Source organism: Oncorhynchus mykiss, chromosome 29, assembly GCF_057628025.1.
Source record: "Oncorhynchus mykiss isolate SJ-2025 chromosome 29, ASM5762802v1, whole genome shotgun sequence".
NCBI lineage: Eukaryota > Metazoa > Chordata > Actinopteri > Salmoniformes > Salmonidae > Oncorhynchus > Oncorhynchus mykiss.
In genome coordinates, this window is record NC_143050.1 from 10,540,508 (window position 1) to 10,828,865 (window position 288,358).

A 288,358-nucleotide genomic window follows, 5' to 3' on the forward strand; every position below is an offset into this window, starting at 1 on the left:
ATGTTTTGTGTGTACGGAACATTTCTGTGATTTTTTTTTAATTACGCTCATTAAACATGGGACCAACACTTTACATGTTGCATTTATATTTTTGTTCAGTGTACATTTATCTAGAAAAATCCTGAATGGATATTTTTTTCTGTTCAGTGTTAACCGATTATTTTCAAGCAAAAACTGAAGAGATTGAATCAGAACATCATTGAAAAGAATAATAATGTGATTTGTATTATTAAAAAAAAATCCTTAGCCTTTCTCTGAAAGCGTAAACGACCCCATTGTTCCCCACAGTGTTTGGGATAATAAACATTTGTATTGGCTCTATTTTCCCTCAGCATGCATTTTTTTTCACCATTCTAAATGTCTAAAGAATTCTTCTGAAATATGAACACAGAAATACTGGACATGTTTAACTATTATGTTGACGACTTAACAAAATTACAGTCATAGTCTTGAATTGGACTCGCATTTTTCTGGTCTCGTTCTTGACTCTGACTCGGACCTCTTGCCCCCCCCCCCCCCCGGTCAGAGTCTTGACTCGGTCTCGGTCTTGACTCAGACTTGATTCGCTCCAGTCTTGAATCGGTCTCGCTTTAGGTGGTCTCGAACACAACACTTATTATTATTATTAAATACCTAAAGGATGTCATGAGTCTTGATCAACTAGACTATGACAAAGCGAAAACAGGTTTTTAGAAATGTTAGCAAATGTCTTATTTACGTATGTATTGAGACCCTTTGCAATGAGACTCGAAATTGAGCTCATCATCCTTAACATGTTTATACAACTTAATTGGAGTCCGCCTGTGGTAAATTCAATTGATTGTACATGATTTGTAAAGACCTGCCTATATAAGGGCCCACATTTGACAGTGCATGTCAGAGGAAAAACCAAGCCAAGAGGTAATATTAAAAAACTATTTCAGATGGGCAGAACGGAAACACAGTGACAACATTCAAGCCCAAGACCGCAATGCCAAGCGTTGTCTGGAGTGGTGTAAAGCTAACCGCTTCACCATCTGGCAGTCCGACGCACAAATCTGGGTTTGGCGGATTCCAGGAGAACGTTACCTGCCCCAATGCATAATGCCAACTGTTAGGATGGTGATCTTAGGCTTGTGTGTGGCTCCAGACCTGAATGTTGTCACTGGGTTTCTGGTCCGCCCATCTGAAATACTTAAAAAAAAACATTTGATTACTAAAATGGTAACAAATCCTATATTAAAATGCCATAACCCACAGACTTGACTATAGTAACGGTACAATAGACTGGGCTTTGGTCTTTCTGCACATCTAAAATCCTACTTTGGGGATGGGACATTTCTCCTGGAATGGAGGTGCCTAAACTAGCCAGCCCACCCTGCAATATTTATCTAGCTAGTTAGTTAACATTAGCTCACCATTCATGTAGTCAGACTTCTAAGTGGTGCAATGCTAGCTAACCAACAATCCTTGACATGGTGCTGGCCTAACTTTAGCTAGCAAGTCTGACTTCACGAACAATGAATTAAAGTTAACTAGCTAGCTAAATATCCCTTTCCTGGTGGGCTAACGCTAGCTAGCATGTCACCACGTAGAAAGTTACTATACTAAAGACTTGTCAACAAAAAGGTCAAAATAATCATTATGCAGGTTTTCTTTTTACTTGTAAGGATGGTAACATGCGTTGTACATGTAACTACAGTCGGTGGTTTTCTAGCAAATTTTCATAAGCACCTATCTGACCACAGATCTTTGACCTAACCAAAATACAGTGCCTTGCGAAAGTATTCGGCCCCCTTGAACTTTGCGACCTTTTGCCACATTTCAGGCTTCAAACATAAAGATTAAAAAAATGTATTTTTTTGTGAAGAATCAACAACAAGTGGGACACAATCATGAAGTGGAACGACATTTATTGGATATTTCAAACTTTTTTAACAAATCAAAAACTGAAACATTGGGCGTGCAAAATTATTCAGCCCCCTTAAGTTAATACTTTGTAGCGCCACCTTTTGCTGCGATTACAGCTGTAAGTCGCTTGGGGTATGTCTCTATCAGTTTTGCACATCGAGAGACTGACATTTTTTCCCATTCCTCCTTGCAAAACAGCTCGAGCTCAGTGAGGTTGGATGGAGAGCATTTGTGAACAGCAGTTTTCAGTTCTTTCCACAGATTCTCGATTGGATTCAGGTCTGGACTTTGACTTGGCCATTCTAACACCTGGATATGTTTATTTTTGAACCATTCCATTGTAGATTTTGCTTTATGTTTTGGATCATTGTCTTGTTGGAAGACAAATCTTCGTCCCAGTCTCAGGTCTTTTGCAGACTCCATCAGGTTTTCTTCCAGAATGGTCCTGTATTTGGCTCCATCCATCTTCCCATCAATTTTAACCATCTTCCCTGTCCCTGCTGAAGAAAAGCAGGCCCAAACCATGATGCTGCCACCACCATGTTTGACAGTGGGGATGTTGTGTTCAGGGTGATGAGCTGTGTTGCTTTTACGCCAAACATAACGTTTTGCATTGTTGCCAAAAAGTTCAATTTTGGTTTCATCTGACCAGAGCACCTTCTTCCACATGTTTGGTGTGTCTCCCAGGTGGCTTGTGGCAAACTTTAAACGACACTTTTTATGGATATCTTTAAGAAATGTCTTTCTTCTTGCCACTCTTCCATAAAGGCCAGATTTGTGCAATATATGACTGATTGTTGTCCTATGGACAGAGTCTCCCACCTCAGCTGTAGATCTCTGCAGTTCATCCAGAGTGATCATGGGCCTCTTGGCTGCATCTCTGATCAGTCTTCTCCTTGTATGAGTTGAAAGTTTAGAGGGACGGCCAGGTCTTGGTAAATTTGCAGTGGTCTGATACTCCTTCCATTTCAATATTATCGCTTGCACAGTGCTCCTTGGGATGTTTAAAGCTTGGGAAAACTTTTTGTATCCAAATCCGGCTTTAAACTTTTTCACAACAGTATCTCGGACCTGCCTGGTGTGTTCCTTGTTCTTCATGATGCTCTCTGCGCTTTTGACGGACCTCTGAGACTATCACAGTGCAGGTGCATTTATACGGAGACTTGATTACACACAGGTGGATTGTATTTATCATCATTAGTCATTTAGGTCAACATTGGATCATTCAGAGATCCTCACTGAACTTCTGGAGAGAGTTTGCTGCACTGAAAGTAAAGGGGCTGAATAATTTTGCACGCCCAATTTTTCAGTTTTTGATTTGTTAAAAAAGTTTGAAATATCCAATAAATGTCGTTCCACTTCATGATTGTGTCCCACTTGTTGTTGATTCTTCACAAAAAAATACAGTTTTATATCTTTATGTTTGAAGCCTGAAATGTGGCAAAAGGTCGCAAAGTTCAAGGGGGCCGAAAACTTTCGCAAGGCACTGTAGCTTGTTAGCAGCTAGCAAACAGAGCTTATCTTATCACACAGCTCCAGTTCATGCAGGAACCAATGGGGTGCTGCATACAATGCCTTCGGGAAAGTATTCAGACCCCTTGACCTTTTCCACAATTTGTTACGTTACAGCCTTATTCTAAAATGAATAAAATCCTTAAATATACGCAGCAATCTACAGTACACACGATACCCCATAATGACAAAGCAAAAACAAGTTTTTTAGAAATGTATTAAAATAAACAAATTCCTTATTTACGTAAGTATTCAGACCCTTTGCTATTAGACTCGAAATTGAGTTCAGTTGCATCCTGTCTCCATTGATCATCCTTGATGTTTCCACAACTAGATTTACCTGTGGTAAATTCAATTGATTGAACATGGTTTGGAAAGGCAAACACCTGTCTGTTAAAGGTCCCACAGATGACAGTACATGTCAGAGCAAAAGCTAAGCCAGAAGATAGCCCTATTTGGTAAAAGACCAAGTCCATATTATGGCAAGAACAGCTCAAATAAGCAAAGATAAATGACACATTTCCACATCAACTCTTCAGAGGAGACTGTATGAATCACACCTTCATGGTCGAATTGCTGAAAATTGGCCAAGAAACAAGAGCAATGGTCCTTAGACCGGTGGAAATTTGTCCTTTGGTCTGCAGTCCAAATTGGAGATTTTTGGATCCAACCGCCGTGTCTTTGTAAGACGCAGTGTGAGTGAACGGATGATCGCCACGTGTATTTCCCACAGTAAAGCATGGAGGTGTTATGGTGTGGGGGTGCTTCGCTGGTGACACTGTCAGTGATTTATTTAGGACTCAAGGCACACTTAACCAGCATGACTACCACAGCATTCTGCAGCGATATGCCATCTCATCTGGTTTGGGCTTAGTGGGACTATCATTTGTTTTTCAACAGGACAATGACCCAACACACCTCCAGGGATGTTTGACCAAGAAGGAGAGTGCTGGAGTGCTGCATCAGATGACCTGGCCTCCACAATCCCCCGACCTCAACCAAATTGAGATGGTTTGGGATGAGTCGGACCGCAGAGTGAAGGAACAGCAGCGAACAAGTGCTCAGCATATGTGGGAAATCCTCCAAGACAGTTAGAAAAGCTTTCCAGGTGAAGCAGGTTGAGAGAATGCCAAGAGTATGCAAAGCTGTCATCAAGGCGAAGGGTGGCTATTTGAAGAATCTCATATCTTTTGATTTAACACTTTTTTGGTTACTACATGGTTCCATATGTGTTATTTCATAGTTTTGATGTCTTCACTATTATTCTACAACGTAGAAAATTGTCCAAATAAAGAAAAACCCTTGAATGAGTATGTGTTCTAAAACGTTTGACTGGTAGTGTATGTCCTCACACACGTTCTGGATTCTTTTCCTCATGGTGTCATTGGATAGGGGTATGGTTTTAAGTTTGTTGGGGGCTGACTCTCCCACTATTTCAGTGCACATATCAATCGCAGCAGGGAGTCTGAGATCCTCTGCGCTGGTGTGGTCTTATTTGCGCTTAGCAATACGCTGGGCCACAAGGTATGATGCGCGAAGTGACTTTTCTTGTACCGTGCATACGTTGTTCAATGAATATTGTGTGGCCTCCAGATATTGACATGTCCTTTTAAAAGTCAGCTGTCTTACCTTTGTGACTTGGATGCTTGGTGCCCAGATGCTTTTTAATTTTGGAGGTTTATGCTTAACAGCTTGTTGCATAGGACCCACTGCGGTCTACACTCACCCTGCCTGTCTTCTATATATGTAAAACCATATTTTATGAAGTCGGGGTGGTATTTTCTCTTCTTGACAGGGACCGGGTTGTCTGCCTTGTTGTTGACGTTGGAAGCAGCAGTAGATGAAGAGGGAGCTAGCTGCATGTCATAAAAACAGGCCCATGATTTTACTCTGACAGCTAGACTACATATGTTAAATGACCGCTGACTATCCACATGTGCAATGCCTGCAGAACACATCTGCATAGGTAGCTGTCAATCAAGCTAGCTGTCAGAAGAAGAGCTGTATTATCTGATTGGACGTGTCACATTTAAAACAAAACAATGTTACAGAATGATTTTTTTAAAAATTGGATCAATGTGTCAAACCAAATGTTTACTGGTCACATACACATATTTAGCAGATGTGGTTGCGGGTGTAGCGAAATGTGTGTGTGTGTGTCGAAATCTGTAATTTCATTGTGTGTGTGTGTGTGTGTGTGTGTGTGTGTGTGTGTGTGTGTGTGTCGAGAACATTATTGTATTGGTCAGTGAGTGAGTGCAGCGCGAAAAGCCTCGGAGTCCGAACATAGCTTGTCATTTCACCACTGCGGACGGACGCACTGGATGTGTTAAGTCAGCAACAATAGTGGTGCGGCGGTATTCTTTCAAAATGAAAGTTTCGGTGCGGTGGTTCCCTTTTCAAAATAATGTTTAAAGCAGTGACAGAGCGGCTAAGATGCAACAGATTGTAAAGAATAGTTAGTGAAGGATACAGTATATACATATGAGATGAGTAATGCGCGATATATGTAAACGTTCTTTGTGGCATTATTATTATCCCATGACCCCCATGGGGGTCGCGACCCCCCAGTTGAGAATCACTGCACTAGTGACATCTGGTTGTCAAAAATATTGTGTAGCCTTGTCTTCTACCGAAACCAATACCGAACCACCACCTAATTGGTTTGACGAAACGAAACTTTGGTATTTTATAACGTACTTCTGATAAAGCAGATACATGCATCAGCACACTGCTATGAAATAAACTGCTTAGCGATTTCGACGCATGCCTCGGAGCTCCGGTATCAAACATAACTTCACTATCAATACGTTGTCGTATTGTAACGTTAGTGTTTTGAAAACTGGATCTATTGGCATCGGAGCTCAGGTGTCAATCGTCCCATCACTACAGAAACGTGGAGAAGTGAAGTACCTTGAACAATGAAGCCGGGTCGATGGAAAGGTCTCAGCTGGGTCCAATTTTACTTTTCACTGCTCTGTGTCATTCTGGACTTCCAGTTGGACGGTAAGACAAGACCAGCAGTATTGAGTGTCTCGGTCTTAACTCTGTGTCGGATAGATTTTTACTCGGTCTTGTATGGACTCGGGGCCCAGGTCAAATATATTCACTCCTTTCTTTAACAATGTTCTTAATGCCTATTGAAACGTGGGATTTCTATATTACTCGTAACATTAGGCCGTTACTTTAATTAAAAAATAACCTCAAACTTTGCTGTAAAGTTGCGCGCTCACTATTAGTTAATGGAAGACCTGTTTGCGCAGTAGCGATCCTACCTATTGGACCAGGCTCGTGATACTGAACGGACAGTGTTGCCAACTCATCAGTAAGGAAAGTAGCTATTGGCAGTCCTAAAAGTCGCTAGAAGTTGCTAAACGACTTCATCGCCTAATTTGCTGAATTGGCCATGTAATTGTGATGGACTCTGTAGGAGAGAGGAGTAAGGTCGTGGGAGAAACAGAAAGTGAGTAAAAAACACCCTAAATATGTTTAGAACTACAAATGAACTTTCTTCTGGGACTGGGCCACCTGTGAGTGCTTTGGGACGGGTGGGGCCCACGGCAGCACCCTCTGCTCGCTGAGAAGAGTAAGAACGATACATGCTTTCACATCAGTCTCCAAAAGTCTCCAATAACACCAGAAAAGGTCTCTAGATTTGTCGCTAGTAACTTTTTTTGAAAATGTGTCGCTAGAGGGGTCTGAATACTCGCTAAATATAGTGACAAAGTCGCTAAGTTGGCAACACTGACAGCAACCATAATACCAGCGCAATGACGGAGGAGAGTGCACTTTGTGTAAATAACAAAGGGCCAGTGGTGTGGTGGAAGCTATAAGTAGTTATACACCCTTATACCCATTTTTTTTCAGTGGGCATTGCCTATACTCACTTCTTAAACCCTTCTGTTGCGTATCAAAGTAGTGTAGTGGAGGTTTACTACTTATTAATTATGTAGTACAATAGAGATCATACACAAAAGTCGCCTACAGAATCAAAAAGCAGGTGAAATATATTCACATGAGTGCAGCACACAGCCCTGTTTCAGCGGAATATCGCCTGCAGCCAGCAAAAGTTTGCGGCATGGAGCAGCTCACAGAAGAATGACATCGTTAGCTGGTAGGGTAGGAAAGACAATCCGTTGTGTTGTGACAAGGTAGGGCTGGTATACAGAAGAAAGCCCTATTTGGTATTAGTCCATATTATGGCAAGAATATTATGGCAAGAACAGCTCAAATAAGCAACGATAAATGACAGTCTAGCGTTACTTTAAGACATGTAGGTCAGTCAATCTGGAAAATTTCAAGGACTTTAAAAGTTTCTTCCAAGTGCAGTCGCAAAAACCATCAAGCGCTATGATGAAACTGGCTGTCATGAGGCCGCCACAGGAAAGGAAGACCCAGAGTTAGCTCTACTGCAGAGGATCAGTTCATTAGAGTTACCTGGCTGTCATGAGGACTGCCACAGGAAAGGAAGACCCAGAGTTAGCTCACCAATAACAAGAAGAGACTTGCTTGGGCCAAGAAAAATGAGCAATGGTTATTAGATCGGTGGAAATTTGTTCTTTGATCTGGAGTCCAAATTGGAGATTTCTGTTTCCAACCGCCGTGTCTATGTGAGATGCAGAGTAGGTGAGTGGATGATCTCCGCATGTGTAGTTCCCAATGAAGTATGGAGAAGGAGGTGTGATGGTGTGGGGGTGCTTTGCTGGTGACACTGTCAGTGATTTATTTAGAATTCAATGCACACTTAACCAGCATGGCTACCACAGCATTCTGCAGAGATACGCCATCCCATCTGTTTTGGGTTTGTGGGACTGTCAATTGTCTTGTCAAATGACTGCCTCGCCTGGTTCACCGACTAATTATCAGATAGAGTTCAGTGTGTCAAATCGGAGGGCCTAGGTCCGGACCTCTGGCAGTCTCTATGGGGGTGCCACAGGGTTTAATTCTCAGGCTGACTCTTTTCTCTGTATATATCAATGATGTCACTTTTGCTGCTGCTGATTCTCAGTTCCACCTCTACGCAGACGACACCATTCTGTATACTTCTGGCCCTTCTTTGGACACTGTGCTAACAAACCTCCAAACAAGCTTCAATGCCATACAACACTCCTTCCGTGGCCTCCAACTGCTTTTAAATGCTAGTAAAACTAAATGCATTCTCTCCAGACCGTTAATCTGGCCTAGTTGTCAAAGTTTCAAGCTTTTATTAAGTCACTCTGTTTTTTGTCTTATACACATCATTACAATTCAATGGTTATACAGTTTCTCAATACAACAATAATGCTCAATCAATCCTTAATTAATGCTTTAAGCTATGCCAGATATTATTGCAAAACTTTAAATGCGTTAACACTTTTAAAAATATTGACTAAATAGCAAAAATAGTTAAATTACCTTAAATGGTCCGCCCCTTGGTCACTTTCCCGTGATTGATATTCTCTCCGTAATAATACTAGATTCTGAATTCCAATCCCTTACCACTATTCACTTCCAACTCTGTGTATAGACTCAATATTACTATGACTGGTATTTGGCCGTTTCTTTAAATTGTTAATCACTTCTGGACCTGATGTGTCACTGTGCGAGTGCCGCTTTGTCTGTGATCAAGAGGTGTCTGGACCCCTGTGTTTCAGAGACTCAGTTTCGGGTTCACAGAGCTTAACCAGGCAGTTAGTGATCCAATGAATACTTAAGCAAAATTTAACCAGTTCTTGAATATTGTTTAAGTCTGTCAAACAGAGTATAGTGCAATAGTACATTTACCTATGATGATTCTCCATATGAAGTCTGTCTCATATGTCAGTGAGATTCATGCCTCCTTATGAGTTTTACTCTCTTTATATACTTTTTTACGGGGGAAGTACGCAAAGTGCTGGACCACACTGCACAATGTTAGCTCTGTTAGACTGCGCACTCGTAGCTCTCTTATTACATCATTCTGATTCACCCTTCTAAGTCTAATTCACAGATACTGACGCCCATAGCTCTGCTTCCGTGTTCTGATAAGTAGATTCCACTTGGTGATACCAGCTGGTTGTTTCCACTGTTGGGGGTGGTTTTTCAAGTCTCACCTGAGAGAAGTCTATGATTGGTGTCTCCTTTGTCTCCCCCTGGTGTCCAGTATCAGTAGGTGTAGTCCATGGTTCCATGAGGTCCCCTGGATATCCTGTAGCAGAGTTGTCTTCCCATGTAGAGGGAGTGTGCCGATCCTTTTCGGTTTTTGTCACAATACCATAGTAAAACTGACTATCCTACTGATCCTTGACTTCGGCGATGTCATTTACAAAATAGCCTCCAACACTCTACTCAACAAGCTGGATACAGTCTATCACAGTGCCATCCGTTTTGTCACCAAAGCCCCATATACTACCCACCACTACGACCTGTATGCTCTCGTTGGCTGGCCCTCACTACATATCCGTCGCCAAACCCACTGGCTCCAGGTCATCTATAAGTCTTTGCTAGGTAATGCCCCGCCTTATCTCAACTCACTGGTCACCATAGCAACACCCACCCGTAGCACGCACTCCAGCAGGTAAAGTGCGCTGGTCATCTCCAAAGCCAACACTTAATTTGGCCGCCTTTCCTTCCAGTTCTCTGCTGCCAATGGCTGGACTGAATTGCAAAAATCTCTGAAGCTGGAGACTTCTATCTCCCCCTCTAACTTTAAGCATCAGCTGTAAGAGCAGCTTACTGATCACTGTACCTGCACACAGCCAATCTGTAAATAGCCCACCCAACTACCTCATCCCCATATTATTACTTACCCTCTTGCTCTTTTGCACCCCAGTATCTCTACTTAAATCTATTGTGTTATTGACTGTATGTTTATTTTTGTGTAACTCTTGTTGTTTTTTGTCACACTACTTTGCTTGCTGGTACTGCATATATATATATATATATATATATATATATATATATATATATATATATATATATATTTATTCTTTAAGGGGTCCTAAAATTCAAATCAAACAAGTCATACTATGGATCAATTAGCTATCTTAAAACAGACTTTTAAGAATTAATAAGGGCAAAGTATCTTTTATCTTTTATCTTCATCTCATAGCCAGCAATAATTATTTTAATTAAATCCACATTTTGCTTCTAACATTGTTATATATTCCTTCTTAATAACGAAAAGGAGTTTATTGTATAAATATGGCAACTCTTGCTGTGATTTTTTTTGTTGATTTGGTCTAGTTTTCAGGCTTTTTAGGTGGGTTTTGAGTGGTCATTCGTCTCAAAATTTAGCTAGACATGACAACCCTGTTAGTGAGTCTGCCAGATCGGAGGCAGTAGGGATGAACAGGGATGTTCTCTTGATAAGTGCGTGACTTTCACAATTTTCCTGTCCTGCTAAGCATTCAAAATGTAACAAGTACTTTTGGTTGTCAGGGAAAAAGAATGGCGTAAAAAGTACATTATTGTCTTTAAAAATGCAGTGAAGTATATGTTTTCAAAAATATAAACAGTAAAGTACTGAAGTAGTACTTTAAAGATTTTTACTGAAGTACTTTACACCACTGAAAATAACCATACCACAATATAGCCGTCTGCACCAAAAAATGTCCTGTCAACAAAAGCATATGTATAATCTCGCTATCAAATAAACGTCAGAATCCAAGTTTTCTCCGAACCACACCTACAGTGAGACGAGACTTCCTACCTTTGTTTAGACAGCAGGAATGTGGTTTGGACAAAAGTTGTATTCAAATGTTTATTTGATAGCGAGGGACACATTTCACTTTACTTCTGGCAAGTAGAGTTTCTAGAGATTATACATATGCTTTTGTTGAGAGGAAATGTTTTTTTTTTGGTGAAGCTGGGTGTGTTTTGGTAGGGTTATTTTCCGTTGCCACACACCAGAACGATGCAGAACTCGGCGAGTCAAACCAATACACAGACTCCCGATGTTGTGTCCCAAAGCTAGCTGTGTGCCCTCATTGCTTGCTACTAACTTTACCCAAACCCTTTGGGTATTGCTGGTTTTCAAACTTGTCTTTTGAATATTCCCTTTACAAACAAAGCCCTTGATTTACATCTGGAGGGAGGAATGCATGTCGACAGTTAAAATGGCAACAGATCTCCAGAACACACACTGTTTCCTGCATTAAAGTCTGTTTCTATGTGGTTAGCTGAGCTAGCTATATGTGTTGCTTTGTGGGCTTCCAAAGAGGCTCACACAAACTATTGTGTTTCAGGTGTCTCGGGGGATAACGTGGAGATTGAGAAACACCGTGAGATGGGCCGTAAACTGTTGGAATCTGGTCAACTTGCTGGGGCCCTGTCCCACTACCACTCTGCAGTGGGTAAGGTTACCAATCAGACACACGTCATCACAGCTCCAACATCTTTTAGATGTCTGCTTGTAGTCTGTTTGTGCCTCTCTCCCTCCGTCTGTACGCTCTCTCAAAAATAAATCGGGCTGCTACCGCATTGCGTAAGTCTTTCCAGAGGATGGATCATTGTACATCGACTTTTTCATGGATCCCTTTCTGATGTCTTTCTCCCTTCACTCTTTCATCTATTCACTTAGATAAACACATTGAACATTTAAACCCACACACTTTCAGTTGATGGATAGCCATATAATCAATATAGCTACATGAAAATAGCTAGATATAAACTATGTGATAACCTACTGTGTTTAACCCTATGCCTTCCCTCAGAGGGAGACTTAAAACTACAGATGTTGGATCTTCATTTTATCACTCTTTTGTGTGAGGAGAATTTTCCCCGTGCATCTGGAAATTCAAATGAGCAGTTCTCTTTCTCTCTATTTCGGGGGCAGTCGAGTCATTGGGATCAGGATTCGCTATCTTAAAATAATGTTCTCTCTTGCTCCCACAAATGCTATAGGACTAGGTCCTATTACTGCAACTTCAAATTTACAAAAATGTGACTCGTTTCAGGAAACTAGGCGTATGTCGCGCATCACTACCTCACAGGAGAGGCAGTTGAACATAAACGTATTTTTTTTAAATCAAATTGCGTTTTTTTTCTCACAGAAACTCCTTTTGGAACGTGTTAACTTTTATGTGCCTTAATAAGAAACTTGTATGTCGTCTGTAAATACAAATAAAATGGTTAAATTAGGAGCCTAGTTGGTTTAGCCACGGAAAAAGGGAGGAACCTTCCCGCTAGCCGCTAGCCGTGATTGGCTGAGATGGTAGATGGAGGGTATAATAGACTTAGTATAAATCAATGTTTATTCTTGACATCTTTGGTTGTTTAGTACAGGGCCTCACATGTGAATCCTTAAAGAGATGGGTGGTGCTGAGGCTTAAGAGGGTGTGAACGATGCTGAATGGGTGTAGACAAAGAGTTCTCCATTAGGTTTACCAAAACATAGAACGGCCCTTTACTCAAAAGTTGGCTTACAAGTTTATCAACTTTCAAAGCAGAATGACTTTCCCATTGTTCCTCAGCTGTAGTGTATGATATACCATTTTCTAGCTCTGAGTCTCTACTTTATCTAATGTAAAAAAATAAAATTTCAAATTTTGCTACATACTGTAAGACTGAATCGAGCCGGTGGTTCACACATGTATCTGAAATGCAGCCGTACATATCAGCAACTGTTGTTTTATACAGCTCAATAAGACAAGATAGTTATTGGTCTCCACTAGGCTACGACATACGTGTCTAGTGTATCCTAAGGTTGTAAATGAACTGTCAAAATGTAGTTCAATCATTGTCCTGGGATGGTCTAGTCTAGCAGTTAGGACCACTGCCTTCAGCATGCACATATAGGCCTACCTTGTCGGTATGGGTTTGATTCCGGCCCAAGCCGTTCTGGCACAGATAACGCATTCTCCAGATTGACTTGATGTAGTTACACATTTCAAATATATTTTTTCTTTATAAGAAATGACCATAGCAGACACCAGTGGTGATTTTAGCATGTACAGTGCCTTGCGAAAGTATTCGGCCCCCTTGAACTTTGCGACCTTTTGCCACATTTCAGGCTTCAAACATAAAGATATAAAACTGTATTTTTTTGTGAAGAATCAACAACAAGTGGGACACAATCATGAAGTGGAACGACATTTATTGGATATTTCAAACTTTTTTAACAAATCAAAAACTGAAAAATTGGGCGTGCAAAATTATTCAGCCCCCTTAAGTTAATACTTTGTAGCGCTACCTTTTGCTGCGATTACAGCTGTAAGTCGCTTGGGGTATGTCTCTATCAGTTTTGCACATCGAGAGACTGAAATTTTTTCCCATTCCTCCTTGCAAAACAGCTCGAGCTCAGTGAGGTTGGATGGAGAGCATTTGTGAACAGCAGTTTTCAGTTCTTTCCACAGATTCTCGATTGGATTCAGGTCTGGACTTTGACTTGGCCATTCTAACACCTGGATATGTTTATTTTTGAACCATTCCATTGTAGATTTTGCTTTATGTTTTGGATCATTGTCTTGTTGGAAGACAAATCTCCGTCCCAGTCTCAGGTCTTTTGCAGACTCCATCACTCCATAAAGATATAAAACTGTATTTTTTTGTGAAGAATCAACAATAAGTGGGACACAATCATGAAGTGGAACGACATTTATTGGATATTTCAAACTTTTTTAACAATTCAAAAACTGAAAAATTGGGCGTGCAAAATTATTCAGCCCCTTTACTTTCAGTGCAGCAAACTCTCTCCAGAAGTTCAGTGAGGATCTCTGAATGATCCTAAATGACTAATGAGGACAAATACAATCCACCTGTGTGTAATCAAGTCTCTGTGTAAATGCACCTGCACTGTGATAGTCTCAGAGGTCCGTTAAAAGCGCAGAGAGCATCATGAAGAACAAGGAACACACCAGGCAGGTCCGAGATACTGTTGTGAAGAGGTTTAAAGCCAGATTTGGATACAAAAAGATTTCCCAAGCTTTAAACATCCCAAGGAGCACTGTGCAAGCGATAATATTGAAATGGAAGGAGTATCAGACCACTGCAAATCTACCAAGACCTGGCCGTCCCTCTAAACTTTCAGCTCATACAAGGAGAAGACTGATCAGAGATGCAGCCAGGAGGCCCATGATCACTCTGGATGAACTGCAGAGATCTACAGCTGAGGTGGGAGACTCTGTCCATAGGACAACAATCAGTCGTATATTGCACAAATCTGGCCTTTATGGAAGAGTGGCAAGAAGAAAGCCATTTCTTAAAGATATCCATAAAAAGTGTTGTTTAAAGTTTGCCACAAGCCACCTGGGAGACACACCAAACATGTGGAAGAAGGTGCTCTGGTCAGATGAAACCAAAATTGAACTTTTTGGCAACAATGCTAAACGTTATGTTTGGCGTAAAAGCAACACAGCTCATCTCCATGAACACACCATCCCCACTGTCAAACATGGTGGTGGCAGCATCATGGTTTGGGCCTGCTTTTCTTCAGCAGGGACAGGGAAGATGGTTAAAATTGATGGGAAGATGGATGGAGCCAAATACAGGACCATTCTGGAAGAAAACCTGATGGAGTCTGCAAAAGACCTGAGACTGGGACGGAGATTTGTCTTCCAACAAGACAATGATCCAAAACATAAAGCAAAATCTACAATGGAATGGTTCAAAAATAAACATATCCAGGTGTTAGAATGGCCAAGTCAAAGTCCAGACCTGAATCCAATCGAGAATCTGTGGAAAGAACTGAAAACTGCTGTTCACAAATGCTCTCCATCCAACCTCACTGAGCTCGAGCTGTTTTGCAAGGAGGAATGGGAAAAAATGTCAGTCTCTCGATGTGCAAAACTGATAGAGACATACCCCAAGCGACTTACAGCTGTATTCGCAGGGGCAAAATGAAGAGGGGAAATTAGACCAAATTATTAGGGTGAGGCACATGGGCTACTAACAGCTTACTACACAACATACACTTATGTATACTGTAGTGGAGAGAGTAATACTATCTTCCTGGCATATTACATAATTTATGCAGCAGCATAGAATACATGTTTGGACTCACCTTGTTGTGCTGTGCTCACTTGAACAGGAAGCTGGAGCGGCGGTCCTTCGTGGGCAAATTTTGTCATCAAACTTTGTCATCAAAGTCTGGCATTCTCTGTATTTTTGGTGCTTTCAAGACAACTGGAAACTCAGAATAAAAACAAGGTGGAATCATGATGACGTCAGTGATCTTCAGGTCGTAGCTCTAAAAAGAGGCCAGTGTTCCCGATTTTAGAATTCTGAGTTGGATGACCGTTCAAAAGGTATTTTCCCAGTCAGAGCTCGCTTTTTCCCAAGTTCCCAGTTGTCTTGAACTCACTGCAGTCAGATTTCCCAGTTCAGAGTTTACAGTTGTTTTGAACACGGCACAAATCATGCTTCATTGACAGCATGGCCAATGTTGAATGTTTATCAATTTAAGCTTGGAAAAGAGACCCTTATACCCAGACTTGGACCACACATCCTCTCCACTGAATAGCAGGCAAGTGATTTCTTTGCAATGCTTGCAGTTAGCCACTGATTCCTTCCAAACCACTCATTGTTGAATTTGCGATTTCCAACTTGTTGTGTAATGTTTATGGCCGATGAGCACTGATACGTTTTATCTATAATTTCTCTTAATTATTATCTTCATATGACAAGGATTAATAAGGATGTGCCAGTAGATTGTTGACTTGATTAATGATGCTGACTCCTAGCTAAGATTTTTGAAATTATGATCAGTCCAACCAAAGCTAGTGTAGATATAACGTGATTTGACGTCTTGGATGGGCACTTCTAATGTAACTCTATGGCAGCACCAAAGGGCCTTAATTTTTCGAGCTCTACCCTTAGACTTGGCTGTGACGTAGTGTCCCCATGACTGACAGAACACTGAGCCAATCATGGCGCAACTAGAGAAGATTACCAACCCCTATACTCCGGATTTTCCGCTTGATGCCCCACCACAGAAAGCACTGAGCTGGGCTGAAACACCTGCATTTTGGAGATGCCTTACTCAAGAAAGAAAAAAAGAGACCATGTTTGCGGCTTTATTAACTCAATGATTTTTTATTTAGTTTTTGACTTTGTTTTTAAACTGATATGTGACACGTATTAAAACCAAAATATATATATTTTTTTTTTTTGCCTTTATTTAACTAGGCAAGTCAGTTAAGAACAAATTCTTATTTTCAATGACGGCCTGCAAAACATGCAAAACAGGCAAGTGGTAAACAAATAAAATAACAGTACAGCAACATTATTTCCATTCCAACAAAGTGTTGGGTAAATTGCCGTGGTAAACAAGGAAATACTTAACATTTTTTGTACAGAATGCTTATCAAATAAATACATGGCCCTTAGTCTGTTAAAGAGGACTAAAGAGGACTAAATTGTTCTGATGAAAGTACCAACCAAAAGGCGAACATATCTTGAAAGACTTTGGTTGCAAGTATCTGCGTTCCTATGGGCTTAATATGCAGACCTAAGCTTGTCACCTGCTTTTTGGGACATGACCATCTCACCATTAAATACAGATCTCTGACTAAGGTAACACCGACATAATCTTTTAGGGAGTGGTAGAGGTGAACAATAATAGTTGTCATTGAGATCAGCTGTGGGGGTGAATTTAGTGCATATTGATGGTTTAACAAGACATCAACTGGTGATAATCTAGCACCATCGATGGTTGCAATAGGCCCCTTGTTATTTCCATTATATTCCTATAGGCTACATTTTGTAGGCTACCATTAGCGTATCAAATAGTCACATAATGAAAGGTGTGAAAACCGATAATCTACCGTTTGTGCAATTTATTTGAAATTAATTTATCATTAAAGCAGATGTCCCCCAGCACAGGTACTCTCCAAAGAAGACTGACGTCAAACTAAGTCCATAGGCTGTTCAGTTACGGTCATTCAATTCAATTGACTTAATATCTATAAATGTGCACAATTTCATGAAAAGTTATATGGTATTTGAGACATTGTAATAATTGTACAATTTCAATAGCATTATTGACAATACATTTCACTATAATTTCAAGTACCTGTGATGGTGAATGCATAAAAAAATATATACACCAAGTGTGACGTTATATTTTTTAAATCAGAATGAGCAGGTAAGTGTTACAACAGTCAAACGATCAATCCTGAAATGTGACTATCAATCATGTTAATAGTATGTAAATCAGACATTTCACAATGGAATTAAATTGATGTAAAAACATGTTTTTTGTTGTATTTCAACTAACCCTAACCCTTTTCTTAACCTACTCCTCCTAACCTGCTACGTTAATTCTCCTAACCTACTGCTAAAAGTACATTTTTGACAAAAGCTGTATCCCTTCTAAACAAAAGCAGCAGAGAACTGGAAGGAAAGGCAGCCAAAGAGGTGTTGGCTTTGGGGATGACCAATGAGATATACCTGCTGGTGCGCGTGCTACGGGTGGGTGTTGTTATGGTGACCAGTGAGCTGAGATAAGGCGGAGCTTTACTTAGCAAAGACTTATAGATGACCTGGAGCCAGTGGGTCTGGCGACGAATATGTAGCGAGGGCCAGCCGACGAGAGCATACAGGTCGCAGTGGTGGGTGGTATATGGGGCTTTGGTGACAAAACGGATGGCACTGTGATAGACTGGATCCAATTTGTTGAATAGAGTGTTGGAGGCTATTTTGTAAATGACATCGCCGAAGTCGAGGATCGGTAGGATAGTCAGTTTTACGAGGGTATGTTTGGCAATGTGAGTGAAGGAGGCTTTGTTGTGAAATAGGAAGCTGATTCTAGATTTAATTTTGGATTGGAAATGCTACAATGAGTCTGGAAGGATGTTTACAGTCTAGACAGCCACCTAGGTATTTGTAGTTGTCCACATAGTCTAAGTCAGAACCGTCCAGAGTAGTGATGCTAGTCGGGCGGGTAGGTGTGAGCTGCGATCGGTTGAAGAGCATGCATTTAGTTTTACAAGTGTTTAAGAGCAGTTGGAGGCCACGGAAGGAGGGTTGTATGGAATTGAAGCTTGTTTGGAGGTTTGTTAACACAGTGTCCAAAGAAGGGCCAGATGTATACAGAACGGTGTCGTTCACGCAGCATGAGCGACATCGTTGATATATACAAAGAAAAGAGTCAACCCGACCGATTTGACACACTGAACTCTATCAGAGAAGTAGTTGGTGAAACAGGTGAGGCAATCATTTGAGAAACCAAGGCTGTTGAGTCTACCAATAAGAATTTTGTGATTGACAGAGTCGAAAGCCTTAGCCAGGTCGATGAATACTGCTGCACAGTAATGTCTCTTATCGATGGCGGTTATGATATCGTTTAGGACCTTGAGCGTGGCTGAGGTCCACCCATGACCAGCTCGGAAACCAGATTGCATAGCGGAGAAGGTACGGTGGGATTCGAAATGGTCGGAAATCTGTTTGTTAACTTGGCTTTCGAAGACCTTAGAAAGGCAGGGTAAGATAGATATAGGTCTGTAGCAGTTTGGGTCTCGAGTGTCTCCCCCTTTGAAGAGGGGGATGACCGCAGCTGCTTTCCAATCTATGGGAATCTCAGACGATACGAAAGAGGGGTTGAATTGGCTAGTAATAGGGGTTACAACAATTTCGGCAGATCATTTTAGAAAGAGGGGGTCCAGATTGTCTAGCCCTGCTGATTTGTAAGGGTCCAGATTTTGCCGCTCTTTCAGAACATCAGCTATCTGGATTTGGGTGAAGGAGAAATGCGGGAGGCTTGGGCGAGTTGCTTTAGGTGGTGTTGATTGGGGTTGGGGTAGCCAGGTGGAAAGCATATCCAGCTGTAGAAAAATGCTTATTGAAATTCTCAGTTATAGTGGATTTATCTGTGGTGACAGTGTTTCCTAGCCTCAGTGCAGTGGGCAGCTGGGAGGAGGTGCTCTTATTCTCCATGGAATTTACTGTATCCCAGAACGTTTTTGAGTTTGTGCTTCAGGATGCACATTTCTGCTTGAAAAAGCTGGCCTTAGCTTTCCTAACTGCCTGTGTATGTTTGTTCCTAACTTCCCTGAAAAGTTGCATAACCCAGAGGTTATTCGATGCTAATGCAGAATGCCACAGGATGTTTTTGTGCTGGTCGAGGTCAGTCAGGTCTGGAGAGAACCAAGGGCTATATCTGTTCCTGGTTCTAAATTTTTTCAATGTGGCATGCTTATTTAAGATGGTGAGGAAGGCACTTTTAAAGATTAACCAGGCATCCTCTACTGACGGGATGAGGTCAATATCCTTTCAGGATACCCGGGCCAGGTTGATTAGAAAGGCCTGCTCGCTGAAAGTGTTTTAGGGAGCGTTTGACAGTGATGAGGGGCGGTCGTTTGACCGCAGACCCATTACGGATACAGGCAATAAGGCAGTGATTTCTGTGATCTTGGTTGAAAACAGCAGAGGTGTATTTGGAGGGCAAGTTGGTTAGGATGATATCTATGAGGGTGCACGTGTTTACAGATTTGGGGTTGTTTTCTGGTGGGTTCATTGATAATTTGTGTGAGATTGAGTGCATCAAGCTTAGATTGTAGGATGGCCCAGAGTGTTAAGCATGTCACAGGTCACCTAGCAGCACAAGTTCTGAAGTTAGATGGTTGGGCAATCAATTCACATATGGTGTCCAGGGCACAGCTGGGGGCAGAGGGTGGTCTATAGCAAGTGGCAACCGTGAGAAACTTGTTTCTGGAAAGGTGGATTTTTAAAAATAGAAGCTCGAATTGTTTGGGTACAGGCCTGGATAGGAAGACAGAACTCTGCAGGCTATCTCTGCAGTAGATTGCAATCCGCCCCTTTGGCAGTTCTATCTTGTCGGAAAATGTTATAGTTATGGATGGAAATTTCAGGGTTTTTGGTGGTCTTCCTAAACCAGGATTCAGATACTGCTAGGACATCCGGGTTGGCAGAGTGTGCTAAAGCACTGAATAAAACAACTTAGGGAGTAGGCTTCTAATGATATCATGCATGAAACCAAGGCTTTTACGGTTACAGAAGTCAACAAATGAGAGCACCTGTGGAGTATGAGTGGAGCTAGGCACTGCAGGGCCTGGATTAACCTCTACATCACCAGAGAAACAGAGGAGGAGTAGGATAAGGGTACGGCTAAATGCTATCAGAACTGGTTGTCTATTACGTTCAGAAGAGAGAGTAAAAGGAGCAGGTTTCTGGGCGCGATAGAATAGATTCAAGGCATAATATACAGACAAAGGTATGGTAGGATGTGGATACAGTAGAGGTAAACCTGTTCATTGTGTAATGATAAGAGAGATATTGTCTCTAGAGATGTTTAAACCAGGTGATGTCACTGCATATGTGGGAGGTGGAACTAAATGGTAGGTTAGGGCATATTGAGCAGGGCTAGAGGCTCTACAGTGAAATAAGACATGAATCTCTAACCAGGACAGTAATGGACAAGGCATATTGATATTAGGGAGATGCATGCGTAGCCGGGTGATCAATAGGGGTCCAGTGAGTGGTTGGGCTGGCTGGAGACAGTGATTCAGACAGCTAGCAGGTCGGGGCTACAAGCTAGCGGAAGGGCCTTAGAGGGACGTCTCAATGGAGGAAGTCTGTTTTAGCCTCCGCGTGCGGTGGCGTCGATAGACCAGTCGTGATGGATTAGTAGGGTGCCGCGTAGCAGAGGGATCCAAGTCCAATTGGCAAAATAGGTATAGTGGTCAAGGAAATTGGCAGGTGGATCTATACAGCTGACAGTCCAATGTTCTCTAGACAGCTAGCAGGCCACGGCTAGCAGCTAGCGAGCCGCGACTAGCAGATGGGCATTCAGGGGACGTCGTGATGGAGAGGCCAGTTGAGTACCCCCTCGAGCAGATGACATTTTAGTCCAGTCGTGAAGGATTTGATTTGCACTTGTCCACAACACAATTTCTAGAGCAGAATTATATCTTATAAATACTTATCTTACTCCAGAAATATAGTATTAGAAAGGCAGAAGATAATTAAAGTGTCTCTGGCTAAGAACCCAAGACAAACATATTGGACAATCGTATCGATTCATGTATAAAAATAAAAAATGGTTTTCATCCGACAGCAATGGTATAATAATATAAATCTATGAAACTGAAGTGATTTGGTAAAATCTATCGGAGTAAAAGGTAAGTTACTTCCTTCAGAAATTACATAAGAGTACAAGTACAGCCCACTGAAAGTAACTAGAAAAGTACTAGTTCCTCCAAAAAGGGCAGTGGGCCCGATTTGAATTCGAACCCATGCCTACCCTGACATATGTGTGCCGTTGTCACTGACTGTACCCACTGGACCACTCAGGGACTGAGACATGTATTAATGTATTTTGCCTATTGCTTGCCTAAAACATATAATAAACCAATTGTACAAAAAAAAACAAATCCCTAATGAAAAATACCTCTACCCCTTACAAATATTGTCAATTTATTTGAATTCACATGAGACACATGTAGCCTACATAGGCTACTTGAACTGACTCCCAGTAGACCTGTAAAACATGACTTACAGCAGCTCCCTAGCCGTGATTCTAAATATTAAATAGACCTTTCAAATCTTCCTGCTGCAGGATCAATTTCCTCCTGCAATGAAATGGTTCATATCAAGATCCAACATCTCTACCTGACCTACTATGAGCGGGCAGCTGTGTTTCTGGCAATGGGGAAGTCCAAGTCAGCCCTGTCGGACCTGACCAGAGCTATCCGACTCAAACCAGATGACCTCATTGTGAGTGGACATGGACAATTGTCAACAATAACATAATCTCTGTTTCATGACAAGCCACGGTTATGGACAACAATGTTGTGGTATTGTTATTAACGCTCTTTCTCCATCTATCTCTGCCTTTTTACCTGTATCTATCTTTCTCTTTCTGTCTGTCACTGACTTACTTTACTACTACTACTACTACTACTGCCACTACTACTACTACTACTGCCACTACTATTACTACTACTGCCACTACTATTACTACTACTACTACTGCCACTACTACTACTACTACTACTACTGCCACTACTATTACTACTACTACCACTACTACTGCCACTACTATTACTACTACTACCACTACTACTGCTACTACTACTGCCACTACTACTACTACTACTACTACTGCCACTACTACTACTACTACTACTGCCACTACTACTACTACTACTACTACTACTGCCACTACTACTACTACTACTACTGCCACTACTACTACTACTGCTACTGCCACTACTACTACTACTACTACTACTGCCACTACTACTACTACTGCTACTGCCACTACTACTACCCCTACTACTACTACTACTACTACTGCCACTACTACTACTACTACTACTACTGCCACTACTACTACTACTGCTACTGCCACTACTACTACTACTACTACTACTACTGCTACTGCCACTACTACTACTACTACTACTACTGCCACTACTACTACTACTACTACTACTACTACTACTACTACTACTGCTACTGCCACTACTACTACTACTACTACTACTGCCACTACTACTACTACTACTACTACTGCCACAACTACTACTACTACTACTACTACTGCCACTACTACTACTACTACTACTGCCACTACTACTACTACTACTGCCACTACTACTACTACTGCCACTACTATTACTACTACTGCCACTACTACTACTACTGCCACTACTACTACTACTGCCACTACTATTACTACTACTGCCACTACTACTACTACTACTACTACTGCCACTACTATTACTGCTACTGCCACTACTACTACTACTATTACTACTACTGCCACTACTACTACTACTACTACTGCCACTACTACTACTACTGCCACTACTATTACTACTACTGCCACTACTACTACTACTGCCACTACTATTACTACTACTGCCACTACTACTACTACTACTGCCACTACTATTACTACTACTGCTACTGCCACTACTACTACTACTACTACTACTGCCACTACTATTACTACTACTGCTACTGCCACTACTACTACTACTACTGCCACTACTATTACTACTACTGCCACTACTACTACTACCACTACTACTACTACTACTGCCACTACCACTACTGTCACTACTACTACTACTGCCACTACTACTACTACTGCCACTACTACTACTACTGCCACTACTACCACTACTGCCACTACTACTGCTACTGCCACTACTACTGCTACTGCCACTACTATTACTACGACTACCACCACTGCCACTACCATTATTACTACTACTACTACTACTACTACTACTGCCACTACCACTACTACTACTACTACTACTACTACTACTACTACTACTACTGCCACTACCACTACTACTACTACTGCCACTACTACTACTACTACTACTACTACTACTACTACTACTACTACTGCCACTACCACTACTGCCGCTACTACTACTACTGCCACTACTACTACTACTGCCACTACTATTACTACTACTGCCACTACTACTACCACTGCCACTACTACCACCACCACCACTACTACCACCACTACTACTACCACTACTACTACTACTACTACAACTACCACTACCAACACTACTACTACTACCACCACTACCCCTACTACTACTACCACTACTACCCCTACTACTACTACCACTACTACTGCCTCTACCACCACTACTACTACTACTACTACCACCACTACCCCTACTACTACTACCACCACTACTACCACTACTACTGCCTCTACCACCACTACTACCACTACTACTGCCTCTACTACCACCACTACCACTACCACCTCTCTTTTTCTCTCTATTTCTCCCCCTCTCCATGTTTTCAGGCCAGACTGCAGATGGGGAATATCTTCCTAAAGATGGGCAACACCCAGATGGCCCGGGAGAACTTTCAGGCTGTGGTAAGTCTTGATACATAGAAATATAACTACTAGAATGCTACTACTAGAATAATATATTTTTTCTATGTCTAGATGCACCTTATCCTTCTGTCAATCAAAATCTCACCGCTGTATATTTTTTCCAATGCTCATACCATCACATCCTCTTGCTGTCTCATATTGCCGTTCATTTATTTTCTCATTCATTATCCTTTTGTAGTTGCAGTTATGTGATGTGGGCAAAGTAAAGGAAATCTGAAGGGTTATATGAAACTTGATATGAGTTGTGTGCTATTATGTATTTATTTATATTTGCTTCAGAAACTTGACCTTTTTTTTATTTTTCTCCTCCTCAGCTGCAGCGCTCCCCTGACCAGGATGAGGCGCGGCACCAGCTGATGAGGGCCAACGAGCTGGAGGAGCTGCAGGAAAAGGCCCACGCGACCCACCACAGAAGAGACTACAGGACCACCATCAATGTGTTGGATCGGGTTTTAGTGGTAGGGGTTAGCTCCGCCACAGTGCCTAGTCGTTGGGCCTGGTGGTGGAGGTACAGGTTAGCGCTGACCTAGGCATTGGGCCTGGTCATGGAGGTAGGGGTTAGCTCCGCCACAGTGCCTAGTCGTTGGGCCTGGTGGTGGAGGTACAGATTAGCGCTGACCTAGGCATTGGGCCTGGTTATGGAGGTAGGGGTTAGCTCCGCCACAGTGCCTAGTTGTTGGGCCTGGTGGTGGAGGTACAGATTAGCGCTGACCTAGGCATTGGGCCTGGTCATGGAGGTAGGGGTTAGCTCCGCCACAGTGCCTAGTTGTTGGGCCTGGTGGTGGAGGTACAGGTTAGACACAGGGCCTCGTCGAAGGATGGAAAGTAAGGTCTATTTTCCTAAACAATACCTTCATCATCAAACAGTGCTGTATTATACTTCAACAGTCTTTGTATCAAATTATAAAAAGGTCAAATTCACACCACTGACCCTACCTTCCTTTTTCCAAAAGCTGTCCCCCTGGGACCCTGAGTCTCTGGAGCTCCGGGCTGAATGCTACATCCACCTGGGAAACACCAGGAAGGCCATCCAGGACCTGACTCCCACCGCCTGGCTGAGGAATGACAACCGTGCTGCCTTCCTCAAGCTCAGTACCCTGCACTATAGCCTGGGGGAGAACAAGGAGTCAATAGGGTACGCTCACTAGGAATTAGTAATAGGGAAGAGTGATTAAACAAACAACCACCCACATTTATCAAGAAAATACATATAAATGAAGAGGTTTTGGGACACTTGAAGTTTGACAGTTGGTAAAGAATGCACACTGTGTCTTTTGAAAACGGTGCATTTGTGCATTAGACTTTTTCCACATTTTGTTACGTTACAGCCTTATTCTAAAATGTATTAAATTGTTTTTTCCCCCTTATCAATTTGGGGCGGCAGGTAGCTTAGTGGTTAGAGCGTTGGACTAGTTAACCGAAAGGTTGCTGGATCGAATCCCCGAGCTGACAAGATAAAAATCTGTCGTTCTGCTCCTGAACAAGGCAGTTAACTCACTGTTCGGCCAGTAGGCCGTCATTGTAAATAAGAATTTGTTCTTAACTGACTTACCCAGTTAGATAAAGGTTAAATTTAAAACATTTAAATCAATCTACACACAATACCCCATAATGACAAAGGAAAAACAGGTTTTTAGAAATGTTTGCAAATGTTTGTTTTTTTTTTACTGAAATTTGACATTTACCCTTAATCAATCAATCAAATGTATTTATAAAGCCTTCTTACATCAGCTGATATCTCAAAGTGCTGTACAGAAACCCAGCCTAAAAACCCAAACAGCAAGCAATGCAGGTGTAGAAGTACGGTGGCTAGGAAAAACTCCCTAAAAAGGCCAGAACCTAGGAAGAAACCTAGAGAGGAACCAGGCTATGAGGGGTGGCCAGTCCTCTTCTGGTTGTGCCGGGTGGAGATTATAACAGAACATGGCCAAGATGTTGAAACATTCATTGATTACCAGCAGGGATAAATAATAATAATCAGGTCATATTCCAAAACAAAATTAGCCGTTTCCAGCTACAATAGTCATTTACAACATTAACAATGTCGACACTGTATTTCTGATCAATTTTATGTTATTTCAATGGACAAAAAATGTGCTTTTCTTTTAAAAAAAACAAGGACATTTCTAAGTGACCCCAAACTTTTAAACACATTGTGTAAATCTCTTTCCTCTCCTTCTGCAGTCACGTCCGGGAGTGTCTGAAGCTGAACCAGGATGACAAGAAGTGTTTGTCCCACTTCAAACAGGTGAAGAAGCTCATCAAGCAGCTGGACTCTGCCGAGGAGCACATCAAGGAGGAGAGGTCCGTACTACTGCATCTAGTGTGAACATTTCAGTTGTCTTTTGGTTGCCTGAAGAGTATGATCACTTGCCCGAAAATGTTGTGTCAAGTTGTTTAGATGTCCTTTGGGTGGTGGACCATTCTTGATACACACGGGAAACTGCTGAGCGTGAAAAACCCAGTAGCCTTGCAGTTCTTGACAAACTCTAACCGGTACACTGGTCTTTTGTCTTGCCCATTTACCCTCTGAATGGCACACATACACAATCCATGTCTCAATTGTCTCAAGGCTTAGAAATCTTTCTTTAAACCTGTCTCCTCCCCTTCATCTACACTGATTGAAGTGGATTTAACAAGTGACATCAATAAGGGATCATAGCACTCTCCTGGTCATTCTGTCATGGAAAGTTCTTAATGTTTTGGACATTCAATGTACAACACGCTCTATGCCTTTCACCTACACATAGGGGAGGAATAGGAACGATCAAAACTGGAGTTCTTTTTATCTGAGGAAACTCTTCCCCGACTGCCATAAATGCCATACATTGTTTGTCTTTCACTTGAAGAATGGGGAAGAACCAGAAAGATCAGTTTAACAATGTTTATGTCTCTGTTTCCAGTATGACGAAAGTTAGAGGTAGTTTCACAAGCCAATGCTAGATACCCATAGACTTCCAGTAATTGTGCTAATGCTAGTTACCATTGGCTCGCAAAAATATGTCCCAACTCCCTTCATACTGGACACAGAGACATAAAAATGGTGCCTATCAGTTCATCTGTCTCTGGGTAAGTAGATAAAGGGCCTTATTGCCAAAATCCCGAAGTATCCCTTTAAGGCTAATGGAATTCTTTGCAGTTTGGTTGTTTTCACTAGTACAAATTGTATTTGTTATTTTTTACACCTACGCAACGGGGCATCGTCAGAGCTCAAATTCCTGCTCAGTTCACTTGCCCCAGGCGATAGGGCCACCCTAAATGTGGACTTGTGTGTCAGTCCCTATGTGAGTTTTATATTTCAGTCCTTTTTTGTTCCTTTGACAGTTTTATATTTTAGGTTTCTTCTCAGGTTTCTTTGACAGTTTTATCACTAAACTTATTCTATTTGTATCCACTTTGATTGATTTTAGTTATGACTATTGTTTAATTCTTCTTGCCCTAAAATGAAAATGTATTATTGAATATTTTGTCCTCAGGTATCAAATGGCCATATCCAACTATGAGTCAGTGATGAAGACAGAACCTAATGTCCCCTACTACACCAATAAGGCAAAAGAGAGGATCTGCTTCTGCCTGGTCAAGGTGGGTCCCATCACATAGAAACAGATGAATTGTGCCGTTGCCATAGCCTCAGCCATAGTCATTTGATAGAAATAGCTTGGCCTGTTCTAAATTCAGAAATTAATTGGTAGTGTGATCAAATTCTCAGAACTACTTTCACAGCTACTGATTTCGAAAACGTTTTAAAAAGTATATTACTTAATGATTAAGTAATTACAAATGGACTGGGAACCACTAATAATTAAGCAATAAGACCCGAGATGGTGTGGTATATAGTATGGCCAATATACCACGGCTAAGGGCTGTTCTTATGCACGACACAACACGGAGTCCTTAGCCGTCACAAACCCCCGAGGTGCAACATTATTGCTATTATAAACTGGTTATCAACATAATTAGAGCAGTAAAAATACATGTCTGATATACCACGGCTGTCAGCCAATCAGCATTCAGGGCTCGAACCACCCAGTTACAATGCTTTATATATGTACGTTGCTCCATTATTCTCCACCAGGAAAAGATGGCTGCTAAGGCAATAGACATCTGCTCTGAAGCCCACCAGAGAGATCCACGCAACATCAACATCCTTCGAGACAGAGCTGAGGCCTTCATCCTCAACCGGGACTACGGTGAAGGTACTTTCACCATGCTGTCACTGTAGCATAGGGAACGATGACATGGAATGAAAGCAATTTGTCGCATTGTTTTTAACTCCCTCAAGTACTCTGGCTTTATTTACTTGTGGGATTGTTGTAGCTCAGGGACTCCCACACCTGCCATGTAAACCCTGTGTTTATAGCCAGGAGCCTGAACTGACACTTGCACTTGACTTTTTTTCCACCCTGACTAGCTCGGACTTTACTGATCGCTACTTACTAAACATGTACTTACTCTGACTGTGATACAGTATGTGGTTGTCTCTCCTGATGAATGGTGAGACAACCACATAGATTAATTGAACTGTAAGTTGCTCTGGATAAAAGCATCTGCTAAATGACTAAACATTTAAATGTAAGTCCTAATTACTGCACAGCCAAATTCTCTGCCTTTTTTTATTTACCCCTCCTTAGCGGTGGAAGACTACGAGGAAGCGATGGAGTTTGACAAGGAGAACAATGAGATCAGGGATGGTTTAAAGCGAGCCCAGGCACTGCTCAAGTTCACCCCAAAGAAAGACTATTATAAGATCCTAGGTGTCGAAAGGTATGTCCGACCTAGAGAATGGAACCGTGTTCAAATACTTCTTCAAAACATAATTCCTGTCTCTATGTGATCTGTCTATATGTGATCTGTCTATATGTGATCTGTCTCTATGTGATCTGTCTCTATGTGATCTGTCTCTATGTGATCTGTCTCTATGTGATCTGTCTCTATGTGATCTGTCTCTATGTGATCTGTCTATATGTGATCTGTCTCTATGTGATCTGTCTATATGTGATCTGTCTAAATGTGATCTGTCTCTATGTGATCTGTCTATATGTGATCTGTCTATATGTGATCTGTCTCTATGTGATCTGTCTCTATGTGATCTGTCTCTATGTGATCTGTCTCTGTGATCTGTCTCTGTGATCTGTCTATATGTGATCTGTCTCTATGTGATCTGTCTCTCTGTGATCTGTCTATATGTGATCTGTCTATGTGATCTGTCTATATGTGATCTGTCTATGTGATCTGTCTATGTGATCTGTCTCTATGTGATCTGTCTATATGTGATCTGTCTATATGTGATCTGTCTATATGTGATCTGTCTCTATGTGATCTGTCTCTATGTGATCTACAAGCGATTGGACAAGGGAAAAGTTCATTCTTTTGAAATTGTTTCTATGCTATGTAATTTCTATGCTATTCTTTTCACCAACCTCCTGTGATCACTTCAGGGAAATTGGAATGCATTTACTCCTTGTAATCAAACAAGCTTTGACCTTTATGTTATTTTTCTCCAGGAGTGCCAACAAAGAGGAAATAATCCATGCATACAGGCAGCAGGCCAGAAAGTGGCATCCTGACAAGTACAGAGTGGATTGGGAGAAGAGGAAGGCAGGGAAACGGTTCAATGACATCACCTCTGCAAAAAAGGTGCTCACCAACCCAGGTACTGTAATGTATATGCACCTGATAATGTTGATCAAGCCTAGTATGATTGTATTTAGGAAGCTGTGACCTATTTGGAGTATGAGGACATCCTGTCACAAGTTTTCAGCAATCAAAATGTGTTGAAAGCAGAGCCGGAAACAGGATAAACTTGTTGTTTATTCACATGTCTCTCCATTCCCCTGTAGAAATGCGTAAGAAGTTTGACTCTGAAGTTTGATCCCTGGACCCAGTGAGCCTGCAGGGTGGAGGAGGAGGTCAGGGTGGAGGAGGGGGTCAGGGTGGAGGAGGAGGTCAGGGTGGAGGAGGGGGTCAGAGTGGAGGAGGAGGTCAGGGTGGAGGAGGGGGTCAGGGTGGAGGAGGGGGTCAGGGTGGAGGAGGAGGTCAGGGTGGAGGAGGAGGTCAGAGTGGAGGAGGAGGTCAGGGTGGAGGAGGGGGTCAGGGTGGAGGAGGAGGTCAGGGTGGAGGAGGAGGTCAGAGTGGAGGAGGGGGTCAGAGTGGAGGAGGGGGTCAGAGTGGAGGAGGAGGTCAGGGTGGAGGAGGGGGTCAGGGTGGAGGAGGGGGTCAGGGTGGCCAGGGATGGCCCTTCCACTTTAACCTGTTTGAGTCCGGCGGCAACTACCACTTCAAGTTCCACCACTAGTACTACATAATACAATGCAAAATATATATATTCTGTCTCTTCACAGTAACCGTCATGCCGTAAGGTGTTCTTTTATCTGGGTTTTAAAGTATTCTTTTATTGCTATCTTGAGTTACCTGGCTTGGCAGAGAGTTCCATGTAGTCATCATTGCTCTATGTGCGTTTCCCAGCCTCTCTTCAGGACCTGGGGACTGTGAAGAGGCCTCTGATTGCATGTCTTCTGTTGTACTGAGTGTCCGACCTGTGTACCAACTGCTTGAACAGACAAGTTTGGTACATTTTAACGCATCAACACCTCAACACAAAGACCAATAGTTGCGATACAGTCAATCTCTCCTCAACGTTGAGCCTGGAGAGACTGACATGCGTACCACTGACATTTGCCCTCTTGTGTACATTTAAGTGCAATACGTACCACTCTGTTCTGGACCAACTGGAATTTTTCACCCGAGTGGTCAAAGACACAAAGTCCTGTATAGGTGTGCTGTTCAGTCCTCCCATCTAGACCCAGGCTGTTCATGCTGTCATTACATTCCTCAAACTACCCATGTTGTTGTTCTTTAGTATGTTGATCTGCTACTTTTGCTTTGTGGTTGTGCCATTTTCTTCCGCCTCATTCTTTCTCGAAGGGCTTGTTTTGGTAGCAGCATAGCATGTTTTGGTTTTTGCTCTGCTAGAAGAGCCTGGGTGCTGGACTGTTTCTCCATTTATTTAATAACGCTAGGCCAAGCTCAAGTCGCATAAAAGCAGATTCAGAATGACACCCAAGCTATTCAAACAGATTACAATCAGAGATGCTTTCAGAATGTTTTATACGAGATGTTTGTTCTCTTCACCACACAAACAATATTAAGTGTCTGTTCTGTTTGTTATATTTCTATCTGCAAAGTTTTCAACGTTCTCCACTGAATATACCCTTGAATCTACTTAATTGACACAACAGGTGTTGTGAAATATTTAGTGACTTAATCCTTCCTGGTTGTGTATCCAATCACCATAGAGAATGATAGATGCCTCTAGTTGCCAAAAGGCAGTTTTAGCATTGGCAGTGCCATTTGAGGACTTAGACCATTTTAATGTAGTCAAATGGGTGGGACTTTCAACTTCGTTGGCTGAACCCTTCCGATGACCTGGTTGGAGTGGAATCAAATCAAAATCAAATCAAATGTTATTGGTCACATTCACATGTTATCAGATGTTAATGTGAGTGTAGGGAAATGCTTGTGCTTCTAGTTCCAACAGTGCAGTAATATCTAACAAGTTATCTAACAATTCCCCAACAACTACCTAATACACACAAATCCAACAAATAATCTAACAATTCCCCAACAACTACCTAATACACACAAATCCAACAAGTTATCTAACAATTCCCCAACAACTACCCAATACACACAAATCCAACAAGTGATCTAACAATTCCCCAACAACTACCTAATACACACAAATCCAACAAGTTATCTAACAATTCCCCAACAACTACCTAATACACACAAATCCAACAAGTTATCTAACAATTCCCCAACAACTACCTAATACACACAAATCCAACAAGTGATCTAACAATTCCCCAACAACTACCTAATACACACAAATCCAACACGTAATCTAACAATTCCCCAACAACTACCTAATACACACAAATCCAACACGTAATCTAACAATTCCCCAACAACTACCTAATACACACAAATCCAACACGTAATCTAACAATTCCCCAACAACTACCTAATACACACAAATCCAACACGTAATCTAACAATTCCCCAACAACTACCTAATACACACAAATCCAACAAGTTATCTAACAATTCCCCAACAACTACCTAATACACACAAATCCAACAAGTGATCTAACAATTCCCCAACAACTACCTAATACACACAAATCCAACAAGTTATCTAACAATTCCCCAACAACTACCTAATACACACAAATCCAACAAGTTATCTAACAATTCCCCAACAACTACCTAATACACACAAATCCAACAAGTGATCTAACAATTCCCCAACAACTACCTAATACACACAAATCTAAAGGGGTGAATGAGAATATGTACGTATATTTTACCTTTTATTTTACTAGGCAAGTCAGTTAAGAACAAATTCTTATTTTCAATGACGGCCTAGGAACAGTGGGTTAACTGCCTTGTTCAGGGGCAGAACGACAGATGTGTACCTTGTCAGCTCGGGGATTCGATCTTGCAACCTTTCGGTTACGAGTCCAACGCTCTAAACACTAGACTACGCTGCCGCCCCGACCCATATGGATGAGCGGCATAGGCAAGGTGCAGTAGTCCAATGCTCTAAACACTAGACTACGCTGCCGCCCCGACCCATATGGATGAGCGGCATAGGCAAGGTGCAGTAGTCCAACGCTCAAAACACTAGACTACGCTGCCGCCCCAACCCATATGGATGAGCGGCATAGGCAAGGTGCAGTAGTCCAACGCTCTAAACACTAGACTACGCTGCCGCCCCAACCCATATGGATGAGCGATGTCCGAGCGGCATAGGCAAGGTGCAGTAGATGGTATAAAACAGTATATACATGTGACATGAGTCATGTAAGATATGTAAACATTACGAAAGTGGCACTGTTTAAAGTGCCTAGTGATCCATCTATTAAAGTGTCATGTTCAACCGGGTCATCAGGAGGGATCAGCCAATCACGAAGGAAAAAAATGTAGTTTGCTCAATGGCTCAGCCCATGCTGTCAAAGACGCTATAATGGCACAGGTACAAAGACGAGACCTCTCTCTTTCTATGCCAATCACACGACCCCTTCCTAGTTGTGTACCCAATCAAAGGGGTGAGAGTGAAGCTTGTCTGTCTTCTTCCTGAAAGAGCCTGCGTTGTTGCGTTCTCCTTCTTTTTTCATTGATTTCAAAGCATGTCTTTTTTGTGGTCTTTTATTTTTCAATTTGCTTTCTTTTTAATAACCTCCATATGTTGTCCACTCGTCATGATGTTATTGAAAATGTATAAGAAAAATGGAGAGCCGCACCCTTGAGGGAGCTCGGATGCAATAATTTATTAACCAATGTTAATAACATAGGTTTCTTTCTATGTTCCAGCATTTCTAGGGAGTCTTTCCAAGCCACCGTGCTTCTACATCTGCATGGCTTGCTCTCTGGCTTAGGTTCGGTTTCTGTGTAAGCAGTTTATGACAACTACTGATGTAAAAAGGGTTTTATAAATATATTTGATTGGATTGTCAATATCAACTATAAGTTGAATTTGAATTCTAAGGATACAGTATAGCTGTAACTGAAAGCTTTGAACGTCACTGACTGCTAAATTACGTGATCATTTAACAAGGTTGTCGTCACATTAAAATGAACTGCCTGGAACGGTTATTTTATGGTTTCTATGGACAGTTTTTTTCATTGCCAAACAGAATGAAATGAAATTCTCGACTGTATTAAAAAATGGAAGTAAACCCTGTTCTCCTTATGTGAATGGTGTGGTTTCTTTATACTGTCATCATGATCTTATTTGGTCCATACGTCTACATTTTTAGGTGCAAAATTTGATGACACACTATTTCTAGCTCTTGTGTTAAAGTTGTCTTTATTGTTGTGCAAATATGAGAACAATCTTGCAGTAATCTGTGGTTGGTCTGTAGTTTTGTGACAGGTAGCCTAGCGGTTAAGAGTGTTGGACCAGTAACCAGAAGGTAGCTGGTTTGAATCCCCAAGCCGACAAGGTGAAAAATCTGTCGATGTGCCCTTGAGCAAGTCACTTAAACCTAATTGCTCCTGTAAGTTGCTCTGGATAAGGGTGTCTGCTAAATTACTTTTCCAGGGAGGCTAGCCCATAACACCTTGCAGCACAACAAAAATTCTAAACAATTCTGAATAGTCCGGCACAGTGGACGCATCATAGTACCATTTAAAACCTAGCAGTAAAACCCAGTAATGGTTCCAATAGTTTTTTTTCTCACCATTTTTGCATCTGGGATTTTAAACTACTTCATATAAGGTCTGTGTTTTGGTGTATGCTTACCCTGGCATGACATTTTAATAACCATCTAATTCTCTCTCGAACAAGGGGAGTTTTATCAGTATATTCGCCTTCAATTTTTTTAAATGCTAATTAGCAACAGAGAAGACCTCAGCAAGACTACAACTTCCTGCAGGAAGCTCCTGCACGTCATCTCTAACCGACACTGTAAGCTACCATTCACCAGCGCGATGAGAGCACTATCATCAGAAATCACGCAATAGGAATCCGACTGTGGGGCACCGCCTGACCCACTAGTTGCTCAGAAGGTTCAAATCAACGTTTCATATCGTGGTGTAGATGTACTGTATTGACAATGGCAAAATAACGCAAGATCACATTTCCAGCTTCGCCGACAACCAGAACTCACTTGCCTGCCATAGGAAGCAAAATGGTCATTCATAAATAATAAGTGAGCATGGCATTTGCAGCTCCTAAATTAATAACATTTCAAATGTAGCTTGCTCTGGCAACTCGTGGCATAGCTGGCTGGCTAGCTTGACTGACATTGCTAGCCCGCGGAAGCATTGCAGGTCGACATTGGTGCGTTCATTGCTAGGCTGCGGTTTCATTGCTAGCCCGTGGGTGTGTTGCTGGTCAACACGAGTGTGTTCCAGGTGGACATGATTGCTTCTTAATTTATGGGTGTATTACAACACTTGGATAGTTAACATAACAGATTTGCATAATTGTTTCAGATGATTTGATGATTTAATGGTCTCTACTTTAAAACAATTTTTACAAATCCCAAATCAATATTTCAAGGCTGACCAACTCTGTTCCTGGAGAGCTACTATCCTGTAAGTTTTAGCTCCAAACCCAGTAGTAACTAACGTGATGCAGTTAGTTAGGTGCGCTAGATAAGGGTTTGAACAAAAACCTACACTCCCATTCAAACCCAAAATCCTATACTTTGTAGTGGAAATTCTAACCAGAAAGGAAGCGACTGTAGATTCTTCAGACAACTTTTTATTAAAAATCTGGAGCAGTGAACAATCCACTCAACATTGCAGCGTACAAGAGTTGGGTCTCAGCTTTTATAACCTTTGTCTACGTGGCAGTTTAGCAGATGTGTGAGATCATGATGGGAACATAGCATACAAACAATTGATAACGGCAGTTGTGTTACTCCTTTCTACTGGTAGAATTGTTACTGCTGCTCAAGCTAGCCTCTGTTCTCTTCATATCTCCACACAGCTGTGCCCTTGAAAGACATGAAAAGAACAGGATGGACCAGAAACAGGTCACTCTCAGACAGCCCTTAGTCACATGGCCAAAGACAAAGTTACTCTCAAACAAGAGAGGAAAAACACTGGCTTCTTACATGAAAGAAGCAGACAGTGGAAATGTACAGGTTTAAGGCTTATACAGCGCATGTGCATAAGAGTTTGTCATTTTCCCCATCAAATTCCTCCCTTTTGAGACTAATTTCAAACTAATACAAAATGACAAGTAAGCATGTAAGTAATAATTCATAATGTAAGCCAATTATGTCATAATCTAAGCAAAACTTCAACCAAGCAAAATATAAAGCATTGTAGGCTCTCTTACACCAGTACATTATCTTTGTAAATGGCTTCCGTTGAGCCACTGAGTTTTTTTTCCTTCATGGTGCAAAACATTTAAGGGAATCATTTAAACAGTTATAAATCATTTAAACAGTTACACAGGAGTACACTCCTTGGCTGTACAAAGAGGACAATCATCACGTTGACCCTGTCCACACTGCCAGAGTTCAGCATAGACCTACTGCTTCTTCTAGAATTGGGGCGGCTATTGTTTGCTAGACACCCGTCCTGAGCCTGACTGTTGGCTCGAGCTGGAGCGGGTGTTACTTATGTCCACCGTGAGACTATGCTGGTGTTTTATACTTCAGTTGCATTGTGGCCACTTCTCCCGGGGCCCATACAACAGCAGCAATGAGAAGTCTGACCACGAAAGCAAAAAAACATGATGCGTAGTCTGGTCTTGGTCCTCCCATGGCCACTGGGGTCGCCTATGACGATCCATCAGCTGGTATATCTTTGTCTGGATTGTGGAGCACCATCCTGCAGTAGCTGGTGTGAACCCACGTAGACCTCTGCAACCTTCATCTCTGTCTGGGTTGTCAGGAGCACCTGGAATAGACCAGTCCGGCGCTGTTGGTGCAAAGTCTTACTGCAATCTTGTATTATGCCCCAGAAAGCATTTCTTAGCTGATTATGGCCCACTTCTCAAATGAAGTCTGATATGTATACTGATCCATATATAAAGACTGGATTAGATAGGTCTTAACAAGTGTCATTCTGGTTTCAGGACAAAGAAGATTGTACATTTTTCCTGATTAGAGGTTTTGAAAGCATTATTTACCAGGGAATGACCAGGAGAGGGTCGCCTCTGCTGGCCGAGGCAGCCACCAGAACTGGACTGTCAGAGAGTGCTGTGGAGGTGAGGGTCATTAATGTTCTGTTTTTTATTCTGTGAACATAAGAAAGGGTTATCTCTTTTTGCAATATCTCGCTGGGTTCTGGGCAAAACATTTAGCTTAGAAATACGTAGGAAACTTCCTATGGCCTTACTGATGATTCACCTTTTAGATAAGACATTCATTGAACGCATCCTAACCTTCTGCTTCCTTGGGTGGTATGGTTCGGCAGTGTCATGTCTCAAAGCATCCCATCACTCTACAAATCAAGAACCATACATAAATCCAGACAATTTTACTAAGACACACCCACAATACGACCAGTACCAACTGCTGCTGTCAGGTCGACGGTTCAAACCCCCACTGTAGAACAAACAGGGCACACAAGTCACTTATATCAACGAGCATCAGGTTCCTAAATACAGGAAGACTAAACTGTAACCCACCACCTACAGTATACCTCTTATCTATTTGTCTGTCTGTCCTTGTGAAGTATGTCCTGTGATATATATGTTGTATTTAAGTGAAGTGTTGAATGTTCTGTGATGTTGCATGTGTGCCATTATTCCCAAACAAACAGGTATGGGGGTGCGGGGGGGGGGGGGGGGGTGACACAGCATTTCTTGCCCAGAGGACCCCAAACCACTCAGCCCCTACTCTGGAAGGGGAAAGGAATTTATTGGGGGATCTGATCGCCATGTTCTGTACACTTTTCTTGTACACATTTTTTTATTTACTTTGGTAACACTCGACCTCAAGCATACAGATGTAGGAACTTACTTTGATCCCCCTGTTTCAGGACAACTTTTCTGCAATGCGGGACATTTTTAACTTGTAGTATATTTGAGGTTTAATAAGGCTTCTGAAATTTCAGATTTGATTTTCCCTTAAGAAAAATATATCAACCCCTGACAATGTATTATAATCCACATAACAATTCACATTTCCTGTTACTGCAGGATTATTTTCCTGCTGTAGCAAACTGACTCAAAGTAAGATCTGTAATAACCTTTAAACACACTCATACAGTACTGGGCCTTTTTTATTGTTACATCTAGGAAAACCTGCAGCTTCACAGTCAAAGATCAAGGGGTTTGACAAGGCTAGGGTGCAAGGAGTACAAGCCTTATTCAACCAGAAGTCTAGTATGTATCATTGTATTTGGAATGTACTGTATATCTGTGATTCAACAATTAAATAACAGTCCTGCACTGCTTTTAAGCAAGCTTAAAAAATGTAACCACTAATATTCACAGACAGAGTTCCTGGTACAAGGGCTGACATTTGATTTATTTCAATTAGCTCAAAACAGATAACTAGTAAAACAAATTGTATAGTGTATACCAAAAGTATAGTGTCTAGTTTAGATATATACAGTTTACAAAGCATTATGAACACCTGGGCCCAGATTCACAAACGTTTTTAAGCAAAAACAAACAATTTCTTTAGAAAAAAAATGAGTTCATAAGAACAGCAATTCCTCAACAATATCTTAAGATTCAATGATTTCCTTACAAACTTCTCCAATGTCTTCTTACGAATCTTCTTAAGATGTTTGTTGCTTGGCAACCGATTTAGCTAGCTATCTAGCTAGCAATGGTAATCATGTTGGCATATTTCTTAGTGAGATTACTGTTCTTGGGTTTAAAATAATCAATACTGAAACTTTCAGATGGAGTTCGTGTGAATTAAACAGGTTCAACTGCTTTCATTATCTTTTTCTCTCACTGCCCTGAGTTTAAGAAAAGGGCTTAACCATCTTGGAATTAAGAACATTTCCAATGAAATTTGATTATGGAAAAATTAAGTTCTCTTAACTTTTTGCTTAAGGAGAAACATAATAAATAGCACAAGAAAATGTCCAAGAACCTTTTTGAGGAATAGCAGCTTTACTTAACTTTCTTCTTAAGTCTAAAGTTGAGGAAAAAATGTCAGTTAAGAAGAAATGTCTTCTTAAGAAGGTTTTGTGAACCTGGGCCCTGCCACACTGCTACATTTAATCCATTTAAATCCTTTGGAGTCCCAGGAAAAGCCAGACTACAAAGCCTGTTGGACACTTATTTTGACTTATTTTATTTAGCCTACTAACAGCCTATTGGAGGAGAGATGCATGCTTCCTCTTACTTCAAGGCAACTGGGAACTCTGAAAAAAACAAGCTCCGGCTGGGAAAAAAACTCAGAATTCCAAGACAGGAACTCGGACCTCTATCTTGAGCTCCGACATGAAGATCACGGATGTCATGATTCAACCTTGTACCCCCCCACCAGCTATCTTGAAAGCTCCATATATCCAGAGAATTCCAGAATTTGATGACAAAATCTTCCCACAAGAAAGACCGCCGTGCCACCTTCCTGTTCAAGAGAGCACAGCACAACAAGGTGAGTCCAAACATGTATTGTATGCGGCTGCATAAATTATGTAATATGCCAGGGAGATAGTATTACTTTCTTAGCTACAGTATACATAAGTGAATGTTGTGAAGTAAGCTGTTAGTAGCCCATGTGCCTCAACCTAATCATTTGGTCCCTTTCCCCCTTATAACTTAGCCTATTGTTCTGACTTAATAGACTAATAGTGAAAACATAAAAACTATGAAATAACACATGGAATCATATAGTAACTTTAAAAAAGTGTTAAACAAATCTAAACATAATTTATGTTTGAGATTCTTCAAAGTAGCCTTGACGACAGCTTTGCACACTCTTGGCATTCTCACAAACAGCTCCGTGAGGTAGTCACCTGGAATGCATTTCAATTCACAGTTGTGCCTTCTTAAAAGTTAATTTGTGGAATTTCTTTCCTTAATGCGTTCGAGGCAATCAGTTGTGTTGTGACAAGGTAGGGCTGGTATACAGAATATAGCCCTATTTGGTAAAAGACCAAGTCCATATTATGGCAAGAACAGCTCAAATAAGCAAAGAGAAACAACAGTCCATCATTACTTTAAGACATGAAGGTCAGTCAACCCAGAACATTTCAAGAACTTTGAAAGTGTCTTCAAGTGTAGTCACAAAAACCATCAAACGCTGTGATGAAACTGTCTCTCATGAGGACTGCCACAGGAAAGGAAGACCCAGATTTGCCTCTTCTGCAGAGGATAAGTTCATTTGAATTACCATTACTCAGAAATTGCAGCCCAAATACATCCTTCACAGAGTTCAAGTAACATACATCTCAACATGAATCAGGCCTTCATGGTCGAATTGCTGCAAAGAAACCACTACTAAAGTGGTTGAGTCCAAATGTGAGATTTTTGGTTCCAACCGCCGTGTCAAATAGGGTCCACAAATACGGGGACTTTACAATAGCTCTGAGGTCAGGTCTAGGGTTGAATGGCGGAAACCCAGTTACTGAGATTTACCAGGATTTACCTCTCAAAATCCCTCCCTTTTCCCGGGATAAATAACTTACGAGAAACCGGCAAATGATAGTAAATTATTTATATGAACAGCATGGCATGAAATGGAACTGTGAAATGATATGCCATGTCTAAATCTGGCTTCTCCACGGTATCTGCATGATGAATCATCAACGAACTGTGAAATTATATGCCATGTCTAAATCTGGCTTCTCCACGGTATCTGCATGATGAATCATCAACGAACTGTGAAATGATATGCCATGTCTAAATCTGGCTTCTCCACGGTATTTACATGATGAATCATCAACGAACTGTGAAATGATATGCCATGTCTAAATCTGTCTTCTCCACGGTATCTGCATGATGAATCATCAACGAACTGTGAAATGATATGCCATGTCTAAATCTGTCTTCTCCACGGTATCTGCATGATGAATCATCAACGAACTGTGAAATGATATGCCATGTCTAAATCTGTCTTCTCCACGGTATCTGCATGATGAATCATCAACGAACTGTGAAATGATATGCCATGTCTAAATCTGTCTTCTCCACGGTATCTGCATGATGAATCATCAACGAACTGTGAAATTATATGCCATGTCTAAATCTGTCTTCTCCACGGTATCTGCATGATGAATCATCAACAAACTGTGAAATGATATGCAATGTCTAAATATGTCTTCTCCACGGTATCTGCATGATGAATCATCAACGCTCAGGGTGAGGACAGACCATCTCAGTATGGAGCGCAGTTCACAATGCATGTAGACCTATCATCTCATCATGGTCACTTTTTTTCTTGTGACAGACAGGTAGGCCTACATTTGCTGAAGCATAGCCTATGCTACGGTAACAGGGGTGGAGGAGAAAAGAGATACTAGGTGGTTTGGTGCCCCCTTCTGGCTTAATACCTACACAATAGCCAGCAGGGTTTAACCTTTAACTCCAGTGAGTGGCTAAATCAGTGTTTCTTGGAAGTTTTAAACAAATCTATTTTGAAACAAAAGTATACACCTCACACACGTGGTTAATGGGCTTAAAAAGAAGACAGCTGTAGCACATCAAATATAGAGTTCAAATTCTGAGTTTGCATCCCAATATTATACTTTATGTACATCACAGCGTATTTCATAACTAGCGAGGACAATGAATGGATAATCTCATCAACGCTAAGGGTGGGGACAGATAGCACATTTCATACCGAGCGAGCACAATGAATGGATAATCTCATCAACTGGTAACTTTTTGTTGTTGTCACAAGTAAATTTGCTGCAGCATGGCCTATTCTACAGTAAAAGGGAATACTATGTTTGAAAGCACATCTAATTTACACATCTCCATCTGGCTTTCAGGGGTCACCTTATTTTTTTTATGTAAAGATTATTTATTTTTTAATTGCAGCTGCAGAGTTTAAAAAGTGCCTCTCACTCAAATGTTGTTGCTTTAAATCAAGTGTGCATGTGACCACTCTGTCTTTCTCCCTCCCCATCAATTCCATCCAAAATAGATCATCCTGTTCATAGATATACAATATTTAGTATCAGTCAAAAGTTTGGACACACCTAGTAATTTTTTTATTTTTATTGTACCTTTATTTAACTTGGGAAGTGTGTTAAGAACAAATTCGTATTTTGAATGAGGGCCTAGGAACAGTGGGTTAACTGCCTTGTTTTTACCTTGTCAGTTTAGGGATTCAATATTGCAACCTTTCGGGTTCTAGTTCAAAGCCCCGTCAAGGTTGTTATTTTATTTGTACTATTTTCGACATCTTAGAATAATAGTGAAGACATAAAAACTATTAAACAACACATATGGAATCATGTAGTAACTAAAAAAGTGTTAAACAAATCAAAATATATTTTACATTTTAGATTCTTCAAAGTAGCCGCCCTTTGCCTTAATGACAGCTTTGCGCACTCTTGGCATTCTCTCAACCAGCTTCACCTGGAATGCTTCTCTAACAGTCTTGAAGGAGTTCCCACATATGCTGAGCACTTGTTGGCTGTTTTTCCATCAATCTGCGGTCCAACTCATCCCAAACCATCTCAATTGCGTTGAGGTCAGGTGATTGTGGAGGCCAGGTCATCTGATGCAGCACTCCATCACCCTCCCTCTTGGTCAAATAGCCCTTACACAGCATGGAGGTGTGTTGGGTCATTGTCCTGTTGAAAAACAAATGATAGTCCCACTAAGCGCAAACCAGATGGGATGGCGTATCGCTGCAGAATGCTGTGGTAGCCATGTTGGTTAAGTGTGCCTTGAATTCTAAATAAATCACTGACAGTGTCACCAGCAAAGCACCATCACACCTCCTCCTCCATGCTTCACGGTGGGAACCACACACGCGGACATCATCCGTTCACCTACTCTGTGTCTCAGAAAGACATGGCGGTTGGAACCAAAAATCTCCAATTTGGACTCATCAGACCAAAGGGCAGATTTCCATTGGTTTAATGTCCATTGCTTGTGTTTCTTGGCCCAAGCAAGTCTCTTCTTCTTATTGGTGTCCTTCAGTAGTGGTTGCTTTGAGCAATTGGGCATGAAGAAAAAATGAAAGACATTCTCCAAATTAACTTTTAACAAGGCACACCTGTTAATTGAAATGCATTCCAGGTGACTACCTCATGAAGCTGGTGGAGAGAATGCCGTCATCAAGGCAAAGGTTGACTTTATTGAAGAATCTCTCTTTGGTTACTACATGATTCCATACGTGTTATTTCATAGTTTGGATGTCGTCACTATTATTCTACACTGTATAAATAGTCAAAATAAAGAAAAACCCTGAATGAGTAGGTGTGTTCCAACTTTTGACTGTTACTATAGATATATAGCTACAGTATATATGATGTCCTAGCTTACCTCTTTTAGGTAATACATTCAATGCAGTATTAGCCTGATATTTAGCAAATGAATGATGGGTTAATATGCATAAGCTTCAAACTTAGCCTCTGTCTTCACTGTTGCGCAATAGACGCCTGCTCTCCACTGGCTTCTCTCCTTAGCTCTTGTGGAGTCCCAGGAAAAGCTACACTAGAATAGCTTGGACTTTTTTATTCTTCCTGCATTTCTTATACTAATAGGACGAGGGAAGCAATCCTGCTCTTGTGTTAAATAGAGCAGCCAAAGAGCTGGCGGGGAGTTTGAAAGAAGAGACCACGCGATGGCGATAGGCTATAGCAGTTATTTAGTCCGACCCATAATGATTCATTCTCGTTGAATAGAAGTGAAAGCCGTCTATATCTAATTTAGTCCTATATTATTCAAGCATGTCATTACAATGATGAAGATTAGATGTGGAAGGCTACCCAAAACATTTGATCCAAGTTAAACAATTTAAATTGCAATGCTACCAATTACTAATTGAATGTATGTAAACTTCTGACCCACAGGGAATGTGGTGAAAGAAGTAAAAGCTGAAATAAATCATGAAATAAATCATTCTCTGTACTATTATTCTCACATTTCACATTCTTTAAATAAAGTGGTGACCCACACTGTCCTAAAACAGAGAATTTTTACTGTGATTAAATGTCAGGAATTGTGTCAGAAAAACTGAGTTTAAATGTATTTGGCTAAGGTGTATGTAAACTTCCGACTTCAATTGTAATTGTGGAGAGCAAGGAAGGAATGAAGGAGGTAATATACACGTCGCACAACATTAGGGGAAATATTATGAAAGGTATGCTAATAACATTAGGGGAAATATGATGAAAGGTATGCTAATAACATTAGGGGAAATATGATGAAAGGTATGCTAATAACATTAGGGGAAATATGATGAAAGGTATGCTAATAACATTAGGGGAAATATTATGAAAGGCATGCTAATAACATTAGGGGAAATATTATGAAAGGCATGCTAATAACATTAGGGGAAATATGATGAAAGGTATGCTAATAACATTAGGGGAAATATTATGAAAGGCATGCTAATAACATTAGGGGAAATATTATGAAAGGCATGCTAATAACATTAGGGGAAATATGATGAAAGGTATGCTAATAACATTAGGGGAAATATTATGAAAGGCATGCTAATAACATTAGGGGAAATATGATGAAAGGTATGCTAATAACATTAGGGGAAATATGATGAAAGGTATGCTAATAACATTAGGGGAAATATTATGAAAGGCATGCTAATAACATTAGGGGAAATATTATGAAAGGCATGCTAATAACATTAGGGGAAATATTATGAAAGGCATGCTAATAACATTAGGGGAAATATTATGAAAGGCATGCTAATAACATTAGGGGAAATATTATGAAAGGCATGCTAATAACATTAGGGGAAATATGATGAAAGGCATGCTAATAACATTAGGGGAAATATTATGAAAGGCATGCTAATAACATTAGGGGAAATATTATGAAAGGCATGCTAATAACATTAGGGGAAATATGATGAAAGGCATGCTAATAACATTAGGGGAAATATTATGAAAGGCATGCTAATAACATTAGGGGAAATATGATGAAAGGTAGACTAATAACATTAGGGGAAATATGATGAAAGGTATGCTAATAATATTAGGGGAAATATTATGAAAGGCATGCTAATAACATTAGGGGAAATATGATGAAAGGTAGACTAATGTATCAGCCTACTAATTATAAAATGTAAAATATGCCCTATTATATATGTTTTAAAATATAAATGGTAGGTTGTGTCCTGCACCAGCATCACATCTTCTCTCCCAGCTTCATAGTTTGAACGAGGTGCGTAATTCCAGTCCATATACAATTACACTGTAATACAGCTCCCAGTCAAAAATATTACTGGAGCTTGTTTCATTTATTTACCCAAGAGAGAATAATTGTATGTTTTTCTTTGGTGCCGTAACCTATGATGCTGTATGTATTGGATAATGGCACAATCATTTGGGCTTTTTTTGGATTGGGCTCATAAAATATCTTTAATGTAGGGCTCATAAAATGTCTAATGTAGGGCTCATTTGGCTCAGGTAGCATCGGGCTTGAATGTTAATTCTGATCAGTTGAAATGAAATCCAGCGATATTTATATGCTTTGTATGCTTTAGAATTACAGTTACGGTTTTGGTGGGAAATAACAGGTTACACAGGAAAAAGAGTGATTTATTCTCAGGATGGAACATTTTGTAAAACACCAGGAAAACATGACATAAAAAATAAAAGCAGCTCCATGACACAAGAAAATGAAAAGTTGAGTCCAACCAGTTACAAAAAAAAAAGATTGTTTTAATTGATGTCATCACATGTCTCATGTATAATCATTTACAGAACACACTAAAGTCTTCTTAGATTCCATTTTTTTCACAAATGTGGGTATTTTTTGAAACTTCCCCCCCCCCCCCACCTTTTTTGCTTCATCGCACTATTTACATTTTGAGAAGGTTGACTGAGATCCAGAGATGGTTATTACTGAGTGTTGGTCGGTGATGGGATGGAGGGATGGGGACAGTGCGTGTGTGTAGCCTATGATACTGTTTGTCCTCTCAACTAGGTTTTCAAAATTCCAGTAACTTTCACAAAATGTCAAAGTTTTCCAGAAATCCTACTAACAATTCACTCTCTCACAACCCGACTCAAACATAATTTTTTAACTGACACTCTCTCTAGGTACTGAGCATTGGTTGGGGGGGGGTTGTTTGTGTCTGTGAGTGCGTGTGTGTGTGTGTGTGTGTGTGTGTGTGTGTGTGTGCGTGTGTGCGTGCGTGTGTGTATAGGAGGGGTGGGGGTTATATGTGTTTGAAGTTAGGGGTTAGTGGGGTTGCTAGTGTGGAATTTATTCAAAGGCAGGTTGCAGGGCTGCGAACTACACAAACGACAATGCACCTTTTAAAAGACAATTTCACAGTTGTTCACGGAGATCACATTCATGGTATACACCCGCGGATTTCAGCTCAATCGTAAATTACCTTTAAAAGTCAAGTGCAATGTGCTTGTTGCTAACAGCTTTGATTGAATGTTGGCCTGGCTGTGTATGTAAGGCAGTAAGGCTATTGTGTAGGGGTGTGGCGGTGTATGTGGATAGTGGAATTGTGTGTGTGGGCTGTTACAGAGTGTTGTCGTGGTGTATGTGTGTGTGTGTGTGTGTGTGAAGGATGTGTGTGTATTAGGCTGTGCCGTTGGTGTACTTGGACAGTTTATTCTCAAGGTCACAGATTCTCTTCTCCTGAGACAGAACTGTTGCCTTGAGATTCTGAACTTCTTCCAACAACCGCTCTACCAACTGAGGCTGGAGAGAGGGAAGGAGGGAGAGGTAGGGAAGGAGGGAGGGGTAAGGGAGGGGCAGAGTGGGGAAAGAGGAAGGTAGGAAGGGTAGGAAGGGAAAGAAGGAAGGGGAGAAAAAGGTAGGAGAAGGAAAGGAAGGAAGAAACAAGGAAAAAGAGGAAAGATAGGTCAGGAACAGGCAGCTACAGGAAGAAAAATGGAAAACAACAGGAAAACAGGCAGGTAGAGGAAAACAACATGCAGCTACAGGAAAACAACAGAAACAACGTGCAGCTACAGGAAAACAACAGAAAACAACATGCAGCTACAGGAAAACAACATGCAGCTACAGGAAAACAACATGCAGCTACAGGAAAACAACAGGAAAACAACATGCAGCTACAGGAAAACAACATGCAGCTACAGGAAAACAACATGCAGCTACAGGAAAACAACAGGAAAACAACAAGCAGCTATAGGAAAACAACATGCAGCTACAGGAAAACAACAGGAAAACAACATGCAGCTATAGGAAAACAACATGCAGCTACAGGAAAACAACAGGAAAACAACATGCAGCTATAGGAAAACAACATGCAGCTACAGGAAAACAACATGCAGCTACAGGAAAACAACAGGAAAACAACATGCAGCTACAGGAAAACAACATGCAGCTACAGGAAAACAACAGAAACAACGTGCAGCTACAGGAAAACAACATGCAGCTACAGGAAAACAACATGCAACTACAGGAAAACAACAGGAAAACAATAAAGCAGCTACAGGAAAACAACAAGCAGCTACAGGAAAACAACATGCAGTTACAGAAAAACAACAAGCAGCTACAGGAAAACAACAGGAAAACAACATGCAGCTACAGGAAAACAACATGCAGCTACAGGAAAACAACAGGAAAACAACATGCAGCTATAGGAAAACAACATGCAGCTACAGGAAAACAACATGCAGCTATAGGAAAACAACATGCAGCTACAGGAAAACAACAGGAAAACAACAGGAAAACAACATGCAGCTACAGGAAAACAACAGGAAAACAACATGCAGCTACAGGAAAACAACATGCAGCTACAGGAAAACAACAGGAAAACAACAGGAAAACAACATGCAGCTACAGGAAAACAACAGGAAAACAACATGCAGCTACAGGAAAACAACATGCAGCTACAGGAAAACAACAGGAAAACATCAGGCAGCTACAGGAAAACAACAGGAAAACATCAGGCAGCTACAGGAAAACATGCAGCTACAGGAAAACAACATGGAGCTATAGGAAAACAACAGGAAAACAACATGCAGCTACAGGAAAACAACAGGAAAGCAACATGCAGCTACAGGAAAACAACAGGAAAACAACATGCAGCTACAGGAAAACAACAGGAAAGCAACAGGCAGCTACAGGAAAACAACATGCAGCTACAGGAAAACAACAGGAAAATAACATGCAGCTATAGGAAAACAACATGCAGCTATAGGACAACAACAGGAAAACAACATGCAGCTACAGGAAAACAACATGCAGCTACAGGAAAACAACAGGAAAACAACATGCAGCTACAGGAAAAAAACATGCAGCTACAGGAAAACAACATGCAGCTATAGGAAAACAACAGGAAAACAACAGGAAAACAACAAGCAGCTACAGGAAAACAACAAGCAGCTACAGGAAAACAACAAGCAGCTACAGGAAAACAACAAGCAGCTACAGGAAAACAACATGCAGCTACAGAAAAACAACACGCAGCTACAGGAAAACAACATGCAGCTACAGGAAAACAACAGGAAAACAACATGCAGCTATAGGAAAACAACATGCAGCTACAGGAAAACAACAGGAAAACAACATGCAGCTATAGGAAAACAACATGCAGCTACAGGAAAACAACAGGAAAACAACATGCAGCTACAGGAAAACAACAGGAAAACAACATGCATTACAGGAAAACAACATGCAGCTACAGGAAAACAACATGCAGCTACAGGAAAACAACAGGAAAACAACATGCAGCTACAGGAAAACAACAGGAAAACATCAGGCAGCTACATGAAAACAACAGGAAAACATCAGGCAGCTACAGGAAAACATCAGGCAGCCACAGGAAAACATGCAGCTACAGGAAAACAACATGGAGCTATAGGAAAACAACAGGAAAACAACATGTAGCTACAGGAAAACAACAGGAAAACAACATGCAGCTACAGGAAAACAACAGGAAAACAACATGCAGCTACAGGAAAACAACAGGAAAGCAACAGGCAGCTACAGGAAAACAACATGCAGCTACAGGAAAACAACAGGAAAACAACATGCAGCTACAGGAAAACAACAGGAAAGCAACAGGCAGCTACAGGAAAACAACATGCAGCTACAGGAAAACAACAGGAAAACAACATGCAGCTACAGGAACAGGAAAGCAACAGGCAGCTACAGGAAAACAACATGCAGCTACAGGAAAACAACATGCAGCTACAGGAAAACAACATGCAGCTACAGGAAAACAACAGGAAAACAACATGCAGCTATAGGAAAACAACATGCAGCTACAGGAAAACAACAGGAAAAAAAACATGCAGCTATAGGAAAACAACATGCAGCTACAGGAAAACAACAGGAAAACAACATGCAGCTACAGGAAAACAACAGGAAAACAACAGGAAAACAACATGCAGCTACAGGAAAACAACAGGAAAACAACATGCAGCTACAGGAAAACACCATGCAGCTACAGGAAAACAACAGGAAAACATCAGGCAGCTACATGCAAACAATAGGAAAACATCAGGCAGCTACAGGAAAACATCAGGCAGCTACAGGAAAACATCAGGCAGCTACAGGAAAACAACATGGATCTATAGGAAAACAACAGGAAAACAACATGCAGCTACAGGAAAACAACAGGAAAACAACATGCAGCTACAGGAAAACAACAGGAAAACAACATGCAGCTACAGGAAAACAACAGGAAAGCATCAGACAGCTACAGGAAAACAACATGCAGCTACAGGAAAACAACAGGAAAACAACATGCAGCTACAGGAAAACAACATGCAGCTACAGGAAAACAACATGCAGCTATAGGAAAACAACATGCAGCTACAGGAAAACAACATGCAGCTACAGGAAAACAACATGCAGCTATAGGAAAACAACATGCAGCTACAGGAAAACAACATGCAGCTACAGGAAAACAACAGGAAAACAACATGCATCTACAGGAAAACAACATGCAGCTACAGGAAAACACCATGCAGCTACAGGAAAACAACAGGAAAACATCAGGCAGCTACAGGAAAACAACAGGAAAACATCAGGCAGCTACAGGAAAACATCAGGCAGCTACAGATAAACATGCAGCTACAGGAAAACAACATGGAGCTATAGGAAAACAACAGGAAAACAACATGCAGCTACAGGAAAACAACAGGAAAACAACATGCAGCTACAGGAAAACAACAGGAAAGCAACAGGCAGCTACAGGAAAACAACATGCAGCTACAGGAAAACAACAGGAAAACAACATGCAGCTACAGGAAAACAACATGCAGCTACAGGAAAACAACATGCAGCTATTGGAAAACAACATGCAGCTATAGGAAAACAACATGCAGCTACAGGAAAACAACAGGAAAACAACATGCAGCTACAGGAAAACAACAGGAAAGCAACAGGCAGCTACAGGAAAACAACATGCAGCTACAGGAAAACAACAGGAAAGCAACAGGCATCTACAGGAAAACAACATGCAGCTATAGGAAAACAACATGCAGCTACAGGAAAACAACATGCAGCTACAGGAAAACAACAGGAAAACAACATGCAGCTACAGGAACAGGAAAGCAACAGGCAGCTACAGGAAAACAACATGCAGCTACAGGAAAACAACATGCAGCTACAGGAAAACAACATGCAGCTACAGGAAAACAACATGCAGCTATAGGAAAACAACATGCAGCTACAGGAAAACAACATGCAGCTATAGGAAAACAACAGGAAAACAACATGCAGCTACAGGAAAACAACAGGAAAACAACATGCAGCTACAGGAAAACAACATGCAGCTACAGGAAAACAACAGGAAAACAACATGCAGCTACAGGAAAACAACAGGAAAATAACATGCAGCTACAGGAAAACAACAGGAAAATAACAGTAGTCAGAATTTCTAAAGATCAGAATAAGGCCTAATGAGAGCGAGAAAAAGGAGAAATTAGAGAGGGAGAGGAGACATTGGAGAATGAGGGTTGATAAAGGGATGATTATATACATAGTGACTCACAGGCAGGTTGGTGGTTAGGGACAGACAGACAGACAGACAGACAGACAGACAGACAGACAGACAGAGTGTGACTCACAGGCAGGTTGGCTGAGCCGTCGCAGGAGGACATGCTGCGTCTGGTGGTGGGTCTGGAGTCCAGAACGTTCTTCTTGGCCACTTTGAGCTCGCGGCTCTTAGGGGGAACGTAGCCATCTCTCAAGGACTGGAGGGTGGGGTCCTCGTCTCGCCCCTCCAGCCACTCCTCTGGCTCCAGAGCCGGGTCTGAACCCGCCGTGTCAGGATACAGGTCATCCTGAAACAGGTCTGACTGGAGGGAGGAGGAGAGGGTGGAGGGGGAGAGAGAGGGAAGGTAAGGAAGGAGGTGGAGAGAGAAGGATGGTAAGGATGGAGGGGGAGAGAGAGGGAGGAGAGAGAGGGTGGAGGGGGAGGGGGAGAGAGAGGGAAGGTAAGGATGGAGGGGGAGAGAGAGGGAAGGTAAGGATGGAGGGGGAGAGAGAGGGAAGGTAAGGATGGAGGGGGAGAGAGAGGGAGGTAAGGATGGAGGGGGAGAGAGAGAGAGGGAGGTAAGGATGGAGGGGGGAGAGAGAGAGGGAGAGCGAGGGAGGAGGGAGAGGGAGGGAAGGGAGAGATGGAGGATGGGGAGAGAGAGGGAGGAGGAGGGTAGGGGTAGGAAGGGGTGAGAGAGAGTGATGTGGAGGAGAGGGGGAAGAGAGGGAGGGAAAGTTTTAACAAGCTGTAAATATAGGGAGGGGAGAGAGGGAGATGAGGAGAGGGAAAAAGATTACCTTTCTAGGTACTGTCATGGCGATGGGCTCACACTTCTTGTCATGAAGCTTATATAACCTGGAGAACAGGGTTGGAGTCAGAGAACAGCCACAACAAACACTCCCATATTACCCTGCTCAGCTAAGCCTACGCATTTTTGTATTTATTATGGATCTCCATTCGTTCTTGCCAAGGCAGCAGCTACTCTTCCTGGGGTTTATTATGGATCCCCATTCATTCCTGCCAAGACAGCAGCTACTCTTCCTGGGGTTTATTATGGATCTCCATTCGTTCTTTCCAAGGCAGCAGCTACTCTTCCTGGGGTTTATTATGGATCTCCATTTGTTCTTGCCAAGACAGCAGCTACTCTTCCTGGGGTTTATTATGGATCTCCATTCGTTCTTGCCAAGACAGCAGCTACTCTTCCTGGGGTTTATTATGGATCTCCATTCGTTCTTGCCAAGACAGCAGCTACTCTTCCTGGGGTTTATTATGGATCCCCATTCATTCCTGCCAAGACAGCAGCTACTCTTCCTGGGGTTTATTATGGATCTCCATTCGTTCTTGCCAAGACAGCAGCTACTCTTCCTGGGGTTTATTATGGATCTCCATTCGTTCTTGCCAAGACAGCAGCTACTCTTCCTGGGGTTTATTATGGATCTCCATTTGTTCTTGCCAAGACAGAAGCTACTCTTCCTGGGGTTTATTATGGATCTCCATTCGTTCTTGCCAAGACAGCAGCTACTCTTCCTGGGGTTTATTATGGATCTCCATTCGTTCTTGCCAAGACAGCAGCTACTCTTCCTGGGGTCCAGTAAAATTAAGGCAGTTATACAATTAATTACAGTATATGAGAATATATCACTATTTTTGCCAAAAGAATTCAAGACTGTTATTATTTCCCTTCAATAAAATGCATTCAAAACTACTTTCTGCACATTTCTGCTACTTTCTTAGGCTATACAAGTAGTATCTCTGGCTTAAAAAAATGTATGTTTACACCTATGCAGTACATTTAACAATAATAACAATAAACCTCTACCTTAGTAAAGAAAACAATTATGACAGTATACCTCTCTGTTGATATCACATACATTATCAAGCATTTCACACATTATCCAGATACTGACTGTTAGCACTTCGTGGTCTATAACAGCTTCCCACACGAATGAGCTTTAGGTGAGACAGATGAACCTGTAGCCATATTACTTCAACAGTATTTAACATGAGATCCTCTAAGCTTTACAGGAATGTGGTTCTGAATATAAACAGTAACACCTCCACTTTTGGCATTTCTGTCTTTTCTGTAGATGTTATAACCGTGTATTGCTACCACTGTATCATCAAAGGTATTGTCTAAGTGAGTGTCCGAGATAGAATATGAATGTCATCTAGCAAATGATTGATTTCATGAACCTTGCTTCTTAAGATACGTATGTTAACGTGGGCTATTTTGACCACTTTTCTTCTGAGATGCTTGATTGTTTTCATTGCTTTGCTGGGAAGCTTATCAGAAGTAGATACAGTGCCTTGCGAAAGTATTCGGCCCCATTGAACTTTGCGACCTTTTGCCACATTTCAGGCTTCAAACATAAAGATATAAAACTGTATTTTTTTGTGAAGAATCAACAACAAGTGGGACACAATCATGAAGTGGAACGACATTTATTGGATATTTCAAACTTTTTTAACAAATCAAAAACTGAAAAATTGGGCGTGCAAAATTATTCAGCCCCTTTACTTTCAGTGCAGCAAACTCTCTCCAGAAGTTCAGTGAGGATCTCTGAATGATCCAATGTTTACCTAAATGACTAATGATGATAAATACAATCCACCTGTGTGTAATCAAGTCTCCGTATAAATGCACCTGCACTGTGATAGTCTCAGAGGTCCGTTAAAAGTGCAGAGAGCATCATGAAGAACAAGGAACACACCAGGCAGGTCCAAGATACTGTTGTGAAGAAGTTTAAAGCCGGATTTGGATACAAAAAGATTTCCCAAGCTTTAAACATCCCAAGGAGCACTGTGCAAGGTATAATATTGAAATGGAAGGAGTATCAGACCACTGCAAATCTACCAAGACCTGGCCGTCCCTCTAAACTTTCAGCTCATACAAGGAGAAGACTGATCAGAGATACAGCCAAGAGGCCCATGATCACTCTGGATGAACTGCAGAGATCTACAGCTGAGGTGGGAGACTCTGTCCATAGGACAACAATCAGTCGTATATTGCACAAATCTGGCCTTTATGGAAGAGTGGCAAGAAGAAAGCCATTTCTTAAAGATATCCATAAAAAGTGTTGTTTAAAGTTTGCCACAAGCCACCTGGGAGACACACCAAACATGTGGAAGAAGGTGCTCTGGTCAGATGAAACCAAAATTGAACTTTTTGGCAACAATGCAAAATGCTATGTTTGGCGTAAAAGCAACACAGCTGAACACACCATCCCCACTGTCAAACATGGTGGTGGCAGCATCATGGTTTGGGCCTGCTTTTCTTCAGCAGGGACAGGTAAGATGGTTAAAATTGATGGGAAGATGGATGGAGCCAAATACAGGACCATTCTGGAAGAAAACCTGATGGAGTCTGCAAAAGACCTGAGACTGGGACGGAGATTTGTCTTCCAACAAGACAATGATCCAAAGCATAAAGCAAAATCTACAATGGAATGGTTCAAAAATAAACATATCCAGGTGTTAGAATGGCCAAGTCAAAGTCCAGACCTGAATCCAATCGAGAATCTGTGGAAAAACTGAAAACTGCTGTTCACAAATGCTCTCCATCCAACCTCACTGAGCTCGAGCTGTTTTGCAAGGAGGAATGGGAAAAAATGTCAGTCTCTCGATGTGCAAAACTGATAGAGACATACCCCAAGCGACTTGCAGCTGTAATCGCAGCAAAAGGCGGCGCTACAAAGTATTAACTTAAGGGGGCTGAATAATTTTGCACGCCCAATTTTTCAGTTTTTGATTTGTTAAAAAAGTTTGAAATATCCAATAAATGTCGTTCCACTTCATGATTGTGTCCCACTTGTTGTTGATTCTTCACAAAAAAATACAGTTTTATATCTTTATGTTTGAAGCCTGAAATGTGGCAAAAGGTCGCAAAGTTCAAGGGGGCCGAATACTTTCGCAAGGCACTGTATTCTCATGTTATTTCTGTTAGTGCAGGTTGAGCTGCACACAGTGGACTTCCTACTTGTGCACACCGCCTCAGTGCTAACAGTATACATTTGATTCATAGGCACATGATTACTGCATACAATAGCTGTAAGACCAGCAGAGGCGTTCAGGGCAGTTAGAGGGACATAAATTAGGTTCCTTACATGGTGTCTACCAACGCCCCTGTGATAATGTACATTTGCTGAAGCATTATCACAACTCAGCAACACAATGGGAGGGATTATCTAAACTGGGCTTGGGTCATTGATAAGTCATTGTCTCAACTCAGCCTTATAGTGCTGTGAAAGGATCCAGGAACCCAAATGATTTGGGTGGATCCCATCTTCCTTATAAAACTTGTTTTGTTTCCAAAAAGGTATCGGAATTGCATTGCATATACCTGTGTGTAATGTCCATCCCTGATTGGGAGTGTGTGTGCGTGTGTGTCTGTGCGCGTGTGTGTGTGCGCAGTTTCCTACCTGGCGATCTCACACTTGCTGACGTCCACCCCTCTCTTAGGCATGAAGCCCATCCCCCTCTGAGGCTCCTTGCTGCTGAAGGTACTGAGGTAGTGAACATAGGGAGGCTCCTCTGTTATCTCAAAGTACCGGATACTACTGTCCCCCTAGATAGGAGGGGAGGAGTGAGTAGAAGAGAGGGGAGGGGAGAAGATGGAAGGGGAGAGGAGGAAAGGAGAGGGGGAAAGGAGGAAAGGAGAGGAGGAAAGGAGAGGAGGAAAGGGGGGAAGGGAGGGGAGGAAATAAGAGGGAGGGGAGGGAGAGGAGGGGAGGGGAAGGGTGGGAAAGAAGAGGGGAGGGGAGGATTTACAGTAGTAGTATCAAGGTAATGGATAATACTGTTTTACTGTGTGTGTGTGTGGTGTGGTGTGGTGTGGTGTGTGCGTGTGTGTGTGTGTGTGGTGTGTGTGTGTGTGTGTGTGTGTGTTTTATACCTTTCCACAGAGGTAAACCATGTTGGTGTCTGGGTCGTAGTAAGGTAACAACACACCGTTACTTGTGTCCAACTCCAGCAGTGCAATAGGCTCCTCAAAACTTGTCTGGTAGGAACAGAGCAAAGAAGGACAAGATGAGAGAAGAGGGACGAAAGGAATTCTTTGGACCGATGTTCACTGTCCTTCAAGAGGAATTACGAGTGAGGGTGCATGCATGTGTGTCCATATGTGTGTGTGTGTATTTGTGTGTGCTCGTGTGTATTTGTCTGTGTGTGTTACCGGGTCCCACAAGCCCAGCTCTCTCTGACTCATCCTGGTGAAGCCGGTAGTGAACAGGTTTCCGTCTCTGGTGAAGATGGCCCTCATCGGTCGGATCCCGTCGTGTGGAGCCATCCTCTCCTATTGGACCGAACGGACAAGACAGACATCACTAACAGAGTACAGAGCACCCATCAAGGTGGAAAGAGGGCTCATCATGGCTTCTGTGAAAGCACAAGCAGTCCCATTGAGGCCTGCACGATTTGGACTAAATATCTACACTGAACAAAAATATAAACGCAACATGTAAAGTGTTATTTATCTCAAATTTTGTGCACAAATGTGTTTACATCCCTGTTAGTGAGCATTTCCCCTTTGCCAAGATAATACATCCACCTGACACTTGTGGCATATCTAGAGGCTGATTAAAAAGCATGATCATTACACAGGTGCACCTTGTACTGGGGACAATAAAAAGGCCACTTTAAAATGTGCAGTTATGTCACACAACACAATGCCACAGATGTCTCAAGTTTTGAGGAAGTGTGCAATTGGCATGCTGACTGCAGGAATGTCCACCAGAACTGTTGCCAAATAATTGAATGTTTGTTTCTTTACCATAAGCCGCCTCCAACGTCGTTTTAGATAATTTGGCAGTACGTCCAACCGGCCTCACATTGCAGACCACGTGCAAACATGCCAGCCCAGGACCTCCACATCTGGCTTCTTCAACCGACACCAGCCACCCGGACAGCAAATGTAAGTGTGGCTTTGCACAACTGAAAAAGTTCTGCACAAACTGTCAGAGACTATCTCAGGGAAGTTTTTGTTGCATGCTCGTCGTCCGCACCGGGGTCTTGACCTGACTGCAGTTTGGCGTCGTAACCGGCTTCAGTGGGCAAATGCTCACCTTCGATGGCCACTGTCACGCTGGAGAAGTGTGGTCTTCATGGATTAACCCCAGTTTCAACTGTACCGGGCAGATGGTAGACAGCGTAGCGTGTATGGCATTGTGTGGGCGGGAAGTTTGCTGATGTCAACGTTGTGAACAGAGGTCCCCACGGTGGCGCTGGGGTTATGGTATGGGCAGGCAGTCATAAGCTACGGACAACGAACACATTTGCATTTTATCGATGGCAATTAAAATGCACAGAGATACCGTGACGAGATCCTGAGGCCCATTGGTTCTGCCTTTCATCCGCCGCCATCACCTCATTCAGCATGATAATGCGGGGCCCCATGTCGCAAGGATCTGTACGAAATTCCTGGAAGCTGAAAATGTCCCAGTTATTCCATGGCCTGCATACTCACCAGACATGTCACCCAATGAGCATGTTTGGGATGCTCTGGATCGACGTGTACGACAGAAGAGGAGTGGGACAACATTTCAAAGGCCACAACCGACAGCTGATAAACTCAAAGCGAAGGAGATGTGTCGTGCTGCATGAGGCAAATGGTGGTCACACTAAATGCTTGTGTTCCTAGCACCAACAATGCAGTAATATCTAACAATACACAACAATATACACAAATCAACAAGTAAAATAATGGAATGAAGAAATACTCTTCTGGTTCTTTCCACTAGATGTTGGAACATTGCTGCTATAACAGCCTCCAGTCTTCTGGGAAGGCTTTCCACTAGATGCTGGAACATTGATGCGGGGACTTGCTTCCATTCAGCCACAAGAGCATTAGTGTTGTCGGGCACTGATGTTGGGTGATTAGGCCTGCCTCAAGGTTGGCGTTCCAATTCATCCCAAAGGTGTTTGATGGGGTTGAGGTCAGGGCTCTGTGCAGGCCAGTCAAGTTTTTCCACACTTATCTCGACAAACCTTTTCGTTATGGGCCTGGCTTTGTGCCTGGGGGGCATTGTCATGCTGAAACAGGAAAGGGCCTTCCCCAAACTGTTGCCACAAAGTTGGAAGCACAGAATCGTCTAGAATGTATGCTGTAGCATTAACTGACGTTGCTACCAGAGGCAGTTTGGAACTCGGTAGTGAGTGTTGCAACTGAGGACAGACGATTTTTACGAGCTTACATGCCTCAGCACTCGGAGGTCCCGTTCTGTGAGCTTGTGTGGCCTACCACTTTGCCGCTGAGCCGTTGTTGCTCCTAGACATTTCCACTTCACAATAAATACACTTACAGTTGACCGAGGCATCTACAGCAGGAAAAAAAATAGACGAACTGACTTGTAAAGGTGGTATCCTATGACGGTGCCACGTTGAAAGTCACTTAGCTCTTCAGTAAGGCCATTCTACTGAGAATGTTTGTCTATGGAGATCGCATGGCTGTGTGCTCAATGATATATACCTGTCAGCAACAGGTGTGGCTGAAATAGCCGAATCCACTAATTTGAAGGGGTGTCCACATATTTTTGTATATATAGAGTATATACTATACAATCATGTACATACTACCTAAATTGGCCCGACCAACCTGTGCTCCCGCTCATTGGCTAACCGGGCTATCTGCATTGTGTCCCACCACCCGCCAACCCCTCTTTTTACTCTTCTGCTACTCTCTGTTCATCATATATGCACAGTCACTTTAACGATACCTACATGTATATACTACCTCAATAAGCCTGACTAACCGGTGTCTGTATATAGCCTTGCTACTCTTTTTTCAAATGTCTTTTTACTGTTGTTTTATTTCTTTACTTACACACACACACACACACACAGATCGTTTGCTGTTGTACATGTGCTGTTGCCAGTGTCTTCTGTCTTCCATTGTTTTTTGTTTTGTTATTGTCCCCCGTCTCCACTGGGGGCCTTTTGCCATGTCGTCATTGTAAATAAGAATCACTCACTTTGAGTACAGAGACTAGGTCTGGAAAACTGTGACCTTTGACCTCTCTGAGACCACCTCTCTCTTACCCTGTCATCTTCATTTCTTCCCCTCCCAGCTCCCCCATTCACCAACTCACCGCGACCACCTCTCTCTTTCCCTGTCATCTTCATTTCTCCCCCCCCCCCAGCTCCCCCATTCACCAACTCACCGCGACCACCTCTCTCTTGCCCTGTCATCTTCATTTCTCCCCCCCCCTCTCCAGCTCCCACATTCACCAACTCACCGCGACCACCTCTCTCTTACCCTGTCATCTTCATTTCTCCCCCCCCCCCCCAGCTCCCCCATTCACCAACTCACCGCGACCACCTCTCTCTTGCGGGGGTCACATACACGGAGGCGTCGGTCTTTACAGGTGGTGCAGAACAGGCTGCCGTTACGGTTCCAGCTGACGTTGTAGATGAGGTCTGGGTGGTCGTCCATGGAGATGAGCGCCTCGCCAGTTCCCACGTTCCAGATTATTATCAGGTTATCACTGCCTGGGGGTAGGGAGGGAGGAGTAGGGTGAGAAAGTGTGCGAGTGAGTGCATGATTGTGTGTGTGTCTGTGTGTGTGTGTACCTGCAGTGAGTAGTATGTTGCGTGCGGTGGGGTGCCAGGTGACAATGCCGACGCGTTTGGAGTGTCCCTCCAGGACCACGATGGGCTCTGATATGGGCCGGGTCCCCATCTGGTCAGGGATCTGCCACACCTGCAGGGGAACACAATATAACTTTATCAATTACAGGGGGACACAAAAAGCTACGTTACACCTATAGAAGGACACAAAATAATGTTCCACCTAGAGGGGGAAAAAGCTACGTTACACCTATAGAAGGACACAATATAATGTTCCACCTAGAGGGGAAAAAAGCAACGTTACACCTATAGAAGGACACAAAATAATGTTCCACCTAGAGGGGAAAAAAGCAACGTTACACCTATAGAAGGACACAAAATAATGTTCCACCTAGAGGGGGAAAAAGCTACGTTACACCTATAGAAGGACACAATATAATGTTCCACCTAGAGGGGGAAAAAGCTACGTTACATCTATAGAAGGACACAATATAATGTTCCACCTAGAGGGGGAAAAAGCAACGTTACACCTATAGAAGGACACGATATAATGTTCCACCTAGAGGGGAAAAAAGCAACGTTACACCTATAGAAGGACACAATATAATGTTCCACCTAGAGGGGAAAAAAGCAACGTTACACCTATAGAAGGACACAAAATAATGTTCCACCTAGAGGGGGAAAAAGCTACGTTACACCTATAGAAGGACACAAAATAATGTTCCACCTACAGGGGGAAAAAGCTACGTTACACCTATAGGTCGCACCTCCAACACTTGGTCACGTCATGTTGTGAACTTTCTCAAGCCGTGTATCCGCCATAGTAGTGCCCAAAAGTCAGGATAAGCCCGGTCATTTTGAACAGAGGCTAACAGAGGCTAACGGAGGCTAGCGAGTGTTTTGCCTGGAAATACAATAACATTGCTAAAGTAGGCAAATATTTAGTTGGAAATAACCTTGCCCTCATTATCATGCTGTCAAATTTACTTCAGACAGATGGCAATGTTATCATTAGCTGGCAATGTTTGTCAGAAATAGCCTTGCTGGGAGCACGGACATCCGATTGGTCTCTCCTCAATCATAGCTAGCTAACTAACGTTGCATCTAAAGTCAATCTGGCAACATCACAATGGCAAAAGGTTTTCCTATAATTATCTGTCTCCTTTAGAAATGTTATTGTATTTCCAAGCTACAGTAATGCATTTTTGATTAAATATTAATCAGTGCCAAATGACAATGCATTGAAAAGAATACTCAGTCGGGCATCAGTCCTAAAACGAATGTTACAAACAATATTGTGATGAAACATGCAACCCATGAATAAGGGGACATAATACAATGTTACACCTACAGGAGGACACAATGGGTGTATTCGTAAAGTCAATTTGGAGCGCTCGGGGCGATCGTAAATTCAATCTGGAGCGCACTCAGAGTGACCTCTGGGTGTTCGCAAAATTCAGAGCATTTGCTCTCGGAGCGTTCAGAGCGCACGCTGGACGCTCTGGCCGAGGGGGTAGCGTTATAATCCGAGCACGACAGTCAAGCACCCAAGCTAACTGGCTAACGTTGGCTAGCTATTTCCAGACACAAATGAGAGAAAACACCTCACTCTGACCATTTTACTCATCCTAGCAGAGCCGGTTAGGCTGTTGTGTTTTTCAGAGTGTTGGTGACTGTAACTGTGCTGCTGGCAACAATTGAATTACTATTTTTTTACTGGCACCGGCCACATTCAACGGGTGTTGAGCGTTTGTAAATTCATCAGTTATTCTGAGCTCCAGGCACAGTTAGATGAGAGTGCTCTGAAATTGGAGTAGATAGCCAGAGTGAATATACGAACTTCACCCAACAATATAACGTTACGCGCCTAAAGGATGCCACATGACAACGTTACACGCCTAAAGGATGACACATAACAACGTTACACGCCTAAAGGATGACACATAACAACGTTACACGCCTAAAGGATGACACATAACAACGTTACACACCTAAAGGATGACACATAACAACGTTACACACCTAAAGGATGCCACATGACAACGTTACACGCCTAAAGGATGACACATAACAACGTTACACGCCTAAAGGATGACACATAACAACGTTACACACCTAAAGGATGCCACATAACAACGTTACACGCCTAAAGGATGACACATAACAACGTTACACGCCTAAAGGATGACACATAACAACGTTACACACCTAAAGGATGACACATAACAACGTTACACACCTAAAGGATGCCACATGACAACGTTACACGCCTAAAGGATGACACATAACAACGTTACACGCCTAAAGGATGACACATAACAATGTTACACACCTAAAGGATGCCACATAACAACGTTACACACCTAAAGGATGACACATAACAACGTTACACGCCTAAAGGATGACACATAACAACGTTACACACCTAAAGGATGACACATAACAACGTTACACACCTAAAGGATGACACATAACAACGTTACACGCCTAAAGGATGACACATAACAACGTTACACACCTAAAGGATGACACATAACAACGTTACACACCTAAAGGATGACACATAACAACGTTACGCGCCTAAAGGATGACACATAACAACGTTACACGCCTAAAGGATGACACATAACAACGTTACACACCTAAAGGATGCCACATAACAACGTTACACACCTAAAGGATGACACATAACAACGTTACACACCTAAAGGATGACACATAACAACATTACACACCTAAAGGATGATACATAACAACGTTACACACCTAAAGGATGACACATAACAACGTTACACACCTAAAGGATGACACATAACAACGTTACACGCCTAAAGGATGATACATAACAACGTTACACGCCTAAAGGATGACACATAACAACGTTACACGCCTAAAGGATGACACATAACAACGTTACACGCCTAAAGGATGATACATAACAACGTTACACGCCTAAAGGATGACACATAACAACGTTACACGCCTAAAGGATGATACATAACAACGTTACACACCTAAAGGATGACACATAACAACGTTACACGCATAGAAATAGAATAACTAGAATGGTCTTGGATCCTCTAAGCCTGGCAACTTGACTGGTAGACTCATGGAGATATCCCATATCTATATTTATGTATGAGTTGACTCATGGCGTCAAAATTTGTCCACGCGGGAATGTAGCGATAAGCAGATCACCTGCCTCCCCGCTATTTGGGACAACGTCTCCCATTGTTAAGGGGGAGATCATCTCGTCATTATATACAGTATCACGGGTACATTCGCAAATGGCTGCTTGGTTTTGTGACACAATAATTTCCATGGTAATGTAGAATATTCCTTTAAATGATGCGGCTCATGCAATGTATTTTTTGTAATGTCAGTTGAGTTGATTCAACAAATTTCAGCACGTGCTTCAACCATAGAGATAGATAGAGGTCTCGTTGTCTTCACCTTAGTCATCTTCAACCATAGAGATAGATAGAGGTCTCATTGTCTTCACCTTAGTCATCTTCAACCATAGAGATAGATAGAGGACTCATTTTTATATCTGTGCCATTATAGTGTCTGTGACAGCATGGGCCGTGCCATTTAGGCTATAGGAATCCCATCCCAGTTGACTACTTTAATAATATAATATAATGATATATGCCATGGTGGAAGTCCTCAATGGCACTGCCCATGCTATAACGATCTTTTGGCCACTAGAGGCCTCTATCATTCTCTAGGTCTTCAACCTACTGTAGCTTTTACTTCCTGCTTTGCTCCTATGGGTACACCCAAACATGGCCGCCAGTCCACCCATTATGCCATCATTAACTTGAATGGAGACACCCATTCTATTGTTACAGCTACACAAGGACATAATACAATGTCACAGCTACAGGGGGACACATAATAATGTTACACCTACACAGGGACACAATACAATGTTATACATACAGGGGGACACATAATAATGTTACACCTACACAGGGACACAATACAATGTTATACATACAGGGGGACACATAATAATGTTACACCTACACAGGGACACAATACAATGTTATACATACAGGGGGACACATAATATTGTTACACCTACACATGGACAAAATACAACGTTACACCTACAGGGGAACAGGGGGACACATAATATCGTTACACATTGGGACACAAAGAACATTGCTATGACCTAATTCCAGTACTATATCTTAGAGAACATTTTTCCATACTAATTCAATTAAATGTGCTACTCCAACCACCCCCCCCTCACCAATTTTTGGTGTGTGTGTGTGTGTGTGTGTGTGTTTTCAAACACAAACACACACTCTCTCCCCCCTTCACACACACATAATCACACTCTAATGATAGCCAAGTTAGCTGGCCCAGTAAGCCATGTCTTTTTGTCTGTGAAATCCAAAGGATGACATTACAGCTAAGGCCTTCTTCTCTGGTCACAATGTCAAGCCTGGACAGCTGCTATCTACAGTGGGGAGAACAAGTATTTGATACACTGCCGATTTTGCAGGTTTTCCTACTTACAAAGCATGTAGAGGTCTGTCATTTTTTATCATAGGTACACTTCAACTGTGAGAGACGGAATCTAAAACAAAAATCCAGAAAATCACATTGTATGATTTTTAAGTACTTAACTTGCATTTTATTGCATGACATAAGTATTTGATCACCTACCAACCAGTAAGAATTCCGGCTCTCACAGACCTGTTAGTTTTTCATTAAGAAGCCCTCCTGTTCTCCACTCATTACCTGTATTAACTGTACCTGTTTGAACTCGTTACCTGTATAAAAGACACCTGTCCACACACTCAATCAAACAGACTCCAACCTCTCCACAATGGCCAAGACCAGAGAGCTGTGTAAGGACATCAGGGATAAAATTGTAGACCTGCACAAGGCTGGGATGGGCTACAGGACAATAGGCAAGCAGCTTGGTGAGAAGGCAACAACTGTTGGGGCAATTATTAGAAAATGGAAGAAGTTCAAGATGACGGCCAATCACCCTCGGTCTGGGGCTCCATGCAAGATCTCACCTTGTGGGGCATCAATGATCATGAGGAAGGTGAGGGATCAGCCCAGAACTACACGGCAGGACCTGGTCAATGACCTGAAGAGAGCTGGGACCGACTGACCGACCGCGACCGACCGACCGACCAACCATGCTCTATCCCATTTCCAGAACATATACTATATGTGTTCTTTATCACAAAATCCCTTGTTTGCATCAACACGTTCCCTCTTTGATAAAACCAGAACGCAAGAACACACACACACACACACACACACACACGCACACACGCACACACGCACACACGCACACACGCACACACATGTCCTTGTGCTGCCCTTGTGATGCAAGGTCTTGGTGGACTGTAGCACTAGGTCTGATAAACCACATTCCTTGCAAACACACACACAGACACACAGACACACACACACACCCACAGACAGACAGACAGACACGCACACAGACAGCTTTGATATCTCATCCCTGCTCATCCTGAGAGGCTCTGTCATCTGATTGGTGGATGAGGCAGAGGGGTATTCAGGGGAGCTGTGTTAACACATGTTTATAAATACCAAGCAGCCGTTACCCCAACAACCCCACCCCGACCGCCCACACCCCATCCCTCTGCAGGCAGCACCCCTTCCCTCCACCTAACACGCCGTCCCCCTAACACCACCCACCTTTCTATTTTCCCACACACACCAAACCTGAGTCCTCAGCCCTTGTTATAAGTGAGGCGTGTAGGCAGGACACAGAGGCTAACATCCCACACTACAGTACTATAGTACTCCTCATGGGATCATTACTGACCACGGAGAGTCAGGACCTTTAGTTTAACAGATCGTTAGATGAACAGCAGACCAGGGACAGTTCTTAAAAACACTGACAGTTGATACATTATAATGTTTTCCTATGATATAACACACACACACACACACACACACACACACACACACACACACACACACACAGGCTGCCAGCCTTACCATGGCTGTGGTGTCTTCTGAGCAGGATGCCAGGATGTTGTCGTTGTGAGGGCACCAGTCGATGTCCAGGACAGGCCCAGTATGGCCAGTCACCAACGGGTGGTTCTTATCCAGACGACCCATCTACATCACATAGGACAGGACAGACAGGCAGACAGCATCACATTACACTGCAATATACACAGTGTACACTCTAGTTAGAAAAACTCTATATTTTAGCAACGGCAATACAAATGTAGAAGTTATGCCCCACATCTTAGGAGAAAGCTATAACAATACAAATGTAGAAGTTATGCCCCACATCTTAGGAGAAAGCTATAACAATACAAATGTAGAAGTTATGCCCCACATCTTAGGAGATAGCTATAACAATACAAATGTAGAAGTTATGCCCCACATCTTAGGAGAAAGCTATAACAATACAAATGTAGAAGTTATGCCCCACATCTTAGGAGATAGCTATAACAATACAAATGTAGAAGTTATGCCCCACATCTTAGGAGAAAGCTATAACAATACAAATGTAGAAGTTATGCCCCACATCTTAGGAGAAAGCTATCTAATAATGATGTGGTTCCTGAGCTGTTAAACATCTGGTCATCTGCACAGTGGGACAATAAAGACTGAACTCAAACCATAACTACACAACGCATCATACACCATTTCACATACTACACTTCTTTATTTTAGCCATGTCTGAAACACACACCAGGAACATGTGCATTCCTGACCAATGATGTCACTTCCTGTGCTATTTCACCACTTCCTGTTCCGTTAATTCGAACAACGCGTCTCTCAACCCCGTCACACATATACCCACGCACGTATACACGCACACGCACATACATACACACATCCTACCATCCTGAGGTGTGTATTTATAGCAGTCTGATGAGGTGTTGAAAGGGGAGTTTTTCTTTTGGCTTGGACCCTGCGCAGGATGGATGGAGAACAGCACAGATATTTATAGACTGACTCTCCAGCCCTCTAATGTACAGTGGGGTCTGAAATGATTGGCACTCTTGATAAAGATTAGCAAAACAGACTGTATAAAATAATACAGATACTGAATTATATTGTATCCTCAACAAAATGGGGAAATTATATTATTTTATACCAATACCATTTCCCAGAGAAAGATATTTTGTTTAACAGGTAATCATTTCGACGCCAAACCCACCATTAGTGTGCGTGGCCAAAGGGCTCTATTTTCATGTCATCTGACCGAAGCACTGGCTCCAATCCAAGTGCCAATGCTGCTTAGTAAACTCCAGGCGTTTACGTTTGTTGGATGACATGGAAATAGAGCTCTTTGGCCAGTGGTGAGTTTGGCGTCGAAATGAGAATGCATGAGCAGAAAATAACCTCAAACCTACTGTAAAATATGTTGCTATGGTCAAGGACATCAGAAACTTTTTTTTATTTTTTTTTATTGAATTTTACCCCTTTTTCTCCCCAATTTCGTGGTATCCAATTGTTGTAGTAGCTACTATCTTGTCTCATCGCTACAACTCCCGTACGGGCTCGGGAGAGACGAAGGTTGAAAGTCATGCGTCCTCCGATACACAACCAACCAAGCCGCTGCTTCTTTAACACAGCGCACATCCAACCCGGAAGCCAGCCGCACCAATGCGCCGGAGGAAACACCGTGCACCTGGCCACCTTGGCTAGCGTACACTGCGCCCAGCCCGCCACAGGAGTCGCTGGTGCGCGATGAGACAATGACACCCCTACCGACCAAGCCCTCCCTAACCCGGGCGACGCTAGGCCAATTGTGCGTCGCCCCACGGACCTCCCGGTCGCGGCAAGGACATCAGAAACTTGACCCAGTACCAGTACATTTTAGCCAAAAACCTGGTGGCCAAATTGATCTTCCTGCAAGACAATAACCCCAAGCACACATCAAAATCCACAAAGAAATGGTTAACTGGACACAAAATCATCATTTTGTAATGGCCATCTCAGTCTCTGGACTTGAAACCTATTGAAAACCTGTGGTTTGAAGTGAAGAGTGTAGAACATAAGTGCAGACGAATGATATCAAGGATCTGGAAGGATTCTGTGTGGAGGAATGGTCTACGATCCCTCCCAATGGGTTCTCCAACTCATAAAACATTTTAGGAAAAAGCCCAGCGCCTTCATCCTCACAAGGTGATGCGTTGAAAGGTATTGAAAACAGGGGTGTCAAAAATGATCACCCCTAGCTTTTTGAGAAGAAAAGAAAATATGACTTGTTAAACAAACTATTTCTCTGAGCAATTGTATTAGTATAATATAATACAACTTTTTTTTAATAAAATACAATATAGCTCAGTATTTTTATTATTTTATAGTCATTTTTTCTCATCTTTATTTAGGGAATCGGACTAACCATGTCTCTCCCTCCCTCCCACTCCTCTTCCCAGCCCACTAATATACAGTATAACCATGTCTCTCCCTCCCTCCCACTCCTCTTCCCTCTGTGTGTCCAGCCCTCTAATATACAGTATAACCATGTCTCTCCCTCTCTCCCTCTCCTCTTCCCTCTGTCTGTCCAGCCCTCTAATATACAGTATAACCATGTCTCTCCCTCCCTCCCACTCCTCTGTGTCCAGCCCTCTAATATACAGTATAACCATGTCTCTCCCTCTAACCCACTCCTCTTCCCAGCCCACTAATATACAGTATAACCATGTCTCTCCCTCCCTCCCACTCCTCTTCCCTCTGTGTGTCCAGCCCTCTAATATACAGTATAACCATGTCTCTCCCTCTCTCCCCCCTCTGTCTGTCCAGCCCTCTAATATACAGTATAACCATGTCTCTCCCTCCCTCCCTCCCACTCCTCTGTGTGTCCAGCCCTCTAATATACAGTATAACCATGTCTCTCCCTCTCTCCCACTCCTCTTCCCAGCCCACTAATATACAGTATAACCATGTCTCTCCCTCCCTCCCACTCCTCTTCCCTCTGTCTGTCCAGCCCACTAATATACAGTATAACCATGTCTCTCCCTCTCTCCCACTCCTCTTCCCTCTGTGTGTCCAGCCCTCTAATATACAGTATAACCATGTCTCTCCCTCTCTCCCACTCCTCTTCCCCCTGTCTGTCCAGCGCTCTAATATATATATATATATATATATATATATATATATATATATATATATATATATATATATATATATATATATATCTCTCTCCTCACTCTGAAGTGAACAGGATATTCAGTCATTTCAGTTCGCTCCTCATTTCACACACCATGGTTGGAGAGCGAGGTAGCGGCAGTGTTCCTCTCTTTCTCTCTCTCTCTCCGCCTCGCTCTCTTTGTCTGTCTGTTTTTAATAGATAGACAGACAGTTGTTCAGATTTACTGTCAGTTTCAGAGATCAGAATATGTTTGCATCAATGTGATGTACCCCGGCCCCAAAACCCTGTCAAGTGGTCACAGCTTATTTTAACTTGTATTTAACTAGACAAGTCAGATAAGAACAAAATATTATTTACAATGATGGCCTACCCCGGCCAATCGCGGACGACGCTGGGCTAATTGTGCGCCACCCTATGGGACTCCCAATCACAGCCAGTTGTGATACAGCCTGGAATGGAACCAGGGTATCTGTACCAGGGTGTCTGTACCAGGGTGTCTGTACCAGGGTGTCTATACCAGGGTGTCTATACCAGGGTGTCTGTACCAGGGTGTCTGTATCAGGGTGTCTGTACCAGGGTGTCTCTACCAGGGTGTCTCTACCAGGGTGTCTGTACCAGGGTGTCTCTACCAGGGTGTCTGTACCAGGGTCTCTGTACCAGGGTCTTTGTACCAGGGTCTCTGTACCAGGGTCTCTGTACCAGGGTCTCTGTACCAGGGTCTCTGAATCAGGGTGTCTGTACCAGGGTGTCTGTACCAGGGTGTCTATACCAGGGTGTCTATACCAGGGTGTCTGTACCAGGGTGTCTGTATCAGGGTGTCTGTACCAGGGTGTCTGTACCAGGGTGTCTCTACCAGGGTGTCTGTACCAGGGTGTCTCTACCAGGGTGTCTGTACCAGGGTCTCTGTACCAGGGTCTTTGTACCAGGGTCTCTGTACCAGGGTCTCTGTACCAGGGTCTCTGTACCAGGGTCTCTGAATCAGGGTGTCTGTACCAGCGTGTCTGTACAAGGGTCTCTGAATCAGGGTGTCTGTACCAGGGTCTCTGAATCAGGGTGTCTGTAGTGACGCCTCTAGCACTGAGATGCAGTGCCTTAGACCGCCGCGCCACTCGGGAGCCCCGGTAGAGCAAACTTTTGTGAAAATCTCTACGGCCCCCAAGGAATCAGGAATGTCAGCTGGGTACGGCAGGATATCCCACTGGGTACGGCAGGATATCCCGCTGGGTACGGCAGGATATCCCGCTGGGTACGGCAGGATATCCCGCTGGGTACGGCAGGATATCCCGCTGGGTACGGCAGGATATCCCGCTGGGTACGGCAGGATATCCCACTGGGTACGGCAGGATATCACACTGGGTACGGCAGGATATCACGCTGGGTACGGCAGGATATCACGCTGGGTACGGCAGGATATCCCGCTGGGTACGGCAGGATATCCCGCTGGGTACGGCAGGATATCACACTGGGTACGGCAGGATATCCCACTGGGTACGGCAGGATATCACACTGGGTACGGCAGGATATCACACTGGGTACGGCAGGATATCACACTGGGTACGGCAGGATATCCCACTGGGTACGGCAGGATATCACACTGGGTACGGCAGGATATCACACTGGGTACGGCAGGATATCCCACTGGGTACGGCAGGATATCCCACTGGGTATTGTAGGATATCCCACTGGGTATGGCAGGATATCCCACTGGGTACGGCAGGATATCACACTGGGTACGGCAGGATATCACACTGGGTACGGCAGGATATCCCACTGGATACGGCAGGATATCCCACTGGGTATGGCAGGATATCCCACTGGGTACGGCAGGATATCCCACTGGGTACGGCCGGATATCCCACTGGGTATGGCAGGGTATCCCACTGGGCAAAAACTGGTTGAACCAACGTTGTTTACAAGTCATTTCAACCAAAACATAAATGTGATGACGTTGAATCAACGTGGAAAACTGATTGGATTTGAAAAAAGTAATCAACGTCAGGGAATTTAGTATTTTTTTCACCCAACTTTTAACCTAATGTCACGAACGTTGTTGGTGGAAGAAGGTGAGGACCAAATCGTAGCGTCGTAGGTGTTCACGATGTTAATATTTAATGAGTCAAACTGAACACTGATATACAAAACAACAAAGAAACAGTCCTGTCTGGTGAAGACACACAACAGAAAATATAATCACCCACACCTCAAGGGGGAAAACAGGCTGCCTAAGTGTGGTTCTCAATCAGGGACAACGATTGACAGCTGCCTCTGATTGAGAACCATACCAGGCCAAACACAGAAATACCAAATCATAGAAAAAAGAACATAGACTTCCCACCCAACTCACGCCCTGACCATACTGAAACAAAGACATCACAAAGGAACCAAGGTCAGAACGTGACACCTAAATCCAATGACGTGGTGACATGTTTTGTTGTTGTTACGTTGAATTCACGTTCGTTGACAACTCAACCAAATGTAAATCAAAACCATACGCTGAACTGACGTCTGTGCCCGGTGGCAGTCACCATACCCTAGCTCAAGACCAACAATGTAAAAGTAGGCTACAAAAAAGTCTAATGAAATCATTAAAATCCCGATTAAAATGCAATGACTGTTTCGTGTATTGAAAAGGCTGGCTTTAGGACCATGCAGAGCATCGCTCGGAGGGAAGCTACTAGCCCGCGTGCCTTTATCTCAGCAGTGAGCAGAGACAGTGCTGTGTTATGCACCTGTTACATTCACATTGGACAGCATAGGCAGCACCTCCAATAGAATAGGGGAAGATAACCGGCTCCGGCTCCGAACTTCGTCTTCCCTCAATAGAAAATGTTGTCTGCCCGAAAAGCCGAACAGTTTGTTTTTGACTCACTGAATTCCAAAACAAACAAAAACGTCCCAAAATGCCATCATGCTACAGTATATGCATAAACTCTTCCGAACTGTTTTGTCTGGGAAGCATGCGGACGCCTTCAGGCAGGGGGACCTGTCTTGAGTGAAGGTAGGGAAATCCTGCTTCAGGTAACACCTTGCTGTGTGTGGATAGACTGCGAAGAGAGCAAGGCCTGTGCAGTAACACATCGGGAGCTTTGTCCTCTAGGGAAACACACGAGAACTCAGATAACAACAACTTCAACACCACCTTCAGAGTTCCAGCTGAATTCTTCCCCTAGCAAGGACACTGAACGAAGGGCACCAAACGTTCCCTGTTATTAACACAGAAAGAACAACAAGGCAGATTGCTTGGAACTCTACTGCTGCGATGCAATACATCTGTTATTGTAATTAGCTCACTTTTAGACAATAAGCTGCCTTCATCATGAGGCAAACACTAATATAAACATCTAACTAAACCTCGAATGAATTTGCAACTATTATCTTACCAGTCTAGAACTTTGTAAATCCTCTAAGTATCCATCTTGTCTTGGCAGGTTTTACTAAACAGGTGGTTAGTTAGTCTGAGCTTTCAGTCGGTGGTAGGAACAATCCCCTCCAGTGTATCCTGGGGAGAGAGCAGGGTACTTACGGCCAGACTAAACGCTCGGTTCCCGCCAGGTGCAAAGGTTCCACCTGTCATCTTGTTTCAGAGGGGAGTGAGATAAGCATGAAACTGTGTTTATCTATACTTATCTATCTAGATGATTTCCTTGTCTCCTTTTAACATATTTATTTTGTTCTATTGTTTCTGTGTGTTATTTCCCGTGGAAAGAAACTGGTGCAGAACTTTGCTCTGGTACACAAAGAAAACACTTGGTGAATCTGGCCCAAGAAAGAAGGGCGAAACGTGAGACTCGGGGAGAGCAGGGGGGGGTAGAGAGAAGAGCGAAACGTGAGACTGAGGGAGAGCAGGGGGGGGGGGGGTAGAGAGAAGGGCGAAACGTGAGACTGAGGGAGAGCAGGGGGGTAGAGAGAAGGGCGAAACGTGAGACTGAGGGAGAGCAGGGGGGGTAGAGAGAAAGGCGAAACGTGAAACTCGGGGAGAGCAGGGGGGTAGAGAGAAGGGCGAAACGTGAGACTCGGGGAGAGCAGGGGGGATAGAGAGAAGGGCGAAATGTGAGACTCGGGGAGAGCAGGGGGGGTAGAGAGAAGGGTGAAACGTGAGACTCGGGAGAGCAGGGGGGGGTAGAGAGAAAGGCGAAACGTGAAACTCGGGGAGAGCAGGGGGGTAGAGAGAAGGGCGAAACGTGAGACTCGGGGAGAGCAGGGGGGATAGAGAGAAGGGCGAAATGTGAGACTCGGGGAGAGCAGGGGGGGTAGAGAGAAGGGTGAAACGTGAGACTCGGGGAGAGCAGGGGGGGTAGAGAGAAGGGCGAAACGTGAGACTCGGGGAGAGCAGGGGGGTAGAGAGAAGGGCGAAACGTGAGACTCGGGGAGAGCGGGGGGGTTGAGAGAAGGGCGAAACGTGAGACTCTGAGAGAGCAGGGGGGGGTAGAGAGAGGGGAGAGGGGATTCATTTTCTCTCAGCCTCATGGCAAAATGTGCAAAATAACATGACATTAGCTATAAAATTGCAAATTGCTCTCTTTGCCCCATGGCAAAATAAATCCCCCAAAATAATTGTACAAATATTTTTTGGGGGGGGGGGGGGTTAGCACCTTGCGGGAGGGTCCTGTGAAACTGCGTTATGCCACTGATTGGAAGTGAACTCTCACACATAAACACAATATTGACTGAATATATAACTTTTCAATTGACCTCAATCGTGCCCACACAATGAACACTGTTCCCATCAGGCATATCAGCTAGACTAGAGAAAGGTAACACACCACTCTAACATTTTAACAAAACACAATCTGGGACCTAAGACTTAGCTCGGACTATAGAAGTTCACTGAGATGTAGATATCTGACAACACAGTCCAATTCAACTGCCCAACACAGAAAGCTCATCGTGTTCAAAATATTTAGTTAAATCACCTCTGAGGAACTTCAAACCAAGGCTGGGATTCAAACAAACTGACATCGCACTGCACTTGACTTTTAAAGGCCATTTCCCTGACTTTAGCAGAGATCACATTCGCTGTAAATGACACGGATATCAGCTGAAGCATAAATCACCTTTAAAAGTCAAGTACAATGCGATGTCGGTGCATTTGAACTTGTCCCTGAGTTTTCCCTATCACTCCCATTTGGTTGGCAGTGGCTATTAAGTTAAGTTAGTACTGGTAGTGGCTTTTGAAACAAATCCGAACCATGGATGACAGACGACTTTCAGGATAAGTTCAAATATACAGGCAAAGGTCAAAAACGGATAAAGCGACAATCAGCAGTTGAAACAATAACAAAAGCCTCTGTCTCTTGTTTCTGTAGAAAGCTGAGGGATGTCAAGCTCAAATTCATAGACGACTATGGATGCATAGAGACCATCCATGATATCAAAATTATAGTTTTAACCAGGTTTTGAGGCTATATGGTGGGTTTTACTTTATTTACAAACATTGGAGTAAAACAAGCTTATATTTTCGGTTCTGATGGGCTACGACAGTTGAACTAAGGTCATGAGGCATTTTAAGTAATATTCTTCAAGAGTCAATGGGTATATGTTATTCATTTATAAGTAAAAAAATGGATGTAGCAATTGCAGAATACCCCTTTAAAACTTCTTATGGCTTGAATCCCGTTAACGGGATCGATATGACAACAGCCAGTGAAAGTGCAGGGCGCCAAATTCAAAACAACAGAAATCTCATAATTAAAATTCCTCAAACATAGAAGTATTTTACACCATTTTAAAGATAAACTTGTTGTTACTCCCACCACAGTGTCTGATTTCAAAAAGGCTTTACGACGAAAGCACACCAAACTATTATATTAGGTCTGCACCTAGTCACAGAAAAACACAGCCATTTTTCCAGCCAAAGAGAGGAGTCACAAAAAGCAGCAGAAATGGAGATAAAATTAATCACTACCCTTTGATGATCTTCATCAGATGACACTTATAGGACTTCATGTTACACAATACAGGTATGTTTTGTTCGATAAAGTTCATATTTATATACAAAATTCTGAGTTTACATTGGCTCGTTATGTTTAGTAGTTCCAAAACATCCGGTGATTTTGCAGAGAGCCACATCAATTTACAGAAATACTCATAATAAACATTGCTAAAAGATACAACTGTTATGCATGGAATTATAGATACACAGATTTCAAAAAAGCTTTACCGAAAAAGCACACCATGCAATAATCTGAGTACAGCGCTCAGACAACAAATCAAGCCATACAGATATCCGCCATGTTGTGGAGTCAACAGAAGTCAGAAATAACATTATAAATATTCACTTACCTTTGATGATCTTCATCAGAATGCACTCCCAGGAATCCCAGTTCCACAATAAATGTTTGATTTGTTCGGTAAAGTCCATAATTTATGTCCAAATACTTCCTTTTTGTTTGCGCGTTTAGCCCAGTAATCCAAATGCACAATGCGCAAACGCTTAGTTCAGACTAAAAGTTCAAAAAGTTATATTACAGTTCGTAGAAACATGTCAAACGAATTATAGAATCAGTCTTTAGGATGATATCATAAATCTTCAATAATGTTCCAACCGGAGAATTCCTTTGTCTGTAGAATTGCAATGGAACACAAGCTAACTATCACGTGAACGCACGTGGTCAGCTCATGGCACTCTGCCAGACCTCTGACTCAATCCCCTCTCATTCGCCCCCACTTCACAGTAGAAGCCTCAAACACGGTTCTAAAGACTGTTGACATCTAGTGGAAGCCTTAGGAAGTGCAATTTGACCCCATAGACACTGTATATTCGATAGGCAAAGAGTTGAAAAACTACAAATTTCCCACTTCCTGGTTGGATTTTTTCTCAGGTTTTTGCCTGCCATATGAGTTATGTTATACTCACAGACATCATTCAAACAGTTTTAGAAACTTCAGAGTGATTTCTATCCAAATCTAGTAATACTATGCATATATTAGCAACTGGGACTGAGTAGCAGGCAGTTTACTCTGGGCACCTTATTCATCCAAGCTACTCAATACTGCCCCCAGCCATAACAAGTTAAGGTTTGACTGACCTCCAGCCCCATCCCTTAGCTGTTTAAAAAAAAGTGGCAGGGTGTCTACTTTGTTGTTGTTCGAATCCCAGATTGCCCCTTTAAGGGCTGACTTACCTTAGAGAGGGGCAGGACGAGGAAGGCTCCGCCCCCACTGGACTCCACAATGACGGCCAGGAACTTTGGGTTGACGGCACAGAACGAGCTGTCCCACGTCACCTTGGAAACGCGTATGTCATCATAGCCCTGCTCCGTCTTCCCTGCCTGTCCGAAGACGTGCCGGAACTTACTCTGTCGTACGATGCTGCGACTCATCGCTATGGAAACAAAGAAGGGAGGGGGTAAAGATTGAGAGAGATGGGAGAGAGGAAGAGTGAGAGCGGGGCGACGAGGAGGGGGGGGGCAGAGAGATGGAGAGAGGAAGAGTGAGAGTGGGGACGAAAAGGATGGGAGAGAGGTGGGGAGAGGGGAGAGAGAGAAGAAGAGTGAGTGAAGGAGGGAATCATGATTTAGTGAGGAAGTGACAATTACAGATATGCAATGTCAATCAATCAAGCATTTAATCAATCATTCAAGAGATCATGAAATTCTTATTGACCAAGAGAAGTAATATCAATCCAACTTAAATGATGTGAATCATGGGACTGATCTCACCTCTTCCATTGATAAGCTATGACTCTTGGCATTCTGCGAAACACACATGATGGTATTTTAGGATGGAAGTGTCGTCAAAAGTCAAGTTGAGTCATGTGTCTGTTGCTGATTAACAATATAACAGTGTTGAGTTGTTATGTGTCTGTTGCTGATTAGCAATATAACAGTGTTGACTTGTTGTGTCTGTTGCTGATTAGCAATATAACAGTGTTGAGTTGTTGTGTGTCTGTTGCTGATTAGCAATATAACAGTGTTGAGTTGTTATGTGTCTGTTGCTGAGTAGCAATATAACAGTGTTGAGTTGTTGTGTCTGTTGCTGATTAGCAATATAACAGTGTTGAGTTGTTGTGTCTGTTGCTGATTAGCAATATAACAGTGTTGAGTTGTTGTGTGTCTGTTGCTGATTAGCAATATAACAGTGTTGACTTGTTGTGTCTGTTGCTGATTAGCAATATAACAGTGTTGAGTTGTTGTGTGTCTGTTGCTGATTAGCAATATAACAGTGTTGAGTTGTTGTGTCTGTTGCTGATTAGCAATATAACAGTGTTGAGTTGTTGTGTCTGTAGCTGATTAGCAATATAACAGTGTTGAGTTGTTGTGTCTGTTGCTGATTAGCAATATAACAGTGTTGAGTTTTTATGTGTCTGTTGCTGATGTACTGTTGTCATGTTATTGTCCGGGGCAACGGGCCAGAACAATGTAAGCCGTGAAAACACAGGAGACACATTCTAGATCTCTGATGATCCATCAGCACAGATATTAATAGTGTGATTGTCCCACACAAACACCCACATGCGCACGTACACTCACATACACACACACACACAGATACAGACACACAAACACCCACATGCGCACGTACACTCACATACACACACACACACAGATACAGACACACACACACATACACAAACACAGCTGATGAAGATATGGGATCAGACCACAAGATAAATGAGTAAAGCATTAAGACAAGATATAAACTCAAACTGCAGTAGTCTGTATGTAACGTAATACTACATAGAAGTAAGTACTGTTGGTTAATATGTACATCTGTGATAAACAGAATATTTCCTGTATATAAGGAAATGAAGGGTGCGTGGACATGAACACACACATACAGAAGAAAGGCCATAGGCTGGCATTAAAACCCACATCCAGAATTACCCAGCTGCCCCTGCAGACAGGAGCCCAGGAGAATTAGGACCTGAGCAATCTCTCTGAAAGGTGAAATAAAATGCTGTAGTAAAACTACTCTCCGTTCAGAGAAGAAAGTCAAGTTATATGCTGTTGGGATCTTTGGAGATGGGAGACCTTTTTGGAGACCCAATGAAGACCGAAACATTGGCAAACAAATACACAGAGCAGCACAGAATGCTGTGGCTCCACTGGACAACTGAAGATGAACAAACCCGTCCTGTCCTTGGTGTAAACATGCTTCTGATATTGACTCAATTAACCTCAGTTTACAGGAACAACTTGCCCTTCCATAATGTATCTCTAATACGAGCTCTTACTATCAGATAGATGCCGAAAAAGTAGTCCAAGACTAGAAACCATTGAAACTACCTGTAAATCCACAACTGGCTTAATCTGTTTCCAAGGAAACAGCCAAATATGTGCTCACCCAAGTGCTTTATGATTTTACCACTGTATGTATGTATGTATGTATGTATGTATGTATGTATGTATGTATGCATGTATGCATGTATGCATGTATGCATGTATGTATGTATGTATGTAGCATTACACGACCCGACAGTTGATAGGGTGGATGAACTGATAGGCCTTAGTTCCGCTTGTTTCTGGGGTGTGTGTTATCAGGGAATTCCAGTCACCACATACAAAAGGTCTCTAGGTCTCTGCTGTGTGAGTCCTGATCCCAGCTCTACTCAGCAACATGACACAGTTATCATAAGAAATGTGACCAGAGTGTAATAGAGTGTAACCGAGTGTAACCGAGAATAACCGAGAGTAAATAGAGTGTAACTGAGTGTAAATAGAGTGTAAGAGTGTAATAGAGTGTAAATAGAGTGTAATAGAGTGGAAAGAGTGTAAGAGTGTAATAGAGTGTAAATAGAGTATAATAGAGTGTAGAGTGTAATAGAGTGTAAATAGAGCGTAATAGTGTAAATACAGTGTAATAGAGTGTAATAGAGTGTAACAGAGGGTAATATAGTGTGAGTATAATAGAGTGTAATAGGGTGTAACAGAGTGTAATAGAGTGTAACAGATGGTAATAGAGTGTGAGTATAATAGAGTGTAACAGATGGTAATATAGTGTGAGTATAATAGAGTGTAATACAGTGTAAAAGAGTGTAATAGGGTGTAATAGAGTGTAAATAGAGTATAAGAGAGAGAGTGTAGTAGAGTGTAATAGAGTGTAACAGAGCGTAATAGAGTGTAAATAGAGTGTAACAGAGTGTAATAGAGTGTAAATAGAGTGTAACAGAGTGTAATAGAGTGTAAATAGAGTGTAACAGAGTGTAATAGAGTGTAAATAGAGTGTAACAGAGTGTAATATAGTGTGAGTATAATAGAGTGTAATAGGGTGTAATAGAGTGTAACAGAGGGTAATTTAGTGTGAGTATAATAGAGTGTAACAGAGGGTAATATAGTGTGAGTATAATAGTGTAATACAGTGTAATAGGTTGTAACAGAGTGTAATAGGGTGTAACAGAGTGTAATAGGGTGTAACAGAGTGTAATAGGGTGTAACAGAGTGTAACCGAGTGTAATAGGGTGTAACAGAGTGTAATAGGGTGTAACAGAGTGTAATAGGGTGTAACAGAGTGTAATAGGGTGTAATAGATTGTTACAGAGTGTAACAGAGTGCAATAGGGTGTAACCGAGTGTAATAGGGTGTAACAGAGTGTAATAGGGTGTAATAGATTGTTACAGAGTGGAACAGAGTGCAATAGGGTGTAACAGAGTGCAATAGGGTGTAATAGATTGTAACAGAGTGTAACAGAGTGTAATAGGGTGTAACATAGTGTAATAGGGTGTAACAGAGTGTAATAGATTGTTACAGAGTGTAACAGAGTGCAATAGGGTGTAACAGAGTGCAATAGGGTGTAACAGAGTGCAATAGGGTGTAACAGAGTGCAATAGGGTGTAACAGAGTGCAATAGGGTGTAATAGATTGTTACAGAGTGTAACAGAGTGTAATAGGGTGTAACAGAGTGTAACAGAGTGCAATAGGGTGTAACAGAGTGCAATAGGGTGTAACAGAGTGTAATAGGGTGTAATAGATTGTAACAGAGTGTAATAGGGTGTAACAGAGTGTAATAGGGTGTAATAGAGTGGAATGCAGTGTAATAGAGTGTAATACAGTGTAACAGAGAAATACCTAGTCAGCTGACTGTCAGTTTATAACAGTATAATAAGGTAGGCCTACTCTTTATTAAACAGTTTATAACAGTATAATAAGGTAGGCCTACTCTTTAAACAGTTTATAACAGTATAATAAGGTAGGCCTACTCTTTATTAAACAGTTTATAACAGTATAATAAGGTAGGCCTACTCTTTATGAAACAGTTTATAACAGTATAATAAGGTAGGCCTACTCGTTAAACAGTTTATAACAGTATAATAAGGTAGGCCTACTCTTTAAACAGTTTCTAACAGTATAATAAGGTAGGCCTACTCTTTATTAAACAGTTTATAACAGTATAATAAGGTAGGCCTACTCTTTAAACAGTTTATAACAGTATAATAAGGTAGGCCTACTCTTTAAACAGTTTATAACAGTATAATAAGGTAGGCCTACTCTTTATGAAACAGTTTATAACAGTATAATAAGGTAGGCCTACTCTTTATGAAACAGTTTATAACAGTATAATAAGGTAGGCCTACTCTTTAAACAGTTTATAACAGTATAATAAGGTAGGCCTACTCTTTAAACCGTTTATTACAGTATAATAAGGTAGGCCTACTCTTTATTAAACAGTTTATAACAGTATAATAAGGTAGGCCTACTCTTTAAACAGTTTATAACAGTATAATAAGGTAGGCCTACTCTTTATTAAACAGTTTATAACAGTATAATAAGGTAGGCCTACTCTTTAAACAGTTTATAACAGTATAATAAGGTAGGCCTACTCTTTATTAAACAGTTTATAACAGTATAATAAGGTAGGCCTACTCTTTAAACAGTTTATAACAGTATAATAAGGTAGGCCTACTCTTTAAACAGTTTATAACAGTATAATAAGGTAGGCCTACTCTTTATTAAACAGTTTATAACAGTATAATAAGGTAGGCCTACTCTTTATTAAACAGTTTATAACAGTATAATAAGGTAGGCCTACTCTTTAAACAGTTTATAACAGTATAATAAGGTAGGCCTACTCTTTAAACAGTTTATAACAGTATAATAAGGTAGGCCTACTCTTTATGAAACAGTTTATAACAGTATAATAAGGTAGGCCTACTCTTTAAACAGTTTATAACAGTATAATAAGGTAGGCCTACTCTTTAAACAGTTTATAACAGTATAATAAGGTGGGCCTACTCTTTATTAAACAGTTTATAACAGTATAATAAGGTAGGCCTACTCTTTATTAAACAGTTTATAACAGTATAATAAGGTAGGCCTACTCTTTATTAAACAGTTTATAACAGTATAATAAGGTAGGCCTACTCTTTATTAAACAGTTTATAACAGTATAATAAGGTAGGCCTACTCTTTAAACAGTTTATAACAGTATAATAAGGTAGGCCTACTCTTTAAACAGTTTATAACAGTATAATAAGGTAGGCCTACTCTTTAAACAGTTTATAACAGTATAATAAGGTAGGCCTACTCTTTATGAAACAGTTTATAACAGTATAATAAGGTAGGCCTACTCTTTAAACAGTTTATAACAGTATAATAAGGTAGGCCTACTCTTTATTAAACAGTTTATAACAGTATAATAAGGTAGGCCTACTCTTTAAACAGTTTATAACAGTATAATAAGGTAGGCCTACTCTTTATTAAACAGTTTATAACAGTATAATAAGGTAGGCCTACTCTTTAAACAGTTTATAACAGTATAATAAGGTAGGCCTACTCTTTAAACAGTTTATAACAGTATAATAAGGTAGGCCTACTCTTTAGAAACAAACCGTTCAGGGCAAAAAGATAGGAATGCATAGATTTCCATTACTGCATGTTTGTTCATATCCCAGAAACCATTCCATTTACATTGTTACCACCTAGGGAACGCTCTTGTCCAGAGAGACTAACAATCAATGCATTCAACCACCTCCATTACAGTACAGACAAGTTCTGTCTGTCTGTCTGTCTGTCTGTCTGTCTGTCTGTCTGTCTGTCTGTCTGTCTGTCTGTCTGTCTGTCTGTCTGTAGCTGTGATAGGCCTTAGCTCTTATATTCTCTGCTCTGTTCTGGCATGGCTCTCCAGACAGAGCAAAAGAATGACATGGTCACTTTCCTAATATAGACATGCCAAACTGTCCGTTCCCACCCCCAGCTCTAACACCAGCCCTACCCTTACCACTCTGGGGCTCTGGGGAGAGGGCCTAACCATCCCCAATAGGAAAATGAAACAGATCTCCCTGATCTGTCAATAACAAGAATATTGGCGACTACACGCACGCACACAATCCTTAAACTCGTATGCGCAAGCACGCACACTCACACATCTGGAAACCTACCACAGTAGCCTAATAATGTTACCCCTATAAGGAAAGGAGGGGGGCACCCCCCCCCCCCCCCTCCCCTCTGGCCCTGCACAACGTGCTCCATTTGGTTCAGCAGTCACAACTTAAAGCTCGACACTGTCCGCGGATAAAAAGTGCGCAGTCACATTGTGACATCTATGACTTTCCCAGCATTACGCACACACTGGCAATGCGGTAAAAGAAGCTGTCGCAGCATTCAACTGCAGAGTCGACGGTTATTGACGTTATTAATTATAGTAGAACACGGCTGCTTTGGGTCAATTGAGGCAACTCACTCAGCTCGGTATTTGTTGGGTATTCCCACCGGTCGTTCGCCCTCCGAATTCTCCACTCCCCCTTCCCTTGGTAGTTTTCTGTTCTCGGTAACGCGCCGTGCTTATTGGAGTGTTTTCTCTGGTTCTCTGTGGTCCAGTTTTGTACACTTGGTGCGGACTTGGCGGCGGGCGCGAGGTACAACTATGACGCGGCGAGACGAGCAAGAAGGGAGGGGGTCTGAAAGGAGGACAGAGAGAGAAGGAGCGGAGGGAGGGGATATGGGAAAGGGGTCAAAGTGGTCCCGTCTATTTTCGAAAGGCCCTGTCTGGCTATCTCTCGTATGCCTGGGACAGAGCTATAGGTTGAGCTGCGATCGCGCGCAGGAGTCAGGTGGTCACTGGCTAGGCTGTGCCACACAAGCGCGTGAAGAGGAAGAGGGGGTTACATTAAAACTTAGACGATCTGCCATGTTCGTAAACTATAGTCTACTTATAAACTGTCAGATATGCTATGGCCATGAATAAATTATTTAGACGATTAAAACGTATTTTTTTCCAAATGTGGGCCAATACACTTTGATTTCCAAGACTGCTGTCAAAATTTGGCAGCCATTTCCTAAACTATCCAGTGTGAGACCTGGTAACAGGCCGACATAAATTCCGTGGGCTACTCCGCCAGTCAGTGGCACAACGGACCAACTGTCACTCCGTTACAAACTATCATCTGTCCTAGTTCGGTTTGACAGCTGCACGCGGCTCCATCCAGTGCTGAGCTGAGATGAACTGCATGCACCCAGACCTAATACCGATAGAGGGCGACAAACTCAGCACTGACCGAGTGAAGTATAGTAGGCCTAGTGAAGTCTAGTAGGCCTAGTGAAGTCTAGTAGGCCTAGTGAAGTCTAGTAGGCCTGGTGAAGTCTAGTAGGCCTAGTGAAGTCTAGTAGGCCTAGTGAAGTCTAGTAGGCCTGGTGAAGTCTAGTAGGCCTAGTGAAGTCTAGGAGGCCTGGTGAAGTCTAGTAGGCCTGGTGAAGTCTAGTAGGCCTGGGGAAGTCTAGTAGGCCTGGTGAAGTCTAGTAGGCCTGGTGAAGTCTAGTAGGCCTAGTGAAGTCTAGTAGGCCTAGTGAAGTCTATGAGGCCTGGTGAAGTCTAGTAGGCCTAGTGAAGTCTAGTAGGCCTAGTGAAGTCTAGGAGGCCTGGTGAAGTCTAGTAGGCCTAGTGAAGTCTAGAAGGCCTGGTGAAGTCTAGTAGGCCTAGTGAAGTCTAGTAGGCCTAGTGAATTCTAGAAGGCCTGGTGAAGTCTAGTAGGCCTGGTGAAGTCTAGTAGGCCTAGTGAAGTCTAGTAGGCCTAGTGAAGTCTAGTAGGCCTAGTGAAGTCTAGTAGCCCTAGTGAAGTCTAGAAGGCCTGGTGAAGTCTAGTAGGCCTGGTGAAGTCTAGTAGGCCTGGTGAAGTCTAGGAGGCCTGGTGAAGTCTAGTAGGCCTGGTGAAGTCTAGTAGGCCTAGTGAAGTCTAGTAGGCCTGGGGAAGTCTAGTAGGCCTGGGGAAGTCTAGAAGGCCTGGTGAAGTCTAGTAGGCCTGGGGAAGTCTAGAAGGCCTGGTGAAGTCTAGTAGGCCTGGTGAAGTCTAGTAGGCCTGGTGAAGTCTAGTAGGCCTAGTGAAGTCTATGAGGCCTGGTGAAGTCTAGTAGGCCTAGTGAAGTCTAGGAGGCCTGGTGAAGTCTATGGGCCAATGAAGACCGTAACACACAATTTGTTCACTTCTTCAGTTTACAGTATTGGCCTTTGGAGGAATTAAAAAAATAAAATGAAGATGCAAGACAACATGACAACAGGTCACACAACAGGTCACACAACAGGTCACACAACAGGACACACAACAGGTCACCCAACAGGTTACACACAACAGGACACACAACAGGTCACACAACAGGTCACACAACAGGTCACACAACAGGACACACAGGACACACAGGACACACAACAGGTCACACAACAGGTCACACAACAGGACACACAACAGGACACACAACAGGTCACACAACAGGACACACAACAGGACACCCAACAGGTCACACAACAGGTCACTCGACCATAAAGCCCTTATTGGAAGAGTGCTGCAGAGGGGATTGTTCTTCTGGAAGGGTCTCCAATCACCACAGAAAAACTCTGGAGTTCTGTCAGAGTGACCATCTGGTTCTTGGTCAAGGCCATTTAAAAAAAATGTAACCTTTATTTATCTAGGCAAGTCAGTGAATAACAAATTCTTATTTACAATGACGGCCTACACCGGCCAAACCTGGACGATGCTGGGCCAATTGTGCGCCGCCCTATGGAACTCCCATTCACGTTTAGTTGTGATACAGCCTGGATTCGAACCAGGGTGTCTGTAGTGACGCCTCTAACACTGAGATGCTTAGACCACTGCGCCACTCAGAATGAGCCCTTCTCCCCCGATTGTTCAGTTTGGCCGGGTGGACAGCTCTAGGAAGAATCTTGATGTTTCCAAACTTCTTCCATGTAAGAATGGTGGAGACCACTGTCTTCTTTGGGAACTTCAATGCTGCTGAATTATTTGCTACCGTTCCCCAGATCTGTGCCTCGACACAATCCTGTCTCGGAGCTCTATGGACAATTCCTTTGACATCATGGCCTGGTTTTTGCTCTGTCATGCACTGTCAACTGTGGGACCTTATATAGACAGGTGTGTGCTTTATGGTCGAGTGACCAGACGGAAGCCACTCCTCAGTAAAAGGCACATGACAGCACGCTTGGAGTTTGCCAAAAGCCACCTAAAGGACTTTCAGACCATGAGAAACAAGATTATCTGGTCTGATGAAAGCAAGATTGAACTCTTTGGCCTGAATGCCAGGTGTCACGTCTGGAGGAAACCTGGCACCATCCCCACGGTGAAGCACGGTGGGATGTTTTTCAGGACTGGGACTGGGAGAGAAGTCTGGATTGAGGGAAAGATGAACGGAGCAAAGTACAGAGAGATCCTTGATGAAAACCTGCTCCAGAATGCTCAGGACCTCCGATTGGGGCGAAGGTTCACCTTCCAATAGGACAAGAACCCTAAGCACACAACCAAGACAAGGAGTGGCTTCGGGGCAAGTCTCTGAATGTCTTCGAGTGGCCCAGCCCGGACTTCAAACATCTCTGCAGAGACCGGAAAATAGCTGAGCAGCAACACGCCTGTTCCAACCTGACAGAGAGCTTTCAGAGGATCTGCAGAGAAGAATGGGCGAAACTCCCCAAATACAGGTGTACCAAGCTTGTAGCGTCATAGACAAAGGTGCTTCAACAAAGTACTGAGTAAAGGGTCTGCATACTGATGCAAATGTGATATTTCAGTTTTTTATTTTTAATAAATTAGCCAGTTACACTAGCTCTGTCTGGAGGAATGGGCCAAAACTCACCCCACTTATTGTGGGAAGCTTGTGGAAGGCTACCCAAAACATTTGACCCAAGTTAAACAATTGAAAGGCAATGCTACCAAATACTAATTGAGTGTATGTAAACTTCCGACTTCAACTGTAGGTGTTCCTTTTGACCAGATGTGAAAGGGCAGTGTGGAGTGCGATTGAGTGTCATCTGTGGATCTGTTGGGGCGGTATATGAATTGGAGTGGGTCTTGGTTTTCCGGGATGATGGATGCTGATGTGAGTCATATCCAGCCTTTCAAAGCACTTCATGGCTACAAACGTGAGTGCTATGGGGCGGTAGTCAGGTTATAAACGAGATATTCTAGATATCACCTTTTCTTCCAAGAGTGTGCAGATGAAAGAGAGATGTCTTGTATGAGTTGTTACGTGTCTGTCCTGCACTACACGTTTATCACCCACTGTCACTGTACCTGAAGTCCTGATAGACTGCAGTATCTCTCAGTGCATTGATCTGGGCCTTGAATACTTCTGGGTTAGTGGTTTGCATCAGGCTCACAATGTCTTGTAGCACAAAGAAATTGGATAGGATAGGATACAAAAGAAACACTGTACATTACTTAACATTCTACATAAATAACACGTTATCCATGGTACACATGGTCTTGTACGACCACATACAGAACAAAGGAAAAACATGGACTTCCAACAATTTTCATGGTTTGATCAGATTGTGTGGACTACATATGAATGATTACCGACTCAAATGGGATAATATGTGTACAGGTGTACAATATAAGATTGTATGGTTTCTTTTTTTTTGTAAATTATTTTTGGAATTCAGTACTTTTTAGAATGTAGGGACAGTGGTGGTCCAAAATAGGGGAGGGTTGTCAAACTTATTTTGGTGGTTTGGGGAGGGTTGTCAAACTTATTTTTGTGGTTTGGGGAGGGTTGTGTGTTTTTTTTATTGGACACAGGGGAAGAAAGGGCATTTTTTCCCAGATTTACATTCACCATTTTGCAGGTTTTACTTTATAATTTATTTCATTCGAGCCACATTTCCTCATCTGCTTGCATGCTCCTCCCCTATATTAAGGTGTTTTGGTACTTCCTTTATGCACTACTCTTTTCTGTGTGCTAACTTTTACCATACCGCAGGTCAGTATATTCTACCAGTCTAACAGTCTATCCTGCCCTCTATCCACCAGTCAGTGCAAATAGTGGGTAGTTTGTCCAGATCTGCAAAATGCAACTATCAATCATACCACACATAAATAATTCAAAGCTGCACCAATGTTCAATATAAAAGAGGAGAAGCCAGGTTCATCATTGCGCATGAAAGAACAGGTAAGACATGAGACATGCAGCTTGTTTAGTAAAATTGTTGACAATTGTTGAAATTGTTGCATTTATATTTTTGTTCACTATATAAACAAACTATTATGTTATAAGTCTTGTTAACTGGCCTCTCCTAGCCACTATGGCTAGTCCTGTCTGTGTGAAGGAGAGGCCAGTTAATTTCAACATAATAGTTTGTTTATATAGTGAACAAAAATATAAACGCAACAATTTCAACAATTGTCAACAATTTTACTGACTTACAGTTCATATAAGGAAATCAGTCAATGTAAATAAATGAATTAGGTGTAATCTTTGGATTTCACATGGCTGGGCAGGGGTGCAGCCATGGATGGGCCTGGGAGGGCATAGGAGCAAATATTTGGGAGCAAGGCCCACTCGCTGGGGTTCCAGGCCCAGCCAATCAGAATGTGTTTTACACCCACAAAAGGGCTTTATTACAAACAGAAATACTCTTCGTATTCATCAGCTGTCCGGGTGGCTGGTCTCAGACAATCCTGCAGGTGAAGAAGCCAGATGAGGAGGTCCTGTGCTGCCATGGTTACACGTGGTCTGCGTCTGTGAGGCCGGTTGGACGTACTGCCAAATTCTCTAAAAACACGTTGGAGGTCCGTTATGGTAGAGAAATCATTGAATTCTCATGGGATGGACACTTTATCGGTATGCCTGATTATATAAAGCGGTCACAGCAGACGTGTGTGAGGGATTCCAGAAAGCAGGTGCTTTCTACTGTCTGAATGATTGCTGGTGCCAAACTGTATAACCCCCATGTGGTTGTGGTTTCTTGGCAGGTTGGCAAGTTCTGTTCAGTTCAGATTCAGGTTCATTTAACGTCATCAAAAATATACATATAATGTATGATGTCATCTTACATTTATTGAACCTTAAATTACACAAATGTTGGAATATATGCCAATCATCAACCTATTACCTATTAAAGGTAGCGTCTTATTTAGAAGGAAAACAACATCGAAACACATTTCATCATCATCACAATCCTTATTGTCACACTTATCATCCATTCCACGTTGGTTCAACTTCAATTCATTGAAATGACGTGGAAACAATGTGGATTCAACCAGTATCCAGTGGGATGTGAAACTTGTCTCCAGAAATACATTTTGACACAGCATACAAAGAAATAAAGTGAGAAAAGCTAATTTACAGTGGGGCAAAAAAGTATTTAGTCAGCCACCAATTGTGCAAGTTCTCCCACTTAAAAATATGAGAGAGGCCTGTACTTTTCATCATAGGTACACTTCAACTATGACAGACAAAATTAGATTTTTTTTCTCCAGGAAATCACATGAATTTATTTGCAAATGCTTTGTGATTCATCAAAGTCATGTTAACTGACTGATATTATCTCATTAAACATCCTAAGCCTGTTAACCTCAAACCTTATTTTCGGTGTCTGCTGCAATAGCCCATCCGTGACAAGGTGTGATGAGTTGTGCATTCTGAGATGCCATTCTGCACACCACTGTTGTACCGCGCCATTATTTGACTGTTTGTGGCCCGCCTGTTAGCTTACACGATTCTTGACATTCTCCTGTGTTTTGTTTGTCGCGCCATTCTCTGTAAACCCTAGACATAATGGTTCCGTTGCGCCTGGCATCGACGATCATACCACGCTCAAAGTGTCTTATGTCACTTGTTTTGCCCATTCTAACGTTCAATCGAACAGTAACTGAATGCTTCGATGCCTACTTTATATAGCAAGCCATGGCCACATGTCTCACTCTCTGAGAGATGGAGGAAGTGGAGGCAGCGTGTCGAGCAAAGTTGGTGAAGACGAATGTTCTGAATGGACAACATTAGTGTCAAAAAATCTAACAAAAAGGAAATTGTCCAAAATTGGAGTGGAGGATACGTGTATGAACGATAATTCATCGTTTCATGTTGGGATGCGTTTGTTGAATAAGGATGCATATGTAGGAGACCCGTTTGAGGTGTCAAATTGTGAATATATGTGCTGGGAAAAACAAGGAGTCTGAGTGACCAGGTGTGGTCTTATTTTATTCGTTGTTTTTATGAATAACAGAGGAAGATTGCGCTTTGAACTTCAGTGCAGTGCACCCATCAAAGGAGACATCTCAGACAGAGGTTCAGGTTGAACACCGAAAGAGACTTCCTGGTGTGGTTGGTGCCCAGCATCTGACCTGCTAGGTCAATGGATAAAAAAAGTCTGTGGGTCCTGTTTAAAAAAAAATGAAGAGCACCTACAGTACCAACGCATGTGGAGCTTGGTTATTTAAGATACGCCGAAAGAGCTTTTGACCCCAAACCACTACAGTGTAAAATAAATTAAGAATTTGGCCAGGATTTTACATCTGCATTGCTTGCTGTTTGGGGTTTTAGGTTGGGTTTCTGTATAGCACTATGTGACATCTGCTGATGTAAAAAAAAAGAGATTTATAAATACATTTGATTGATTGATTGATTGATTGTTGCAAGTGTGTGCAGACGGATGGATTATACTGAAGAAAGGTGTGTAGAAGCATGACAGTCTCTGAGAGATGGCGGAAGTGGATGCTGATTGTGGTGGGGATTATGATCCCAAGAGCCCTGTAAGGGTGAAGGAGATTGAGGTGGAAAAACTTAAGTGGTCAATCGAATTTCCTATGTGGAGGTGATTAAAAGTGTTGAGAAAACAAGTGACGCTAGTAAAGACATGGTATTGGATGGATGTCTTGCCTGTGGTAAATGTTAGCTGCCAGTCAAAAGATACCTTGTGTGTTAAAAAGGAGGATTTTGTGGCGTTCATTGCCACAGTTCTAAACTCAAGTCTCAAAGTCAAAGAAACTGGATATTATTGTGGCTGAGGCAGAAAGGTTTTTGGTACTGTGTAGGGATCAGATCTGTTTTGTTTTTAACAGAGCATTTGTTTGACTTAGTTTACTTATTTTTTGTAGGTCGTTTTAGTTTTTGTTAGTTTGTTCCGTTTTTCCTGTTTCCATCCCACACATAAGAGGGAGGGTGTACACTAAATGGTGCAAACGCCAATATACCATAGAAGAAGAAGACTCGCCGTCTGTTGGAGTGATCAATTTTCGTGAACAGGTTGATGTACTAAATAAATTGGCCTGGCCACTGAGTGTATGTAAAAAAAAAAAGCCTAAATATTACGACACTTCTAGTCAATCAAATAAGCCTCACGTAATTCGACACTCTCTCATTCACCTCCATACAAAAAAAGGGTTTAACTCACGTGGACACATTTTGGGCGGAGTAAATTCTCTCGCTTCGCCTCTTCATCTGATTACCTTGAAAACAACGGTCGGACATCTTGGACGCAGTGTCCAATTCTTGAATTTATACCAGTGGTCGAATCAGCAACTAGTGCTTTGAAAACTTCCTCGGAGTATCGGCGCTCCGGTATCACGAGTCCCATCACGAAGCCTCTAGCTCGACCGAACAAAGTACATACCATAACATATATTTTAGTATTTCTTAGCTACTGTAGTTAGCAACAACAATGAGAAACTGCTGTGCGGTGAATTGTGCTAATCGAGCTGGTCAAGGATGGAGATTCTTCACTATACCAAGAGGATCTCATCCCTTCCAAAAGAATAGAAGACGGTTGTGGCTGCAAGCCATAAAACGGGTGGATTGGGGCCCTGATGGTCTGAGGGGTGATTATAGCTTGTGTGGAGCTCATTTCATCTCTGGTAAGTATGCTTTGCCTAGTTAGCAAATGCTAATACGTTTGCTAGTTAAAGATAAAATGACGGAATTAATAAAAATAACAGCGCAATACCCGCCTTTGTTTAGCTAAAAAAGTTAGGGTATAGGGCTGGAGAAATGTACTGAACCACTGAAATTCACGTGTGTCGTGAACAGCGTGAGCAACAATAGTGGGATCGGCTGTTCGCCTTTAAAATAAAGTTACCCTGTTGACATTTATGCAAACTGATAAAAATGTAGTAATCATCACACAATTGGACTAGATAGACCCACATGGTTGGAATGTTAACTTTTTTTTTTAATCAACAGACAATAATTCGTTAATTTGACAACGTATTAGAAACGTATTAGACTTCATAATTGCATTGTGGGCAAAAGTTACAACCTTACCCCATTTCATGGACCCAAGACCCATAGGTATCAGCCTACACAGTGACACCCACAGATTACAATTCTTGAAGAGTATACACAAATATTAGCGTAGTACCTTCTTATCGTGGGACTTCAGTATCTCCACCTTTTCCTGTTGAAAAGCAATATCCCAATTCTAAATACAGTCAAGTACACACACTGAAGGGTAAATTAATGCTTTGAGCAAAATAGTATTTATAGACACAACTGCAAACTTCAATAAGTAGGGCAGAGGTAGGCAACCCGTTCCTGGATTGCCACAAGTACTGCAGGATCTAATAAAAATGTATTTGTCACATGCACGGAATACAACAGACCTTTACAAGCCATTAACCAACAATAGAGTTAAAAAAAAAACATACTTTTAAAATTATTTCCTAAATATAACACAATACAATAACGAGGCTATATACAGGGGGTACCGGTACCGAGTCAATGTGCGGGGGTACAGGTTAGTCCAGGTAGTTTGTACATGTAGGTAGTGGTAAAGTGAGGGGGTGTCAATGTAATAGTCCGGGTGGCCTTTTGATGAATTGTTCAGCAGTCTTATGGTTTGGGGGTAGAAGCTGTTAAGGAGCCTTTTAGACTGAGACTTGGTGCTCCGGTACCACTTGCCGTTCGGTAGCAGAGAGAACAGTCTATGACTTGGATGACTGAAGTCTGACAATTTTGGGGGGGCTTTCCTCTGACACTGTCTAGTTGGGCATTCAAGGAGCTGGTTTGATGGGAAGTTGTGATGTCAATAGAGAACAAAAGAGGAAAGTGTCCCCCCCCTCGTGCCATGTCATGACTTACCTGGACCACTTAATGAGAGATGCCTTTTGTTAATAATCAGGTGTCAAATGAGGTGAAAAAGGAGAATAGAGTGCCATTTTAACTGTGGGAAATCAACTTACTATTCGGGTCTATTGTGTGAATGGAACATATTGCGATTTGTTTTTATTTTTTATTTCACCTTTATTTAACCAGGTAGGCCAGTTGAGAACACCTGTATTTAACCAGGTAGGCCAGTTGAGAACACCTGTATTTAACCAGGTAGGCCAGTTGAGAACACCTTTATTTAACCAGGTAGGCCAGTTGAGAACACCTTTATTTAACCAGGTAGGCCAGTTGAGAACACCTTTATTTAACCAGGTAGGCAAGTTGAGAACAAGTTCTCATATATATATATATATATATATACCGGACACTTGAGAAATTTAACCAACCCAAAAAGCATTCCTTGCATCATCACATTTGCAGAGACTGATGTAAGACAGCCTACTATTCAGAATGTGATGAGTAGATTGGCTAGTCATGATTTAGGTTTATAATACAACTGAATCACTGTTCTCAAAAAAGACTGTTCAATGCGTGGCTGAGTGGCGTATAGAGTAGAGGCCTGGGCTATAGGCCATATCAGACATGCTTCTTCTTTCTTTGCACGGGAAAACACATTTCATACAATTCTACTACACGTTGTATGACTGGAGACATCAGCTGAATCTTTTCTTAATATGACAAATGACAGGGTAGCCTACTCTGCTGACAATGACAGATCTATAACATCAACGTTGTCCATATAAACAGGCCTAAGGGGAGACACAAATAGAATACTTTTCGAATGAACTGTAGTTCTTTCTCCCATCTTTTCATTCAGACTCAATCATGGACACACTTACTTAAATATAGGTTAAATAAAATAAATCAATTGAACAGGTCAGGGTTCCATAGTCCTAGGCAGAAACTGATTCAGCTGCACGACCAGGTGGACAGGGCCAACCAGGCAGGATAAACCCCATCCACCCCACACCACCAGAGGGATAGGCTGATACCTTTGGATCTTGGGTCCATGAAATGGGGGTAAGGCTGTACATTGCAATATGAATGTATTGAATGTCCAATACACACAATAGACTGACTGGGAAGGTGATTTCCCCAAACTGAGGCTATAAAGTGTTTTACATTTACGATGTTTACAAACGTTGGAGTAAAACAAGAGTATATTGTGGGTTCTGATGTGGTATGACAGTTGAACTAAGCTCATGAGGCATTTATAAGTTACTGCTATATTCTTCAAGAATCAGTGGGTGGCCTCCCGGGTGGCACAGTGGTCGACGGCACTGCATTGCAATGCTAGCTGTGCCACCAGAGATTCTGGGTTTGAGCCCAGACTCTGTCGCAGCCGGCCGGGACCGGGAGGTCCATGGGGTGACGCACAATTGGCCCAGCGTCGTCCGGGTTAGGAAGGGTTTGGCCGGCAAGGATATCCTTGTCTCGTCGCACGCTAGCAACTCCTGTGGCGGGCCGGGTGCAGTGCACGCTGACCAGGTCGCCAAGTGTACAGTGTTTCCTCTGTCACATTGGTGCTGCTGGCTTCCGGGTTGGATGTGCATTGTGTCAAGAAGCAGTGCGGCTTGGTTGGGTTGTGTTTCGGAGGACGCATGGCTCTCGACCTTCACCTCTCCCGAGTCCGTACGGGAGCTGCAGCGATGAGACAAGACTGTAACTACTACCAATTGGATACTGAGAAATTGGGGAGGAAAAAAGGAGTAAAATAAAATGTAAAAAAAAGAATCAGTGGGTATATATCATTCAATTAAGGATTCTAGCTTTGAAGGAATAATTCACAAAAATGACATATTGGTTTCCATACTGTTGAAGGAATTTAATTCCTCTGTTTTAATTCCCAATTACAATTAAACACTCTGTCAATTCATAAGAATTTGTAAGACCCTTATTTTATAGGAATGGACAGAGCCCCGGTCTTAAAAGTCAAGTAACAGCCTTTATTCAAGAGAGTACTGCCACAATACAGGTTACCACAGGTTATAAACTGATAATTACGTCCTTTAGTTCCAGCCCCAATCCGTGCCATATCCGTTCCAGTACAAAGTTTCTCTCCAGCCTTCCCACATCCGTCTCCCTACTAATTTAATTTACGAGTCAAGGTTTTCTTGTGTAGATAAGCATTCTAGCCAGTCTGATTCATTTGTACCAAGGAACAGACCGTCATTGTTACTAAACTCTTGACCACATTCACTTCAGTACTGGGATCAGATAAGAAAATTCATACATATACAGTAACATTTAGTATTTTGATTAGTAGATATACAGTAACATAATATTATTCTGTTTAGTACATCCTGATTTGAAATGTATACATAATTAGTCATTTATAGATAAAAATTCCCTTAACACATACCCTGCAAAGGACAAGCAATTAAATGTTTTGGTTTCGTTTACCATGTCACTGTTTCCAAATGTGAACTTCTTAGCAGGTCAATGGCACCGATATTATCCTTTTTTTTAAATTGATTTTATTTTTATTTTTTTTGCTTCATGTCCAAATCTTCTATAATGAACTACATTGACCTACACAATCAATTCTAGATACTTAGGGATGATTTTGACATAATTTAGCAAGCCAAGATAAAATAACCTTCTAGTAAGTCATAAGTTTGCTAGCCAGTCCATTCACTAATCACCAAAAATATTTTCTTTCCAACCCAGGAGAACCTTCTATGGACTACGACAGCCCCGATTTTGTTCCATCAATATTTCCCCAAGGCAAACAGACAAGGTATGTTTGTATTCATTACATTTTGTGTTTTCATTTTAAATGCGTTTTCATTCAGTTGCTAATTCTCACTTGAGCTCTACTGTTGTCCCCTAGAAACTCAAGAAAGACGAGATGCAATAAAGCACAGTCTGACGGCAGTGCTGTTGCCATGGCAAGTCCAGACACAGAGGTCGATGTCCTTCCTGACTGTTCTGAAGGTACACAGTAATGTTAACACTTAGGCTTTGACATTTTAAGGCGTTAGTGCTGAGCGATTAACCAAAATGTCAGTTATGTTTCAAGTTAAACAATTTAAAGGCAATGCTACCAAACACTAAATTAGTATATGTAAACTTCCGACCCACTGGGAATGTGATGAAATAAATAAATGCTGAATTAAATTAATTCTCTCTACTATTATTACATTTCACACTCTTACATTTTCACATTCTTAAAATAGTGGTGATTCTAACTGACCTAAGGCGGGGCATTTTTAGCCGGATTAAATGTCAGGAATTGTGAAAAACTGAGTCTAAATGTATTTGGCGAAGGTGTATGTAAACTTCTGACTTCAACTGTATAAACTCAGCAAAAAAAGAACTGTCCTCTCACTGTCAACGGTGTTTATTTTCAGCAAACTTAACATGTGTAAATATTTGTATGAACATAAGATTCAACAACTGAGACAAACTGAACAAGTTCCACAGACATGTGACTAACCGGAATGGAATAGGGAGAGGGAAGGGGTCAAAATCAAAAGTAAGTCAGTCTCTGGTGTGGCCACCAGCTGCATTAAGTACTGCAGTGCATCTTCTACTCATGGACTGCACCAGATTTGCCAGTTCTTGCTGTGAGATGTTACCCCACTCTTCCACCAAGGCACCTGCAAGTTCCCAGACATTTCTGGAGGGAATGGCCCTAGCCCTCACCCTCCAATCCAACAGGTCCCAGAGGTGCTCAATGGGATTGAGATCCGGGCTCTATGCTGGCCATGGCAGAACACTGACATTCCTGTCTTGCAGGAAATCGCGCACAGAACGAGCAGTATGGCTGGTGGCATTGTCATGATGGAGGGTCATGTCAAAATGAGCCTGTAGGACGTGTACCACATGAGGGAGGAGGATGTCTTCCCTGTAATGCACAGCGTTGAGATTGCCTGCAATGACGACAAGCTCAGTCAAATGGTTCTGTGGCACGCTGCCCCAGACCATGACAGACCCCCCACCACAATATTGATCCCGTTCCAGAGTACAGGCCTCGGTGTAATGTTCATTCCTTCGAGACGATAAACGTGAATCCGACCATCACCCCTGGTGAGACAAAACCTCGACTCGTCAGTGTAGAGCACTTTTTGCCAGTCCTGTCTGGTCCACTGACGGTGGGTTTGTGCCCATAGGCAACGTTGTTGCAGATGATGTCTGGTGAGGACCTGCCTTACAACAGGCCTACAAGCCTTCAGTCCAGCCTCTCTCAGCCTATTGTGGACAGTTTGAGCACAGATGGATTGTGCATTCCTGCTGTAACTCAGGCAGTTGTTGCTGCCATCCTATAACTGTCCCGCAGGTGTGATGTTCAGATGTACTGATCCTGTGCAGGTGTTGTTACACGTGGTCTGCCACTGGGAGGACGATCAGCTGTCCATCCTGTCTTCCTGTAGCGCTGTCTTAGGTGTCTCACAGTAACGGACTTTGCAATTATTGCCCTGGCCACATCTGCAGTCCTCATGCCTCCTTGCAGCATGCCTAAGTCACGTTCACGCAGATGAGCAGGGACCCTGGGCATCTTTCTTTTGTTTTTTTTCAGTCAGTAGAATTTCCTCTTCAGTGTCCTAAGTTTTCATAACTGTGACCTTAATTGCCTACTGTCTGTAAGCTTTTAGTGTCTTGGCAACCATTCCACAGGTGCATGTTCATTAATTATTTATGATTCATTGAACAAGCATGGGAAACAGTGTTTAAACCCTTTACAATGAAGATCTGAAGTTATTTGGGTTTTTACGAATTATCTTTGAAAGAGTGCTGAAAAAGGGACGTTTCTTTTTTTGCCGAGTTTATCATATATATATATGTGTGTGAACTGTTTGCCTCAATGTGAGTTAGTGGGAATTGAGTATGTAATGAAGTAATACCTCAAATTGAAATGATAAAATACCCAACATGATGACTTGCTGCATACCAAAAATTCTGGAATTTGGTGATGCCATCTCTTGTTCAGCACAATCTCAGTCGGGGCCAGATGAGCTGGTGATCCTCTTTCTAGCGAGTCCTTGGAATGAGGATCTTCCAGACTGCTGTGGTTACATTATCCCAACATTTTTATTTTTTTATTTCACCTTTATTTAACCAGGTAGGCTAGTTGAGAACAAGTCCTCATTTACAACTGCGACCTGGCCAAGATGATAAAGCATAGCAGTGTGAACAGACAACAACACAGAGTTACACATGGAGTAAACAATAAACAAGTCAATAACACATTAAGAAAAAAAAGTCTATATACATTGTGTGCAAAAGGCATGAGGAGGTAGGCGAATAATTACAATTTAGCAGATTAACACTGGAGTGATAAATGATCAGATGGTCATGTACAGGTAGAGATATTGGTGTGCAAAAGAGCAGAAAAGTAAATAAATAAAAACAGTATGGGGATGAGATAGGTAAATTGGGTGGGCTATTTACCGATGGACAGCTGCAGTGATCGGTTAGCTGCTCAGATAGCAGATGTTTAAAGTTGGTGAGGGAGAAGTCTCCAACTTCAGCGATTTTAAAATACTTTTTTTTAAATTTTTTTATTATTATTATTTTTTTTAAATATTTATTTTAAATGTTTTTTTTTTGTTGCAATTCGTTCCATCAGTTGTGCTTGTTGACAAACAACATTGTGTCTGCTGTAAGTTAGATAGTCCAGCTCGTCATTGATGATCTGGCTTGGCTACTGCATCTCTCTCTCCCTCCTGTCCCCTCCCCTGTTATCTCACACCGGATCAGCTTCCTCCTCCTGCAGCACAGTCTCTCCCGTTGTGCAGAGGAATAAAATAAAGAATATCCGACTAGTGAAATTATTTCACACGCCCATCCCAAGTTTGAGCCCTGCTTTGGTAGTTTCCCCTCAAACACAACACTTGTTAAGTTAACCTTATTATTCTTCTTTTTTTTCAACAGTGCTGCATGGTCCTGATTGTTACCATAGTGACCAAAGCACGCTAGATCCGAAGCTGGAGGATGAAAGTCAGACTCTGGACCTGAATATCAAAGAAGAAGACGTGGATAATTTTATGTATCTAAGTGAGTATTCGTATCAGATTCAGTATTGGGCCTGTTGGGATCAATAATAGTACCGAGAGATGAGTTTCTTTTTGAGGTTTCGGTTAAAAAAAAATATTATCACAGTTTTCTATTTAATTTGTTTGTTTTTTTAAACATAATGAAATATAACCTTGAAATGATTTTAGAGCCTTTTTAATTGAAATTCCATAGTCTCTAACAACATAGAACACAACTATTAATAAGAGCCCCATGATGGTAGTGACTTCCCATTACTGCTTAGCACATTACTTTACATCAGTAAAATATTTCAGTTGTGTATATTACTTTTCTTTGATTATTATTTCATTAAGTCATCTCTGCTCAGACAGGAGCAGCCAACCATCTAACGTTGTCCTCTGTCTCTCTCTCTGTCTAACCTTGTCCTCTGTCTCTCTCTCTGTCTAACCTTGTCCTCTGTCTCTCTCTCCGTCTAACGTTCTCCTGTCTCTCTCCGTCTAACCTTGTCCTCTGTGTCTCTCTCCGTCTAACCTTGTCCTCTGTCTCTCTCTCCGTCTAACCTTGTCCTCTGTCTCTCTCTCCGTCTAACCTTGTCCTCTGTCTCTCTCTCCGTCTAACCTTGTCCTCTGTCTCTCTCTCTGTCTAACCTTGTCCTCTGTCTCTCTCTCTGTCTAACCTTGTCCTCTGTCTCTCTCTCCGTCTAACGTTCTCCTGTCTCTCTCCGTCTAACCTTGTCCTCTGTCTCTCTCTCTGTCTAACCTTGTCCTCTGTCTCTCTCTCCGTCTAACGTTCTCCTGTCTCTCTCCGTCTAACCTTGTCCTCTGTGTCTCTCTCCGTCTAACCTTGTCCTCTGTCTCTCTCTCCGTCTAACGTTGTCCTCTGTCTCTCTCTCCGTCTAACGTTGTCCTCTGTCTCTCTCTCCGTCTAACGTTGTCCTCTGTCTCTCTCTCCGTCTAACGTTGTCCTCTGTCTCTCTCTCCGTCTAACGTTGTCCTCTGTCTCTCTCTCCGTCTAACGTTGTCCTCTGTCTCTCTATCCGTCTAACCTTGTCCTCTGTCTCTCTCTCCGTCTAACCTTGTCCTCTGTCTCTCTCTCCGTCTAACCTTGTCCTCTCTCTGTCTAACCTTGTCCTCTGTCTCTCTCCATTGAGTTATACTATTTGTTGGCTAGCTAGTAGCTGCCCATGCTGCAGAGCTGACTAAATCACTTTTAGTAGTTCTAGAATAAGTAGATAAGGCGTACTTTCAAGTCTGCTACAACTATCAATCGGGTAGAGCTACCTCATGAGCTATCAATCTCTCTCGTCTCTGTGTCATGTACATTCCTCTCTCATGCGGTCTGGGTGTGGAGCTGGGAAGAACTGCCGCAATGGATTCTAGTCATTGTAGTAAATTCAAAGAACAAAAATAGGACAGCCCTCTGAATAACCTTAACATTTGTGCAATAAAAATGTTTTTCTGTCCTATTTTTGATCTTTTGTATTATATACGAGAATTCAGCACCTGATCTAAGTTTATTTAAAGGTGGAGTCGAGCACCTTGCTTCTTTTCATAGTAGTTAATTACCACTTTTCTGAGCTGAACTAGGTTGAATATTTGCCTATTGAAAACTACAACTCTACAGCTTCGTATGATTTCTCTCTAGAGAACTAAATGGAATTAAACTAATTGATCCGATGTCGGTCAATTAGTTGTTTAAAAATTACAAATGTTGGCTAATTGCTCAGCACTAACAAATAAGGTGTCAGAACGAGAGTAAACAGGAAATCAATCTGACTTCTTCAGTGATGCTTGTTGTTTATATTCTGTCTAGACTGTTCTGGAGTTCTGAAAGAGGAAACGTGGGAGTGTCCTCAGCCTGGGAAAGGGGGTCCTGACTGTAACCATAGCGACCTAAGCAAGCCAGATCCAAAGATGGAGTCAGTCAAGATGGAGGATGAAAGTCAGCTCCAGCGTCTAACTGTTAAAATCAAAGGAGAAGAAGAGGAGGAAACTTATGGCACTGAATGTGGCAAGACCTCTTTGTCAACAAGGAATCCGCTCACGTCCACTGGAGAGAATTCTTACCATTGCTATGACTGTGGGAAGAGTTTCAGTCAACATTCAAACTTAAAACAGCATCAGAGAACACACACAAGGGAGAAATCTCATAGCTGTTCTGACTGTGGAAAGAACTTCAGTCATAAGGGGAGTTTGGTATACCACCAGAGAATACATACAGGGGAGAAACCGTATAGCTGCTCTGACTGTGGGAAATGTTTCAGTCAAAAGGGGAGTTTGTTATACCACCAGAGAATACATACAGGGGAGAAACCGTATAGCTGCTCTGACTGTGGGAAAAGTTTCAGGCAAAAGGGGAGTATGGTACAACATCAGAGAACACATACAGGGGAGAAATCCTATAGCTGCTCTGACTGTGGGAAGAGTTTTACCGCATCTTCTACTCTAAAGAACCACCAGCGTAAAACACACTAGAGAAAAGCCTTACCATTGCGCGGACTGTGGGAAGAGCTTCAATCGACATCAACATTTCTCACAACATCAGAGAACAGTGTGTTGGATGCAGATTGGTTGTTTCAGATGTTGTGCCCAATAGAAATTAAAAGTAAATAATGTTGTCACTTTTATTGTAAATAGAATATATTTCTAAGCACTTCTACATTAAATGGATGGGACCATGATAATTGTGAATGATGAGTTAGGCATAAATATCATGCTAACTAACCTCTGTTGTTGTTGTAATGGTAAGAGGCTATGTCATGGGGGTATGATATTGTTTGTGCGTCTAACTTTCTCACTCATAATTATTCCCGATTTTTAATTCAGAACTATCTGTAATCATGGTAGCATCCACATTAATGTAGATTGTGTTTTAGAAACATATTATATTCTCATTTACAATAAAAGTGACTCCAAAATGACAATACGTTATTTAACCATTCATTTCTATTGGGGGAAAAAAATCTGAAACAACCAAAATAAATAACCAATGCATCCAATACGTTTGTAGAGTCACAGGCTTGATGTAGTCATTATGTGCTAGGGATATGGGACCAGATACTAAGTCTGGCCACTTTAATACACACACACACTGGGCTTTTAAAACGCATTCAGACCCCTTGACTTTTCCCACGCGTTGTTACCTTACAGCCTTATTCTGAAAATGGATTAAATAAATACAAAATCCTCAGCAATCGACACACATTACCCCGTAATGACAAAGCGAAAACAGGTTTTGAATTTATTTTTAAAAAAAAACAGAAATACCTTATTTACATAAGTATTCAGACCCTTTGCTATGAGACTCTAAATTGAGCTCAGATGCATCCTGTTTCCATTGACCATCCTTGATGTTTCTACAACTTGATTGGAGTCCACCTGTGGTAAACTCAATTGATTGGACATGATTTGGAAAGGCACACACCTGTCTATATAAGGTCCCACAGTTGACAGTGCATGACAGAGCAAAAACCAAGCCATGAGGTCTAAGGAATTGTCTGTAGACCTCTGAGACAGGATCGTGTTGAGACACAGATCTGGGGAAGGGTACCAGAAGGTCGCTGTAGCATTGAAGGTCCCCTAGAACACAGTGGCCTCCATTCTTAAATGGAAGAAGTTTGGAACCATCAAGACTCTTCCTAGAGCTGCCCGGCCAAACTGAGCAATCGGGGGAGAAGGGCCTTGGTCAGGGAGGTGACCAAGAACCCTCTGACGAGAGCTCTAGAGTTCCTCTGTGAAGATGGTTGTTATTCTGGAAGGGTCTCCCATCTCTGCAGCACTCTACCAATCAGGCCTTTATGAAGAGGCACCTAAAGACATGAGAAACAAGATTCTCTGGTCTGATGTAACCAAGATTGAACTTTTTGGCCTGAATGCCAAGTGTCACATCTGGAGGAAACCTGGCACCATCCTTACGGTGAAGCATGGTGGTGGCAGCATCATGCTATGGGGATGTTTTTCAGCAGCAGGGACTGGGAGACTAGTCAAGATCGAGGCAAATTACAGAGACCTGCTCAGGACCTCAGACTGGGGTGAAGGTTCACCTTCCAACAGGACAACGACCCTAAGCACACAACCAAGACAACGTAGAAGTAGCTTCGGGACACGTCTCTGAATGTCCGTGAGTGGCCCAACCAGAGCCCAGACTTGAACCCCGTCTAATCTTTCTTTGGAGAGACCTGAAAACAGCTGTGCAGCAACGCTCCCCATTCAACTGAACAGAGCTTGACGATGTGCAGAGAAGAATGGGAGAAACTCCCCAAATACTGGTGTGCCAGGCTTGTAGCGTTATACCCAAGAAGACTCAATGCTATAATCAAGTACTAACAAAGTACTGAGTAAAGTGTCTGAATACTTTTTGTAAATGTTTTGTTTTTTATTTATATATATTAGCAAAAATTCTAAACCTGTTTTTGCATTGTCAGTATGGGGTATTGTGTGTAGATTTGATTCATTTAAAAAAATAATAATACATTTGTAATGTAACAAAATTTAGAAAAAGTCAAGTGGTCTGAATAGTTCCCGAAGGCACTGTATAAGTGAGTTTGTCCCAATACTTTTAGTCCCCTCCATTTTAGGTGACCATGTGCAAAAAGTTCTTTTAACTTTCAAATGTTCACCCAGATGAAAATACCCTCATATTAACCTCGTAGTCATTCTATAATTCCAAATCCAAAGTGCTGGAGTACAGAGACAAAATTAATTCATTGTCACAATACATTTGGAACTCACTGTATTTTTTTATAATTTTAATTGAAAATAATCACAAATGATTTGATATTTAGATAATGGTTGCAGTGGATCTTTAAGCTGGCACAGTGTTCTTCATTGTGGTCTTCATCAATGCTGTTAAAATGAACATTAACCACATTTCCATCCACAGTTTTTACGTGAGTAAAGTCATACCGTATAAACATTTTTTATCACGACAGCTGTGATGGAAACGAGTAGTTTTGGTACAATTTTATTTTTTGTGTCAAATTATTTGGGCAAGAAATGGTGGTGGAAATATTGGTATAATATATAGAGGAAACGTTGGAGTCCCACTATTACTCTGGAAACCATGAGTTTATTGTTAAAGATTAAATCAATTATGATGATCTTCAGTGCATGGTCATCTTGATGCTCCTTTCCAATAAAATTAAAAGTATTGTTTTAAATATACTTTAAGTAGCCAAATTAAAAGTATAAATCATATCAAATTCCTTTAAAGTATATTAGGCAAACCAGACGGCACTTTTCTTGGCTAGCCAGGGGCACACTCCAATATCCAGATACCATTGAACACGCGCTTTGTTTGTGAGTCCGCCAGATCTGAGGCAGGAGGGAAGACCAGGGTTGTTCTCTTGTGAGTCCGCCAGATCTGAGGCAGGAGGGAAGACCAGGGTTGTTCTCTTGTGAGTCCGCCAGATCTGAGGCAGGAGGGAAGACCAGGGTTGTTCTCTTGTGAGTCCGCCAGATCTGAGGCAGGAGGGAAGACCAGGGTTGTTCTCTTGTGAGTCCGCCAGATCTGAGGCAGGAGGGAAGACCAGGGTTGTTCTCTTGTGAGTCCGCCAGATCTGAGGCAGGAGGGAAGACCAGGGTTGTTCTCTTGTGAGTCCGCCAGATCTGAGGCAGGAGGGAAGACCAGGGTTGTTCTCTTGTGAGTCCGCCAGATCTGAGGCAGGAGGGAAGACCAGGGTTGTTCTCTTGTGAGTCCGCCAGATCTGAGGCAGGAGGGAAGACCAGGGTTGTTCTCTTGTGAGTCCGCCAGATCTGAGGCAGGAGGGAAGACCAGGGTTGTTCTCTTGTGAGTCCGCCAGATCTGAGGCAGGAGGGAAGACCAGGGTTGTTCTCTTGTGAGTCCGCCAGATCTGAGGCAGGAGGGAAGACCAGGGTTGTTCTCTTGTGAGTCCGCCAGATGTGAGGCAGGAAGGAAGACCAGGGTTGTTCTCTTGTGAGTCCGCCAGATGTGAGGCAGGAGGGAAGACCAGGGTTGTTCTCTTGTGAGTCCGCCAGATGTGAGGCAGGAAGGAAGACCAGGGTTGTTCTCTTGATAAGTGTGTGAATTTGACCAATTTCCTGTCCTGCTAAGCATTGAAAAATGTATGGAGTAAAAAGTTATTCAGTGAAGTAATAGTTTTCTAAAATAAATATAAAGTACAGGTTCCTACAAAAAAAATGACCTAAGTAGTACTTTACACCACTGCCTCAACCAAAGTAAGCACATTTGTTTTTTTAACGGAACAGTTTTTGTGATAAATCGGTAGAGTTTTTTATTCGGTGCAAAACAGCACGTCATCAGCAACTGACTGTTTGGTGGAAACACCACTGCTCAAATTGGATGGAAACTTAGCTAGTGACTCACTGTGGAAAACATGGTAACGATTAAAAGTGTCATCATTGATTGGGCTTGCAAAGAGCTCACCAGTTTGTTGTCCTAAAACCTGGAAATTATACTGAACAAAAATATAAACACATGTAAAGTGTTGGTTTCATGAGCTGAAATAAAATATCCCAGAAATGTTCCATACCACAAAAAGCTTATTTCTTTAAAATGTGGTGCACACACATTTACCTCCCTGTTAGTGAGCATTTCTCCTTTCCCAAGATAATCCATCCACCTGACAGGTGTGGCATATCAAGAAGCTGATTAAACAGCACGATCGGTGCACCTTGTGCTGGGGACAATAAAAGGCTACTCTAAAACGTGTCGTTTTATCACACAACACAATGCCACAGACGTCTCAGGTTTTGAGGGTGTGTGCAATTGACTGCAGGAATGTCCACCAGAGCTGTTGCCAGATCATTTATGTTAATTTTTCTAACATAAGGCACCTCCAACATCATTTTAGAGAAGTTGGCAGTACGTCCAACCGGCCTCATACTCGCAGACCACGTGTAAGGACCTCCACATCCGGCGGGATCATCTGAAGGGGAGTATTTCACTCTATAATAAAGCCCTTTTGTGGGGAAAAACTCAGAATGAGTGGGTGGGCCTAGGACTGCGCCCCTGCCCAGGCATGTGAAATCTATAGATTAGGGATGAATTAATATTTCAATTGACTTATGAACTAACTCCATAAAATCTTTGTTCAGCCATCCCTATAGGATAAATGAAGAACATTTGGTCTGAGTTTGAAGAGATGTTAAATATTTTGTCCTGAGATAAGAGCACTGAACATGACCTCAATGAAGCCTTTTTTTTATTTACTAATTCTTCAATTAGTGACATTAGCTGAGGATTATCAAACAGAACCGATTAGGTCTCCTAAGCCTGTGTTTTATCACAGACCTTATTTTCGCCTTTTCTCCAACGAACCACGGCAGAGTTAGTGGCTACAAAAAGATGCCATTACCATTTCTCTCTCTTGAATGTCTTTTGAAAATAAAAAGGTTGTGTCTGAAGATATCACTACAGTAGATAAGTTCTCAATTCCTCTCAAAGCTCATTGGAGGAGAGGATCCAAGGTCCCCTCCCTCGGACTTCCTCCTCCAATGAGCTTTGAGAAGTAAAGGACAGAGGAAGAACTGGGGTGCGTTCAGTTCGCTTCAACATTTGCCATGCCGTGTGGTTTATACTGAATGACACGTGGTTTGGATGGTGAGGTGTGGCCTGATTAATATGGGTGTGAACATCTGAAATGTCAAAACGAATGCAGCACACCGTATGGGATCTGCCCTCACCATAATCACAACGGTTCTCAACCGGTCGTTCTGTACAGAACCATTTCCATTGAATTCAACATGGCACACAGTTCTCTCGTCATGTCTATATTTCATACGTAAAGAACTACTTTGTTGTCCTATTGAGAAACAATCGGAGTTAAGTTGTCATTATTTATTGGTCACAGTTTAAGCACATAAAAAAATTAGAATATTTACAGATTTAAAATGAAATGACATTTCTGCACTGTAAAATACTCCCAACTATTCAACTCACATTAAGCTCCAGGGGTAGGAACCATACATAAATCAAAAAACAGTAAAGTGCATATTTGAGAAACCTCCCCATATCATTGTTATTTCTGATAGAAAGGGAAGGGAGAAACTGCACTTTTCAGTCCCCCACACACACACACACTTCCTATTATGTACACAAAAGTGACAAACAATTTAAAACTTATGGAGATATTCTGCCGCACAAACAGTTCAGACTCCAACCAATAGAAAACAAAAAGGACACATCCTAAAATGATGACTCAAATACACACTACATACAGTATGCAACAAGAAACATTACACATCCTAGGAGTCACTACATACACGATGCCCTAAAGAGATCAGCTTTGTGTTAAGCTATAATCCATCGAGCCTTCCAATGATCCTAGAGGCGGCTGGCATATTGTCCACACATCTGACTATCATCTGCCAGGGAAGGTGGTAGGGGCTAAGGGAAGTGGCTGGCGTTTGACCAGCTCTCATCACTCTGTGTCTCTCACGCTCTCTCACACACACACACACACACACACACACACACACAGTGAGGGTCACATAGTGTGGTAGAGGGTGCTGACAGTCCGTTTCTTCAGCCTACGTAGGGGGTGTGTCCTTCCATACTGCTGTCGTGTTGCCACGGAGATCAGGTCAGACGTTAGCGAGAGGGCATGGCCAGAGTCAGGATGTTTCTCCTTCTGCCAGCCTTGATTGGACGTAGGAGAATGCAAGTGTTCTGAGGGTGTGTCCCCGCTCTCACAAGGCCTCTCCGCTCTGTTGGTGAGGGACTCTTGCCTGCTGGTCGAGACAGAAGGACACAGGGCATTGTGGAACAGCACCCTCAGTTTCCTGGAGGACTCGTCAGCTTCTGTGGAAGGAAGGAGAAGTTCCACAGCGGGTGTCGCCGGAGAGGTGGGGCTAATATCCCAATTGCTCAGGTCATTGGCCGACAGGTCTAAGCAGCCCAGCTTAGCCAATGAGGCAGAGCGCTTCATCAGGGAGGGCGGTGTCAGCCCAGCCTGGCGAATCCGTGCCTCCACCTCCCTGGCTCTCTGCCTGTCGCCACCCCTGACCCTCTTCTGCCTCGCCTGTGTACCTTCCCCCCACACCTGGCCCACACACCTGGGTACCTTGGCTCCGCCACCGCTCACCTGGCGAAGAAACGCCCCCAGCTCCCGCAGAGTTTCCCATGTCTCCCTCATGTCGTCGTCACCGGGGGGTCCTCGACCCGGGAGACTGTCCCAGTCTGTGCCCGACTCAAACTCTGTCACCCCCTCCAGACACAGGAAATCCACTGAAGAGAGGGGGGCGAGGGCAGAGTTTAGGGTAGGATGGAGAGGGGTGATGGGGGAAGAGTGTTGAGGGGTCATGGGGGTAGGGTGGAGGGTAGATGCAAGGCTGCCATCAAGGTTGTGTTTGTGCATTTGGACACTGTCTTCATGTAAACCTTCTCTCCAAGCCTCCTGTCCTCCATCTTCCTCCATAGGACTACAGCCCCGACCCTTTTCCTGCACAGTGCTGACCTCTGACCCCTGCGGGCAGAGTGGTGCATTCTGGGGGTTGGAGTTTGTCTCTGGGAAGGGGTGAGAGGCAGGAGGGGAGTGTTCTCTTGAGTGAGGGAAGAGGGGGGAGCGACGATGGGGGTGGGTGGGGGGGAGGGGAGGTGGGGAAGGGGAGTCCTGCCTCATTCGCTGCTCCAGCTGTTGGGTGACGCGGCGCACAGAGCCCATCGCCCAATCAGCAGAGTGAGGGGCAGGAGGAGAGTGGGAGACTGCTTCCATCTCTTCTGCTTCGTCCTTCACTTCCTCTTTGACAACGTCCACTTCCTGCTGTGACTCTGCATCTTTGCCCTCTACTTCCTGATTTGACTGACCCACTTCGTGGTCCTGGGAAGCAGTAGGCTCTGGTTGGCTGGGAGGGGCCACAGTGTGCGTCATGGACTCCAGTTCTGTGACTATGAGGTGAACAGAGACAATGCTCTCCTGAGAGAAAGAAGAACAGCAATCAGTACAATAAATAACAATATAGAAGTAGTCATTTTGCAAGTTGGTAGCCTAAATTCATTTTCTTAAGATCCCCACTAACACCACTGGGTGGCGATGTTGGAGAACACAAACTCACAACTGAATCTATTAGGTACTCATATCTTCAGGGCATGGATTCTACCAGTCAGAAACGTTCCACGGGCATGTTGTTCCATGCTGATGGCATCATGCAGTCGCTGCAGATCAGACTGGCTCATCTTAGTTAGCATTTATTTCTTTTTTTGCCCATAGATTGTAATTTTTTTGTCACTCAAATATCACATGAATACACATTAGACATGACAAAATGTGTAGAATTGCAGGAAATAAGCTTTAAAGCTAAATTCTTTCCAACAAGAGCAGTGTGAACAGTTTGTGGTGTCATGAACGGTGCTTGTGCCCATAGAAATAGAGGTGGGTGCTAGCAGGAGGTGCGGGATGTTCCCCAATGCTGGAAGGGGGGCCACGAGTGAAAACGTTTGGGAATCCCCGATTTAGCAGATGCTGTTATCCAGAGTGACTTACAGACAGATTTTTCACCTAGTCGGCTCGAGATTTGTACCAGCAACCTTTCGGTTACTGGCCCAACGCTCTTAACCCGCTAGGCTGACAGACATCCAGTTTTTAGCTGTTAGGAGTGGAACACATCCGTGACAAAGAGCAACGACTTGTGCATTCCGTGATGCCATTCTGCACACCACTGTTGTACTGCACTGTTGTCTGTCTGTTTGGGGCCCGCCTGTTAGCCCCTCTCTGCCGCGGACTTGATATCTTTTGTTTATCGTACCGTTCTCGGTAAACCCAAGACACTGTCGTGCGTGAAAAGCCCAGGAGGGCGGCCGTTTCTGAGATACTGGCACCGACAATTATACCACGCTCAAAGTTGCTTAGGACACCTGTTTTGCCCATTCTAACGTTCAATCAAACAGTAACTTAATGCCTCGATGCCTGTCTGCCTGCTTTAAATAGCAAGCCACAGCTCCTCACTGTCTGTAGGAACGATGCATTTTTGTGAACAGGATAATAACCTGTCCGGTGAGTGTATTTCTATATGAACATGCTTCTGTGTGGAACAGTTGTATTGCAACTACAGATAGTCAAACCCTAATTAAATCACAAATTGCCTTTATTACAGTGCAAAGACCCATCACAGGATTTGACCAAAATCATTAAAATTGTCTCACCCTCTTCCTCTCCTCGACCTCCTCCTCCTCTCCCTCCCCAGTCGCCACAACAGAGGGGTCCTCCTGCTGCTGCTGCTCCTGTCCTGGATCCCTGGGTATGGGCTGAGGTGTCTGCTGCAGTGCCTGATCAGAAAGGCAACGGGTCCTCCCATCCTGAGTCAGGCCCTGAAACTTCTCTCTGGCGCTGAAGAAGTTGATGTGGTCTGTCCCAAGAGCCGAGGACCCCTCCGCCTCGAGAGCAGGGTCCTGAGGGGGGGCACTGGGCTGGCTAATGATGAGTACCTCAATACTGGAGGGTTGTTGGGATGCTGAACTATCCAATGATGCCCCAGGTAACCGCTCGTCACAGTCTAGTTTCTTGTCAGGCACTGGTGTGGACGGCTCTTGTGGTCCTGCAGTTTGTGTGCTTGTTTCCGGGGTCATCGACGATGACTCAGGCACGGATGGTGTCACCTGCAGCTGGCAGTATTTTTCCTTAGGCAAGGTGGTGGACGGCTCCTTGGCTTTCGGAGTCTCGTCTTCATCGGAGGAGGTTGGAAGGGCGGCGGGGGAGACAAGGTGGTGTTGGATAGGGGGCGGATGAGGGCGCCTGACCGGCACGGTCTCCGCCACGGTGACAGTGGAAATGTCAGGCACCACGGTGGCCGCCCGCGGCTGAGGGAGAGGGGTTGAGTGGTCCTCTTCATAATCACACAGGCCGTTGGAGAGAGGGGGTGACTGGGAACACACAGACTCCCCATGGGCCTGGGAACCAGTGGAGGCAGTAGTAGCTGCTGCTGTTGAACGATTCTGGTCCCCAGTACCCAATGACTGGTCCCCAGTACCCAATGACTGGTCCCCAGTACCCAATGACTGGTCCCCAGTACCCAATGACTGGTCCCCAGTACCCAATGACTGGTCCCCAGTACCCAATGACTGGTCCCCAGTACCCAATGACTGGTCCCCAGTACCCAATGACTGGTCCCCAGTACCCAATGACTGGTCCCCAGTACCCAATGACTGGTCCCCAGTACCCAATGACTGGTCCCCAGTACCCAATGACTGGTCCCCAGTACCCAATGACTGGTCCCCAGTACCCAATGACTGGTCCCCAGTACCCAATGACTGGTCCCCAGTACCCAATGACTGGTCCCCAGTACCCAATGACTGGTCCCCAGTACCCAATGACTGGTCCCCAGTACCCAATGACTGGTCCCCAGTACCCAATGACTGGTCCCCAGTACCCAATGACTGGTCCCCAGTTGTGGAGGTCAACAGAGCATCAGTCCTAGTCTCCTGGTTAGTGTCCAGATTATTCTCCTGGGTAGCAGTAGCATTGGGCTGGCTACTGGACTGTACCACCTTCCCTGCACTAGAAGGGGTCCCACACTCAGAGATGGACCGCACCACCTGGCCCGTGTTGGAGGGGGATCCCAGCGGCTGCAGCAGCTCCTGCAGGGAGGGGGCGGCGGGGCTGTTACCCTGGTTACGAGGGTCGGAGCGGCCCAGGGTGTGGGGGTGTTGGACGGTCTTACATAGTGGCTCGTGGTGCTCCGATAGGTCACTGTCCGAGTGGGAACGCCACAGCTTGTTGTGTCTCTGCTTACTGGGGGTGGGGTAGTGTGTGTGTAGAGAGATAGAGAGGGGGGTGGAAGAGTGGTAGAGAGAGGGGAGAAAGGGTAGTGGGGGAGAGAGAGGGTAAGAGAGAAAGGGGGGGTGGAAGAGTAGTAGAGAGAGGGGGAGAAAGGGTAGTGGGGAGAGAGAGGGTAAGAGAGAAAGGGGGGGTGGAAGAGTAGTAGAGAGAGGGGGAGAAAGGGTAGTGGGGAGAGAGAGGGTAAGAGAGAAAGGGGGGGGTGGAAGAGTAGTAGAGAGAGGGGGAGAAAGGGTAGTGGGGAGAGAGAGAGGGGGAGAAAGGGTAGTGGGGAGAGAGAGAGAGAGGGGGGGGTGGAAGAGTAGTAGAGAGAGGGGGAGAAAGGGTAGTGGGGGGAGAAAGGAAAGAATGACCGAAGAGGAAGAAAGAGGGAATCGAGAGATCAACATTAAATACTAGTTTCTGGTAGGCTCCTCCATCCAGCTCCATACCAGACTGGCTGCTCATTGGCTGACTGAAAACTGACTCATGGGCCCCGCTGACTCATTGGTAGTTCCCCTGACTCATGGGTAATTCACACACGTGTACAAAACATTAGGAACATATTCTTAACATTAAGTTAAAACAGCCTCAAAACAGTCTTAATTCTTTGGGGCATGGACTCTACAAGGTGTTGAAAGCTTTCCAAGGTGGCTGGATGACCTTTGGGTGGTGGACAATTCTTGTACACACGAGAAACTGTTGAGTGAAAAACCCAGCAGAGTTGCAGTTCTTGACACAAACCAGTGCGCCTGGCACCTATAACCCGTCTCCTCTCCTTCATCTACACTGACTGAAGTGGATTTAACAGCAGGAAGGGAACATGGATTCACCTGGTCAGTCTCCTCTCCTTCATCTACACTGACCGAAGTGGATTTAACAGCAGGAAGGGAACATCGATTCACCTGGATTCACCTGGTCAGTCTCCTCTCCTTCATCTACACTGACTGAAGTGAATTTAACAGCAGTAAGGGAACATGGATTCACCTGGTCAGTCTCCTCTCCATCTACACTGACCGAAGTGGATTTAACAGCAGTAAGGGAACATGGATTCACCTGGTCAGTCTCCTCTCCATCTACACTGACCGAAGTGGATTTAACAGCAGTAAGGGAACATGGATTCACCTGGTCAGTCTCCTCTCCATCTACACTGACCGAAGTGGATTTAACAGCAGTAAGGGAACATGGATTCACCTGGTCAGTCTCCTCTCCATCTACACTGACCGAAGTGGATTTAACAGCAGTAAGGGAACATGGATTCACCTGGTCAGTCTCCTCTCCATCTACACTGACCGAAGTGGATTTAACAGCAGTAAGGGAACATGGATTCACCTGGTCAGTCTCCTCTCCATCTACACTGACCGAAGTGGATTTAACAGCAGTAAGGGAACATAGAGTTACCTAGATTCACCTGGTCAGTCTCATGGAAACAAAAGTGTGTTTCTCACAACTATCATCTGCTTAGAACGTCTTCACTAGGTGTATTAATGTGCTGTAAGTGGCAAACAATGCAACCTGAGTGAGAGAGAGAATGGGTACGTGTGAGAGAGAGAATGGGTACGTGTGAGAGAGAATGGGTACGTGTGAGAGAGAATGGGTACGTGTGAGAGAGAGTGTGAGAGAGAATGGGTACGTGTGTTAGCTAGTGCAGTGTGTACCTGGCCAGCAGTATGCCCTGGTACTCCTCTAGCTGTCTCATGAAGGAGGGGTTAGGTTTGGTGACAGCACGTCGCTCCTTAACGTAGTTGAATGCTCTCTCCAGGTCCCAGCCGTACTCCTTCATAGCGTAGGCTATCACCGTGGACGCAGAGCGACTCACACCCATCTTACAGTGAACCAAACACTTAGCTCCTGCTTTCCTACAGGGACACAGACCGAGACATTATTTAACACAGACACACTCTAGAACTGGTTAAGGTAATGACATGGGAGCACAGAGATCAGAGACGTTAGAGAGATAGACAAAAGTTGGTAGAGAGAAACACAGAGACCCATCTCTAGAAATATGAGAAAGATGTGAGTGAAAGTTAACGTGGCGAGAGAGTTGAGAGAAAGAGAGTTGAGAAAAAGAGAGTTGAGAAAAAGAGAGTTGAGAGAAAGAGAGTTGAGAGAAAGAGAGTTGAGAGAAAGAGAGTTGAGAGAAAGAGAGTTGAGAGAAAGAGAGTTGAGAGAAAGAGAGTTGAGAGAAAGAGAGTTGAGAAAAAGAGAGTTGAGAAAAAGAGAGTTGAGAAAAAGAGAGTTGAGAAAAAGAGAGTTGAGAGAAAGAGAGTTGAGAGAAAGAGAGTTGAGAGAAAGAGAGTTGAGAGAAAGAGAGTTGAGAGAAAGAGAGTTGAGAGAAAGAGAGTTGAGAGAAAGAGAGTTGAGAGAAAGAGAGTTGAGAAAAAGAGAGTTGAGAGAAAGAGAGTTGAGAGAAAGAGAGTTGAGAGAAAGAGAGTTGAGAGAAAGAGAGTTGAGAGAAAGAGAGTTGAGAGAAAGAGTTGAGAGAAAGAGAGTTGAGAGAAAGAGAGTTGAGAGAAAGAGAGTTGAGAGAAAGAGAGTTGAGAGAAAGAGAGTTGAGAGAAAGAGAGTTGAGAGAAAGAGAGTTGAGAAAAAGAGAGTTGAGAAAAAGAGAGCGTTGAAAGAGAACGAGTCCACAGAGGCCGGTCCAGTAGTGACTCACCTGGCTCTGGAGATGAACTTGTAGGTGTCGTTCCAATAGGCCAGCAGGTCTGTAGCCTCCTCATCATACACACGGATGTTATGATACTCAAACACACCTGGGAAGAAGTTGTCAATCTCCCTCGTCACGTTCAGAATATACTGCACACTGAGGAGGATGAGGGAGAGAAAAGGGAAGGAGTGAAGGGAGAAAGAGGAACAAGGGCAGGAGAGAGGTGACCAGGTTGTCATGATAGAGAGGCAATGGAAATATCAATAGAATTGAGATTTTGAATTTTATGAGCAGTGCAGTATGGGAGTAGTAGTTCTCTAGAACAAGCCTTACCCACTGTTCTGCAGCTCTTCCAGATTGGATGCGTTCCACTCAGAGCCCTGGAGGGAAACAAAAAAACACTAAGATCAGTTCCACTCCAGTCCAGCTTTTTTCCCCCCAATGTCCCTTTACACTTTCAGGTCAGGGGGAAGCCAGTTTAATGGACGACAATAATAGCCAGTTAAACAATAAGTATTACTAGAGACTGGGATAGAATCAGAGACGAGAACGCCAGAGAGATCGATCGACCGACCTACCAGGTAAACATGGTCAAATATCTCAGTGGGACTGTCCATCTGACCCAGGATCAGGATCATCTCCTTGTCTATGTACTCCTTAAACTCACACAGGTTACACACCATGTGCACCTCCAGCTCTGTGCGGATCTAGGACAGAACACGCAGGTTATACACACAACGTGCATTTCCACCACGCTACTAACAAGAAATGTAAAAACTATGACAGCTTGTTATGAACACACACACCTCTTTGCAGGTGACATTCTCAAGGTCTTTATGCATCATGATCTCTCTCAGACGAGTCTTGATGAGCCGCTCTGTCCTCTCTCTCTCCGTCGGCCTGGGAACACAGCGGGAAGTGTGAGATCACCCTCCCTCCTTCCTGGACTTCAAACGATGACCCTTCCAGCTTTCTTTCTACCTGTTCTTCGCCCCTCCCCTTCTGCCCCTTCTTCGCCCCTCCCCTTCTGCCCCTTCTTCGCCCCTCCCCTTCTGCCCCTTCTTCGCCCCTCCCCTTCTTCGCCCCTCCCCTTCTGCCCCTTCTTCGCCCCTCCCCTTCTTCGCCCCTCCCCTTCTGCCCCTTCTTCGCCTCTGCCCCTTCTTCGCCCCTCCCCTTCTGCCCCTTCTTTGCCCCTCCCCTTCTGCCCCTTCTTTGCCCCTCCCCTTCTGCCCCTTCTTTGCCCCTCCCCTTCTGCCCCTTCTTTGCCCCTCCCCTTCTGCCCCTTCTTTGCCCCTCCCCTTCTGCCCCTTCTTTGCCCCTCCCCTTCTGCCCCTTCTTTGCCCCTCCCCTTCTGCCCCTTCTTTGCCCCTCCCCTTCTGCCCCTTCTTTGCCCCTCCCCTTCTTCGCTTCTTCTGCCCCCCCCCCTTCTTCGCCCCTCCCCTTCACCCCTCCCCTTTCTTCGCCCCTCCCCTTTCTTCGCCCCTCCCCTTTCTTCGCCCCTCCCCTTTCTGCCCTTTATCAGGCCATAAACCACAGAGCTATATAATATTGTGTGGTACACACCTGTGAATATGTAGTAGTGTGTGTGTGTGTGTACAGTGTACACCAGCTCTGTGTGAGGTTTCAACAACAACTATTTCTAGAAGGTCACGTTCAGGTCCATAGAAACAGCACGGATGTTAAAACCCTCCCTCTTAATCCACGTTCACCTAATTAGGCCGTTAAACAAGAACCCGATGACAGAAATAGTTTGTCCTCAGGACCAGAGACATTTCAGGAAGACTTGTTGAAGCTGGTTGTAGCTCAGTCAACATCTGAACAACATGTAGTTGTGACTACATCCGTTTTGTTTCACTGGGCATCGGCGATGGTGTTGATCATGGGACCTCCAAGTGATAAACATTTCCAATGTAGTGATTACGCACACGGTAAATAAACAGAGTCCCACGCGTCACGCAGCGCGTTTATGACACTCACACGTCAGAGAACATCACGGGAGAGTCGGCACGATGTGATTGGACGTCCTGCATGGCGTTCCACTCGTTGATGCGTGATTGGTCAGAGGAGACCCGGCTCTGGTAGTAGCTGACCCAGGTCAGGAACAGGCTCCCGGGGAAGTAGTTATGGCAACGAGCCACCTCACACGCCTTGTGGAGCGACTGCAGAGCAGACCTGGGAGAGGAGAGAAATGGAGGGATGAGAGGGAGAAGATGGAGGGATGGAGAGAGATGAGCAGAGAAGGATGGAGAGACCATGGATGGGTGGGGGGGGGGGGGAGAATGTGACATTGATGAGAAATTGAGAAGATCAAAAGGTAAATGATATGCAAGGTAAAATAACAAAGAGGTGTATCAGACATTAGCTAGCACGGTGGAAACAAACCAAAAACATAACATTATGAAAAGTGTACTCACCACATGGCCTGCACCGACACCGGCTTGAATACATGGATCCTGTTATCAGTGGACACACTGAAACCCCTGACAGAGAGAGCGAGAGAGAAATAAGCACTCATAAGAATTTACAAGGTCCCCTTTTCCTGACAGTCCTGTGAAACATACATCTGTGGAGATGAGTGTCCCCCTGTCAGTATGGTGTGCGTGTCCCCCTGTCAGTATGGTGTGCGTGTCCCCCTGTCAGTATGGTGTGCGTGTCCCCCTGTCAGTATGGTGTGCGTGTCCCCCTGTCAGTATGGTGTGCGTGTCCCCCTGTCAGTATGGTGTGCGTGTCCCCCTGTCAGTACGGTGTGCGTGTCCCCCTGTCAGTACGGTGTGCGTGTCCCCCTGTCAGTACGGTGTGCGTGTCCCCCTGTCAGTACGGTGTGCGTGTCCCCCTGTCAGTACGGTGTGCGTGTCCCCCTGTCAGTACGGTGTGCGTGTCCCCCTGTCAGTATGGTGTGCGTGTCCCCCTGTCAGTATGGTGTGCGTGTCCCCCTGTCAGTATGGTGTGCGTGTCCCCCTGTCAGTATGGTGTGCGTGTCCCCCTGTCAGTATGGTGTGCGTGTCCCCCTGTCAGTATGGTGTGCGTGTCCCCCTGTCAGTATGGTGTGCGTGTCCCCCTGTCAGTATGGTGTGCGTGTCCCCCTGTCAGTATGGTGTGCGTATCCCCCTGTCAGTATGGTGTGCGTGTCCCCCTGTCAGTATGGTGTGCGTGTCCCCCTGTCAGTATGGTGTGCGTGTCCCCCTGTCAGTATGGTGTGCGTGTCCCCCTGTCAGTATGGTGTGCGTGTCCCCCTGTCAGTATGGTGTGCGTGTCCCCCTGTCAGTATGGTGTGCGTGTCCCCCTGTCAGTATGGTGTGCGTGTCCCCCTGTCAGTATGGTGTGCGTGTCCCCCTGTCAGTATGGTGTGCGTGTCCCCCTGTCAGTATGGTGTGCGTGTCCCCCTGTCAGTATGGTGTGCGTGTCCCCCTGTCAGTATGGTGTGCGTGTCCCCCTGTCAGTATGGTGCGTGTCCCCCTGTCAGTATGGTGCGTGTCCCCCTGTCAGTATGGTGCGTGTCCCCCTGTCAGTATGGTGTGTGTCCCCCTGTCAGTATGGTGTGCGTCCCCCTGTCAGTATGGTGTGCGTCCCCCTGTCAGTATGGTGTGTGTCCCCTGTCAGTATGGTGTGTGTCCCTGTCAGTATGGTGTGTGTGTGAGAGACATTGTTACCCGTCTCCATCCAGGTGTATCAGTGAGTCGCTCCATAGAGGGAGAACCAGCCCCACCGAGCACGAGCTGGAAGACCAACACAATAAGCCGGTGTTACTACACCACATTGCTCTGTGATAGTCCAACACGATCTCCGAGTCCACACACACACCTGTCTGCAGGACTGAAGTCCATACCCAGCACCAAGCTCTCCTCGGTGTCCTGACGGCCGTTAGTGGAGACCACCACCATGTAACGAGTCCCCTGGTACACGGTACTCTCCAACCGGACAGCCTAGAGAGAGAGAGGAGGAAGTACAGAGAGAGGAGGAGGGAAGTAGAGAGAGAGAGGAGGAAGTAGAGAGAGAGAGGAAGAAGTACAGAGAGAGGAGGAGGGAAGTAGAGAGAGAGGAGGAGGGAAGTACAGAGAGAGAGAGGAGGAAGTACAGAGAGAGGAGGAAGTACAGAGAGAGGAGGGAAGTAGAGAGAGAGGAGGAGGGAAGTAGAGAGAGAGGAGGAGGGAAGTACAGAGAGAGAGAGGAGGAAGTACAGAGAGAGGAGGAGGGAAGTAGAGAGAGAGGAGGAGGGAAGTACAGAGAGAGGAGGAGGAGGGAAGTAGAGAGAGAGAGAGGAGGAAGTACAGAGAGAGGAGGAGGGAAGTAGAGAGAGAGAGAGGAGGAAGTACAGAGAGAGGAGGAGGGAAGTAGAGAGAGAGAGGAGGAAGTAAAGAGAGAGCGAAGGAAAGGAAGCGTGAAAACCAGATCTTGACTATTGCGTTGATGAGAACTATGTTTGTGTTTTGATCATGCAGGTGTGTGTGTGTGTGTGTTTACTCACCAGTTTGATGTTGTCCTCTGGTCGGAGGAGAGTGAACATGGTCTGCAGGTGCTGCTGGAGGTCACCTGGAGAGACACACACACACACTTAACACTGCACTCTGTGTTCCCATGATAACAACCACCACACTGTACCATTCCACTTTATAGCATCCTTATTGCATGTACAGACTTTGCATATCTGCTCATTAGTAAATGCTAATCTCTGTCACATTAATGCTTTATCACGGGCATCTTTTCATTACTCTCTCCTCTAAATGAAACACCAATTAGGGAATTTCTCATGGCCACGGTTCTTTGCTTGCTCTTTGCGGTCTAGGCCAGATAACTGGTAAACACTTGGTGACAACTGCTGACGTCAGAAAAGGGCTTTATAAAATACATTTCAATGATTGATCTGGACATGAAACTACCGTGCTCAGTTTCCCATAATGTGTCTACTCCGTACTGTACCTGCATGTTTGCTGCGGAGCTGAGCGAAGCGGGAAGCAGAGGTAGGGGAGGAGCCATTTCCCCGGGGCAGGAAGAGGGCGGCACCTTTCACTGTCAGGAAGCTCTCACTGATACTGGAGAGAGAGTGAGGGACAAGAGGGAGAGATGGAGAGGAGGAAGAGTGTTAAAATGCTTTCACAACAACCAATACAATCCTATTGATTATGGTAGAACCGCCCAGTCTGCTGCCCCTGAGACAGTGTAGCTGAGGAATAACAGGGGAAAGAGGAGGTCGCTTAGAGACAGAGTGGAACAAAAGCAGACCGTCCCGTGCCCCTGACCCGCTTCCAGGTTCCAGCACACCACTACATATGGGTTGTTGTCTGATGACCGTGTGACCTATTAGATGGATGTTCTCTTAAACGCTACAGGCTAAGGGGCGATGTTCTCTTAAACGCTACAGGCTAAGGGGCGATGTTCTCTTAAACGCTACAGGCTAAGGAGCTATGTTCTCTTAAACGCTACAGGCTAAGGGGCGATGTTCTCTTAAACGCTACAGGCTAAGGGGCGATGTTCTCTGTAACGCTACAGGCTAAGGGGCGATGTTCTCTTAAACGCTACCGGCTAAGGAGCGATGTTCTCTTAAACGCTACAGGCTAAGGGGCGATGTTCTCTTTAACGCTACAGGGTAAGGGGCGATGTTCTCTTAAACGCTACAGGCTAAGGGGCGATGTTCTCTTAAACGCAACTGGCTAAGGGGCGATGTTCTCATAAACGCTACAGGCTAAGGGGCAATGTTCTCTTAAACGCCACAGGCTAAGGGGCGATGTTCTCTTAAACGCCACAGGCTAAGGGGCGATGTTCTCTTAAACGCTACAGGCTAAGGGGCGATGTTCTCTGTAACGCTACCGGCTAAGGGGCGATGTTCTCTGTAACACTACCGGCCAAGGGGCGATGTTCTCTGTAACGCTACCGGCCAAGGGGCGATGTTCTCATAAACACAACTGGCTAAGGGGCAATGTTCTCTTAAACGCCACAGGCTAAGGGGCGATGTTCTCTTAAACGCCACAGGCTAAGGGGCGATGTTCTCTTAAACGCTACCGGCTAAGGGGCGATGTTCTCTGTAACGCTACCGGCTAAGGGGCGATGTTCTCTGTAACACTACCGGCCAAGGGGCGATGTTCTCTGTAACGCTACCGGCCAAGGGGCGATGTTCTCATAAACACAACTGGCTAAGGGGCAATGTTCTCTGTAACGCCACAGGCTAAGGGGCGATGTTCTCTTAAATGCTACAGGCTAAGGGGCGATGTTCTCTTAAACGCCACAGGCTAAGGGGCAATGTTCTCTGTAACGCCACAGGCTAAGGGGCGATGTTCTCTGTAACGCCACAGGCTAAGGGGCGATGTTCTCCGTAACGCTACCGGCTAAGGGGCGATGTTCTCCGTAACGCCACAGGCTAAGGGGCGATGTTCTCTTAAACGCCACAGGCTAAGGGGCGATGTTCTCTTAAACGCTACAGGCGTTTGTGAACCAGGAAGGAACAAGGAAAATTCAGACAAGTGTGGACTTTGCCAGTCCCCACAAGGAAAAATACTTTTAGGTTTACAACTAGGGTTAGGAGTTAAGTTAAGGAAAATAGGATTTTGAATGGGGATCAAATTGTTTTGTCCCTACAATGAGAGTAAAACAAACTAGTGTGTGTGTGTGCACTCATGCAATGGACCTCCTTGGTGTCAAACTAAACTACTACCAAAACAGCAAAGCCAGGTGGAGCTCCTGACCCACCCATCCCGTCTAAAATTACAATTCCACACAAACACCCTGAGCACTTGAACCTGACAAATGAGCCTGGCTGACATCTCAATTTAAAGCTGCAATATGAAACTTTTTTGGGGTGGTGACCAGACCAAATTCTCACAGAAATATGAGTTATAGATCTGTCATTCTCATTGAAAACAAGTCTAAGTGGTAGATCTGTTCTATGCGCACCATTTATATGCTTCCTGTTCCTTAAGTTTAGTTTTTGCACACCAGCTTCAAACAGCTGAAAATACTATATTTTTTGTTATGGAACATATATTTTACAGTGGTTTAGAGATGGTACAATGATTATCTACACTAAACTTGCTTGTTTTGACACAAGCTGAAACTAGGCGAACCATTAGCATTTTTTGCAACCAGGAAATGGTAGAGCGATTTCTGCATAGTGCAACTTTAACATGGTTGTAAATGTATCTCATCTGTATCACTGAATTTGCACAACGACTCATCCCGAAATGAATTCCGCTGCTCTACAGATCGCTCCAGGGAAGAAACGCTAGTGGGTGTGGTATTTGGCCGGAGCGATGTGGTAAGTCAGGCCATCACTGAATACCTACAGTAATCAGAAAGACGACTTAACAGTACAGAGGACTATGCCTACCTCACTGACTGTGTCCCAATGGTAACCTGTTTCCTGTATAGTGCACTACTTTTGACCAGGGCCCATAGGGCTTTGGACAAACGTAGTGCATCATATAGGGAATAGGGTGCCATTTGGGACAAGCCTCCTACTGTACAATAATCTACTGTACTCCCAACTGTCTACTTGCGGTGGGCTTCCATGTTTCATCCTGCAGGCTGAAACTGACCTCAGTACTGAAGATAGAGTACTGGTCGGCAGTAGAATACAGTACTGAAGGTAGAGTACTGGTCTGCAGTAGAATACAGTACTGAAGGTAGAGTACTGGTCTGCAGTAGAACACTGTGCTGAGGGTAGAGTACTGGTCTGCAGTAGAACACAGTACTGAAGGTAGAGTACTGGTCTGCAGTAGAATACAGTACTGAAGGTAGAGTACTGGTCTGCAGTAGAATACAGTACTGAAGGTAGAGTACTGGTCGGCAGTAGAATACAGTACTGAAGGTAGAGTACTGGTCGGCAGTAGAATACAGTACTGAAGGTAGAGTACTGGTCTGCAGTAGAATACAGTACTGAAGGTAGAGTACTGGTCTGCAGTAGAATACAGTACTGAAGGTAGAGTACTGGTCTGCAGTAGAACACTGTGCTGAGGGTAGAGTACTGGTCTGCAGTAGAACACAGTACTGAAGGTAGAGTACTGGTCTGCAGTAGAATACAGTACTGAAGGTAGAGTACTGGTCTGCAGTAGAATACAGTACTGAAGGTAGAGTACTGGTCTGCAGTAGAATACAGTACTGAAGGTAGAGTACTGGTCTGCAGTAGAATACAGTACTGAAGGTAGAGTACTGGTCTGCAGTAGAATACAGTACTGAAGGTAGAGTACTGGTCGGCAGTAGAATACAGTACTGAAGGTAGAGTACTGGTCGGCAGTAGAATACAGTACTGAAGGTAGAGTACTGGTCGGCAGTAGAATACAGTACTGAAGGTAGAGTACTGGTCGGCAGTAGAATACAGTACTGAAGGTAGAGTACTGGTCTGCAGTAGAATACAGTACTGAAGGCAGTAGAATACAGTACTGAAGGCAGTAGAATACAGTACTGAAGGTAGAGTACTGGTCGGCAGTAGAATACAGTACTGAAGGTAGAGTACTGGTCGGCAGTAGAATACAGTACTGAAGGTAGAGTACTGGTCTGCAGTAGAATACAGTACTGAAGGTAGAGTACTGGTCTGCAGTAGAATACAGTACTGAAGGTAGAGTACTGGTCTGCAGTAGAATACAGTACTGAAGGTAGAGTACTGGTCTGCAGTAGAATACAGTACTGAAGGTAGAGTACTGGTCTGCAGTAGAATACAGTACTGAAGGTAGAGTAGTGGTCGGCAGTAGAATACAGTACTGAAGGTAGAGTACTGGTCGGCAGTAGAATACAGTACTGAAGGTAGAGTACTGGTCGGCAGTAGAATACAGTACTGAAGGTAGAGTACTGGTCTGCAGTAGAATACAGTACTGAAGGTAGAGTAGTGGTCGGCAGTAGAATACAGTACTGAAGGTAGAGTACTGGTCGGCAGTAGAATACAGTACTGAAGGTAGAGTACTGGTCTGCAGTAGAATACAGTACTGAAGGCAGTAGAATACAGTACTGAAGGCAGTAGAATACAGTACTGAAGGTAGAGTACTGGTCTGCAGTAGAATACAGTACTGAAGGTAGAGTACTGGTCTGCAGTAGAATACAGTACTGAAGGCAGTAGAATACAGTACTGAAGGTAGAGTACTAGTCTGCAGTAGAATACAGTCGTGAAGGCACAAAACACAGTTTGTGGAGAAAACACACTTTTTCCATACTCTGAATCTATGGGTTTTTAACCTGAGCAACACTGTTTTATTTTATCGTGACAACACACCCTCCTCCATAACATGGACACACACAGGGAGAGAGGACACACACAGGGAGAGAGAATACGCAAAAGACACACACGGAAATGTGCTTTCAAACACACAGCTGGTTCCAATTTTGTGGTGGCTTAACTGTACTGGACATGCTCATAAACTAACTAACGAACGAGGGGGAGAGAGAGGAGCTTAAAAACACAGGTCAAGAAAACAATGTGTGTGAGACCTCTGCACGGCCATCTTTAAACCTGACCCTCCTCTACAGTGCTTCAGCCACTCTCTCTCTACTGCAGAGTCACTAGCTTATGGCTTTGGCCTTTATACAACATTAGGCACAAACCCATATTAGATAAAGTAATGATGCTTACCCATCGGTCTAACTAACCCAGAAGGCCATGTAGCTGCAGTTACGGAAACATATGAAAGTGTTTTACACTTTATTACTGCAGGGGTTCTCAAAGTTTATATTAAAAGTCGTTTGAATGTTTCAACGACTTTTGGCCAACGGATCCGCGGAATAAGTTTAAAGTGTGTAAAACAAAACAAGAAAGTGATATTACTCATCTAGAATGTATGTTCTTAACCCTGGGCAACATGGGCCTGGGAGGCTCACTGGGATATAGGTATCCCACAGTACTCCACCAATTATCCATTTTTCAACCGAATACTATTCCCCAGTTCATTTTTACATAAATGCACTGCAACTTAAAAGATCAAATGGATCCATTTAAATCGCATTATCAAATCATTTCTGGGAAACAATTAAGTACCTTTTTTGCTTACAACATTATTCCATATATGTTTTATTTTATAGTTTTGATGTCTTCACTATTATTCTATAGTGAAAATAAAATAAAAACCCTTGAATGAGGAGGTGTGTCCAAACTTCTGACTGGTACTGTATGTTTGGAGACCGAGCGAGAGAGAGAAACAGAGAGGGAAAAACAGAGCGAGCGAGACAGAGACAGAGAGAGAGAGAGCGGGACAGAGAGAGAGAGAAACAGAGAGAGGGACAGAGCAAGAAAAACAGAGCGAGCGAGACAGACAGAGAGAGAGAGAGAGCGGGACAGAGAGCTGTTTACTAATGTTTCCCCTGTTTATTTCCCTTTTGTTCATTGTCTATTCCATTTGCTTTGTCAATGTAAACCTGTTTCCCAAACGTACATTTGGACTTTAACTATTTGCACATAATGACATTTGTAAAGTCTTTATTCTTTTAGAACTTCTGTGAGTAATGTTTACTGTTAATTTGTATTGTTTATTATCTACTTCACTTGCTATGGCAATGTAAACATATGTTTCCCATGCCAATAATGCCCCTTGAATTGAAATTGAATTGAGAGAAACAGAGAGAGAGCGAGAGAGAAACAGACAGAGCGAGAGAGAAACAGAAAGAGAGCGAGAGAGAAACAGAAAGAGAGCGAGAGAGAAACAGAAAGAGAGCGAGAGAGAAACAGAAAGAGAGCGAGAGAGAAACAGAAAGAGAGCGAGAGAGAAACAGACAGAGAGCGAGAGAGAAACAGACAGAGAGCGAGAGAGAAACAGACAGAGCGAGAGAGAAACAGACAGAGCGAGAGAGAAACAGACAGAGCGAGAGAGAAACAGACAGAGCGAGAGAGAAACAGACAGAGCGAGAGAGAAACAGACAGAGCGAGAGAGAAACAGACAGAGCGAGAGAGAAACAGACAGAGCGAGAGAAACAGAGAGAGAGACAGAGAGAGAAACAGAGAGAGAGAGAAACACAGAGAGAGAGAAACAGAGAGAGAGAGAAACAGAGAGAGAGACAGAGAGAGAGACAAACAGAGAGAGAGACAGTGAGAGAGAGACAGAGAGTAATCCAACTATTGGTATGCAGCGATCTTCTCCATTTCGAATCTTCTCACTCATTGATCGAATACAGGCGAGTGTTATCATGACATGCGGCACATTGGACCCACCGGTCTCAATGAGCGGAGATTTGAAATATTAAAATGGAAGCGTAGACATGGTTGGATTACTTCACGGAGCAAAAAATATATATAATTTGAATTTATAATATGTTCCATTATTAAAAACGCACCACCTGCAACTGGACGCAAGGACATCTTAGAATCTGTGGTTAAATCACATTATCTGGGCTCCTGAGTGGCACAGTGCTGTGCAGCATCTCAGTGCTAGAGGCATCACTACAGACACCCCGGTTTGAATCCAGGCTGTATTTTAATGAGCAGGCTTTCTTCATGATTTGTTTTATTTTGACTGGAGCCAGATTAAGCATTCCACAGTTTCAGGGTTAAAAGGGAGGGATAATCTATGGTTTTCTTCTGAGCTGTCTTGTATTACTCACGAACGTAATCTAGCCTGGGCTAAAGCAAGGAAATCACGTTCTGATGCTGATTGGCTTATTTTTAGCCAGTTACAAAACGTGTCATTTTCATCTCAGGAAGGCCACGTCTGAATATTGTGTGCGTTACCACTGAACCTGAATGATCCTAGAACGTTCTGGAAGACTATTAAGTCTGTCTGGTAACAGTAATGTTAATGAAATTACCATCACATGTACTGAATATGACAAAACTGAAATGCTGAATTGTTTCAATGAGCACTTTGTATCATATGGTAGGCTGCTTGATTCAGTGTCCTCTGTCTCTGTACAACCCTGTGTGGATGAACCAGTGAGAGCTGGTCAAACTTTCAGCTTTTTGCCATTCTAAGTGCAGGAGGTACATAAAGCCCTGAAATCCTTAGATCAGAGAAAGCCTGCAGGTCCTGATCTTCTGGATCCCTGCTTTGTAAAACTGGCAGCTGATTTCATAGCTGAACCACTTACATATCTGTTCAATCTAACCCTGGAATGTAATGAAATTCACAAAATCTGGAAAATCAGCATTTGTCCTACCACTTTTAAAGGGGGGAGATCCAACTCTTAAATAATTATAGGCCAATCTCAAAGCTGTCATTCCTGGTGAAAATACTTGAAACCTTTGTGAGTGAACAGCTAAAAGAGATTTTATATACTAACTCTATTTGATCAATGTACCAATCGGGCTTCAGGAAGAAGCATAGCACAATTACAACAGCCATGAAGGTTTTTAAATGATATCACTGAAGCCCTTGACAAAAACAACAGCACAACATACCTTGTGTCAATTGAAGCTCATCCTCAATACTGACAAAACTAATGGTGTTTTCTAAAGCAAGAAATAAACCTCTGAACCTTTCACCACCTGTCAGGACAATGACTGTAACCTCATATAAATATCTTGGAATTTTAATTGATGACAGCCTCTTAAATTGCATATTCAACAACTTACATTTATGCCTATACTAGACTATGGTGATATTTTATATATGAATGCTTCCGCTCAGTGTTTGAGATCAATTGACACCCTTTACCATGGAGCATTGAGATTCATTTTAAACTGCAAAACCCTTACGCACCACTGCACTTTATATACAAGGATCGGCTGGCCTTCTCTACTCAATCTTATGCTCAGTCACTGGTATACTTTTATTTACAAAGCCATTTTTGGGGGTTTCCTACCATTTTATTTTGACATTTTTATTGTTCAGAAATGTGGTGGGTACTCTTCATTTGCAGGACTTTATCACGCTAACTGTTCCAAATGTCCGAACTGAATTTGGTAAAAGGGCTTTTATGTACTCTGCGCCATCGTCTTGGAACACCTTAAAAAAATACTTTTAAACTGGAAGAACGTGTCCCGATTGGTGTTTTTAAATCATTGATGAAAGATTGAGGCTGATTCCCTGACCTGTTAATGTTTTTAATTTGATGTTTTATGATATTTTTATGATATTTTCTTTACTAGATCACCTGTAGTTTTCATGTCTGTCTAAATGTGTAATGACATGGTGCTGCCTATCTTTGCCAGGACGCTCTTGAAAAGTACATTTCAAAATCTCAATGAGCCCTTCCTGATTAAATAACGGCGAAATAAAAAATATGTAGCTAAATGTAAATGCCGCATTTGAGTTGTCTGCTTTGCTGAAAACTGACTGGGGTATATGAAGGTAGAGATGGGAGCAGGGCTCAACTGGAGCCGTTAACTGCAAACTTACAGCTGATCAATCCTGCTCTGGGAGATGACAGAGTCCTCTATGAAGTACGGTGTCAAGGCGTAGAAGCACCGGACCGGAGAGCTCCGTGGAGACGGGGCTACAACACCGGGAGGCATCGCTGCGATGTGGAGGACGGGAGTGGGTCGACCTGTAGTTCTGTGACGAGGCTTGCTTCACTCCAGAGCGGCCATGTGATTGGTTACGCACGGGTGACCATGAACCGCTGTACAGCACTGACCACGATCGGGGACACACCGAAAAACACGCCACTGATGTCTAGTTTTAGAACCTCAAACTCTTATTTCATCCAGATACACGGTTCAAGCACGAGCACCAAATCACTAGCACACCAAACAACGCGAGTCCGCTGTGTTTAGTCCAAAGTCGACATATGTAATAACACTAACATAATAAAATGTAAACAAATAAAATCAATATAAAAACAGATGTGCAACGTTTCACAATTCGCTCTCCAGATACACTTCATTATCGGTGCCAAATAAACACTTGACTGGATCAAGATCCCTGTGAGCTGTATTCTGTTCAGATGATGACATCCTGAATGTTCCCAACCCGCAGTTGGGCTGCGGTAAATACTTCTTCCCGGGAGAAAGGGAGGAGACTGCGCACATGTGCTTCAATCCAGGCTCCGCAGGGATAGAAGGTGAAGCGCTGAAGCCATAAACACTGATCTTAGATCGGCGTTGGTGGTTCTCCCCAATGATCGTTATGGTTACAGGATGTGGAGGAAAGCTGATCCTAGATCTGCGCCAAAAGGTCGCCTTCTGCCTTGCGGCAGCGACACACGACACGGCTGTTTTCAGCTTCCTTCCAGTAAGAACGTGACGAAAACAAAACACGGAACAAAGATTGGGAAATCCAACAGCAATCAGATAACACGAGGAGAACATGAGCCAGGTCCTAACCAGGGTTGTTTATCTGGTTGTGAAGCAAGCATGTTGATTTCAATGTATTAGGTGGCCTACGCCTACATTTCATGTTGTGGAAAATACAGGCTTAAACCAACAAACATGTTCATATTCTCAGCTGTCAAATGACAACAAGTAGCATCCTAATCTTACCACATTGTGTGCTAGTCTGTGTATTATGTTTTGTAATTGCTTGTATAGTCTCAGGGTGTGTCTGGCTTAATGTTTGTTTGTGTTGTCCTGCCCCTCAACTATGTGGTATAGAGGAAAGACCATGAGGTGTAGTGGTTAGATTGATTATGGCTCAGCAGTGTGCAGCGATGCTGCTGTAGTGCCCTTGATTAACCTGATGGGCCGGCCACACACACGAGATTGCATGTGATCATGGAAGGATTCAATCTATCAATTTAATTTCAAATCACAGACACATTTAATCCTAACATATAGCAGATGTATATAGAATAGATAAGGTTATATACAGTGGGGCAAAAAAGTATTTAGTCAGCTACCAATTGTGCAAGTTCTCCCACTTAAAAAGATGAGGCCTGTAATTTTCATCATAGGTACACTTCAACTATGACAGACAAAATAGAGAAAAAAAATCCAGAAAATCACATTGTAGGATTTTTAATGCATTTATTTGCAAATTATGGTGGAAAATAAGTATTTGGTCAATAAAAGTTTCTCAATACTTTGTTATATACCCTTTGTTGGCAATGACAGAGGTCAAACGTTTTCTGTAAGTCTTCACAAGGTTTTCACACACCATTGCTGGTATTTTGGCCCCTTCCTACATGCAGATCTCCTCTAGAGCAGTGATGTTTTGGGGCAACACAGACGTTCAACTCCCTTCAAAGATTTTCTATGGGGTTGAGATCTGGAGACTGGCTAGGCTACTCCAGGACCTTGAAATGCTTCTTACGAAGCCACTCCTTCGTTGCCCGGACGGTGTGTTTGGGATCATTGTCATGCTGAAAGACCCAGCCACGTTTCATCTTCAATGCCCTTGCTGATGGAAGGAGGTTTTCACTCAAAATCTCACGATACATGGCCCCATTCATTCTTTCCTTTACACGGATCAGTCGTCCTGGTCCCTTTGCAGAAAAACAGCCCCAAAGCATGATGTTTCCACCCCCATGCTTCACAGTAGGTATGGTGTTCTTTGGATGCAACTCAGCATTCTTTGTCCTCAACTCGTTGTGTTTGGAGTTTTTACCAAAAAGTTATATTTTGGTTTCATCTGACCATATGACATTCTCCCAATCTTCTTCTGGATCATCCAAATGCTCTCTAGCAAACTTCAGACGGGCCTGGACATGTACTGGCTTAAGCAGGGGGACGTCTGGCACTGCAGGATTTGAGTCCCTGGCGGCGCAGTGTGTTACTGATGGTAGGCTTTGTTACTTTGGTCCCAACTTTCTGCAGGTCATTCACTAGGTTCCCCCGTGTGGTTCTGGGATTTTTGCTCACCGTTCTTGTGATCATTTTGACCCCACGGGGTGAGATCTTGCGTGGAGCCCCAGATCGAGGGAGATTATCAGTGGTCTTGTATGTCTTCCATTTCCTAATAATTGCTCCCACAGTTGATTTCTTCAAACCAAGCTGCTTACCTATTGCAGATTCAGTCTTCCCAGCCTGGTGCAGGTCTACAATGTTGTTTCTGGTGTCCTTTGACAGCTCTTTGGTCTTGGCCATAGTGGAGTTGAGTGTGACTGAGGTTGTGGACAGGTGTCTTTTATACTGATAACAAGCTCAAACAGGTGCCATTAATACAGGTAACGAGTGGAGGACAGAGGAGCCTCTTAAAGAAGAAGTTACAGGTCTGTGAGAGCCAGAAATGTTGCTTGTTTGTAGGTGACCATACTTATTTTCCACCATAATTTGCAAATAAATTCATTTAAAAAATCCTACAATGTGATTTTCTGGATGTTTTTTCTCATTTTGTCTGTCATAGTTGAAGTGTACCTATGATGAAAATTACAGGCCTCTCATCTTTTTAAGTGGGAGAACTTGCACAATTGGTGGCTGACTAAATCTTTTTTTTTGCCCCACTGTATACTGATGAGTGGGTCCAATAAGCTAATAGTATAATATTCAGAGCTGTTAAAGCCTGGATACTACAGCTGACGACAGAGAAACCCTTCATCCTCTACTGCTAACTGATTGGATGAGGAACACTCATGACCCAATCACCTTCCTGCTCCATCGCTCTTTATTTCTCCCCCACTTACCACATTCTTTTCTCCCTCATATCACTACACGTCTTCTCTCTTTCAAATCGTTCCATCTCTAACAAGCACACACACAAAAACACACACACGGAGGATATCGCTGTGCTTGCGGAAACCTTGTTCACCAGGGAGCTGAGCTCATGTTTGCAGAACTGTGAGTGGGAAAGCAGGAAAAGGTGCAGTGTGTGTACACACACACACATGGGAATGTTCCTCTTCCTAGCTCAGGATTTCCCAAACTCGGTCCTCGGGACCCCAAGGGGTTTTTGCCCCAGCATTACACAACTGATTCAAATCAAACCTTGATGATTAGTTGATTTGAAATCAGCTGTGTAGCACCAGGGCAACAACCAAAACGTGCACCCCTTGGGGTCCTGAGGACCAAGGTTGGGAAACCCTAGCCTAGCTCATCTACCTCTCTGGTTGGACCACTGAAATTCAAACTTTTCAATGAGACAGAGGATGCCGGACAAAAACACCAGACACTCTGCTGGACCAGCCATGTCACTGGGTCTGTGTTCACACACACACACACACACACACACACACCCCCCCCCCCCCCCCCCCCTGACGAATTGAGGCTGTTCTGAGGGCAAAGGAGGGTGCAACTCAATATTATGAAGGTGTTCCTAATGTTAGCCTACCGGGGTCTGGGCAGTCATCTTCCTGTATGCAGTGGGGCACACTACATGGACTAGATCCCTCAAACAACTTCGGACGCCCAAGCCTGTTTCACCACATTTTTTCATTGTTCTAATCAGGGACCGATTTAGACCTGAGACACCAGGCTGGTGCAATTAATTATCAAGTAGGACAGAAAACCAGCCGGACTTCGTAGGAGAAGAGTTGAATACCCCTTGGACTAGAGTGAGTGTGTATGTTTTGCTCCCCCGACATCACTGTACTGCTGCTGTTCACTGACCCGCAAGGTTACACCTGGTCGCTGCTATTTGACATTAAAGTGGAACAGACAGCGGTTTTAACTACTTTGCAGATATGAAACAAACAATCATAATAGTCAAAAATATGAAATTCCCAGTTTATGCTACAAAACCAACTTTATAAGAGTATTTAAAAATAGGTTATATTCCATGACGTACACGATGACATTGTTGACAGAATAGATGATTCAGTTCAATATAATTCACCAATACATTTCTTGGTAGTCCAAACAATATTGCTATCAGGTTGGAAATCACAGATGCACTGTTTCAATGACTCAATATGTTGGACAAAAACGGACAAACGTAACTAAGGCTGGGAACGTCAATACAATCAAACTAGCAAAGGCAATGATCACAGGTCAGTCATAATGTGGCTAATATGCTAGCGTATCTGTGGATGTAACAAGTTAAAAAGACAGGGCTTACCGTAGACTAGACAGCTAGCTAGCTGCTAAGAGGATGTCATGTCATTGGAGGAGTGGTTGAGTGACTGACTTTTTCCTCTCATTGTTTTCAGTAGCTATACACAGCTAGAGATGCAGGTGTCATTTGGTTAGCTAACAAGAACTTGAACGACTGTTATACAGTTGGCATATTTGGGGCGGCAGGGTAGCCTAGTGGTAAGAGCGTTGGACTAGTAACCGGAATGTTGCAAGTTCAAACCCCTGAGGTATAAATCTGCCGTTCTGCCCCTGAACAGGCAGTTAACCCACTGTTCCTAGGCCGTCATTGAAAATAAGAATTTGTTCTTAACTGACTTGCCTAGTTAAATAAAGGTAAAATTAAAAAATATATATATTTCAGCTCATCTTGCTCTGGCTAGAATTAGTTGATGTACAGTATCAGTAAAAAGTATTGACACACCTACTCATTCAAGGGTTTCTTTATTTTTACTATTATTTACATTGTAGAATAATATTAAAGACATTGAAACTATGAAATAACACATATGGAATCATGTAGTAACCAAAAAAAAAGTGTTGTGTCAAAATAGATTTTATATTTGAGATTCTTCTAAGTAGCCACTTGATGACAGCTTTACTTGGAATGCTTTTTGGAATGCTTGAAGGAGTTCCCACATATGCTGAGCACTTGTTGGCTGCTTTTCCTTCACTCCGCGGTCCAACTCAACCCAAACCATCTCACAACTGAACAACAGAACACAACTGATTGGCTCAAACGCATTAAAGAAATTCCACAAATTAACTTTTTACAGGGCACACCTGTTAATTGAAATGCATTCCAGCTGACTACCTCATGAAGCTGGTTTAGAGAATGCCAAGCATGTGCAAAGCTGTCAAGGCAAAAGGTGGCTATTTGAAGAATCTCAAATATAAAATATTTTGATTTGTTTTAACACTTTTTTGGTTACTACATGATTCCATATGTGTTATTTTATGGTTTTGATGTCTTCACTATTATTCTATAAAATGTAATAATAAGGAAAATCCCTGGAATGAGTAGGTGCGTCCAAACTTTTGACTGGTACTGTGCATAATGGAGAGAGAGCCATGGTTGTTTGATCAATAGGACTGTAAAGTTCCCAAATGTAAGGGGACTAGCGTGGTATTGACATATTTTTAGAAATCCATTCAGGTGTACTTTGTGTCTTTTGGTGAATGCATTCTAATGATCTAAAGTCAAGCTGTTGCAACTGTCTGTAAACACACAGTCCAGTTCAAAGTGAATGATGGCAGGCCTGTGTAGCAAATGGCTTGTTTGCTTAAAGGCCTACTGTAGCTCTGATTGTCTATGGTGCACCGGTCTGCGGAGACTCCAGTCCTGGACGAGACAGATGTTTTTTATTGGGTTTTATTTACTGCCGTGTCTATTCAATTGTCCAAAGACACAGCCGCTATAGCAATCTATATTGCTATAGCAGTTTCACAAATGACTTAGTATACGTAATTCCCAGACATGGGGCGGCAGGGTAGCCTAGTGGTTAGAGTGTTGGACTAGAAACCGGATTGTTGCAAGTTCAAACCCCCGAGCCGACAAGGTACAAATCTGTCGTTCTGCCCCTGAACAGGCAGTTCCCACTGTTCCTAGGCCGTTATTGAAAATAAGAATTTGTTCTTAACCGACTTGCCTGGTTAAATAAAGGTAAAAAAATAAAAAATAAAATAAACATTCTAAGAATTAATGAAACGTGAAAACGACCATAAGTGCTCGCTTGTCAGAAAATGTTTATTTTTATTTTTAATCTTCCTGAGATGTCTATGAACAGGTTTTAAGATTTCATGTTGCTAAAATGCTGTCAGTTCCACTTTAAGAAACTGGTATAATGCGTTACATTTCCTGGTAAAATGAAGGTAAACATTACCTGAATACAACAGGGAGGTGTTTAACAGTCCCAGCAGCTATTTCTAATCTCGTCTCTCCTTGTTTTTCCAGGACTAAACTATTGAAATAAAACCTCTCACAAAACTGCTTACAGAGAATGGAGGGCCTGACTGGTACAAATCTGTTACACTCATACAATTGTTTCCTTTCTTTAGCTCTATTCTCTTCTCATATCATCTCATCTGGCTGTATGTTCTAGTCCCTCCTATCAGGTCACCTGGCTGTATGTTCTAGTCCCTCCTATCAGGTCACCTGGCTGCTATGTTCTCATCCCTCCTCATATCATATCACCTGGCTGTTATGTTCTAGTCCCTCCTCATATCGGGTCACCTGGCTGTTATGTTCTAGTCCCTCCTCATATCAGGTCACCTGGCTGCTATGTTCTCGTCCCTCCTCATATCAGGTCACCTGGCTGGTATGTTCTAGTCCCTCCTCATATCAGGTCACCTGGCTGTTATGTTCTAGTCCCTCCTCATATCAGGTCACCTGGCTGTTATGTTCTAGTCCCTCCTCATATCACCTGGCTGTTATGTTCTAGTCCCTCCTCATATCACCTGGCTGTTATGTTCTAGTCCCTCCTCATATCACCTGGCTGTTATGTTCTAGTCCCTCCTCATATCAGGTCACCTGGCTGTTATGTTCTAGTCCCTCCTCATATCACCTGGCTGTTATGTTCTAGTCCCTCCTCATATCACCTGGCTGTATGTTCTAGTCCCTCCTCATATCACCTGGCTGTATGTTCTAGTCCCTCCTCATATCACCTGGCTGTATGTTCTAGTCCCTCCTCATATCACCTGGCTGTATGTTCTAGTCCCTCCTCATATCACCTGGCTGTTATGTTCTAGTCCCTCATATCACCTGGCTGTATGTTCTAGTCCCTCCTCATATCAGGTCACCTGACTGTATGTTCTAGTCCCTCCTCATATCACCTGGCTGTATGTTCTAGTCCCTCCTCATATCACCTGGCTGTTATGTTCTAGTCCCTCCTCATATCACCTGGCTGTATGTTCTAGACCCTCATATCAGGTCACCTGGCTGCATGTTCTGAGAAGTTTAAGTATTGGGACATAGACTCAAGTGTGTGTTTTTTTTGTTTTACTATCCTTGTAGGGACCAGACGTCCTGACAATGATAGTAAAACAAGGAACATCTATACAAATGGGGACATTTCACAGGTCCCCACAAGGGAAAAGGCAATTTAAGGCTTAGGGGTTAGGGTTAGAATTAGGGGTAAGGCTTAGGGAAACTGATATTTTAAATGGGAAAAAAATGTTTAGACCCACAAGGACATTAAAACAAACGTGTGCTTGTGTGAGTAATCAGGTTCGGAGGTAATGATTAACACAAGGAACACTGACTAACTAACATTGTGACCAGATAAACAGTAAACAGTGGTTATCCAAAGCCTGATTGATGGAAGGCTGTGGGGTACAAATGGGTATCTGACGCTATCACTGTGGTCAGATAAACAGGGAAGTCCACTAACCCAAAGTCTGACGCAAGAGGGTAGAGTAAAACTGTGAAAGCCTTTCCTGGTCGCTTTCCTCTCTGGAACCAGCTCATACCAGGGTTTGATTCATTTGTTCAGTAACCCATTTCTGTTGTAGGGCCTTGCATACAGAGCAGAGGTTTATGTCATTTTATCTGAGCAAATAAACGTATGTAAATGTGTAGAGGTGGCGGCGTGGGTCACCTAGGCTTTAGCTCAGAGGGCTAGTACAGTCCAAGTCACATTGGCAACCTGGGTTCAATACAACGTCTGCTGTATTCATGCATGCAGGATGCACGTAATCTATAGAGAACAATAAAAGGTATCTGATGAAAAGTCACACCTCGCCCTGACATAGCCAATCACAACCTGTGGAAGCCTGAGGCGGCCAATCACCTGACCGCTGTGTCATTAGACTTGATAAATCAATCATTTATGACTCTGCAAAGACAGACACAACCAGCCAGCCGTTAAATCTGTACTTGTGCCAGGGGACTTTTACAGTGAACGATATAAAAGTGACGTCCTCCTGTTGACAATGTCCAACCACTACTGACTCAGTCAATACACAGAGCAGTGTATCTCTTTCCATTATAGATGTTGGGGCGGGACAACCGTTTACCTCTGTTGCTGACTCCCAAACTAAAACAACGTGGCTTCAATTTGGTTTTAAAAAGACCTTGGATGTTGTTTTGGGGACTTCTGTGCTCCTTCCATAGAACAATGGAGAGAAAACACCCGTTGACCTTCGGCAGTATGGTTTGGAACAATAGTGCAACTACTGTACTGCTGGTGGTCAAGGAGGTACACGTCGAGAGACACAAGACATCAATCTGATGCATGCAGGGGAGGAGGGGGGGGGGGGGTATTCATGCACGCACACACTCCTGATCATGACCCCAAAGGATGCGTTTCTCACAGTGTAGTAGATTACCCTCAGAAACACACACATCTAGTCCTATCTAATCCAGGTACAGTATATTGACACACACAGGTCCATCTGACAGTTTAAAGGGTATTAGGACGACCCCTGTTCATCCCCTTAAAAACGCTACACCATTTGCACTTAGCAGCTCACCAAGACGCACAAACAACCCCAGGCAGCATCTGGAAATAGTATCCACTCGAAGAGTTCGCCTGAAAAGGTTAAATCTGGAGCGGCTGAAAACAGCAGTGCGTGTGTTGATAAAATACTTTCCATAGTGTGAGCTGCTCAAACAAAAAGGGGGAATGTGATGGGTTCACACTCAAAAAGGATGTTGCATAATGCTTACTTCATTACTCAATGTTTTTAATTATTTCCACTGCATCAGGGATAGCGTACACAGACGTTTCGGCTTTACAGCCTTCATCAGCGTGTTGTGTGAGCTGCTTCCATGTGTATTTGTTGAATAGATCACATAAAAATATATTTTTCAAAAGTGATTTGTATCCTCTTTTAATGAGAAGGCACACACAACTCAAAAGTGTGCGCACACACACACACACACACACACGTTGCTGCTCCTTGTGAATATTGATTTCACTCCCAGCTGCACAAACACTGACAGCTCTCTCAATGCGATAACAGAAACACCAAACTGGCCTGTGATCCATGTTCTGTTCTAATTATTTTGGCCCACATCCTGACAGGCTCTGACAAGCTACACTGCTCTCTAGTTGACAGTCAGAGAACTGCAGTGCCAACATTGACTGAGCCTTTCTGACAAAAATGGGACAAATAAAGCATTGGGAAGAGATGAAGCCCGAGTACAGACTTTGTTTAGTAAACACAGACGAACACACGAGCAGAAGGCAATGTTACCGTGAGAGCTGTTCAGCTGGAGTCTGTTGTGGACAGAGACATGACAAACCTGATCTACAACGACTCCACAGCTCAGACACTCACTGGTCTAAGCAACAAAGGGAGAATCGCATTGTGGTGTTACAATAGCACAGGAGTTCTTTATGGAGTCAATCACAGAGGAGTTCTTTATGATGTCACAATCACACAGGACAGAACGCTCACACAGGTGCTGCTTGAGGTCACCAGCTGTTTCCATTAACTTGTCCAGTGATTTCTCGATTTAGAAAGTTTGCATAGAAAATACATGTGACAATTGCCTGCTAGGGTGCGTTTCCATTGAACCATCTTGTGTCGATGAAAACAGCTGGACATAATGACACACCTAAAAAATAAGTTTGCGCAAAAACCTAGTGTTGAATAAAAATGTTGAAGTGTTTTCATTACCCCTTTAGGCAAATTGGGCATTAATACATTTCCCTCCCACCTATCTGTTTCATGTCTCAGGTAGTGCGCGAAAGCCAGCATGGATAGAATGTAATAATTGACTAATATTTGCCATATTCTAATAATCCTCATGTGCCAGTGTATCGCCCAGGGCCCGTGCCATGGTGAGACTTGCACTCCTGTAGATCTGAAATAATTGCAAGGTGAAACTTGCCAGCCAACCAGAAAAGCAAGGCAAAGTAATTCAGGAATTCTTGAAAGTCAGGACAACACTTGTCCTGCAAAGAAAAATGCTTATAGTTGAAAAAAATATATATATTTCGCAAGACCTAGGCATTTACAATTATGCCGCATTCAAAACCACTGGAAGCTCGGAACTCCGAAATAGCAGACTTCAGTGCATTCAAAACTGGGAACTCTGGGGGGGGAACAAGCTCCAACTGGATTTTTTTTTTGTTGAGATTTGTACAGCGTTCCGACTCGAAAACTCTGGCCTCTTTCTAGAACTCTGACTTTCTGACCTGAGGATCACTGATGTCATGATTTGACCTATTTTTCCGAGGTCCCAGTTGTTTTAAATGCGGTATCTATTGTGGAGTGAACTTTATAGTTATGCAGTGACATCATGTACCTTCAAAATTATTTGTCAATCATAATTTATTAAAAAAAAACACAGTTTCCATCGTCATTTGATGAAGAAATGTGGAAATTTAGAACCAGGAACAGATATAGCCCTTGGTTCTCTCCAGACCTGACTGCCCTTAACCAACACAAAAACATCCTATGGGGTTCTGCATTAGCATCGAACAGCCCCCGTGATATGTAACTTTTCAGGGAAGCTAGAAACCAATATACACAGGCAGTTAGAAAAGCCAAGGCTAGCTTTTTCAAGCAGAAATTTGCTTCCTGCAACACAAACTCAAAAAAAATCTGGGACACTGTAAAGTCCATGGAGAATAAGAACATCTCCCAGCTGCCCACTGCACTGAGGATAGGCAACTCTGTCACCACTGATAAATCCACTATAATTGAGAATTTCAATTTCATTTTTCTACGGCTGGCCATGCTTTCCACCTGGCTACCCCTACCCCGGTTAACAGCACTGCACCCCCCACAGCAACTCGCCCAAGCCTTCCCCATTTCCTCTTCTCCCAAATCCAGTCGGCTGATGTTCTGAAAGAGCTGCAAAATCTGGACCCCTACAAATCAGCCGGGCTAGACAATCTGGATCCTTTCTTTCTAAAATTATCTGCCAAAATTGTTGCAACCCCTATTACTAGCCTGTTCAACCTCTCGTGTCGTCTGAGATTCCCAAAGATTGGAAAGCAGCTGCGGTCATCCAAATCTTTAAAGGGGGAGGACACTTTTGACCCAAACTGCTACAGACCTATAGCTATCCTACCCTGCTTTAAGGTCTTCGAAGTCAACAAACAGATTACCGACCATTTCGAATCCCACCGCACCTTCTCCGCTATGCAATCTGGTTTCAGAGATGGTCATGGGTGCACCTCAGCCACGCTCAAGGTCTTAAACGATATCTTAACCACCATCGATAAGAAACAATACTGTGCAGCCGTATTCATTGACCTGGCAAAGGCTTTCCACTCTGTCAATCACCACATCCTCATCGGCAGACGCGATAGCCTTGGTTTCTCAAATGATTGCCTCGCCTGGTTCACCAACTACTTCTCTGATAGAGTTCAGTGTGTCAAATCGGAGGGCCTGTTGTCCGGGCCTCTGGCAGTCTCTATGGGGGTGCCACAGGGTTCAATTCTTGGGCCGACTCTTCTCTGTATACATCAATGATGTCACTCTTGCTGCTGGTGAGTCTCTGATCCACCTCTACACTGACGATATCATTCTGTATACTTCTGGACCTTCTTTGGACACTGTTAACAACCCTCCAGATGAGCTTCAATGCCATACCGTGGCCTCCAACTGCTCTTAAATACAAGTAAAACTAAATGCATGCTCTTCAACCGATCGCTGCCTGCACCTGCCCGCCCCTCCAGCATCACTACTCTGGACAGTTCTGACTTAGAATATGTGGACAACTACAAATACCTAGGTGTCTGGTTAGACTGTAAACTCGCCTTCCAGACTCACATCAAACATCTCCAATCCAAAGTTAAATCTAGAATTGGCTTCCTATTTCGCAACAAAGCATCCTTCACTCATGCTGCCAAACATACCCTCGTGAAACTGACCAAACTGTCCAATACCCTACTTGATAAATTGGATGCAGTCTATCACAGTACCATACGTTGTGTCACCAAAGCCCCATATACTACCCACCACTGCGACCTGTACGCTCTCGTTGGCTGCCCCTCGCTTCATACTCGTCGCCAAACCCACTGGCTCCAGGTCATCTACAAGACCCTGCTAGGTAAAGTCCCCCTTATCTCAGCTCGCTGGTCACCATAGCACGCGCTCCAGCAGGTATATCTCTGGTCACCCCCAAAACCAATTCTTCCTTTGGCCGCCTCTGCTTCCAGTTCTCTGCTGCCAATGACTGGAATGAACTACAAAAATCTCTGAAACTGGAAACACTTATCTCACTCACTAGCTTTAAGCACCAGCTGTCAGAGCAGCTCACAGATTACTGCACCTGTACATAGCCCATCTATAATTTAGCCCAAACAACTACCCCTACTGTATTTATTTTGCTCCTTTGCACCCCATTATTTCTCTCTCTACTTTGCACATTCTTCCACTGCAAATTTACCATTCCAGTGTTTTACTTGCTATATTGTATTTATTTCACCACCATGGCCTTTTTTGCCTTTACCTCCCTTATCTCACCTCATTTGCTCACATTGTATATAGACTTATTTTTCTACTGTATTATTGACTGTATGTTTGTTTACTCCATGTATAACTCTGTGTTGTTGTATGTGTCGAACTGCTTTACTTTATCTTGGCCAGAGGTCGCAGTTGTAAATGAGAACTTGTTCTCAACTTGCCTACCTGGTTAAATAAAAGGTGAAATAAAATAAATTTGCCACAATAAAAGTTAGACCGAAGAAAAATCCACCCGTCAAACGGATAATATATATATATTCCGATTCCATTACACGTCTCAATGATTTTTATTTGCAACGTTGCTTTTGTCGAATAAACCTGGGTCAATGGAAACCTGCTTACTGTCACACAATTGCACATGGTCTCTCTCTGATGTCACAATGGCACTGAGTGACATTTGTAGTGTCACAAACAAGAGTGATGATGTCAGGGGGTGTGTCTGTCTTACCTCCTAGGCTGAGAGCGCCGGTCATCCTCCCCACTGCCAGACTCCTGAGGGGAGAAACACACAGATGGTTAACACAACATCCGTGTGGTCAGCTAGTCCAGAGACTGACCAACTCTCACATTGACCGGTTGGGGAGTAATGGATCCCATTTAACTGATTTTAAAAACGTGTTTTAACTGTACTCCACTACCTTACCAGCAAAAATATTGTAATTAGATTTACAGATACTTTTGAAGAACTACATGATTATTTCTAGGGTTAAAGTTCAATTGAGAAAGAACATTTGCACCATTTTTCTGACACCTTTCTGATTCAATAACCAGAGTTCCATCCAACCATTTCATGTGGATGAATTATCTGATGTGTGAAAAACACCATGACGGGCTGATGGAAAGAACATATGCCAGTACAATTTTATAAATGCTAACAGACAATTTATTTGTTGACGTCGAGGGATTTATTTTTGTCGATACAATTCATTATGTGAGAAATTGCTGTGGAAACGCCTTCATGCACAAATATTGATATAATATTCATCATTTCGAAGTAAACTTGGAGTCACGCGATATGTTGTGTGGTCCTCCCACTACAACTCAGGAAAGCATGCAGTTTATTAAGCTACAATTGAAATAAATGATGAACTGAACAGGGTGATGAAAGTGCACGTGATGAGCTTGATGCTCCTTTCCAATAAATATTGAGGGTCGTATTCTGGTGACATGATAATCGATGTGGCTGCCATTTGACAAATAAAAAATGGCTCTTATCCATAATCTCATTGTAGGTAGCCGTACCCGCACTGTAAATGCGACCTGTTGAGCGCACCAGCCTAGACCAGAGTGGGCGCATTTGCTTTATAACACAACAGTATGTGACAAAACCATCAGTAGAGTTGAAAATGCGATGGAAACCCATTTAACTTGTATTTTTTCATTTGGTTTCTCAATTCTTTTGGGCACAAATGTGTTTACATGCCTGTTAGTGAGAATTTCTCATTTTCCAAGGTAATCCAGGTGTGGCATATGAAGAAGATGATTAAACAGCATGAACATTACAAAGGTGCACCTTATGCTGTGATTGTGGCCTCTGGAATGTTGTCCCACTCTTCAATTGCTGTGCGAAGTTGCTGGATATTGGCAGAAACAGGAACGTTGTACACTTCGATCCAGAGCATCCCAAACATGCTCAAAGGGGACATGTCTGGTGAATATGCAGGCCATGGAAGAACTGGGACATTTTCAGCATCCAGGAATTGTGCACAGATCCTTGCGCGATGGGGCTGTACATTATGCTGAAACATGAGGTGATGGCAGCAGATGAATGGCACGACAATGGGTCTTAGGATCTCGTCACAGTGTCTCTGTGCATTCAAATTGCCATCAATAAAATGCAATTGTGTTTGTTGTCCGTAGCTTATGCATGCCCATACCATAACCCCACCGCCACCATGGGGCACTCTGTTCACAACGCTGACATCAAGAAACTGCTCGACCACAGGACATCATACACACTGTCTGCCATCTGCCCGGAACAGTTGAAACCCAGATTAATCCTTGAAGAACACTTCTCCAGCATGTCAGTAAGCACTTACATACTGAAGTTGGTTACGACGCCGAACTGCAGTCAGGTCGTTTTCGGAACACATTTTCCTATTTCAATCAACCAGTCCATTTAGAATTTGTGATAAAACTGTCATCATTTGGCAAGGAATGTTTAAGTTTAAGTTTATTTTTACAGGGACAGTGCACATTAATCTACGTTTCAGTAAAAGTGCCGGTTTTAGCCAGCTGGCTAATTTTCAACTGCAGCCCCTGGGCAGGTTATTAAAAACAACTACAATATAGACAATAGCAACATGGGACAAGCAAGACATAGCATACATACTGAGCAACATAGGACAAGCAAGACGTAGCATACAGACATAGCAACATAGAACAAAAAGCAGCAAGACAAAATTCATAAGAGCAACAAAGTGTTTCCACACCTCACAAGCTACAGACAACAGATAACATGGAAAGCGGCAACACACAGCTAGGGACCATGTTCACAAATCTGATTGGCCTTTAGCCATGTCTTCAAGCATTTTGTGAAAGTGTGATATGTGGTGCAGTTATGTGTGTCTGATGGCAGTGTATTCCAGACATGGTAAGCTCTCGCAGAGAAAACGGATTTACTAAAGGTGCTTTTCCTACAGTCACCTCTCATGGCAGACCTTGTGGATCTGCTGCCATATGTTTGGGTTTTCTGTTTAACAGAAATACTGAGTGGAGGGGGAGCCAGGCCATTTAGGATCTTGAATACAAGACGGTGTATTGCACAAGATTTTCCCAGCTCAGGAGCTCATGCTTTCTGAGGATGTAACAGTGATGATGGCTATTGGGCTTCCTATCAAGTACTTTGAGAGCCTGTTTGTAGACAGACTGAATGGGTTTTAATGTTGTACAGCAAGCTTGGGCCCAACTAGTCAAGCAGTATGTTAAGTGGGGGAGTATCATAGATTTTGAGTACAGTTTTGCTACCTCTGTAGTCAAACAATTTCGTATAAATCGGAAATTAGCTAGGTTGAATTTGGTTATTTGAATTACCTTTTTCCACATGCTTTTTAAAAGAAAGGTTGGAATCAAGTATGATGCCAAGGTACTTAAAATCAGATACCACCTGGAGATTCTCCCCTGACACAGAGTAGCTTGTGTATCCCATCAATTAGATGTTTTTATGGGAACTTTTACAGGGTCCAGTGGGGTCCTCCCCCTAAATTTTTATTTTACATTTAAAAATGCATTTCCTGCAATTCTACAGTTTGACTTGACTTATCATGCCCATTTTCTGGGGGATTTTGATGAGGATTTTGAAACCACAGTATAAGTGGAAGGATAAGTGCTAATTTCCTGCTACTCTACACATTTTGCCATGAGGCGGAGAGAAAATGTTGCAGTTTTAATGTAACATTCCAGTGAAAATCTCACTTTAAAAAGTTAAACCCCTAGAGTCGATGTCCATGCCCCAACAGAAATCTAAAATCAGACGTATTTTTTTAAATTCCCACAAAAATCTGTCAGTTTAAGCTAGATGTATCTGGGGTTTGTTTTTGCATTTGATGCATCTCAATCCACTGCATTGCGGTGAAAGGTGACAGAGCGGTGGTTGTCAGACCATGAGACATCCCGAAAATTAGTATTCTGTACTGTTTGAACGGTTCGGTAGACAAACTATTAGGAACCCTGTATGGAAAAATTAGACTCTCACGATGGTGTTCGCCGTCTTGGGACTAGTCTGAAGTCGGTACAGCCGATCTTCCAACTTCTTTCTTTAGGGGTTGAACAGTTTGGGCTACACACTAATCTGTGTAAAGGTGAGATTCTCAGGAACACAAATATGTCAGTTGTTTTCTCTAGGACACCCACAGGCCTCATAAGACTTGTCTGAAAGCACCCTGGTACCAGTCAAAAAGGAATTATATGGAAACCTTTTAATGACAAAAATACAGGGTTCATTTTTTTTTAAATTACTAATGTTTCCTGATCTTTCTTCTATCTCAGGATATAGGACAGACACATCGGAAAAAACTTCCGTTTGATTTTTTGGGGGTGTCTATCAGTTGTTCCATGTAGTGAATCTGTTATTCAATGTGTTTTTATGGGCTAATAGCAGTACAGCTAAATAAAATGTTTAAAATCCAATTATTTATATATTTTTAGTTTCATCAAATAGCAAAACTTTCATTTGTATGAACCTCTCAAAACAATCTCATATAGCTTAGTAGAACCCTCCCTCCCCCAAAATCCTGTGAAATGACGTCAACACATACTGGAGAAGTTACTGGCTAGCTACAAGTGGCTAGCTTAGCTAACACACTAGATTCTGTACGTCGGTCATGGCGCGCATGACTAGAATAACACGTTGATTAACCACCAAAGGCATACCCCATTTTTGTTTGAAAAGTTTGAAAATTGAGGAAGGAATAGGAGATGGGACATTTTTCATGCCCAAAGTCTACTGTTAAAGCTAATTTCCTGCCATTCTAAATATTTGGCCATAGCTTATGAACACGTCTTATGCTATCTGGGGGGGCCACCCCGACCTCTCTTCAGGAAAAACAAAATTCACTTGCCCGTTCATGCAGCCACAATGCACAATTCACCAAATAGTTCTACAGTATTTTTTTAAAAAAATAAGATTTATCCCAACAATTGAGTGGGCTAATAAGTCCTTCGTTTTTAGATTATGCTCAGGTAAAATAATTTGGCTAATCTATATTTCCAAGGCTTGAAAATAAAGGGCAAGGGGTATTTAATGAAAAATACTTTGGTTTTTAATGTGGAGATAATAATTTGATTGGGCTTTATCTGTAGGAGAAAGCAATGGGTTTAGAAGACTAGATATCCAACCCATCAAGTCAAATGCAACACCCAGTAACTATGTATCTAACATTGATTTATCCTGCAATATATGTTGTTGAATTGGTAATATTAATTTGAGTTTGGGAAATCCAGAAATTACTTTACTGATTACAATTTTGGAAAGATAACTAGTAAATAACGGATTACATTTAGAGAGTAACCAATTTAACCCTGGCACACACACGAGAATGACCGTCTCTCTCTCTCTCCCCCTCTCACACTAGAGAATGACAAACTCTCTCTGTCACACACACCAGAGAATGACCAACTCTCTCTGTCACACACACCAGAGAATGACCAACTCTCTCTGTCACACACACCAGAGAATGACCAGTTCTCTCCGTCACACACACACCAGAGAATGACCAACTCTCTCTGTCACACACAGAGAGAGAATGACTGCGTGCAACAGGCTATGCAGTTTAACTACCCCTATTAGAGCAGAGAGACGAGCCGTTCAGCCTGTATTCAATTTGCTCACCCTCTCCAGGAAAATGACCTCAGTCTGTTTATAAGGCGCGGTTCGAGAGAAAAAGATTCACACACAAACATGTTTGGATTTTCCCTGACTGTCAAGTTTTTATTTTGGCGATTGTTATTTCTCAAAGATGATCTTATTTAACAAATATATAGCGCCATTATCTTTCCATATACTTTATCTGGTTTTAGTCGCTTAAGTTTACACTGAAAACATTTTACCATCTTAAATCATTTCCCAAAAATATATACATTTATTTTTTATTTTAAAAAATTGCAGTGGAGGCCATTATTTATCAGCTGCAATGCACCTCTGCTAAATGCATTCAGGAAAAAACACTGATCTCCATCTTAACACAGCTATAACACATTATAGTCCACTAGTATATATTTTATGGTTCTATTTTTGCAGGAAAAAAAAAAGAAAAGAGAACCATTAATGTATATGGCTGAGCGAAGATATTATGACCAGAGCCTCAAAATGGAAATTCATGAAGAGCGGCGAGACAGTGTGGTTCAGGGTTACTACAGTGGTCACCCGAAAATGGAGTGTGTGTGTTGGTCAGATACCAGGAAGGGGCCATGTTTTTGTGTTTGCCTGGACAGGAAGGGAGAGGAGAAGCACAGATTCCTCCAGCCGGGACATTTACATATATGCAAAACTCTCAAGGTGTATGGAAATGTTTGCATGTAGTTCAAGACATGTCATATGACGGGGCAGTGAGATACCCGATGGGGTTGGATGATATATTTCACCTCAATTATCTTAAAAAAAAAAAAATGTATACTTAACTGTCAATCAATATCCTCCATCTTTAAGACAACGGAAAAATCCTATGCTTCATTATGTAAATATTAAGAGTGTGGGATTTGAGGAAATGTTGGCCGGAGAGTAGTGCAGGCGATAGGGGTAAGAACAGGTGGGTCTGGGCAGGTGTGATGTTGTGTATATGTGTGTCTGTATATGTTTTGGATTGTTTTAAAAGTATGTAAATGAATTAAAAAGTAGTGTGTTGTGAGGCATCTGCAGGATAGGACGGTAGGGGGAAAAACTGAGGTGAATCCCCACCGCCATTCAACGTTTTCCACTTTGACCACTCAGGCAGAGAAGGAAGGGTGATCTACTGAGTGTGGGAGTCCCTTGACGCCATGGAGTATTACAGCAGCAGTGTGTGTCTGGCCCTCATTGTCATAGCAACACTGCATTGGAGCTGGCCAGGTTCACCAAAGGGTTCTAGAGAGCGAAAAGACCCAATGGGCATCTCACAAGACACCTCACACATCACCACCCAGCCATGGGACACAGCGCATGCATGCGTTGTGGGTTTGTTCATTAGGATCCCCATTCGCTGATGCAGCAGCTACTCATCCTGGGTCTACACAAAGGATAGATAGATGTGCGTTTATTTGTATTCCCATTAGCTTTTGTAAAAGTAGCAGCTATTGTTTCTGGGGTCCTGTGTGGAGGGAAGGGGGAGCGTAAGCAAGGCAAGGCCATCATCTGGCCTCACTCACAGAACCTGTTTAGCCGGGGGAAGGTAGAGAGAGACTTCAATGACAGGGTCATGTCCAAGATTACAATGCTGGTGAGGAACGTTCTGCAACATACCTCAACAACACAACCTCAGTTCACACTTCTTGTTTTGGGGAAGCTAAAAGCAAATTACAGGTTGTATTTCCTTCTGTCCCCCCAGACCTCCAAAATCAGTACCGTCGTTGACTCCAAACAGGCTCAACTGGTCGAAACAGACAGTTCAAGGACAGACTGACAACAACAACCATGGTAGTGGTTTACCTTAGTTTGAGGCATCTTCTGCAACTAAACTGTTACGCCATAAAACAGAGCTGCTTCCCTGATAGGCTGACACTGACTGACTCACCAGAGCACAAACTCTGGTGAGTTTGTGGCATTGACTGGTGTTATGACTAATCTAGCATCCTCATGAGATCAAGGTGTTACTCACAATATATCGTGATCTGATAACGTCGCAATGAAGTCCTAGCATTTCACTACGGCCCAACAGACTTCTGGTTTAGATGAAAACACAGAGTAGGGGAGATCCACATAACTTGTTGTGTATGCAAAAAGGCAGAAAATTGGCTGATGTGTTTATAAAAAATATATATATATATATATATATATATATATATATATATATATATATATATATATATATATATATATATATATAAAATTAAATGTAGGGTTGCTGCAGTTTCTTATTATCTACATTGTGAGAAATGTAGAGTAAGAGTACTTTCTAAAGGGAGAGCACCCAATGAGGGACATACTCCTGAGAAGTGAACCACTACTATTGCTCCACTTGTGGCATTCAAGAGCTGAAGAGAAAGAATGAGAGGGATTGATCGTTGGATTAGTGGCATATACCGTGCTTCTATATCTACATTGCTTGCTGTTTAGGGTTTTAGGCTGGGCTTCTGTATTGCATTTTGTGACATCGGCTGATGTAAAAAGGGCTTTATAAATAAATGTGATTGATAGCTGCTAGAAGATACTACTTTACACTTGTTTACACTGAGCTGCACTGGAGTCAAAATGCTGCTGGTTTTACCAGACAACTGCAATTTTCATCCTCATGCTAGCTAGCATTAGCCACAGCAGCCATTATGGAATGGCACACCTGAGAGGTTTGTTCGACCCATATCTCGCGCCGGATCCAAGGTGTCTACATGATTGCGTTCCGACCCCAGTGCAGTTCAGTAAAAACAAGCGTAGCAGTTGGATCGGAATATTCTGGCAAGATTGACAGATAATAAATACTACACTGTACCCAAGACAGACACATTGTATGTTGAGTGAATACTTATCTGGTTCTTCAGGCAGCCTACAACTACTAGCACTCACTATTATGCAAGTGACCCTTGGACCATGCAGGAAGCCAGAGCACTATTTAGCAATGTGCAGCATGAACTCTTGCTTCCTGATTGCCTGACAGGCTTCTGTAATGAGGCACAGGACACACAGGCGGTGTGTAAATACCGGAACCCGGTTCAGCTGCTTTACATAGATAATACATCTACACCGGTCAAGGCAATAAACTACTAGTTTACATGCCAACGACACAACAGTCTAGAGACTTGTAAATTACCCGCATGCATACGCGTCACGAGTACCACAAGGCTTTATTACATACTGAAGAGCAGGAAATGTGGCTTTAGTTAGTTACTTCTCCAACGAGAAACGAGTCACGGTTTATTCCAGGAAACAAAGAAAGTGACCAAATCATGTTCCTGGTCTGATAAAGTGTTTTTTGATGACTTGGGGAGGCCAGTTACTCTAGTGAACGAACCTGCCATTTTACAGTAGACTATGGTCACTCGCTGATGTGTCTAGTAGCCTGGTCTTACCGGCGTGTAAGTTACGTCGCGATGTCAGTAGCAGCTGACGAAACCTACCGGACAAATGTTGCCTATATTTCTCCTCTTGAAACCATACTATGATGTGATACGATTTACACACGTTTCATTGTCTGTGCTTGGTAAATGTGTTGCATTGTAGCTATCTATCACTGTTGCATCACATTTGAACTGATACATTTGCTACTGTTATTCCAAAATGAATAGACATTTTACGCATGCGTAGAAGTACAAAGGCAGTTATGTACAGTCCGCAAAAACAGCGGAAATCAACCCAAAGCTTCGATCGACAGATTCGATGGTTGGGGGGTCGAAACGACCGTGGCTTACCGAAACACAGGGGCTGGAACTGGTGCTGGGGGTCGGAGAGCGCTGCACGGTAACCAGCGCCATTCAGCGACCGGGAAACAGATACCTGAGAGAAAGCGACAACGGAAAGACGGTCATAATTGTTTGAAGAGAAACCAGCTCTATTCGCTCACTCGTTCTCAGGCAGCTACCTACTCCCCGGCTATTTCCTCTGTATGGCGGATCCGCGCATGCGCAGCAACCGCCAGCTGTTAATTCCGATTAACCCGTGCTGGAAACAGACAAAGCAGCAGACAATACACCAGAGATACGGTGCATTCGGAAAGTAATCAGACCCCTTCACTTTTTCCACATTTTGTTACATTATAGGCTTTATTCTAAAACATATTAAATTGTTTTTATTCCTCATCAATCTACACACAATACTACATAATGACAAAACAAAAACAGTTTTTATTTTAGCAAATGTATTAAACAAAAAAAGAATGAAATATGACATGTAAATAAGTATTCAGACAGTCTTCTTGGGTATGACACTACAAGCTTGGCACACTTGTATTTGGGGAGTTTCTCCCATTCTTCTCTGTAGATCCTCTCAAGCTCTGTCAGGTTGGATGAAAGATAAGCTTGAAATGGGCATAGTCTAATTGATTAACAACCAAAAACACATATTTTCTTAGTTAGCTGGCTAACTCATTGAGCCTTCTTTGTAGTATACTTCTTAGTGTAGGCTATGAAGTGATTTCCCACACTCTTCATTTAGAATAATAATAAACATGGCTGTCTTTCTTGTCAATCTGCTGAATTTACATTGTCATTTTAGTCCTTTAGAAGATGCTCTTATCCAGAGCGACTTACAGGGCTAGGTAAGATAACCACATATCACAGTCAGAGTATATACATGTTTCCTCAATAAAGTAGCTATCAGCAATGTCAGAGCTAGTAAGGGTGGAAAAAAGTAAAGTGCAAGTGTGGGGGGTGGGGAGGTGGGGGTTTATGATACTTTGACGAGGTAGTGTTTCAGATGTTTTCGGAAGATGGGCAGGATCTCTGCTGTCCTAACGTCAGGGGAAAGCTAGTTCCACCACTGGGGTGCCAGGACAGAGCTTGGACTGGGCTGAGCGGGAGCTGTCCTCCCGTAGGGGTGGCAGGGCCAAGAGACCAGAGCTAGCAGGACGGTGTGCTCAGGTTGGGGTGTAGGGTTTGAGCATAGCTTGAAGGTAGAGTGGGGAAGTTCCTCTTGCTGCTCTGTAGACAAGTACCATGGTCTTGTAATGGATACGAGTTTCGACTGGAAGCCAGTGGATTGTGTGGAGGAGATGGTTGACATGGGAGAACTTACTTGCCTTTTTTTTGTGTGCTTTGAGAGTCTTTGAAAAGCGCTATACAAGTTGAATAAATTATTATTATTACATGCAGTAAGTCTTCAGGACAAAGGTCTGGATTGAAACACTACATTGTCCACTATCCGCTCAGTTTTGAACTAGTGAGCACGGTGAATCTGAGGGAGAAAGTCAAAACTGTGTTTCTTAGCTCCTGTGGCACAAGACTCGCTGCCTGTCTGGGCTTGCACTATGCTGCTGCTCTCTTCAACCGCAAGTAGGTAGATGATGCCACTAAACACAAATCAGTTTTTGTTTTCCCAGTTTAATAAATGAGCTCAGGACAGGGGTGGGAAAACTACAGCCCACGGGCCCATTCAATCCAGATCCGGCCCATGGGAATTATTACAATTTTATTTGGTATATGGACACCCCTTCAAATGAGTGGATTAGGCTATTTCAGCCACATCCATTGCTGGACAGGTGTATAAAATTGAGCACACAACCATGCAATCTCCATAGACAAACATTGTCAGTGGAATGGCCCGTACTGAAGAGCTCAGTTACATTCAACGTGGAACCGTCATAGGATGCCACCTTTCCGACAAGTCAGTTCGTAAAATGTCTTCTCTATTATTGTGAAGGGGTAAAGTCTAGGAGCAACAACGGCTCAGCTGCAAAGTGGTAGGCCACACAAGCTCACAGAACAGGACCGCCGAGTGCTGAAGGGAATGGCCATTGCATCAGCTGTCTGCGGTTGCAACACTCAATAGGGAGTTCCAAACTTCCTCTGGAAGCAATGTCAGCACAAGAACTGTTCATCGGGAGCTTCATGAAATGGCTTTCAATGGTCGAGCGGCCACACACAAGCCTAAGATCACCATGCACAATGTAAAGCTTGCGGCCATTTGACTCTGGAGCAGTAGAAACATGTTCTCTGGAGTGATGAATCACGCTTCACCATCTGGCATTCCGACGGACGAATCTGAGATAGGCTGATGCCAAGGGAATACTACCTGCCCCAATGCATAGTGCCAACTGTTAAGCCTTCCCAGATGAGGCTGTTATAGCAGGAAAGGGGGGGGACCAACTCTATATCAATGCCCATGATTTTGGATTGAGATTTTTGACGTGCAGGTGTCCACATACTTTTGATAATGTAGTGTATTTTGAAATAACTGTAATTTTTCTGGCCTGAAATTTGAATTTTTGAATTTCGAAATCCCGATGTGGTCCTCGAGACAAAAAATTTGACCACCCCTGGGTTAGGATGTGGAGAGTAAACTGATCCTAGATCTGTGCCTAATGGCAACTTCTACTCTGAACATACATTATCTGCGTCCCTAATAGCAAACTGTACTCTCTATAGTGCACTAGTTTTACCAGGTTCTCTGTTCAAAACTAATGCACTAAATAGAGAAAAGGGTGCCTCTAGGGACACTCCCTGTATTCACACCATCCACACACACAGCTGTTATGTCAGCAGGAAGTGTATCGCCACCTCCACCACTTCCTCTTCCTGTAGCCCCTATCCCCCATAATACAATGTGCTCAACAACAGCAATATAGGTCTACATAAACAATATAGTGTGCCTTGTCCTATAATTCTGGCTATATTCAAATCTGTTTTGTTTTAAAGGATCGTTCTGATGCAAAACAAAGTTTTGTTTAGACAACCAATACGCACAATGACAACACCTGTTTACTCAAACAGACACACATGAGCAAACATCCAATGTAAATAGTTTTTAGCCTAAACCACTATACTGTGCTTTATCTCCATGAGAGGGTTTTGATGCTTTGTCGAGTCTTCTCCAACAGAGAAGCTAACCCTTCATGGCTGGTGAAGAGGAGAGATAGTTTTAATGTCATATGCACAAGTACTGTGAAATGCCTTTGTTGCAAACTCAAAACCCAACAATGCAATAATCAATAACAATGTATTACTAGGAAGAAACTAACACGAGATAAGAATAAGTAATATGAAATACACAATAAAGTAAGTAAGTAAGCATACTATATACAGGAAATATTTAAAAAGTCAGTTCCAAAACCACATTTACAATTTGCAGGGATACTGGATTGGTGGAGGTAGATATGTATAGAGATATCTTTGAGTGGAGAAGAGAAGAGGAGAGATATATTTATGAGTGGTGAAGAGGAGAGATATCTTTATGAGTGGTGAAGAGAAGGGAAGAGATATCTTTATGAGTGGTGAAGAGAAGGGAAGAGATATCTTTATGAGTGGTGAAGAGAAGGGAAGAGATATCTTTGAGTGGTGACGAGAAGAGGAGAGATATCTTTGAGTGGTGAAGAGAAGAGGAGAGATATCTTTATGAGTGGTGAAGGGGAGCGATATCTTTGAGTGGTGAAGAGAAATAGAGAGATATCTTTGAGTGGTGAAGAGAAGGGGAGAGATATCTTTATGAGTGGTGAAGAGGAGAGATAGCTTTATGAGTGGTGAAGAGGAGAGATATCTTTATGAGTGGAGAAGAGAAGGGGAGAGATATCTTTGAGTGGTGAAGAGAAGTAGAGAGATATCTTTGAGTGGAGAAGAGAAGGGGAGAGATATCTTTATGAGTGGAGAAGAGAAGGGGAGAGATATCTTTGAGTGGAGAAGAGAAGGGGAGAGATATCTTTATGAGTGGTGAAGAGAAGGGGAGAGATATCTTTGAGTGGTGAAGAGAAGTAGATATATATTTGAGTGGAGAAGAGAAGTAGAGATATATCTTTATGAGTGGTGAAGAGAAGTAGAGAGATATCTTTATGAGTGGAGAAAAGAAGAGGAGAGATATTTATGAGTGGTGAAGAGGAGAGATCTTTGAGGGGTGAAGAGAAGAGGAGAGATATTTATGAGTGGTGAAGAGGAGAGATCTTTGAGTGGTGAAGAGAAGAGGAGAGATATCTCTACGAGTGGTGAAGAGGAGCGATATCTTTATTGAGTGGTGAAGAGAAAAGGAGAGATATCTTTAGATAAATTGACTGAGAACACACTTTCATTTACAGCAACAACCTGGGGAATAGTTACAGGGTAGAGGGATGAATGAGCCAATTGTAAACTGGGGATTATTAGGTGACCATGACAGTTTGAGGGCCAGATTGGCAATTTAGCCAGGACACCAGGGTTAACACCCCTACTCTTACGATAAGTGCCATGGGATCTTTAATGACCTCAAAAAGTCATGACTCCCATTTAACATCCCATCTGAAAGACAGCACCCCACACAGGGCAGTGTCCCCAATCATTGCCCTGGGGCATATATTTTTTTTTAGACCAGAGGAAAGAGTGCCTCTTACTGGCCCTCCAACACTACTTCCAGCAGCATCTGGTCTCCCATCCAGGGACTGAACAGGACAAACCCTGCTTAGCTTCAGAAGCAAGCCAGTAGTGGTATACAGGGTGGTGAAGGGGAGAGATATCTTTGAGTGGTGAAGAGAAGAGGAGAGATATCTCTACGAGTGGTGAAGAGGAGCGATATCTTTATTGAGTGGTGAAGAGAAAAGGAGAGATCTTTAGATAAATTGACTGAAAACACACTTTCATTTACAGCAACAACCTGGGGAATAGTTACAGGGTAGAGGGATGAATGAGCCAATTGTAAACTGGGGATTATTAGGTGACCATGACAGTTTGAGGGCCAGATTGGCAATTTAGCCAGGACACCAGGGTTAACACCCCTACTCTTACGATAAGTGCCATGGGATCTTTAATGACCTCAAAAAGTCATGACTCCCATTTAACATCCCATCTGAAAGACAGCACCCCACACAGGACAGTGTCCCCAATCATTGCCCTGGGGCATATATTTTTTTTTAGACCAGAGGAAAGAGTGCCTCTTACTGGCCCTCCAACACTACTTCCAGCAGCATCTGGTCTCCCATCCAGGGACTGAACAGGACAAACCCTGCTTAGCTTCAGAAGCAAGCCAGTAGTGGTATACAGGGTGGTGAAGGGGAGAGATATCTTTGAGTGGTGAAGAGAAGAGGAGAGATATCTCTACGAGTGGTGAAGAGGAGCGATATCTTTATTGAGTGGTGAAGAGAAAAGGAGAGATCTTTAGATAAATTGACTGAAAACACACTTTCATTTACAGCAACAACCTGGGGAATAGTTACAGGGTAGAGGGATGAATGAGCCAATTGTAAACTGGGGATTATTAGGTGACCATGACAGTTTGAGGGCCAGATTGGCAATTTAGCCAGGACACCAGGGTTAACACCCCTACTCTTACGATAAGTGCCATGGGATCTTTAATGACCTCAAAAAGTCATGACTCCCATTTAACATCCCATCTGAAAGACAGCACCCCACACAGGACAGTGTCCCCAATCATTGCCCTGGGGCATATATTTTTTTTTAGACCAGAGGAAAGAGTGCCTCTTACTGGCCCTCCAACACTACTTCCAGCAGCATCTGGTCTCCCATCCAGGGACTGAACAGGACAAACCCTGCTTAGCTTCAGAAGCAAGCCAGTAGTGGTATACAGGGTGGTGAAGGGGAGAGATATCTTTGAGTGGTGAAGAGAAGAGGAGAGATATCTTTGAGTGGTGAAGAATAGTGAACAGATATCTTTATGAGTAGAGAAGAGGGGAGATATCTTTATGAGTGGAGAAGAGTAGAGGAAAGACATTTATGAGTTGTGAAGAGAAGGAGACAGTCATAAATTACCCAGTTGAATTCAAACACCCTGACAACACTTCCCATTAAGGAGGCTTTTCGACACAATGGCCAGAAATCCGTTTGATTTGTTAGGTTGTTAAGTTGTTAATTGCATCATGCCTATAATTGCTTCACCACACAATTATGCATGTGTGAAAGAGCATGACTACGTGAAAATAAATGGTTAAACACATACACACAGGTCATGTTTCAGTAGCGCTGGCCCCGCCCATTTTAGTACTTAGCAACCTGCAAGAGCTATAACACACAAAGAATGAAAGAGAGCTCTGAGGTGTATCAACTGGAAACAAACTTATACAAAAACATTTTTACAGAAACGCTTGTTTTCTAGGGTGTGTGCTAATGAATACACTCGTGCTCTAGTTATCCATCCATCCCTGGTAGTCCCTCTGCCTGAGTAGCAGAGTCTCTCTGTCTTTGTGAGGAGATAAACAACAGTGGCAGCCGAGAGAACGGGAGATGAGATTTGGATTACGACAGGGATAATGGTGTTGAGGTTTACAGTCACTCAGGAGAGACAACGGAAGAGTCAGGATGGAATCAACGCCTCGCCTTTAATCACAGGGTAGCTCTCTGAGCACACTGATCTCAGCAGAGATAATGACAATCAGAGAAAGTGTGAAAGCGTGGGTATAAGTGGTATGGTATTACTAAGGAGAACTGGCATGGTGGTGGAGAGTCAACAACCCATGAAATTGTTATGGTTTTACGGTAATTAAATGCAATAAAAAAAAACGTTTTGTTTTTTTCAAGCCTTCCTCATCTGCAAATAGGAATTAACGGTTGTGCTGTAGCCCAAAGCCTGGCAGAGAGCGATATTGCGTCGTGTTCCTCTTACCGTCCAAAGGGAATGCATGCAGCCGGCTTTTACACTCGGTTCCTCGATTTAATGGCGAGAATGCGGAAAAAAAATGTGAAAATATGCATACTTTCTTTATGAAACACCATTTCATTTTCCACAAACATGCTAGATTAGCTAATGCTAGTCCTGAATGTTGCGTATCGCGTTCAGACAATCAGGTTGCAGCAGTCTGTTTTTTTTCACCTCTGCTCTGATGTTTCAAAGTAAAAGACTGCTGCAACGTGATTGGGTGAACGCGATACGCAAGGTCCAGGACAGGCATTAGCTAACCTAGCATGGTGGTGGAAAATTGTGTTTCATAAAGAAATTTAAGGACGAAGTCGATTGCATTTGCAGCCTGAATGGATGTTTTATGTACGAACCGGTCCACGGGGGATACGAGTGTATAGGCTGCATGCATTCCCTTTTGGACAGTAAAACGAAACAACTAATATCGCCATCTGCCAGCCCTTGGGTTAAATCAGCGGCGGGCCAATAATTTCTTGAGTGGATGGTCGTGGGTCCTGAACACAGGAAAAACCATTTGTAGACTTCAAATTGACCTCCAGAAGCCCAAGCAGATGTAATATTGGACTAAAACATAATACATTCAAACCTTGATTACATTTGGAGACACTGCCCTGTGTAGGGTGCAGTCTTTCTGGTGGGATGTTAAAATGGGACTGACTCCTGACTCTGGTCATTTAAATTCCCCTGGCACTTATTGTAAGAGTAGGGGTGTTCACCCTGGTGTCCTGGCTAAATTCCCAACCTAGCCACATTCCATCATGACCACCTAACCATCCACCTCATTCCTAATTGGCATATATCACTCCTCACCGCTCAACTTGATAGCTGATGTGTGGTGAGCGTTCTGGCACAAAATGGTCGCTGTGCATCACTGAGGTGGATGCTACACATTAATGATGGATGATGTGAGTTTCCCCCTACTATGTAAAGCGCTTTGAGTACCTCAGTTTGTAGAATAGTGCTATATAAATCCAATCAACTATTATTCATTATTATTATGTGTATACATTCACGTCTCTCTATTATGTGGGGGAATCAGTTGGAACAGATTTCCAAAATAAAAATCACTTGAAGCTGATTTCCTGGTGTTTTCATAGTCTTAAAAAAATGAGCTCAGAAAACTTGGGGGGGGGGGGGGGGGGATAAAACCACCCACGGGCCGACAGTTGGGTAACTCTGGGCTAGGTTGTGCCAGAGAGGAAAAGGCAAAGCGAGAGGGATAACTGGGCCCAAAATCTGTCTTTTCCAGCAGGTGGCGTCATTTCGTTTTTTTCGCTCACCAATCAAGGAGTTTTTGTATGGAGGTCAACGAGAGTGTTACATTTGGTTAACGAAAAAAATTGCATGGTTTATTTGCTTCGTGTGGTTTATTTAATCTAAAATAAGTGTCATAATGCTTAGGTTGTTACGAGTGTACAGATATATGTAGGACACTTGACTTTTTTTGTTGAAAAAATATATTAGAGTTGTGCCTGTTGTTCACACATATCGCCCCTCTTGTTGGCTCGAACGGTCCCACGTAGTCTTGCCTCCTCCCGACTGCCTTCCATTTTTTTAAAGACATTTATTTTCCTTGTTAGAACGGCCACTTGCGTATCTGATCAATATAATGGATAATCTGTGTGCTTCATTTGGCCAAAGATTATAAATATACTGACAAGAAACTTGTCTCTCTGCCAAACAATGGGTGTCGTTGTCCTCAAAGCGGCACGGTGGGCTGTGGCCATTTGATTAATTGTTCAGCAGTCTTATGGCTTGGGGGTAGAAGCTTGGCGCTCCGGGTAATTGAAACGGTAGATTTTCTCGCTTCGTCTCATTTATTTATTATTTTTACCCCCAGTTGTTAGTAGTTACTGTCTTGTCTCATCACTCGGGAGAGGCGAAGGTCAACACAGCGCGCATCCAACCCGGAAGCCAGCCGCACCAATGTGTCCTACACCTAGAGACCTGGTTAGCGGCACTGCGCCCGGCCCGCCACAGGAGTCGCTCGTGCGCGATGAGACAATAATATCCCTGACGGCCAAACCCTCCCTAACCATGTGCGTCGCCCTATGGACCTCCCAGTCGCGGCCGGCTGCGACAGAGCCTGGGCTCGAACCCAGAGTCTCTGGAGGCACAGTGGCCTTTGACCACTGCGCCCCTCGGGAGGCCTCGCCTCTTCTTCTCTGATTTGGCAGTGGAAGTGACGACTTTCCACAGCCACAAAGTCAAAATAGCTTTTTCATGCTTTAAGGTTAGGCATACGGTTATCAGTGTGTTTAGGTTAAAAATCAGATTTTAAGAAGAGAAATAGGCGGGGGTTATTTCTTTGTGCTGGTGGTAACTAGTGACGACCGAAGTGGCGATGTACTGTGTCCAAGCAACTATCTTTGTTGATTCACTCTTGACCTGCTGGAGTTTACTAGGTACATTTACAGACAGGCCTTTGCTGATAAAGTATTAATAAACATTGTTTTACTCGGACCAATAAACTCAGCCTACTAAAACGTTGACCCTGAAATGTCCATCTGAACTATTCTTCTCCACATCCGGCCATGACTGGGAGTCCCATAGGGCGTCCCAGCGTTGTCCGGGTTTGACCGTCATTGTTAATAGGAATGTGTTCTTAACTTAATTGCCTAGTTAAATAAATAAAATACAATTATCCAATTCGCTGCAATGTTGAGCGTCTGATCTTAATCTGATTATTGGTATTGGCACTTTCGCTATATACAGCGACGACGACAAGGCTCCAGATGAATTGAGAAAATATAACCGTATTATATGTATGTATATAAACCTGGCTATATTGTACATGTTTTTTTGTAACCATCAAATTATTTTTGAAGGCTTAATAGGGGCAGGATCAGAAGGCAGGGTTCGCTTGCCAACGAATCTGCCGCAGCGGTTCAGAGATATTTCAAGGAGTAAGATGGCGGCACCTAGTAAACAGTAAGTAGAAATTGACACTACAAAAATGTTATTCTATCGCAACTAGATAGGTATTTATAATACAAACATGTTTATTTCTTCGCTGTTTCTTATGGTCGCCGTGTGCAATGACTGGACACACTACAAGCAGCAATGTGTGCACGACCATGCAATCCACTACCAACAACATTGTTATCTACTCGCTAACGTTAGCTATCAAGTTAGCAAACGGTAGCAGCCAGTCGGTCCCGCATTGCCACCTTCATGCAAGCAATGAAGTTTGTAGTTTAGAGAAGAGAACACAAACCGGATTTGGCCTAGATTTTAGATCACGGAAATTCTGTTCATTTTCGCAACGAAGAGCTTGTATCTAGCTAACGTTAGTTAGTTAACCCCACTTTATTTCTTTCAAATGTTGGTGCTTGCTGTCCATTCATGTCACCTGTTCCCAGGTACGGCTTGATCATACCCCAGAAGAGAGCGTCTAAGACAGTCACCTTGCCCAGGCCCTCAGTGTTTGGGGATGACTCTGATGAAGAGGTAGGAAAAAGGTGTAAATGTCCATCTATATCTCTTATTGAATCCTATTGAGATATGCTGATAGTTAGTCTCGCAGGGCCATCCTTCCAAATCTAGTCTTGTGTACTTGTGAGAAGCCTGGGTTTTCCGAGGCTAATTGGTAGTAAACTCTTTTGCAAGGAAGCCTAAGAAGATGACATTGTGTGTGTGGGTCACAGATCATTTAGAGAAGTCTGAAGTTTCTCCACTCCTTTGCTCATGCCTTTTGTTGCATCCAGTGAGATGAGTGTGAGTGAGTTGCAAGCTTTGCCAAACGATTGAAGCGATGATGTGTGGTCCTGTCTTCCAGACCTCGGTTGGGGAGAGTTTGCAGAAGGAGGCTCTGAAGAAGAGGATGATGAAACAGGTGAGTGAATGGATGAATGAGAAAGTTGCTTCTGTATGTATTTTGTGACCGAGACCCATCTTTCTCTTGTGTGTGGCAGACACGTCTGGAGATGCAGAAGGCTCTAGAGCAGGACAGCAGTGTGTATGACTACGATGGTGTCTATGATGACATGCAGAAACAGAGGCTGGAGAGCAGCAAGAAAATGCTGGGAGGAACCGACAGGAAGGTGCAGCAGATCCAGAACAACCCCCAGCCTCCTCCCACCTTTTCAAATCTTCTCTAATTTTCTATCCTTTCCATTTCAATCCCCCCTTTCCTTCACCTTTTCACTTGCTCCCCTGCCCCCTTTTCACTTGCTCCCCTGCCCCCTTTTCACTTGCTCCCCCGCCCCCTTTTCACTTGCTCCCCGCCCCCTTTTCACTTGCTCCCCCGCCCCCTTTTCACTTGCTCCCCCGCCCCCCTATTTTCCTCTACTCATAATTTCACTGTGTTTTTCTCCATTTTGCCCTTTGTCACTTAGGTCCACCCACTCTACTCATCCTTCCTCTCCTCTTTGCTCATACTGCTCTCTCTCCTTTATCTCTCTCTCCATAGCCAAAATACATCAACCAGCTGCTACAAGCGGTGGAGGACAGGAAGAAGGAGCAGGAACGGAGAGATGAGAGGAAGATTCAGAAGGAGAGAGAGGCGGAGGGAGAGCAGTTTGCAGACAAGGAGGCTTACGTCACCTCAGCCTACAGACAGAAACTCAAGGAGAGACAGGAGGAGCTGGAAAAAGAAAAGCGAGAGGCAGCGATGGAGGGTGAGAGACACTGCTGTGTGTGCGTGCGCATGTGTGTTTATGAACAGATGTGTGTGGGAGAAACTGTCTGCTATGAATCCAGTAGTTTATAGAATAAACAAAGCCATGCTGTGTGTTTGTCTAGCTGCTCTGGATGTGAAGAAGCAGAAAGACCTGAGTGGTTTCTACAGACACCTGCTGAACCAGACCGTAGGAGAGGAGGCCATACCAGACCGCTCTGTACCGAGGTCAGAGTTCACAAACACAGCTAAAATATCTCCCTTCACTACCAGTATGTGTACATGAATATTAGATTGAACTCTCCCCTCTCTCTCAATGCAGGGATCAGAGTACAAAAGAAGTCAAGACCGAAGCGCCATCCCCACCGTCTTCACCTCCCTCACAAGACCACGTCCCCAGTTCCCATAGTGACAGCGAGGAGGGGCAGGATCAGAAGGCAGGGTTCAGTAAGCCGGCCCCTGGTGCCAAACGCCACTACAGACAGAGGTCCCCTTCCTCTGGGAGTGGAGAAGAGGAGCGAGAGAAGGATAGAGAGAGAGAAAAGAAGAGACACAAAGAGAGAGACCGAGACCAAGGAAGGGATAGAGAGAGGGTCAGAGAGAGAGACAGGGAGGACAGGCATGGTGGACGGAGAGATGAGAAGGATGGAAGAAAGGAGAGGGATAGAGACAGAGAGGAGGACAGGAGCAGGGGGAGGCGGGATAAAGAGAGAGAGGAGAGACACGGGAAGAGAGAAAGGAGCCCAAAAGACAGAGAGAAGGAGAACGGGGAGAAAGAGAAACAGAGGGAGCTAGACAAGGGCAGGGAGAAAGAGAGGAATAGGGATGGAGAAAAGAAGACTATAAAAACCGACGGAAAGGATGAAAAGGAGGGAGAGGGGTCAGCGAAGAAGGGGAAGGAGGGAGAGGGGTCAGCGAAGAAGGGGAAGGAGGGAGAGGGGTCAGTGAAGAAGGGGAAGGAGGGAGAGGGGTCAGCGAAGAAGGGGAAGGAGGGTGAGGGGTCAGAGAGGAAGGGGAAGGAGGGAGAGGGGTCAGAGAAGGGGAAGGAGGGTGAGGGGTCAGAGAAGGGGAAGGAGGGTGGTTCAGAGAAGGAGGGAGAGGGGTCAGAGAAGAAGGGAAAGGAGAGTAAAGTGAGTAAGTTTGTCAAGCGCAGCAGTGAGCAGACCGTGACCTCAGCCAGAGACAGATACCTGGCCAGACAGATGGCACGCTCAGCCACCAAGACGTACATAGAGAAGGAGGAGGACTGAACACACACAAACGGTGACAGCTGTGACTGTGTGATGACAGAGGGTGTCCGATGAACTGAGACACGTCAACAGATGTGTGTGAACTTCTTTCTCTAATACACAGCACTTGACGGACCCACCAAATTAGAGTGGGGTCTCATGGTTCTACTGTCTGGGGAGAAAGATGGAATGGTAGAGAGTGATTTAAATGAATGAATGCAGGACTTGAGTTAAGTGAGCGGGTGAATAAGTGATGAAAAATGTAGTGTGAGTGAGGTGCCCCACACCAGCGAACTATGTTTTTGTTGAATATTTCTGTTCTATTCCATTTTTTTTTTCTTCTGATGGACAGAACCGTACTTCCTGTTTATGTTGTTAATAAATGTCAACATATGGCTGGTGTATTGGCGCTCATGTATTCACTATTTATCTGTCATACCGTGAAAGTTAATATGGGCTATTCCTGGGGCAGCTGTAATGACCGTTTAACATAGTGTACTGTACCCAATTGCTTTACATACCCATTCATAATTGAATATACCCCCAGTCACTATCTTTATATACCAGTTATCTATAGATAGAAATGTTTCTGTGATTGAATGGGACTGATGTAGTTTCAGTCCAACAGAGCAGAACAAGTATATAGTTGTTGACATGTTTGGGAGCATCGATAATAACATGTTTTTCACAACAAAACATAATTAAACTGTTGACAGCCCCTCTCTCTGCACGCTGGAGAAAGGAATGAAGGAGAGCGAGGATGAGCTGGAAACTCAGTGGTGAGTATTCTGTAGCTAAAAGTAATGTCAGCCTATTAATTATGAAAATATAAAGAAATGCGTTATTAGATTATTCAAAATCAAATACAAGTTCACTGTAATTGTAGGCTAACTGTAAGCTGCCCTGCACAATCAATGAACCAACAGCCCTTTTTAGACCTGCCTATATGCTCTCTCCCAGACTCATGAATATAATATTAATAATATTAATGTCAATCTCTGCTGGCTGAAAGTGGAGAGATTGACTTCATCACTACTTGTATTTATGAGTGGTATTGACATGTTGAATGCACAGAGCTGTCTGTCTAAACTACTGGCACACAGCTCAGACACCCATGCATACACCACAAGACATGTCACCAGAGGTCTCTTCATAGTCCCCAAGTCCACAACAGACTATGGGAGGCACACAGTACTACATAGAACTCTATTCCACATCAAGTAACTGATGCAAGCAGTAAAATTAGATAAAAAAAAACACCTAATGGAACAGCGGGAACTGTGAAGCAACACAAACAGTGGCGCAGACACATGCATACACACACAAATGGATTTAGTACTGTAGATATGTGGTAAGGGGGGGGGGGGGTGGAGAGTATGGGCCTGAGGGCAGACAGTGTGTTGTGAAATCTGTGAATGTATTGTAATGTTTTTTCAATTGTATAAACTGCCTTAATTTTGCTGGACCCCAGGAAGAGTAGCTGCTGCTTTGGCAGCATCCATAATCAATACAAATATAAATGAATACAACATTTGGAGCGTACCATAAGGTGACCAGTCCATCCATTATTATAATAATAATAATAATAATATAGGCCACACTCAAAGACCAATTATGTACCAAAGATATGTGTTTAATATGTGCTAGGTTAAGTTTTGTATAACGACAATTTTAATTATTACTTTTTTGGGCTCATGTATAGGCAATCTCAATGCTGTGCGTTAAGTGATCAATTAGTTCTAGTATGGTAACATAAAAATGTACATTTCAAGCTATAATCCAACATTTGTTTTCTACTCCTATGCAAATATTGAGGACCTCGCATTCCCAAAAGCAACACTGTCATGCTGAGAATAATGAGAATGAATAGTGTCTTGTGAATTTCATACCTTAAATGTCAAGAACGGTGCCACTTAAACAGACCAGTATTTCTCAACCTCTGGTCCCTAGACCTGTGCTGGTCCCTGTGATGTTGCTGGCCGGTCCCTGAGCTGTTTATTAACTAGTTTAGTCAGTTCTACGGTGCTTAATAATATCCTTTTGTGACTAGGGGGCAGTATTTTCATTTCTTGAAAAATAATGTTCCTGTAGTAAACAGGATATTTTGTTAGGACAAGATGCTAGAATATGCATATAATTGACAGCTTACGATAGAAAACACTAAAGTTTCCAAAACTAAAAATATTGTCTGTGAGTATAACATAACTGATGTTGCAGGCGAAAGCCTGAGAAAAATCCAATCCGGAAGGGCCTCATGTTTTGAAAGCGCTGCGTTCCAATGCGTCCCTATTGAGCAGTGAATGGGCTATCAACCAGATTACTTTTTCTCCGTATTCCCCAAGGTGTCTACAGCATTGTGACGTAATTTTAAGCATTTATGTTGAAGAATAGCGGCTACATTGCGGCTACATTGCGCAAGTGGTCACCTGATGCTCCCAGAGTGATTCTCGAGTAAAATACAGAGGTAGCCATTATTCCAATCGGTCCTACTGAAAAACTAATTGTCCCGGTGGATATATTATCGAATAGATATTTGAAAAACACCTTGAGGATTGATTATAAACAACGTTTGCCATGTTTCTGTCGATATTATGGAGCTAATTTGGAATATTTTTCGGAGTTTTCGTGACTGCAATTTCCTAGCGATTTCTCAGCCAAACGTGAAGAACAAACGGAGCTATTTCGCCTACAAAAATAATAATTTTGGAAAAAAGGAACATTGGCTATCTAACTGGGAGTCTCGTGAGTGAAAACATCTGAAGCTCATCAAAGGTAAACGATTTAATTAGATTGCTTTTCTGATTTCCGTGACCAAGTTACCTGCTGCTAGCTGGACAAAATGTTATGATAGGCTATCAAACTTACACAAATGCTTGTCTAGCTTTGGCTGTAAAGCATATTTTGAAAATCTGAGATGACAAGTTGATTAACAAAAGGCTACGCTGTGTCTCAAAATATTTCACTTGTGATTTTCATGAATAGGAATATTTTCTAGGAATATTTATGTCCGTTGCGTTATGCTAATTAGTGTCAGTCGATGATTACGCTCCCTCATGCGGGATGGGGAGTCACTAGAGGTTGTAAGCTGTCCCCAAAGGAGGAAAAACTAAAGCTTTCTGGTCCCTGACACAAGAGTGACCAAAGTTTGCCGGTTCCTGACACAAGAGAGACCATAGTTTGCTGGTTCCTGACACAAGAGGGACCATAGTTTGTCAGTCCCTGACACAAGAGGGACCATCGTTTGCCGGTCCCTGACACAAGAGGGACCATAGTTTGCCGGTCCCTGGAATAAAGGTTAAGAAACACTGCCCTGAACACACTCCTTTGTAATTCCCCCCTATCAAACATGCTATTTCCAATGTCATGACTAACATATTACTTACAATTTGTGCCCAATAGAAAATGAAGTTCTTGAATTACAAAGGACTTAAAATAAAAAAGGATAAACAATCAACATGAAAATAGGCAAAAGCTATATACTTTATTACATCCCGAGGGGAAAGTAGGTCTCTATATTTATATGAATGTCTGCTTTATTTCTACATTTATTTCTCTTATGATAATCATGAACAATCAGTAGCAAGTTCAGCTGCTTCATTTAGATGAACTAATGTAGAACGTGTGATAGACTAGCTGTCCAGGGGGTGTGTTTGTACATCAAGCTGCCTCACGCTACAGAAACAGGAGGCAGGCTCCTGTTCTGTGGGCCGTTCTGGCTCGCACAAGTTTACTCACTTAATGTTGAAAATGTGTCAACTGAGAGTTTACGTGATGCTCGGTTTAATACAAAGCATTGCAATCAAACCCCAGTAAGCTGACAATTGACTGGGTCTAGAGATATATCTTATTTAATACCATAAATTTAACTGCATTATGATGCATTCACTTTATTAGCGCAAGCCACCGAGCGTGCCACTTGGTCGGAAGCAGGGTGAGATCATGGACTTTGACATTGAGTTTGGCCTACTTCTTCCCTGGCCAATCTCTGACTACTTTCTGCATTTGGTTGAGTCTTTTTGTGAACTTCTGCAGTCTGTCTTGTTTCTCCTTAACCTTGCGTCGCTCATCGGGGAGTAGTTCCTCTCCTCTTGCCATCTTCTCTAGAAGCTCAGACTCATATTTCATTTTCTTCAACCCTACAATGCGATCTTCGAAGCCTGGCTTGCGTTGGTCCTCTTCGGTGCGAATGAGTATCTCAATGTACTCCACAGTGGAGAGAGAGCTTGGCTTCAGTACAATCTCATTCAGCCTCTTTAGACAATTGGAGGACAGCTTGATCAAGTATTTCAGCTTGTCCTCGATTACAATGTACTCATCTTCAATCTTCTGCAGCATCTGCTTGTTGTTCATAAACTTGCCCTGTGCCTTCATGAAGTTGTCCTTCAACTCTTTAATGGTCTTTTTCTCTGTCTTAGTTTCATATGTCCATAAGGCTTTTTCCTTGTCGTGGTTAAGGTAAGAGCAGTTTCCTGGACACATGACACAGTTACCATAACCATCCATCACGGCACATTTTTTGATGTCATCCTCGTTAGGCAGAAAGCAGCTGGTGTGGCATGTGAACTTGCAAACAATGCAGTTTGTAGCAAAACAACTTAATTTGGTCCTCTTCGCAACTAGAACCTCTAGCTCTGTCTCAAAGTCTTGGTTCTGTTTCATGTTCTCGTCCTCGTTCTGCAGGCACTGTTCGAAAGTTTTGATCTCATTCAGCTTTGACAAACCTGCTGTGATCTGAGGGGTCAATCGTGTCAGGGCCTTCTCCAAACGCTCACGTTCTTCCAACACTTTCTTGGTCATTGTTAGATCTTTGCTCTCATTGCTTTCCAAGGCTTTGAAGAAAGCTTTCATCTGCTTAAAAGTTGACCTCCAGACAATCTTCTCTAGTCCTTCCTCATTATCATCCTCTGAACCATCTCCTTCAGAGCTTATGTCTTCTTCTACTTTCTGAGAGAGCAGAACTGAATTGTTGAATTTGAAATGGGTTGGGAGTCCCTTTTTATTTTTTTTACAGGGAAGGTCCGCAGCTTGGATGGCCTCCAGCACAGGTACGTCCTTCCCATCAGCAAATGTCACAAGCATCAGGATGTTATCAGCAATGTCCTTTCCAAAAATGGACAGGATGGAGTCAAATATGTATTTCTGATTGGCACTGAGACGAGCGAGGGATGCCTGCACTACAAAGCAGACTGCATCAATGTGATCAATCCCTAAAGGATTACACAAGAATTCCTTAACTTGCTGTGTGATTAGTTTATCATGTGCCATTCCTCTAGTGTCTCCGAACCCTGGTGTGTCAATAATGGTCAGAGAATAAGGAATCTGAAAGCCTGGCTGGTTGTAGAGCTCGTTTGATGTTACGATTGAAGTCTGGCTCTCAGCCTGTGACCTGTTGGTCACCTCATGGATGAGCTTAAAGCGGTAGTGATCTTCCCACTTCACCCGAGAATGTAGTTGATCATGACATTGACCAGAGTGGTTTTTGCTGCACCCGTGGACCCCAGAAGCAGGATTACCTTGTTATTCCCTTTCTCAACTTTCCCTCCAAATGTGTACTGTTCAAAACGTTCCATTACATCCAACTTCTGTTCCAGATTCAGCCTATAGATTGACGGGTTGCCTTTCTTAACCTTCTCTGATTTCTTTAGAAATTCCTCACTTCTTGCTCCTGTTGATTGGCTCCTCTTCGGTTGGGCGTCAGAAGCCCTGATGGTAGTCAGCACTGCCTCAGGACTGGGTAGACTCTTCCCTGCTTCGCCACAGTTAGCAGAGACTCTGACACTGTATGCAGTTTCAGGCTTTAGACCTTCCAGTGTGCACTCTCTGGTGGTGGTTTTGATGGTGTGCCACATCTTATTGTCAACAGACTTCGCACACTCTCTGTAGTCAGTCTCATAGCCTATGACTTCAACATCGTCTCCCACCATGGTAGGAATGTCCCAGTTCACTCTGATACTTTCATATTCCAGGTTTTTCTCTGTGGGTGGTCCAGGGGGGCTACATGGGCGGGTCCTGGAGTATTCTGTCCAGTCACTGGAGAGGCTCACACCAGGTCTACACAGCGCCCTGCAGCTGAAGCGATAGTCTTTATAGGGGTTCAAACGTCTGATGGTGACCTGGTTAGTGGTAGTATCAGCTTTGATCTCTGTCCACTCAGATTCAGCCTGCACAGCCTGGTACAAAACCTGGTACGACTCCACAGACTTGACGCCAAGGTGGGGAGGGTTGATTTGCACGTGGACACATTCATGCTCCAGACTCTTGATGGTGGGGACACCTGGCTTTGATGGCAGTTCAAACTGGGGACTCAACAGTGTCCCTCTTTCATAGACATGGATGGAGGATGCAGTGACGCATTTGCTTGGAATCGATGCAATGCAGAATGCAATATTTTCTCTGTCTTTGTTTGACTCTTTGAAGTCTAGGAACAGTTGTATGATTTGCCTGGTTAGGGTGGTTACCTCCCCTGAGCGAAACCACTTTTCTGCTGCTGATTTCCCAACTGCGTTGGGGTCGTATGGTATCACTGAAGAATCACTCTGATTCTTCCAGCAAGTAGTTCTCCAAGTCTACCAAATACTCATCTTTGTCCTTCAAAGAGGAGAATGCAAAGCACACTACATGATCTTTAGCTTGATCAAGCACTATTCCATCCAATTCACTACTTGAGTACACAACTTGTACCTCTTTCATTATGTCAAGATAAGAGCTGACAACATTCATCTCTCTCTCTCTGTCATCCAGGTACGTGATCATAAGGTCATTCTGGAATGGAGAGCGTTCCTTACTGTTGAGCATTTTTATCAGCTCTTCTTCTTCCATTCCTCCTCCTCTTATGTTGGGAAGAACCTTGCAAAGACCTTTCTGGAAAACCAGCTTGTACTCTGAGCACAAGTCCCTGAACTTGCTCAGCTTGGCTTTGATTTCAGGGAACTTGATAGCCATGCCTTCCATCATCAAGTCCCGGAATAGTACATCAGTGTTGTCCAGCCCGTCTAAGATTCGCTTTGCGCGACACACCAGGCTAACACTGATCTGCCTGACTAGCTGGGCCGCTGCAGAGTCCAGGTTCTTGAGAGGATAGAGCCAGACAGTCATGGGCACAGCATGTTCTCCCTTTTCCCCTAACAGACGTGGCAGGCCGGCATACAGCCTGGTGGCATCTTCAAATGTGACAGGGTTGTTTTCTAGTGCAAAATCACCATGGAAAGTGCAGCTGAATGTATTGGCCTGTTGCTTCTCTTCCTCGCTCATCTTCAGTGATGCCTGCCCTTCTATTGTTATGAGGGGAATCTTCTTTATTGTGGCCTGCAGGTTTCCCTGAATATCCTGGTGGTTTTCTCCTGAGGAAACCTCACGGTCAAAAACAAAGAAGGCTTGTGCACCGTAGAGAATGGCAGTCACCACATGTGTGGCAGAACCCTCTCGGAAGACATTACAGTGTTTCACATTTCCTGCCCCCAGGTGGTCCATGGTCAGCTGCTCGAAGTGAGTGGTGGTACGGTACTGCAGAGAAACCCTAGACTGATGCTTTGAGGTCTTTTTATCATGTAGAACCCTTCACACTGACTAAGCCACCAAGGAAACTGGCCTCCAGAGATGCAGACACATTCAAAGCTTCTGACTTGGCTTCACTTGAGTCGGAAGCAATGATTTTGAAATCAGTGTTAGGTTGTGGAGAGACATTTATGTCTTTCTGTAGCATTTCAGAATCCCAGAGTGTGATACCTGCAGTTTAAAAAGAGAGAATGACAAATAAAATAAAATACAATTTAAATAACGATCTCCAACGTGTACAGTCGTGGCAAAAAGTTTTGAGAGTGACACAAATATTAATTTTCACAAAGTCTGCTACCTCAGTTTGTACGATTGCAATTTGCATATACTCCAGAATGTTATGAAGAGTGATCAGATGAATTGCACTTAATTAAAAGGCCCTCTTTGCCACGCAAATGAACTGAATCCCAAAAAACATTTCCACTGCATTTCAGCCCTGCCACAAAAGGACCAGATGACATCATGTCAGTGATTCTCTCGTTAACATAGGTGTGAGTGTTGACGAGCACAAGGCTGGAGATCACTCTGTCATGCTGATTGAGTTCTAATAACAGACTGGAAGCTTCAAAAGGAGGGTGGCGCTTGGAATCATTGTTCTTCTCTGTCAATCATGGTTAACTGCAAGGAAACGTGCCGTCATCATTGCTTTGCACAAAAAGGGCTTCACAGGCAAGGATATTGCTGCCAGCAAGATTGTACCTAAATCAACCATTTATCAGATCATCAAGAACTTCAAGGAGATCTGTACCATTGTTGTGAAGAAGGCTTCAGGGCGCCCAAGAAAGTCCAGCAAGCGCCAGGACGTCACCTGAAGTTGATTCAGCTGCGGTTCGGGGCACCACCAGTACAGAGCTTGCTCAGGAATGGCAGCAGGCAGGTGTGAGTGCATCTGCACACACAGTGAGGTGAAGACTTTAGGAGGATGGCCTGGTGTCAAGAAGGGCAGCAAAGAAGCCACTTCTCTCCAGGAAAAACATCAGGGACAGACTGATATTCTGCAAAAGCTACAGGGATTGCACTGCTGAGGACTGGGATAAAGTCATTTTCTCTGATGAATCGCCTTTCTGATGGTTTGGGGCATCCGGAAAAAAGCTTGTCCGGAGAAGTCAAGGTGAGCGATACCATCAGTCTTGTGTCATGCCAACAGTAAAGCATCCTGAGACCATTCATGTGGGGGGGGGGGGTTGCTTCTCAGCCAAGGGAGTGGGCTCACTCACAATTTTGACTAAGAACACAGCCATGAATATAGAATGGTACCAACACATCCTCCGAGAGCAACTTCTCCCAACCATCCAGGAACAGTTTGGTGACGAACAATGACTTTTCCAGCATGATGGAGCACCTTGCCATAAGGCAAAAGTGATAACTAAGTGGCTCGGGGAACAAAACATCGATATTTTGGGTCCATGGCCAGGAAACTCCCCAGACCTTAATCCCATTGAGAACTTGTGGTCAATCCTCAAGAGGCGGGTGGACAAACCAAAACCCACAAATTCTGCCAAACTCCACGCATTGATTATGCAAGAATGGGCTGCCATCAGTCAGAATGTGGCCCAGAAGTTAATTGACAGCATGCCAGGGTGGATTGCAGAGGTCTTGAAAACTAAGGGTTGACACTGCAAATATTGACTCTTTGCATCAACTTCATGTAATTGTCAATAAAAGCCTTTGACACTTATGAAATGCTTGTAATTATACTTCAGTATCCTATAGTAACATCTGACAAAAATATCTAAAGACACTGAAGCAGCAGACTTTGTGAAAATTCATATTTGTGTCATTCTCAAAACTTTTGGCCAGGACTGGTACATGCAGAATTGTTTATACATGTAAACATGGTTTCATTCAAAGAATGAATTGAAGATAAATTTTACTCATCAAAGTAATTATTCTAGGTGACATGACAACAGTTGTTAGAAAAGCTACACCTATCTTTGCCATTAATCACTTCTGTAACAGCATGACTATATATATGACTACTTCAAAATGTTGCGGGTCCTCTAGCTTTTCTAACTCTGATGACCATAGAGATGTAGCTCGTCTTTGCAATGGATGCTTTTGTGACAGCATCTGTAGTGCCATTAAGGGCTATCCATTTGAAAGTAGTCCATTTTTTCTTCTTATACTTTCATAAGTGTATTGGCAGTTTGTAAAAAAAAAACTGAAGTGCTACAGTTTGTATAGTCTGAACAGGTATAAAGCCAAGGTTGGTGATTTACAGCCACCTGCAGTTATGGAATGTTTGTCAGAAGAATAATTCATTGGCTGACCCCTCCTGCTGACCTGAATGGAATTCTGTTATCCTTCCTTAAAGGAGCTAAATATAAAACAATTGAAATGTGATATAAGAAAATGTCCATAAAATGTCTGCATTAATAATAAAATAAAATTATAGTGTTTCACAAAAAAAATTCACAAACTAATTATTTAGGCCCATATATCAGCATAATTTAGAGGTGTGGTCATCTCCTCACAAGCACAACCAACAACGGAAAACTGGGGCAAGCATGTGGAAATCGCTCTGCCTTTACCTGGTTGCTAAAATTCTACATTTCAGTTTGTGACAAAACAAGCCATCTTTAGTGTAGAAAATCATTGTACCATCTAAATCGCTGTGAAATATGTTCTAAATAAGGATATATTGTTTTTTCAGCTGTTTAAAGCTGGTGTACAAAACCGGAAGTAAATGCAAAACTTAAGGAAGTGGCTGTGTTGTTGCAATTCACTTAGTTTCCACAAGGGGGCTTTGTTTTACTTGTAGCTTCTGTAACCCATGCAAGTCACACCAACTTGACTACTTCAAAATGGTGAAAACCCTCAATGACGCTGCCCATGTTAGATCAGGCTTTGGGACAAGTCTATCCAACTCTATTGTGGAAACAATGACAATGAATGTAATAGTTTTCTGTACCTGGAATGAGGACATCCCTGCGACAGTCATACAGCATCCCCAGCTGGAATGGTCGGCCCAGAGCGGCTGTCTCAATGGTCTCAGAGTCAGACATGACTCCGTGTTCTGAAAACACATCAGAGCAGGGGTTTATGCACGGATATATATACTTCAGAACTATTGTATAGTAGAAACATTAAGATGAATGCAGGGCTTTACATCTAGGGGAGTCAAACTTTAGGTTGAAATAACAAAGGTACAAAAGACAGACATAAGAGGACGTCATCTGAATCACTCACATTTCTGCCTCCCCCTCAGTCTTGTATTGTTCTCCTGGGATGGGAGGCGAGCCCTAGAGCCTTGATGCACAGCGTTCGATTCGGCAGGCTGCGCCTCTGTAATGGGGAAACATCAGAAAAATAAAGATAATGTAGTATAAATGCTGTTCTTCAGTCATAAACATTATCCCAAGTGAGCATGAGCTCTGTGGTCTCAGAGTCTACAATGGCATGGGAACCTTGTGTTAAGTTCATTTCAAGAACTGCACACTGTTTTTCTGCTGGTGTAATTATAATTGTGTAAGTAGATCTAGCTGGTCTGTCATAATTTAATAGAGACAGCAGATCTAGCTGGTCTGTCATAATATAATAGAGACAGTATATCTAGCTGGTCTGTCATGGTATAATAGAGACAGTAGATCTAGCTGGTCTGTCATAATATAATAGAGACAGTAAATCTAGCTGGTCTGTCATAATTTAATAGAGACAGTAGATCTAGCTGGTCTGTCATAATTTAACAGAGGCAGTAGATCTAGCTGGTCTGTCATAATTTAACAGAGGCAGTAGATCTAGCTGGTCTGTCATAATATAATTTAGACAGTAGATCTAGCTGGTCTGTCATAAAATAGAGACAGCAGATATAGCTGGTCTGTCATATTATAATAGAGACGGTAGATCGAGCTGGTCTGTCATAATATAATAGAGACAGTAGATCTAGCTGCTCTGTCATAATATAATAAAGACAGTTGATCTAGCTGGTCTGTCATAATATAATAGAAGCAGTATATCTAGCTGGTCTTTCACAATATAATAGACACAGTAGATCTAGCTGGTCAGTCATAATATAATAGAGACAGTTGATCTAGCTGGTCTGTCATAAAATAGAGACAGTAGATCTAGCTGGTCTGCCATAATACAATAGAGACAGTAGATCTAGCTGGTCTGTCATAATATAATAGAGCCAGCAGATTTAGCTGGTCTGTCATAATATAATAGAGACAGTAGATCTAGCTGGTCTGTCATAATACAATAGAGACAGTAGATCTAGCTGGTCTGTCATAATTTAATAGAGACAGCAGATCTAGCTGGTCTGTCATGATATAATAGAGACAGTAGATTTAGCTGGCCATTCATATTATAATAGAGACAGTATATCTCGCTGGTCTGTCATAATATAATAGAGACAGTAGATCTCGCTGGTCTGTCATAATTTAACAGAGGCAGTAGATCTAGCTGGTCTGTCATAATTTAACAGAGGCAGTAGATCTAGCTGGTCTGTCATAATATAATTTAGACAGTAGATCTAGCTGCTCTGTCATAACATAATAAAGACAGTTGATCTAGCTGGTCTGTCATAATATAATAGAAGCAGTATATCTAGCTGGTCTTTCACAATATAATAGACACAGTAGATCTAGCTGGTCAGTCATAATATAATAGAGACAGTTGATCTAGCTGGTCTGTCATAAAATAGAGACAGTAGATCTAGCTGGTCTGCCATAATACAATAGAGAAAGTAGATCTAGCTGGTCTGTCATAATATAATAGAGCCAGCAGATCTAGCTGGTCTGTCATAATACAATAGAGACAGTAGATCTAGCTGGTCTGCCATAATACTATAGAGAAAGTAGATCTAGCTGGTCTGTCATAACATAATAAATACAGTAAATCTAGCTGGTCTGTCATAATATAATAGAGACAGCAGATCTAGCTGTTCTGTCATAATATAATAGAGACAGCAGATCTAGCTGGTCTGTCATAATACAATAGAGACAGTAGATCTAGCTGGTCTGCCATAATACAATAGAGAAAGTAGATCTAGCTTGTCTGTCATAACATAATAGATACAGTAAATCTAGCTGGTCTGTCATAATAAAATGGACAGTAGATCTAGCTGGTCTGCCATAATACAATAGAGAAAGTAGATCTAGCTTGTCTGTCATAACATAATAGAGACAGTAGATCCAGCTGGTCTGTCATAATTTCAAAGAGACAGCAGATCTATCTGGTATGTCATAATATAAGAGACAGTAGATCTAGCTGTTCTGTCATAATATAATAGAGACAGCAGATCTAGCTGGTCTGTCATGGTATAATAGAGACAGTAGATCTAGCTGGTCTGTCATAATATAATAGAGACAGTAAATCTAGCTGGTCTGTCATAATTTAATAGAGACAGCAGATCTAGCTGGTCTGTCATAATAAAATAGACAGTAGATCTAGCTGGTCTGTCATAATAAAATAGAGACAGCAGATATAGCTGGTCTGTCATAATATAATAGAGACAGTAGATCCAGCTGGTCTGTCATAATTTCATAGAGACAGCAGATCTATCTGGTATGTCATAATATAAGAGACAGTAGATCTAGCTGTTCTGTCATAATATAATAGAGACAGTAGATCTAGTTGGTCTGTCATAATATAATAGAGACAGCTGATTTAGCTGGTCTGTCATAATATAATAGAGATAGTATATCTAGCTGGTCTGTCATGGTATAATAGAGACAGTAGATCTAGCTGGTCTGTCATAATATAATAGAGACAGTAAATCTAGCTGGTCTGTCATAATTTAATAGAGACAGCAGATCTAGCTGGTCTGTCATAACATAATAAATACAGTATATCTAGCTGGTCTGTCATAATATAATAGAGACAGTAAATCTAGCTGGTCTGTCATAATTTAATAGAGACAGTAAATCTAGCTGGTCTGTCATAATTTAATAGAGACAGCAGATTTAGCTGGTCTGTCATAATACAATAGAGACAGTAGATCTAGCTGGTCTGTCATAATATAACAGAGACAGTAGATCTAGCTGGTCTGTCATAATTTAATAGAGACAGCAGATCAAGCTGGTCTGTCATGATATAATAGAGACAGTAGATCCTTCTGGACTGTCCTAAAATAATAGAGACAGTAGATCTAGCTTTTCTATCATAATATAATAGAGACAGTAGATCTAGCAGGTCTGTCATAATATAATAGAGACCTAGAGACAGTAGATCTAGCTGTTCAGTCATAATATAATAGAGAAAGTAGATCTAGCTGGTCTGTCATAATATAATAGAGCCAGAAGATCTAGCTGTTCTGTCACAATACAATATAGACAGTAGATCTAGCTGTTCTGTCATAATATAATAGAGACAGTTGATCTAGCTGGTCTGTCATAATACAATAGAGACAGCAGATCTAGCTGATCTGTCATATTGTAATAGAGACATTAGATCTAGCTGGTCTGTCATAACATAATAGAGACATTAGATTTAGCTGGCCATTCATATTATAATAGAGACAGTATATCTCGCTGGTCTGTCATAATATAACAGAGACAGTAGATCTAGCTGGTCTGTCATAATTTAACAGAGGCAGTAGATCTAGCTGGTCTGTCATAATTTAACAGAGGCAGTAGATCTAGCTGGTCTGTCATAATATAATTTAGAGAGTAGATCTAGCTGGTCTGTCATAAAATAGAGACAGCAGATATAGCTGGTCTGTCATATTATAATAGAGACGGTAGATCGAGCTGGTCTGTCATAATATAATAGAGACAGTAGATCTAGCTGCTCTGTCATAATATAATAAAGACAGTTGATCTAGCTGGTCTGTCATAATATAATAGAATCAGTATATCTAGCTGGTCTTTCACAATATAATAGACACAGTATATCTAGCTGGTCTGTCATAGTATAATAGAGATGGTAGATCTAGCTGGTTTGTCATAATATAATAGATACAGTAAATCTAGCTGGTCTGTCATAATAAAATAGAGACAGTAGATCTAGCTGGTCTGTCATAATAAAATAGAGACAGCAGATATAGCTGGTCTGTCATAAAATAATAGAGACAGTAGATCCAGCTGGTCTGTCATAATTTCATAGAGACAGCAGATCTATCTGGTCTGTCATAATATAAGAGACAGTAGATCTAGCTGTTCTGTCATAATATAATAGAAACAGTAGATCTCGTTGGTCTGTCATAATATAATAGAGACAGTAGATCTAGCTGGTCTGTCATAATATAATAGAGACAGTATATCTAGCTGGTCTGTCATGGTATAATAGAGACAGTAGATCTAGCTGGTCTGTCATAATATAATAGAGACAGTAAATCTAGCTGTTCTGTCATAATTTAATAGAGACAGCAGATCTAGCTGGTCTGTCATAATATAATAGAGACAGTAGATCTAGCAGGTCTGTCATAATATAATAGAGACTTAGAGACAGTAGATCTAGCTGTTCTGTCATAATACAATAGAGACAGTAGATCTAGCTGGTCTGTCATAATATAACAGAGACAGTCGATCTAGCTGGTCTGTCATAATACAATAGAGACAGTAGATCTAGCTGGTCTGTCATAATTTAATAGAGACAGCAGATGTAGCTGGTCTGTCATGATATAATAGAGACAGTAGATCCTTCTGGTCTGTCCTAATATAATAGAGACAGTAGATCTAGCTGGTCTATCATAATATAATAGAGACAGTAGATCTAGCAGGTCTGTCATAATATAATAGAGACCTAGAGACTGTAGATCTAGCTGTTCTGTCATAATACAATAGAGACAGTAGATCTAGCTGGTCTGTCATAATATAACAGAGACAGTAGATCTAGCTGGTCTGTCATAATATAATAGAGACAGTAGATCTAGCTGGTCTGTCATAATATAATAGAGACAGTATATCTAGCTGGTCTGTCATAATTTTGTATTTTATTTATTTTACCTTTATTTAACCAGGTAGGCAAGTTGAGAACAAGTTCTCATTTACAATTGCGACCTGGCCAAGATAAAGCAAAGCCGTTCGACAGATACAACGACACAGAGTTACACATGGAGTAAAACAAACATACAGTCAATAATACAGTATAAACAAGTATATATACAATGTGAGCAAATGAGGTGAGAAGGGAGGTAAAGGGAAAAAAGGCCATGGTGGCAAGGTAAATACAATATAGCAAGTAAAACACTGGAATGGTAGTTTTGCAATGGAAGAATGTGCAAAGTAGAAATAAAATAATGGGGTGCAAAGGAGCAAAATAAATTAATTAATTAAATACAGTTGGGAAAGAGGTAGTTGTTTGGGCTAAATTATAGGTGGGCTATGTACAGGTGCAGTAATCTGTGAGCTGCTCTGACAGTTGGTGCTTAAAGCTAGTGAGGGAGATAAGTGTTTCCAGTTTCAGAGATTTTTGTAGTTCGTTCCAGTCATTGGCAGCAGAGAACTGGAAAGAGAGGCGGCCAAAGAAAGAATTGGTTTTGGGGGTGACTAGAGAGATATACCTGCTGGAGCGTGTGCTACAGGTGGGAGATGCTATGGTGACCAGCGAGCTGAGATAAGGGGGGACTTTACCTAGCAGGGTCTTGTAGATGACATGGAGCCAGTGGGTTTGGCGACGAGTATGAAGCGAGGGCCAGCAAACGAGAGTGTTGGTAGGAGGAGGATTGGTAGGATGGTCAGTTTTACAAGGGTATGTTTGGCAGCATGAGTGAAGGATGCTTTGTTGCGAAATAGGAAGCCAATTCTAGATTTAACTTTGGATTGGAGATGTTTGATATGGGTCTGGAAGGAGAGTTTACAGTCTAACCAGACACCTAAGTATTTGTTGTTGTCCACATATTCTAAGTCAGAGCCGTCCAGAGTAGTGATGTTGGACAGGCGGGTAGGTGCAGGTAGCGATCGGTTGAAGAGCATGCATTTAGTTTTACTTGTATTTAAGAGCAATTGGAGGCCACGGAAGGAGAGTTGTATGGCATTGAAGCTTGCCTGGAGGGTTGTTAACACAGTGTCCAAAGAAGGGCCAGAAGTATACAGAATGGTGTCGTCTGCGTAGAGGTGGATCAGAGACTCACCAGCAGCAAGAGCGACCTCATTGATGTATACAGAGAAGAGAGTCGGTCCAAGAATTGAACCCTGTGGCACCCCCATAGAGACTGCCAGAGGTCCGGACAACAGACCCTCCGATTTGACACACTGAACTCTATCAGAGAAGTAGTTGGTGAACCAGGCGAGGCAATCATTTGAGAAACCAAGGCTGTTGAGTCTGCCGATGAGGATGTGGTGATTGACAGAGTCGAAAGCCTTGGCCAGATCAATGAATACGGCTGCACAGTAATGTTTCTTATCGATGGCGGTTAAGATATCGTTTAGGACCTTGAGCGTGGCTGAGGTGCACCCATAACCAGCTCTGAAACTAGATTGCATAGCAGAGAAGGTATGGTGAGATTCGAAATGGTCGGTAATCTGTTTGTTGACTTGGCTTTCGAAGACCATAGAAAGGCATGGTAGGATAGATATAGGTCTGTAGCAGTTTGGGTCAAGAGTGTCCCCCCCTTTGAAGAGGGGGATGACCGCAGCTGCTTTCCAATCTTTGGGAATCTCAGACGACACGAAAGAGAGGTTGAACAGGCTAGTAATAGGGGTGGCAACAATTTCGGCAGATAATTTTAGAAAGACAGGGTCCAGATTGTCTAGCCCGGCTGATTTGTAGGGGTCCAGATTTTGCAGCTCTTTCAGAACATCAGCTGAATGGATTTGGGAGAAGGAGAAATGGGGAAGGCTTGGGCGAGTTGCTGTTGGGGGTGCAGTGCTGTTGACAGGGGTAGGAGTAGCCAGGTGGAAAGCATGGCCAGCAGTAGAAAAATGCTTATTGAAATTTTCAATTATGGTGGATTTATCAGTGGTGACAGTGTTTCCTATCTTCAGTGCAGTGGGCAGCTGGGAGGAGGTGTTCTTATTCTCCATGGACTTTACAGTGTCCCAGAACTTTTTTGAGTTAGTGTTGCAAGAAGCAAATTTCTGCTTGAAAAAGCTAGCCTTGGCTTTTCTAACTGCCTGTGTATAATGGTTTCTAGCTTCCCTGAACAGTTGCATATCACGGGGGCTGTTCGATGCTAATGCAGAACGCCATAGGATGTTTTTGTGTTGGTTAAGGGCAGTCAGGTCTGGGGAGAACCAAGGGCTATATCTGTTCCTGGTTCTAAATTTCTTGAATGGGGCATGTTTATTTAAGATGGTTAGGAAGGCATTTTTTAAAAATATCCAGGCATCCTCTACTGACGGGATGAGGTCAATATCCTTCCAGGATACCCCGGCCAGGTCGATTAGAAAGGGCTGCTCGCTGAAGTGTTTCAGGGAGCGTTTTACAGTGATGAGAGGAGGTCGTTTGACCGCTGACCCATTACGGATGCAGGCAATGAGGCAGTGATCGCTGAGATCTTGGTTGAAGACAGCAGAGGTGTATTTAGAGGGGAAGTTGGTTAGGATGATATCTGTGAGGGTGCCCGTGTTTAAGGCTTTGGGGAGGTACCTGGTAGGTTCATTGATAATTTGTGTGAGATTGAGGGCATCAAGTTTAGATTGTAGGATGGCTGGGGTGTTAAGCATGTTCCAGTTTAGGTCGCCTAGCAGCACGAGCTCTGAAGATAGATGGGGGGCAATCAGTTCACATATGGTGTCCAGAGCACAGCTGGGGGCAGAGGGTGCTCTATAGCAGGCGGCAACGGTGAGAGACTTGTTTTTAGAGAGATGGATTTTTAAAAGTAGAAATTCAAATTGTTTGGGTACAGACCTGGATAGTAGGACAGAACTCTGCAGGCTATCTTTGCAGTAGAATGCAACACTTTGGCAGTTCTATCTTGTCTGAAAATGTTGCAGTTTGGAATTAAAATGTCTGAATTTTTGGTGGTCTTCCTAAGCCAGGATTCAGACACAGCTAGAACATCCGGGTATATAATATAATTTAGACAGTAGATCTAGCTGGTCTGTCATAAAATAGAGACAGCAGATATAGCTGCTCTGTCATAATATAATTAAGACAGTTGATCTAGCTGGTCTGTCATAATATAATAGAAGCAGTATATCTAGCTGGTCTTTCATAATATAATAGAGACAGTAGATCTAGCTGGTCTGTCATAATATAATAGAGGAAGTAGATCTAGCTGGTCTGTCATAACATAATGGATACAGTAAATCTAGCTGGTCTGTCATAATAAAATAGAGACAGTAGATCTAGCTGGTCTGTCATAATAAAATAGAGACAGCAGATATAGCTTGTCTGTCATAATATAGAGACAGTAGATCCAGCTGGTCTGTCATTATTTAATAGAGACAGCATATCTATCTGGTCTGTCATAATATAAGAGACAGTAGATCTAGCTGTTCTGTCATAATATAATAGAGACAGTAGATCTAGTTGGTCTGTCATAATATAATATAGACAGTAGATCTAGCTGGTCTGTCATAATATAATAGAGACAGTATATCTAGCTGGTCTGTCATGGTATAATAGAGACAGTAGATCTAGCAGGTCTGTCATAATACAATAGAGACTTAGAGACAGTAGATCTAGCTGTTCTGTCATAATACAATAGAGACAGTAGATCTAGCTGGTCTGTCATAATAAAATAGAGATAGCAGATATAGCTTGTCTGTCATAATATAGAGACAGTAGATCTAGCTGGTCTGTCATAATAAAATAGAGACAGCAGATATAGCTTGTCTGTCATAATATAGAGACAGTAGATCCAGCTGGTCTGTCATTATTTAATAGAGACAGCATATCTATCTGGTATGTCATAATATAAGAGACAGTAGATCTAGCTGTTCTGTCATAATATAATAGAGACAGTAGATCTAGTTGGTCTATCATAATATAATAGAGACAGTAGATCTAGCTGGTCTGTCATAATATAATAGATACAGTATATCTAGCTGGTCTGTCATGGTATAATAGAGACAGTAGATCTAGCTGGTCTGTCATAATACAATAGAGACAGTAGATCTTGCTGGTCTGTCATAATACAATAGAGACAGTAGATCTAGCTGGTCTGTCATAATATAATAGAGACAGTAGATCTAGCTGGTCTGTAATAATATAATAGAGACAGTAGATCTAGCTGGTCTGTCATAATTTAACAGAGACAGTAGATCTAGCTGGTCTGTCATAGTACAATAGAGACAGTAGATCTAGCTGGTCTGTCATAATACAATAGAGACAGTAGATCTAGCTGTTCTGTCATAATACAATAGAGACTTTATATCTAGCTGGTCTGTCATAATATAATAGAGACAGTAGATCTAGCTGCTCTGTCATAATATAATTAAGACAGTTGATCTAGCTGGTCTGTCATAATATAATAGAAGCAGTATATCTAGATGGTCTTTCATAATATAATAGAGACAGTAGATCTAGCTGTTCTGTCATAATATAATAGAGACAGTAGATCTAGTTGGTCTATCATAATATAATAGAGACAGTAGATCTAGCTGGTCTGTCATAATATAATAGATACAGTATATCTAGCTGGTCTGTCATGGTATAATAGAGACAGTAGATCTAGCTGGTCTGTCATAATACAATAGAGACAGTAGATCTAGCTGGTCTGTCATAATACAATAGAGACAGTAGATCTAGCTGGTCTGTCATAATATAATAGAGACAGTAGATCTAGCTGGTCTGTAATAATATAATAGAGACAGTAGATCTAGCTGGTCTGTCATAATTTAACAGAGACAGTAGATCTAGCTGGTCTGTCATAGTACAATAGAGACAGTAGATCTAGCTGGTCTGTCATAATACAATAGAGACAGTAGATCTAGCTGTTCTGTCATAATACAATAGAGACTTTATATCTAGCTGGTCTGTCATAATATAATAGAGACAGTAGATATAGCTGCTCTGTCATAATATAATTAAGACAGTTGATCTAGCTGGTCTGTCATAATATAATAGAAGCAGTATATCTAGATGGTCTTTCATAATATAATAGAGACAGTAGATCTAGCTGTTCTGTCATAATATAATAGAGACAGTAGATCTAGCTGGTCTGTCATAATAAAATAGACAGTAGATCTAGCTGGTCTGTCATAATATAATAGAGACAGTAGATCTAGCTGGTCTGTCATAATTTAATAGAGGCAGCAGATCTTGCTGGTCTGTCTCATTATAATAGAGACAGTAGATCTAGCTGTTTTGTCATAATATAATAGAGACAGTATATCTAGCTGGTCTGTAATAGTATAATAGATAAAGTAAATCTAGCTGGTCTGTCATAATAAAATAGAGACAGTAGATCTAGCTGGTCTGTCATAATAAAATAGAGACAGCAGATATTGCTGGTCTGTCATAATATAATAGAGACAGTAGATCCAGCTGGTTTGTCATAATTTCATAGAGATAGCAGATCTATCTGGTCTGTCATAATATAAGAGACAGTAGATATAGCTGTTCTGTCATTATATAATAGAGACAGTAGATCTAGTTGGTCTGTCATAATATAATAGAGACAGTAGATCTAGCTGGTCTGTCATAATATAATAGAGACAGTATATCTAGCTGGTCTGTCATAATATAATAGAGACAGTAGATCTAGCTGGTCTGTCATGGTATAATAGAGACAGCAGATATAGCTTGTCTGTCATAATGTAATAGAGACAGTAGATCTAGCTGGTCTGTCATAATGTAACAGAGACAGTATATCTAGCTGGTCTGTCATGGTATAATAGAGACAGTAGATCTAGCTGGTCTGTAATAATATAATAGAGACAGTAGATCTAGCTGGTCTGTCATAATTTAACAGAGACAGTAGATCTAGCTGGTCTGTCATAGTACAATAGAGACAGTAGATCTAGCTGGTCTGTCATAATACAATAGAGACAGTAGATCTAGCTGTTCTGTCATAATACAATAGAGACTTTATATCTAGCTGGTCTGTCATAATATAATAGAGACAGTAGATATAGCTGCTCTGTCATTATATAATTAAGACAGTTGATCTAGCTGGTCTGTCATAATATAATAGAAGCAGTATATCTAGATGGTCTTTCATAATATAATAGAGACAGTAGATCTAGCTGGTCTGTCATAATATAATAGAGGAAGTAGATCTAGCTGGTCTGTCATAATATAATAGAGACAGTAGATCTAGCTGTTCTGTCATAATATAATAGAGACAGTAGATCTAGCTGGTCTGTCATAATAAAATAGACAGTAGATCTAGCTGGTCTGTCATAATATAATAGAGACAGTAGATCTAGCTGGTCTGTCATAATTTAATAGAGGCAGCAGATCTTGCTGGTCTGTCTCATTATAATAGAGACAGTAGATCTAGCTGTTTTGTCATAATATAATAGAGACAGTATATCTAGCTGGTCTGTAATAGTATAATAGATACAGTAAATCTAGCTGGTCTGTCATAATAAAATAGAGACAGTAGATCTAGCTGGTCTGTCATAATAAAATAGAGACAGCAGATATTGCTGGTCTGTCATAATATAATAGAGACAGTAGATCTAGCTGGTTTGTCATAATTTCATAGAGATAGTAGATCTATCTGGTCTGTCATAATATAAGAGACAGTAGATATAGCTGTTCTGTCATTATATAATAGAGACAGTAGATCTAGTTGGTCTGTCATAATATAATAGAGACAGTAGATCTAGCTGGTCTGTCATAATATAATAGAGACAGTATATCTAGCTGGTCTGTCATAATATAATAGAGACAGTAGATCTAGCTGGTCTGTCATGGTATAATAGAGACAGCAGATATAGCTTGTCTGTCATAATGTAATAGAGACAGTAGATCTAGCTGGTCTGTCATAATGTAACAGAGACAGTATATCTAGCTGGTCTGTCATGGTATAATAGAGACAGTACATCTAGCTGTTCTGTCATAATACAATAGAGACAGTAGATCTAGCTGGTCTGTCATAATGTAACAGAGACAGTATATCTAGCTGGTCTGTCATGGTATAATAGAGACAGTAGATCTAGCTGTTCTGTCATAATACAGTAGAGACAGTAGATCTAGCTGGTCTGTCATAATACAATAGAGACAGTAGATCTAGCTGGTCTGTCATGATACAATAGAGACAGTAGATCTAGCTGGTCTATCATAATATAATAGAGACAGTAGATCTAGCTGGTCTGTCATAATTTAATAGAGACAGTAGATCTAGCTGTTCTGTCATAATATAATAGAGACAGTAGATCTAGTTGGTCTATCATAATATAATAGAGACAGTAGATCTAGCTGGTCTGTCATAATATAATAGATACAGTATATCTAGCTGGTCTGTCATGGTATAATAGAGACAGTAGATCTAGCTGGTCTGTCATAATACAATAGAGACAGTAGATCTAGCTGGTATGTCATAATACAATAGAGACAGTAGATCTAGCTGGTCTGTCATAATATAATAGAGACAGTAGATCTAGCTGGTCTGTAATAATATAATAGAGACAGTAGATCTAGCTGGTCTGTCATAATTTAACAGAGACAGTAGATCTAGCTGGTCTGTCATAGTACAATAGAGACAGTAGATCTAGCTGGTCTGTCATAATGCAATAGAGACAGTAGATCTAGCTGTTCTGTCATAATACAATAGAGACTTTATATCTAGCTGGTCTGTCATAATATAATAGAGACAGTAGATATAGCTGCTCTGTCATAATATAATTAAGACAGTTGATCTAGCTGGTCTGTCATAATATAATAGAAGCAGTATATCTAGATGGTCTTTCATAATATAATAGAGACAGTAGATCTAGCTGGTCTGTCATAATATAATAGAGGAAGTAGATCTAGCTGGTCTGTCATAATATAATAGAGACAGTAGATCTAGCTGTTCTGTCATAATATAATAGAGACAGTAGATCTAGCTGGTCTGTCATAATAAAATAGAGACAGCAGATATAGCTGGTCTGTCATAATATAATAGAGACAGTAGATCTAGCTGGTCTGTCATAATATAATAGATACAGTATATCTAGCTGGTCTGTCATGGTATAATAGAGACAGTAGATCTAGCTGGTCTGTCATAATACAATAGAGACAGTAGATCTAGCTGGTCTGTCATAATACAATAGAGACAGTAGATCTAGCTGGTCTGTCATAATATAATAGAGACAGTAGATCTAGCTGGTCTGTAATAATATAATAGAGACAGTAGATCTAGCTGGTCTGTCATAATTTAACAGAGACAGTAGATCTAGCTGGTCTGTCATAGTACAATAGAGACAGTAGATCTAGCTGGTCTGTCATAATACAATAGAGACAGTAGATCTAGCTGTTCTGTCATAATACAATAGAGACTTTATATCTAGCTGGTCTGTCATAATATAATAGAGACAGTAGATATAGCTGCTCTGTCATAATATAATTAAGACAGTTGATCTAGCTGGTCTGTCATAATATAATAGAAGCAGTATATCTAGATGGTCTTTCATAATATAATAGAGACAGTAGATCTAGCTGGTCTGTCATAATATAATAGAGGAAGTAGATCTAGCTGGTCTGTCATAATATAATAGAGACAGTAGATCTAGCTGTTCTGTCATAATATAATAGAGACAGTAGATCTATCTGGTCTGTCATAATATAAGAGACAGTAGATATAGCTGTTCTGTCATTATATAATAGAGACAGTAGATCTAGTTGGTCTGTCATAATATAATAGAGACAGTAGATCTAGCTGGTCTGTCATAATATAATAGAGACAGTATATCTAGCTGGTCTGTCATAATATAATAGAGACAGTAGATCTAGCTGGTCTGTCATGGTATAATAGAGACAGCAGATATAGCTTGTCTGTCATAATGTAATAGAGACAGTAGATCTAGCTGGTCTGTCATAATGTAACAGAGACAGTATATCTAGCTGGTCTGTCATGGTATAATAGAGACAGTACATCTAGCTGTTCTGTCATAATACAATAGAGACAGTAGATCTAGCTGGTCTGTCATAATGTAACAGAGACAGTATATCTAGCTGGTCTGTCATGGTATAATAGAGACAGTACATCTAGCTGTTCTGTCATAATACAATAGAGACTTAGAGACAGTAGATCTAGCTGTTCTGTTATAATACAATAGAGACAGTAGATCTAGCTGGTCTGTCATGATACAATAGAGACAGTAGATCTAGCTGGTCTATCATAATATAATAGAGACAGTAGATCTAGCTGGTCTGTCATAATTTAATAGAGACAGTAGATCTAGCTGTTCTGTCATAATATAATAGAGACAGTAGATCTAGTTGGTCTATCATAATATAATAGAGACAGTAGATCTAGCTGGTCTGTCATAATATAATAGATACAGTATATCTAGCTGGTCTGTCATGGTATAATAGAGACAGTAGATCTAGCTGGTCTGTCATAATACAATAGAGACAGTAGATCTAGCTGGTCTGTCATAATACAATAGAGACAGTAGATCTAGCTGGTCTGTCATAATATAATAGAGACAGTAGATCTAGCTGGTCTGTAATAATATAATAGAGACAGTAGATCTAGCTGGTCTGTCATAATTTAACAGAGACAGTAGATCTAGCTGGTCTGTCATAGTACAATAGAGACAGTAGATCTAGCTGGTCTGTCATAACACAATAGAGACAGTAGATCTAGCTGTTCTGTCATAATACAATAGAGACTTTATATCTAGCTGGTCTGTCATAATATAATAGAGACAGTAGATATAGCTGCTCTGTCATAATATAATTAAGACAGTTGATCTAGCTGTTCTGTCATAATATAATAGAAGCAGTATATCTAGATGGTCTGTCATAATAAAATAGAGACAGTATATCTAGCTGGTCTGTCATAATATAATAGAGACAGTAGATCTAGCTGGTCTGTCATAATAAAATAGAGACAGCAGATATAGCTGGTCTGTCATAATATAATAGAGACAGTAGATCTAGCTGGTCTGTCATAATATAATAGAGACAGTAGATCTAGCTGGTCTGTCATAATTTAATAGAGGCAGCAGATCTTGCTGGTCTGTCTCATTATAATAGAGACAGTAGATCTAGCTGTTTTGTCATAATATAATAGAGACAGTATATCTAGCTGGTCTGTAATAGTATAATAGATACAGTAAATCTAGCTGGTCTGTCATAATAAAATAGAGACAGTAGATCTAGCTGGTCTGTCATAATAAAATAGAGACAGCAGATATTGCTGGTCTGTCATAATATAATAGAGACAGTAGATCCAGCTGGTTTGTCATAATTTCATAGAGACAGCAGATCTATCTGGTCTGTCATAATATAAGAGACAGTAGATATAGCTGTTCTGTCATTATATAATAGAGACAGTAGATCTAGTTGGTCTGTCATAATATAATAGAGACAGTAGATCTAGCTGGTCTGTCATAATATAATAGAGACAGTATATCTAGCTGGTCTGTCATAATATAATAGAGACAGTAGATCTAGCTGGTCTGTCATGGTATAATAGAGACAGCAGATATAGCTTGTCTGTCATAATGTAATAGAGACAGTATATCTAGCTGGTCTGTCATAATGTAACAGAGACAGTATATCTAGCTGGTCTGTCATGGTATAATAGAGACAGTACATCTAGCTGTTCTGTCATAATACAATAGAGACAGTAGATCTAGCTGGTCTGTCATAATGTAACAGAGACAGTATATCTAGCTGGTCTGTCATGGTATAATAGAGACAGTACATCTAGCTGTTCTGTCATAATACAATAGAGACTTAGAGACAGTAGATCTAGCTGTTCTGTCATAATACAGTAGAGACAGTAGATCTAGCTGGTCTGTCATGATACAATAGAGACAGTAGATCTAGCTGGTCTATCATAATATAATAGAGACAGTAGATCTAGCTGGTCTGTCATAATTTAATAGAGACAGCAGATCTAGCTGGTCTGCCATAATACAATAGAGGAAGTAGATCTAGCTGTTCTGTCATAATACAGTAGAGACAGTAGATCTAGCTGGTCTGTCATGATACAATAGAGACAGTAGATCTAGCTGGTCTATCATAATATAATAGAGACAGTAGATCTAGCTGGTCTGTCATAATTTAATAGAGACAGCAGATCTAGCTGGTCTGCCATAATACAATAGAGGAAGTAGATCTAGCTGGTCTGTCATAATATAATAGAGACAGTATATCTAGCTGGTCTGTCATAATATAATAGAGACAGTATATCTAGCTGGTCTGTCAAGGTATAATAGAGACAGCAGATATAGCTTGTCTGTCATAATATAGAGACAGTATATCCAGCTAGTCTGTCATAATTTAATAGAGACAGCATATCTATCTGGTCTGTCATAATATAAGAGACAGTAGATCTAGCTGTTCTGTCATAATATAATAGAGACAGTAGATCTAGCTGGTCTGTCATAATATAATAGAGACAGTATATCTAGCTGGTCTGTCATGGTATAATAGAGACAGCAGATATAGCTTGTCTGTCATAATATAGAGACAGTATATCCAGCTAGTCTGTCATAATTTAATAGAGACAGCATATCTATCTGGTCTGTCATAATATAAGAGACAGTAGATCTAGCTGTTCTGTCATAATATAATAGAGACAGTAGATCTAGTTGGTCTGTCATAATATAATAGAGACAGTAGATCTAGCTGGTCTGTCATAATATAATAGAGACAGTATATCTAGCTGGTCTGTCATGGTATAATAGAGACAGTAGATCTAGCAGGTCTGTCATAATACAATAGAGACTTCGAGACAGTAGATCTAGCTGTTCTGTCATAATACAATAGAGACAGTAGATCTAGCTGGTTTGTCATAATACAATAGAGACAGTAGATCTAGCTGGTCTGTCATGATACAATAGAGACAGTAGATCTAGCTGGTCTGTCATAATATAATAGAGACAGTAGATCTAGCTGGTCTGTCATAATATAATAGAGACAGTAGATCTAGCTGATCTGTCATAATTTAATAGAGGCAGTAGATCTAGCTGGTCTGTCATAATAAAATAGAGACAGCAGATATAGCTGGTCTGTCATAATATAATAGAGACAGTAGATCTAGCTGGTCTGTCATAATATAAATTAGACAGTAGATCTAGCTGGTCTGTCATAATTTAATAGAGGCAGCAGATCTAGCTTGTCTGTCATATTATAATAGAGACAGTAGATCTAGCTGTTCTGTCATAATATAATAGAGACAGTATATCTAGCTGGTCTGTAATAGTATAATAGATACAGTAAATCTAGCTTGTCTGTCATAATAAAATAGAGACAGTAGATCTAGCTGGTCTGTCATAATAAAATAGAGACAGCAGATATTGCTGGTCTGTCATAATATAATAGAGACAGTAGATCCAGCTGGTCTGTCATAATATAATAGAGACAGTAGATCTAGTTGGTCTGTCATAATATAATAGAGACAGTAGATCTAGCTGGTCTGTCATAATATAAAAGAGACAGTATATCTAGCTGGTCTGTCATGGTATAATAGAGACAGCAGATATAGCTTGTCTGTCATAATATAGAGACAGTATATCCAGCTAGTCTGTCATAATTTAATAGAGACAGCATATCTATCTGGTCTGTCATAATATAAGAGACAGTAGATCTAGCTGTTCTGTCATAATATAATAGAGACAGTAGATCTAGTTGGTCTGTCATAATATAATAGAGACAGTAGATCTAGCTGGTCTGTCATAATGTAACAGAGACAGTATAACTAGCTGGTCTGTCATGGTATAATAGACACAGTACATCTAGCTGTTCTGTCATAATACAATAGAGACTTAGAGACAGTAGATCTAGCTGTTCTGTCATAATACAGTAGAGACAGTAGATCTAGCTGGTCTGTCATAATACAATAGAGACAGTAGATCTAGCTGGTCTGTCATGATACAATAGAGACAGTAGATCTAGCTGGTCTATCATAATATAATAGAGACAGTAGATCTAGCTGGTCTGTCATAATATAATAGAGACAGTAGATCTAGCTGGTCTGTAATAATATAATAGAGACAGTAGATCTAGCTGGTCTGTCATAATTTAACAGAGACAGTAAATCTAGCTGGTCTGTCATAGTACAATAGAGACAGTAGATCTAGCTGGTCTGTCATCATACAATAGAGACAGTAGATCTAGCTGTTCTGTCATAATACAATAGAGACTTTATATCTAGCTGGTCTGTCATAATATAATAGAGACAGAAGATCTAGCTGCTCTGTCATAATATAATTAAGACAGTTGATCTAGCTGGTCTGTCATAATATAATAGAAGCAGTATATCTAGATGGTCTTTCATAATATAATAGAGACAGTATATCTAGCTGGTCTGTAATAGTATAATAGAGACAGTAGATCTAGCTGGTCTGTCATAATATAATAGAGACAGTAGATCTAGCTGGTCTGTCATAATAAAATAGAGACAGCAGATATAGCTGGTCTGTCATAATATAATAGAGACAGTAGATCTAGCTGGTCTGTCATAATATAATAGAGACAGTAGATCTAGCTGGTCTGTCATAATTTAATAGAGGCAGCAGATCTAGCTGGTCTGTCTCATTATAATAGAGACAGTAGATCTAGCTGTTCTGTCATAATATAATAGAGACAGTATATCTAGCTGGTCTGTAATAGTATAATAGATACAGTAAATCTAGCTGGTCTGTCATAATAAAATAGAGACAGTAGATCTAGCTGGTCTGTCATAAAAAAATAGAGACAGCAGATATTGCTGGTCTGTCATAATATAATAGAGACAGTAGATCCAGCTGGTTTGTCATAATTTCATAGAGACAGCAGATCTATCTGGTCTGTCATAATATAAGAGACAGTAGATCTAGCTGTTCTGTCATAATATAATAGAGACAGTAGATCTAGTTGGTCTGTCATAATATAATAGAGACAGTAGATCTAGCTGGTCTGTCATAATATAATAGAGACAGTATATCTAGCTGGTCTGTCATGGTATAATAGAGACAGTAGATCTAGCAGGTCTGTCATAATACAATAGAGACTTCGAGACAGTAGATCTAGCTGTTCTGTCATAATACAATAGAGACAGTAGATCTAGCTGGTCTGTCATGATACAATAGAGACAGTAGATCTAGCTGGTCTGTCATAATATAATAGAGACAGTAGATCTAGCTGGTCTGTCATAATATAATAGAGACAGTAGATCTAGCTGGTCTGTCATAATTTAATAGAGGCAGCAGATCCAGCTGGTCTGTCATAATATAATAGAGACAGTAGATCTAGCTGTTCTGTCATAATATAATAGAGACAGTATATCTAGCTGGTCTGTAATAGTATAATAGAGACAGTAGATCTAGCTGGTCTGTCATAATGAAACAGAGACAGTAGATCTAGCTGGTCTGTCATAATAAAATAGAGACAGCAGATATAGCTGGTCTGTCATAATATAATAGAGACAGTAGATCTAGCTGGTCTGTCATAATATAATAGAGACAGTAGATCTAGCTGGTCTGTCATAATTTGATAGAGGCAGCAGATCTAGCTTGTCTGTCATATTATAATAGAGACAGTATATCTAGCTGTTCTGTCATAATATAATAGAGACAGTATATCTAGCTGGTCTGTAATAGTATAATAGATACAGTAAATCTAGCTGGTCTGTCATAATAAAATAGAGACAGTAGATCTAGCTGGTCTGTCATAATAAAATAGAGACAGCAGATATTGCTGGTCTGTCATAATTTCATAGAGACAGCAGATCTATCTGGTCTTTCATAATATAAGAGACAGTAGATCTAGCTGTTCTGTCATTATATAATAGAGACAGTAGATCTAGTTGGTCTGTCATAATTTCATAGAGACAGTAGATCTAGCTGGTCTGTCATAATATAATAGAGACAGTATATCTAGCTGGTCTGTCAAGGTATAATAGAGACAGCAGATATAGCTTGTCTGTCATAATATAGAGACAGTATATCCAGCTAGTCTGTCATAATTTAATAGAGACAGCATATCTATCTGGTCTGTCATAATATAAGAGACAGTAGATCTAGCTGTTCTGTCATAATATAATAGAGACAGTAGATCTAGTTGGTCTGTCATAATATAATAGAGACAGTAGATCTAGCTGGTCTGTCATAATATAATAGAGACAGTATATCTAGCTGGTCTGTCATGGTATAACAGAGACAGTAGATCTAGCAGGTCTGTCATAATACAATAGAGACTTCGAGACAGTAGATCTAGCTGTTCTGTCATAATACAATAGAGACAGTAGATCTAGCTGGTCTGTCATAATACAATAGAGACAATAGATCTAGCTGGTCTGTCATGATACAATAGAGACAGTAGATCTAGCTGGTCTGTCATAATATAATAGAGACAGTAGATCTAGCTGGTCTGTCATAATATAATAGAGACAGTAGATCTAGCTGATCTGTCATAATTTAATAGAGGCAGTAGATCTAGCTGGTCTGTCATAATAAAATAGAGACAGCAGATATAGCTGGTCTGTCATAATATAATAGAGACAGTAGATCTAGCTGGTCTGTCATAATATAAATTAGACAGTAGATCTAGCTAGTCTGTCATAATTTAATAGAGGCAGCAGATCTAGCTTGTCTGTCATATTATAATAGAGACAGTAGATCTAGCTGTTCTGTCATAATATAATAGAGACAGTATATCTAGCTGGTCTGTAATAGTATAATAGATACAGTAAATCTAGCTTGTCTGTCATAATAAAATAGAGACAGTAGATCTAGCTGGTCTGTCATAGTACAATAGAGACAGTAGATCTATCTGGTCTGTCATCATACAATAGAGACAGTAGATCTAGCTGTTCTGTCATAATACAATAGAGACTTTATATCTAGCTGGTCTGTCATAATATAATAGAGACAGTAGATCTAGCTGCTCTGTCATAATATAATTAAGACAGTTGATCTAGCTGGTCTGTCATAATATAATAGAAGCAGTATATCTAGATGGTCTTTCATAATATAATAGAGACAGTAGATCTAGCTGGTCTGTCATAATATAATAGAGGAAGTAGATCTAGCTGGTCTGTCATAATAAAATAGAGACAGCAGATATAGCTGGTCTGTCATAATATAATAGAGACAGTAGATCTAGCTGGTCTGTCATAATATAATAGAGACAGTAGATCTAGCTGGTCTGTCATAATTTAATAGAGGCAGCAGATCTAGCTGGTCTGTCACATTATAATAGAGACAGTAGATCTAGCTGTTCTGTCATAATATAATAGAGACAGTATATCTAGCTGGTCTGTAATAGTATAATAGAGACAGTAGATCTAGCTGGTCTGTCATAATATAATAGAGACAGTAGATCTAGCTGGTCTGTCATAATAAAATAGAGACAGCAGATATAGCTGGTCTGTCATAATATAATAGAGACAGTAGATCTAGCTGGTCTGTCATAATATAATAGAGACAGTAGATCTAGCTGGTCTGTCATAATTTAATAGAGGCAGCAGATCTAGCTGGTCTGTCTCATTATAATAGAGACAGTAGATCTAGCTGTTCTGTCATAATATAATAGAGACAGTATATCTAGCTGGTCTGTAATAGTATAATAGATACAGTAAATCTAGCTGGTCTGTCATAATAAAATAGAGACAGTAGATCTAGCTGGTCTGTCATAAAAAAATAGAGACAGCAGATATTGCTGGTCTGTCATAATATAATAGAGACAGTAGATCCAGCTGGTTTGTCATAATTTCATAGAGACAGCAGATCTATCTGGTCTGTCATAATATAAGAGACAGTAGATATAGCTGTTCTGTCATTATATAATAGAGACAGTATATCTAGCTGGTCTGTCATGGTATAATAGAGACAGCAGATATAGCTTGTCTGTCATAATATAGAGACAGTATATCCAGCTGTTCTGTCATAATTTAATAGAGACAGCATATCTATCTGGTCTGTCATAATATAAGAGACAGTAGATCTAGCTGTTCTGTCATAATATAATAGAGACAGTAGATCTAGTTGGTCTGTCATAATATAATAGAGACAGTAGATCTAGCTGGTCTGTCATAATATAATAGAGACAGTATATCTAGCTGGTCTGTCATGGTATAATAGAGACAGTAGATCTAGCAGGTCTGTCATAATACAATAGAGACTTCGAGACAGTAGATCTAGCTGTTCTGTCATAATACAATAGAGACAGTAGATCTAGCTGGTCTGTCATGATACAATAGAGACAGTAGATCTAGCTGGTCTGTCATAATATAATAGAGACAGTAGATCTAGCTGGTCTGTCATAATATAATAGAGACAGTAGATCTAGCTGGTCTGTCATAATTTAATAGAGGCAGCAGATCTAGCTGGTCTGTCATAATATAATAGAGACAGTAGATCTAGCTGTTCTGTCATAATATAATAGAGACAGTATATCTAGCTGGTCTGTAATAGTATAATAGAGACAGTAGATCTAGCTGGTCTGTCATAATGAAACAGAGACAGTAGATCTAGCTGGTCTGTCATAATAAAATAGAGACAGCAGATATAGCTGGTCTGTCATAATATAATAGAGACAGTAGATCTAGCTGGTCTGTCATAATATAATAGAGACAGTAGATCTAGCTGGTCTGTCATAATTTGATAGAGGCAGCAGATCTAGCTTGTCTGTCATATTATAATAGAGACAGTATATCTAGCTGTTCTGTCATAATATAATAGAGACAGTATATCTAGCTGGTCTGTAATAGTATAATAGATACAGTAAATCTAGCTGGTCTGTCATAATAAAATAGAGACAGTAGATCTAGCTGGTCTGTCATAATAAAATAGAGACAGCAGATATTGCTGGTCTGTCATAATTTCATAGAGACAGCAGATCTATCTGGTCTTTCATAATATAAGAGACAGTAGATCTAGCTGTTCTGTCATTATATAATAGAGACAGTAGATCTAGTTGGTCTGTCATAATTTCATAGAGACAGTAGATCTAGCTGGTCTGTCATAATATAATAGAGACAGTATATCTAGCTGGTCTGTCAAGGTATAATAGAGACAGCAGATATAGCTTGTCTGTCATAATATAGAGACAGTATATCCAGCTAGTCTGTCATAATTTAATAGAGACAGCATATCTATCTGGTCTGTCATAATATAAGAGACAGTAGATCAAGCTGTTCTGTCATAATGTAATAGAGACAGTAGATCTAGTTGGTCTGTCATAATATAATAGAGACAGTAGATCTAGCTGGTCTGTCATAATATAATAGAGACAGTATATCTAGCTGGTCTGTCATGGTATAACAGAGACAGTAGATCTAGCAGGTCTGTCATAATACAATAGAGACTTCGAGACAGTAGATCTAGCTGTTCTGTCATAATACAATAGAGACAGTAGATCTAGCTGGTCTGTCATAATACAATAGAGACAATAGATCTAGCTGGTCTGTCATGATACAATAGAGACAGTAGATCTAGCTGGTCTGTCATAATATAATAGAGACAGTAGATCTAGCTGGTCTGTCATAATATAATAGAGACAGTAGATCTAGCTGATCTGTCATAATTTAATAGAGGCAGTAGATCTAGCTGGTCTGTCATAATAAAATAGAGACAGCAGATATAGCTGGTCTGTCATAATATAATAGAGACAGTAGATCTAGCTGGTCTGTCATAATATAAATTAGACAGTAGATCTAGCTGGTCTGTCATAATTTAATAGAGGCAGCAGATCTAGCTTGTCTGTCATATTATAATAGAGACAGTAGATCTAGCTGTTCTGTCATAATATAATAGAGACAGTATATCTAGCTGGTCTGTAATAGTATAATAGATACAGTAAATCTAGCTTGTCTGTCATAATAAAATAGAGACAGTAGATCTAGCTGGTCTGTCATAATAAAATAGAGACAGCAGATATAGCTTGTCTGTCATAATATAGAGACAGTATATCCAGCTAGTCTGTCATGGTATAATAGAGACTTAGAGACAGTAGCTACAGGCAGCAGATCTAGCTTGTCTGTCATATTATAATAGAGACAGTAGATCTAGCTGTTCTGTCATAATACAATAGAGACTTAGAGACAGTAGATCTAGCTGTTCTGTCATAATACAGTAGAGACAGTAGATCTAGCTGGTCTGTCATAATACAATAGAGACAGTAGATCTAGCTGGTCTGTCATGATACAATAGAGACAGTATATCTAGCTGGTCTATCATAATATAATAGAGACAGTAGATCTAGCTGGTCTGTCATAATATAATAGAGACAGTAGATCTAGCTGTTCTGTCATAATACAATAGAGACTTAGAGACAGTAGATCTAGCTGTTCTGTCATAATACAGTAGAGACAGTAGATCTAGCTGGTCTGTCATAATACAATAGAGACAGTAGATCTAGCTGGTCTGTCATGATACAATAGAGACAGTAGATCTAGCTGGTCTATCATAATATAATAGAGACAGTAGATCTAGCTGGTCTGTCATAATATAATAGAGACAGTAGATCTAGCTGGTCTGTCATAATTTAATAGAGGCAGCAGATCTAGCTGGTCTGTCATAATATAATAGAGACAGTATATCTAGCTGGTCTGTCATGGTATAATAGAGACAGTAGATCTAGCAGGTCTGTCATAATACAATAGAGACTTCGAGACAGTAGATCTAGCTGTTCTGTCATAATACAATAGAGACAGTAGATCTAGCTGGTCTGTCATAATACAATAGAGACAGTAGATCTAGCTGGTCTGTCATAATAAAATATAGACAGCAGATATTGCTGGTCTGTCATAATAAAATATAGACACCAGATATTGCTGGTCTGTCATAATATAATAGAGACAGTAGATCCAGCTGGTCTGTCATAATTTCATAGAGACAGCATATCTATCTGGTCTTTCATAATATAAGAGACAGTAGATCTAGCTGTTCTGTCATTATATAATAGAGACAGTAGATCTAGTTGGTCTGTCATAATATAATAGAGACAGTAGATCTAGCTGGTCTGTCATAATATAATAGAGACAGTATATCTAGCTGGTCTGTCATGGTATAATAGAGACAGCAGATATAGCTTGTCTGTCATAATATAGAGACAGTATATCCAGCTAGTCTGTCATAATTTAATAGAGACAGCATATCTATCTGGTCTGTCATAATATAAGAGACAGTAGATCTAGCTGTTCTGTCATAATATAATAGAGACAGTAGATCTAGTTGGTCTGTCATAATATAATAGAGACAGTAGATCTAGCTGGTCTGTCATAATGTAATAGAGACAGTATATCTAGCTGGTCTGTCATGGTATATTAGAGACAGTAGATCTAGCAGGTCTGTCATAATACAATAGAGACTTAGAGACAGTAGATCTAGCTGTTCTGTCATAATAAAATAGAGACAGTAGATCTAGCTGGTCTGTCATAATACAATAGAGACAGTAGATCTAGCTGGTCTGTCATGATATAATAGAGACAGTAGATCTAGCTGGTCTGTCATAATTTAATAGAGGCAGCAGATCTAGCTGGTCTGTCATAATATAAGAGACAGTAGATCTAGCTGGTGTGTCATAATTTAATAGAGACAGCAGATCTAGCTGGTCTGTCATAATATAATAGAGACTTAGAGACAGTAGATCTAGCTGTTCTGTCATAATACAATAGAGACAGTAGATCTAGCTGGTCTGTCATAATATAACAGAGACAGTAGATCTAGCTGGTCTGTCATAATACAATAGAGACAGTAGATCTAGCTGGTCTGTCATAATACAATAGAGACAGTAGATCTAGCTGGTCTGTCATAATATAATAGAGACAGTGTCATGTACTGTCATGTTGTGTCTTGTTTCTGTCCTTTCCCTTCACCCTGTCTCCCTCTGCTGGTCGTTGTTAGGTTACCTTTTCTCCCCCTCTTTCCCCCAGCTGTGCCTTGTCTCCTCCTAACTACCTCGTCACCCCTTTTCCCACCTGTTCCCTTTTTCCCTCTGATTAGTCCTCTATATCTCTCTCTGTTTCTGCTCCTGTCTTTGTCGGATTCTTGTTTGTGTTGTTCATGCCTGAACCAGACTATCGTCATGTTTGCTGCAACCTTGTCCTGTCCTGTCGGAACCTGCCGGTCCATCTGAGCCTACGTTTTGTTTTGTTATTAAAGAAGCTCTGTTTACGTTAATTCGCTTTTGGGTCCTCATTCACGCACCGTAACAGAAGAATCCGACCAAGAATGGACCCAGCGACTTCGGATCCTCTCCACTCAGCCGTCGAGATCCAGGGAGCGATGCTAGGCAGACACAAGCAGGAATTGTCTGCTGCTCGACATGCCGTTGAGACCCTGGCCACCCAAGTCTCCAACCTCACAGAACAGGTTCACCATCTCCGCCTCGATCCACCGGCCACTTCCAGGGCTTTCGAATCTCCGGAGCCCAGAATCAATAACCCGCCGTGTTACTCTGGGGAGCCCACTGAATGCCGCTCGTTCCTCACCCAGTGTGATATTGTGTTTTCTCTCCAGCCCAACACTTACTCCAGGAGCACTGCTCGTGTCGCCTACGTCATATCTCTCCTTACTGGACGGGCTCGTGAGTGGGGCACGGCAATCTGGGAGGCAAGGGCTGAGTGTACTAACCAGTATCAGGACTTTAAGGAGGAGATGATACGGGTTTTTGATCGATCTGTTTTTGGGGAGGAGGCTTCCAGGGCCCTGTCTTCCCTATGTCAGGGTAATCGATCCATAACAGACTACTCTATTGAGTTTCGCACTCTTGCTGCCTCCAGTGGCTGGAACGAGCCGGCTTTGCTCGCTCGTTTTCTGGAGGGTCTCCGCGCAGAGGTAAAGGATGAGATTCTCTCCCGGGAGGTTCCTTCCAGCGTGGATTCCTTGATTGAACTCGCTATTCGCATTGAGCGACGGGTTGATCTTCGTCACCGAGCTCGTGGAAAGGAGCTCGCGTTCTCCATTGCCCCCCTCTCCGCATCACTACCATCTTCCTCTGCCGGCTCAGGTGCTGAGCCTATGCAGCTGGGAGGTATCCGCATCTCGACTAAGGAGAGGGAACGGAGAATCACCAACCGCCTCTGTCTCTATTGCGGTTCTGCTGGTCATTTTGTCACTTCATGTCCAGTAAAAGCCAGAGCTCATCAGTAAGCGGAGGGCTACTGGTGAGCGCTACTACTCCTGTCTCTCCTTCAAGATCCTGCACTACCTTGTCGGTCCATCTACGCTGGACCGGTTCGTCAGCTTCCTGCAGTGCCTTAATAGACTCTGGGGCGGAGGGCTGTTTTATGGACGAGACCTGGGCTCGGGAACATGACATTCCTCTCAGACAGTTAAGGGAGTCCACGGCCTTGTTCGCCCTGGATGGTAGTCCTCTCCCCAGGATTCAGCGTGAGACGCTACCTTTAACCCTCACTGTTTCTGGTAATCATAGCGAAACCATTTTTTTAAATTTTTCGTTCACCTTTTACACCTGTTGTTTTGGGCCATCCCTGGCTAGTTTGTCATAATCCTTCCATTAATTGGTCTAGTAATTCTATCCTCTCCTGGAACGTCTCTTGTCATGTGAAATGTTTAATGTCTGCTATCCCTCCTGTTTCCTCTGTCTCTTCTTCACAGGAGGAGCCTGGTGATTTGACAGGGGTGCCGGAGGAATATCACGATCTGCGCACGGTGTTCAGTCGGTCCAGGGCCACCTCTCTTCCTCCACACCGGTCGTATGATTGTAGTATTGATCTCCTTCCGGGAACCACTCCCCCCCGGGGTAGACTATACTCTCTGTCGGCTCCCGAACGTAAGGCTCTCGAAGATTATTTGTCTGTAGCTCTTGCCGCCGGTACCATAGTCCCCTCCTCCTCTCCCGCCGGAGCGGGGGTTTTTTTTGTTAAGAAGAAGGACGGGTCCCTGCGCCCCTGCATAGATTATCGAGGGCTGAATGACATAACAGTGAAGAATCGTTATCCGCTTCCTCTTATGTCTTCAGCCTTCGAGATCCTGCAGGGAGCCAGGTTTTTCACTAAGTTGGACCTTCGTAACGCTTACCATCTCGTGCGCATCAGGGAGGGGGACGAGTGGAAGACGGCGTTTAACACTCCGTTAGGGCACTTTGAATACCGGGTTCTTCCTTTCGGCCTCGCTAACGCTCCAGCTGTCTTTCAGGCATTAGTCAATGATGTCCTGAGAGACATGCTGAACATCTTTGTTTTCGTTTACCTTGACGATATCCTGATTTTTTCACCGTCACTCCAGATTCATGTTCAGCACGTTCGACGTGTCCTCCAGCGCCTTTTAGAGAATTGTCTTTTTGTGAAGGCTGAGAAGTGCTCTTTTCATGCCTCCTCCGTCACATTTCTCGGTTCTGTTATTTCCGCTGAAGGCATTAAGATGGATCCCGCTAAGGTCCAAGCTGTCATTGATTGGCCCGTCCCTAAGTCACGCGTCGAGTTGCAGCGCTTTCTCGGCTTCGCGAACTTCTATCGTCGTTTCATCCGTAATTTCGGTCAGGTGGCAGCCCCTCTCACAGCCCTTACTTCTGTCAAGACGTGCTTTAAGTGGTCCGTTTCCGCCCAGGGAGCTTTTGATCTCCTCAAGAATCGTTTTACATCCGCACCTATCCTTGTTACACCTGACGTCTCTAGACAGTTCATTGTCGAGGTTGACGCGTCAGAGGTGGGCGTGGGAGCCATTCCTTCTCAGCGCTCCTTCTCTGACGACAAGGTCCACCCTTGCGCGTATTTTTCTCATCGCCTGTCGCCGTCGGAACGTAACTATGATGTGGGAAACCGCGAACTGCTCGCCATCCGCTTAGCCCTAGGCGAATGGCGACAGTGGTTGGAGGGGGCGACCGTTCCTTTTGTCGTTTGGACTGACCATAGGAACCTTGAGTACATCCGTTCTGCCAAACGACTTAATGCGCGTCAGGCGCGCTGGGCGCTGTTTTTCGCTCGTTTCGAGTTTGTGATTTCTTATCGTCCGGGCTCTAAGAACACCAAGCCTGATGCTTTATCTCGTCTCTTCAGTTCTTCAGTAGCCTCCACTGACCCCGAGGGGATTCTCCCTGAGGGGCGTGTTGTCGGGTTGACTGTCTGGGGAATTGAGAGGCAGGTAAAGCAAGCACTCACTCAAACTCCGTCACCGCGCGCTTGTCCCAGGAACCTTCTTTTCGTTCCCGTTCCTACTCGTCTGGCCGTTCTTCAGTGGGCTCACTCTGCCAAGTTAGCCGGCCACCCTGGCGTTCGGGGTACGCTTGCTTCCATTCGCCAGCGCTTTTGGTGGCCCACCCGGGAGCATGACACGCGTCGCTTCGTGGCTGCTTGTTCGGTCTGCGCGCAGACTAAGTCCGGTAACTCTCCTCCTGCCGGCCGTCTCAGGCCGCTTCCCATTCCCTCTCGACCGTGGTCTCACATCGCCTTAGATTTTGTCACCGGACTGCCTTCGTCAGCGGGGAAGACTGTTATTCTTACGGTTGTCGACAGGTTCTCTAAGGCGGCTCATTTTATTCCCCTTGCTAAGCTTCCTTCTGCTAAAGAGACGGCACAAATCATCATCGAGAATGTTTTCAGAATTCATGGCCTTCCGTCAGACGTCGTTTCGGACAGAGGTCCGCAATTCACGTCTCAATTTTGGAGGGAGTTTTGCCGTTTGATTGGGGCTTCCGTCAGTCTCTCTTCCGGCTTTCACCCCCAGTCTAACGGTCAAGCAGAACGGGCCAATCAGACTATTGGTCGCATCTTACGCAGTCTTTCTTTTCGCAACCCTGCGTCTTGGTCAGAACAGCTCCCCTGGGCAGAATACGCCCACAACTCGCTTCCTTCGTCTGCGACCGGGCTATCTCCTTTTCAGAGTAGCCTCGGGTACCAGCCTCCGCTGTTCTCATCTCAGTTCGCCGAGTCCAGCGTCCCCTCCGCTCAGGCTTTTGTCCAACGTTGCGAGCGCACCTGGAAGAGGGTCAGGTCTGCACTTTGCCGTTATAGGGCGCAGACTGTGAGGGCTGCTAATAAGCGTAGAACTAAGAGTCCTAGATATTGTCGCGGTCAGAGAGTTTGGCTCTCCACTCAGAACCTTCCCCTTAAGACCGCTTCTCGCAAGTTGACCCCGCGGTTCATTGGTCCGTTCCGTATTTCTCGGATCATTAATCCTGTCGCAGTTCGACTTCTTCTTCCGCGATATCTTCGTCGCGTCCACCCGGTCTTCCATGTCTCCTGTGTCAAGCCCGTTCTTCGCGCCCCGCTCGTCTTCCCCCCCCCCCCCATCCTTGTCGAGGGCGCACCCATCTACAGGGTCCGTAGGATTTTGGACATGCGTCCTCGGGGCCGTGGTCATCAGTACCTAGTAGATTGGGAGGGGTACGGTCCTGAGGAGAGGAGTTGGGTTCCCTCTCGGGACGTGCTGGACCGTGCGCTGATCGATGATTTCCTCCGTTGCCGCCAGGTTTCCTCCTCGAGTGCGCCAGGAGGCGCTCGGTGAGTGGGGGGGTACTGTCATGTACTGTCATGTTGTGTCTTGTTTCTGTCCTTTCCCTTCACCCTGTCTCCCTCTGCTGGTCGTTGTTAGGTTACCTTTTCTCCCCCTCTTTCCCCCAGCTGTGCCTTGTCTCCTCCTAACTACCTCGTCACCCCTTTTCCCACCTGTTCCCTTTTTCCCTCTGATTAGTCCTCTATATCTCTCTCTGTTTCTGCTCCTGTCTTTGTCGGATTCTTGTTTGTGTTGTTCATGCCTGAACCAGACTATCGTCATGTTTGCTGCAACCTTGTCCTGTCCTGTCGGAACCTGCCGGTCCATCTGAGCCTACGTTTTGTTTTGTTATTAAAGAAGCTCTGTTTACGTTAATTCGCTTTTGGGTCCTCATTCACGCACCGTAACAGACAGTAGATCTAGCTGGTCTGTCATAATATAATAGAGACAGTAGATCTAGCTGGTCTGTCATAATTTAATAGAGGCAGCAGATCTAGCTGGTCTGTCATAATATAATAGAGACAGTATATCTAGCTGTTCTGTCATAATATAATAGAGATAGTAGATCTAGCTGGTCTGTCATAGTACAATAGAGACAGTAGATCTAGCTGGTTTGTCAAAAAATAATAGATACAGTAAATCTAGCTGGTCTGTCATAATACAATAGAGACAGTAGATCTAGCTGGTCTGTCATAATAAAATAGAGACAGCAGATATAGCTTGTCTGTCATAATATAGAGACAGTAGATCCAGCTGGTCTGTCATAATTTCATAGAGACAGCAGATCTATCTGGTCTTTCATAATATAAGAGACAGTAGATCTAGCTGTTCTGTCATTATATAATAGAGACAGTAGATCTAGTTGGTCTGTCGTAATATAATAGAGACAGTAGATCTAGCTGGTCTGTCATAATATAATAGAGACAGTATATCTAGCTGGTCTGTCATGGTATAATAGAGACAGCAGATATAGCTTGTCTGTCATAATATAGAGACAGTATATCCAGCTAGTCTGTCATAATTTAATAGAGACAGCATATCTATCTGGTCTGTCATAATATAAGATACAGTAGATCTAGCTGTTCTGTCATAATATAATAGAGACAGTAGATCTAGTTGGTCTGTCATAATATAATAGAGACAGTAGATCTAGCTGGTCTGTCATAATGTAATAGAGACAGTATATCTAGCTGGTCTGTCATGGTATATTAGAGACAGTAGATCTAGCAGGTCTGTCATAATACAATAGAGACTTAGAGACAGTAGATCTAGCTGTTCTGTCATAATACAATAGAGACAGTAGATCTAGCTGGTCTGTCATAATACAATAGAGACAGTAGATCTAGCTGGTCTGTCATGATATAATAGAGACAGTAGATCTAGCTGGTCTGTCATAATTTAATAGAGGCAGCAGATCTAGCTGGTCTGTCATAATATAAGAGACAGTAGATCTAGCTGGTCTGTCATAATTTAATAGAGACAGCAGATCTAGCTGGTCTGTCATAATATAATAGAGACTTAGAGACAGTAGATCTAGCTGTTCTGTCATAATACAATAGAGACAGTAGATCTATCTGGTCTGTCATAATATAACAGAGACAGTAGATCTAGCTGGTCTGTCATAATACAATAGAGACAGTAGATCTAGCTGGTCTGTCATAATACAATAGAGACAGTAGATCTAGCTGGTCTGTCATAATATAATAGAGACAGTAGATCTAGCTCGTCTGTCATAATATAATAGAGACAGTAGATCTAGCTGGTCTGTCATAATTTAATAGAGGCAGCAGATCTAGCTGGTCTGTCATAATATAATAGAGACAGTAGATCTAGCTGTTCTGTCATAATATAATAGAGACAGTAGATCTAGCTGGTCTGTCATAGTACAATAGAGACAGTAGATCTAGCTGGTTTGTCAAAAAATAATAGATACAGTAAATCTAGCTGGTCTGTCATAATACAATAGAGACAGTAGATCTAGCTGGTCTGTCATAATAAAATAGAGACAGCAGATATAGCTTGTCTGTCGTAATATAGAGACAGTAGATCCAGCTGGTCTGTCATAATTTCATAGAGACAGCAGATCTATCTGGTGTTTCATAATATAAGAGACAGTAGATCTAGCTGTTCTGTCATTATATAATAGAGACAGTAGATCTAGTTGGTCTGTCATAATATAATAGAGACAGTAGATCTAGCTGGTCTGTCATAATAAAATAGAGACAGCAGATATAGCTTGTCTGTCGTAATATAGAGACAGTAGATCCAGCTGGTCTGTCATAATTTCATAGAGACAGCAGATCTATCTGGTGTTTCATAATATAAGAGACAGTAGATCTAGCTGTTCTGTCATTATATAATAGAGACAGTAGATCTAGCTGGTCTGTCATAATACAATAGAGACAGTAGATCTAGCTGGTCTGTCATAATAAAATAGAGACAGCAGATATAGCTTGTCTGTCGTAATATAGAGACAGTAGATCCAGCTGGTCTGTCATAATTTCATAGAGACAGCAGATCTATCTGGTGTTTCATAATATAAGAGACAGTAGATCTAGCTGTTCTGTCATTATATAATAGAGACAGTAGATCTAGTTGGTCTGTCATAATATAATAGAGACAGTAGATCTAGCTGGTCTGTCATAATATAATAGATACAGTATATCTAGCTGGTCTGTCATGGTATAATAGAGACAGTAGATCTAGCTGGTCTGTCATAATACAATAGAGACAGTAGATCTAGCTGGTCTGTCATAATACAATAGAGACAGTAGATCTAGCTGGTCTGTCATAATATAATAGAGACAGTAGATCTAGCTGGTCTGTAATAATATAATAGAGACAGTAGATCTAGCTGGTCTGTCATAATTTAACAGAGACAGTAGATCTAGCTGGTCTGTCATAGTACAATAGAGACAGTAGATCTAGCTGGTCTGTCATAATACAATAGAGACAGTAGATCTAGCTGTTCTGTCATAATACAATAGAGACTTTATATCTAGCTGGTCTGTCATAATATAATAGAGACAGTAGATCTAGCTGGTCTGTCATAATATAATAGATACAGTATATCTAGCTGGTCTGTCATGGTATAATAGAGACAGTAGATCTAGCTGGTCTGTCATAATACAATAGAGACAGTAGATCTAGCTGGTCTGTCATAATACAATAGAGACAGTAGATCTAGCTGGTCTGTCATAATATAATAGAGACAGTAGATCTAGCTGGTCTGTAATAATATAATAGAGACAGTAGATCTAGCTGGTCTGTCATAATTTAACAGAGACAGTAGATCTAGCTGGTCTGTCATAATACAATAGAGACAGTAGATCTAGCTGGTCTGTCATAATACAATAGAGACAGTAGATCTAGCTGGTCTGTCATAATATAATAGAGACAGTAGATCTAGCTCGTCTGTCATAATATAATAGAGACAGTAGATCTAGCTGGTCTGTCATAATTTAATAGAGGCAGCAGATCTAGCTGGTCTGTCATAATATAATAGAGACAGTAGATCTAGCTGTTCTGTCATAATATAATAGAGACAGTAGATCTAGCTGGTCTGTCATAGTACAATAGAGACAGTAGATCTAGCTGGTTTGTCAAAAAATAATAGATACAGTAAATCTAGCTGGTCTGTCATAATACAATAGAGACAGTAGATCTAGCTGGTCTGTCATAATAAAATAGAGACAGCAGATATAGCTTGTCTGTCGTAATATAGAGACAGTAGATCCAGCTGGTCTGTCATAATTTCATAGAGACAGCAGATCTATCTGGTGTTTCATAATATAAGAGACAGTAGATCTAGCTGTTCTGTCATTATATAATAGAGACAGTAGATCTAGTTGGTCTGTCATAATATAATAGAGACAGTAGATCTAGCTGGTCTGTCATAATAAAATAGAGACAGCAGATATAGCTTGTCTGTCGTAATATAGAGACAGTAGATCCAGCTGGTCTGTCATAATTTCATAGAGACAGCAGATCTATCTGGTGTTTCATAATATAAGAGACAGTAGATCTAGCTGTTCTGTCATTATATAATAGAGACAGTAGATCTAGCTGGTCTGTCATAATACAATAGAGACAGTAGATCTAGCTGGTCTGTCATAATAAAATAGAGACAGCAGATATAGCTTGTCTGTCGTAATATAGAGACAGTAGATCCAGCTGGTCTGTCATAATTTCATAGAGACAGCAGATCTATCTGGTGTTTCATAATATAAGAGACAGTAGATCTAGCTGTTCTGTCATTATATAATAGAGACAGTAGATCTAGTTGGTCTGTCATAATATAATAGAGACAGTAGATCTAGCTGGTCTGTCATAATATAATAGATACAGTATATCTAGCTGGTCTGTCATGGTATAATAGAGACAGTAGATCTAGCTGGTCTGTCATAATACAATAGAGACAGTAGATCTAGCTGGTCTGTCATAATACAATAGAGACAGTAGATCTAGCTGGTCTGTCATAATATAATAGAGACAGTAGATCTAGCTGGTCTGTCATAGTACAATAGAGACAGTAGATCTAGCTGGTCTGTCATAATACAATAGAGACAGTAGATCTAGCTGTTCTGTCATAATACAATAGAGACTTTATATCTAGCTGGTCTGTCATAATATAATAGAGACAGTAGATATAGCTGCTCTGTCATAATATAATTAAGACAGTTGATCTAGCTGGTCTGTCATAATATAATAGAAGCAGTATATCTAGAAGGTCTTTCATAATATAATAGAGACAGTAGATCTAGCTGGTCTGTCATAATATAATAGAGGAAGTAGATCTAGCTGGTCTGTCATAATATAATAGAGACAGTAGATCTAGCTGTTCTGTCATAATATAATAGAGACAGTAGATCTAGCTGGTCTGTCATAATAAAATAGAGACAGCAGATATAGCTTGTCTGTCGTAATATAGAGACAGTAGATCCAGCTGGTCTGTCATAATTTCATAGAGACAGCAGATCTATCTGGTGTTTCATAATATAAGAGACAGTAGATCTAGCTGTTCTGTCATTATATAATAGAGACAGTAGATCTAGCTGGTCTGTCATAATACAATAGAGAAAGTAGATCTAGCTGGTCTGTCATAATAAAATAGAGACAGCAGATATAGCTTGTCTGTCGTAATATAGAGACAGTAGATCCAGCTGGTCTGTCATAATTTCATAGAGACAGCAGATCTATCTGGTGTTTCATAATATAAGAGACAGTAGATCTAGCTGTTCTGTCATTATATAATAGAGACAGTAGATCTAGTTGGTCTGTCATAATATAATAGAGACAGTAGATCTAGCTGGTCTGTCATAATATAATAGATACAGTATATCTAGCTGGTCTGTCATGGTATAATAGAGACAGTAGATCTAGCTGGTCTGTCATAATACAATAGAGACAGTAGATCTAGCTGGTCTGTCATAATACAATAGAGACAGTAGATCTAGCTGGTCTGTCATAATATAATAGAGACAGTAGATCTAGCTGGTCTGTAATAATATAATAGAGACAGTAGAGCTAGCTGGTCTGTCATAATTTAACAGAGACAGTAGATCTAGCTGGTCTGTCATAGTACAATAGAGACAGTAGATCTAGCTGGTCTGTCATAATACAATAGAGACAGTAGATCTAGCTGTTCTGTCATAATACAATAGAGACTTTATATCTAGCTGGTCTGTCATAATATAATAGAGACAGTAGATATAGCTGCTCTGTCATAATATAATTAAGACAGTTGATCTAGCTGGTCTGTCATAATATAATAGAAGCAGTATATCTAGATGGTCTTTCATAATATAATAGAGACAGTAGATCTAGCTGGTCTGTCATAATATAATAGAGGAAGTAGATCTAGCTGGTCTGTCATAATATAATAGAGACAGTAGATCTAGCTGTTCTGTCATAATATAATAGAGACAGTAGATCTAGCTGGTCTGTCATAATATAATAGAGGCAGCAGATCTTGCTGGTCTGTCTCATTATAATAGAGACAGTAGATCTAGCTGTTTTGTCATAATATAATAGAGACAGTATATCTAGCTGGTCTGTAATAGTATAATAGATACAGTAAATCTAGCTGGTCTGTCATAATAAAATAGAGACAGTAGATCTAGCTGGTCTGTCATAATAAAATAGAGACAGCAGATATTGCTGGTCTGTCATAATATAATAGAGACAGTAGATCCAGCTGGTTTGTCATAATTTCATAGAGACAGCAGATCTATCTGGTCTGTCATAATATAAGAGACAGTAGATATAGCTGTTCTGTCATTATATAATAGAGACAGTAGATCTAGTTGGTCTGTCATAATATAATAGAGACAGTAGATCTAGCTGGTCTGTCATAATGTAATAGAGACAGTATATCTAGCTGGTCTGTCATGGTATATTAGAGACAGTAGATCTAGCAGGTCTGTCATAATACAATAGAGACTTAGAGACAGTAGATCTAGCTGTTCTGTCATAATACAATAGAGACAGTAGATCTAGCTGGTCTGTCATAATACAATAGAGACAGTAGATCTAGCTGGTCTGTCATGATATAATAGAGACAGTAGATCTAGCTGGTCTGTCATAATTTAATAGAGGCAGCAGATCTAGCTGGTCTGTCATAATATAAGAGACAGTAGATCTAGCTGGTCTGTCATAATTTAATAGAGACAGCAGATCTAGCTGGTCTGTCATAATATAATAGAGACTTAGAGACAGTAGATCTAGCTGTTCTGTCATAATACAATAGAGACAGTAGATCTATCTGGTCTGTCATAATATAACAGAGACAGTAGATCTAGCTGGTCTGTCATAATACAATAGAGACAGTAGATCTAGCTGGTCTGTCATAATACAATAGAGACAGTAGATCTAGCTGGTCTGTCATAATATAATAGAGACAGTAGATCTAGCTCGTCTGTCATAATATAATAGAGACAGTAGATCTAGCTGGTCTGTCATAATTTAATAGAGGCAGCAGATCTAGCTGGTCTGTCATAATATAATAGAGACAGTAGATCTAGCTGTTCTGTCATAATATAATAGAGACAGTAGATCTAGCTGGTCTGTCATAGTACAATAGAGACAGTAGATCTAGCTGGTTTGTCAAAAAATAATAGATACAGTAAATCTAGCTGGTCTGTCATAATACAATAGAGACAGTAGATCTAGCTGGTCTGTCATAATAAAATAGAGACAGCAGATATAGCTTGTCTGTCGTAATATAGAGACAGTAGATCCAGCTGGTCTGTCATAATTTCATAGAGACAGCAGATCTATCTGGTGTTTCATAATATAAGAGACAGTAGATCTAGCTGTTCTGTCATTATATAATAGAGACAGTAGATCTAGTTGGTCTGTCATAATATAATAGAGACAGTAGATCTAGCTGGTCTGTCATAATAAAATAGAGACAGCAGATATAGCTTGTCTGTCGTAATATAGAGACAGTAGATCCAGCTGGTCTGTCATAATTTCATAGAGACAGCAGATCTATCTGGTGTTTCATAATATAAGAGACAGTAGATCTAGCTGTTCTGTCATTATATAATAGAGACAGTAGATCTAGCTGGTCTGTCATAATACAATAGAGACAGTAGATCTAGCTGGTCTGTCATAATAAAATAGAGACAGCAGATATAGCTTGTCTGTCGTAATATAGAGACAGTAGATCCAGCTGGTCTGTCATAATTTCATAGAGACAGCAGATCTATCTGGTGTTTCATAATATAAGAGACAGTAGATCTAGCTGTTCTGTCATTATATAATAGAGACAGTAGATCTAGTTGGTCTGTCATAATATAATAGAGACAGTAGATCTAGCTGGTCTGTCATAATATAATAGATACAGTATATCTAGCTGGTCTGTCATGGTATAATAGAGACAGTAGATCTAGCTGGTCTGTCATAATACAATAGAGACAGTAGATCTAGCTGGTCTGTCATAATACAATAGAGACAGTAGATCTAGCTGGTCTGTCATAATATAATAGAGACAGTAGATCTAGCTGGTCTGTAATAATATAATAGAGACAGTAGATCTAGCTGGTCTGTCATAATTTAACAGAGACAGTAGATCTAGCTGGTCTGTCATAGTACAATAGAGACAGTAGATCTAGCTGGTCTGTCATAATACAATAGAGACAGTAGATCTAGCTGTTCTGTCATAATACAATAGAGACTTTATATCTAGCTGGTCTGTCATAATATAATAGAGACAGTAGATATAGCTGCTCTGTCATAATATAATTAAGACAGTTGATCTAGCTGGTCTGTCATAATATAATAGAAGCAGTATATCTAGATGGTCTTTCATAATATAATAGAGACAGTAGATCTAGCTGGTCTGTCATAATATAATAGAGGAAGTAGATCTAGCTGGTCTGTCATAATATAATAGAGACAGTAGATCTAGCTGTTCTGTCATAATATAATAGAGACAGTAGATCTAGCTGGTCTGTCATAATAAAATAGAGACAGCAGATATAGCTTGTCTGTCGTAATATAGAGACAGTAGATCCAGCTGGTCTGTCATAATTTCATAGAGACAGCAGATCTATCTGGTGTTTCATAATATAAGAGACAGTAGATCTAGCTGTTCTGTCATTATATAATAGAGACAGTAGATCTAGCTGGTCTGTCATAATACAATAGAGACAGTAGATCTAGCTGGTCTGTCATAATAAAATAGAGACAGCAGATACAGCTTGTCTGTCGTAATATAGAGACAGTAGATCCAGCTGGTCTGTCATAATTTCATAGAGACAGCAGATCTATCTGGTGTTTCATAATATAAGAGACAGTAGATCTAGCTGTTCTGTCATTATATAATAGAGACAGTAGATCTAGTTGGTCTGTGATAATATAATAGAGACAGTAGATCTAGCTGGTCTGTCATAATATAATAGATACAGTATATCTAGCTGGTCTGTCATGGTATAATAGAGACAGTAGATCTAGCTGGTCTGTCATAATACAATAGAGACAGTAGATCTAGCTGGTCTGTCATAATACAATAGAGACAGTAGATCTAGCTGGTCTGTCATAATATAATAGAGACAGTAGATCTAGCTGGTCTGTAATAATATAATAGAGACAGTAGAGCTAGCTGGTCTGTCATAATTTAACAGAGACAGTAGATCTAGCTGGTCTGTCATAGTACAATAGAGACAGTAGATCTAGCTGGTCTGTCATAATACAATAGAGACAGTAGATCTAGCTGTTCTGTCATAATACAATAGAGACTTTATATCTAGCTGGTCTGTCATAATATAATAGAGACAGTAGATATAGCTGCTCTGTCATAATATAATTAAGACAGTTGATCTAGCTGGTCTGTCATAATATAATAGAAGCAGTATATCTAGATGGTCTTTCATAATATAATAGAGACAGTAGATCTAGCTGGTCTGTCATAATATAATAGAGGAAGTAGATCTAGCTGGTCTGTCATAATATAATAGAGACAGTAGATCTAGCTGTTCTGTCATAATATAATAGAGACAGTAGATCTAGCTGGTCTGTCATAATATAATAGAGGCAGCAGATCTTGCTGGTCTGTCTCATTATAATAGAGACAGTAGATCTAGCTGTTTTGTCATAATATAATAGAGACAGTATATCTAGCTGGTCTGTAATAGTATAATAGATACAGTAAATCTAGCTGGTCTGTCATAATAAAATAGAGACAGTAGATCTAGCTGGTCTGTCATAATAAAATAGAGACAGCAGATATTGCTGGTCTGTCATAATATAATAGAGACAGTAGATCCAGCTGGTTTGTCATAATTTCATAGAGACAGCAGATCTATCTGGTCTGTCATAATATAAGAGACAGTAGATATAGCTGTTCTGTCATTATATAATAGAGACAGTAGATCTAGTTGGTCTGTCATAATATAATAGAGACAGTAGATCTAGCTGGTCTGTCATAATATAATAGAGACAGTATATCTAGCTGGTCTGTCATAATATAATAGAGACAGTAGATCTAGCTGGTCTGTCATGGTATAATATAGACAGCAGATATAGCTTGTCTGTCATAATGTAATAGAGACAGTAGATCTAGCTGGTCTGTCATAATGTAACAGAGACAGTATATCTAGCTGGTCTGTCATGGTATAATAGAGACAGTACATCTAGCTGTTCTGTCATAATACAATAGAGACAGTAGATCTAGCTGGTCTGTCATAATGTAACAGAGACAGTATATCTAGCTGGTCTGTCATGGTATAATAGAGACAGTACATCTAGCTGTTCTGTCATAATACAATAGAGACTTAGAGACAGTAGATCTAGCTGTTCTGTCATAATACAGTAGAGACAGTAGATCTAGCTGGTCTGTCATAATACAATAGAGACAGTAGATCTAGCTGGTCTGTCATGATACAATAGAGACAGTAGATCTAGCTGGTCTATCATAATATAATAGAGACAGTAGATCTAGCTGGTCTGTCATAATTTAATAGAGACAGTAGATCTAGCTGTTCTGTCATAATATAATAGAGACAGTAGATCTAGTTGGTCTATCATAATATAATAGAGACAGTAGATCTAGCTGGTCTGTCATAATATAATAGATACAGTATATCTAGCTGGTCTGTCATGGTATAATAGAGACAGTAGATCTAGCTGGTCTGTCATAATACAATAGAGACAGTAGATCTAGCTGGTCTGTCATAATACAATAGAGACAGTAGATCTAGCTGGTCTGTCATAATATAATAGAGACAGTAGATCTAGCTGGTCTGTAATAATATAATAGAGACAGTAGATCTAGCTGGTCTGTCATAATTTAACAGAGACAGTAGATCTAGCTGGTCTGTCATAGTACAATAGAGACAGTAGATCTAGCTGTTCTGTCATAATACAATAGAGACTTTATATCTAGCTGGTCTGTCATAATATAATAGAGACAGTAGATATAGCTGCTCTGTCATAATATAATTAAGACAGTTGATCTAGCTGGTCTGTCATAATATAATAGAAGCAGTATATCTAGATGGTCTTTCATAATATAATAGAGACAGTAGATCTAGCTGTTCTGTCATAATATAATAGAGACAGTAGATCTAGTTGGTCTATCATAATATAATAGAGACAGTAGATCTAGCTGGTCTGTCATAATATAATAGATACAGTATATCTAGCTGGTCTGTCATGGTATAATAGAGACAGTAGATCTAGCTGGTCTGTCATAATACAATAGAGACAGTAGATCTAGCTGGTCTGTCATAATACAATAGAGACAGTAGATCTAGCTGGTCTGTCATAATATAATAGAGACAGTAGATCTAGCTGGTCTGTAATAATATAATAGAGACAGTAGATCTAGCTGGTCTGTCATAATTTAACAGAGACAGTAGATCTAGCTGGTCTGTCATAGTACAATAGAGACAGTAGATCTAGCTGGTCTGTCATAATACAATAGAGACAGTAGATCTAGCTGTTCTGTCATAATACAATAGAGACTTTATATCTAGCTGGTCTGTCATAATATAATAGAGACAGTAGATATAGCTGCTCTGTCATAATATAATTAAGACAGTTGATCTAGCTGGTCTGTCATAATATAATAGAAGCAGTATATCTAGATGGTCTTTCATAATATAATAGAGACAGTAGATCTAGCTGGTCTGTCATAATATAATAGAGGAAGTAGATCTAGCTGGTCTGTCATAATATAATAGAGACAGTAGATCTAGCTGTTCTGTCATAATATAATAGAGACAGTAGATCTAGCTGGTCTGTCATAATAAAATAGAGACAGCAGATATAGCTGGTCTGTCATAATATAATAGAGACAGTAGATCTAGCTGGTCTGTCATAATATAATAGAGACAGTAGATCTAGCTGGTCTGTCATAATTTAATAGAGGCAGCAGATCTTGCTGGTCTGTCTCATTATAATAGAGACAGTAGATCTAGCTGTTTTGTCATAATATAATAGAGACAGTATATCTAGCTGGTCTGTAATAGTATAATAGATACAGTAAATCTAGCTGGTCTGTCATAATAAAATAGAGACAGTAGATCTAGCTGGTCTGTCATAATAAAATAGAGACAGCAGATATTGCTGGTCTGTCATAATATAATAGAGACAGTAGATCCAGCTGGTTTGTCATAATTTCATAGAGACAGCAGATCTATCTGGTCTGTCATAATATAAGAGACAGTAGATATAGCTGTTCTGTCATTATATAATAGAGACAGTAGATCTAGTTGGTCTGTCATAATATAATAGAGACAGTAGATCTAGCTGGTCTGTCATAATATAATAGAGACAGTAGATCTAGCTGGTCTGTCATGGTATAATAGAGACAGCAGATATAGCTTGTCTGTCATAATGTAATAGAGACAGTTGATCTAGCTGGTCTGTCATAATGTAACAGAGACAGTATATCTAGCTGGTCTGTCATGGTATAATAGAGACAGTACATCTAGCTGTTCTGTCATAATACAATAGAGACAGTAGATCTAGCTGGTCTGTCATAATGTAACAGAGACAGTATATCTAGCTGGTCTGTCATGGTATAATAGAGACAGTACATCTAGCTGTTCTGTCATAATACAATAGAGACTTAGAGACAGTAGATCTAGCTGTTCTGTCATAATACAGTAGAGACAGTAGATCTAGCTGGTCTGTCATAATACAATAGAGACAGTAGATCTAGCTGGTCTGTCATGATACAATAGAGACAGTAGATCTAGCTGGTCTATCATAATATAATAGAGACAGTAGATCTAGCTGGTCTGTCATAATTTAATAGAGACAGCAGATCTAGCTGGTCTGCCATAATACAATAGAGGAAGTAGATCTAGCTGGTCTGTCATAATATAATAGAGACAGTATATCTAGCTGGTCTGTCATAATATAATAGAGACAGTATATCTAGCTGGTCTGTCAAGGTATAATAGAGACAGCAGATATAGCTTGTCTGTCATAATATAGAGACAGTATATCCAGCTAGTCTGTCATAATTTCATCGAGACAGCGTATCTATCTGGTCTGTCATAATATAAGAGACAGTAGATCTAGCTGTTCTGTCATAATATAATAGAGACAGTAGATCTAGCTGGTCTGTCATAATATAATAGAGACAGTATATCTAGCTGGTCTGTCATGGTATAATAGAGACAGCAGATATAGCTTGTCTGTCATAATATAGAGACAGTATATCCAGCTAGTCTGTCATAATTTAATAGAGACAGCATATCTATCTGGTCTGTCATAACATAAGAGACAGTAGATCTAGCTGTTCTGTCATAATATAATAGAGACAGTAGATCTAGTTGGTCTGTCATAATATAATAGAGACAGTAGATCTAGCTGGTCTGTCATAATATAATAGAGACAGTATATCTAGCTGGTCTGTCATGGTATAATAGAGACAGTAGATCTAGCAGGTCTGTCATAATACAATAGAGACTTCGAGACAGTAGATCTAGCTGTTCTGTCATAATACAATAGAGACAGTAGATCTAGCTGGTCTGTCATAATACAATAGAGACAGTAGATCTAGCTGGTCTGTCATGATACAATAGAGACAGTAGATCTAGCTGCTCTGTCATAATATAATAGAGACAGTAGATCTAGCTGGTCTGTCATAATATAATAGAGACAGTAGATCTAGCTGATCTGTCATAATTTAATAGAGGCAGTAGATCTAGCTGGTCTGTCATAATAAAATAGAGACAGCAGATATAGCTGGTCTGTCATAATATAATAGAGACAGTAGATCTAGCTGGTCTGTCATAATATAAATTAGACAGTAGATCTAGCTGGTCTGTCATAATTTAATAGAGGCAGCAGATCTAGCTTGTCTGTCATATTATAATAGAGACAGTAGATCTAGCTGTTCTGTCATAATATAATAGAGACAGTATATCTAGCTGGTCTGTAATAGTATAATAGATACAGTAAATCTAGCTTGTCTGTCATAATAAAATAGAGACAGTAGATCTAGCTGGTCTGTCATAATAAAATAGAGACAGCAGATATTGCTGGTCTGTCATAATATAATAGAGACATTAGATCCAGCTGGTCTGTCATAATATAATAGAGACAGTAGATCTAGTTGGTCTGTCATAATATAATAGAGACAGTAGATCTAGCTGGTCTGTCATAATATAAAAGAGACAGTATATCTAGCTGGTCTGTCATGGTATAATAGAGACAGCAGATATAGCTTGTCTGTCATAATATAGAGACAGTATATCCAGCTAGTCTTTCATAATTTAATAGAGACAGCATATCTATCTGGTCTGTCATAATATAAGAGACAGTAGATCTAGCTGTTCTGTCATAATATAATAGAGACAGTAGATCTAGTTGGTCTGTCATAATATAATAGAGACAGTAGATCTAGCTGGTCTGTCATAATGTAACAGAGACAGTATATCTAGCTGGTCTGTCATGGTATAATAGACACAGTACATCTAGCTGTTCTGTCATAATACAATAGAGACTTAGAGACAGTAGATCTAGCTGTTCTGTCATAATACAGTAGAGACAGTAGATCTAGCTGGTCTGTCATAATACAATAGAGACAGTAGATCTAGCTGGTCTGTCATGATACAATAGAGACAGTAGATCTAGCTGGTCTATCATAATATAATAGAGACAGTAGATCTAGCTGGTCTGTCATAATATAATAGAGACAGTAGATCTAGCTGGTCTGTAATAATATAATAGAGACAGTAGATCTAGCTGGTCTGTCATAATTTAACAGAGACAGTAAATCTAGCTGGTCTGTCATAGTACAATAGAGACAGTAGATCTAGCTGGTCTGTCATCATACAATAGAGACAGTAGATCTAGCTGTTCTGTCATAATACAATAGAGACAGTAGATCTAGCTGGTCTGTCATAATTTAATAGAGGCAGCAGATCTAGCTGGTCTGTCACATTATAATAGAGACAGTAGATCTAGCTGTTCTGTCATAATATAATAGAGACAGTATATCTAGCTGGTCTGTAATAGTATAATAGAGACAGTAGATCTAGCTGGTCTGTCATAATATAATAGAGACAGTAGATCTAGCTGGTCTGTCATAATAAAATAGAGACAGCAGATATAGCTGGTCTGTCATAATATAATAGAGACAGTAGATCTAGCTGGTCTGTCATAATATAATAGAGACAGTAGATCTAGCTGGTCTGTCATAATTTAATAGAGGCAGCAGATCTAGCTGGTCTGTCTCATTATAATAGAGACAGTAGATCTAGCTGTTCTGTCATAATATAATAGAGACAGTATATCTAGCTGGTCTGTAATAGTATAATAGATACAGTAAATCTAGCTGGTCTGTCATAATAAAATAGAGACAGTAGATCTAGCTGGTCTGTCATAAAAAAATAGAGACAGCAGATATTGCTGGTCTGTCATAATATAATAGAGACAGTAGATCCAGCTGGTTTGTCATAATTTCATAGAGACAGCAGATCTATCTGGTCTGTCATAATATAAGAGACAGTAGATATAGCTGTTCTGTCATTATATAATAGAGACAGTATATCTAGCTGGTCTGTCATGGTATAATAGAGACAGCAAATATAGCTTGTCTGTCATAATATAGAGACAGTATATCCAGCTGTTCTGTCATAATTTAATAGAGACAGCATATCTATCTGGTCTGTCATAATATAAGAGACAGTAGATCTAGCTGTTCTGTCATAATATAATAGAGACAGTAGATCTAGTTGGTCTGTCATAATATAATAGAGACAGTAGATCTAGCTGGTGTGTCATAATATAATAGAGACAGTATATCTAGCTGGTCTGTCATGGTATAATAGAGACAGTAGATCTAGCAGGTCTGTCATAATACAATAGAGACTTCGAGACAGTAGATCTAGCTGTTCTGTCATAATACAATAGAGACAGTAGATCTAGCTGGTCTGTCATGATACAATAGAGACAGTAGATCTAGCTGGTCTGTCATAATATAATAGAGACAGTAGATCTAGCTGGTCTGTCATAATATAATAGAGACAGTAGATCTAGCTGGTCTGTCATAATTTAATAGAGGCAGCAGATCTAGCTGGTCTGTCATAATATAATAGAGACAGTAGATCTAGCTGTTCTGTCATAATATAATAGAGACAGTATATCTAGCTGGTCTGTAATAGTATAATAGAGACAGTAGATCTAGATGGTCTGTCATAATGAAACAGAGACAGTAGATCTAGCTGGTCTGTCATAATAAAATAGAGACAGCAGATATAGCTGGTCTGTCATAATATAATAGAGACAGTAGATCTAGCTGGTCTGTCATAATATAATAGAGACAGTAGATCTAGCTGGTCTGTCATAATTTGATAGAGGCAGCAGATCTAGCTTGTCTGTCATATTATAATAGAGACAGTATATCTAGCTGTTCTGTCATAATATAATAGAGACAGTATATCTAGCTGGTCTGTAATAGTATAATAGATACAGTAAATCTAGCTGGTCTGTCATAATAAAATAGAGACAGTAGATCTAGCTGGTCTGTCATAATAAAATAGAGACAGCAGATATTGCTGGTCTGTCATAATTTCATAGAGACAGTAGATCTAGCTGGTCTGTCATAATATAATAGAGACAGTAGATCTAGCTGGTCTGTCATAATTTAATAGAGACTGCAGATCTATCTGGTCTTTCATAATATAAGAGACAGTAGATCTAGCTGTTCTGTCATTATATAATAGAGACAGTAGATCTAGTTGGTCTGTCATAATTTCATAGAGACAGTAGATCTAGCTGGTCTGTCATAATATAATAGAGACAGTATATCTAGCTGGTCTGTCAAGGTATAATAGAGACAGCAGATATAGCTTGTCTGTCATAATATAGAGACAGTATATCCAGCTAGTCTGTCATAATTTAATAGAGACAGCATATCTATCTGGTCTGTCATAATATAAGAGACAGTAGATCTAGCTGGTCTGTCATAATATAATAGAGACAGTAGATCTAGCTGGTCTGTCATAATATAATAGAGACAGTATGTCTAGCTGGTCTGTCATGGTATAATAGAGACAGCAGATATAGCTTGTCTGTCATAATATAGAGACAGTATATCCAGCTAGTCTGTCATAATTTAATAGAGACAGCATATCTATCTGGTCTTTCATAATATAAGAGACAGTAGATCTAGCTGTTCTGTCATTATATAATAGAGACAGTAGATCTAGTTGGTCTGTCATAATATAATAGAGACAGTAGATCTAGCTGGTCTGTCATAATATAATAGAGACAGTATATCTAGCTGGTCTGTCAAGGTATAATAGAGACAGCAGATATAGCTTGTCTGTCATAATATAGAGACAGTATATCCAGCTAGTCTGTCATAATTTAATAGAGACAGCATATCTATCTGGTCTGTCATAATATAAGAGACAGTAGATCTAGCTGTTCTGTCATAATATAATAGAGACAGTAGATCTAGCTGGTCTGTCATAATATAATAGAGACAGTATGTCTAGCTGGTCTGTCATGGTATAATAGAGACAGCAGATATAGCTTGTCTGTCATAATATAGAGAAAGTATATCCAGCTAGTCTGTCATAATTTAATAGAGACAGCATATCTATCTGGTCTGTCATAATATAAGAGACAGTAGATCTAGCTGTTCTGTCATAATATAATAGAGACAGTAGATCTAGTTGGTCTGTCATAATATAATAGAGACAGTAGATCTAGCTGGTCTGTCATAATATAATAGAGACAGTATATCTAGCTGGTCTGTCATGGTATAACAGAGACAGTAGATCTAGCAGGTCTGTCATAATACAATAGAGACTTCGAGACAGTAGATCTAGCTGTTCTGTCATAATACAATAGAGACAGTAGATCTAGCTGGTCTGTCATAATACAATAGAGACAATAGATCTAGCTGGTCTGTCATGATACAATAGAGACAGTAGATCTAGCTGGTCTGTCATAATATAATAGAGACAGTAGATCTAGCTGGTCTGTCATAATATAATAGAGACAGTAGATCTAGCTGATCTGTCATAATTTAATAGAGGCAGTAGATCTAGCTGGTCTGTCATAATATAATAGAGACAGTAGATCTAGCTGGTCTGTCATAATATAATAGAGACAGTAGATCTAGCTGGTCTGTCATAATTTAATAGAGGCAGCAGATCTAGCTGGTCTGTCTCATTATAATAGAGACAGTAGATCTAGCTGTTCTGTCATAATATAATAGAGACAGTATATCTAGCTGGTCTGTAATAGTATAATAGATACAGTAAATCTAGCTGGTCTGTCATAATAAAATAGAGACAGTAGATCTAGCTGGTCTGTCATAAAAAAATAGAGACAGCAGATATTGCTGGTCTGTCATAATATAATAGAGACAGTAGATCCAGCTGGTTTGTCATAATTTCATAGAGACAGCAGATCTATCTGGTCTGTCATAATATAAGAGACAGTAGATATAGCTGTTCTGTCATTATATAATAGAGACAGTATATCTAGCTGGTCTGTCATGGTATAATAGAGACAGCAGATATAGCTTGTCTGTCATAATATAGAGACAGTATATCCAGCTGTTCTGTCATAATTTAATAGAGACAGCATATCTATCTGGTCTGTCATAATATAAGAGACAGTAGATCTAGCTGTTCTGTCATAATATAATAGAGACAGTAGATCTAGTTGGTCTGTCATAATATAATAGAGACAGTAGATCTAGCTGGTCTGTCATAATATAATAGAGACAGTATATCTAGCTGGTCTGTCATGGTATAATAGAGACAGTAGATCTAGCAGGTCTGTCATAATACAATAGAGACTTCGAGACAGTAGATCTAGCTGTTCTGTCATAATACAATAGAGACAGTAGATCTAGCTGGTCTGTCATGATACAATAGAGACAGTAGATCTAGCTGGTCTGTCATAATATAATAGAGACAGTAGATCTAGCTGGTCTGTCATAATATAATAGAGACAGTAGATCTAGCTGGTCTGTCATAATTTAATAGAGGCAGCAGATCTAGCTGGTCTGTCATAATATAATAGAGACAGTAGATCTAGCTGTTCTGTCATAATATAATAGAGACAGTATATCTAGCTGGTCTGTAATAGTATAATAGAGACAGTAGATCTAGCTGGTCTGTCATAATGAAACAGAGACAGTAGATCTAGCTGGTCTGTCATAATAAAATAGAGACAGCAGATATAGCTGGTCTGTCATAATATAATAGAGACAGTAGATCTAGCTGGTCTGTCATAATATAATAGAGACAGTAGATCTAGCTGGTCTGTCATAATTTGATAGAGGCAGCAGATCTAGCTGGTCTGTCTCATTATAATAGAGACAGTAGATCTAGCTGTTCTGTCATAATATAATAGAGACAGTATATCTAGCTGGTCTGTAATAGTATAATAGATACAGTAAATCTAGCTGGTCTGTCATAATAAAATAGAGACAGTAGATCTAGCTGGTCTGTCATAAAAAAATAGAGACAGCAGATATTGCTGGTCTGTCATAATATAATAGAGACAGTAGATCCAGCTGGTTTGTCATAATTTCATAGAGACAGCAGATCTATCTGGTCTGTCATAATATAAGAGACAGTAGATATAGCTGTTCTGTCATTATATAATAGAGACAGTATATCTAGCTGGTCTGTCATGGTATAATAGAGACAGCAAATATAGCTTGTCTGTCATAATATAGAGACAGTATATCCAGCTGTTCTGTCATAATTTAATAGAGACAGCATATCTATCTGGTCTGTCATAATATAAGAGACAGTAGATCTAGCTGTTCTGTCATAATATAATAGAGACAGTAGATCTAGTTGGTCTGTCATAATATAATAGAGACAGTAGATCTAGCTGGTGTGTCATAATATAATAGAGACAGTATATCTAGCTGGTCTGTCATGGTATAATAGAGACAGTAGATCTAGCAGGTCTGTCATAATACAATAGAGACTTCGAGACAGTAGATCTAGCTGTTCTGTCATAATACAATAGAGACAGTAGATCTAGCTGGTCTGTCATGATACAATAGAGACAGTAGATCTAGCTGGTCTGTCATAATATAATAGAGACAGTAGATCTAGCTGGTCTGTCATAATATAATAGAGACAGTAGATCTAGCTGGTCTGTCATAATTTAATAGAGGCAGCAGATCTAGCTGGTCTGTCATAATATAATAGAGACAGTAGATCTAGCTGTTCTGTCATAATATAATAGAGACAGTATATCTAGCTGGTCTGTAATAGTATAATAGAGACAGTAGATCTAGATGGTCTGTCATAATGAAACAGAGACAGTAGATCTAGCTGGTCTGTCATAATAAAATAGAGACAGCAGATATAGCTGGTCTGTCATAATATAATAGAGACAGTAGATCTAGCTGGTCTGTCATAATATAATAGAGACAGTAGATCTAGCTGGTCTGTCATAATTTGATAGAGGCAGCAGATCTAGCTTGTCTGTCATATTATAATAGAGACAGTATATCTAGCTGTTCTGTCATAATATAATAGAGACAGTATATCTAGCTGGTCTGTAATAGTATAATAGATACATTAAATCTAGCTGGTCTGTCATAATAAAATAGAGACAGTAGATCTAGCTGGTCTGTCATAATAAAATAGAGACAGCAGATATTGCTGGTCTGTCATAATTTCATAGAGACAGCAGATCTATCTGGTCTTTCATAATATAAGAGACAGTAGATCTAGCTGTTCTGTCATTATATAATAGAGACAGTAGATCTAGTTGGTCTGTCATAATTTCATAGAGACAGTAGATCTAGCTGGTCTGTCATAATATAATAGAGACAGTATATCTAGCTGGTCTGTCAAGGTATAATAGAGACAGCAGATATAGCTTGTCTGTCATAATATAGAGACAGTATATCCAGCTAGTCTGTCATAATTTAATAGAGACAGCATATCTATCTGGTCTGTCATAATATAAGAGACAGTAGATCTAGCTGTTCTGTCATAATATAATAGAGACAGTAGATCTAGCTGGTCTGTCATAATATAATAGAGACAGTATGTCTAGCTGGTCTGTCATGGTATAATAGAGACAGCAGATATAGCTTGTCTGTCATAATATAGAGACAGTATATCCAGCTAGTCTGTCATAATTTAATAGAGACAGCATATCTATCTGGTCTTTCATAATATAAGAGACAGTAGATCTAGCTGTTCTGTCATTATATAATAGAGACAGTAGATCTAGTTGGTCTGTCATAATATAATAGAGACAGTAGATCTAGCTGGTCTGTCATAATATAATAGAGACAGTATATCTAGCTGGTCTGTCAAGGTATAATAGAGACAGCAGATATAGCTTGTCTGTCATAATATAGAGACAGTATATCCAGCTAGTCTGTCATAATTTAATAGAGACAGCATATCTATCTGGTATGTCATAATATAAGAGACAGTAGATCTAGCTGTTCTGTCATAATATAATAGAGACAGTAGATCTAGCTGGTCTGTCATAATATAATAGAGACAGTATGTCTAGCTGGTCTGTCATGGTATAATAGAGACAGCAGATATAGCTTGTCTGTCATAATATAGAGACAGTATATCCAGCTAGTCTGTCATAATTTAATAGAGACAGCATATCTATCTGGTCTGTCATAATATAAGAGACAGTAGATCTAGCTGTTCTGTCATAATATAATAGAGACAGTAGATCTAGTTGGTCTGTCATAATATAATAGAGACAGTAGATCTAGCTGGTCTGTCATAATATAATAGAGACAGTATATCTAGCTGGTCTGTCATGGTATAACAGAGACAGTAGATCTAGCAGGTCTGTCATAATACAATAGAGACTTCGAGACAGTAGATCTAGCTGTTCTGTCATAATACAATAGAGACAGTAGATCTAGCTGGTCTGTCATAATACAATAGAGACAATAGATCTAGCTGGTCTGTCATGATACAATAGAGACAGTAGATCTAGCTGGTCTGTCATAATATAATAGAGACAGTAGATCTAGCTGGTCTGTCATAATATAATAGAGACAGTAGATCTAGCTGATCTGTCATAATTTAATAGAGGCAGTAGATCTAGCTGGTCTGTCATAATATAATAGAGACAGTAGATCTAGCTGGTCTGTCATAATATAATAGAGACAGTAGATCTAGCTGGTCTGTCATAATTTAATAGAGGCAGCAGATCTAGCTGGTCTGTCTCATTATAATAGAGACAGTAGATCTAGCTGTTCTGTCATAATATAATAGAGACAGTATATCTAGCTGGTCTGTAATAGTATAATAGATACAGTAAATCTAGCTGGTCTGTCATAATAAAATAGAGACAGTAGATCTAGCTGGTCTGTCATAAAAAAAATAGAGACAGCAGATATTGCTGGTCTGTCATAATATAATAGAGACAGTAGATCCAGCTGGTTTGTCATAATTTCATAGAGACAGCAGATCTATCTGGTCTGTCATAATATAAGAGACAGTAGATATAGCTGTTCTGTCATTATATAATAGAGACAGTATATCTAGCTGGTCTGTCATGGTATAATAGAGACAGCAGATATAGCTTGTCTGTCATAATATAGAGACAGTATATCCAGCTGTTCTGTCATAATTTAATAGAGACAGCATATCTATCTGGTCTGTCATAATATAAGAGACAGTAGATCTAGCTGTTCTGTCATAATATAATAGAGACAGTAGATCTAGTTGGTCTGTCATAATATAATAGAGACAGTAGATCTAGCTGGTCTGTCATAATATAATAGAGACAGTATATCTAGCTGGTCTGTCATGGTATAATAGAGACAGTAGATCTAGCAGGTCTGTCATAATACAATAGAGACTTCGAGACAGTAGATCTAGCTGTTCTGTCATAATACAATAGAGACAGTAGATCTAGCTGGTCTGTCATGATACAATAGAGACAGTAGATCTAGCTGGTCTGTCATAATATAATAGAGACAGTAGATCTAGCTGGTCTGTCATAATATAATAGAGACAGTAGATCTAGCTGGTCTGTCATAATTTAATAGAGGCAGCAGATCTAGCTGGTCTGTCATAATATAATAGAGACAGTAGATCTAGCTGTTCTGTCATAATATAATAGAGACAGTATATCTAGCTGGTCTGTAATAGTATAATAGAGACAGTAGATCTAGCTGGTCTGTCATAATGAAACAGAGACAGTAGATCTAGCTGGTCTGTCATAATAAAATAGAGACAGCAGATATAGCTGGTCTGTCATAATATAATAGAGACAGTAGATCTAGCTGGTCTGTCATAATATAATAGAGACAGTAGATCTAGCTGGTCTGTCATAATTTGATAGAGGCAGCAGATCTAGCTTGTCTGTCATATTATAATAGAGACAGTATATCTAGCTGTTCTGTCATAATATAATAGAGACAGTATATCTAGCTGGTCTGTAATAGTATAATAGATACAGTAAATCTAGCTGGTCTGTCATAATAAAATAGAGACAGTAGATCTAGCTGGTCTGTCATAATAAAATAGAGACAGCAGATATTGCTGGTCTGTCATAATTTCATAGAGACAGCAGATCTATCTGGTCTTTCATAATATAAGAGACAGTAGATCTAGCTGTTCAGTCATTATATAATAGAGACAGTAGATCTAGTTGGTCTGTCATAATTTCATAGAGACAGTAGATCTAGCTGGTCTGTCATAATATAATAGAGACAGTATATCTAGCTGGTCTGTCAAGGTATAATAGAGACAGCAGATATAGCTTGTCTGTCATAGTATAGAGACAGTATATCCAGCTAGTCTGTCATAATTTAATAGAGACAGCATATCTATCTGGTCTGTCATAATATAAGAGACAGTAGATCTAGCTGTTCTGTCATAATATAATAGAGACAGTAGATCTAGCTGGTCTGTCATAATATAATAGAGACAGTATGTCTAGCTGGTCTGTCATGGTATAATAGAGACAGCAGATATAGCTTGTCTGTCATAATATAGAGACAGTATATCCAGCTAGTCTGTCATAATTTAATAGAGACAGCATATCTATCTGGTCTGTCATAATATAAGAGACAGTAGATCTAGCTGTTCTGTCATAATATAATAGAGACAGTAGATCTAGTTGGTCTGTCATAATATAATAGAGACAGTAGATTTAGCTGGTCTGTCATAATATAATAGAGACAGTATATCTAGCTGGTCTGTCATGGTATAACAGAGACAGTAGATCTGGCAGGTCTGTCATAATACAATAGAGACTTCGAGACAGTAGATCTAGCTGTTCTGTCATAATACAATAGAGACAGTAGATCTAGCTGGTCTGTCATAATACAATAGAGACAATAGATCTAGCTGGTCTGTCATGATACAATAGAGACAGTAGATCTAGCTGGTCTGTCATAATATAATAGAGACAGTAGATCTAGCTGGTCTGTCATAATATAATAGAGACAGTAGATCTAGCTGATCTGTCATAATTTAATAGAGGCAGTAGATCTAGCTGGTCTGTCATAATAAAATAGAGACAGCAGATATAGCTGGTCTGTCATAATATAATAGAGACAGTAGATCTAGCTGGTCTGTCATAATATAAATTAGACAGTAGATCTAGCTGGTCTGTCATAATTTAATAGAGGCAGCAGATCTAGCTGGTCTGTCATAATATAAGAGACAGTAGATCTAGCTGTTCTGTCATAATATAATAGAGACAGTATATCTAGCTGGTCTGTAATAGTATAATAGATACAGTAAATCTAGCTTGTCTGTCATAATAAAATAGAGACAGTAGATCTAGCTGGTCTGTCATAATAAAATAGAGACAGCAGATATTGCTGGTCTGTCATAATATAATAGAGACAGTAGATCTAGTTGGTCTGTCATGGTATAATAGAGACAGCAGATATAGCTTGTCTGTCATAATATAGAGACAGTATATCCAGCTAGTCTGTCATGGTATAATAGAGACTTAGAGACAGTAGCTAGAGGCAGCAGATCTAGCTTGTCTGTCATATTATAATAGAGACAGTAGATCTAGCTGTTCTGTCATAATACAATAGAGACTTAGAGACAGTAGATCTAGCTGTTCTGTCATAATACAGTAGAGACAGTAGATCTAGCTGGTCTGTCATAATACAATAGAGACAGTAGATCTAGCTGGTCTGTCATGATACAATAGAGACAGTATATCTAGCTGGTCTATCATAATATAATAGAGACAGTAGATCTAGCTGGTCTGTCATAATATAATAGAGACAGTAGATCTAGCTGTTCTGTCATAATACAATAGAGACTTAGAGACAGTAGATCTAGCTGTTCTGTCATAATACAGTAGAGACAGTAGATCTAGCTGGTCTGTCATAATACAATAGAGACAGTAGATCTAGCTGGTCTGTCATGATACAATAGAGACAGTAGATCTAGCTGGTCTATCATAATATAATAGAGACAGTAGATCTAGCTGGTCTGTCATAATATAATAGAGACAGTAGATCTAGCTGGTCTGTCATAATTTAATAGAAGCAGCAGATCTAGCTGGTCTGTCATAATATAACAGAGACAGTAGATCTAGCTGGTCTGTCATAATATAATAGAGACAGTATATCTAGCTGGTCTGTCATGGTATAATAGAGACAGTAGATCTAGCAGGTCTGTCATAATACAATAGAGACTTCGAGACAGTAGATCTAGCTGTTCTGTCATAATACAATAGAGACAGTAGATCTAGCTGGTCTGTCATAATACAATAGAGACAGTAGATCTAGCTGGTCTGTCATAATAAAATATAGACAGCAGATATTGCTGGTCTGTCATAATAAAATATAGACAGCAGATATTGCTGGTCTGTCATAATATAATAGAGACAGTAGATCCAGCTGGTCTGTCATAATTTCATAGAGACAGCAGATCTATCTGGTCTTTCATAATATAAGAGACAGTAGATCTAGCTGTTCTGTCATTATATAATAGAGACAGTAGATCTAGTTGGTCTGTCATAATATAATAGAGACAGTAGATCTAGCTGGTCTGTCATAATATAATAGAGACAGTATATCTAGCTGGTCTGTCATGGTATAATAGAGACAGCAGATATAGCTTGTCTGTCATAATATAGAGACAGTATATCCAGCTAGTCTGTCATAATTTAATAGAGACAGCATATCTATCTGGTCTGTCATAATATAAGAGACAGTAGATCTAGCTGTTCTGTCATAATATAATAGAGACAGTAGATCTAGTTGGTCTGTCATAATATAATAGAGACAGTAGATCTAGCTGGTCTGTCATAATGTAATAGAGACAGTATATCTAGCTGGTCTGTCATGGTATATTAGAGACAGTAGATCTAGCAGGTCTGTCATAATACAATAGAGACTTAGAGACAGTAGATCTAGCTGTTCTGTCATAATAAAATAGAGACAGTAGATCTAGCTGGTCTGTCATAATACAATAGAGACAGAAGATCTAGCTGGTCTGTCATGATATAATAGAGACAGTAGATCTAGCTGGTCTGTCATAATTTAATAGAGGCAGCAGATCTAGCTGGTCTGTCATAATATAAGAGACAGTAGATCTAGCTGGTGTGTCATAATTTAATAGAGACAGCAGATCTAGCTGGTCTGTCATAATATAATAGAGACTTAGAGACAGTAGATCTAGCTGTTCTGTCATAATACAATAGAGACAGTAGATCTAGCTGGTCTGTCATAATATAACAGAGACAGTAGATCTAGCTGGTCTGTCATAATACAATAGAGACAGTAGATCTAGCTGGTCTGTCATAATACAATAGAGACAGTAGATCTAGCTGGTCTGTCATAATATAATAGAGACAGTAGATCTAGCTGGTCTGTCATAATATAATAGAGACAGTAGATCTAGCTGGTCTGTCATAATTTAATAGAGGCAGCAGATCTAGCTGGTCTGTCATAATATAATAGAGACAGTAGATCTAGCTGTTCTGTCATAATATAATAGAGACAGTAGATCTAGCTGGTCTGTCATAGTACAATAGAGACAGTAGATCTAGCTGGTTTGTCAAAAAATAATAGATACAGTAAATCTAGCTGGTCTGTCATAATACAATAGAGACAGTAGATCTAGCTGGTCTGTCATAATAAAATAGAGACAGCAGATATAGCTTGTCTGTCGTAATATAGAGACAGTAGATCCAGCTGGTCTGTCATAATTTCATAGAGACAGCAGATCTATCTGGTGTTTCATAATATAAGAGACAGTAGATCTAGCTGTTCTGTCATTATATAATAGAGACAGTAGATCTAGTTGGTCTGTCATAATATAATAGAGACAGTAGATCTAGCTGGTCTGTCATAATATAATAGAGACAGTATATCTAGCTGGTCTGTCATGGTATAATAGAGACAGCAGATATAGCTTGTCTGTCATAATATAGAGACAGTATATCCAGCTAGTCTGTCATAATTTAATAGAGACAGCATATCTATCTGGTCTGTCATATTATAAGAGACAGTAGATCTAGCTGTTCTGTCATAATATAATAGAGACAGTAGATCTAGTTGGTCTGTCATAATATAATAGAGACAGTAGATCTAGCTGGTCTGTCATAATGTAATAGAGACAGTAGATCTAGCTGGTCTGTCATGATATAATAGAGACAGTAGATCTAGCTGGTCTGTCATAATTTAATAGAGGCAGCAGATCTAGCTGGTCTGTCATAATATAAGAGACAGTAGATCTAGCTGGTGTGTCATAATTTAATAGAGACAGCAGATCGAGCTGGTCTGTCATAATATAATAGAGACTTAGAGACAGTAGATCTAGCTGGTCTGTCATAATATAACAGAGACAGTAGATCTAGCTGGTCTGTCATAATACAATAGAGACAGTAGATCTAGCTGGTCTGTCATAATACAATAGAGACAGTAGATCTAGCTGGTCTGTCATAATATAATAGAGACAGTAGATCTAGCTGGTCTGTCATAATATAATAGAGACAGTAGATCTAGCTGTTCTGTCATAATTTAATAGAGGCAGCAGATCTAGCTGGTCTGTCATAATATAATAGAGACAGTAGATCTAGCTGTTCTGTCATAATATAATAGAGAAAGTAGATCTAGCTGGTCTGTCATAGTACAATAGAGACAGTAGATCTAGCTGGTTTGTCAAAAAATAATAGATACAGTAAATCTAGCTGGTCTGTCATAATACAATAGAGACAGTAGATCTAGCTGGTCTGTCATAATAAAATAGAGACAGCAGATATAGCTTGTCTGTCATAATATAGAGACAGTAGATCCAGCTGGTCTGTCATTATTTCATAGAGACAGCAGATCTATCAGGTCTTTCATAATATAAGAGACAGTAGATCTAGCTGTTCTGTCATTATATAATAGAGACAGTATATCTAGCTGGTCTGTCATGGTATAATAGAGACAGCAGATATAGCTTGTCTGTCATAATATAGAGACAGTATATCCAGCTAGTCTGTCATAATTTAATAGAGACAGCATATCTATCTGGTCTGTCATAATATAAGAGACAGTAGATCTAGCTGTTCTGTCATAATATAATAGAGACAGTAGAACTAGTTGGTCTGTCATAATATAATAGAGACAGTAGATCTAGCTGGTCTGTCATAATGTAATAGAGACAGTATATCTAGCTGGTCTGTCATGGTATATTAGAGACAGTAGATCTAGCACGTCTGTCATAATACAATAGAGACTTAGAGACAGTAGATCTAGCTGGTCTGTCATGATATAATAGAGACAGTAGATCTAGCTGGTCTGTCATAATTTAATAGAGACAGTATATCTAGCTGGTCTGTCATGGTATAATAGAGACAGCAGATATAGCTTGTCTGTCATAATATAGAGACAGTATATCCAGCTAGTCTGTCATAATTTAATAGAGACAGCATATCTATCTGGTCTGTCATAATATAAGAGACAGTAGATCTAGCTGTTCTGTCATAATATAATAGAGACAGTAGAACTAGTTGGTCTGTCATAATATAATAGAGACAGTAGATCTAGCTGGTCTGTCATAATGTAATAGAGACAGTATATCTAGCTGGTCTGTCATGGTATATTAGAGACAGTAGATCTAGCAGGTCTGTCATAATACAATAGAGACTTAGAGACAGTAGATCTAGCTGGTCTGTCATGATATAATAGAGACAGTAGATCTAGCTGGTCTGTCATAATTTAATAGAGACAGCAGATCTAGCTGGTCTGTCATAATATAAGAGACAGTAGATCTAGCTGGTCTGTCATAATTTAATAGAGACAGCAGATCTAGCTGGTCTGTCATAATATAATAGAGACTTAGAGACAGTAGATCTAGCTGTTCTGTCATAATACAATAGAGACAGTAGATCTAGCTGGTCTGTCATAATATAACAGAGACAGTAGATCTAGCTGGTCTGTCATAATACAATAGAGACAGTAGATCTAGCCTGTCTGTCATAATACAATAGAGACAGTAGATCTAGCTGGTCTGTCATAATATAATAGAGACAGTAGATCTAGCTGGTCTGTCATAATATAATAGAGACAGTAGATCTAGCTGGTCTGTCATAATTTAATAGAGGCAGCAGATCTAGCTGGTCTGTCATAATATAATAGAGACAGTAGATCTAGCTGTTCTGTCATAATATAATAGAGACAGTAGATCTAGCTGGTCTGTCATAGTACAATAGAGACAGTAGATCTAGCTGGTTTGTCAAAAAATAATAGATACAGTAAATCTAGCTGGTCTGTCATAATACAATAGAGACAGTAGATCTAGCTGGTCTGTCATAATAAAATAGAGACAGCAGATATAGCTTGTCTGTCGTAATATAGAGACAGTACATCTAGCTGTTCTGTCATTATATAATAGAGACAGTAGATCTAGTTGGTCTGTCATAATATAATAGAGACAGTAGATCTAGCTGGTCTGTCATAATATAATAGAGACAGTATATCTAGCTGGTCTGTCATGGTATAATAGAGACAGTATATCTAGCAGGTCTGTCATAATACAATAGAGACTTAGAGACAGTAGATCTAGCTGTTCTGTCATAATACAATAGAGACAGTAGATCTAGCTGGTCTGTCATAATACAATAGAGACAGTAGATCTAGCTGGTCTGTCATGATATAATAGAGACAGTAGATCTAGCTGGTCTGTCATAATATAATAGAGACAGTAGATCTAGCTGGTCTGTCATAATGTAATAGAGACAGTAGATCTAGCTGGTCTGTCATAATATAACAGAGACAGTAGATCTAGCTGGTCTGTCATAATTTAATAGAGAAAGCAGATCTAGCTGTTCTGTCATAATATAATAGAGACAGTAGATCTAGCTGGTCTGTCATAGTACAATAGAGACAGTAGATCTAGCTGGTTTGTCAAAAAATAATAGATACAGTAAATCTAGCTGGTCTGTCATAATACAATAGAGACAGTAGATCTAGCTGGTCTGTCATAATAAAATAGAGACAGCAGATAGAGCTTGTCTGTCATAATATAGAGACAGTAGATCCAGCTGGTCTGTCATAATTTCATAGAGACAGCAGATCTATCAGGTCTTTCATAATATAAGAGACAGTAGATCTAGCTGTTCTGTCATAATACAATAGAGACAGTAGATCTAGCTGGTCTGTCATAATATAACAGAGACAGTAGATCTAGCTGGTCTGTCATAATACAATAGAGACAGTAGATCTAGCTGGTCTGTCATAATATAATAGAGACAGTAGATCTAGCTGGTCTGTCATAATATAATAGAGACAGTAGATCTAGCTGGTCTGTCATAATTTAATAGAGGCAGCAGATCTAGCTGGTCTGTCATAATATAATAGAGACAGTAGATCTAGCTGTTCTGTCATAATATAATAGAGACAGTAGATCTAGCTGGTCTGTCATAGTACAATAGAGACAGTAGATCTAGCTGGTTTGTCAAAAAATAATAGATACAGTAAATCTAGCTGGTCTGTCATAATACAATAGAGACAGTAGATCTAGCTGGTCTGTCATAATAAAATAGAGACAGCAGATATAGCTTGTCTGTCGTAATATAGAGACAGTACATCTAGCTGTTCTGTCATTATATAATAGAGACAGTAGATCTAGTTGGTCTGTCATAATATAATAGAGACAGTAGATCTAGCTGGTCTGTCATAATATAATAGAGACAGTATATCTAGCTGGTCTGTCATGGTATAATAGAGACAGTATATCTAGCAGGTCTGTCATAATACAATAGAGACTTAGAGACAGTAGATCTAGCTGTTCTGTCATAATACAATAGAGACAGTAGATCTAGCTGGTCTGTCATAATACAATAGAGACAGTAGATCTAGCTGGTCTGTCATGATATAATAGAGACATTAGATCTAGCTGGTCTGTCATAATATAATAGAGACAGTAGATCTAGCTGGTCTGTCATAATATAATAGAGACAGTAGATCTAGCTGGTCTGTCATAATATAACAGAGACAGTAGATCTAGCTGGTCTGTCATAATTTAATAGAGAAAGCAGATCTAGCTGTTCTGTCATAATATAATAGAGACAGTAGATCTAGCTGGTCTGTCATAGTACAATAGAGACAGTAGATCTAGCTGGTTTGTCAAAAAATAATAGATACAGTAAATCTAGCTGGTCTGTCATAATACAATAGAGACAGTAGATCTAGCTGGTCTGTCATAATAAAATAGAGACAGCAGATATAGCTTGTCTGTCATAATATAGAGACAGTAGATCCAGCTGGTCTGTCATAATTTCATAGAGACAGCAGATCTATCAGGTCTTTCATAATATAAGAGACAGTAGATCTAGCTGTTCTGTCATTATATAATAGAGACAGTAGATCTAGTTGGTCTGTCATAATATAATAGAGACAGTAGATCTAGCTGGTCTGTCATAATATAATAGAGACAGTATATCTAGCTGGTCTGTCATGGTATAATAGAGACAGCAGATATAGCTTGTCTGTCATAATATAGAGACAGTATATCCAGCTAGTCTGTCATAATTTAATAGAGACAGCATATCTATCTGGTCTGTCATAATATAAGAGACAGTAGATCTAGCTGTTCTGTCATAATATAATAGAGACAGTAGATCTAGTTGGTCTGTCATAATATAATAGAGACAGTAGATCTAGCTGGTCTGTCATAATGTAATAGAGACAGTATATCTAGCTGGTCTGTCATGGTATATTAGAGACAGTAGATCTAGCAGGTCTGTCATAATACAATAGAGACTTAGAGACAGTAGATCTAGCTGTTCTGTCATAATACAATAGAGACAATAGATCTAGATGGTCTGTCATAATACAATAGAGACAGTAGATCTAGCTGGTCTGTCATGATATAATAGAGACAGTAGATCTAGCTGGTCTGTCATAATTTAATAGAGGCAGCAGATCTAGCTGGTCTGTCATAATATAAGAGACAGTAGATCTAGCTGGTCTGTCATAATTTAATAGAGACAGCAGATCTAGCTGGTCTGTCATAATATAATAGAGACTTAGAGACAGTAGATCTAGCTGTTCTGTCATAATACAATAGAGACAGTAGATCTAGCTGGTCTGTCATAATATAACAGAGACAGTAGATCTAGCTGGTCTGTCATAATACAATAGAGACAGTAGATCTAGCTGGTCTGTCATAATACAATAGAGACAGTAGATCTAGCTGGTCTGTCATAATATAATAGAGACAGTAGATCTAGCTGGTCTGTCATAATATAATAGAGACAGTAGATCTAGCTGGTTTGTCAAAAAATAATAGATACAGTAAATCTAGCTGGTCTGTCATAATACAATAGAGACAGTAGATCTAGCTGGTCTGTCATAATGAAATAGAGACAGCAGATATAGCTTGTCTGTCGTAATATAGAGACAGTACATCTAGCTGTTCTGTCATTATATAATAGAGACAGTAGATCTAGTTGGTCTGTCATAATATAATAGAGACAGTAGATCTAGCTGGTCTGTCATAATATAATAGAGACAGTATATCTAGCTGGTCTGTCATGGTATAATAGAGACAGTATATCTAGCAGGTCTGTCATAATACAATAGAGACTTAGAGACAGTAGATCTAGCTGTTCTGTCATAATACAATAGAGACAGTAGATCTAGCTGGTCTGTCATAATACAATAGAGACAGTAGATCTAGCTGGTCTGTCATGATATAATAGAGACAGTAGATCTAGCTGGTCTGTCATAATATAATAGAGACAGTAGATCTAGCTGGTCTGTCATAATATAATAGAGACAGTAGATCTAGCTGGTCTGTCATAATATAATAGAGACAGTAGATCTAGCTGGTCTGTCATAATATAACAGAGACAGTAGATCTAGCTGGTCTGTCATAATTTAATAGAGAAAGCAGATCTAGCTGGTCTGTCATAATATAATAGACACAGTAGATCTAGCAGGTCTGTCATAATACAATAGAGACTTAGGGACAGTAGATCGAGCTGCTCTGTCATAATATAATAGAGACATTAGATCTAGCTAGTCTGTCATATTATAATAGAGACAGTAGATCTAGCTTGTATGTCATAATTTAATATACACAGTAGATCTTGCTGGTCTGTCATAATATAATAGAGACAGCAGATCAAGCTGGTCTGTCATAATATAATAGAGCCAGTATATCTAGATGGTCTTTCATAATATAATAGAGCCAGTATATCTATCTGGTCTGTCATATTATAATAAAGCCAGTAGATCTAGCTGGTCTGTCATAATATAATATACACAGTATATCTAGCTGGTCTGTCATATTATAATAGAGACAGTAGATCTAGCTGGTCTGTCATAATATAATAGATACAGTAGATCTAGCTGGTCTGTCGTAAGATAATAGAGACACAGGGACAGTAGATCTAGCTGTTCTGTCATGATATAATGGAGACAGTAGATCTAGCTGGTCTGTCATAATACAATAGAGACAGTAGATCTAGCTGGTCTGTCATAATAAAATAGAGACAGCAGATATAGCTTGTCTGTCGTAATATAGAGACAGTACATCTAGCTGTTCTGTCATTATATAATAGAGACAGTAGATCTAGTTGGTCTGTCATAATATAATAGAGACAGTAGATCTAGCTGGTCTGTCATAATATAATAGAGACAGTATATCTAGCTGGTCTGTCATGGTATAATAGAGACAGCATATCTAGCAGGTCTGTCATAATACAATAGAGACTTAGAGACAGTAGATCTAGCTGTTCTGTCATAATACAATAGAGACAGTAGATCTAGCTGGTCTGTCATAATACAATAGAGACAGTAGATCTAGCTGGTCTGTCATGATATAATAGAGACAGTAGATCTAGCTTGTATGTCATAATTTAATATACACAGTAGATCTTGCTGGTCTGTCATAATATAATAGAGACAGCAGATCAAGCTGGTCTGTCATAATATAATAGAGCCAGTATATCTAGATGGTCTTTCATAATATAATAGAGCCAGTATATCTATCTGGTCTGTCATATTATAATAAAGCCAGTAGATCTAGCTGGTCTGTCATAATATAATATACACAGTATATCTAGCTGGTCTGTCATATTATAATAGAGACAGTAGATCTAGCTGGTCTGTCATAATATAATAGATACAGTAGATCTAGCTGGTCTGTCGTAAGATAATAGAGACACAGGGACAGTAGATCTAGCTGTTCTGTCATGATATAATGGAGACAGTAGATCTAGCTGGTCTGTCATAATACAATAGAGACAGTAGATCTAGCTGGTCTGTCATAATAAAATAGAGACAGCAGATATAGCTTGTCTGTCGTAATATAGAGACAGTACATCTAGCTGTTCTGTCATTATATAATAGAGACAGTAGATCTAGTTGGTCTGTCATAATATAATAGAGACAGTAGATCTAGCTGGTCTGTCATAATATAATAGAGACAGTATATCTAGCTGGTCTGTCATGGTATAATAGAGACAGCATATCTAGCAGGTCTGTCATAATACAATAGAGACTTAGAGACAGTAGATCTAGCTGTTCTGTCATAATACAATAGAGACAGTAGATCTAGCTGGTCTGTCATAATACAATAGAGACAGTAGATCTAGCTGGTCTGTCATGATATAATAGAGACAGTAGATCTAGCTGGTCTGTCATAATATAATAGAGACAGTAGATCTAGCTGGTCTGTCATAATGTAATAGAGACAGTAGATCTAGCTGGTCTGTCATAATATAACAGAGACAGTAGATCTAGCTGGTCTGTCATAATTTAATAGAGAAAGCAGATCTAGCTGTTCTGTCATAATATAATAGAGACAGTAGATCTAGCTGGTCTGTCATAGTACAATAGAGACAGTAGATCTAGCTGGTTTGTCAAAAAATAATAGATACAGTAAATCTAGCTGGTCTGTCATAATACAATAGAGACAGTAGATCTAGCTGGTCTGTCATAATAAAATAGAGACAGCAGATATAGCTTGTCTGTCATAATATAGAGACAGTAGATCCAGCTGGTCTGTCATAATTTCATAGAGACAGCAGATCTATCAGGTCTTTCATAATATAAGAGACAGTAGATCTAGCTGTTCTGTCATAATACAATAGAGACAGTAGATCTAGCTGGTCTGTCATAATATAACAGAGACAGTAGATCTAGCTGGTCTGTCATAATACAATAGAGACAGTAGATCTAGCTGGTCTGTCATAATATAATAGAGACAGTAGATCTAGCTGGTCTGTCATAATATAATAGAGACAGTAGATCTAGCTGGTCTGTCATAATTTAATAGAGGCAGCAGATCTAGCTGGTCTGTCATAATATAATAGAGACAGTAGATCTAGCTGTTCTGTCATAATATAATAGAGACAGTAGATCTAGCTGGTCTGTCATAGTACAATAGAGACAGTAGATCTAGCTGGTTTGTCAAAAAATAATAGATACAGTAAATCTAGCTGGTCTGTCATAATACAATAGAGACAGTAGATCTAGCTGGTCTGTCATAATAAAATAGAGACAGCAGATATAGCTTGTCTGTCGTAATATAGAGACAGTACATCTAGCTGTTCTGTCATTATATAATAGAGACAGTAGATCTAGTTGGTCTGTCATAATATAATAGAGACAGTAGATCTAGCTGGTCTGTCATAATATAATAGAGATAGTATATCTAGCTGGTCTGTCATGGTATAATAGAGACAGTATATCTAGCAGGTCTGTCATAATACAATAGAGACTTAGAGACAGTAGATCTAGCTGTTCTGTCATAATACAATAGAGACAGTAGATCTAGCTGGTCTGTCATAATACAATAGAGACAGTAGATCTAGCTGGTCTGTCATGATATAATAGAGACAGTAGATCTAGCTGGTCTGTCATAATATAATAGAGACAGTAGATCTAGCTGGTCTGTCATAATATAATAGAGACAGTAGATCTAGCTGGTCTGTCATAATATAACAGAGACAGTAGATCTAGCTGGTCTGTCATAATTTAATAGAGAAAGCAGATCTAGCTGTTCTGTCATAATATAATAGAGACAGTAGATCTAGCTGGTCTGTCATAGTACAATAGAGACAGTAGATCTAGCTGGTTTGTCAAAAAATAATAGATACAGTAAATCTAGCTGGTCTGTCATAATACAATAGAGACAGTAGATCTAGCTGGTCTGTCATAATAAAATAGAGACAGCAGATATAGCTTGTCTGTCATAATATAGAGACAGTAGATCCAGCTGGTCTGTCATAATTTCATAGAGACAGCAGATCTATCAGGTCTTTCATAATATAAGAGACAGTAGATCTAGCTGTTCTGTCATTATATAATAGAGACAGTAGATCTAGTTGGTCTGTCATAATATAATAGAGACAGTAGATCTAGCTGGTCTGTCATAATATAATAGAGACAGTATATCTAGCTGGTCTGTCATGGTATAATAGAGACAGCAGATATAGCTTGTCTGTCATAATATAGAGACAGTATATCCAGCTAGTCTGTCATAATTTAATAGAGACAGCATATCTATCTGGTCTGTCATAATATAAGAGACAGTAGATCTAGCTGTTCTGTCATAATATAATAGAGACAGTAGATCTAGTTGGTCTGTCATAATATAATAGAGACAGTAGATCTAGCTGGTCTGTCATAATGTAATAGAGACAGTATATCTAGCTGGTCTGTCATGGTATATTAGAGACAGTAGATCTAGCAGGTCTGTCATAATACAATAGAGACTTAGAGACAGTAGATCTAGCTGTTCTGTCATAATACAATAGAGACAATAGATCTAGATGGTCTGTCATAATACAATAGAGACAGTAGATCTAGCTGGTCTGTCATGATATAATAGAGACAGTAGATCTAGCTGGTCTGTCATAATTTAATAGAGGCAGCAGATCTAGCTGGTCTGTCATAATATAAGAGACAGTAGATCTAGCTGGTCTGTCATAATTTAATAGAGACAGCAGATCTAGCTGGTCTGTCATAATATAATAGAGACTTAGAGACAGTAGATCTAGCTGTTCTGTCATAATACAATAGAGACAGTAGATCTAGCTGGTCTGTCATAATATAACAGAGACAGTAGATCTAGCTGGTCTGTCATAATACAATAGAGACAGTAGATCTAGCTGGTCTGTCATAATACAATAGAGACAGTAGATCTAGCTGGTCTGTCATAATATAATAGAGACAGTAGATCTAGCTGGTCTGTCATAATATAATAGAGACAGTAGATCTAGCTGGTTTGTCAAAAAATAATAGATACAGTAAATCTAGCTGGTCTGTCATAATACAATAGAGACAGTAGATCTAGCTGGTCTGTCATAATAAAATAGAGACAGCAGATATAGCTTGTCTGTCGTAATATAGAGACAGTACATCTAGCTGTTCTGTCATTATATAATAGAGACAGTAGATCTAGTTGGTCTGTCATAATATAATAGAGACAGTAGATCTAGCTGGTCTGTCATAATATAATAGAGACAGTATATCTAGCTGGTCTGTCATGGTATAATAGAGACAGTATATCTAGCAGGTCTGTCATAATACAATAGAGACTTAGAGACAGTAGATCTAGCTGTTCTGTCATAATACAATAGAGACAGTAGATCTAGCTGGTCTGTCATAATACAATAGAGACAGTAGATCTAGCTGGTCTGTCATGATATAATAGAGACAGTAGATCTAGCTGGTCTGTCATAATATAATAGAGACAGTAGATCTAGCTGGTCTGTCATAATATAATAGAGACAGTAGATCTAGCTGGTCTGTCATAATATAATAGAGACAGTAGATCTAGCTGGTCTGTCATAATATAACAGAGACAGTAGATCTAGCTGGTCTGTCATAATTTAATAGAGAAAGCAGATCTAGCTGGTCTGTCATAATATAATAGACACAGTAGATCTAGCAGGTCTGTCATAATACAATAGAGACTTAGGGACAGTAGATCGAGCTGCTCTGTCATAATATAATAGAGACATTAGATCTAGCTAGTCTGTCATATTATAATAGAGACAGTAGATCTAGCTTGTATGTCATAATTTAATATACACAGTAGATCTTGCTGGTCTGTCATAATATAATAGAGACAGCAGATCAAGCTGGTCTGTCATAATATAATAGAGCCAGTATATCTAGATGGTCTTTCATAATATAATAGAGCCAGTATATCTATCTGGTCTGTCATATTATAATAAAGCCAGTAGATCTAGCTGGTCTGTCATAATATAATATACACAGTATATCTAGCTGGTCTGTCATATTATAATAGAGACAGTAGATCTAGCTGGTCTGTCATAATATAATAGATACAGTAGATCTAGCTGGTCTGTCGTAAGATAATAGAGACACAGGGACAGTAGATCTAGCTGTTCTGTCATGATATAATGGAGACAGTAGATCTAGCTGGTCTGTCATAATATAATTGAGAGAGTAGATCTAGCTGGTCTGTGATTATATAATAGAGCCAGTAGATTTAGCTGGTCTGTCATAATACAATATATACAGTAGATCTAGCTTGTCTATCATAATTAATAGAGACCGTAGATCGAGCTGCTCTGTCATAATATAATAGAGACATTAGATCTAGCTAGTCTGTCATATTATAATAGAGACAGTAGATCTAGCTTGTATGTCATAATTTAATATACACAGTAGATCTTGCTTGTCTGTCATAATATAATAGAGACAGCAGATCAAGCTGGTCTGTCATAATACAATAGAGACAGTATATCTAGATGGTCTTTCATAATATAATAGAGCCAGTATATCTATCTGGTCTGTCATATTATAATAAAGCCAGTAGATCTAGCTGGTCCGTCATAATATAATATACACAGTATATCTAGCTGGGCTGTCATATTATAATAGAGACAGTAGATCTAGCTGGTCTGTCATAATATAATAGATACAGTAGATCTAGCTGGTCTGTCGTAAGATAATAGAGACACAGGGACAGTAGATCTAGCTGGTCTGTCATAATATAATAGATACAGTAGATCTAGCTGGTCTGTCGTAAGATAATAGAGACACAGGGACAGTAGATCTAGCTGGTCTGTCATAATATAATAGAGAGAGTAGATCTAGCTGGTCTGTGATAATATAATAGAGCCAGTAGATTTAGCTGGTCTGTCATAATACAATATATACAGTAGATCTAGCTTGTCTATCATAATTAATAGAGACAGTAGATCTAGCTGGTCTGTCATAATATAATAGAGACAGTTGATCTTGCTGGTCTTTCATAATATAATAGAGACAGTAGATCTAGCTGGTCTGTCATAATATAATAGAGACAGTTGATATTGCTGGTCTGTCATAATATAATAGAGACAGTAGATCTAGCTGGTCTGTCATAATTCAATAGAGACAGTAGATCTAGCTGGTCTGCCATAATACAATAGAGGAAGTAGATCTAGCTGGTCTGTCATAACATAATAGAGACAGTAAATCTAGCTGGTCTGTCATAATATAATAGAGACAGTAGATCTAGCTGGTCTGTCATAATGCAATAGAGACATAGAGACAGTAGATCTAGCTGCTCTGTCATAATATAGTAGAGACAGTAGCTCTAGCTTGTCTGTCATAATTTAATGTAGACAGTAGATCTAGCTGGTCTGTCATAATATAATAGAGACTGTAGATTCGGCTGGTCTGTCATAATATAATAGAGACAGTAGATCTAGCTGGTCTGTCATAATGCAATAGAGACATAGAGACAGTAGATCTAGCTGCTCTGTCATAATATAATAGAGACAGTAGATCTAGCTGGTCTGTCATAATGCAATAGAGACATAGAGACAGTAGATCTAGCTGCTCTGTCATAATATAATAGAGACAGTAGCTCTAGCTTGTCTGTCATAATATAATGTAGACAGTAGATCTAGCTGGTCTGTCATAATATAATAGAGATAGCCGATCAAGCTGGTCCGTCGTAATATAATAGAGACAGTAGATCTAGCTGGTAAGTCATGATTTAATAGAGACAGTATTTGAACTAAAATAAATGTTTTGATATTTAATGACATTTGCAGGTTATTTTTTCATGAAATAACCATGTAAATAATTTGTGGCTTAACTAGTTCACATCAATTGTAATAATAAAAGTCAATTTACTCATTTCAAAACACTTTATCCAATTGTGTTATTCTAAAATTGGTATAAAAAACATTAAGGTATTTCCAATTTATTTCCCTTGATCTTCAATAGACTTGTGTAATAAAGAAGGAAGAATGTATATTCTGCACAGAATTAAATGATGATCTAATAGGGTGCAGGTAATGCTGTAGAAATAGCTAAGGTCTTTGTAACTTCCAAATCTCAGGAAATATATGAAGATGAAAGAGTTGATAAATATTTTTCTAAATATATGCACCATAAAATAACTACTGAACTGGCTAGTGTTTTGGTAAATAAGCAATCAGTACTCCATTTTAATATATAATTTTTGGTATGATGTAAAAACTAACTAATTATATCCAAAGCAATGAATAATGATATTTATATTTGGATTGTTAGCATTTTGGGTTGTCTGCTTTGTAACAGACTGTAAAACCTGATTCCTCTAAGAAGGAAATGGACCTAGAACTCTACCCCTTCCTCTTACTGTCACATGACAACCAATAAACCTCATTGGACACCCAAGAGATGCCTGCATCTGTCACAGTAGCCTTACCGACATGGGTAAGCTACCGTCCTGTAGGTTTTAACACCTACCTTGTAGACATAACGAGTCAGGTTACAGACAATGTAGCTAGGCCAAAGACCCCTAGACATAACGAGTCAGGTTACAGACCATGTAGATAGGCCAAAGACCCCTAGACATAACGAGTCAGGTTACAGACCATGTAGCTAGGACCCCTAGATACTGTATAACAAGTCATGTTACAGACCATGTAGCTAGGCCTAAGACCCTTAGACATAACGAGTCAGGTTACAGACCATGTAGCTAGGACCCCTAGATACTGTATAACAAGTCATGTTACAGACCATGTAGCTAGGCCTAAGACCCCTAGACATAACGAGTCAGGTTACAGACCATGTAGATAGGCCTAAGACCCCTAGACATAATGAGTCAGGTTACAGACCAGGTAGCTAGGACCCCTAGATACTGTATAACAAGTAATGTTACAGACCATGTAGCTAGGCCTAAGACCCCTAGACATAACGAGTCAGGTTACAGACCATGTAGATAGGCCTAAGACCCCTAGACATAACGAGTCAGGTTACAGACCATGTAGATAGGCCTAAGACCCCTAGACATATCGAGTCAGGTTACAGACCACATTGCTAGGCCTAAGACATAACGAGTCAGGTTACAGACCATGTAGATAGGCCTAAGACCCTTAGACATAACGAGTCAGGTTACAGACCATGTAGATAGGCCTAAGACCCTTAGCCATAACGCGTCAGGTTACAGACCATGTAGCTAGGCCTAAGACTGCTACACATAACGAGTCAGGTTACAGACCATGTAGCTAGGCCTAAGACCGCTACACATAACGAGTCAGGTTACAGACCATGTAGATAGGCCTAAGACCCCTAGACATAACGAGTCAAGATACAGATCATGTAGCTAGGACCCCTATATACTGTATAACAAGTCATGTTACAGACCATGTAGATAGGCCTAAGACCCCTAGACATAATGAGTCAGGTTACAGACCAGGTAGCTAGGCCTTAGACCCCTAGACATAATGAGTCAGGTTACAGACCATGTAGCTAGGCCTAAGACCCCTAGACATAACGAGTCAGGTTACAGACCATGTAGATAGGCCTAAGACCCTTAGACACAACGAGTCAGGTTACAGACCATGTAGCTAGGCCTAAGACCGCTACACATAAAGAGTCAGGTTACAGACCATGTAGCTAGGCCTAAGACCCCGAGACATATCAAGTCAGGTTACAGACCATGTAACTGGACCTAAGACCCCTAGACATGAAGAGTCAGGTTACAGACCATGTAGCTTAGCCTAAGACCTCTTCTTCCGAAGAGGAGAGGTGAGAAGGATCGGAGGACCAATATGCGGCGTCGTAAGTGTCCATGGTTCTTTTAATAAGAAATAGTACACATGAACAACTGAATACAAAAAATAATAAACGTGGAATGAACGAAACCCAAAACAGTACCGTGTGGTGGAAAAACACAGAAACAGAAACAAACACCCACAAACACACAGTGAAACCCAGGCTACCTAAGTATGATTCTCAATCAGAGACAACTAATGACACCTGCCTCTGATTGAGAACCATACTAGGCCGAAACATAGAAATCCCCAAATCATAGAAAAACAAACATAGACTGCCCACCCCAACTCACGCCCTGACCATACTAAATAATGACAAAACAAAGGAAATAAAGGTCAGAACGTGGCATAACGAGTAAAGTTACAGACCATGTAACTAGGACCCCGAGACATATCAAGTCAGATTACAGACCATGTAGCTGGACCTAAGACCCCTAGACATAATGAGTCAGGTTACAGACCATGTAGCTGGACCTAAGACCCCTAGACATAATGAGTCAGGTTACAGACCATGTAGCAGGACCTAAGACCCCTAGACATAATGAGTCAGGTTACAGACCATGTAGCTGGTCCTAAGACCCCTAGACATAATGAGTCAGGTTACAGACCATTTAGCTGGACCTAAGACCCCTAGACATAGCGAGTCAGGTTACAGACCATGTAGCTAGGCCTAAGACTCATAGATATAACGAGCGCAGCAAACATAATTGGCTAATAATTGGTTTCATAACATATGGGAGTTAATTGTTAGAGGTTAGCATTGGTAGTGTTCGTCTGGGTGGTTTTTAACGAGTATGGTTCGTAATGTTGGTTGTGCATTTTGTTGAGTGTGTAGCAGGGGTTTGTGTCGAGCTAGCATGCTAGGTGAAGTTTGCAGTAGCGCTAGTGTGAGTTTCAGTTTCCTGGATAGCGAGCTGGCTCATAGTTTTGGGCAACAGAAATGTTTGGGGTGGCAGCCAGGAGATTAGTAAATTGTTGGCAGCTGGTAGTCATTTGCTACTGTAGGGCTGATGTTTTTTTTTTGCTCGTGGGCAGGACCATTTTGTGTTGACCACGTTGGCTATGGTTTTGGTAGCTTAGTTGGCACAGAAATACATTTCCAGGTTTGGAGTCTGGACCCAGCAAACAGGGGACATCCTGAGGGCATTCGGCGACGTTCCTATTAGTTCCCTTAAGGGTTTCGGTGTGACATTATCCCACTGACCTTCTGAGAACGTTCTCAGTACGTTGCGTGATGGTCCCAAGGTAAGCGTTCTCTGGGGGACCTTTTGTCTATTTCCCTATATGTTCCCAGGACGTCACTGAGGACCATGTCAAGACCTTTTTAGAATGTTATCAGGATTTTCATTTTACAAGTCCTTAGGACGTCTCGTGATGGTCCCAAGGGAACATTCTCTGGGGGACCTTTTTAATAGGTCCTGGTTTGACCCGGGGTAATTTTCAGGACGTTCCTAGAACATTGTGTCATGGTCCCCTGGTTGTATTGTCTACATCCCAGTTTATCAGTTTGTCAATGCATTTGAATAAAAAGTTAGCAAAGATAGATAAGCTCTTGCTACCATGTATTTTTATTTTTTACTTTTATTTATCCAGGGAAAAAGACACTGAGACCTAGGTCTCATTTGCAAATGTGCCATGGGAACATTACAGAAAATACAATTATACACAATTTAAAACACAAAATGTAATTGCAAATATTATATGAACAAAACCAAACAAAACAAACACATTTATCAATATGAAAATCCCTAGCCTTTCTCCTAAACTGACCCAGAAACGTCACAGGGATGGTTAATGATAGGGGCCTGATAGGAAATGTACCCGACTCTGTGGATACACGTGGAGACTCCATCATTAACCAACTCTGTGATCTACTGTTCTAATCCCAGTTTCTATATTTCAACAATCATGTTAAGTAAATTGGTATCTTATTGACTAAGGCTTTATAAAGAAAAACAGAATAATGAAGTGACCTACGTGTTTTTAGCGAAGTCCAACCAACTTTATGATGAAGGATACAGTGGTGTCAAAACTGTCAGATGTTATAAAACTAAGTGTTCTATGATAAATTGTGTCCAAGGGCTTCAAAACACTGGTAGCTGCATTCATGTATTTAATATCACCATAGTCTATAACAGGAATAAATGTAGACTGAATGATCTGTTTTCTACAATGTAATGAAAGGCAAGCCCTATTCCTATAGAAGAAGCACAACTTAATTCTTAATTTCTTCACTAACTCATCAATATACTTTTTAAAAGACTTTTCGTCAATCCAGAAAAAAATACCTGTCTATTTGTGGAAGAATCACCTTGATTAACTCTTTAGTCATATCTCAGTTTACCCTGTTTATGGCCTTGTTGTTTATGTCCTTGTCTACAAATAGCGACATATTCTTTTAATTATATGAGAAAAGAAGATTCAGTTTTATTTGAAACAGCAGGCCACACAAAATAAAACGGGCCTATTCATATAATGAATATTAATTTGGAGTGCAGAAATGATTAAATATTAAAGCATTAGACCTTTCACTAAAGGCTTGAGTCATACAAAAGTTATTCTTAAATCCAAACTGGTTCTCTAGCAGATGAGTAAGAATGTCTCCCATGTTCAAGAATGGCCTTTTGCTGTCCCCTGGGGAATGGAGTGTGGAGGTGTATGCTGTATAGTGTTTGTCTGTCCCTACACTAACCTTGTCCCCATATCATAACATACTGACCTAACATCATTGCTCCACAGTTAGTGCCAAGGCCTGTAATCTCTCTCAAGAGAATGGAACTCATCACTGCCATGGGGCTTTGGTAGAGTCTTTGTACTTACACCTGGCTGCTGACAGCAGGAATGAAGAAAAAACATTGAAAAAGATTTTACTCGTATTCTGCACTTCAAAACTGGAGAAGACTGGAGATCTAAATTGCATCAGGATTATGTGAATCGCTCTGAGTTCTTTATTAATGGAACATTCAGACTGGACATAGTTATACATCATGCATACTGTTTAGGGGTATTTCTGAAAGCTCGCCAGGATATCAGTACCTCAATAGGTTTGTACTGTAGGACTTGGCAGCAGAGAGAGTATATTGTTAAATCATACAATAGTTTAGATATAATGTTTGCATGAATGGCCAGAATCTGACCAGGAGTGTAGTCTATGACCACTACCAGAACAGTGTCATCATACTGAAGAGTGATGTGACAGAAACCCTGACCTGTATGGTTCAGAATAAAGTTAACAGCAGCATTCTACTGTTGATATCTCCTTGGCCTGTATGGTTCAGAATAAAGTCAGCACCAGCAACTCTACTATTCATCTACTGGCCTGTCCAGGTAATGTCAGGACAGTTGACATCATTCCCACCTTTTGAATTAAGAGTACAACTCTGTTTCATTTACATGGTCAACAAGTGTTGTGTACTGATGTTTTCTTTCTAGTTGTCTCTTCCCAGTTTCCTTCAGTAGCTGTGACAGTGTCTGTGCCTCTGACTGTTGGAACTCTCACACTTCTTGCACTGTTTGTTGGTATTAACCATCTATGCAAGAAACAAAGATCCAGATTTGATACTTCATGTGAAATGTTAGAAGTAATTTAGTTTAACGTCCAGAACATACATTTGAAATGTTGAATAAACATGACATTTTGTTTCATGTCCAGATTGTACTACAGCTTCTATTTTATTTTTCAGAAAGTGTTTACGGGGTTGTTGTTTAGGCTGATGTGAAAATAGGCAAGCAAAGAAATCAAGCAAGGAAGCAGAGGACCCCAACCAGAGATGGTGGAGTATGGACAGATCAAAATGTCTGTGTACCAAGACGTGGCAGGCTGCCAATAGACTGAAGTAGAGGTCCACCGATTAATCGGAATGGCCAATTAATTAGGGCCGATTTCAAGTTTTCATAACAATCAGAAACCGGTATTTTTGGGCGCCGATTTGCCGATTTTTTTATTTTATTATTATTTTTATACCTTTATTTAACTCGGCAAGTCAGTTAAGAACACATTCTTATTTTCAATGACGGCCTAGGAACAGTGGGTTAACTGCCTTGTTCAGGGGCAGAACGACAGATTTTCACCTTGTCAGCTCGGGGGATCCAATCCTGCAACCTTACAGTTAACTAGTCCACCGCAATATCGACCTGCCTCTCTCTCGTTGCACTCCACAAGGAGACTGCCTGCTACGCGAATGCAGTAAGCCAAGGTAAGTTGCTAGCTAGCATTAAACTTATCTCATAAAAAACAATCAATCATAATCACTAGTTAACTACACATGGTTGATGATATTACTAGATATTATCTAGCGTGTCCTGCGTTGCATATAATCTGACTGAGCATACAAGCATACAAGTATCTAAATATCTGACTGAGCCTTGGTAGGCAGAAGCAGGCGCGTGCGTAAACATTCATTCAAACAGCACTTTCGTGAAATGGCTAGCTCGTTAGCGAGCGCTAATAGCGTTTCAAACGTCACTCGCTCTGAGCCTTCTAGTAGTTGATCCCCTTGCTCTGCATGGGTAACGCTGCTTCGATGGTGGCTGTTGTCGTTGTGTTGCTGGTTCAAGCCCAGGGAGGAGCGAGGAGAGGGACGGAAGCTATACTGTTACACTGGCAATACTAAAGTGCCTATAAGATCATCCAATAGTCAAAGGTTAATGAAATACAAATGTATAGAGGGAAATAGTCCTATAATTCCTATAATAACTACAACCTAAAACTTCTTACCTGGGAATATTGAAGACTCATGTTAAAAGGAACCACCAGCTTTCATATGTTCTCATGTTCTGAGCAAGGAACTGAAACGTTAGCTTTCTTACATAGCACAATATTGCACTTTGACTTTCTTCTCCAACACTTTGTTTTTGCATTATTTAAACCAAATTGAACATTTCATTATTTACTTGAGGCTAAATAGAATTTATTGATGTATTATATTAAGTTAAAATAAGTGTTCATTCAGTATTGTTGTAATTGTCATTATTACAAATACAATTTTTTAAATTGTCTGATTAATCGGCATCTGCTTTTTTGGTCCTCCGATAATCGTATCGGTGTTGAAAAATCATAATCGGTCGACCTCTAGACTCAAGGGTAGACATTTTTACCACATGTAGCTTTGTAAATCAGATATAAGACAAGGGTTGAGTGAACATTATGTGGATGCACTGATTGAGTAGATGAGACAGACCATCAAACTTAAAGACTAGTGTCAAATAAACACATCAAGATGACATCATGCATCATGTAAGGAAAGCTAGGAAGATGCACTGCATGTAGTTTAGACTTTGTTAACATGAATTACTGTCTCATTTTGTATTGTATATTGTACAATGGTATAAAAAGTGTTCAGTATTTTGTAACTTTTCCTTAAAACCATAATATCAATGTATCTGTATTTCAATGTTTGAAAGGATCCTGACTAGAGTGCTGGCAAGTCAGACCTTAGCTCTCTTGCTAGAGTGAACGCATGTGAACATTTCCTGTAAACTGAGCTGCAATATCATACTGTTAATGTAATGCTTTCTTTCTTTTTAGGCATCCATGTTGTTGTACGAGTGTCTATATAAGTTCAAATACTCATTAATAATTGTTATATAATATATTGATAATGAGGGGTTTTAAATTAATAAAGGCTTTGTACATCTTTTACATTGTTTAAAGTATTTAGAGATATTCATGTGTGATTTCTTACATATATTGTTGCAGTGATAACTCTACAAAATTGTATTGGTAAGAGAATAAAAGATAAGACAGAACTGCATATATATAGTTGTTGTATGTATATAAAAAAAAGTTAACTCAAGAAATCAAGTTAAACTTAAACATTTTACTTTTTAAGTCAGTGGGGGGGTAGTTCATATTTTTAAGATGTTCACTCCACAATGTACTGACTCTTGCGTGATCTGTTGTGGAGGTGTAAGGACCACTGGTGAGACATTAGAGATCACCATCATTGTAAAATATTGGACAGTTTGAATGTGAAACTTCAAAGTGCACAATATTTAATTGAGTCACTCCTTTTGAATATAAACCAGACATTGTCTCCCTGTGAAAACAGACTCTACTTATTGATCACACAGTGTACATACGTTGCAAAAAACTACATCTCGTGCCCTTTTTAAAGACATCATACAAATAAATACAAGTATTTAAGGAAACATAACTAGGAAGACACTGATGTTGTAGGAATAGTAACATTATGGGTATTCAGGTTAAAACATGTGTTTATACTCTGAGTCTAATTATTGACCTTTCTGTTGTTGTCTGGAAGCTATAAATGAAAGGTGTGTCAGCCGACCTCCACATGTCTTAAGATAGAGTGTGAGCACTGAGCGGCGGTCAAACTAACATCACAAACTGTAGTTCAAACTGTTTTCTTATTGTAAAGGAGAGGATTTATGATAGGTATGTGGAGAGCATATAATTTCTGAAATACATCTAGAGTATTTGTCATCCATTTCATTCTAGAAAAAGTAAACAATTTTTCTCCACATTTTGGCTTTAGTAAGTTAATTTCTTTGGAAAAGATGACTGAATGTGATGACCCACAACAGATGTTGAAATTGTGGTAGACAATATTTTTTTCTGAAATCATACACATACAGTGCCTTGCGAAAGTATTCGGCCCCCTTGAACTTTGCGACCTTTTGCCACATTATAGGCTTCAAACATAAAGATATAAAACTGTATTTTTTTGTGAAGAATCAACAACAAGTGGGACACAATCATGAAGTGGAACGACATTTATTGGATATTTCAAACTTTTTTAACAAATCAAAAACTGAAAAATTGGGAGTGCAAAATTATTCAGCCCCCTTAAGTTAATACTTTGTAGCGCCACCTTTTGCTGCGATTACAGCTGTAAGTCGCTTGGGGTATGTCTCTATCAGTTTTGCACATCGAGAGACTGACATTTTTTCCCATTCCTCCTTGCAAAACAGCTCGAGCTCAGTGAGGTTGGATGGAGAGCATTTGTGAACAGCAGTTTTCAGTTCTTTCCACAGATTCTCGATTGGATTCAGGTCTGGACTTTGACTTGGCCATTCTAACACCTGGATATGTTTATTTTTGAACCATTCCATTGTAGATGTTGCTTTATGTTTTGGATCATTGTCTTGTTGGAAGACAAATCTCCGTCCCAGTCTCAGGTCTTTTGCAGACTCCATCAGGTTTTCTTCCAGAATGGTCCTGTATTTGGCTCCATCTATCTTCCCATCAATTGTAACCATCTTCCCTGTCCCTTCTGAAGAAAAGCAGGCCCAAACCATGATGCTGCCACCACCATGTTTGACAGTGGGGATGGTGTGTTCAGCTGTGTTGCTTTTACGCCAAACATAACGTTTTGCATTGTTGCCAAAAAGTTCAATTTTGGTTTCATCTGACCAGAGCACCTTCTTCCACATGTTTGGTGTGTCTCCCAGGTGGCTTGTGGCAAACTTTAAACAACACTTTTTATGGATATCTTTAAGAAATGGCTTTCTTCTTGCCACCCTTCCATAAAGGCCAGATTTGTGCAATATACGACTGATTGTTGTCCTATGGACAGAGTCTCCCACCTCAGCTGTAGATCTCTGCAGTTCATCCAAAGTGATCATGGGCCTCTTGGCTGCATCTTTGATCAGTCTTCTCCTTGTATGAGCTGAAAGTTTAGAGGGATGGCCAGGTCTTGGTAGATTTGCAGTGGTCTGATACTCCTTCCATTTCAATATTATCGCTTGCACAGTGCTCCTTGGGATGTTTAATGCTTGGGAAATCTTTTTGTATCCAAATCCGGCTTTAAACTTCTTCACAACCGTATCTCGGACCTGCCTGGTGTGTTCCTTGTTCTTCATGATGCTCTCTGCGCTTTTAACGGACCTCTGAGACTATCACAGTGCAGCTGCATTTATACGGAGACTTGATTACACACAGGTGGATTGTATTTATCATCATTAGTCATTTAGGTCAACATTGGATCATTCAGAGATCCTCACTGAACTTCTGGAGAGAGTTTGCTGCACTGAAAGTAAAGGGGGCTGAATAATTTTGCACGCCCAATTTTTCAGTTTTTGATTTGTTAAAAAAGTTTGAAATATCCAATAAATGTCGTTCCACTTCATGATTGTGTCCCACTTGTTGTTGATTCTTCACCAAAAAAATACAGTTTTATATCTTTATGTTTGAAGCCTGAAATGTGGCAAAAGGTCGCAAAGTTCAAGGGGGCCGAATACTTTCGCAAGGCACTGTATATTGCTAATACGTATATTGCTAATACGTATATTGCTAATACGTATATTGCTAATACGTATATTGCTATTATGTATATTGCTAATACGTATATTGCTAATACGTATATTGCTAATACGTTTATTGTATTAACTTAAGAGGGCCGAATACTAATCGCAAGGCACTGTATATTGCTAATACGTATATTGCTAATACGTATATTGCTAATACGTATATTGCTAATACTTATATTGCTAATACGTATATTGTATTAACTTAAGAGGGCCGAATACTAATCGCAAGGCACTGTATATTGCTAATACGTGTATTGCTAATACGTATATTGCTAATACGTATATTGCTAATACTTATATTGCTAATACGTATATTGCTAATACGTATATTGCTAATACGTTTATTGTATTAACTTAAGGGGGCCGAATACTAATCGCAAGGCACTGTATATTGCTAATACGTATATTGCTAATACGTATATTGCTAATACGTATATTGCTAATACTTATATTGCTAATACGTATATTGCTATTACAGATATCAGATATTACAGTATTACTTTTCCTCTTCCTGCTTCTGTCCTGCTGACACTGACAGATGGACTTACAGATGATCCCAATATCCTTGGTTCTCATCAAACTACATGGTAGTGAATAATACCTCACAATGTGTAATAAGTTACAACTTCTGTTCTTCAAACAGGCACGTGTGGTTGGGAGTTCACACCAAGTAACATGTGACATAAAGAAGTGTTCTCTCCCTGATACGCAAGTAAGATGTCTTGTCAACAAGCCTGTCATTCATTTATAGTGCATCCATCATCATCATCCACTGCTATCTATACCATTTTATAATAACCCTGTAGCTTAACTCACTCTTCTTGTGCAGGCAGAAGATAAATGATCCCCATGATAATTATAGTTCTGGTGGCCACAGCGGCAGCACAAGGTAAGACATTATATTACAAAGATTATAATGGAATCAATTGTATTAAACATGAGCTTATCCATGGTAGGATCCAAAACAGAAATTTCAGAAAAATATGATAATTGTTAAAAATGTTCTGTAAATACCAATTTACATGTATTCCCTTTAATGGTTAACAAATGTTTAAATCAATAGATCAATGCTATTTTTGTCACCTTTGATACAAATATTTCTTGAAAGCACCTTCAGACATTAATAAATAAAATAATATCTATTCTCCACAGTTAGTGCTACGTTCTGTAATTTCACTGAGGAGAGTGGAAATCATCGATGCTATGGGGCTGTGGGAGAATGTTTGTCCTTACATCTGACTGCAAACAGGGCTGAAGAAAGAATTACATTGAAGAAAGGTGATAATCGTATTCTGAACTTCCAAACTGGAGAAGACTGGAGATCTAAATTGCATCAGGATTATGTGAATCGCTCCGAGTTCTTAAATAACACCACATTCAGGCTGGACAGTGTTATAGAGGATGACTCTGGAGATTACCAATTGAATATATTTAATTCAGATGGAACACAGTTGCGGAGAGTCAACTTGCAACTTGAGATACAAGGTACAGAAGCGTTTTTTATATAGAGAATCATGTATCCTGTAGTAAGGGAGAAAATGTTAACTGCCAGTATTATAGTTACAGTATATAATGTATAATATTATATTAGCATGAATCAGAGATACCAAGAAGCACCATATGAAAGTTCACCAGTGTTTTGTTGGATCATGCTAAGTGGCAGTAAGATGTTTGTGTCTGTCAGCCCCGGTGTCAGAGCCAGTGTTGTCTCACCTCTGTCTGCCTCATGGAGAGACCGTGGTCACATGCTCCCCAGAGGGAGATGGTCTTCAGTACAGCTGGACCCTGAATGGCCAGAATCTGACCAGGAGTGTAGCCTATGACCACCACCAGAACAGTGTCATCATACTGAAGAGTGATGTGACAGGAACTCTGACCTGTATGGTTCAGAATAAAGTCAGCAGCAGCAACTCCACTATTCATCTACTGGCCTGCCAAAGTAATGTCAGGACAGTTTCCTTACCACAATGTAAGAATTCAAATGAACTTGACTTGCCCGATAAGATCATTTTATTGATTGGTTACTGTTGACACTGTTGATTAATCCTACTCTCAGAATTCTGTTTGTCTCTTCCCAGTTTTCTCCTCCCAGATTCGTTTTGTAATTGTGACAGTAGGTATAGCTCTAGCTGTTGGAACTCTTGTCCTCCTTCTTGCGGTGTTTGTTGGCGTAAACCGTCTCTGTGGGAAACTGAGATTTGGACATAATACTTCAGGTAAAATTATGTCATGTTTGCTTCATGGCCAGAATCGACACCTGCTGTTTTATTGGTCTTCTAAACAGTCTTTCCCCAGGTTGCTCTAATGATGAGGGTGCTGCTGTTGTATACACTGAAGTATTCAATAAAAGAAAGAGAGAATTCAACCAGAAACCTACAGAGATGGTGGAGTATGGAGAGATCAAAATGGCTGCCAGTGTTAATGAGGAAGAAAGCCCCAAGAATCAGGGGGACATGGAAATGACAACCAACCAGACATATGACACATCTTTTCTGACAACTTTCGGCAGGACTTAGTAGAAAACAAAAATGTAAGAGTGTATTACTCCCTTGTATATGTTTGTGTTGTAATTTGAGTCTTTGAAAATGTGTATTGCTTCAAATCTTGAACTTTTAACCCTTTCAACCATACCTCTTAACCAAATGGAGGGACGTTGGTCTGAAACAACAGATGACTGTTAAATATCTTAATTTTATGATTGTGTGATGTTTTCAGTGTTTGGGATCTTTTGCAATATTGTGTGTTTGCCATCCATTCTCCTTCATTTGCTGCTGACTTGGGATTGTACTTTATCTGGAAATGTCAGTGTTAAATGCTAAACGTAGGAGAGAAACATTGATGAACATCATAGCTTAACTTCCTTGCAATATCATACTTTTTAAACTTGAAAAGCTATTTTACAAGGATGACATCTTATCAGATGTAAATATAATTGAATAAATACATTTGTTTGATAAATAATCCTCCTCAGTTTCTCTTTGAGTAACATCATACACAAACTGCAGGAAAAGTACTCCCACATGAAACAAGTAAACAGCAGATGGTTATGTATTGAAATAGAAAAACACTCACATGAGTATGTACTGTAAATATCCCCAGCATTCATGCCACACCTCACCAGAACTCTTCCTTTAGATGTGTTTACTCAGGTTACAGTAAAGTTAGTAGCAGAAGTGCTTCTTTCAGGAAAGAGTAAAAGGCATCTTGACCTCTGTTCAGACCTGATGCCCTTCTCAAAACCTATGTATAGCTTACTCATACGATTGAGGCCCAGTTTAATTGCTTAGATACCTGTCCGCAAATAGAAACATCTCAGTTGTAACCAAACTAGCAAGATGTGTTTTTCAGTAGTCAGTCCTTGCAGTGCATGTTCTCAGCAAACAGAGCTGTGGTAAATGTGGCTATTGGTGAGTCTGTCGTGAAAACAGTTTGATGTGTTTCATCAGAATAAGGGAAGTTAAACTAGGCCCAGAGTGTAAAATGCATCTCCTGGCCAGCAGGTAATTATTATTATTACTAACAATATGGTTTCGGTGAAGTTCAGTCCTAAAATTGGTCTTTGCACCTGCATAAGAATATATTAAATATCTGTCAAAGTTAAATAGCAGAAGATAAAGTATCATTCAAATAACACAGATATATTTTCAAATATTATAGCGAAGGGCATACAGTAGGCAAGTGTCAGCACCAACTGAGTCAAGGTCTGTGCTCTGCCGGGAAGCCTTGATAAGCACATCAGGTTCAGGCAATTAAGGTGGTCATCAGTGAGTGTCCCAGCCATGAGGCCTTTTGTTGACAGTAGTACTACTGTGTTGACAGTAGTAGCAGCAGGAACTGTCAGGGCGAGGTAGCTTCCATGGGAGGAAATGATGACTGTGCTTGAATCCAAAAGTGTGGCAAGTGAAGTGTGTGATAACAAATGGAAAATAGTGAAATCAAAAAAGTTGTAGTAGAAGACAAGGTCCGGTCCAATAATGCATTTCTTATTGGACTGCGTTTTTTTGGGACAAGTAGATTCATTTGGGAAATCCATTTGTAATATTGAGGACTGTGAATAAAGCAGTGGGAAATGTGGATCCAATCAAGGTGACTAAAAGGGGCCTTGTGTTGGTTAAATGTTTTGATAAAGAACAGAAGAAGCTGCACTGGACCTGGATAAATTGTCCACGTCAGAAGTAACAGGGTGCCAAAGGAGTTATAGCTGAGTCTCATTGGATATAGATGATGAGTACCTTAGTCACAAAATCCCAGAAGTGGTCAGTGCACATCACCTGACCCATATGGTAAATGGAAGGAAGGAGAAAAGCCTATCGATATTATTGTTATTTGAGGAGACTCTACCTGTATATGTGAAGCTTGGATATGTGAGGTTTGCGGTGAGGGAAATTGTGTCAAAACCGTTATAGTGTGGAAATTGTAAAGGATATGGTCACGTGTCAAATGTTTGCAGACGGGGAAGTATGATATTGAAGAATCTGTTACTGGAAAATGTTGGACCTGTTGTGGGGACCATACTACGGACTTCCTTGAGTGCCCTGTAAAGTTGAATGAGGTCGAGGTGTCAAGGATCAGGGCTGCTCAGAGGATCTCCTATGAGTAGGTGGTGAAGAGAGTCGAAGGGGCAAGGGGAAATAGTGTTGAAGATGGCGTTGGATGCATTGCAAACAGTTGTTTTAAGTATATCGGGTTTTATTGGTCACATACACATGGTTAGCAGTTGTTAACATGAGTGTAGTGAAATGCTTGTTTTTCTAGTTCCGGCCGCGCAGTAATATCTAACAAGTAATCTAACAATTTCACAACAACTACCTTACACACACAAGTGTGAAGGAATGGTTAAGAATATGTACATATAATACAATGCTCAAAAAAATAAAGGGAACACTTAAACAACACAATGTAACTCCAAGTCAATCACACTTCTGTAAATTCAAAAAGTCCACTTAGGAAGCAACACTGACTGACAATAAATTTCACATGCTGTTGTGCAAATGGAATAGACAACTGGTGGAAATTATAGGCAATTAGCAAGACACCCCCAATAAAGGAGTGGTTCTGCAGGTGGTGACCACAGACCACTTCTCACTTCCTATGCTTCCTGGCTGATGTTTTGGTCACTTTTGAATGCTGGCGATGCTTTCACTCTAGTGGTAGCATGAGACAGCTCAATGCGAGCTGTGGCAAGAAGGTTTGCTGTGTCTGTCAGCGTAATGTCCAGAGCATGGAGGCGCTACCAGGAGACAGGCCAGTACATCAGGAGATGTGGAGGAGGCCCGTAGGAGGGCAACAACACAAGCATCTGGACCGCTACCTCCACCTTTGAGCAAGGAGGAGCAGGAGGAGCACTGCCAGAGCCCTGCAAAATGACCTCCAGCAGGCCACAAATGTGCATGTGTCTGCTCAAACGGTCAGAAACAGACTCCATGAGGGTGGTATGAGGGCCCGACGTCCACAGGTGGGGGTTGGGCTTACAGCCCAACACCGTGCAGGACGTTTGGCATTTGCCAGAGAACACCAAGATTGGCAAATTCGCCACTGGCGCCCTGTGCTTTCACAGATGAAAGCAGGTTCACACTGAGCACGTGACAGACGTGACAGAGTCTGGAGACGCCATGGAGAACGTTCTGCTGCCTGCAACATCCTCCAGCATGACCGGTTGGCGGTGGGTCAGTCATGGTGTGGGGTGGCATTTCTTTGGGGGGCCACACAGCCCTCTATGTGCTCGCCAGAGGTAGCCTGACTGCCATTAGGTACCGAGATGAGATCCTCAGATCCCTTGTGAGACCATATGCTGGTGCGGTTGGCTCTGGGTTCCTCATAATGCAAGACATGTGGCTGGAGTGTGTCAGCAGTTCCTGCAAGAGGAAGGCATTGATGCTATGGACTGGCACGCCCGTTCCCCAGACCTGAATCCAATTGAGCACATCTGGGACATCATGTCTCGCTCCACAGACTGTCCAGGAGTTGGCGGATGCTTTAGTCCAGGTCTGGGAGGAGATCCCTCAGGAGACCATCCGCCACCTCATCAGGAGCATGCCCAGGCGTTGTAGTGAGGTCATACAGGCACGTGGAGGCCACACACACTACTGAGCCTCATTTTGACTTGTTTTAAGGACATTACATTGAAGTTGGATCAGTCTGTAGTGTGGTTTTCCAATTTAATTTTGAGTGTGACTCCAAATCCAGACCTCCATGGGTTGATAAATTTGATTTCCATTGATAATTGTTGTGTGATTTTGTTGTCAGCACATTCAACTATGTAAAGAAAACAGTATTTAATAAGAATATTTAATTCATTCAGATCTAGGATGTGTTATTTTAGTGTTCCCTTTATTTTTTTGAGCAGTGTATATGGATGAGCGATGGCTGAACGGCATAGGCAAGATGCAGTAGATGGTATAGAGTACAGTATATACACATGAGATGAGTAATGTATGGTATGTAAACATTATATAAAGTGGCATTGTTAAAGTGACTAGTGATACATTTATTACATCCATTTATTAATTATTAAAGTCGCTAGAGAATGAGTATTTATGTTGGCAGAAGCCACTCAATGTTAGTGATGGCTGTTTAACAGATGGCTGTTTAACAGTCTGATGGCCTTGAGATAGCAGTGTTTCAGTTTCTCGGCCACAGCTTTGATGTACCTCTACTGACCGCGACTTCTGGATGAAAGCGGGGTGAACAGGCAGCGGCTTGGGTGGTTGTTGTCATTGATAATCTTTTTGGCCTTCCTGTGACATCGGGTGATGCGTTGTGCAGACCTCACTACCCTCTGGAGAGCCTTACGGTTGTGGGCGGAGCAGTTGCCATGCCATGCGGTGATACAGCCCGACAGGATGCTCTCGATTGTGCATCTGTAAAAGTTTGTGTGTGTTTTTGGTGACAAGCTAAATTTCTTCAGCCTCCTGAGGTTGAAGAGGCGCTGCTGCTCCTTCTTCACAACGCTGTCTGTGTGGGTGGACCAATTCAGTTTGTCTGTGATGTGTACGCCGAGGAACTTAAAACTTTCTACCTTCTTCAGTCAGTCAGCCAGGGGCCGCCAGTGCCGCCAGTGCCGCCAGTCAGCCAGGGGCCGCCAGTGCCGCCAGTCAGCCAGGGGCCGCCAGTCAGCCAGGGGCCGCCAGTCAGCCAGGGACCGCCAGTGCCGCCAGTCAGCCAGGGGCCGCCAGAGCCCCTCAGCCCAGAGGCGCCAGAGCTTCCGCCCCTCTGCCCAGAGCTTCCGCCCCTCTGCCCAGAGCTTCCGCCCCTCTGCCCAGATCTTCCGCCCCTCTGCCCAGAGCTTCCGCCCCTCTGCCCAGAGCTTCCGCCCCTCTGCCCAGAGCTTCCGCCCCTCTGCCCCGAGCAGCCGCCCCTCTGCCCCGAGCAGCCGCCCCTCTGCCCCGAGCAGCCGCCCCTCTGCCCCGAGCAGCCGCCCCTCTGCCCCGAGCTGCCGCCCCTCTGCCCCGAGCTGCCGCCCCTCTGCCCCGAGCTGCCGCCCCTCTGCCCCGAGCTGCCGCCCCTCTGCCCCGAGCTGCCGCCCCTCTGCCCCGAGCTGCCGCCCCTCTGTCCATTGAGAAGGGTCGCCGTGGTTAGGAGGCCACGGAAGCAGACAATAAAGCGGACTAAGACTATGTGAAAGTGGGGGCCACGTCCAGCAACAGAGCCGCCACCACGGACAGATGCCCACCCAGACCCTCCCCAATAGGTTCAGGTTTTGCGGCCGGAGTCCGCACCTTGGGGGGGGGGGGGGGGTACTGTCACACCCTGACCATGTTTTGCTTTGTATGTTTCTATGTTTTGGTTGGTCAGGGTGTGAGCTGAGTGGGCATTCTATGTTACGTGTCTAGTTTGTCTAGTTCTATGTTTGGCCTGATATGGTTCTCAATCAGAGGCAGGTGTTCGTCATTGTCTCTGATTGGGAACCATATTTAGGTAGCCTGTTTGGTGTTGGGTTTTGGTGGGTGATTGTCCTTAGTGTCCTGATGTCCGTGTTCTGTGTTTATGTGCACGAGTATTAGGCTGTTTCGGTTTTCGTTACGTTTATTGTTTTGTAGTGTTTGTATTTAGATTCGTGTTGCTTCAGTTTAATAAACATGGATCGCAATCTACACGTCGCATTTTGGTCCGACTCTCCTTCTACCGAAGAAAGCCGTTACAGTAGACCCTGCCACATACGTCTCTTGTCTGGGCCGTTGAATTGCGACACTACTTTTTCTCTATACTGATGCTTAGTTTGTTTGATTGCCTTGCGGAGGGAATAGCTACACTGTTTGTATTCGGTCATGTTTCTGGTCACCTTGCCATGATTAATAAAAGCAGTGGTCGGCGCTTTCTGTTTTGCGCAAAAGCTGCCATCAAGCCACAGTTTCTGGTTGGGGAAGGATTTAATGGTCACGTGGGTAACACATCACCGATGCACTTGCTAATAAACTCACTCACCGAATCAGCGTATACTTCAATGTTATTGTCCGAAGCTATCCGGAACATATCCCAGTCCACGTGATCGAAGCAATCTTGAAGCGTGGAATCCGATTGGTCGGACCAGCGTTGAACAGACCTGATCACGGGCATCTCCTGTTTTAGTTTCTTTTTATAGGCTGGGAGCAAGGCTGGGAGCAAAATGGAGTCGTCGTCAGATTTGCCGAAAGGAGGGCGAGGGAGGACTTTGTATGCATCACGGAAAATAGAGTAGCAATGATCCAGGGTGTGGCCAGCACGGGTTGTGCATTCAATATGCTGCAAAAAAATTTGGCAGCCTTGTTTTCAGATTAGCCTTGTTAAAATCCCCAGCTACAATAAATGCATCCTCTTGATATGTGGTTTCAAGTTTACATAGAGTCCAATGAAGTTCTTTCAGGGCTATTGGGGTGTCTGCTTGGGGGGGATATACACGGCTGTGATAATAATCTAAGAGAATTCTCTTGGTAGATAATGCTGTCGTCATTTGATCGTAAGGAATTCTAGGTCAGTTGAACAAAAGGACTTGAGTTCCTGTATGTTGTTATGATCACACCACGACTCGTTAATCATAAGGCATACACCCCCGCCCTTCTTCTTACCAAAGAGATGTTTTTTTCTGTTGGTGCAATGCATGAAGAAATGGGGTGGCTGTACCGACTCTGATAACGTATCCAGAGTGAGCCATGTTTCCGTGAAACAAAGAATGTTACAATCTCTGATGTCTCTCTGGAAGGCAACCCTTGCTCGAATTTTGTATACCTTGTTGTCAAGAGACTGGACATTGGCAAGTAGTATACTCGGGAGCGGTGGGCGGTGTGCCCGTCTACGGAGCCTGACCAGAAGACGGCTCCGCCTGACCCTTCTGCTGCGCCGTTGTTTTGGGTCGCCCACTGGGATCCGTTTCAGGAAAGTGGCATTCCTGGTCGTAATGTTGGTAAGCTGACGTTGCTCTTTTTTCCAGTTCCTCCAGGCTGTATGTAATAAGATTTCCTGGGGTAACAGTGTAAGAAATAATAAGTTAAAAAAAAACTAAATACTGCATAGTTTCCTAAGAATGCAAAGCGAGGCGTCCATCTCTGTCGGCGCCATACACTCATTGTGAAGAAGGTGGATTCCGTTGCATGTAAAAACACATTGATTAATTGTACAGCACAAGTGTCTAAGAAGTCAAAGAAGCTAGATATCCTTATAGCTGCAGCAATGATGTTTTTGGGGACCAATACTTTTTATTTTTTATTTCACCTTTAATTAACCAGGTAGTTCAGTTGAGAACAAGTTCCCATTTACAACTGTGACCTGGCCGAGATAAAGCAAAGCAGAAATGCTTACTTACGAGCCCTTTCTCAACAATGCAGAGTTAAAAAGGAAATGGTAGCACAATAAAATAACAACATCGAAGCTACGGTTGAAGTCGGAAGTTTACATACACTTAGCTAAAACTCGTTATTCAACCACTCCACAAATTACTTGTTAATTAACAAACTATAGTTTTGGCAAGTCGGTTAGGACATCTACTTTGTGCATGACACAAGTCTTTTTTTCAACAATTGTTTACAGACAGATTATTTAACTTATAATTCACTGTATCACAATTCCAGTGGGTCAGAAGTTTACATACACTAAATTAACTGTGCCTTTAAACAACTTGGAAAATTCCAGAAAATTATGTCATGGCTTTAGAAGCTTCTAATAGGCTAATTGACATAATTTGAGTCAATAAGAGGTGTACCTGTGAATGTATTTCAAGGCCTACCTTCAGACTCAGTGACTCTTTGCTTGACGTCATGGGAAAATCAAAAGAAATCAGCGAAGACCTCAGAAAAAAATGGTAGACCTCCACAAGTCTGGTTCATCCTTGAGAGCAATTTCCACACGCCTGAAGGTACCACGCTCATCTGTACAAACAATAGTATGCAAGTATAAACACCATGGGACCACGCAGCCATCATACCGCTTGTCAGGTTCTGACCTTAGTTCCTTTATTATGTCTTTGTGTTAGTTTGGTCAGGGCGTGAGTTGGGGTGGGTAGTCTATGTTCTTTTGTCTATGTTGTATTTCTGTGTTTGGCCTGGTATGGTGCTCAATCAGAGGCAGCTGTTGATCGGCAGCTGTTGATAGCCTGTGTTCCCCATTTTGGTTGTGGGTGATTGTTTTCTGTTTTGTGCATATTCCTTACAGAACTGTTTCGTTTTCACTCTTTATTATTTTTGTCATTTCAGTGTTCAGTTTATTTTGTTTATTAAAATGAACACTTACCACGCTGCACCTTGGTCCTCTTGTCCTTCACCAGACGAAAACCGTTACACCGCTCAGGAAGGAGATATATTCTGTCTCCTAGAGATGAATATACTTTGGTGCGAGAAGGGAATCAATCCAAGAACAACAGCAAACAACCTTGTGATGATGCTGGAGGAAACAGGTACAAAAGTACAGTGCCTTGCGAAAGTATTCGGCCCCCTTGAACTTTGCGACCTTTTGCCACATTTCAGGCTTTAAACATAAAGATATAAAACTGTATTTTTTTGTGAAGAATCAACAACAAGTGGGACACAATCATGAAGTGGAACGACATTTATTGGATATTTCAAACTTTTTTAACAAATCAAAAACTGACAAATTGGGCGTGCAAAATTATTCAGCCCCTTTACTTTCAGTGCAGCAAACTCTCTCCAGAAGTTCAGTGAGGATCTCTGAATGATCCAATGTTGACCTAAATGACTAATGATGATAACTACAATCCACCTGTGTGTAATCAAGTCTCCGTATAAATGCACCTGCACTGTGATAGTCTCAGAGGTCTGTTAAAAGCGCAGAGAGCATCATGAAGAACAAGGAACACACCAGGCAGGTCCGAGATACTGTTGTGAAGAAGTTTAAAGCCGGATTTGGATACAAAAAGATTTCCCAAGCTTTAAACATCCCAAGGAGCACTGTGCGATAATATTGGAGTATCAGACCACTGCAAATCTACCAAGACATGGCCGTCCCTCTAAACTTTCAGCTCATACAAGGAGAAGACTGATCAGAGATGCAGCCAAGAGGCCCATGATCACTCTGGATGAACTGCAGAGATCTACAGCTGAGGTGGGAGACTCTGTCCATAGGACAACAATCAGTCGTATATTGCACAAATCTGGCCTTTATGGAAGAGTGGCAAGAAGAAAGCCATTTCTTAAAGATATCCATAAAAAGTGTTGTTTAAAGTTTGCCACAAGCCACCTGGGAGACACACCAAACATGTGGAAGAAGGTGCTCTGGTCAGATGAAACCAAAATTGAACTTTTTGGCAACAATGCAAAACGTTATGTTTGGCGTAAAAGCAACACAGCTGAACACACCATCCCCACTGTCAAACATGGTGGTGGCAGCATCATGGTTTGGGCCTGCTTTTCTTCAGCAGGGACAGGGAAGATGGTTAAAATTGATGGGAAGATGGATGGAGCCAAATACAGGACCATTCTGGAAGAAAACCTGATGGAGTCTGCAAAAGACCTGAGACTGGGACGGAGATTTGTCTTCCAACAAGACAATGATCCAAAATAAAGCAAAATCTACAATGGAATGGTTCAAAAATAAACATATCCAGGTGTTAGAATGGCCAAGTCAAAGTCCAGACCTGAATCCAATCGAGAATCTGTGGAAAGAACTGAAAACTGCTGTTCACAAATGCTCTCCATCCAACCTCACTGAGCTCGAGCTGTTTTGCAAGAAGGAATGGGAAAAAATGTCAGTCTCTCAATGTGCAAAACTGATAGAGACATACCCCAAGCGACTTACAGCTGTAATCGCAGCAAAAGGTGGCGCTACAAAGTATTAACTTAAGGGGGCTGAATCATTTTGCACGCCCAATTTTTCAGTTTTTGATTTGTTAAAAAAGTTTGAAATATCCAATAAATGTCGTTCCACTTCATGATTGTGTCCCACTTGTTGTTGATTCTTCACAAAAAATACAGTTTTATATCTTTATGTTTGAAGCCTGAAATGTGGCAAAAGGTCGCAAAGTTCAAGGGGGCTGAATATTTTCGCAAGGCACTGTAACTGATCACTCGTTAGCTTGAGAAACCCCCCCACTATCCTCTACCTCTGCACAAAACACTGCTGGCTCAAACTATGACTATGACCCCATTGTCAAAATCCTTACACCAAGCAGAACCAATAAACCAACGTACGGAAGTTCCAATTAGCCACTGCTAACTAACCAATACATGCAGGCGTTCCAAGGCCCAGAGATACCAGACAAAATTTGTCAGGCCATGCACAAAAGCTACAAATCATACCGCTAGGCTAGTGGCTAGCTGTTGCTAACACAAACAGAGTCCTCCACTGCAAACAATATAGAATCGTTGGGACATCCCTTGGATGTCACAAAATGGTTGCCTAAAATCGGATGGTCCCAGGGAGGTCCCAGAGGACATTTTTAGGATGATCTTCGGAACTTGTGTCATGGTCCCCTGAATGTTCTTGGGATGCTGTGTCATGCGATGAGACAAGATAGGAGCTACTAAACAATTGGATACCACGAAAACGGGGTAAATTTTTTTTTTTTAAATACCCTGTCTTAGGTCAGTTAGGATCATTACTTTATTTTAATAATGTGAAATGTCTGAATAATAGTAAAGAGAATGATTTTATTTCAGCTTTGATTTCATCACATTCCCAGTGGGTCTGAAGTTTACATACACTCAACTAATATTTAGTAGCATTGCCCTGAATTTTTTTTACTTGGGTCAACATTTCAGGGTAGCCTTCCACAATAGGTTGGGTGAATTTTGGCCCATTCCTCCTGACAGAGCTGGTGTAAGTGAGTCAGGTTTGTAGGCCTTCTTGCTCGCACACGCTTTTTCAGTTCTGCCCACAATTTTTCTATAGGATTGAGGATTCATGGCTTTGTGATGGCCACTCCAATACCTTGACTTTGTTGTCCTTATTAAGCCAACTTCACAACTTTGGAAGAATGCTTGGCGTCATTGTCCATTTGGAAGACCCATTTGCGACCAAGCTTTAACTTCCTGACTGATGTCTTGAGATGTTGCTTCAATATATCTACGTAATTTTACTTCCTCATGATCCCATTTATTTTATGAAGTGCACCAGTCCCTCCTGCAGCAAAGCACCCTCACAACATGATGCTGCCACCCCCGTGCTTCACGGGTGGGATGGTGTTCTTCGGCTTGCAAGCCTCCCCCTTTTTCCTCCAAACATAACAATGGTCATTATGGCCAAACATTTATATTTTTGTTTCATTAGAGCAGAGGACATTTCTCCAAAAAAGTACTATCTTTGTCCCCATGTGCATTTGCAAACCGTAGTCTGGCTATTTTATGGTGGTTTTTGAGTAATGGCTTCTTCATTGCTGAGCGGTCTTTCAGGTTATGTCAATATATAGGACTCGTTTTACTGTGGATATAGATACAGTGCCTTGCGAAAATATTCGGCCCCCTTGAACTTTGCGACCTTTTGCCACATTTCAGGCTTCAAACATAAAGATATAAAACTGTATTTTTTTGTGAAGAATCAACAACAAGTGGGACACAATCATGAAGTGGAACGACATTTATTGGATATTTCAAACTTTTTTAACAAATCAAAAACTGAAAAATTGGGCGTGCAAAATTATTCAGCCCCCTTAAGTTAATACTTTGTAGCGCCACATTTTGCTGCGATTACAGCTGTAAGTCGCTTGGGGTATGTCTATCAGTTTTGCACATTGAGAGACTGACATTTTTTCCCATTCCTTCTTGCAAAACAGCTCGAGCTCAGTGAGGTTGGATGGAGAGCATTTGTGAACAGCAGTTTTCAGTTCTTTCCACAGATTCTCGATTGGATTCAGGTCTGGACTTTGACTTGGCCATTCTAACACCTGGATATGTTTATTTTTGAACCATTCCATTGTAGATTTTGCTTTATTTTGGATCATTGTCTTGTTGGAAGACAAATCTCCGTCCCAGTCTCAGGTCTTTTGCAGACTCCATCAGGTTTTCTTCCAGAATGGCCCTGTATTTGGCTCCATCCATCTTCCCATCAATTTTAACCATCTTCCCTGTCCCTGCTGAAGAAAAGCAGGCCCAAACCATGATGCTGCCACCACCATGTTTGACAGTGGGGATGGTGTGTTCAGCTGTGTTGCTTTTACGCCAAACATAACGTTTTGCATTGTTGCCAAAAAGTTCAATTTTGGTTTCATCTGACCAGAGCACCTTCTTCCACATGTTTGGTGTGTCTCCCAGGTGGCTTGTGGCAAACTTTAAACAACACTTTTTATGGATATCTTTAAGAAATGGCTTTCTTCTTGCCACTCTTCCATAAAGGCCAGATTTGTGCAATATACGACTGATTGTTGTCCTATGGACAGAGTCTCCCACCTCAGCTGTAGATCTCTGCAGTTCATCCAGAGTGATCATGGGCCTCTTGGCTGCATCTCTGATCAGTCTTCTCCTTGTATGAGCTGAAAGTTTAGAGGGACGGCCATGTCTTGGTAGATTTGCAGTTGTCTGATACTCCAATATTATCGCTTGCACAGTGCTCCTTGGGATGTTTAAAGCTTGGGAAATCTTTTTGTATCCAAATCCGGCTTTAAACTTCTTCACAACAGTATCTCGGACCTGCCTGGTGTGTTCCTTGTTCTTCATGATGCTCTCTGCACTTTTAACAGACCTCTGAGACTATCACAGTGCAGGTGCATTTATACGGAGACTTGATTACACACAGGTGGATTGTAGTTATCATCATTAGTCATTTAGGTCAACATTGGATCATTCAGAGATCCTCACTGAACTTCTGGAGAGAGTTTGCTGCACTGAAAGTAAAGGGGCTGAATAATTTTGCACGCCCAATTTTTCAGTTTTTGATTTGTTAAAAAAGTTTGAAATATCCAATAAATTTCGTTCCACTTCATGATTGTGTCCCACTTGTTGTTGATTCTTCACAAAAAAATACAGTTTTATATCTTTATGTTTGAAGCCTGAAATGTGGCAAAAGGTCGCAAAGTTCAAGGGGGCCGAATACTTTCGCAAGGCACTGTATTTCAGGTGGCAGAAATGCTGTAACCAAACTATCAAAATGTGTTTTTCAATGTGTTTTTCAAAATGTGTTTTTCATTTGCAGTCCATGTTCTCAGCAGACAGAGAGCTGTGGTAAAAGTGTCTAACTGTGGTGACTCGGTTCTGAACATAAGTCTGATGCGCTTCGTCAGAGCGAGGGGAAACGACAGAGGTTATACTAGTGGAACATGCATTGTGTGGCTTAGCAGGTTATTATTTTGTAAGGTTCAGTCTTATGGTCTGCTCTTTACACTGGTATAAGAATAGGTTAAATATACAGTTCCAGTCATAAGTTTGGACACAACTACTCATTCAACGGTTTTTCTTTATTTGGACTATTTTCTCCAATGTAGAATAATAGTGAAGACATCAAAACTATGAAATAACACATATGGGATCATGTAGTAACCAAAAAAGTCTGGATATTTTGTGTGTGGATATTTTATATTTGAGATTTTTCAAAGTAACCACAGATGACAGCCTTGATAACAGCTTTGCACACTCTTGGCATTCTCTATGCCAGATTCACCTGGAATGCTTTTCCAACAGTCTTGAAGGAGTTCCCACATATGCTGAGCACTTGTTGGCTGCTTTTCCTTCACTCTGCGGTCCAACTCATCCCAAACCATCTCAATTGGGTTAAGGTCATGTTACGCCTGCTCCCTCCCCCCCTTCCTGGTGCCCGAAGGCGCCAGGCTCTCCAGCATTATGCACTCCTGCAACATCGGTACAAGTATCAGCGTATTATTGGACCCACCTGGACTCAATCTCCTGTTTATTACTTCCCCTATATTTGTCAGTTCCCCATCTCTGTTCCCCACTGCTGCATTAACATTCCTGCCATTTTGTTACCCGTGTGCTAACGCTGTTCCTTTTTTGTTCCGTGTCTGTTCCTCATTAAATGTTTGACTCCATGTACCTGCTTTTTGACTCCAGTGTCAGTCCTTACAGGTCGGGTGATTGTGGAAGCCAGGTCATCTGATGCAACACTCCATCACTCTCCTTCTTGGTAAGATAGCCCTTACACAACCTGGAGGTGTGTTGGGTCATTGTCTTGTCAAAAATCAAATGATAGCCCCACTAAGCTCAAACCAGATGGGATGGCGGATCGCTGCAGAATTCTGTGGTAGCCATGCTGGTTAAGTGTGCCTTGAATTCTAAATAAATCACAGACAATGTCACCAGCAAAGCACCCCCACACCATCCCACCTCCTCCTCACCTCCTACACATGCGGAGATCATTTTTTTGTTTACTACATGATTCTATATGTGTTAATTCATAGTTTGGATGTCTTTACTATTATTCTTCAAGAAAAAGCGTTGAATGAGTAGGTGTGTCCAAACGTTTGACTGGTACTGTAGGTGTAAATAACTGACTAGACATGTTAGAGGCACACGTTCTGCTCCTATGACATTGTCTTCATTCTTGTGTAGGTCTCATTCTTTCTATTATTCTTTTTTAAACACTTGAAACAGACACTATTTGATATAAAGGACTTTTAAAGAGAGCAGACGGTCACCCATAATTTGTAATTATTGTGCAGGCAGCAGAGGAATGACCCCCCTGATAATTATTGTTCTGGTGTTGACAACAACAGAAGGTAAGACGTTATATTACAGGGTATTATGGTATCTACCTCTTACATGTTTAGCCACGGTAAGAAACAAAATGGTTTTGTACCTCTGAAAATCTAGACATTTTTTAAATAATAATATTGATTATATTTGACGGTCCCTAAATGTACCTACCACAAACATAAATTTAGCAAAAACAAAAAACGGTTTTGTATCTCTGAAAACAGATTTTCTTCAATGGTCACTAATTGTGATTTCTTATTATTGTGATTGATATTACAATTTATTTATATAATGCTATCTTATTTATTTAACCAGGCTAGTCAGTTAAGAACACATTCTTATTTACAATGACTGCCTACCCCAGCAAAACCCAGTTGACACTGGGCCAATTGTGCGCATCCCTATGGGACTCCCAATCACAGTCTGGAATCAAACCAGGATCTATAATTACGTCCCTAGCACTGAGATGCAGTGCCTTAGACTGTTGCGCCACTTGGGAGCCCTAAATATTTAAATATAGATATTTCAGAATATCAAATGTAACATAGAAATGATTATTACATGCTGAGTTCTGTAATAATATATATGCTCCACAGTTAGTGCAACGATCTGTAATCTCACTGAGGAGAGTAGAGATCATCAATGTTATGCGGCTCTGGGAGAATCTATGTCATTCCACCTGACTGCAAGCACAAGTGATGAAAAAATTACATTGAAGAAAGGTGCTAAACGTATTCTGAACTTCCAAACTGGAGAAGACTGGAGATCTAAATTGCATCAGGATTATGTGAATCGTTCTGAGTTCTTTAATAATGGAACATTCAGACTGGACAGAGTTACAGAGGAAGACTCTGGAGATTACCAATTGGAAACATATAATTCAGAGGGAGTAGTGTTGCACAAAGTCAACATGCTACTTGAGATAAAAGGTACAGAACCTTTTTTGTTTACCAATCATCCTGCATCCATCCTGGTTGTGAGGGAGATCATTGAAAGACCATAATATTGCCAGTGTTTTGTTCGATCATGCTACATGGCAGTAAGGTCTCTGTGTTTGTGTCTGTCAGCCCCGGTGTCAGAGCCAGTGTTGTCTCACCTCTGTCTGCCTCATGGAGAAACCGTGCTCACATGCTCCTCAGAGGGAGATGGTCTTCAGTACAGCTGGACCCTGAATGGCCAGAATCTGACCAGGAGTGTAGCCTCTGACCACCACCAGAACAGTGTCATCATACTGAAGAGTGATGTGACAGGAACTCTGACCTGTCTGGTTCAGAATAAAGTCAGCAGCAGCAACTCCACTATTCATCTTCCGGCCTGCCAAGGTAATGTCAGGACAGTTTCATTCCCACTTTGTGACTTGCCTCACATTTAAATTAATTATTCTCACTGAAATCTGTTTCTCTTTTCAGCTTTGTATGAATTTTGCATGAAAAAGTGACCACAAGATCAATGTTTTGACAAGAAGCACGTTTTGAGATTGTGGAAATTACTTTAAGTACTGTATCAGATGACTTTCAAAATAGCATAAGTATGCCTTTTTCTAAATATTTAATTTAGGTGATATTTTGCAGCATCATACCTTTTTAATTGAACTTTTTTATATAGATGACTCATATCTGATGTACTACACGGAAATAAATACTGTTGTTTTATAAGTAATCTCCTTCAGTTTCTTTTAAAGTTGGAAGCAGAAGTGCCTCTTTCAGGGAGGAATCAGCATGACCTCTATTCAAAGCAGAAAAACACATCCAGGTTTCTCATTTTGCACTATTCCAGTTTACAACCTATTGCTTCAACCTCAGTTGTAGCCAAACTATCAAGATCAAGACAATGAAACGCCTTCCATTGCATCGTTTATTGTCTTTTCAGAAATAACTGATTTTGAAACATGTAGATAAGAAAATAGGACTGATACTTTGCATTGCAAGTACACCGTTTTAGCAAGCTGTGGTAAAGTGGCTAACTGATGTGAAAATGAAACGGTCTGATGCGCATCAACAGAGCAAGGCAAACCACAGAAGTTAAACTAGGCCCAGAGTGTAAAATGCATTGGGTACTTTAGCAGGTAAAAATTCTATATTTTATATAAAGTGGTTAATGAGTGTGCTTTGCAGAGTAGCTCAAAAATAAACGATACAACATGTATATGAACAGCATCCCGCTGCCACACCTATTAGTGTTTCTACAGCTCAGTAGCTCAGCCTGGCCTGTGATCAGCCTGCTCTTCATGGAGAGAAGAAGAAGTGTTATTGTGTTGTTGACTGTACGTTTGTTTATCCCATGTGTCACTCTGTGTTGTTTTTGTCACACTGCTTTGCTTTATCTTGGCCAGGTCGCAGTTGTAAATGAGAACTTGTTCTCAACTAGCCTACCTGGTTAAGTAATGGTGAAATAATGTATATATTTTTAAAAGTGAAAACATGAGTAGGACATGGAGGTGAGTTGACATTGTTTACAGTGTGTCTCGTTGTAAGCACAAAATATTTTTTTACATTTCTCTGTTCAGTGAGTGAAACTTGTAGAACGCTTGAACCCATATGCTGTGGTTTCATGACTAGTTGGCCATTTCCCCATAGCAGGAAACAGAACTGTCTGAGCGTAATGACAACTACACATTCATTTCATGCCAAACTTTCTAGTTTACAAACATGTCCTCACCCCATACTCTGAGAGTTTTAACATCTACTGGTGGGCTTCCCATGTGGATGATGCTTCTTCACCTCGACATAAGCTATGGTAAGTAGGCTGAATAGGTTTTCTTGATAAGTCAAAAAAATATTTTAAACAATAGTTTTTTGCGCATCTATTTTAAAGCATTGAAATGCTTTATTTTCAGTTGTTGCAGAAGACATCAGAGTAGTTGGACGTGTAGGAAACTCCATATTCCTTCACCCTAAAATGCACTTACACGCCAAGATCTCTGACATAAGATGGAAACATGATAATACAGATATGTTAATAGCTAGAAATGGTACGCTTGTTAATTTAATGGATAGGTGTGAGATCTTTCTAAATGGTTCACTGAAGTTTCAAGAAGGACTGAAAAGAGACAGTGGAAATTATACTGTTCAACAATACAGTGAAAATGGAGGCTGTTTATCCGAGCGGCACATTGAGCTCAGTATTCTAGGTGAGTTGTTTGAAATTACACAATTCTTCAATTTGTCAGGGAAGTTTTAGCACAAACATACACGTCTATGTTGATTAAAGAGGCAATCTGCAATTCGACCAATAACAGTGTCCACCCAGCCATTGTTTTGGTAAACAGCTGAGGGATGGGGTTCCACTCTCCATCTGAGGGATGGAGTTCCACTCTCTATCCACTCTCAAATTCAGACTGAGCTATGGATGCACAATATCAAGATTATTGTTTCAACAATTTTTTGAAGCTATACAGTTTGTTTACAATCACATTGTTTATAAACAATGGAGTAAAAAAGGCTTATATATTGGTTTCTGGTGTGGTACAACAGTTGAACTAAGCTCATGAGGCATTTATAAGTAATATTCTTCAAGAATCAATGGGTATATCCTTAATTTAAGTCCAAACATTGATGTACCCGCTTGCAAATTGCCCCTTTAATGTAATTTCAGTTGTTATTTTATTTTGGCTTTCGTTCATTTATTGTTAATTTATTTGCATCGTTTTGACTGAAAATAATATTCTCTGTTGTAGCTTGTTGATTGACTTTGCACTGTGTGAGTGTATATTTGTGTGACATGATTGATTTACATTTCAGAACCTGTTTCCAAACCAAAGGTGAGAACCTCCTGTACTTTTGATGGGAGAGTTGTTCTGACCTGCTCTGTTGATAAAGGAGACAGAGTTGTGATGATCTGGACCGAGCAGCCATTTGCCTGGACAGGGTCCAATCAGACCCTGGGCTCAGGTCCTGTTCTATTCCTGGACAGCCATACGCCTGGAAACCTGACCTGTGTGGCAATGAACGAAATAAGTGAGGAAGGCTTCAGCCCAGTTGTCCCAACATGCAGAGGTACAGTAACTCCTCATGGACTTTCTGCATACTATTGGTCCAGAACCGTTCTCTCTGGACAGTACAGTAGACCAGCCCATTACTTGTCCTTTAATTGAGTAGCACAGTATGTATGGAACCAAGCTTTGAAGGCACAAATATGAATCAGGGGATAGGGTACTACAGAACACAGTACCTTTTTAAAGATTCATGAATACATTTAGAATTAAACTGTGGCATTTGTTTCGGGAAAAGGTCACAGGTCAGCTGTGGCTGCATTTGGTCTCTTTGCATTTGCACTGACGACACTGGCCGTCGCCATTCTACATTTGAAGAAGAGGCGTCAGAAAAAGAGAAAAGGTCAAAGTCAGACTGAATGTAAGTATCTACTTTATGCGTTTTGTTGCATTTCTATGGAAAATCCACATGGTACATTTACATGGAACATTCACATGGAATATTCACATGGAACATTCACATGGAACATCACATGGAACATTCACATGAAACATTCACATGGAACATTCACATGGAACATTCACATGGAACATTCACATGGAACATTCACATGGTACATTTACATGGAACATTCACATGGAACATTTACATGGAACATTCACATGGAACATTCACATGGAAAATCCACATGGTACATTTACATGGAACATTCACATGGAACATTTACATGGAACATTCACATGAAAAATCCACATGGTACATTTACATGGAACATTCACATGGAACATTCACATGGAACATTCACATGGAACATTCACATGGAACATTCACATGGAACATTTACATGGAACATTTACATGGAACATTCACATGGTACATTCAAAAGGAACATTCACATGGAACATTCACATTGAACATTTACATGGAACATTCACATGGTACATTCAAAAGGAACATTCACATGGAACATTCACATGGAACATTCACATGGAACATTCACACGGAACATTCACATGGAACATTCCATTTCCCAAACTGCACTGTTGTGTGTTTAGATGTGGAGGAGAACAACTACATTGAGATGAGTGGGGATTTATGCAACAAATGGCCACAGGAGGAGACCACAATCCACCCGGACCAAGACACCTCCCATTACGGTAACTCACAGTAGAGAATGACACAGTACATTCCTATAACAGTTTATTAAGGGATAGTTAAGACTTAAAGTTAGTGCATTCATCTTAAGGTAGTTGGTGAGACAACCACATATCACAGTCATTTCATCATAGTTTGTGTACAGTAACAAGTGTTTTATTTTAACACCGCTTTATGATTATGAATGTATATTGTGTACGATGTTGAAATTGTCTTTCCGCAGAATTCTGCAGACCTCTTGCATCTGCTTCCAGCCAGAGAAAGAGACGACTATCACTGGAGTTGAATGATATCTATGTATGAAGAACAATGTGTTAATGGCATTTCAATAGCATCGATTTGTTTTCCAATGTGAAGTATGCAACTACGCACCATAATTACTGATCATTTTTTACAATTCATTATGGTGTTTTTCTGCGCTAGATGTAATTTTGTTGCATAGTCGTAGAGCCTAGAGAAGCGACATATAGGGCATTATTTCACCTGTATTTTGATATTGTATCATACCCGTACTGACTTCATTATCAGACTGGACCACTAGGTGGAAGCATTACAGTATGATAAAGAAACAGGGTGACGAGAGGTGAGAAGAAACATCACAGGATTACTGTCATTACATCAATAGTTTGTTTCAAAACATATGGACGCTGCTGGGACGACTGTAAATTATTCAATTTCAAACTGTTCTAGTTATTATTGTCTAATGTTTGTTTAACTTCAAAATGTCCAGATAAAAGACTCCTGAGTGGCACAGCGGTCTAAGGCACTGTTTCTCAGTGCTAGAGGTGTCACTACAGACCCTGGTTTGATTCCAGGCTGTATCACAACCGGCTGTTATTGGGAGTCCCATAGGGTGGTGCACAATTGGCACAGCCTTGTCTGGGTTAGGATTTGGCCGGGGTAGGCTGTCATTGTAAATAAGAATTTGTTCTTAACTGACTTTTCTAGATAAATAAATAGTATAGCCAGGGTTCTCTGTTTCTGGATAGGTACCCTCCTGTAGGTTTTCAATCCAAATCTCACTTAGCACACCTGATTCTACTAATTAGTTGGTTGATAATCAGAATCAGGTTAGTTACAACTGGGGTTGGAGTGGAAACCTACAGGAAGGTAGCTAGCTCTCCAGTAACAGGGTTGGAGTGGAAACCTACAGGAAGGTAGCTAGCTCTCCAGTAACAGGGTTGGAGTGGAAACCTACAGGAAGGTAGCTAGCTCTCCAGTAACAGGGTTGGAGTGGAAACCTACAGGAAGGTAGCTAGCTCTCCAGTAACAGGGTTGGAGTGGAAACCTACAGGAAGGTAGCTAGCTCTCCAGTAACAGGGTTGGAGTGGAAACCTACAGGAAGGTAGCTAGCTCTCCAGTAACAGGGTTGGAGAGCCCTGGCACTACATACTACACTCATTACATTGTTCAAGTCACCAGTCCAGTTTCATTACAGGTGATGTTAGAATGAAGAATGCAAAAACATGTAAATATTCTTGCAAGTTTTTTTTAAAGTGTCAAATAAACTACATATGCATACATGTAATTGTTATATTTGTACTGTATGAATTGCAATGTCCTGAAGACAACACTAGCATAATGTCACCTATCTACAGTATATAGTCAATTCCCCAATTTTATTTACATTTTGGCACACAAAGTGTCATTTAGCAGTGTAGCAATGGCTCTAATCGCAAATTGATTTTCATTGCGGATCTTAGTAAATAGGTACAAGGACTTTATTACAAAGTACGTTTTGAGAAGACAACTTTCTTATCTTCTCAATGTAGTAAAGTACATATTTAGATTTATTTTGAACTAAAATAAATGTTTGGATAGGTAATTACATTTGCAGGTTATTTTTTCATGAAATAACTATGTAAATAATTAGTGGCTTAACTAGTTCACATCAATTGTAATAATGAAAGTAAATGTACTCATTTCAAAACACTTTATCCAATTGTGTTATTCTAAAATTTGTATAAAAAACATTAAGGTATTTCCAATTTATTTCCCTTGATCTTCAATAGACTTGTGTAATAAAGAAGGAAGAATGTATATTCTGCACAGAATTAAATGATGATCTAATAGGGTGCAGGTAATGCTGTAGAAATAGCTAAGGTCTTTGTAACTTCCAAATCTCAGGAAATATATGAAGATGAAAGAGTTGATAAATATTTTTCTAAATATATGCACCATAAAATACCTACTGAACTGGCTAGTGTTTTGGTAAATAAGCAATCAGTACTCCATTTTAATATATAATTTTTGGTATGATGTAACTAACGAACTAATTATATCCAAAGCAATGAATAATGATGTTTATATTTGGATTGTTACCATTTTGGGTTGTCTGCTTTGTAACAGACTGTAAAACCTGATTCCTCTAAGAAGGAAATGGACCTAGAACTCTCCCACTTCCTCTTACTGTCACATGACAACCAATAAACCTCATTGGACACCCAAGAGATGCCTGCATCTGTCACAGTAGCCTTACCGACATGTCCAGAAGAAGACACTCTACATCCACATTCTCAGAACGATGCAAATTTTGCAGGGAGAAGGCCAAATTAGCATATCTGGACAGTAGAGATCTGTTGCACAACCTTTAACACTACCTAATGAAGCATTATATTCTCAGGCAGTTATATTCCAACATACATTAAACAAAAATGCAAAACAACAACAACAACCTCCCGCTACCTGCCTTCCAGGTTTGTAGGTTCAGAGGCAAAAGGTAAGCATGCAATGGGTACTGGCTGAGGGCAATAATAGGCCCAATCTTTACAACCCACCCACCATGATTAAACTTTCCATAAACTATAGCTTTATGGCCTGGCTTTAGTTAATGATTCAACTGACAGGTGAGAAAGATCGACTGAATGTGCATGGCCAAAAGTCTGCATCGTTTACTTCATTTAAACAAAAATATAAACGCAACATGCAATCATTTCAAAGGTTTTACTGAATTACAGTTCATATAAGGAGATCAGTCTATTTAAATCAATTCATTAGGCCATAATATATGAAGTTCACGTGACTGGGCAGTGGAGCAGCCATGGGTGGGCCTGGGAGGGCGTAGGCGCACTGGGGAGCCAGGCCCAGACAATAAGAATGAGTTTTCAGAATGAAAATAAGAATTAATTTTCAGAAACAGACCTTATTTCAGACAGAATTACTCCTCAGTTTCATCAGCTGTCTGAGATGCTGATCTCAGACGATCCCGCAAGTGAAGAAACCGGATGTGGAGGACCTGGGCTTGTATGGTTACACGTGATCTGCGGTTGTGAGGCCGGTTGGTACTGCCAAATTCTCTAAAATGATGTTGGAGGCAACTTATGGTGGAGAAATTAACACTCAATTCTCTGGCAACAGCTCTGGTGGACATTTCTGCAGTCAGCATGCCAATTTCACATGTGCTTAAAACTTGAGACATCTGTGGCATTGTGTTGTGTGACAAAACTGCACATTTTAGAGAGAGGCCTTTTATTGTCCCCCAGCACAAGGTGGACCTGTATAATGATCATGCTGTTTAATCAACTTCTTCATATGCCACACCTATCAGGTGGGTGGATAATCTTGGCAAAGGATAAATGCTCTCTAACAGAGAGCATTTCAAACAAATTTGTGCACAAAATTTGAGAGAAATAAGCTGTTTGTGCGTTTGGAACATTTTTAGGATATTTTCTTTCAGCTCATGAAACATGGGACCAACACTTCACATGTCGATTATATTATCATTGCAGTCTGATAAACTCTATTGCCATTATGACGCAACATCACAATGTTACATTAGCCAGCCGCAGCAAAACAAAACACATCACATCTCAAATCTTAGTACATTTAAATTGTACGGTGTAAACGGTAATACGATTTGAAAACCACTCAATTATTGTTGGGCACTGTTGGAACCTACTTTTCCTTTTTTAGAGAACAGTGATTACCATGCATGGTAGGTATATCTCCTTAACATGCATTTTGTTCTTAACCTAGGAAAGTGATTTGGAAATATCTTTATATCAAACAGAAAATGTTCCCTTTTAATTTAAAAATAAATAAATATTAGGACTGAATACAGATGTTTAAATTATGTATCCATTTTTTTTATGTCAGTTTAGCAGTTCAGTGCTCCTGTAGATCCAAATATAATTATTTAACCAGCATTACAAGTTGTGATAATCTACAATGAACCATAACGACTACTATACAATATGTGTGGCTTTTTACAGCTCTCTCTACACATCGAGATGTAACCTACATCTGGAAATGTTGTGACAGCCCCTGATACCCCCGAGCCACTACTGAACTCATAGCCAAGCATATTCATCTGCCATAAATCCATAAACCCCCCCAGATAATCCCCCCCACTGTCAGTGATTCTCTATATTCAGACTGATTTGTCAGCCTGTCACAAATGCTGGCTGTGTGATGTCATTGGTCTCTTAAAATAAATGTTTAACACCTTCATGTATATGGAAATTTGTTTTGGAATTATGCCTCATGTAAACACTGAAATCACGTTAGCTAAATGTAAGGCATTACAGTCCTATTGAATATTTTTGTAGGACCACTGGATAAAAACTAATAACACATCCGTGTGAATGCGGCAACAATAAAACAGATAACATCCTGGGGATACATTGTAATACATGTTTTAAATACTTGCAGCCCCCAGTTTACTTTACGGTATTGTGGCATGGTCTCTGAATAATGTTTGTTGTACAAGAATGTTGAAAGATTAGAGAATCCACTGGTGCTGTTAAGTACTGGAGATGCATACGACTACAAACCAATATTATTAAAACAATATATCAACATTGTATAAACATTGTAGACAAAAATCAACCTGTTAACTAAGTTGTATAAATACATTTAAAAAACTAGCAGCCTAGCACGGTGACATGATATTAACAGCTGATGGTTGTGTTATTTAATCATAATTATTACATTTTTGCACAAGTACAGTTAAATGCCTTTCTTGCGAGCTCTAAGCCCAGCAATCCAGTAATCAATAACAAAGTAGTACAAAAAAATGACAAATTAGAACAAAAACAAGAGAAAGAAAATTAAGAACACAAGAAAGTAAGTAAGAATACTATATACAGGGTCAGTTCAAATACACAGTATAACAGATGCCTACCCTTCTTTGCAATACCCTGTTACATTCTGAGTTTGTCATATATATAGTCATATATATATAGCTATAACCACTGAGAAGTTTCCTTCTCATCCCAGAAGGTATATTACAGCTTACTATAAATGCCATGAACCTTACTTGATCTATAGCCTACTGTATATGCTTTGTGATCTTTAGTTTTAAGGCTGGTTTACAGACATTTACATTTTAGCAGACAGTCCTATAGGGTGCTTGCTCATGGGCACATCAACAGATTTTTCACTTAGTTAGCTCAGGGATTCAAACTAAAAACCTTTCTGTTTCTGCCCCAATGGTCTTAACCGCTAGGCTACCTGCTGCCAGACATTTGGTAGACACTTTAATCCAGGATGATTTACAGTGGTGAGAGCATATCATTTCGTATTTTGCTTATACTGGTCCCCCATGAGATTCAAACCCACAACCCTGGCATTGCAAGTGCCATGCTCTACCAACTGAGCCACACGGGACCAGCTCTGGGAACAGACATGTTGTTAGACCAAATATAAACCGGCCTCTAAGGCTTTTTATATTATTGTAATCATTACACCTATAATTATAGGACTCAATAAAATATACATTCAAACTTAAAGTGATATAAACTACACAATAGTGGAAGTGTGGCTTATTCATGCTCACATAAAACTGTCATTGCACAATTGTATAACATTATGCTATTGGACCAAAGGTTAGGAAGTCAAATATTTATATCAGATTGCACATTTTACTTGGTGGTCTACTAGTAGTTTAATACTGTATGCACCCTGAAATACAGTGGTGTATTGTCTTGGTGTTGGTTCCCTTGGGGTGCGTTACCCTCCAGTTCTGAGGTAAGTGGGTGGAGAAAAGGGGTAGAAGGGGACAGAGCACAGACAGGTCATCCTGCCATCAAGGGCTAGGAAGTTCTTTGATCTCTGCATTTGAACAGCCACTGGTTCCAATGGGAACAGTGACACAGGAACAGTGACACAAGAGCCATGGGCTTTCCACGGGAAACACTGAGCCTGCGCTATCAACTGTAACTCAATATTATAATGCAGCATCGTTAGGAAATACAGCATCGTTAGGAAATACAGCATCGTTAGGAAATACAGCATCGTTAGGAAATACAGCATCATTAGGATTTAACACTTCATCAAATGTTGTTGCTGGTCCGTTTAGTTCTCTTTTGATTCCCCAGTTGGTTGGATCATTCCAATGCTTAGCTGAACATATGGTATGGTTGACTTTCATTTACTCAATGATCACCAAATGTTTAGTAGAATACATGTCTGTGAAATAAAATGCTGTTGTGAAATTAACTGGGATGCCAGCAGGTAGCTTAGTGGATAAGAGTGTTGGAAAAGAAATCAAAAGATTGCTGGTTCAAATCCCTGAGCCTATTATGTGAAAAATCTGTTGATGTGCCCTTGAGCAAGGTACTTAACCCTAATTGCTCTGGATAAGAGCATCTGGTAAATGACTGAAATGTAATGGCGGGAGTTAATCATTACCTGTTGTCTTACATATAACAGTGAAGAAATATCACCTGGCTATTTCAGTTTTTGCCAAAAGATAAGTCACAGAATTATCTGTATTTAAGCATTTATTTATTAAACCATTAAAGTGTTTTCTTATTTTCCCTTGCGGTTGACAGAAATATTTACACATCGTAGCTTTATAAAACCCTGAGAACTTGCCATATGAAGATTTTAACTGCTATGACAGTGTGAAAAGTATTACCTTCTTGCTTGTAACCTGAGTTTAAAAATGATTAACTTATATTGCGTCTCACCTCCTCCAGGTATGTTTCTCTCACGTAGTCATAAAATAATCAGTGGATTAGCAACTGACTTTCACATTCGCTTTGGGTCGTCTCTGTCCCTGGCCAAGCTGATGCTTGTTGTCTCACAACTAGCATATTGTCTCTGTCACCTGCTAATGAGACCAGAGTTATCAGGGAGACAGACACTCCCAAACCTCTCCTGTCTACTAGCACTTGTCTTTCCCTTACCAGCGCAGACTTTGGCCACGCTGTCAATGAAGCATGACTTCTGCCATGTTCAAGACAACTGGAAATTCTGAACTGGGAAATCTCAGACTTCAGTGAGTTCAAGACAACTGCGAACTCGGGGGAAAAAATAGCTCCGACTGGGAAAATACATTTGGAACGGTCATCCAACTCGGAATTCCAAATCAGGAACTCGGGCCTCTTTATTCAGCTCCGACCTGAAGATCACTGACATCATAATTCAACCTTGCTTTTTTTCAGAATTCCCAGTTGTCTTGAAAGCACCATAAATCCAGAGAATGGCAGACTTTGATGACAAAGTTTAACGACAAATTTTGCCCACAAGGACTTCCGCGCCAGCTTCCAATTCAAGTGAGCACAGCATAACAAGGTGTCTTGTATGCTGCTGCATAAATTATGTAATATGCCAGGGAGATATGTATACTGTAGCTAAGAAAGCAATACTAAGGGTATGTTGTGTAGAAAGCTGTTAGTAGACCATGTGCCTCACCCTAATAATTTGGTCCCATAACTTAGCCTACTGTTCTGACTTGGTGGTGCACATGTAGCCTGTAGGCTGTTTTAGAGAAATGTCATCATTGAATATTGTAAGAGCTTTCATTGTCTGCTTATATGCCCCCTTTATTTTTCCTACAGTTCTGACTTAGTGTACAGGGAGAATACTGTAAGAACGGCCCATGTTCTGAAATCTGTCACTGTACATTTCAAAAGTGCTGAACAAATGGTTATAATGACTACGTCCGTCCCAGCTTGCTCATTAATGTCTTAATCGAAATTATGGAATGCCTCTTATGCGCTCGTCGTCCCCTTATGCCATAGTTTGTACTTCTCAATTGTCAGTAGAAACCACATTAATTTAAGCAAGTCAGCCATGTCAACTATGTTTTTTTAAAAGGCAGTAAAGGAGGCTGAATTAACTGTTTTGCTGCCAGACAAGGCTCTGCTGATAGCCAGGTATAGCGGTTGTCACAGGTCAGAGGTCACCTTGGGGTGCAGTGGCACCCTTATGTTTTCTAGTGTCCAGGTGAGCCTGATTGGGCTTATTGGGTTCACCTGGCGTATGACTATTTAGGTCCTCTGTGGACTAGGCCGGTTGCTCAGGTCTCTTGTTTTGTTTAGTGATTCATGTGCCAGTGCTTTGTTGTTTTGCTGTGTAAGCTTCAGTAAATGTTCTGGATTTATCCTCACCTCTCCCTGCTGTGTTTCTCTGCATCTGGGTTCAAGTTTGTATGAGACTGACTGTAGACCTGAGCCTAAAATGGACCCAGCAGAGATTTCTCCGTCGTCCGAGGGACACTCCGAGCTTCATCACTTACGGTCTGCTCTCACTCACCATGGAACTGTGATGAGTCGCCATGAGGCGCAGCTGAAAATATTATCAGAGGATTTAGGAACTCTTGTGTTCACTCTGTAGAACGGACAGACGGGAGCAACGGTTGCTGCACATGTGGTGGTTCCTAACCCTCCACTTTTTACCAGCCCTCGGGAGCCTCATCTCCCAGCACCAGAGAGCAATGAGGGGCGTCCTGGGAGGTGTCGTGGGTTCCTGCTCCAATGTTCGCTGGTCTTCGAGCTGCAGCCATCAATGTTTCCCACGAGCAAGCCAGAGTGGCATATGTCATCTCCTTGCTCTCAGGACAGGCTCTGGCCTGGTCCACGGCCATATGGGAGCAGCATGCAGACATTTGTTTCAATTGGCAAAGCTTCGCCCAGGAGATGAGGGGGGTGTTTGATCACCACACCAGTGGCAGGAATGCTGCTCAAAGACTCATTGCTCTTCGGCAGGACAGGCAGAGATTACGCCGTTGATTTTCGGACGCTCGCTGCTGAGAGCTGTTGGAATACAGAGGCACTTCACTCAGTCTTTCTGAACGGACTCAGTGAGGTTCTCAAGGATGAACTGGCTTCCCAGGACAACCCTGACAGTCTGGAGGAGCTTGTCGTTCTGGCCATCCGGATTGACAAACGGCTTCGGGAACGTTGTCATGAGAGGATGGAGGGATTCCGAGTTAGTTCCAGTGTTTCGGGGTCCACTAAGGGAGTCAATTCTTCAATTGGGCCATTGCCGTATGCTGGGCCTGCTTGTTATCCCGTCACGGTTCTCAAGTCGGCTACGGTAGCCAGATTTATTCTCACCTCTGCCTGCTGTGTTTCTCTGCGGCTGGGTTCAAGTTTGTATGAGACTATTACAGCCGGTGGTAAGGATTAACTCCATGGTGCTGAAAAGAAAGCTCTGCTGTTGGGACAGCTTTATGTAGGCCCTAACAGTTTGTGGACACCTCTTGTCCCTGTTATAGTGAAATTAATGCAATGTTTAGTGTTGTGTTGGTGTAGAGGCTTTGCTGGCATGCATAAAAAAGTGTTTTGTTGAGTTTGCCCCACTGAGATTTACATGCTAAAATCGCCACTGACTTATAGGAGCTGGGTGTCTACTCACTCTCTATGTAGATGTATGTACAGCAGTGCTGATAATGGAAATTGACAAATGACTTTCTTTGAGCGGTGTAACGGGATTCGGACCAGGGGGGTACCAGGGGGTACAGCATTAAAAAAACATTCAGCTGTGCAGAATAATTGACAGTCTTTTAGCCCTCATAGTACTGTATTCATCAATCACTAAAATGAGGCAGGTGCGTTCTTGAGACCAAACGGCATCACACAGAACTGGTAGAGCCCCAAAGAACTGGCAGCCTTAAAGCTGTCTTCTCTACACCGGATGGATGGATCTTCTTCAATTTGCCTGTATCACCTGTGTAGTTTGATTGGGCACACAGAGATTGTCCACGACTGTTCAGTTGTCTGTAATCGACACAGAAGCAATTTACCCCATCTTTTTTGTCATACAAATCAAATCAAATCATTTCAAATGTATTTATATAGCCCTTCGTACATCAGCTGATATCTCAAAGTGCTGTACAGAAACCCAGCCTAAAACCCCAAACAGCAAGCAATGCAGGTGTTGAAGCACGTTGGCTAGGAAAAACTCCCTAGAAAGACCAAAACCTAGGAAGAAACCTAGAAAGGAACCAGGCTATGAGGGGTGGCCAGTCCTCTTCTGGCTGTGCCGGGTGGAGATTATAACAGAACATGGCCAAGATGTTCAAATGTTCATAAATGACCAGCATGGTCAAATAATAGGTCTGGGACAGGTAGCACGTCCGGTGAACAGGTCAGGATTCCATAGCCGCAGCCAGAACAGTTGAAACTTGAGCAGAAGCACGGCCAGGTGGACTGGGGACAGCAAGGAGTCATCATGCCAGGTAGTCCTGAGGCATGGTCCTATGGCTCAGGTCAATCCGAGAGCGAGAAAGAAAGAGAGAAAGAAAGACAGAATTAGAGAGAGCATACTTAAATTCACACAGGACACCAGATGAGACAGGAGAAGTACTCCAGATATAACAAACTGGCCCTAGCCCCCCGACACATAAACTACAGCAGCATAAATACTGGAGGCTGAGACAGGAGGGGTCAGGAGATACTGTGGCCCCATCCGATGATACCCCCGGACAGGGCCAAACAGGAACTTTGCCAAAGCACAGCCCCCACACCACTAGAGGGATATCTTCAACCACAAACTTACCATCCTGAGACAAGGCCGAGTATAGCCCACAAAGATCTCCGCCACGGCACAAGCCAAGGGGGGGTGCCAACCCAGACAAGAAGATCACATCAGCGACTCAACCCACTCACGTGACGCACCCCTCCTAGGGACGGCATGAAGAGCACCAGTAAGCCAGTGACTCAGCCCCTGTAATAGAGAATCCCAGTGGAAAGAGGGGAACCGGCCAGGCAGAGACAGCAATTTTTCAGTTTTGTTAAAAAAGTTTGAAATATCCAATAAATGTCGTTCCACTTCATGATTGTGTCCCACTTGTTGATTCTTCACAAAAAAATACAGTTTTATATCTTTATGTTTGAAGCCTGAAATGTGGCAAAAGGTCGCAAAGTTCAAGGGGGCCGAATACTTTCGCAAGGCACTGTATATCTTGATTGCTAACATGCAAAACATTTTGGGACTATATCAACAATGGACTAATGAAACAAATAACAAAAGATAGCTTTTGGGTAGTCCTTTAAGATTGCAATGAGGTCCATTGGTACCATTGTATTAGCCAGTGGGGCAGTCCACCATGTCAACAGTAAAACAGGAGTTTGTTCTCAGGTAAACTGGACTCTTCTTAGAATCACCTGCTAAACCAGGAATAATGATGTAAGGAGTGAAAGACAAACTGAACAACTGACATTTGAAGGGCTGGTTCAGCATGAAGCAGCCTCATTTACTTCATAGCTATTTCATGGTGATTATAACAATAATATTGTTCAGTGGTATCTGTAGCAGCAGAGAAAGACACAACGGTCAGTGAAAAGTTGTAGGAAGAAGATCATGGAAATTAGAGGGGTTGCTTATTGGTCAGTTAATAATTACCATAGATGTAGATATAACCTCCGTTCCTCAAATATGACTGTGTGTGGTGGGGCTGTGCTTGGATTACTCGGCAGCTCAGTGACAGAGGGCAAGTCAGGGCCAGCTATTAAAGGCCTGTTAAGGTGGTTAATTAGCAGACTGAGGGGCCATAAACCTCAGCCAGCCAGCCAGCCACAGAGATCAGAGTTCTGTCATTACATTGCTCTCCACTGTTCATCTGTTACCAAGCAGAGAAGACTGGAATAATTATTCAAAATGGGGTTTTATTATTCATATCTTCCTCTACGCACATTGTATCTAACTGATTCCTCCCAACATAGATGATGGATTTATCAACATTAGCATTCAGAGTAACTTGCTTGTTTCTCAAAAACAATTTACCAGTCAAATCAAATCAAACGTTATTTGTCACATGCGCCAAACAAAACAGGTGTAGTAGACCTTACTGTGAAATGCTTACTTACAAGCACTTAACCAACAATGCAGTTTTAAGAAAATAAGAGTTAAGAAAATATTGAATAAAGTAACACAATAACAATAAAGGGGCTATATACCAGCTATGTACCAGTACCGAGTCAATGTGCAGGGGCACAGGTTAGTCCACGTAATTGAGGTAATATGTACATGTAGGTAGGGGTAAAATGATAATAAACAGCGAGTAGCAGCAGCAGTAAAACAAAAATGGGTGGAGGGTCAATGCAATTATCCCTGGTAGCCATTTGATTAATTGTTCAGTAGTATTATGTCCTGGGTGTGGAAGCTGTTAAATAACTTTTTTGTCATTGACTTGGTGCTCTGGTACCGCTTGCAGTGCGGTAGCAGAGAGAACAGTCTTTGAATTGGGTGGCTGGACTCTTTGACTAGTTTTTTGGGCTTAGTATAGAGGTCCTGGATGGCAGGAAGCTTGGCCCCAGGGATGTACTGGGCCGTATGCACTACCCTCTGTATCACCTTACCGTTGAACGCCAAGCAGTTGCCATACCAGGTGGTGATGCAACTAGTCAGGAGGATCTCGATGGTGCAGCTGTAGAACTTTTTGAAGAACTGGGTGCCCATGCCAAATCTTTTCAGTCTCCTGAGGGGGAATAGGCGTTGTTGTGCCCTCATCACATCTGTCTTGGTGTATTTGGAGCATGATAGTTTGTTGGCGATGTGGACACCAAGGAACTTGACGCTTTCGACCCGCTCCACTACAGCTACATCGATGTGAATGGGGGCATGTTCGGCCCTCCTTTTCCTGTCCACGATCAGCTCATTTGTCATGCGCACGTTGAGGGAGAGGTTGTAGTCCTGGCTCTACACTGCCAGGTCTCTGACCTCCTCCATATAGGCTGTCTTATTGTTTAGCAGGCCTACCACTGTTGCGTTGTCAGCAAACTTAAAGATGGTTTTGGGATCGTGCTCGGCCACGCAGTTGTGGCTGACCAGGAAGTACAGGCGGGGACTAAACACACACCCTTGAGGGGCCCCCGTGTTGAGGATCAGCGTGGCAGTTGTGCTGTTGCCTACCCTTACCACCTGGGGTGAAGCCCACCAAGAAGTCCAGGAACCAGTTGCAGAGGGAGGTGTTTAGTCCCAAGGTCCTTAGCTTAGTGATGAGCTTCGTGGGTGCTATGGTGTTAAACACTGAGCTGTACTCAATGAACAGCATTCTCACATAGGTGTTCCTTTTTTCCAGGTGGGAAAGGGCCGTGTGGAGTGCAAGTGAGATTGCTTCATCTATGGATCTATTGGGGCGGTATGCAAAGTGAAGTTGGCTTGGGGTTTCCAGGATGATTGTGTTTATGTGAGCCATGACCAGCCTTTCAAAGCACTTCATGGCTACAGTCGTTTAGGCAGGTTACCTTGGTGTTCTTGGGCACAGGGACTATGGTGGTCTGCCTGAAACATGTCGGTATTACAGACCCAGTCAGGGAGAGTTTGAAAATGTCAGTGAAGACACTTGCCAGTTGGTCCGCGCATGCGCTGAGTGCTCTCATGCATGCTTCAGTGTTGCTTGCCTCAAAGCGAGCATTGAAGGTATTTAGCTAGTCTGGTAGGTTTGTGTCACTGTGCAGCTCACAGCTGTGTTTC

The 288,358-nt window shown here is 41.4% G+C and overlaps 6 protein-coding genes, 1 long non-coding RNA gene and 1 pseudogene across 13 annotated transcripts; 5 read left to right on the top strand and 3 right to left on the bottom strand.

The window, feature by feature from the left end:
- The first annotated feature begins 5,688 nt into the window (after positions 1-5,688).
- LOC110510233 (dnaJ homolog subfamily C member 3) lies at positions 5,689-36,921 on the top strand. 4 transcript variants are annotated; one of them, XM_036967344.2, is made up of 12 exons: positions 5,689-6,408; positions 11,607-11,714; positions 21,875-22,032; positions 24,104-24,178; positions 24,514-24,657; positions 25,153-25,334; positions 26,384-26,503; positions 27,676-27,781; positions 28,275-28,395; positions 28,831-28,963; positions 29,704-29,852; positions 30,040-30,123. In XM_036967344.2, exons 1-12 carry the CDS (start codon positions 6,324-6,326, stop codon positions 30,069-30,071), a joined length of 1,413 nt encoding a protein of 470 aa, XP_036823239.1. In that variant the 5' UTR covers positions 5,689-6,323; the 3' UTR covers positions 30,072-30,123. The 4 variants fall into 4 exon arrangements, with proteins under 4 accessions (XP_036823239.1, XP_090082610.1, XP_036823238.1 ...); XM_090226484.1 differs by lacking the exon at positions 30,040-30,123 and adding an exon at positions 36,798-36,921 and having other exon boundaries at positions 5,976-6,408; XM_036967343.2 differs by lacking the exon at positions 30,040-30,123 and adding an exon at positions 30,665-33,953 and having other exon boundaries at positions 5,976-6,408.
- Positions 36,922-45,349: 8,428 nt separating this feature from the next.
- LOC110510232 (coronin-6) lies at positions 45,350-82,424 on the bottom strand. The gene is made up of 11 exons (XM_036967985.2): positions 82,046-82,424; positions 75,553-75,752; positions 65,308-65,430; positions 59,314-59,443; positions 59,054-59,232; positions 55,922-56,041; positions 55,643-55,747; positions 55,170-55,315; positions 51,549-51,606; positions 50,840-51,070; positions 45,350-46,493 (listed from the first exon to the last, which is right to left on the bottom strand). Exons 2-11 carry the CDS (start codon positions 75,748-75,750, stop codon positions 46,371-46,373), a joined length of 1,413 nt encoding a protein of 470 aa, XP_036823880.1. The 5' UTR covers positions 75,751-75,752; positions 82,046-82,424; the 3' UTR covers positions 45,350-46,370.
- A 7,561-nt stretch (positions 82,425-89,985) lies between these two features.
- LOC118945348 (uncharacterized) lies at positions 89,986-104,184 on the top strand. The gene is made up of 5 exons (XM_036968210.2): positions 89,986-90,437; positions 94,357-94,426; positions 94,520-94,623; positions 97,564-97,686; positions 99,478-104,184. Exons 1-5 carry the CDS (start codon positions 90,245-90,247, stop codon positions 100,137-100,139), a joined length of 1,152 nt encoding a protein of 383 aa, XP_036824105.2. The 5' UTR covers positions 89,986-90,244; the 3' UTR covers positions 100,140-104,184.
- A 1,284-nt stretch (positions 104,185-105,468) lies between these two features.
- LOC110510230 (uncharacterized) lies at positions 105,469-148,522 on the bottom strand. Of its 2 annotated transcripts, XM_036967361.2 has the most exons (15): positions 148,288-148,522; positions 139,703-139,746; positions 117,963-118,075; positions 117,511-117,575; positions 116,847-116,968; positions 116,696-116,761; positions 115,460-115,525; positions 115,023-115,217; positions 113,852-113,945; positions 113,624-113,752; positions 113,379-113,425; positions 113,055-113,201; positions 112,054-112,254; positions 108,787-110,371; positions 105,469-107,560 (listed from the first exon to the last, which is right to left on the bottom strand). In XM_036967361.2, exons 1-15 carry the CDS (start codon positions 148,348-148,350, stop codon positions 106,133-106,135), a joined length of 4,365 nt encoding a protein of 1,454 aa, XP_036823256.2. In that variant the 5' UTR covers positions 148,351-148,522; the 3' UTR covers positions 105,469-106,132. The 2 variants fall into 2 exon arrangements, with proteins under 2 accessions (XP_036823256.2, XP_036823255.2); XM_036967360.2 differs by lacking the exons at positions 139,703-139,746; positions 148,288-148,522 and adding an exon at positions 126,287-127,091.
- Positions 148,523-157,664: 9,142 nt separating this feature from the next.
- nsrp1 (nuclear speckle splicing regulatory protein 1) lies at positions 157,665-161,389 on the top strand. Its single transcript, XM_036967585.2, has 7 exons — positions 157,665-158,071; positions 158,503-158,590; positions 158,919-158,975; positions 159,055-159,183; positions 159,552-159,759; positions 159,884-159,986; positions 160,081-161,389. Exons 1-7 carry the CDS (start codon positions 157,908-157,910, stop codon positions 161,006-161,008), a joined length of 1,677 nt encoding a protein of 558 aa, XP_036823480.2. The 5' UTR covers positions 157,665-157,907; the 3' UTR covers positions 161,009-161,389.
- Positions 161,390-164,452: 3,063 nt separating this feature from the next.
- On the bottom strand, positions 164,453-171,835 carry LOC110509455 (uncharacterized; annotated as a pseudogene). The gene is made up of 3 exons (XR_016493471.1): positions 171,731-171,835; positions 171,453-171,557; positions 164,453-168,712 (listed from the first exon to the last, which is right to left on the bottom strand). The product of XR_016493471.1 is annotated as an uncharacterized LOC110509455 (transcript).
- Positions 171,836-254,639: 82,804 nt separating this feature from the next.
- LOC110509383 (uncharacterized) lies at positions 254,640-255,519 on the top strand. Its single transcript, XR_016493459.1, has 2 exons — positions 254,640-254,777; positions 254,857-255,519. It is a non-coding gene; the product is annotated as an uncharacterized LOC110509383 (long non-coding RNA).
- Positions 255,520-271,908: 16,389 nt separating this feature from the next.
- On the top strand, positions 271,909-276,234 carry LOC110510185 (T-cell surface antigen CD2). Of its 2 annotated transcripts, none has more exons than XM_021591557.3 (6): positions 271,909-272,360; positions 272,461-272,754; positions 273,365-273,619; positions 273,854-273,976; positions 274,612-274,713; positions 274,935-276,234. In XM_021591557.3, exons 1-6 carry the CDS (start codon positions 272,273-272,275, stop codon positions 275,012-275,014), a joined length of 942 nt encoding a protein of 313 aa, XP_021447232.3. In that variant the 5' UTR covers positions 271,909-272,272; the 3' UTR covers positions 275,015-276,234. The 2 variants fall into 2 exon arrangements, with proteins under 2 accessions (XP_021447232.3, XP_021447233.3); XM_021591558.3 differs by having other exon boundaries at positions 272,162-272,360; positions 272,621-272,754.
- Positions 276,235-288,358: the final 12,124 nt, after the last annotated feature.

Bases quoted from the DNA above. Each gene is read 5' to 3' on its own strand.
- nsrp1 (XM_036967585.2), top strand. From the start codon at position 157,908: ATGTATATAAACCTGGCTATATTGTACATGTTTTTTTGTAACCATCAA. The intron at 158,591-158,918 runs GTAGGAAAAAGG...CCTGTCTTCCAG, and splicing joins GGGATGACTCTGATGAAGAG to ACCTCGGTTGGGGAGAGTTT. The intron at 159,760-159,883 runs GTGAGAGACACT...GTGTTTGTCTAG, and splicing joins GCGAGAGGCAGCGATGGAGG to CTGCTCTGGATGTGAAGAAG.
- LOC118945348 (XM_036968210.2), top strand. From the start codon at position 90,245: ATGAGAAACTGCTGTGCGGTGAATTGTGCTAATCGAGCTGGTCAAGGA. The intron at 90,438-94,356 runs GTAAGTATGCTT...TTTCCAACCCAG, and splicing joins TGGAGCTCATTTCATCTCTG to GAGAACCTTCTATGGACTAC. The intron at 94,624-97,563 runs GTACACAGTAAT...TTTTTTCAACAG, and splicing joins CCTTCCTGACTGTTCTGAAG to TGCTGCATGGTCCTGATTGT.
- LOC110510233 (XM_036967343.2), top strand. From the start codon at position 6,324: ATGAAGCCGGGTCGATGGAAAGGTCTCAGCTGGGTCCAATTTTACTTT. The intron at 6,409-11,606 runs GTAAGACAAGAC...ATTGTGTTTCAG, and splicing joins TCTGGACTTCCAGTTGGACG to GTGTCTCGGGGGATAACGTG. The intron at 24,658-25,152 runs GTAGGGGTTAGC...TTTTTCCAAAAG, and splicing joins TGTTGGATCGGGTTTTAGTG to CTGTCCCCCTGGGACCCTGA.
- LOC110510185 (XM_021591557.3), top strand. From the start codon at position 272,273: ATGTCCTCACCCCATACTCTGAGAGTTTTAACATCTACTGGTGGGCTT. The intron at 273,620-273,853 runs GTACAGTAACTC...TTTCGGGAAAAG, and splicing joins AGTTGTCCCAACATGCAGAG to GTCACAGGTCAGCTGTGGCT. The intron at 273,977-274,611 runs GTAAGTATCTAC...TTGTGTGTTTAG, and splicing joins AGGTCAAAGTCAGACTGAAT to ATGTGGAGGAGAACAACTAC.
- LOC110510230 (XM_036967360.2), bottom strand. From the start codon at position 126,402: ATGCCTCCCGGTGTTGTAGCCCCGTCTCCACGGAGCTCTCCGGTCCGG. The intron at 113,202-113,378 runs GTAAGGCTTGTT...CATCCTCCTCAG, and splicing joins GAAGAGCTGCAGAACAGTGG to TGTGCAGTATATTCTGAACG. The intron at 110,372-112,053 runs GTACACACTGCA...CCCCACCCCCAG, and splicing joins CAGGGCATACTGCTGGCCAG to TAAGCAGAGACACAACAAGC.
- LOC110510232 (XM_036967985.2), bottom strand. From the start codon at position 75,750: ATGAGTCGCAGCATCGTACGACAGAGTAAGTTCCGGCACGTCTTCGGA. The intron at 59,233-59,313 runs GTACACACACAC...CCCTACCCCCAG, and splicing joins CAACATACTACTCACTGCAG to GCAGTGATAACCTGATAATA. The intron at 55,316-55,642 runs GTATAAAACACA...CCTCCTATCTAG, and splicing joins TGGTTTACCTCTGTGGAAAG to GGGGACAGTAGTATCCGGTA.